General features: G+C 42.6%; 1 protein-coding gene across 1 annotated transcript; it reads right to left on the reverse strand.

The window, feature by feature from the left end:
* Positions 1 to 82,675: 82,675 nt before the first annotated feature.
* MYOM1 (myomesin 1) lies at positions 82,676 to 204,821 on the reverse strand. The gene is made up of 37 exons (XM_005893650.3): positions 204,642 to 204,821; positions 200,124 to 200,448; positions 183,003 to 183,140; positions 179,642 to 179,891; positions 178,688 to 178,845; positions 169,958 to 170,050; positions 167,393 to 167,481; positions 167,216 to 167,278; positions 165,344 to 165,508; positions 163,252 to 163,413; positions 156,012 to 156,153; positions 152,833 to 153,032; positions 150,975 to 151,031; positions 148,734 to 148,858; positions 143,336 to 143,519; positions 142,476 to 142,650; positions 138,489 to 138,610; positions 134,422 to 134,618; positions 133,582 to 133,708; positions 129,734 to 129,918; positions 125,255 to 125,369; positions 113,271 to 113,427; positions 110,996 to 111,102; positions 110,829 to 110,873; positions 102,160 to 102,296; positions 101,534 to 101,678; positions 100,733 to 100,792; positions 100,345 to 100,412; positions 98,506 to 98,619; positions 97,748 to 97,835; positions 96,702 to 96,740; positions 96,303 to 96,408; positions 91,093 to 91,256; positions 89,176 to 89,212; positions 88,914 to 88,936; positions 86,903 to 86,958; positions 82,676 to 84,126 (listed from the first exon to the last, which is right to left on the reverse strand). The coding sequence occupies exons 2-37, from the start codon at positions 200,423 to 200,425 to the stop codon at positions 83,833 to 83,835; spliced, it is 4,689 nt and encodes a 1,562-aa protein (XP_005893712.2). The 5' UTR covers positions 200,426 to 200,448; positions 204,642 to 204,821; the 3' UTR covers positions 82,676 to 83,832.
* Between the last annotated feature and the right edge of the window lie 1,844 nt (positions 204,822 to 206,665).

The following is a 206,665-nucleotide window of genomic DNA, read 5'->3' on the forward strand; positions in this document are numbered from 1 at the left end:
AGCTGGGTTCTGCGTAAAATGCATCCACTAAGGAAGAAGCCATGCAGAACAGTGAGTGAAGATCACCCCCGAGAGGAAGCTCCTGCCGAGAAGTGCGTGAGAGATGGGTTTTCTACAGAATTAAGACTATGGTTCAGACACGCTAGGTTAAACAACCGGTGAGCAAGGCTGGGCTGAACCAATTTATAACAAACCCTTCAGAGCTTCAGCACAGCTCACTAGAACACACGTTCACGTGCCACAAAGTTCAAAGCACAGAAAAAAGGTTTAATCCTGTTCCTTAACGACAATTCACTATTTAAGTCAGGACCACCAGACTGCAGAGTGTCCTCCAGGAAGGGTCAAAAAGGCGAGGGTTCCTGCCTGGGGCGCAGGGCCCCCATCCATTTCATCTGACCACAGGATGGGGGCCTGTGCCCCCGGCTCTTCCGTTAGCCCCTCTTTAGTCCTAAGGTTGTCAAATTTCATTTCCGGTGACCCACACAATCACAGTTCATCCATTAGACACTGGCTCTCCTGGCAGAGTGTCGAAGCACAACCAAGGAAAACACCTTCCTGAGGAGAGGAACACAACTCTGACAAAGAGACCCTCCCCGCCTCAACTTCCTTTGAAGCAGAGATACGACGGGCTCTTCTGCAGAGGATTCACTATCAGCATGGCTGCCTCTCTAAACCCGGATCAAAAGCTTTGATTGTGAGATCAAAGTTACAGGCTCAGAAAAGTTCCCAGAGAGCACATTCTAGCTGTAGGAAAATCCAAATCTGAATTGGAAGGACACACGCCCTGCCCGCACAAGCCCAGGGCCCCCAGCGCCCGTGTCGCAGAGATGCCCACTGCTCTTCACAGGAAAGCCGGTGCCTGGACCCCGCTCAGACACTCCTTCCTGCTCTCGTGAACGGCTATCAAGGTCTAGTTCCACGTCACGGAGCCGAGCCACAATAGTGTCACCTGGAAAACGCCCTGAGTATTTTAAAGCTAGTGCCAACAAGGCCCCAAAATGCACCTACAGAAAGAGCTGGCTATGGAGATGTAACCAGCTGGGGAACTTACCACTGACAACAGAATGCAGTGGCACGCGTCCTTTACGAGGTGAGCTCTGCAACAGGGACAAGTTGCTATGATTTCAGCTCTAGGATAAATGAACTCGACAGTAAGGCCAAATGAAGCACGTATCAAGTGCTGGACAATGATTTCTTGAATGAATAAGGGAATGGACAAACCAACCATCACTAAAAGAGAATAAAAAAGTAAGAAACATGTGGAGTGGATATAGTGTTTTATCAGAATATATCAACGTCACATATTTTTTAAACACTGATCTTTTTAGGTTGTGATAACTGTGGATTCACACACATGCAGTTCTAAGAAATAATATGAAGAGATACCGTGTATTCTTTACCAGCTTCCCCCAGTGGTAACATCTGGCAAATTGGGCGTCAATAGTGACTCAATTAAGACTGAGAACATTCCATTATCACCAAAGTTTGTCCTGTGGGCCTTTTATGGTCACACACACCTGCTTTCCCTCTGTCGGCTCTCCCTCCCGAATCCCTGGCAACCACTGATCCGCTCTTCACTGCTGAGATTTTTGCCATTTTTAAGGAGGGTACAGGATCACACAGTACCTAACATTTGGGGACTGCCTTTTCCCGCTCATATTTCTACGGAGACTCATCCAGATTGGTGCATGCACCAACAGCTTGTTCCTCTCTACTGATGCTGAGTATTTCATGGAGTAGATATATGCAGTTTACTCATTCACTGGTTGAGGAACAGCTGAGCTATTTCAGATTTTTGGTTATCACAAAGAAAACTGCTTTAAACATTCCTCTATGGGTTTCTGTGTGAAAATCAGTTCTCAGCTGACTGGGGAAAATGCCCAGGAAACGTGAGCGCGGGTTTGAATGGGACTCGTCGACTTAGTTTTTACAGACGCAGACACCAGAGCTGGTGTCCACTCCCACCAGCCGTGTCTGAGAGACGCAGCGTCTCTGAGTCCCTGCCGGCACTTGACATTGTCGCTACTTTTCATCACAGCCCTGATGACAGGTGTGTGGGGACACTGGTTTCACTTTGCATTTCCCTAATGGCTAATGATGCAGAAAATTAAATTGTGTGATATAAAAGAGCACTACAACTGATTTAGAGAATAAGTGAATAAATATATTTTTGTTCCTTATTTTTGGGGTCATGGTGCACAATCTTTATATGTTAAGAGTGTCTCCAAAAACAGAAGTGAAATAAAGTTTAGTCTTAAGCAGTTCATCTTTTCACTCTCTTAGTATTTTTCAGCAACCTAGAACAGTGCATCAGAATTATCATATTCTGTAGGTGATACATGTTCACCAACACCCTCTTGGCCTGTCACGGCACATATGTTAAACCAACAGCACCCACATCTTCGTATTATGCCTGACAGTAGCAATTTTAAAATTAGTTGTGTTACAAATCTAAAAAGAATTTCATAACAAATCATACAGCCCTCTTCCTAAAGAAACTGAAAAATGATAACCTGAGCATCTACATTCAGACGTAAACGACCACATTATAAACTAAATGTGTAACAAGCTTACATCAACTAGAGGACAGAGCCCATAATTAAACGCAACTATGTCTATTCAGGATGGTTTTAATTACCATGGATAAAGGATGGGCTGCTATACAAGAAAGTCTATTGTGTAAACGCCAGTCGCTAAATGCAGAAAAATGCAGGCTGTCAACTGGTTGGTTTCCTCTCAGCAGATATAAAACAACCCCATCCATATAATGAAGCTTGGAGAACAGAGTAAAGGGAGGCCTGGTGCCACCGCCGGGGGGCTGAGCCCCCCGCCCCCCCCACTCAGGCTGCGGAAAACACTGGCAAGCCAGCAAGAAGCCCTCATCGGGAACAGAGTTGGCCAGCACCTTGATCTTGGACTTCCCAGCCTTCAAAACCAGGAGAAATAAATCTCTGTTGTTTAAACTACCCAGTCTGAGGCCTTTTGTTACAGCAGCCTTAGCTGCCAACGACTCAAGTATCTTCTGCAGCATCACACGCTAGATGGCTTTCCAATCCTGCATGCTTCCAGGGGACAGAGACTCACAGCCCTTTCCCCAGGAGGCACTCCAGACAGATGGCCCTGGCTGCTGTGTCCACAGAAGCCACACCGCACGTGCCCCACCCTCCTCTAATGGACCCCTCCACACACCAGGGAGTTCACTGCACAACCGCAACCAGGTCTCATCTCTTCTGAGCTAAGCATTCTTAGTCCTTAAAATAAGCGAAATGACTGGCTTTCCTTTCATTTTTATAACAAACTAAAGAATTTACTTTCCTTAAATGGAAGATCCAAAACTAGACACTAGGGCAGGCACAGACAGGCCTGACTGATGTTCAGTCCACGCAGTGTGCAGTGCAATTGGGGCCAGGCAGCAGCACATTGCCCACGGGCTGGCTTACATGGCAGGGGCTCCCGAGACAGGGAAGGAGGCGCTGACAGATCACTAACCACAGACGGTAACCAACTGAGACACTTAACAGAGGCCAAATGGCCCTTCACACATATAACTCAACAGACCAAATCGCATGATGTTATCTCATTATCAGATTCTCCTTATCAAACATTTTAATGTAAACATACACTAGCATCTGGAATAATAGCTGGGAGGTTTCCAGATTCAATCATTTATCAAAAGTTTAAAGATTTGCTTAGCAGCTTTTCCTGAGCATCAGAGAAACTAAAGTCAACCATCATGATATGCAGTAGAGACTTATAAACAGGAATGGATCAGTAGGTGGTTCAAATACAAATCCCCTCTGATAAAAACTGGCCCCAAACTATTTAAAAGTGACATGTTCAATCAAAAATCACATTTATTAAGAAGAGTAACCTCAGAGATACAGGTAACTGTTAAAATATTACGATTTCTAAATTGTTATCAATACAAAAATGGATACACTGTAAACCACTCATATATAATTAAAATCTGTACTGGAAGTTTTAAGTGAAGTGAAAGTCACTCAGTTGTGTCCGACTCTTTGTGACCCCATGAACTCTACAGTCCATCGAATTCTCCAGGCCAGAATACTGGAGTGGGTAGCCGTTCCCTTCTCCAGGAGATCTTCCCCACCCAGAGATCGAACCTGGGTCTCTCACATTGCCGGCAAATTCTTTACCATCTGAGCCACCAGGGAAGCCCAATAATGCTTGCCTTCATAACGCTGGGTACTGTATTAGTTAGCTGGTACTACTAGTTGAAGCCGAAGCTTCAATACTTCGGCCACCTGATGCAAAGAGCCGACTCACCGGAAAAGACCCTGATGCTGCGAAGATGGAGGGCAGAAGAAGGGTGTGACAGAGGATGAGATGGCTGGATGACATCACCTGACTGGATGGGACATAAATCTGAGCAAGCTCTGGGAGATAGTCAAGGACAAGGAAGCCTGAGTGCTGCAGTCCAAGGGGTTGCAAAGAGCTGGATACAACGTATCAACTGAACAACAACTAGTTACTACCTCTAACAAACACAACTGCAGTTGTTACATGTCTATGGCATGTCAGGGGCTGTGTTAACCTGGATGTTATCTCATGTAATCTTCACAACCACCCGGGACTTTGGTATGGCACGAGGCAAGGAGGCCCAGCAATGTCCAAGACTGTTGCACTTCGTCACGAAGCTGATAACCAAACTCAATCTGATTCTGGGGCCTATGTCTTCAACAGCATCTCTAAGTGACAGAACCGTCATCTGTCACTGATGATAAACGCCTTGACAAAACCCCCAGATTTCTTGCGTTCCACAACGGGAGTATTATTTTCATGTAATGCTACTCAACCCCACAAATAAGAAGTGATTACAGAGTCCAGAGCCATACTGGCCCTCCTGTCCGCCCGCAGGGTTGACCATCCGCCGGCTGCTGGACTCCCCTCAGGTTAGGAAGTGTACATCCTGGGAGATCGCGAGGGACAGAGAACAGCTTTTATCAGAGGACTTACCCTCAACATTGCAACCTCTGCTCACAGACATGAGGAACGTGCTAAGAGGGGACAGAACCTTCTAGAAACTTCAGGAAACACCAACATACTGTGACCTTGCCCGGTCCAGCTTCTACCTATGCTCCAGGCAACCAAGCTTGCATTCTGCACTTCACATCCCTCAAGAACATTCTCAAACACACTTCACCCAACCTCCAAGGGGATCTGGGTCTCCCAGAGCAGACTCCTAAGTGAAGGCTGAGCCAGACAGCACTGCCTGCCTACCCCACCCTGCGGCTCCCCCAAGATCTGAGGGCCGCTCTGCAGTCCTGACAACTGTCCAAGGATCCCTGAGTCCTCCAAGGGGTCCATACATGGACGTGGAGGGGACCCCAGCCGGCAGGAACGTCACTTCCCCGAAGGTGGGAGATGAAAGGTGTCTGCTGCAGCATCTTCCAGGCCTGGGAGGGCAGGGGCCCAAGCACCCAGGGGACGTGCTGTCCTTCAGGAGCTAAACTCAATTAGGACACCGCCCGGGGCCAGCAGATGCTTGGGACAGGGTCCCACTCAGATTCAAGGCAGCACCTCACTTGACATCTCTCTGTTTTGCTTCCTCCCCATCAGAGCAGACCGCCAGTGGCTTTTTCTTACTTTGCAGTAGCTGCCTTTAATTCTTACTTTATAAACTCAGAGCAGGAAACAGCAGCATGAGGAAAGGCCTTGCCCTCAATGAGGAGAGCCCCTGAGATCCAGAGCCCCACAGAGCAGACAATCTGTGAGCCCTTCTGGCCTCCTGGAACCCCAAATCCATGAGGAAAGGACACCTAAGCATCCCCCACTACGCACGGCCCCCAGCATCCCGTCCAGAGCACAGGGCCAGGGCCCCGAAGGGCAGGGGGCTCCTCCACACCCCCCACCAGGACCACGAGGCCCCATGTGCAAGTCCACAGACCAAAACCCAGGGTCCCCGGCAGAGTGCCTGCACACACTGAGCGGTCCAGATGACTCCGTTATGACGGAAAAGGGGGGCCACGAGAGCCTCGTGCGGGGAGGTCCCTCACAGGCTAAGAACCATCAACGCAGGATGAGTGACTCCTTCAAGGGCAACACGACAGAGGACTTGTAATTTGCCGGCGAAACGGCCACCATCCCGGGCTGTGTCTGGGAAGATTTTCATACAGCTGGACAAAACCAAGACCGGCTTCATGCCAGGCACCAGAGTGAGACCTTGTGGCAGAAGTCCTGTGCTCTTCCCCCAGAATCCTGGGTCCAGCAAGAGACAGCAGCATAAACACTGTCTTCATTTACAGAAGACCTTGTGATCACGCTGTCCTGGTGACTGAGGAACATTAGATAAGGAAGAAAGAAAACCTGCAGGGGAGAGTAAGGAAAGGCTTCAAGAGGCAGAACGTACTTGTTTTTGGGGTGAAAATGTCATTGGGGTTTACCAGGCCAAGCAAGGGGGGTTCCCGGGGACAGTGACTGGGAGGGTGTGGGGAGCCTGAGGCGAAGGGGAGGTGATGCAAGGCCTCAGACCCGCCTTTGGGCGTGGGCCGGCCAGAATCAATGCGTGGGTGGGGAGGATGACGTAGAGGCAGAGACCCCTCGGAGGCAGAGAGGCAGCGGGACCAGCGACGGACCCCAGGCAGACGTGCAGGCAGGGCAGCTGTCGGGGAGGAGCACGCCACCAACTCCAGGCAGGGCTAGAAACACATCTGGCACCTCGCTGGGATTCAGCCAATACTGTTTAGGTGAGTGAACAAACCAACTTAGAGGGAAGCAGAAAGGACGGACTTGGTGGGGATCTTCCTAGCAAGGTTGAACTTCAAGAATTTTACTTATTACATTGGCTCAAAATTTTGCGTATGTGAAAATCACACTGAGCAGTTTTTGAAAATGCAAAATTTTCCTGAATTTTAAGCAAAATTTCATAACTGATTATGAAAATGAGCCAGGTAAGGCAAGCAGAGCTCCATGCAGGGCAGTCTCTCTGATAAAAAAAAGCCACGCCTACTCTTGCTGCTTCCCAAATCAGCTTCATTGAAAGGACTCCATGGACACTGAGCCCCTCAGGTGCTAGAACACAGGGTTCTGGACTCCTCCTGAGCCTGGTGTCTGGATGTGGAAGGGTCCTTCCGGAGGGACCCAGATTTAGGAAGGGTGTGGTATTCTTTGGGCCCCAGTATTCTTTGGGGGTTCTAGTCAATTTCCTGTAGGTTATGAGCCTATCAGCTGTTTTTCTAAAAAGGAGCAACCCCATCATTTTCACATCTGAAGGCAGCCAGGTCCCAGCTTCATGTCTCCAAGGACCACACTGCAGCTTGGGGCTTCCCAAGGACCAGTCCAAGGAGTGGTCCTTGGACTGTCTGCAACAGACTCAAGTTATGGAGGACAGAATGCAAGACTCCTAAGTCCCAGTGCAGACATAAAACTGGAAGTGGGCCCCTAAGGACCTGTGACTTCTAGGGACTTCCAGTACCCACGGCAGGCACTTTCTCCTCCCAACCCGATGAGGTGTGCTCAGGAAACCAGGCTGCTCTGGGCTACAGTCTGTACTGTCCTCCAGGCACACCTATCACCTCGAGGTTGGATCCAGACTCCACAAACTCTGAACTGCATACACTTCAGTGAACAAACAGCTGACCTGATCATCTTATAGGACTTGGAAGTCTAGGACTAGCAGCTGTGGCTCTATCAAAAGTCATGTATAAAAAACCAGGCCTGGGCAGATTGCTTTCCTAGGGGTTCATTCCCTAATCACAATTCACCACACACTACTCAAATCAGCCTTCAGGATATGTCAGAAGATAGAATTTTCCAATCAGTATTCTCTTTTGGAATTGAACAGATACACGATGCAGTGGTGAGCTCAGAAGGTAATACAACAGGGCTCGGGCATCACAACACTCTCATCTCTCATCGTGTAATGAGGGACCCAGGCCTTGGTTGGCATCAGCTGGCTGACGCGCTGGGGAGACACTTGACTCAAACTGGGCTTAACAGATAGCCAAGCCACCAGCAATGGCAGGGTGAGCCCCCTGAGCACTGACCCCGGGGGCCACCAGATTATGACACAGGGGTCCACAGCCTTGGCTCCTGCCTGCCCTTCAATCATCTCTCTGAATGACCAATGGTCACAGTCTTCTTTGTTTCCTTGACTTGTTCAGAGTCCATTTCCAATGTCCGTCCACAAAAGACTTACATACGGACAGGCTGGCACCGACGCTGACTTGATAAAGCCACCCTGAGCCCTCTATCATCTCCCTCCGCCCCCAGAAAACACCCTGGGAAGAAAATTAGCAAGAAAACATCCCCAGTGTAACCCAGTGAAAGTTTCTACTGAACAACTCAGACTTTTTTTTTTAAATGATAGGACAGGAAACTGCTTAAGCTTAGCCACCAAGGCTGCTTAGTTGATAAATCGGGGTTTTGAACCTGTCACAACACACTTTCTTTAAGGAAGTTTGGAAGCACAGATTTCTGCTCGCTGCGCTCACTTCTCTATGAGTTCACCACACTCACTATCTACAAAGTAGATGAAGATTATCTTGGGCTGAGTAAGGTTCAAATAGGGGAAGACACTCTGCCACCATAGCAATACATGCTCTTTCCTGAGGGGAGGCCTTCGTTATATCAACTGTTTGCTCCAGCTTTTTAAAGGGACAACTAAAGGAAGGATCTAAGTGTCATCTATTTCATATTCAAAACCCATCAATTCCCCACCCTCGACCCTCATCAGCTGCCCAAAAACTTTCTAGGCAACCTTTCAAAATCCAACACCAATTTTCTTCTCAATCCATCAACTACTCTGGCTGTTGATCTAGTATTTTATTTGAGGAGCAAGGATGTTTTAGGCTTCTTGGATGAGAAGGAGATGGGGACAAATAAAGCCTGTCTACAAGAGAATGTGAACACCCAGAGCACAGGGGAAAGAAGAAACAAATGAGCTGGATGAGAATGGTCAGGAAGGAGGCAGGAGGCGGCGTGAGGCCAGGTGGGTCCAGGGCACCTGCCCCTCCCCTCACGGCCGGCAAGCCCTGCCCACGAGCTCACTGTCCAGCCCACCTTCAGACCCTCAGCTCTGACCAAGAGAAGTGTTGTCACTTCACCACTGCCCCAGATCGTGGCACAGTGGCTCACGGCAGGAGGTCCTTAATAAGTATTTTTGGGTCAAGGAACGGATGGAGCGATGGACGGATGATGGTGAGGTCTGGTGACCAGAACAGCAGAGAGGGAGGAGGAGCACACACCACGTGCTGCAACTAACAAGAGAAACCAGAGAGGCAGGGAAGACACTGGGTATTTGTAACTGTGTATTTAACACATGCATATATTCTTTAAAAATGCCAACAGTGGAGGCCAACCCATCGTTCCATGAGCCATGCTCAGATTTAGAAATCAACACTTTTCTCCCGATGCTGCTGAAGCTCTCAGAGAAAAAGCCCGCAGGAATCTAGTCTGTGTGGGTGACAGTTAAGAATGACACCCGCCTCCGACGGGGTGAATCTAAAAATAACCCCATGAGAACAAAGCACATCCGTGCAGGTCTGCAGGTCCCAGCGCAGAGCACCCAGCCCACAGCCTGGGGGGAAGTCAAGCGCTGGGCAAGACGGTCACAGAAAGCAGGTGACAAAGGACACACTTAGCTCGTCATTTTCTAGCAGACAGACCATTTACAGGAAAGCGCCCAACACCACAAGGTGCAGCCGTCACGGTACACGGCTGGTCACAGCAGTTTCACTTTCCTGAGGCTCAGCAATGTACCCGGGGCATTCATTTCCTTCAAGAAAACTGCCAACAGAGCAAGGGGAGCTAAGACCCCCTGGAGAAGGAAGTGGCAACCTACTCCAGTGTTCTTGCCTCGAGAATCCCACGGACAGAGGAGCCTGGCGGGCTAGTCCATGGGGTCGCAGAGTCAAACACCACTGAGCAACTGAGCACACACCAGGGGAACTACAGGCTCAATCTGACACCTATCCTTAGACATCATGTAACAAAATTAGTGGCAAGCAGCACAGGAGGACAAGGAGGCCCCGAGGACTTTCCTCAACCTTCACACCTCCCCTCTGACCAAACGTGCTTCAAACCAGCAGCTCTAGAAACTGAACGCTTCTCATTCCTGCATCTCTCTTTTCCCGCTTTTCCCTTTACTCCTCAAACCGCAAAGCAACGAAGCTTTCTGGCAACTAGTTCTCACTCTTCCTGTCACAGGTAAAATATGGCCAGCTCTCATCTACCTGTACCTGAGGTGAGAGATCAGAATGTCACCAGAGTTGAGAGAGAAGCGTGGAAGTACAATCATTAAGATATGTGCTGAGTTTAAGATTCTGTTTATAATTAATCATGAAAGATATTAGTCAACCCTTGTGTAATGGTTATACCTATCAATACATGAAAAATAGCTAAATGTTTATGCCAACTCTGCTATGAAATATAGCTGTACTTTGAACTATTCAAAATAGATTTAAAAAGTGAGGTGTACTTTGCAAGGAGTAAAATTAACCCTTTCAGAGTATACAATTTTAACCATGCAACCATGAAAAAGTCACTACAATCAAGAAAATCAAGACACGGAACTACACTGCTGCCTCAAATGCCCCCAGGCCCTTTTGCAGCCCATCCTTTTACCCCACCCTAAGCCAACCACTGACCTGTTCTTTGTCCCTATAATCTTGGCTTTTCCAGAATGTTTCAGGGATGGAGCCATTGAGTACATGCCCTTCAGACTACAGCTTCTTCCACTTAGCATCATGTATTGAGACTGACTAATATTCTTGCAGGTATCAGCAGTTCATCCTTTGCTGTTGTTGAGTAGTATCCCACTGTAAGAATGTCTTAAAGTTTGTTTATCCATCCACCAACTGAGAAACTTTGGGTTGTTTCCAGTTTGGGGAGACTACGAACAAATGAAGCTACTAGAACTGTGAACAGGCTTTGGTGTGGACAAAGTTTCGCTTCCCTTGGGTAAATACTTAGAAGTGGTATTGTTTTAAAGATACCTTTGGTGCACCCAGGGGAGTCTGCTAATAAAATCCCTCCATAAATCATTTTACAAAGTGGTAATAATTTAACCGTTTCATGAGTTAGGATTTTCATTCATATGTGTGAGTTACTTAAATTCACTTACACTGGTGAAAATTCAAATTCTTCATTTGTTCGTGCCCTAACATTCTGAACTACACACATCCTTGAGAAACTACACATAACATAAGCTACAATTCAGTGTTCTTCCTCATGTTGGCCGTGGGGAAGTGATCGGGTGAAGGGGAGGCGCACTGACATTTACCCTTCCAAACGCCACTTCACACACCTCCTCTCGCTGAACTCCCATGGGTAGGTCAGGTAGTGTTACATGCGTTCTACTAGCAAGACATGGGGCTCAGAAAAAATAGCCAACATACCTGAAATCAAACCATGACACAGCGACAGCACAGACAACAGGTCAGGCATGTCTGCCTCAGGTGCCCAGGCTCCTGTATCCTGGGGCCACAAGCTCCTAAGCGCAACGCCAAGTGTACCTAATGTTCAGAGCTATGCACGAGAAGGAACTTCACAAGTGCTTTCAGAAGGTCACAGTTCTGCCCATGCTATTGAAAAATGTTAAAGCTTTTTATTAGGAGGCTTTAAAGATTTGATTACATTATGATTGTAAATCTATGTTTAAGTAACATATTCTCACTCTAAAATTTCCTGGCTAAGGAAAAAAACTTTGTGGCTAACCTGTTTTGGTGGTCATCATTGATAACTATAAGCAACTGAAAATGAAGCAGGAAAACTGTCTGGCTCGCTTTCACATATGAAAGACACACAACCTCAGCAAGTTTCTTTATAAACCATATGTGGCATTCTCAGTGATGACCATCCCTTTAGTCCAGATGTTGGCAGGACACAATTTCCTTTCAAACACCTGACTATCTGAAGTTCTTTCCATTTACTCACTGACCTAGAAGTCAGGAAGTAGCATCAGGAATCTTTTGCACATGCAATTACAGCTGTGAGATGGGAACAAATGAACATTTTCTTGGAATTTGAAGGTCTAGAGAAAGGCACGTTAAACTTGTCTCCCTCTCATGGCTTCACAGAAGCCTAGTTAATATCACAGATAAAGCAAGTTCACATTTTCAACCTGTCCCAAAGCATCACTATCCGAGTCAAAAGGCACTCTGCTTGCATCACACGGTACCTGGTTAAGTTCAGGGGGAAACAAGGCAGATGAACAACCCCAGCGAGATTTGAAGGTCACTCACTGCAGCCACTTCACTGATTTCACAGCTACTAACCTGGCAAGCATGTGGAGGCCTGAAGTCCACAACCCAAACATCGTCAACAACCCCGCCCTGAAGGGTTTATCCTCATGAAGTCTGACAGAGTCAATACCTGCTTTAGAAAGCAAGCTGCACTTTAGAAAAAGGATGCAGACTGCCTTACGGAAAAGAAAACCAAGGATTAGGACAAATCTGGCTTTAGTGAAATTTAGGGCAACTGCCATGTGTTTACATGGTCTGTGTGTTTATTAACACACATTTCCCGCAGGTGTGCTCAGGTTCTCCGATAAAGTTCTGTTAAGAACATGAGCTGTGAAACCAGACCTATTTCTACTTCACTTCAAGAACCTGGCATGTCCACTCCTAGGAGGTTGAGATCCCTTAGTTACAAGGGCTAAGAGTGGCATAAAAACTCTTTTCAGAGTAAGAAGAAGGGACGACTAAGCCAGGATGGGAAATGACGATTTACCCAGATGAAGACCGTCTATCACTGGCAAGTACGCGAAGCTGCAAGAGCCTTCGGGTCCGTATGCACCCACAGATTCGTATCCTGGAGTCTGAGTCATCATCACACCTGGGAGGCTTCTAAAAATACAGCTTCCTAGAAAGAAGGCTAACACCAACCCTTGGACAGGCTTCAGAAGTCTCCATGGAGAGGCACAAATATAGACATGTTTATGCCTGGGCCAGAACATGTGTTTAACATCCTCGCTCTCTCTGCGATCCAGAACCCAGGACACGAGAAGCAACAAGCAAACGAGAGCCCAGATCCTGGTTGCTAAATACCACCCTTCAGTACAAGGACCAGGGTCAGGGCAGCTCGTGGTGCCAGAAAGTAGGAATCGTGGGCTCAAAATCACAGCTGTAGGGGTGTGTTAAGGGAACACAGGAGCCAAAGCGAAAAAGCACCCAGAACAACCTGAGCAACAAAATCTGAAGGGTTATATAACCTGCAGAGTATTCTCGCGGTCACACTGATAAAAATTCAAAAGTAGGAAGGAGGGACAGATTTCTCTTAAAGAGAAATTCCAATGAAGAAATAGAAAATGAGGGGAATAAAAGACCACCACGAGCACACCACAGACCCCGTGGAGACAATGGACATTAAACAAGGTGTCTGCATGCTCTCAAACTATCTTCCTCATGATTCACACTCATCACCAAAGGAAACAGTGACTTGACAGCAGAGAAGCCCAGCAGATGCCGCCTTCATGAAGTAGGGACCTCAATGAAGTGGGGAAACTTGACAGGAACAAAACCACCAACACCAGGGACCTCGTATGATGGCTGTGCTCTTTCTGCCAAAACACATGCGCTCCAGCCAATCAGGAGATGCCACCAGACACACTCTGACTGAGGGGAGCTCCACGAAGTCCCTGATCAGTATCCCTGGAGGAACTAAGGTCAGGAAAGGAAAGACCAAGGGCGACAGTGACCGGAAAACGATAGACGTGACAACTAAACCCAACTTTGCGCTGGATCCTCCAACAGAAAAGACCTTCAGCGGGAAAACCTGACTCAAGCCTGCAGTTTTGAACACAAAACAATTCCTGGGCTCCACTGCCCCCTCAATTCCGATTCTGTCTCTCCAGGAAATCTGTATTCCACACTTAGGGCTCAGCAGGGGCTCTGGTGGCCATCAGACTCGGAATCACCAAGGAGCCCTGAAGAATCCCGATGGCCAGACCACCCCGGGTGACGGGGACAAGCGAGCCAAATGGCAGCTTGCCAAGCTGTGTCTGCTGACCGCAAGCAGGGGAGTCAGAGCCCCAGGAGGGGCACGCCCAGGGGTGCATCAGTCCTGCCTCACGTCCCTGGAGGAAGGACTTTCCCAACATAATCTCAGTCTTCGGACTGAGTGTCTGTAGTGGTCATGCCTTCATTCTTTCTTGGAACACGAAAGAAAGATGACAAGGGCTTTTTACGATCTCAGCCACTGCCCCCTTGACCTGCCTGAACTCAGTCTGGCTACTTGCAGATCACAGAGTTCAGACGAGTTCCAGAGAGTGAGCGACACCAGAGATAATACGGCCCCCCACTCCCACGCCCCAGCTCTCCTGGGGGCCGCTTCAGGCACTGGAGAAGGTCTTTTCTACAGAGATGGGGCTGCAGCCAAGATGCTACGCCAAGGGCACATTGAGTTCTAGGGTGATGTCATCGAACACCTGAACTGACATCCAACAATATTTCCACCCAATTCCCAAGGTATTGAAAAATACCTTCCCTAAATGTCCTAAATTTGGGGCTTCCCAGATGGTGAACTGGTAAAGAATCCGCCTGTCAATGCAGGAGACACAGGAGATGCCAATTCAACCCGAAGGTCAGGAAGATCCCCTGGAGGAGGGTATGGTAACCCACTCTAGTATTCTTGCCGGGAGAATCCCATGGACAGAGGAGCCTCGCAGGCTACAGTCCATGGGGCCGCAAAAAGTCAGACACAAGAGGGCAACTGAGACAAATGTCCTAAGTTAAGCAACGTGAGAGCCTCAGACAATGGTTCTAGGTTAGGCAACAGGCTTCAAAGAAGAAACAACAACAAAAAAAAGGAAATATATATGTTTAGAACAAGTGGCAAAACAGCATCAACAACAAAAAATTTCCCTACTTTCAATGATAACGTATGCAAGAATGACTAGAATTGGGGTTTAATATTTTCTTTAGTAGAACAGGGTTGGTTTTCAATGTGTACTACCTAAGACATGAGTATAAAACACAAACTATAGACAAAGATAAGCATGTTGCCAAGAAAGCTAAGGTTTTCATTCAGATCCCTTCAGGGAGCTGTGTCCCATTCCTCTAGACTGGCCCAACACCTGGCTGAGACACATGATGGGATTCCGACCAGACCTGCAGTCCTGTGCTCACCCAGGCCGGTGAGAACAGATCGGCTCACAGGACCGAGCATCAGGCAAACCAAATGAGGTAACCATCTGGAGGAAATCTGTCTAGCTGTGTTACCTGCAAACTCAGAGCAGCAAACAATTCAGACACATTAGTAATGGCCAACAAACTTGTGAACACCTAGAAGATTCAGTGTGGCACAATAAATATTTGCTGAATGAAGAGGATTGTTTTAAGTTAGGGGTTCAGTCGTGCCCTGGACAACAGTACCTGTGAGCCACCCCCAAGCCTCTCCTATTGAAAAACACATGGGGGCATAAATACAAAAATGGATAATAAATAACCTTCACACAGCCTACACATACTTCTGGCCACAGCCTCTGAGAGCTACCTCGCCCCTAAATTCCTGAGCTCATGTGTGTCAGGACTGAGGCAATCAAGTCGTGAAAACAAAAACTCTTGGGGAGTGTGCTCCCCCAAATTGCATAACTAGTAACATCACATTTCTGTGAGGAAAAGAAATTCTACTCAACTAATTAATTAGTGTTGTGACCACCGTCCTTCCCCCTACCCCGAGGGCAGTGTTTGGTTTTGGCCCCATTCAGCACGGTGGTTCCAGGATTCTGGGCAGCCAGGAGTGATGTCAGATGCAAGGTGGGGTGGTGCTGTCTCGTCTTCACCCAACTCGTGCAAAGTACAAGCCCCGCCTACGGGGTGACTTGCTGTCTCCCACCTCTGTTTACGTTGCTGCTTGTTTATGTTACTGCACCTTACTGTAAATAATATAAACATACAAAATTCTACCTGAAAAGCTTTTTGGACTCAACCAGGCCCTTTGATAAAGAGCACTGAGGAGCCAGGAAAGGGCTGCACTGCCCTGAGGTGGGCTTCCTTCTTCTCAGAACCTCTGACGAGCTTTCATTTCTAGTAAGAATGGCCAAATACGTCCATGGCCCCTTCCAGCTCTAACCCACAGGACTCAGTTCTAGAAGCACTTCTTAGGATTACATGTTTGGCTAAGAATTCTTGCAGTACATGCTTGCGTGCTAAGTCACTTCAGTCATGTCTGACTCTTTCAGACCCCACAGACTGTATCCTGCCAAGCTCCTCTGTCCATGGGATTCTCCAGGCAAGAATACTGGAGTGGGTTGCTGTGCCCTCCTCCAGGGGATCTTCCTGACCCAGACGTCTCTCATGGCTCCTCTTTACCACTAGCACCACTTGGGAGTACATTCTGCCCTAATTTAAAAAATGCAAATCAAAGTAATTTAAAATAAGTGGGGGAAAATAAGGCTAGCATATAATTTTGGAACTTCAAGGTTATTTGAATATGAAACAACTTGGCCTTTTCCTTACCAAATAAAGGAAAATATCTTCATCTGTTTAAAAATTACAGAAATATGAGATTTAAAAAAAATTCCCAATTTCTAACAAAGCACAGACGTTTCTTCATGGTTTTTAAAATTATGAAAATTTTACATCTATATTCCAAACATGCAAAGTCACCTCCTTTATGATGGAGACTTTCACCCTCCAAGAGGAGGTGTGCCCGGACGGCACCTGACCAGCGAGGAGCGTCCGGGTCACCGAGGGCCTGGACCCTGACTGAGATTCTCCCGGGCCCTCGCCCCCGACACCCAGGTTCCAAAGTCTCCTGTACAATCCATGCAGCTCAACAAGCAGATAGCAAATCCCGTGTCCCCAACACGAGCCACTCAGAAAACTCAAGAGTCTCTTGGGGCCGGGAGGTGACCCCCGGGACTTCAATGTTCCAGTATTAACATGGAAAGAAACTTGGTCAGCGCAGCCCCGACACCCACCTCCCGCGTTCTGGCAGACGCGGCAGCCGCAAGCACCGGAACTACTTCCTGTGAGAAGAGGTGTGTGCGTGGGCGCGCCTCGTTGAAAGAACTCTTCCTAAACTAAATCACCGTCAGCGTGTTCACCGTCCTCCCTCCGACCTCAGCAGCAGACGTGCAGGAATCCGTATACACTCATGTGTGTGTTAGTCGCTCAGTCGTGTCTAACTCTTTGCGACACCGTGGACAGTAGGCCATCAGGGTCCTCTGTCCATGGAATTCATTAGATTGAAATTTCACAAGTAAATGACCTCTCTCTGAGGCTGGACTTCCATTCCCAGTCAGACCACGCCCCGCCCCATCAGTTGCCGAGACCCCCAGTGAGTACACATCTACCAATAGGTCCACAAGCAAAAAGCACAGAAAAGCACAACATTTTAAAGGTGACAAAAATCTGTACAACTTTAAAATCAGTCTGATTACGAGCCACGGATTTTAGAAACTGTAATTTTTGCTTTATTTTACATGTTTTCATAAAAATGTACACCCTCAATTTTCCAAAAACTACCTTTACCTCATCACACTTACTTCAAATTATTTTTACAGCAAAAGGTTCCATAGGTAAAGTTAAATTATGTTGTCCTTAATTCATCTGTTTCCTTAATGCAGACTTCTAAAACTTATACTTTATGTGACCTGTTTTATTTTACATAAGAAGAGAGGAAACTTTAGATTAAAAAACTCAGACAATTTACGTTTCCCCCACATATTTCAATATTACGAACTTTTTGTTTGCAGTCACAGAAGAAAGGGACTCCTGCTGCTCCTCTGTCACAGATAGAATAAGATGCTAGTTGCAAAACATGTTTTCAAAACAAATTTGACTAGGACCAAAAAACTACAAGACAGACAAACCCATAGAAAAAGATCACTTTTATGGCTAAAGTCTGAAAGAGTGAAAGAAAAAAAAGCGAAAAGCTCCTCAATGATTTTTATTCCTCAACTACTACACAGATGCAAAGATAATGTGAAACCAGATACACTGCATGTGAAACCTAGTTTCAAAAAAATTCCCAGTTTACAGCAGCAGTTTCATTTTTTTCTAGGCATAAAATTATTATTCGTTAAATAATAAATAGAGAAGGGTAGAAAGATGGTGTAGAGTGAGTGAGGGAGAGCAGGCAGGCAAAGATTTCTGTTGACTACAACTCAGTTCAGATTCTTGGTATGAAACTCATTCTGATGCTACATCCTCCAAAGAAAGGCATCACTGCTTTCCCTGGTGGGCGCCCGGCCCCGCCCCTTCTCGCAGCAGGTTCCAGGCTGGTGTTGGGGGGTGGGAGGGGATGGGCGGCGTGCTGGAGGGTGTCACTCACCAGGATGCCAGCAGGGGCCTTTCCATGGTAAACACCTTCAGGAACCTTCTCCTCCTCATCTTCACTGTCTTCATCTAAGTAAAACATCTTAAAACTGAACTAGTTCATCAGCGGCATGGGTTTCAGAGATGAAGGCACGCTTCTAAGTTATCAAAACAGAAAGCAGTTTTGCTGACAAACTGAGGGCAGACTGTTCGCCGACACAGTAATATGGTTAAAACTGAAAGGAAACGGCTCTTAAAAAAAAAGGCACTACAGGCATGACTTTACCAGTAAGATTTGCTGAAAACACCTCAGCCCCATCCCTCTGGAGGAGATAAGCAGAGGCATGGGACGGGCTGTGCCCGGTGTTTACACTGATAGGTACCAAGTCCTGCCCGGGCACAGGGGCCTCACTGCCCTTCCATCACATGGGACACGGATTGAGTTAATGATTCCCCAGATCAATCACATCCTCACTTCCAGAAATAAAAGTAACCACACATACAGAAAAGTCATCTTCAATAAATTAATCATGCAAGGGGAAAGTTCACATGTTTTCTAAGCAACAAAGACAGGAGATATATGCTGTTTAGAACTCAGTCACTGAATGTTTTACTCTGTCATACTGGAATGACCCAGTATATTTTCACAGTTCTGAACGGGAGCTAGCCTACTCAGCACTGTAAATAATGAACAAATTATAACAATGTTACTGTACACTAACGTACATTAGTTATATTAATGCAATAGCATGCACACACATAATAATAATAATAATAATAATAATTTAACTTCAAGAGTAGGACAGTTCAAACATCCTGGCATTTCCTTTTCAGCTCTTAATAAGTCAGTATATAGAAACTTCAAGTGAATTTTTCTAAAAAACCTAAAACACACTTACACACAGACAAAACACATTAGTTTTTAAATTGAAATATACCATATTTGCAAGCCAGTGTATAGGACTGTGATATATGTTACAAATAGGCGTTATTCTCATGGATATGTTTAAAAATGTGGCCAGTGCCAACTGAGATGTGCTGTGAGCATAAAATACACAGAAGAAAGGCAGAATGCGAAGTAAGGTTTATGTAAGGTTACTTGTTGATGTGAAAATGTTCTGTATATACTGAGTTAAATAACATATATTTTAAAATTAATTTTACCTACGTTTCTCTTTTTACCTTTTAATGTTACTAGAAGTTATGAAATGCCACATGTGGTTCCCATTATATTAATATTTCTACTGGAGCACAACTCTGGGATCCTGAGACAACCTTGAGAACAAGGGCAGAAAGGAATCTATAATGAAGAGTTGAAGGTGACAGGAGTTCTCATCACACTAACTGATCGTCAGATATTTAATAACGTTCATGTTATTCAACTTTTTCTCTATCTCTAAACATCAAACACAAAATTTCCAAATGTTTGACCAAGGGTGGGTAATGTTGGTAATGTTGACTATAGCAACAGACCTGCCAAGATACACAAACAAAAATGTTAAATGGCAAAATTTTAAAATTTAACCAGAATTAGAAATAGGAAAACGTATCCTGTATTCAACATGTCGCACTGCCTGCTGCCGAGCCCACCATTCATTCATGTGCAGCCCCAGGTGCTTGTGATCCAAGGCCATACACTTCATGCACACAAACCCCCTCCACTTGAAAAAAGAAGTGATTTTAGGAGTCTATTACACAATGCATAAAAACGTAAGCCTCTTCCTTCCTCCACGTACCGCTGGCAGGCCCAGATCCTCAACATCAGATGGTAAAAAAGAACCCACCCTGGGGTGCTGCCCTTGGGAAAAAACAGAAGGAGAAGTGGGAGGTCAGGAGCAGGGAAGTGAGGAGAGATGAGAAAGGAGGGTCCAGAGAAGCCACTAGGAAGATGAGGAGGGGAAGAGAGGAAAGCAGGGCAAACAAGCTAGAGAAGACAAGAAAACACACTGGTGGGAAAACGTGATCCATTTTACAGGTGAGGAAACTGAGGCCCAGAGAGGTTAGGCAATTCACCCAAGGCCACCCACCCGGTCGGCACTGATTTCTGGTCAGTGCTTTTGTTTGTGATGCCAGGTTGAGGCCCCGGGCAGAAGTGCTGGGGGAAGGGTCACAGAGAGACAGGGAAGGAGGCCTGAGCCAGGCCGGCAGAGGCTGTCCACAGCCTTGATGTCACCGCCTCTTACACAACGAGCCAGCCCCAGGCCAGCCACCCGGGCTTCCGGGGAGCCTGGGTGCTGTCGTCACCGTGAGGTCTGGACCCATGACTCACAGAGGCTCTGACTCAAGGAGCAGGGACCACGGACCCAGACGGAAGGCGAGCTCAACCTCCCAACACCGACTGCCCTCATAGGGCACACGCCTCTGCTGCCCCCTGCCGTGCCTGGACGCCACCTGACCCCAGGCTGGGACCCAACAGTTCCCTGACTCGGTGGTGGCGCTTTTCAGACTTGAGTCAATAAAAAGCTGGAAATCACAACCAACCATTCTTAATCACCTCTATGACTATTTTCAAAGAAAAATACTACTGACTTTTTTCTCTACAGGCTAAGATAAGAATAAATGGTTGAGCATCGAGAAAAACTACTTTTTATTATTGCCTAGCATCTTCAATAATATTTTTTTTTTAAAAGGATAGTTGGAAGTCTTTTTTTTCTAAGACTTAAATCTTTCAAGAAAAAAAAAAAAAAACTTCTTGAAATCTAGCATAGGGACATAAAACTAAAATGCTGGTCAGGAGAGTCAGAATCTTATTCAGATTCCATAGCTGATGACGCATGTAAAATATATACCTTCTTTATTTTTTTCCACTGCTGCTGCTGCTAAGTCGCTTCAGTCGTGTCCGACTCTGTGCGACCCCACAGACAGAAGCCCACCAGGCTCCCCCGTTCCTGGGATTATCCAGGCAAGAACACTGGAGTGGGTTGCCATTTCCTTCTCCGATGCAGGAAAGTAAAGAGTGAAAGGGAAGTCGCTCTACTAATCCCATGTAAGTATGGGATCAGGTATAAAGAACTTAACAAAATCTAAGAATTTAAAATATCCTAACATGAAATTTGCTAAGTGGTTAAACAGAAATATGTTTATGCCACAAGTTATAGTCTGTTTTTAATGCAAAACATGAAAATATTGATACGCAATCTACTCCCCAAGTGGTCATAATGTGGAATAGCAACATATTGAATTACCAATGAAGAGGACTTCCCTGGCCGCTCAGTGGTAAAGAATCTGTCTCCCAATGCAGACGTGGGTTCGATCCCTGGGTGGGGAAGACCCCTGGAGAAGGAAATGGCAACCCACTCCAGTATTCTTGCCTGGAAAATCCCCTGGACAGAGGAGCCTGGTGGGCTACAGTCCATGAGATCACACTTAGCAATTAAACAACAACCAACCAATGAAGAGGTGAGAAAACCTTTTTAAAAGTTTTCATTAGTAAAATGTATGATAAAAATATCTTTTTAAGCCTCAGTTACAAAGAATTTGTGATCTCCACCATAATTACCCTACACTGAAGGAAGTAACTCTGGCACACTGCCGCATTTTCAAGGCCCCTCATGGCAGAGATTGAAGCATGAAAGGACCACAGACTACACTAAAGCCTAAGACATTTTCTTTCCATATTTGGAATTACTTATGATCAACGTTTGCCTATGAAAACAATCCAAAAGGGACTGATAACACTTTCTTCAAAGACAGGAGAAAATCTTGATACTACTCTGAGGTTTTCCAAACTTTCCTAGCTCAGCCATTTGTTGGAGAATGGCCATCCAGTCTACTCAAGTTCCAGGGTCTCATCGTGTCCTCACACACCCAACCACCAAACTCTAAACAGCATTAGCTAGTGGCAGTTTTCACCTGAGCTGTGAATGAACGAACAGTCGAACATAAGCAGGTCTTTTTAGAATAGAGGTGAAAAAAACAGAAGGGTCTCCTGAGGGCAGAACACCCAGCTTAAATCAACTCTCCCAACAATAATCTTGATGACGTACATCTTACATTTAAAATTCAACATTTTTATAGTCTACTTTGAAACGTCAATTTTTTTTTTTTTTTTTTTTAAGGCTAACTGGTCAAAGTTTTCTTCTACCAATTTCGGGAGTTGAGGTACCACAGTTACTGAACAAATGGCCTAGAATGTCCTCAGTGAATATCCCAGTTTAAGGAATTTGAGACTAAACCACTTCTGAGCTCTCATACTGACACTATTGTTTCTAAGTCAAACTTTCACCCAATATTTTGAGACCAGAATGCTACTTGTCTACAGGAGTCAAGTGTGTGACCGTTAAGAGTAAAGCTTAAACAGCCCAACAAAAGGTCAGAAGAACCATGGCTTGACTTGTGTCCGACATCCTGGATGACACTTTCACGAAAATAAAGCCAAACGGGAAACCCCAGGGCAGCTGCCTCACTTGCAGGTATGTGTGTGTGTCCCGTTACTCGCAACTGTTCCCGTTTAAATGTTTGTCTTTCTAGTCTCCCCTTTCACGCTATGAATAGTAGTTTGCAATGGTCCTGCCCCATGGTGACATGCAGGGGCCAACCCCTAAGAATAATAAGCTAGCTTCTGTATGACGGCTATGTCTCCCCATTTCGCTCACACTCTAGAAATCCCTGTCGAATTATCAAATTCAAAAAAGTGTACATCCTTTAAAAAGTGTGGTGCTTTAACCTTTTAGTAACCAATTCTCTGCTATAACCTCACACCTGGCAGGAGCACACAGCCATCGCGGCAGGTGCCGCTGGGGGTGGGGGTGGGGGTGGGGCACAGGCTGGTGTCGCCATGCTGCGCCACGCAGGATGGCTTAGCGCTCGCCCGGGGAACTAACAATGAGCAAGGGCCAAAAGTATCATTAACACAATCCAGAGAAGGACAGCAGAAAATGTCACAAACTGAGATCAGTATCCTGTAGCGGCCGGTGTCAGTCAGGTTCACATTCCTCTGGTTCTGTACAACGTTTCTCACTGAAGATCTTCCGGACCACTTGAGAAAAACTGGTGACAGCTGTTTTAATTATTTTTGTTACTGCGATTTCACCTCCTTCAAAAAATTACTTACAATATTCTTTGCTTTAAAAATACTGGTGATTAGCTGGTACTCTCCTTCCTGAAGTCTTCCATCTAGATAAATGAGCTGCTACCATAGTGATGAGTAAGTACTCAGAAGCTAGGAACTCAGCAGTAATCACCTGGATCTGCAGTTTCTTGGGGGGAAAGTAAAAATGCTATCACACGTAAAATTCATACAAATAATAAGTACACGAGGATTTCAAGAGACAGTGCACACAGGCCAAACCGTCGCCAAGAGCAAGAACCCGGTCACGTCTTACACGGAGAAGCCAGACGTACATGAGCGCCTGTCTGACTTCAGAGTCTCTGCTCTTAACTGTATTGTCGGTGTTTAATTCACAACTTGCTTACTGCTATATTAGCAGGCTTAAAGAAAATACCACCCAAGCCGCTGGGATTATCATTTTAATCAAGAAGCCTCACGAGTGCTGATCAGAGTCACCCCACAGGACAGATGCTCTGCAGGCTCAAATGGGCTTCCAATGGAGTCTGGAAAACCCGCTTGGTTTCTGTGGTCAGCCTGCTCTTTCGCTGTTTCTTTTTCAAACTTCATGTTTCTCAGCCTGACTGCGTTCCCACCAGCCCTGTGTCCCCATGAGAACACACAGGATCTCCTCTTGCATGCAGGTTCATTTGTGTTCTTCGGGAAATGAACAGCAAACAAGGCTTAAAACGCATTGCTATGAGAATAACTTGAGGAATTCACTTTCAGTTGGAACATTCTAATGCTACATTTAAGTCTGTTACCAGATTTTATTTAACCAGTGAAATTTAAAATAAAATAAAAAATCAGAATTCTGAGATTATTGTCTTTCAGAGGTTGGATCTGCCTACTTCAATATAAAGCTCCCCTAAGATGAATTTAAAAAAAAAGTTAAAAATTGCAGTACTGGTACCCAGTTATATCACACACAGAACTCAGTTCCAAGATGGCAGGAGTAGGCGCACCCTTCACTGAAGGTAAAGCCTTATGTCAGCTTTGCTACTGAGACGTTAAATGCTAACATATCTAAAATTAAACCCTGCAATGTCTGGGCACAGGTAGGATCCAAGAAAGCACAGAGGCATCTGAAAGCAGCAACGTTAGAAGAAAAGTACCCCTCCTATAAGTATACAGCAACTACCAAAACAAACGAGCCTGACGTTTTGTTACAATCTGTTTCTCTTACAGACGCAACACACTTCATGAGACTCTCTAAGGAAGAGGATATTTACTTTGTGTAAAAATCACTAGCCTTTGCAACAAAATAATTTTACTAATGCTTTTAATGTATATTTTAATCACAAAACTTCTGGATGTGAAAAGAAATCAGCAAATAAAGGGAATATAAGCTAAACATTCATGACAAACTGTGTAATACATCAGTATTGACTTTGGAACCATACGAGAAAACACAATACTGGCAACCCAGCATTCTTTCTCTAGTATTTTTAACTCTGAGTTACACTCTGGAGCTAGTCCTTTGCAACCATTATCTCTGATCTATACAACTTCTGTGTAGATAGGTTTGCTTTATCCTTGTACTTTACAGATGAAGAAATAGAGGCTCAGAGGGAGCTAATTTTTTTTAAGTGCCAGATCCAGGTTCAAACCCCAATCCACTTACTGAAACCTCAAGATGTCTCCATAGTAACTTCTAGGACATAACACAATTTGGAATTCAAATTTGATGTGCTAGGTATTTTTAAAATCTCAAATAAAATAAATCTAAAAGAATAAGATATCTAGGAATAAATGTAGCCGAGGAGGTGAATATTTACATATTTAAAATCACAAAACATTGCTAAAAGAAATCTAAAGTGACTAAAGTAAATAGAATAAGTAAATAGAATTTAAAGTGACTAAACAGCCTCGCGTTCATGGCTACAAAGACTTAACACTGCTGAGATGTCAATACTACCCAAAGCCACCTATAGATTCAAATCAATCTTATCAAAACCCCAACAGACCTTTTTTTTGCTGAAATACAAAGTCTATCCTCAAATTGACATAGAATTGCAAGGGGCCAAAACAACCTTGAAGAAGAACAACAAAGTTCCCGATTCCAAATCTTGTTATAAAGCCACAGTAATCTTCCAAATCTTGTCATAAAGCCACAGTAATCAACACGATGTGGTACTGGCATAAAGATAAACACACAGACCAACAGAACAGAAGCCAGCATCCAGAAACACACCCAAACATCCAAGGCCAATTGCTTTTGACAAGGGTGCCAATTCTATTCAACGGGGAAAGAACAGTCTCTTCAACACATGGTGTAGAGACAACCCCAGCTCCAGAGCCTGTCTGTGTAACCACACTGTAGGTGTCTACTTCACATATACAGAAGACCTGTTGTGTAAGACACTTCTTACAGAATAACTAGCTCAAAACAGATCAAAGATCTAAATATAGGAGGTAAAAACATGAAACTCAATGATTCTTAGATATAATACCAAAAACATGAATAATGAAAGATAAATTGCATTCCATCAAAATTTAAAACTTTTTTCCCCTGCATCAAAGCACCTTATCAAGAAAGGGAAATGACAAACTACAGAATGGGAGAAAACACCTGCAGATCACATATCTAGTAACAGTTTCATGTCCACAATATGGAAAGAACTTTTGTACAACTCAACAACATAAAGGCAACCCTATCAAAGTATCAGCAAAAGACCTGCACAAGTATCTCTCTGAAGATACACAATGGCCAGTTAAGTACATGAAAGATGCTTACCATGGTTAATCATTAAAGAAATGCAAACAAAACCACAAAGAAATACCACTTCATACTTATTGATGGCCATTTTCAAAAAACCAAACAGAAAAGCGTTGCAGATGCAGGAAAACCTCACCAGTGTGTAGAGGGAGCAGCATCTCTTACCCGCCCTCCCGCCGCCCCCCAACTCACCACATGATGTCAGTGGCCATCTTCCCAGCCAAGACAACCAAACATGTATCCCCCGTATCCAAGGGTCCCCTGGGAGCAAAATCCTTCCAGTTGAGAGCCATGGTTTATCTAGATCGCACGTGGCCCTGTATTTATGCACTGGTTCTGGTTAGGCACACAGCTTGGGCTCTGAATTTAGGCAGTCTTAAATGATGGCTCTACCACTTCACAAGTTCCCTGACACATAACCATCCTGAGCTTCAGTCTGACCGGAGCCCCACACGACCCCTCCCCTCCACAGAGCTGGGGTCACAGCAGTGTTCACCAGGGAGGACTCTGTCCAGAGTTCAAGGAGTTCAGAGTCCTGTGTAACTGAGCAGGACCCTGTAGGGCCTTCCAGGGACAGACCCCCCTCCCCATATCCTCTGCTGCAGCTCCTCTGTGAAGTGCCTAGATAACAGTATCTGATGTTTCAACACAACATTTCCTGACTTGTTTTACAGATGCTAAAACCTCTACCAAATGGAAGAAATGAACCACTTGAGGCCCGTGAGCAGACAGCCCCCAGACCTACTGGAGCCTAAGGACTGACAATGTTAACCATGCTGTCACCACACCATCAGCCAATCAGAGAACGGTGCACCAGCTGGGACACCCTTCCCTCTCCTTGCCTTCAAAGATGCTTTACCGAAAGCCACGGGGAGTTCAGGTGTTTTGAGCACGAGCTGCCCTGGACTCCCTGCCTGGCACCCTGAATAAACACTGCCCTTTCCTTCAGCACAACCTGGTGTCAGGAGATGGACTTTACTGTGAGAGGGTGAGCGGACCTAAGCTTGGTTCAGCAACAGCAGCACATGGAAACTACGAGGTACTCAACAAGTACTAGTCTTCTTCCTTCATTAAGAAACAATATACAGACTGTCCACAACCTATAATGGTTTGGCTTGTGAATTTTTAACTTCACAACTTTTCAGCTTTATAATGGTGCGAGAGCAATATGCATTCAGCAGAAACCTTACTTTGCATTCTGAATTTTGATTTTTTCCCAGGCTAGGGATCTGCCCGCTCTGCGATCCTCTCCCGTGCTGGGCAGAGGCGGCCCGGCTCCCAGCCAGCCGCCCAGTCGCGAGGGCCAATGACGATACACTTACAGCCATCCTGCACCCAGACCACCATTCTGTTCCTCACTTTGAGGACAGCAATCCGTCACATGAGACAGTCAGCACTTCATGACAGGACAGGTTCTGTGAGTTGGTCCTGCCCAACTCTAGGCTAATGGAGGTGTTCTGAGCACGTTTAAGGTAGGCTGGGCTGTGATGCACGGCAGGCGAGGGGTATATTAAATGTATTTTCGATTTAGGATGTTTTCAACTTAGGATGAGTTCATCAGGATGTAACCCTATTCTTAAGTAGAGGAAGATCTGTATTGAAAAGACCTGGGTCACGCAGGAGCCTAACAGGTGATATCAGGATAGGACCCCTGCTGTCAAGGAGCCCCCTGTTCACTGAGGGACACAGCAAAGTAAACAAGTGACCTATGACTTAACTCCCACTTCAGTCAATAGCTCTTCTTAGCTCTCATTTTAGCTTCCCAAACCATTTCCCGCTCCCTGAGGCCCACCCAAGTAAGGTCTACGCTTCAGCCAATTTGTGCAAATAGTATGTGAGTCTTAACTCAGAGATTCCAGCCCCAAAGAGCCAAATTAGGGCTGACCTGGGTCAGAAGAGCCCGAAGTGTAGGCAAAGGTCTTCAGGTAAAAAGGCTAGATCCAGCTACTCCCAGACCTGCACCCCTCACCCCCCGCCTGCACCCCCACCCACCCTAGACTGGCCTCCCCAAGCGACGGGAAGACATCTTCCCCACGTATTCCCTTCTTCCAAGTTTCGGTGTAAAACCGCTTAGTCACCCTGACACGTGACCTAACTACTTAATGTGAATACTCTCCTTTAATCACTACTGAGGGGTACACAGTAAACCAATCCTATTTTTGTACCACTGTCCAGCACGTTATTTTTTCTTCTTTAAATTTAGGTGTTACACAGGATAAAAGCCAGTGTCACTACTATGCAGTCACAACTCTTCAGCAGTACAAAAGCAGCTGTGATTCATTTCTCTCTCTCGCCTCATCCACCAGGTTTGCTCCGAATGCCTTCTGGTTCTTTTCATAAACCTAACCTACCTTGAAGGGTAAAGATCTTCCACCACTGAGCATGAAGAGATGTATTTCAAGACTGAAAGCAACTTTAAAAGGATGACGTGTTCCCAAATGTGTGAGAATGACAGAGTCCCCGACATGCAGATACTGCCCCTGGACTGCACGCGCTCTTCCTCACATTCCTTCACAGACACACTGTTTGCAGGAGTATAAACAGATTCCTTATCAGCCATTTGTAATGGGAGTACAAAACTAAGCACTTGAGGTAATTAAAGCTTATGGGTAAATTTTAGATCTTATTAATAACATACGCATCTGTTACTTAAACGTCAGTGTTTTTCATTTTGAATAATGTCCACCAATGATCACCACCCACCAGTCCCCCCTCAGTGGGCACTGGGGGCTGTTCTCATCCCAGGACAGTATGTACGTACATATCTACGCAGCAAGTTTCTCTCTCACACACACAGTATGTACGTACATATCTACTCAGCAAGTTTCTCTCTCTCACACACACACACACACACACACACACCCCCGCAGAACAACAGAACCACATTCCACCTCCCTACCCCACCATCTGGTTTCACAGAGACCTTGCCCCAGGCACCAAGTTCCATACATTTTCCAGGAATGCCAAAGCTGAGTGTAAACCACTGCATGAGAGGTGACGGTTTCAACACTTCACGAATATGCACAGTTCATTTTTGAAGCTTGTATTTCTCTAACTTAAATTCAATGGAGTATTAGGGAGGTTAAAGCTACAGCCCTGGCCATCAGCAGAATGCCGAGCCCTCGTGTGGGAATGGATCTCACCTGGTTTCAGAGAGCCGCGATGCGTTCCGGTGCCACAACCCTAGTTAGAAGGTGACTTCTGCCACATAAACAATTAGACCAGCCTCTTTCACCGCCTCAATCACCTTTCAGTGACTCCTGCGGTGGAGAGGAGGGTTTTCCTCAGGACTTGCAGCACAACAATTAAACGATCAAGAAAAAAAACAAGCACCAACCCATCAGCTTAGTTAACTGATGTCATGACTGTGGCCAGGAGGCTTCAGCTCCTGTAACACAGATAGCCGCAGGTCCCCTGCATTTCACTCTCAGGAATGCAGCCCCTGGTATCTCAGAGGAAGTCTCTCAGATCAGGAAGCACAAATTCACCACTTCCTCCTCTTCTTTCTGGAACCACCTGGGGACTGTCAGACAGCACGTGGCAATCAGGAGGCTGGGAGGCAGGGCTGTGGACTCCCCGGCAGCCACCCAGCTCCGGCATCCCAGGCTGCAGCTGCAGAAGGCCGGGGGAAACCCGGAAGGGCCTTCCAGCTAGGCCAGTGCAGACAGGACTCGAATTTCACGTCCTGCTTGACCGTGCACTGTGCCTACCAGGGCCCCAGGCGAGTTTTCAGATATGTCAGGAGGGGCCATCCCTCTCGGGGCTCTGGGTGGACAGAGAGAGCAGCTGCAGCCAGCGCCCCCTCCTCCCCCGCCCTGCCCCGGGGAACAGGAGCTCCTTCACAGACAGAATTCCCAAGAGCAACAGTGGGTCAGTGAAGCAGCGTTTGTAATGTTGGAAAACAAAGCTTGTTTCCCACATCAATCTGTTTAAAAGCAGCATCTACTTGGACGTGCTGTTCAATGTTCGATTCTGAGCTGGGATCAAGCAGCGAACTGGGCGGACCAGGCACCTGCCCACACAGCACTTACACTGTAACGCTAAGGAGAGAGAGAGAGGCAAAGACAGAGACAACGCTAGACCAGGATAACGGCTAGGAAGGAGGTCAAAGGGCGCAGGCAGGAAGGAATGGAGCGGGTGGCTTTAGGTGAAAGCCGCACCTGAGGACAAACAGAGCACAGGACTGTGGCTACCTAACATGCGGGACAGACTTCGATCTACTCTCCCAGGGTCTGCAGCTGCTCTTTCTTTAGGCATTCTGCCAACCTTCAAATTACTGTAGAATCAAGGCCAGAGTCGAAATGAGGTGACTCAGATGCTAAGTTATAAAACATTCAGGAAACCAGTGGAAATTTTAGCAGTCACAGACTCTGAACAAAAATCTCCAAGTGCAATCAAAAAATTGCTCCCTGAGAGTGGTTTTCTGATCTTCAGTGAAGACAGATGTGACTAAAAGCATCTTTTAAGAGGTTACAATAACAGGACACGCTATTGACACAGAGGGTGTTACCTGGTCAGCATTCCCTCTTGAAAATCATTCTTCTGGGCTGAACTGTGGCCCAGGGTAAGTCGATGTTCGAACCCTCAACACATCACACCACCACCTTATCTGGAAGCAGGATCTTTACAGAGGTTAACTGAGCTTAAATGCGGTCGTCAGGATGGGCCCTAAATGAATGACTGGCTCCCTTATGCCAAGGGGAGCCCTGGACAAAGAGAGACACACACAGACACGCACACCCGGGGAGTAGGCCACGAGAACCCGAGGAAGAGATCACGCGGCCCGCCCACAAGAAATGCCGAGGCTGGTGCCTAACGAGAGAGGCGGCCCTGGAGGACCCAGGCCTGCTGACACCGCGACCTCGGACCCGCGGCCTCCAGAACTTCGACACAGCACGCTTCTGGGTTTAAGTCATCATTTGTGGCACTCTGTGATGGCAGCCCTAGCAAAGGAATCCACTCACCAGGTCAACAGGAAGAAATACAAGAGGAGTAACTGGCAAGTAAAAAGTGTGCTTAGAGGAAGCGGAAGGTGTCATGCTTTTGAAAGATGAAAGATGGATGCAGGAAAAAAACAAGGAGGATCACACAGTCAGAAAGTGCTCAGAAGCCCTCCTTGGTGGAGAGATGTCAGAAACCACGACAACTCCCAAGAAAACTTCCAAGTCAAAACCATGATTTTCCAAACTGAACGTTCCCACAGGTGCCTGCAGACAGGAGGGGCAGCACCCACCTCCCAGCTCCAGGGGAGGCGGTCACGACGGGAGGGGCCCTTGACCTCCAGCAGCCCTTCCTGCACCTGCCCACCGGGAGGGCAGGCCTGAGGCAGGCAAGGGTCACGGGGACCCAGGAGAGGGGTCCGGAGCTCTGTCGGAAGCTGGGGGCCTGACACGTTCACCAACACAGCAACTAACTCCAGAGAAGACAGAGACTGGAACTGCTGGAGAAACAGGATCCTTGCACAGGCTTGGCTCTGAACCATATTCAGTCATGAAAACATAAACACCGAATATTGAGAAAATAAATTATGATACAGTTATGTTGGGAGGATGGAAGGAAACGTGTGTAAGGAGGGTTATACAGGAGATGAATCTTCACCTCGCACACCAGGAAGTCACTTTCTCTGAGAAAGCCTCCAATCAGAAAAACCAAGCTATCGAGGGGCAAGCAGTGCGCGTGCACACACGCACACACGCACACACGTACCCAAGTCCCACACAAAACAGGCAGAAGAGCTGAAAGGAGTTGCTTTCAGGAAGCAGTGAGCAAGAGTAAGGAAGAGTATTCAAAGTACTATTTGAATTTGCAAACTACATATAAATACATATATACTTTAAAATGTCTTAAGATGGAGAGATTTATTATGTGATGCAGCTTTATAAAAAAGAATCTTGTTTACTGGAATGCAATCTACTAAGAAAAGAGAAATAAACACCAAGTGCATAGGAGCACCATGAGGTTTTGTTTTGTTTGGCTTTTAATTAGGAGAAGCCCTTTTCCAACTCTCAGCATCAGCCCTGGTGGTCCATTTGGGATTTAGGTACTTTTCATTAACAAGACCAAACAAATGAACCAGGAAACTTAAATACAGCAGAGTTCCTACTATGTTATCCAGATGATTTGCGTCGGGTAGGGAAACGTCGTAACACAGAAACAAAAAGGTAAAAGTTGCTCAGTCATGTCTGACCCTTTGTAACCCCATGGGCTGTATGTAGCCCATCAGTCTCCTCTGTCCATGGAATTCTCCAGGCAAGAATACAGGAGTGGGTAGCCATTCCATTCTCGAGGGGATCTTCCCAACCAAGGGAGCGAACCCAGGTCTCTCACATTGCAGGCAGATTCTTTACTATCTGAGCCACCTAGGAAGCCCTACACAGAAGCCCTTTCCCATTTGATGGCAAGGACATCAGCAAAAGATTCAGCCAGCAGTTTACCAGGATAACATTCAGCAGTTGGGAAAAAAAAAAAAAGATCAGCTACCACAGCAATACAGGTATATTAGTATTTTTCAACTAGCAGAGAATAAAACTACACATAGTTTTATAATCTAAGTAAATTTTTTATGAAAATGATTGAAACCTGCAGAAAAATGTCAACTACTTAGAGACGAGTTATAAAGCAGTCAGCAACAGAATTTTCTTTTAATTATGCGTTCATCTGCAGTATATATACCAAGTACAGACGACAGCTCTGCTTTGCAGATACAAAGACACGGCTCTCCCTACAGGCCTGGACAACAAGATTCACACAGCCAGAGCGAAAATCCCAAGGCTTAAATTTGTAAATGTACGTAGTACATAAAGTATATACAAAACTGCTGACTTACAAAAGCATATTTCCTATTTTGACACTATAAAGATTAAAGTTTCTGGGTCAAGGAAGAAATTTTAAGCACAGGAAGCAATCATATTTCTGAGACATAAACATCTTTCAACCAAACATCATATTCTCATGCTAAAAATACAAGCACAGAGGTCTCTCTGATTCTTCCTTGGCTCCCTTTCAACCCCTCCCTATCCAGCTTCACAGAGAAGCAGACTTAACTCCCCGACAAGACTGCAAGCTGCTTCAGGGCAAGGGGGATGTTCTGCTGCCTTCCGGCCCTTTGCCCTGGTCTAGTCAGAGCCCCCAGTCCACCACCCAGCCTCGGTCCTGGGGTGAATTGAGGCTCTGACATTTAACACACATCGTCCTTGAAACCCGAGAACCAGCCCAGTTGTATAGGTATTGTTGTCTCCACATTATAGATGAGACAACTGAGTCAACTTAAGGCCAAAAGTGTACTTCAGAACGTGGAAATTCCTGAAGGTCTATGAATGTATTTGTTTAATGGGAAGTTCCCCTGTACTGAAGAGCTGATAAGTCCCAAATCGTTAATTTATTCACAAGTAAGGAAAACACCATTAAAACTCCATTAGAATCTTTCTGCAGATGGAGTTGGCAAGTTGAGTCAAACGACACAGTGAAGAAAGCACCAATTAAGAAACCTTCAAACTCAACAGCATTAGGGGTCTCAGCAGCTGCCCCCACGGGAGGGGAGAGGCTACGTGTGGAGGAGACAGCTGGAAGCCCCATCCAGCTTGGCCACATTGGACTCGGGGCTGAGACCCTCAGTCCAGTCCCAGGTAACGGGGAGTCACAGAGGACGCGCAAGTGGACAGTCCAGAGTACCTGGGAAGATCCCTGAGGAAGGGAGCTTCGTGGATTCTGACAAACGATGTCTCTAGAAGTCCAGCTGAGCCCAGTTCTCCTTCTCGACACTAAACAGAATCAGCGTCCTCAGGGACTCAGCTGAGGACAATACTCGGCCAGCGTTTAGGGGCCGTGTTTTAAACGCTCCATCCCGACTCAGGCCATCGATGCGCTCGTGCCGGGAGAGGCAGGCAGAGGGACCTGGCATCACACAGTCCCGCTGATTTCATCGCGGTCCCAGGCCCATGGCCTCCGGGGTTCTCTCCCTGGCACTTCTTGCCTTTGCACCGTTGGCTTTCACACATAAATGCCTCAGAGAAACCCAAGACGCCTACACAGCAGGTGCTAGCCTTCTAGCAATTGATAGATGCTGACATTAAGAATTAGTTCTCCAGTGTTACCTAATCAAGTCAAAACAAAGCTCGAAAACTGGCTCCAGCCTGTTGAGCAGACACAGGTGAATTCTTACGGTCCTTGGGCAGAGCGGTGGTGATGGGGTGAGGGCAGCACCGCCCCTGCACAGCTGCCAGCCTTTGGCAAAGCTCTTCCAGCCTCACCATCTTTACCTAGAAAATGGGACTATTATCTCCACCTCCCAGAGTCGTCGTGACTCTTGAGATAATTTGTGTGAACCACAACGCCTTGCCCTAAGAAAGTGTTCAATCATGTAACTGCAATGATGATGACAAGGTCTTACAAACATTAAGCACCTCCTAGAAACATGGAGTGTTCCTAAAAGTAGACATCAGCACCATTTTGCAAACGGAGAGCCTCAGTGGATGGAGCAGCTATCTTTTAAAGACCCCCAAATTCCAAATTCTTACTTTTCAAATAACATTACTTAGGCAAGTTTTTTGAACTGGTTGAGCCAGGTCAACAAAAGATCAGTTCTTTCTCAAAAAGCACTAACGTTTTTAGTTATAAAACGGAAAACTTCTCTCTTAAACGATGCTTCCCTAAATAAGTCCTGCTTCTGTGTAGTTCTTATGTAAAAAGACGTTATGATTATTTTTCTTGTTCAGTCGCTAAGTTGTGTCTGACTCTTTGCAACCCCATGGACTGTAGCATGCCAGGCTTCCGGTCCTCCACTATCTCCCAGAGTCTGCTCAAGTTCATGTCCATTGGGTTGGTTATGGCTATTAATGTGACTCAAAATTCATCCAAAAATGTTGAAATTTTAAAGAAATATGTGGGTAGAGTCTTTGAAAGTCTTACAAAGAAAAACATAATTACACGTAGACTCCTGATGAGGCAAAAGTATATTCACACAGAATCTTGAAACAAAATGTATGTCCCCTAGGGGTCTCCTCTAAGCCCAAGCACTCCCTGACTTACACTGGGTTCAGAAAAGACATCAGTTTACGAGTGTCACAAGTCTATGACCCACCCATCAGAGGAAGTACCACTTCATACCAGGGAGCAGCAATTCAGAGTACTTAGTTCACATGAACTGTCTGATGGTTTGACTGTCTCCCAGTTGATAACTATACAAAATCATACAATAAGATTAACGGATGAGTTTATATTGAAGAGCTTCTACCTTTCAAGGGCCTTTCAGAATGAATGAAACTGCATGTCTCTAGCACAGCAGGACACACCTAGCTTATCAGGAGCAAAAAACATCACATCACCACTAAATGAAGAGATGAGAACCATCCTGACCACCGCACACTGCCTCTGCTTATTCAGAGGCAGGAGAAAGGCTCAGGTAGATTTCAATTCCAGATTAACCAATGAACTTCTTTACAATTATGATCCTTTCTCTATAAAAAGGAACACATCTTAGTAAAGATTGGAAAACATCTTACAAAAGATTGAAAAACAAAATAATATCACCCCTTCCATTATGTTTCAGAAATAGGTAGATGCATACATTCAGCCACTGAAGACATTACTTGGTGCCACATACCCATCTTCTTTCCTGCGAGAAAGTCACTAGTCCCAGCTTCAGAGTTTCTGAAGGAGGTTTCCCCTGCCCTCAGCATCTCCTCTTCATCTACAATTACTTAATCATACTCACCAAAACCAAGTCACTTCTAAACCTAGGTACTGGTTCCTCTTCCCTTTGAAATATTACTGTCTTTAATCGTGTTTCTTAAACTTTTCAAATCCACGTTCCTTTGCACTCCCCGTAATGTTACATAAAATATACAACAACTAAATTAACAAATGACCAAAAAAGGTAAAAATCAAGACAATTGGAGAGAGCACAACAGGCGCCTTTAGGTACTAGGTGGCACCACCAACCTGGGTACCCTGGATCTGATGCCTTCCATACATCAACCCGTGAAGACCTGTCCCTTCCTCTCTCTCCCCTTCACAGAGACTTGTAAACCTACAGATCTTGTCCCCATGACCGGTCCCCAATGGTGCCCCTGTTTAAAAGTTCCTTCCCTCTTCAAATTGTCTTTTCGCTAGAATACAACAAGCCTTTACATCTGGCTTCTTATTCCATCCAACAGTCCACCTCTCCTCCACTCCCTTTGGTTCAATATTTACAGAGCAAAGGGGGCCGACTGGCCACAGGGAGTGTCTGAAAACTAAGGCAACAGTTGTTGTCTCCTCTGACCCTGGTGAGCTGCTAGAGGAAATCCATGGATGACTTGAGAGCAGACACAAAGCAGCCTAGGACAAATGAAAGAGCAACTGTGTCACCACACGCAGAGGGCACGCCTCCCTGCAGCTGATGGCGATCAAGGGAAGTGGGTCTAGAGGATTAAATGTTCAGGCAGGTGGAGATGGTTGGGAGGAAATTGACAGAGGAGAAATTCAGATTTGCTAAAACAGGCGAGAAGGACCATTCTAGATTTCTGAGTAGGAAAGATGGAAAAAATGCTAGAAGCTGAAAACAATTTAGAATTTACAAACCACTCTGAATTTTACTTATACTCTCAAAGCGTTAGTCTCTCAGTCGTGTCCAACTCTCTGCAACCCCATGGACTGTAGGCCCTGAGGCACCTCTGTCCATGAGATTTCCAGGCAAGAATACTGGAGTGGGTTGGCATTCCCTTCTCCAGGCGATCTTCCCGACACAGGGATGGAAGCTGGGTCTCCTGTATTGCAGGCAGATTCTTATACTCTGCCTGGTTGAAACAAAAATCAGTTGACGCAGTTCAGACAAACTTACATATTACAAAACAATCAAGGGAATTGGTACAGAAAATAAATAAGGATATGAAATGAAATAAAGCCAACAGACTCAGTTACTGTTCGTAAGATTAATTACTGTTCATAAGATTATCTAAACTGTTCACACATGCCAAGAAAGTCAGATAAAGGCAATCCATCAGCTACCAGGGCAAAGCGAGCAGTGCTTTTCTGGGAGCCAATGCTTCTCCTCCGAAGAAGCAGGGAAGTCTTATTTGGATAGGTCATGTTGAAAATATGCAGATAACTACAGATACACACAACACTGCATAATAAAGTTCTAAATGCAAACAGGACAAAAACTGGCCACGTATTCCAAATGGCTTTTTAAAAGATCACCTTCTAGTCCCAGCCCCTGAACATGTATGTAGTCTCTCAAATCATATATTTGATATAAATAGTCTAAAAATAATTTTAAAAGCACCCCCCACCCACCAGTTCAGTTGGTAAAGACTCTGTCTGCAATGCAGGAGATCCTGGTTCGATTCCTGGGTTGGGAAGATCTGCTGGAGAAGGGATAGGCTACCCACTCCAGTATTCTTGGGCTTCCCTTGTGGGCTCAGCTGGTAAAGAATCTGCCTGCAATGCAGGACACCCGGGTTTGACCCCTGGGTTGGGAAGATCCCCTGGAGAAGGGAATGGCTACCCACTCCAGTATTCTGGCCTGAAGAATTCCATGGACTATTCAGTCCATGGGGTCGAAAAGAGGTGGACATGACTAAGCGAGTTTCACTTTCCACCTAACAGTCATATAAACCCCTCCTGGGGTTTGGCCACACCCTTCTGGTAGACCTGAGATGAAGGCAGGCAAAGGGGCTGATGCTGTGGCCAAGGAGCCTTGCTTTACCAGGTGAATGCATTCTGGCTCCTTTCTTCATTTCTTTGTAGCAATTTTAACACCAGTCTAACTGACAAACAGCATCATCGCAATTTAGCACTCAAAGTCTTTAGAGGAAAAGAGGTTCATAAACTATAATCAGTGAAGCAAACAAGATTGTACAATATAATTTATCATCATTTAATTCCAAAGGTCACACTACGGGGCTTTATCTTGCATCGCAGCACCGTTTATCTCCTAACAGATTTTCTTTTCCTTCTTCCCTCTAGAGGGAATGGATACTTAGGAGCCGAATCCCCCAGTCCCAGGGTTCCAGAGCAGGCCAGACCACCTGGACCCAGCTTGCCGCTGCCAAGAACTCACAGAGATCCCAAGCAACTCTCTCTCCACTTTCACCCTGGACACATGTGAAGTGTCTAGCTGGAGTGACAGAGTGTAACTAAAAGACTCAAGCCCAAGGCAGGGAAGGTCGATTCCCCAAATCACCGCTATTAGCCAGCAAAGCCACCAAAATGACTTACTTAAAATACTTTATTACTAAGATAAAAGTCATACAGCATCCTGCTCCAGCCTGTAGTAACTATCCTCAAAGTTGCAGTAAGGCAGCATTTATATAGGATTCTGCCTGCCAATGCACGAGACACAAGAGAAGTGGGTTCAATCCCTGCATTGGAAAGTACCCCTGGAGGAGGGCATGGCAACCCATTACAGTATTCTTGCCTGGAGACTCCATATGGACAGAGAAGCCTGGTGGGCTACAGTCCACAGGGTCACAGAGTCGGACACGACCGAGCATGCACCCACCGCCTACAGAAGGTGCTGCTACCAACCTGTGTGTTGTTTCATCACAAAGAAGGCAAATGACAAGTCAGAGGACTCGGGCTCAGCCAGGAGGAAAACAACGTACTTCTAAATGAAGCGAAATACCACAGACCAAAACGGGCTTTCAAAATAAAGGCCCCAAATCACTGCTCAGAGATAGATGGGCAACTCAATGCGGGCACACACGTACACAGACAGCGACAGCCGCTGGGGTCAGATCAAAAGGATTTAAAGGTGGGCAGACTTGTTTGAAGGCGCACTTCCTGACAGGTTGCTAAGCACCCACGGGAGGCAGCTGAATCCACCTCCTAACTAGACAAAGCTTCCAGCTGGGTGTCACCGCTGCCACCTATGAGGAAATGCGTATAGATGAAGCAGCATAGCTGCCAACACAGAGAACCAAGCTATCTCTAAACTCGTTAATATGTAAACACTGCAAGATGTTCACTGTAATGTATATCAGTTCACTGAACACCTCCAGCGGGGTGGGGGCTTCCCTGGTGGCTCGCAGTAAAGAACCCATCTGCGATTCAGGAGACGTAGGTTGGATCCCTTGGTCAGGAAGATCCCCTGGAGGAGGAAATGGCAACCCACTCCAGTATTCTTGCCTGGGAAACCCCAGAGACACAGGATCCTGGGAGGCTACAGTCCATGGGGTTGCAAAGAGTCCGACACGACTGAGTGGCTAAGCCACCACTACCACCTCCAGTGAGTGGCATGGCCTGGACTGTGCATCCAGGGCTCACAATTCAGGAGAGCTGAATTCATTCAGGAAGTGCCACCAGCTCTCGAGTCACTGTTACGGACACACTGTCCACGTCTTCCTACCTTCATTCTACAGACCTCCACAGAGATGCTTCTAGAAGCTAGCCTTACCCTGGGAGCTGGCAGCTACCGGAGTCTGGCCTTCTAGGACACAGTCTAGCTTAGGAGAGAGAGTGTGCAGTCAGTAACCCAAACGTGGCAATCCCCAGTGACCAGCACCTTTCGCAGCCACAAGAACAACGGAGCAACCACACAGAGCCCAGCCGATCCTAATCATCTGCTTCTCACCAGTGTCTTTATTGTAGTGTCAGATGGCCTTCCAATGCTCCCACTTCCAGTTCCTCCAAAACAAAGCTTCTCTAGTTGGTTCTCAACCTCACCATCAATTACAACAGAACCTACCAGTCTCATTTCTAGCATTCTTCGGCCTTCACCATCCACCCCTGGGCCTGGAGGTGCTCCAATCTGACACATCACCCCCAACTGCACTTTATAACTGGAGGGAATCGGCCACCCACACGGTCCAATGCCTTTCCACCCCTGGCCTGGGGGCTTTTCACACTCCTGCCCAGGATGGCCTGAGGCTGCGGCCCCTTCAGCAGAGACGATGCTGCACTAGGGGGCCCTTCCCCTGCTGCTCCCACCTCTGCTGTACCTGCCGCCCTTTCCAATGTTACCGCAGCTGAGAGCAATCAACATCAGACCATCAACATATAAGCCATCAGGGGCCCCTAAACAATTTCTAAATACTTCAAAATCTACCTCAGGACTGGCTACGTGTTGTCAAAGCTTTAGAAACTAGCCAGGGCAAGTTTCAATAACCAGTAACACTCACGAGCATCCGCACAGGGCAAAGAGCTTCAATAAGGCCTGGCCTGACACCAAGGCAAGGGGCACTTTTTCAGTGTGGGGACGGGGGGAGGGGGCAGTTTTTCAATCGTGCATTTTTAAATGAAACTAGCGGTTTGCTAAGTTAATTCTTAACATTTCCGAACTGTCCGACTTCCAGCACTTTCTGAAAGGGAGGCTGATCTTTCTGGTAAAGGTTTTCCTAAAGGTTTTCTTCCAGGCCACATGCCCAGTATTCACTGGGCACAGTCTCCATCTACCCCGGCGAAGGGAGAGGTGGAGACCCGCCGGGGTCAGAAGTCGAGAGAGAAAGCCTCAGCATCCTTTGCACACGGTCGACGCAAACGGGGATGTGCGCGGGGAGGGGGTCTGGGAGGAGGAGGAGAACTACTCACACTCGGGATCCGGTCCAGAGCCCGGAGGCGGAGACGCCTGGAGAACGAACGGCCACAGAGAAATAACAGCAACTTCCCGGCCGAGCCGCGATCACGTGCCGGGCCCCCTCCCCCAGGCCCGGGGGCGGGATGGAGACGCGGCCTCCGGCGGCGCTTCCCTCGCTGGGACCCGCGCGGCCGAGCGTCTCCGGGACCGCAGCTCCGCCTCCGCGCCGCAGGGCCGGGCAAGGGGGCCCGGAGTCACCCTCCACTCGCGCGCCGGGGGCGCCGAATTTCTCCCCGTCTGCCCGCCCGCAGGGGGCGCAGGCAGGGGGCCCGGCCTGCAGCCGAGCTGGAGACGCCCCTCCCCACCACCCCCCTCACCGCGGGGAGGACCCGGCCCCGCGACCCCGCTTACCTGCGGCGACTCCGCTCCCGGCCCGCGCCGGCGCCTGGAGGGCAGGCGGCGGCCGGACGGCTTCGGCGAGGACCCGCCGGGCTGGGCGCGCTCGCGGGCGGCCGAGGGGGCGGGGCCGGCCAGGGGCGCGCGCCGGGCCCGGGATCCCGCCGCCGCCGCCGCTGCCTCGGGAGCCGCCTGGGCCGCAGCCGAGCCGGGCGGCCCTCATGAATGGGACGCGGCGGCGGGGCGGCGGAGCAGCGGCGGCGGGCGGGCAGGCAGGCGGGCGACTCGCAGGCCCCGCCCCGCCACGTGACGACGCCGCTCCACCGCCCCCTCCCGGCCACGCGCCGCCCTCCAGCCCGCGGCCCCTTGCGCAGCGGAGCCTCCCATCTCCCGCGCGCTCGGCGGGCCCCTACCTCTGGCGGGCGTGGGGCCATCCGAACGTTACCTTTCTATAATAGTATTTCCTGGTCCCCATGGCAACCCTGCAGCGCGTCACGAGCATCTTAGAGCCCAATTGCCCCAAAAGAATAAATATGAAAGGGGCTTCCCAGGTGGCTCAGTGGTAAAGAACCCGCCTGCCAGTGCAGGAGGCGCAGTATCGCTGGATCTGCAAGGTCCCCTAGAGAAGGAAGTGGAACCCCACTCCAGTATTCTTGCCTGGAGACTCCCATGGATAGTCCAGAGGGTTGTAAAAGAGTCCCATGCGACTGAACACAGTAAAGGGCAAAAAAGATACAAGGCCTCAGTATTTCATAATCCACTTTCGATTACCAGTAGCACATCTGTTTGATTACTTCCCTGCGCCCCGCCCCCATCCTATTACACATCCCTTTTTGAAAATATACATTTAAGCAAATGGATTGCTCGGGCTGGATATTATTGTTGCACACTGGCTTTTATCTCTTCGCTGCCTATGCCCTTACTGAAAGTTATGAATGGAAGTACATGTGTTCCTTCCAAATTCCATTAACTTCTCAGTATGCATCCTGTGGATGACAACTTACACAGATTTGAGGATATTGAAAAGTAGGGCATTGATATAAAGCTCCTCCCAAGCCCAGCCGCAGCTCAGTCTCCTCCCACCGACAGAGTGTGGGCTGACAGGGCTGTGACCAGGGAACCAGCTCCCTGTCTCAGGGCCCCTAGGTGGCCTCTGCAGAAGGAACCAGACAACCACTTCCTCCTCCAAGTTCCTTCTGCCTTTCTCAAGCATTCAGCCAAGCTTCACCCCATCCTTAACCAGGGCCCCACAGAAACGTAGGTGGTTTCCTTGGCCCAAGGACTCTAGAGTTTCCCTTTTGGGTGCCAGGCTTCACAAGCGGATAAAAATTTTCAAAGACAGAGGCTGGACGTTTCCCTTTGTATTTCAGAGTATTTTACTCTGCTCTGGAGAAATGAAATTAAAGTGAGAAAAATAGTTGGACCCTTACTTTCTATGTTAATAGAATGGGAACAGGAATGCCTTTCTCCTGGGGTTGTCTTGAGAATCACACACCATTACTCTTAAAGCAGGCTTCCCTGGTGGCTCAGTGGTAAAGAACCCAGCTGCCAATGCAGGAGAAGCAGCTTTGATCCCCAATTTGGGAAGATCTCCTGGAGAAGGAAATGGCAACCCACTAAGTATTTTTCCTGGGAAATCCCATGAACTAGAGTTGCCTGGCAGGCTACAGTCCATGAGGTCGCAAAGAGTCAGGACTTAGCAACTGAGCATACAGGCATAGTAAAGTGCCTAATTTAGCTTAGTGTGGGACCTGAGTATTCTGTTACTTGTTTGCTTTTCTCCTCCCCACCGCCCCCCTACCCCTTAGATTTTTCCTGTTTCTTTGAGGCCATTCTCACTGCCTTGGGAAAGAGCTTGGGAAGAAACTATTCTGTTAGGCCTCCTTCCTTTCATCATTCAGGAAGCCCTACACATCCTCCGTCCCTCCAAACTACCTGAGATTGGATCCCTTATCTGAGTGACAGGTTCACGCATTTGCCATTTCCTCATTCTCTGATATTTACCTACATTACGCCACTACCTAAGCAAAACAAAGACTCATGAAATATCTGTTGCGTGATATGCCTTCACTTCCTGCCCATGACTTCTCTGCTGGCTCAGTTGGTGAAGAATCCGCCCACAAGGCAGGAGACCCAGGTTCAGGAAGATCCCTGGGAGAAGGGAATGGCAACCTACTCCAGTATTCTTGCCTGGAGAATTTCATGGAGCCTAGTGAGCTACAGTCCATGGGATCGCAAAGACTCGGACACTATAGAGTTACTAACACTTACTTTCCTGCCCCTAACATCTAAGAAGAGTGCTGGGAGCCTCCATTCCCTCCGAGTCCACTGGAATGCAGGAGGAAAGAAGCACTTCCTGCAGATGTCCTAGCCCCACTCCTTCCCACTTTGTGGGAGGAGCCTCACCCTCCGGTGTCCCCTGCCCCAACTCTGGACCACCCCTCCATGTGAGTGGGCTCAGGAAGCTGGAAGCCACGGGGTGGGAGAGAAGAAGGAGCAGGAGTCGGCTTTCTTGCCCCCGCAGGCCATCAACTTATCTCCCAACTTGGCTCCCCAGCCAAGCTGGAAAGAAGACTCTGCTTTTTCACCTCTTCACAGCCTTGCTCTCGCTCCTCCTCCACCCCTGATGCTACTCATGCCAGAGTTACCAACAAACTTTTGGTTGCCAAATTCTGTGTACCCTTTCATACCGTCCCTCACAGCCTCAAGAGTAAGATACTACTGAGCACGATTTCCTCCTGGAAACTCCCACATCCTCGCCCTAGCCAGAAGCCCAAGGGCCCCATGCCCTTGTTCAGAGAATTTAGACACCTCCAGCAGCCTGGCCCACCGTGACATCAAATGCAGGTCCATTGCATTTGTTTCTTCAAACCTGCTCCTCCTGAATCTCCTATCATGGCTAGTTGCACCATCATCCATGTAGTCATCCTTGCCAGAAACCTAGGAGGAGGTCTTGTGTCCTTCCTCTCCCCTCCATGTCCACCACGTCTTGTCGTTTCTACTCTCCAAAGCTCTCTGTTTTGATGGGCTTCAGTCACCTCCCCAGCTGCACAACAGGAGACCTCACCTTCTAGCCATCAGGCCCTCTCCCACAGCATCTCTGAGTGTTGGGGTCCGGCATGAGGCACTCCGCCCATGGCAAAGGTCATGGAGAAGGAGGCTTGACATACGCAAAGGCGGGATCGAGCCTCAGGAGTCCCCCTGGAAATTCTCGAGCATCTACCCCCATAACCAGAACCTGCCTACTTAACTACTTTGTGCTCTCCCCTACACCTCTGACTTTACAGGGGGCTGTCCCCCACCACCTCTTTCAGAGAAGGAGTTAACTTAGAGCTCCAGTTAATAATAATTCCTGAGCGTGATAGGAGTGTTTCAACCTACAAACTCCTCTGAAGTTTCTCTAGCCTGCCTGACAGGCTCGTCCAGCCACATGTGATTGCTCACAGCCTCCCAACCGTGAGAGGCACGAGATGCTTTAAACCTTCTAAAAACAGGTTCCTTAGAAAAGTTAGAAAACCATTAGTATAAGTATAGTGGGCTGATTAGAAATTGTATTGGTGAAGGGTTTTTCATTTGTTGAGCCAATGTTTGTTGCTAAGACTCCACATTCCCTGCCCTTACACACGTTAATGAATAAATAGAAGAAATAAGTATTAACCTTTGATATAAATCACATTAGACCTTAGGCTAAGTAAATTCTTTCCTTAACTAAAACCCACTACACCCTCACCCTATAGGAATGTAACTTTATTTGGGTGGCGTCTGTTTTAAGAATAATCGCCCTTGGAGAAAAAAGCGTTCTGGTTGACTGACCACTGCCACAGGAGAGGGTCGTAAATTGTCAGCAGGCCCCCCTGGCCAGAAGATGATGTAACACCCCTAAGACCTCTGTATACATTTGTATGAAGCACCTGACTTTGATAAAAGTCAGGAGTGCTGACCCCACGTGACTTTTGTATAACATCTCAGTGTATAAAAACAGACTCTGGAAAATAAAGAATTTGGATCAGTTCCTCAAAATACTGGTCTCCCCATGTCTCTCTGTCTCTCAAACTCTGGCTGAGTCTCCATCTGGAGCGCGGAACCCACCATGCTTACTAATTATGCCTGGGCTTCTAAGATCCGACCGGGGAGGCCTCAGTATCTCCTCTCCTTCGGGAGAATGGAAGGATGCCTAAGGTCTAATGTGATTTATATCAAAGGTTAATACTTATTTCTTCTATTTATTCATTAACGTGTGTAAGGGCAGGGAATGTGGAGTCTTAGCAACAAACATTGGCTCAACAAATGAAAAACCCTTCACCAATACAATTTCTAATCAGCCCACTATACTTATACTAATGTAAGTGGTGCAATCTTCTTGTCTTGAAGTTTTATTGGTCTCCCGCATAAACCAAGCTACTCAGCCTCTTTTCTCCACTGAATTTTCCTACTGAGCTATCCTCATTCTATTACTCTTTATATCTTTGATGAATATTTAAATAGTCGCCGACGCCGTCTCCCCTTCGAATACCCTGGATCAGCCGGGGCTGGACCCCGGCATCTGAGGATTCCCTGGGGGACATATTCCAGCTGGTCTCCCTGCCCTCTGTTCCTCAACTTCTAAGCACCCTTCACCTTGAATCACAGACGAGACCCGGGCACCAGTTATTGGCAGTCCACTGCCTAGAGGAAAAAGCCCAGGTTCTCCTGCATAGCATCCAGGGTGCTCTTCTCCGTTCCTCCTCCTTCTAGCTGGTATGCTTTAGCCATCCCTTCTGCAGCAGGCTAGCTTTTAAAACATGAACATTCATTTTTCTTCATGCATTGCCCCCTTTCTCCCCCACCCCGCACCAACCTCCCGATGAGAATGCACCCAGACATGCTGCTTGTCTCAGGGAACTTCTGGAAAGCAGAAGTTGCCTGCAGACCTTGCCTTCCTGTCCCAGATTTCCACAATCTAAACTCGTCGAGGAAGCGATCTAAGTCAGGAGAGAGAGGGCCGGTGAGAAGGGGGTCTCGTTGAGGGGTTTTGGAAGAGGGAAAGATGGTCACTAGGATGAGGATCCAGTTTCCGCAGCCCAGAGTTGGAAGGCAGGGGGTCCTATGCCCTTCCGCTGGCAGCTCCAGGGGGAGGGGATTCAGTCACAGAGAAATAACCTTGTTGTTTTTAGTTTATGCATCTCTTCTGTGAGAACACAGACTAGTTAGCATTTTCTGAGCCATCACTGCTGAGCTTTCTAGTAATTCTAACTACAAGCCTCTGAGGCAGCTGCTATTGTTAATGCCAGTTTATTGAAGAAGGGAATGAAGGCACAGAGAGGTTGAGTGACTTGCCTTGGGCCCCACAGCCAGTAAGCTGAGACCCTGACCTTCACCCCAGGCCTGCTTGACGCCCCAAACCATAGTTTCAGCCAGCTTCCCACCAGCTTCTGTCTGGTGCCTCCTGTCCTACCCCAGTCTGCATCCTTTTTCTTGTGTCTCTAGTCCACCTTGCACAGATCACAACTACAGTGCTTAGTCCACACACAGTAGGCGTTCAACAAATATTTGATGAAAACGAAAAGAGGATTTCCATTTCTAGTTATATGCTCGGCTGAGTATCTGACTAACTCTTCCACTGAAAACAACAACAACAAGAATACTGGGTAAAATATTAAAAGATATATTCTAGAAGGGATCCAAAAACTGGCAAGGAGTTAAGAAATAGTCCTAGGAGAGCATATAAAGGCCAGAACTCAGAGCAGTAAGCAAAGGCCAAAGTCACCTTTTGCCTGGAAGGTATTTGCTGAATTGAATGAATGTGAATATTGGTTTTTGCAGCTTTGGGAGTCTTGGGGGCAGAATAAAACCAGAAAACCAGAGGGTCTGCTTTAAGTGGCGAGTTTAGTGGCAGACCTAATAAAGGAGGGATCCCAAGTGCAAAATCATAGAATAAGAAAAAAATGTATTTTTAAACCCACCCAGAAACCTCACTAAAATTGGTCATAGATTGAGCCATAGAGCAAGTCTCAAAAATCTGGAAAATTTCCTATCATACAGAGCATATTCTCTGACTACAATGCAATTAAATCAAGAATCAGTTTAAAAAAAAAAAAAAAAAACTAGAAAAATCCATTTGTTTGGGTCAAAGAACAAATCCATATGAAAATGTAAGTGTTTAAATACTGTGTATCAAATATTTGATACTACGTGTGAAAACTTGAGAGAGAAAGCTAAAGAAGTTAAAGTGAAATTTATAGATCTAAAAGCTTATAGTAGAAAATAGCTTTAAATGTAAAGAGCAAAAAAGTTAGAAACGGAACACAAAATATAGTTCAATAAAGCAGTAGAAAGGAAGATAAAAAAGCTGAAAATATACAATAGAAAGGACCAGTTAAGCCAAACACTGGATTTGTGAGAGACTAACACATTTTACCGGAGAAGGCAATGGCACCCCACTCCAGTACTCTTGCCTGGAAAATCCCATGGACGGAGGAGCCTGGTGGGCTGCAGTCCATGGGGTCGCTAAGAGTTGGACGCAACTGAGCGACTTCACTTTCACTTTTTACTTTCATGCATTTGAGAAGGAAATAGCAACCCAACTCCAGTGTTCTTGCCTGGAGAATCCCAGGGATGGGGGAGCCTGGTGGGCTACCGTCTATGGGGTCGCACAGAGTCGGACACAACTGAAGCGACTTAGCAGCAGCAGCAACACATTTTACGGACTTCCCAGATGGCTCAGTGGCAAAGAATCTGACTGCCAAGCAGGAGAAGTGGGTTTGATCCCTGGGTTGGAAAGATCCCCTGTAGGAAGAAGTAGAAACCTATTCCAGTATTCTTGCCTGGAGAATTCCATGGACAGAGAAGCCTGGCAGGCTACAGTCCACAGGGTCTCAGAGTCAGACACAACTTAGCAACTAAACCATCACACAACACATTTTACAAACCTCTGGTTAAAACTGATTGAGGGAAAAAGAAAAGGTACCAACAATGTGAGGAATAAACTATATTCCTATATAGTTTATAACCACACATGACACAGAAAGTGAGGACAAATTTGTGAGCATTTCTATGCCAATTAATTTGAAAACTTAGATGAAGTGGGAAAAATCCAAGAATTATGTTAATAAAACTGAAATAGAAAACCAGAAGGGGCTCATAACCATTCAAATAGTTGAATCTATTGTTAAATTTTCTTCAAAGAAAAACCCAGGCTGAAACAGTTTTCCCAGTGACTTCTACTGAACATTCAAGGAATAAATAATTCCAGCCTCTCACAAGCCATTCTAGAGTATGGAAAAAGAGGGATTATTTCTCAAATCATTTTATAAGGCTGGCATAACTTTACACCAAAATCTGATGAGGAGAGTGTGAGAAACAAAATTTCAAGTCAACCTCATGCATAAATATAGACAGAAGAGTCACAGGCAAAATTTCAGCAATTTGAATCCAGCAAGACAATAATTATAACCAAATTGACTTACCCAAGAATACAAGGTTAATTTCAAATTAGAATAATCAATTAATGTAATTTGCCACATTAAAACATTAAAGGAGAAAAATCATGTAATGATCTCAGTGGATGCAGACAAATTCTTTCATAAAATTCAATATCCAGGACTTCCCTGGCTGTCTAGTGGTTAAGACACTCCAGGCTTCCACTTCATGGGGCACAGGTTTGATCCCTGATCGAGGAACTAAGATCCCACGTGCCTCTTGGTGTGGCCAAATTAAATACATAAATAAATAAGAAAAGTAGAAAGCTTCAATATCAATTCAGATGAAATTCTTTGAAAACTAGGAATATTTTCCTTGATAAAAGCCATTTATGAAAACCTACAGCAAACATTATAGGTAACCATTCCCTTTAAAATGGGCAACATGATAAGTGTGTTGCCATCTCCACTTCTATTCAGTATTGTACTTAAGGTCCTAAATAGTGGAGTAGGAAAGAAAAAGAAAATATATATTAGATTGCAAAGGAAGAAATCACAATGACAGTATATATAGGAAATTCAAAAGAGTATGTACACAGCCTGCTCAGATGAATGAGAGTTTGGTGATGTTTCTGGCTATAAAAGTCAACATGCATAGACCATTAGCACCTGTATATACAGTCAATAAACAGAAATTAAACTTTTTGAAAGATGCCATACAATGTTCGCTATATTTACCTTAGACTCCTTAAGCTTTCATATTTCTACACTACTGACCATTCTTTATCAAAATCAGCATTAAAGTACAGACTGTTTCTTCAGGCCTTTAATACCAAAGCTCCTGAATCTAGTAAAACTTGTACTAAATAAATTTGCACGCTTTTCTCCTGTGAGTCTGTCTTTGTCAGTTTAATTTTCAGACCCAGCCAGGAACCCTAGAAGGTCAAGGAGGACATTCCCCTTCCCCACAGTATCAATAAACAAGATACTTAGGAATGAATCTAACAAAGTATGTGTAAGACTTCTACCAAGAGAATTACAAAATTTCATTGAAAGGCTATGAAGAAGACCCAACTAGAGAAATATATTCTTGGAGAGAAAAGACCCAATCTCATAAAAATATTAATTCTTCACAAATTGATCTATAGCTTCAATGCATTTCAATTTGAAATCCCAACAGAAATCTCTTCTTCAAGAGGCCCTTAAAGAACATAGGACTTCCCTGGTGGTCCAGTGGGGAAGAATCTGCCTGCCAATACAGGGGACAAGGGTTTGATCCCTGGTCTGGAAAGATCCCATATGCCATGGGGCAATGAAACCAGTTTACCATAATTACTGAACCTGTGCTCTAGAGCCCAAGAGCCCACGCTCTGCAACAAGAAGCCCCCACACGCAGAAGCTGATGCACTGCAATTAGAAAAGCCTGGGTACAGCAATGAAGACCCAGTGCAGCCAAAAATAGAGTTCCCACAAATCAATTAAACAACAACAGCAACACAGAGGGAGGAATTACCCACCTATATACCAAACCTATAGTAATCAGTAAGGGTGGAATAGGTTCAGGGAGAGACAAACAGACCAATCAAACAAAAAGGAGAGCTCAGAAACACCCCCTGGCATACACAGACGTGCAGTGTATGATAGAGATGGTAGTTCAGATCACTGGGGGAAAGATAAACTTTTCAATAAGTGATGAGGAGGCAGTTGGTTATCCATATAGCAAAAAGTAAATTTGAACCCCACTCTACACCACATCACCAAATCAGCTTTAGATGAATTAAAGACCTATATAAGAAAAAAAAATGCATTAATGTCATCCTTTCAAGTATACACTTTCTTTTTCACATTTTACTATTTCTGAAATTGTGATTTTTCTTACAATCAGTGGCAAATTAGATTCAATGATATATAATATGAAACTTTCATAAGACAATACAGGAGAATACATTAACAAATTCTGGGTGAGGAGGTATTTCTTAAATAAGAGTTCATGACCTGCATAATCAAACAAATATTCGAATCCAAAAGATACAAAGAATTGATATAAATCAATAAGTAAAAATCTAGCAATCAATAGAAAAATAAGCAAAAGAAATGAAGGGGAATTTCACAAAAGAACAAATTTAAATGGTTCATAACCAGGGAAATGTAAATCAAATCTATGAGATAGCACTACACACTCATCAAAGTGGCTAACGTTTAAAAAGTTGTTCAACGCCAACTGCTGATGCAGAGTGACCAGCCAGAACTCAGACACTGCAGGTCAGATTCAAATGTATAATAGCTTTAGAAAAACAAGTTGGTATTACCTAGACAATTGAATGTGCATGTACACAAAGTCTCAGTAATTCCAGTGTAGGCCTGTACCCTCGAAAAACCCTTGCACAAGTGGGCTCAAAAACACATTCCAGAATCAACAGCAGCATTGCTCACAATTGCAAAGAGGGAGAAACCATCCAAATGTCTACCAGAAGTGGACTGGATTGTTAAATTGTGGCATAATCGTACAGTAAAATACAATAGGAGTACAACACGGATGAATCTCAAAAATACAACGTTGAGGACTTCCCTGGTGGTGCAGATTCTGGTTAAGCATCTGCCTGCCAATGCAGGGGACACAGGTTTGAGCCCTGGTCCAGGAAGATTCTAAGCCTGTGCCCCACAGCTACTGAAGCCTGCATGCTCTAGAACCCGTGCTCCACAACCAGAGAAGCTGCCACTCCGAGAAGCCCTCACACGGCAACTAGAGAGTAGCCCTCACTTGCTGCAACTAGAGAAATCCCGCTTGCAGCAATGGAGATCCAGTACAGCCAAAAATAAATAATTTTTAAAAAGATAGCTCTTAAAAAAATAAAATGTTGAGCAGAGAAGCAACAAAGGATTAAAGTATGGGGACTTCCCTGGTGGTCTAGCAGCTAGGACTCTGTGCTTCCAATGCATGGGGCCCGTGTGCAATCCCTGGTCAGGGAACTAGATGCCACGTGCTGCAACTAAGACCCGGCACAGACAAGTAGATAAATAACTTTGGGCAAAGAGTGATTCTATTTACTCCATTTCATCCACCAGCAACTCTAGGTAATATATTTTTTAAGGATAAAAGCACAGGTAATAAAAGTTATAGAGGAAAACAGTGAAGCGAGTAGTAGAAATATCAGGATAAACTTAAGTTTGACAGAGTAGACAGGTGCAGGTAGAGAGAGGGCCTTCGGTCGGGTGTCGTGGCTTGGGTGGTGGGTCCATAGGTGTTTTTATGTATCTTTTTTTCTCAAGAAAAAAAAATTTTTAATGAAGGACAAATGAAAATGAATAGACGAATACATCTCTATGATTTTCAATGTTATTATTTGCCTACTAGCTTTGCTAAGTTTACCTTCAGCACTTGCAAGACCATCAGTATGTCTTACCACTTTCCTAAGAAGCTGAAAGGAACAGTTTGTTGTTGACAGAGTGTCACAGCCTATTTCCCAATAAATCCTTGTAAATGAGGAGGAAGAAAAGTTATGTAAATAGGCCAGAAGTGCAAAGGAAGCAGGAAAGAAGTTCTAAGAAATCACTCAAATAACCTTAACCTCCAAATCATCCCACTGAGCTTGTTTGCATTCTTTTAATCAGCGGTTATAATTCTCAGTCCTGAGAGCAAAGCCATCTAAAGATGGACTTTCATATTTTCCCTGGCTATGTGCTGCCAGGGTCATAAAACCAGGGACTTAGGAGGCCGGTGTGTCCCATCTTCTGTGAGAGCAGAAATCCCCTTGTGTAAGTGGCCCTGTCTCTACTTGGATCCATCCAGTGGGGGGCAGTTATTCATGCTGGGGGCACTCAGTCCCTGACGAGGCAGTCAGATCTGTTGTCCTCCTGGGTAGGCAGATCTATCTATGGGAGCCCTTCCTGAGGTCACCCAAAGTCATCTAGGAGAGGGAAGTGTGTTAGTCATCATGTCTGACTCTTTGTAACCGGATGTACTATAACCTGCCAGGCTCGTCGATGGGAGTTCCCAGGCAAGAATATTGGAGTGGGTTGCCATTTCCTTCTTCAGGACTCCCCCCAAATCATTCTCTCTTTGGAGTGCCTGCCACCTTCCACAACTGGGCAATCTAGAGAAGATGTGTCCCGTAGATTCTGTGTGAGAAAGATTTGATTCTCGGCAACTTGAGATTTTTCTGCTTCCTTGTAGAACTAAGCTTTCATCAGCATGCATTTTACATTACCACGGTACTGCAATATTAACAATAACACTATCCAACTGAAAGTCTTAATTTATCTACTTAAAAAATAATTACAATGTATAGTGGAACTATATGTAACTTTGTTCTGTATTTTTCAAGTCTCCTGTAAATGTGCTATCATACTTTCATAATTTAAAAAAGAAAAAAAAAAAAACCTGCCATAGACAAAACATTGAAGAAAGAACATGGCAGTGAGCCAGTAAAACTATATTAACTAAAACAGAAAAAACAGTAACACTAAATTTAGAAGCTGTGGGGTTGGGGGGATTTTAACTCTCCTAGGAAGGACTCTGCTCCAAGCCTGCTGGAAAACCACAGCAATTCACGGAGACACCTCATAGCAAAGACTCTGGGACGGGTCTGGAAAACTGTCCATCTGTGAACATTAACTTACTTGCACGTCCAGATTGCTTGTTTCAGCAGCTACTGTCTTTTTTTTTTCTCCCCATTTTAGCCACTAATTTGAATAGAATGTCTGGACAACCTCAAACTGTTCTTAGAAAATATGTTTGCAGAGGATGTCTGCTGTCCTTGAACTTGTCCAAAAGACTTCGGACTCTGTCCTCTGTTCCTCCTGGGTCTGGGGTCTTTGTTTTTCTGACAACTCCTATTGCATCCACTCCTTACCGTCTCTCATCCTTCTCATTTTCTCCTTCATGAAACTCTTCTAACTACACTAATTTTTCTCTTCTTCTTTCCTTCATATTTCTCTAAATGGCTTGCTAATGTTAGACAAATGTCTTCCAATGTTAGGAAAATCAGGGGAAGGCATGTAGCTTTGGAGACTGTTTTCTTGTTAGAGCTTGAGTTTTAGCATTCTCACCAGGAGCAGCTTTTATCATCAAGTAATAAACCCCAGGATATATGAAATAAATGCTCAGCACGTTTAGAGTGCTGTGTCCTTATTAATTAGCTAACCGACACAGCCTTCCCTGCAGTCTGTGAGTTACTAGGTACCCTCCACAGACTTGTATGAGGACTGAAACTACTTCTGAACTCGGGGATGGCCTGGTTATCGGTGGGGAGGGGAGAAGTGCTTGTCTCCAAGGATACAGAAAAATAGACAAGGTGCAGGCGGCACAGACTGGAAACTTGCCAATGTTTCATTGTTGGAAGTCTGCTCTTCCCAAATTGCCCTTGACCTCGGTCAACACAGTCCACCACCCCACTCCATCCCCTTCTCCTAGACACAGCACACACTGCTGGGACTTTCTGTTTTATCTGGAAGGGAAAAGATAAAGGAAAGGTACAAACAGGGGAGTGGCAAGGAGGAAAATGATAAGAAAGAAACTCAGACCTCTGCACCCAATCAGACACCAGTTTAATAATCGCCTGTCCCTAGAACAGAACAGGGCTTCCCTGCTGGCTCAGCAATAAAGAATCTGCCTACCAATACAGGAGACCTGGGTTTGATCCCTGAGTCGGAAAGATCCCCTGGAGAAGGAAACGGCAACCCACTCCAGTATTCTTTCCTGGGAAAGCCCATAGACAGAGGAGCCTGGCGGGCTACAGTCCACGGGGTTGCAAGAGTCGGACACAACCTAGCGGCTAAACAACAAGAACAGAAGCAGGAGCACATTGCGGGTGGGGTGGCCGTGGAGAAAATCTTCCCAGAGCTGATGTTATCACCATCAAATAACCACCTTCTAGGTTTCACAGCTGCTCAGACTTTCTGGAATTTTCTTATGATCCTGTGCCAGAAACCACAGTCCTGTGTGTCTACAGTGTGGATATCAGCACAGCCTGGGATGGGATGGGAGGGTGAGGGATGGGATAGGGGGTGGTGGGGAATGGGATAAGGGGATGGGATGGGGTGGGGAGACTTTGAAAGAATCCTATAAGATACTAAAGGAAATTCAAACTGGGAACGTGGAATTTACAATGGAAACCAGACACATAATCTGTCTTCCTGTTCTCAGATTGGAGTCTAAATTTAGATCACATGTGGAAGAGCAGGACCAGGCCTGGAAAGCTTTTCCTGCCAGGCTCACATCACTTTACCTCTTCTATTTTAGCCTCAGAGAGACAGTTTTGCGTTGTTTCTGCTTTGGAGATAGAAGGGCCATGGAAAGCTAGCCCCCTTGGCCTTAGAGAGTCTTATCAACTCTGAGAAGTGCTCCTCGAAAACTCCTATTACTGTTTGCTGAGACATTTTCCATATCTCTGTTAGCTAAGTGAGACCTGAACGATGTTTGTTTGGGTGTAACCAACTTGACTGTTGGGAGCCAACTATTCCCCAGTGTAAAAGTTTCAGTTTAAGGGAAATCAACCCTGAATATTCATTGTTGCTGAAGCTCCAATCCTTTGGCCACCTGATGCGAAGAGCCAGCTCATTGCAGAAGACCCTGATGCTAGCAAAGATTGAAGGCAGGAGGAGAAGGGGGTGACAGAGGATGAGATGGTTGCAGGGTATCACCGACTCAATGGATATGAGTTTGAGCAAACTCCGTGAAACAGTAAAGGACAGGTAAGCCTGGTGTGCTGCACTCCATGAGGTCGTAAAGAGTAGGACGCAGCTGAGCGACTGAACAACAAGGTTTCAGTAGGTATCAAGGCTCTAGGCCTTTGAATGCAGGGTGAGTTTTAAGAGAAAACTCAGCAACCTGGAGAGAGTCACAGCAGATCTTTGCCTCACCCCAAGATCTTTCCTCCGCCAGACCAGTGAAGACTAAAGGGGTGGTTTTAGTGACACACCACTCCCTCTCCTGTCCCCCACTCCCTTCATCCATCTTCTGGTCCATCTGTTAACTAGACCCACCCCCATCCTCCCACTTAACATCCCCCCAACTTTGCTCAAGTTGCTCCCTCTTTCTGCAATGTTTTCCTGATCCTTCAGTTTTTTCCTTCCGGGTTCTGTACTACCTAAGAATCTTCTCTCATCTTATCAGCCGGATATAATTTTTCATTTCATTTTATTGAGAGACAAAGTAGTGTATTGGTATTTCACATAAGGTCCTGCATTATGATTATTTATAAGTAAGTCCAGTCTCTCCGGATCATCTCATAGTTGACCGCCTAATTCATGACTAGTTTGTTATAATTGCTTCAATAACACCCAGCAGTGTGTCTCACTCATTGTAGAAAGCAGTCTAATATTTGATGTACAAATGATAAATGTGGGCTTATGGATGCATGCTCAGTCATGTCCAACTCTTTGCAACGGCATGGACCGTAGTCCGCCAGGCTCCTCTGTCCATGGGATTTTTCAGGCAAGAATACTGGAGTGGGTAGCCATTCCCTTCTCCAGGGATCTTCCCAATCCAAGGATTGAACCCGCATCTGCACTGCAGGCAGATTCTTCCCCACTGAGCCACCAGGGGAGCCTGAATGTGGCCTCGAATAAGAGCAAAGTTGGATCTATTCAGCAGTGGGTCGTGACATACAACTGATATCCTAGGGGAGACAGCAAGTGGTTTCCTGGCCTTGTCCCCAGCTAGAACACACAGCTCACCACGCTTGCCTCCACCAATCTCCAACTTTGTTCCTCTCCCTGCCAGCCAAGTTCATCTCCTCACCACCACTGGAAAATGTCATGCTCATTTCTGGGTCTGAAGCTTTTATTTTGACATTCTTCCTACCTGAAATGCCCTGCTTCACTGCTTCTGTGTAAGTCTTGCCTTCCTTCCCAGACTCAGTTTAAAGTGCTCCAACTACAGCATTGTGCTTATTCATGAATAAATCCAATCTCTTTCTGGATCATTTTTGAGAGTTGACTGCCTGATCCATGGCTAGCTTGTTGTTATTGCTTCAATAATACCCAACAGTGTGTCTAACTCATTGTAGAAAGAAGCTTTATATTTGATACACAAAGCTGGTGAAGCTTTGCTCCCGCAGCTTAGCCCTTGGTAGTGTAAGCAGATAGGATGAGGGTCCCCAGAGGAAAAGCACCAGATGTAGCTTTTGACATAAGAAGAACCATTTTAGGCCTAAGCCACTTTGTGGTCTAAGCCTGGCCACAGTGCTTGCCCTTGAATAGGTCTCAGTAAGGATGATCAAGGGAACAAAAGAAGAAGACTGTTACCAGGCAAGAGAAGTAACAATCGAAGATAACAAATGGTCGAAAAAACTCAATTCTGTTTCAATGGTAAAGATTGGACAGAAGCACTTTCTGAACTATTTTGCAGAATTTAGATGCCCTTCAAGGGTTCAAGCCACCAAATCAACTGGAACTCAGAGGATGGTGATATTAACCTTTTATGACCCTGTGATTTCAATCAACTAAAGCTTGTACTCTGTCAACTTTTGCCCCAAATCCATGAGGAATTCTCCTCTGCTCAAGCCCCTTTATGAATATGCATATACTCTTAGCTTAAAACTTCCCCAGTTGAGATGTTCGGGGTACTTTGGTGAGGTCCCTGTGTTCTCCTCACTTGCTGAAAGTAGTAATTCCTTCCTTCTCCAGTTTGTTGGCTTGGTTGTGACTTTTGGCTCAACAGCAAGAGGCAAACCCCGTTTTCCAATAACAGTAGCAGCGTGCTCTGAAGGAAGGGCAACCGATGAAAATTCCCCACCCCTGGACTCTCATTTCTGCTCAGCTACCAGCTGGGCAATTTGCTTCATCCCTCTTGACCGCTTACTCATCATCTATAGAATGACTATTCTGATGACACACTCTCCAAAGCCCTTTTGGGTTAATACATTGTGACACTAATCATTCTAGCCTTGAAACTTCTCGCACCTACATTGTTGCTGCTATTGAACTGCAGTAACCTGCACTGTCACTTATCTTCTTATAGTGACGTCTGGTTCATCCAACTCATCTGCAACTTCTTCAAGAACCAAAAATGTGTCCTTCAATTATTTGCAGCCCTGTCACTTGGATAGAAGTTCTGGTAATAAATATTTTTTTGGTAATAATGACAACAACAGATCGTTACTAATGCCTGTACCCTTTTTCCTGACACTGCCTTGAGGATGCCGCTGTTTTTACAGCTGGAATCCACGTTGGGTCACAGTTTATACCAGTAACCAGATTTGGGGTCCTTAACAGCATCATTGGGGCTTCCCAGGTGGCTCAGTGGTAAAGAATCTGTCTGCCAATGCAGGAGCCACAGGAGACACCGGTTTGATGCTGAGTCAGGAAGATTCCCCTAGAGGAGGGCATGGCAACCCACTCCAGTATTCTTGCCTGGAAACCCCATTGGCAGAAGAGTCTGGAGGGCTACAGTCCATGGGGTCACAAAGAATTGGCATGACAGCTCATTGAGCAGCTCTAACCCTGGATTGTGTACCTTAATACTTCTTGTTCTATGTGAAAAAGTCCCACACTTCTACCTATTTAAGCTGTCTTTGAGATCGTCTTCTTACTTGCAGCTGATCACATTGCTGATATAAAAATTCACCAGTTTCTTATTAAGGGTAAATAAGATAATAATGTAAAGCTCTTAGAATCTCTCATAGTAAGCCCTCAACAGATGGATGCTATTATTACTATTTTATTTTATTTTTTTAATTTAAATTTATTTATTTAATTAGAAGCTAATTACCTTACAATATTGTATTGGTTTTGCCATACATCAACATGATATTATTACTATTTTAAAAGTATGCCTCCATTGCGTCCTCTTTTCCCCTAGCCCCCACCCTATGACAGTGGAGGTTCATAATGAAAGAAATACATTTTTTAAATTAACCTATGCGTTTGTTTTTTCCTTTCTTTTTTTTTTTGGCTGCACCACTCAGCTTGTGGAATCTTAGTTCCCTCACTGAGGGATTGAACCCACAACCACAGCAGTGAAAGCGCAGAGTTCCAACAACTGAACCGCCAGGGAATTCCCAGCCTATGAATTTCTGAAAATATACTGCAGTTTCAGTCTTCTCAGGCTGTCATAACAAACTACCATAACCTGGGCCACTTATAAACAACAGAAATTGATTTCTCACGGTTCTGGACGTTTCAGAAGTCCGAGATCAGGATGCTGGCCTCGCCATGGATCCTCCTGTGGTTATAGATGCAGACTTCCAGTAGCCTCACCTGATGGAAAGAGGGAACCGAGGTCTCTTTTATAAGAGCGCTGATTCCATTAAGAGGGCTCCACCCTCATGACCCAATCACCTCCTAAAGGCCCCACCTCCTACAACCATCACTTGGGAAGGGAAGGCTTTAAGACTTCCCTTTAAGGCTTTTGGGGGAACACAAATATTCAGTCCACACAACTACCTTCAAAGACACCATCATAAGCGCCTGAACTGAGACAGTGCTCAGTATTCATAACTCAATAAACAAAATTCTAAAAATTCAATCCATTTTTAGTTCTAGGCTAAATTCTATGCTGATAAAATAGGATAGAATACAGGCTTATTGCTCAGACATCAGAAGGTTGCTTTGTTTTATAAAAAAAGATTCAAGAGAGATTTTAAAAATAATTAAGCTTCACTTAAGAAAAATTCCTTTTATGTTCAAATTCTCAGGAGCAGGGCAACAATATTACATGAAGTGAAGTACTTCTATATCTCTCCCACACATGTAGAGTTTAATTTGCAAAGATTGCTAAAGACTCTGATGTCTTCTAGACTTAGTACACTTCTAATTAAAGGTTTTCCGGTCTCATTTCATTGGGAAAAGCTATTAAATCGCCGGGCAGATCAATGAACAGCAGTGGTATTTCTTTTAAACTTAGCATCATAAATCACCTTGACTTTAGAGAGCCACACATAGGGATGGAGGGGAATTTGATCTCTTTGTATTTAGTGGCTATGATCTATTCTTTGCAAAAATCTCAGAGGTTGATGAAAGAGGGAAAGCATAGTAAAGCAGAGAAGTGTCTGTCTGTGGATGTGTGTGTTCTGATTGTGGTGTTTGTGTGCAGATGTGTGTTAAAAGATAAAGTTGATTTTTCAACCTCGGATCACATATTTTAGGAGCTGGATTGAAACATTTGGAGAGAAAAGAAAGAGTAGTCACTGGAGTCCTGGGAAATTTTAATTCACATTTCTCAAGGGAATAAGCAATGCATCTACTTAAGAAAAAAAAAAGAGGGTTTAATTTATAGAAGCCCCTTCAAGGAGAATAAAGAATATGGAATAATAAAGTAGGAAGTATACGATGTTGTTAAAGCTTTAAATAGTGGTAACTATTAAAGCAATTTCCAATTAAATAAAAGGGAAGATTGAGAAAGAAAGATTTCCTAAATGCTCAGAAACTGGAATTTGGACACATGATAGAAAATTTATTTTACTTTCATACTTGTATGAAGAATAGGGTTTGTAATAATCTATAGGTATAGACATGTCTAAGAGTTCAACTAAACGATTCTAAAAACACTTCTGTGGGATAAATATTTGTAAATTAAAGATTTTTTTTACTTTTTTCTTTTTGGGGTTAAAGATATTTTATCATTTAGTATACAATAGAACTACAATTCTATACAGATATACCCAGTTAATTTTCACGCATTGATTAATCCTTCCATCACTCTGGTTGGACCAGTGGGTAATTTGCATTTCCTATTCCCTGATGCAGAAACTAGAAACTAACTGGGCAAGCTGTGTGACTTGCCCAAGGAGAGTGGGTTAATTTCGGTGGAGCTAGCTGAAAACAGGGCGTAAGTCCCTGACTCACCGTGCAGCCTTTCAGGGCTGTGAAACTGTTCTTCCTGTTTACATTTTCAGTTTAACCAACACACATCGTACACCTGGAAAGGTTCTGAACACGGCACAAGGCAGAGAGAGACGGGAACGCTCTTTTTCTGGCTGTCCCCACCAAGTCAGACATCAGGGTCTTCCCTGAACCTAAGTGAGGGGTTTGTGACAAACACTTACGGAAGAGCCAAAACTCTAAGCAGAACCTACGAAGTGAAGACAAACAACAGGCTGCTTGTTAAAAACTGCAGTTTATTAGAAGTCAGTGCTAAATATGATAGTTCTAGCCACTGACTAAGCCAAATAGAGTTTCTTTCTCAACCACATTGTTTAGCATTTCATGTTTCGAATTTGTGCCAAGTGACTTGCAAAAGAAATTGTTTTTTTAAAAACACACTCATAAAGAGCATTTGTATATATTAAATCACAGTTTTACTTAAATGATTTCTTCTAAGTATTCAAATGGGCATAACCTCTAATTTCTGTGTCTTCTCTGTGTAAGGCTGTAGTTTATTGGATAATAGTGAGATTTAATAATAATGAGTCTTAATAAGTGCTTTACATGTGGATTAACTCCACCCTCACAACAACTCTTAGGGGTAGGCATTATTATTACCTCTGCATTACGGATGGAAAAACTGATACTCCAAATATTAAGCAAATGGATTTGGGTCACCTACATAGCAGGTGGTAATTGGCCCCAGGATGGCAGGTTCCCAAGCCTACCAACAGATACAATGTCAGCAGCTACAATAGATAAGTCCAATGAGCACAGATAAGAAATGGGCCATCATAAGGTCAACTTTATATATTACAACATCTTCAAAAAGTTTAGTTTTTCCGTTACATTGTTTTCTGCCCTGATCCACTAAAATGTTATAAGGCAGGAAAACAATGTCAGCTCAGTCATTAGGAATCCAGAAATAGAAAACTTTTAATATCTGTGTGAATCATTGTAAATAGAAGAAATCATGAAAAAGGCGCACACATGAGAATCTTTTTAAACCTTCTTAAGGCAAAAGAGTACTCTTGCCTGGAAAATCCCATGGACAGAGGAGTCTGGTGGGCTGCAGTCCATGGGGTCGCTAAGAGTCGGACAAGACTGAGCGACTTCACTTTCACTTTTCACTTTCATGCATTGGAGAAGGAAATGGCAACCCACTCCAGTGTTCTTGCCTGGAGAATCCCAGGGACGGGGAAACCTGGTGGGCTGCCGTCTATGGGGTCTCACATAGTCGGACATGACTGAGGCTACTTAGCAGCAGCAGCAGCAGCAAGGCGAAAGAGTCAATACAGTGTTAGTCACTCAGTTGTGTTTGACTCTTCGTGATCCCATTGTAGCCCACCAGGCTCCTCTCTCCATGGAATTCTCCAGGCAAGAATACTGGATGGGTTGCCATTCCTTTCTCTGGGGAATCTTCCTAACCCAGGGATTGAACCTAGATCTCCTGCATTGCAGGTGGATTCTTTACCATTTAAGTCACCAGGGAAGCCCAAGGTGAAAGAGGGGCATGGCTAATGTCTTCCATCTTTCAGCCATAAAGATTATTTTTAATTTTTATTTTTTTCCTTGGTCTTCATTGTTATGCTCGGGCTTTCTCTAGTTGCAGTGATCAGGGGCTCTTCTCTAGTTGCCGTGTGTAGGCTTCTCATTAAAATGCCTTCTTTCATTGCATGCTGCTAAGTCACTTCAGTCATGTCCAACTCTGCGACCCCATAGACGGCAGCCCACCAGGCTCCCCCGTCCCTGGGATTCTCCAGGCAAGAACACTGGAGTGGGTTGCCCTTTCCTTCTTCCATCGCATGGGCCTCAGTAGCTGTGACTAGCTGGCCCAGTTGCTCTGTGGCTTGTGGGATCTCTCCAAACCAGAGGTGGAACCCACTGACAGGTGGATGCTTTATCACTGGACCACCAGAAAAGTCCCATAATTTTTAATTTCTTAGGAGACATAGTCTTGTCTGCTTCTTCTTTTTAAGATTTTTTTTAATGTGGGCCATTTTAAAAGTTTTTATTTAATCTGTTACAGTATTGTTTCTGCTTTATTTATTTTTTTGGCAGCAAGGCATATGGGGTCTTAGCTCCCTGACCAGGGATCAAACCCACACTCCCTGCATTGGAAGGCGAAGTCTTAACCGCTTGACTGCCAGGGAAATCCCAGTCTGTCTGTTTCTAATGTCTCGCAATACTATAAACAAATAAACTGGCATCACAAAATGAAAGAACCCATCAAGTCTGAATTTCAAATAAGACAAAAAAGCATAGGGCTTTTCAAAGGTAAACATTAGCTAGACTGGGCATCTCCCCATCGCGTTATGTAAATCAGAACAGAGAGTCTGGTCAAGTCCAGTTATGCTCATCACACCACAAAGCAACTGTTCGGAAGCATTTTGTTTTAGTTCCTTCTTGCTCCTAATTGCGCCTGACAGTCTTTGTCCGAGGTCTCCTTCCACGCTGTGCCTGTCTGCACATCTCCATGGCGCTTCCTTTTGTTACCTGTCCTCACAGATCTCTTTCTCACTCTTCATCTTGTGCCAAGTTTCCCTGCAGACCTTTGCCACTTAGTTCTGGCTTCACTGAATTTCAGTCACTCAGTTATGCACTGGTTTTGTTTTTGCTTTTTCCTGGGGGTTCTAGTCTGAGTCACAGGGAAAGATTTCTTTCTTGACAACTGGTGAAGCGAGATGATCCGTATGTCAGATTATTTGGGTGGGATCTCACCACCCTTTACCAGCAATCAGTTGGCTCTTCTGGGAAGTGTGGGATCCTGGGAGACCCTGCTCCCCTAAAGCATGTCCCTAGTGGGGACCTCAGATTTAGCACTGGGGCCCTTTGTTAAAATAAAGTGTGTTTTTCACACACATTAACAGAAGAATGGATAAAGAAGATGTGCTTCATGTATACAATGGAATGTCACTCGGCCATAAAAAGTTACGAAACTGTGCCATTTGCAGAGACGTGGATGGACCTAGAGACTATCATACAGGATGAAGTAAGTCAGAAAGAGAAAACCAGATATTGCATATCAATGCATATATGTGGAATCTATAAAAGTGGTACAGATGAGCCTATTTGCAAAGCAGAAATAGAGACCCAGACGCAGAGAACAAACACGTGGACCCCAAGGCGGGAAAGGAGGAGTGGGATGAGCTGGGAGATTGGGACTGACATGTACACAGCACTAGGTATAAAGCAGATAACTAATGAGAACCTACTGTGTAGCACAGGGAAGTGTACTCCATGCTCTGTGGTGACCTAAATGGGAAGGAAACCTTAAAAAGTGGTGATGTGTGTATACGTATCGCAGATTCACTTTGCTGTACAGCAGGAACTAACACACCTTGGTAAAGCGACTATACTCTAATGAAATTTAATGAAAAAATTAAGTGTGTTTTTCAAAAGGAATTAGAGTTTTCTACTAGGAGTCCCATCGTTCTGCTTGGAAGACAGGGAGGAAATGGAGTTCAGGACGGGAATGTCCATACACAGGCTGGTTCTTGGGATGGGAGGCCTTAAGGGAAGACAAGACTGCCCGAGGGGCTAGGGGCCGGCAGCTGGTGAGGGGGCTGTGGGCGGAATTCACAAGAGGTGGCTGTCAAAGAAGAGTAAGGGTGCTCAACTCATCCTGGCTGAGTGGTGAGTGACTTGATCCTAGAAGCTGTTACCATCAGAGAAATGCATCACAAGGTTCTTCCCCCCACCTGCCTCCCCATCACAACCCAGGAAAACAGACTAAAACTCGCTTTGCAGAAAGTTTTCTTGTTTAAAGTGAATGGAGAAATATGCGAGGCATCGCATTGCTCTACTTATTCCAATACTCAGAGTGAAAAATATGATCCTGTATATTTATCTCCCCAAAATGTAACTCCAGTTGTCACAACAAATCGAAATGAGGAAGGAAGGGGACTTGCAAGCATACTCTATAGACAGCCGCCATCTGTCTCCACGAAACCACAAAAACCTTCTCAAGAAGCAGACTCGCGCCCTGATGCTTATCTTCTGCTTCCTCCCCTCCCACTGACCCTCTGTTCTTTATGAGGCAAAGCTTCCACTCCATCTCTAGGGATGGTGCTGAAGAAACAGGGCTAGGCTTTCTGGGAAGATCTGGGCAGCTGAGTTTTCCTAAGGAAGAAAAAAGAGAGGAAATCCAAGGGGTTTGGGCAGCTGACATTTTCACCCATCGACCCACTCAAGGATGTTGTTCTCCTAATACTCGAGAGCAAGTCACAGATTCATCTAACAGAGACAGGCCCCTGAACTTTGGAAGACCAGTACCTCAGTGCAGCCAGGGAGAGAAAGAAAGTGGGCCAGGTGTTGAGAGACCTGCGTTCCCCACTTCCCGGCCATACTTGTCACATGACCTAGAGCGAAGCTCTTCACCTCCCTGTGTCTTAGCTGACTCATCTATGAAATGAGGACAGTAGCCTGACCCTGAACCACCCTACGGGCTGACATTACTTCTCGTACACCCTAACTGCTACTGCTGCTGCTGCTAAGTCGTGTCAGTCATGTCCGACTCTGTGTGACCCCATAGACGGCAGCCCACCAGGCTCCTCTGTCCCTGGGATTCTCCAGGCAAGAATACTGGAGTGGGTTGCCATTTCCTTCTCCAATGCAAGAAAGTGAAAAGTAAAAGCCAAGTCGCTCAGTTGTGTCTGACTCTTAGCGACCCCATGGACCACAGCCTACCAGGCTCCTCCATCCATGGGATTCTCCAGGCAAGAGTACTGGAGTGGGTTGCCATTGCACCCTAACTAGGAAGTACTTAAAAATGTATTTCATACAAAAACAAAATAGTGTCAGTGAAAGGTTTAGGCACTTGGGCAAACTACATGAGGAAATTTTACTTTTTACAAAAATGGATTCCTGATTCCGTATCCCTCAGATAATTTCCGTTCTACAGAGAGCAGAGGTCATTCCTGCTGTTATAATACATTCTTATCTGTCTTTTGGAAAGCTGGTCTTGGGGAAAAACAAGGCAGGAAGTAATGAAGGAACCTGGGAAGGTAAGTCCCTCAAGACTCACCTGCTAGGTACGAGCGCTTTCCTGGGCAGTTTCTAAATGAATCAACTCGTGAAGTCTCCATGTGGGAGACACTGTGATGCCCTGATCCCCACATCCCGGGGGCTGAGATGGGGGGGTCACTTGGTCAGAAAGTGGTGGGTTGAACCCCGTCTTCTAGCTTTGTGTGATGCTGCCGCTGCATCTGCTCAACCCACCTGCTTCCCTACAACACGAGACAACAGAGTCACCAGGGGAGCAAGACCTGTGTGCACACAAGGACTTATTTTTGTGCCAAATGGCCTTTATCAGTCAAACTTTCAGCACCAAAGAACTTCTGATTGTATGTGCTCACGTGCGAGCTCAGTCACTCAGTTGTGTCTGACTCAGTTGTGTGTGACCCCATGGACTAGCCCACCAGGCTCCTCTGAAATGGGATTTCCCAGGCGAGAACACTGGAATGTGTTGGCATGCCCTCCTCCATGATCCTCCTCCAGGGGATCTTCCTGTCCCAGGGACCAAACTCGCATCTCCTACATTGGCAGGCGGGTTCTTTATCACTGAGCCACCTTCTGAGTGTCTGTAGTAAAACTCATCTGAAGAGATTCAGTTTCAAGATGTGATGAGGCCTGGCCTACACTGCAGGAGTTAATAAGCTAAGGTGGAACCTGATGTATGAAACCCCCTAGGTCACCTTCTGTTCCAGTCAGGGGTGATGGGTTGAGATTTTCGGTCCAGTCTGATGACTGCCTCTATAAAGTATGTTCTGTGCTGACTTTCCTCTATTGTAACAGCAGGGATTCCTGCTTAGAAAAGGAAGGAAGTTGTGACACTGTCCTTCAGAGATAAAGATTTACTGAGAGGTTTTGAAATATCTATATAATGTAGCAGGGTTTCTGTTCTGGCTTCCCTGGCCTGGCTGGCCCAGGGCTGGTAGCTTCACTCAGACTGTCTCCTGCCCTAAACTACCTCCTAAAAGGACCTCCATTGTGAAAAAGTAGACCACGGATTCCAGAATAATAGATTTAAAAGGTGAAGGGGATTACCCACAGGTCTGGCTTAGCTTCTGCTGGCTGAGATGCACGAGCCGTGAGGATGGGGACTCCCAGACTTGGTTTAAACAGAGAGAAGTGTTTACTCGAGACCTATCTGAGCAGAGACCAAATCCTGGTGGAAGGCAGCCAAGATCTAGAAAGGCAATCTGAGCATCCAGGAAGGGATCCAGAGTGGGCACAGGCTCCATCATGAGGAGGGAGGGCGGAAATGCCAGGCCGGGCTGAGGTCAGTGCCAAGTGCTCTTGGCGGGAACAGAGGGGCATGGTGCTTATTTCAAGGCTGGCTGAGGGTGGAAGGAATGGAGGCTAAAGCGGCTGTGCTGAGCTGCTCGGGCCGCTATAAAATGAGCAAGAGGATCCCACGATGTGGCCACAGGAAGCACGGTGTCAGGAAGCAGAGCAGCAATTTCTATATTCAGCAGCCCTCGTGTTCCCAACAGATATACAACAACAGCAATGTACCCATTGTGGAGGTTGGTCTGCATTCAGTTCTGTAAACACCCATCAGATGTCTCCTCTGTGCAAGACAGCACTGGGTGCAAAGAGGAGAGTTAACTAATAAATTCACAAAAGGAGAGACAGAAGGGCCAACAACACTGGGGGAGTGGGGGAGTGATAAACCAAGAGAACGTCTGTGCAGGTAGTGCCCTCTCTTCCCTGAATCTGTCACTGACAGATAATCACAATAAGGTATCAAGACATGCCTATTGCCTTATACTCCATTCATTCATGTATAATGAAATTTGTAAAGAAAATTCATTTAGAACTCCTTTGGGCCTGGAGTTGGGAGATGCCACGAGGCGGCAGAGGCAGTTTCTGCTCTCAAGGAACTTGCCAGCCCTGCTGGGCTCCACAGTTTTTGTTTGTTTGTTTGATTTTTGGCTGCCAGGCATATGGGATCTTAGTTCCCGGACCAATTTTAACCACTGGATGGCCAGGGAAATCCTGGGCCCACAGTCTTTGCTGTCAGCTCAGCTCCGATCACGTTCCACCCTCGGAGCCCTCAGTTTCCACTCTGGGGTACAAGCGGTCCTTCTACTTCGGCACATCCAAAAATCAAATGCCTTATTTCTTCCCCAAACTCCAGGCCATCTGTCTGGCACGTCTCAGATCAACACACCACCGTCTTGGTCCAGGTCACTCAATTACTCTTGGATTCGCATCCTGGCAAGCATCCTCACTTCTGGGCCCTCCTCCCCATTCCTTCTCTACTCCTGTGGTTCTGGATCTGGAGGTGCCTGGTGTCAGGGCAAGCACAGAGGCCCGGGAGGCCGGCAGACCTAGCAATAGAGCCCAGATCATCACCCCCAAGATAACGTGTGAACAGTGAGACTCAAAAGATGCTCATTCTCTTCTCTTTACTTGAATTGTTTTGAAATTCAGTTCCACTTACAAACCATTTTGCTATTTTTTTCTCCTTGCAGTCCATCCCTCATACCAGCACTGATTATCTTCTGAAAACTCTGTTTAATACTGTGTCGTTTTCCAGGGTGAGCGCTTCTGGTTTCCCTATTGCCTGAGTCACGTTCCTATCTCACGGTACAATGGTCCAGGCCTTCGGTAATTGCACCTGTTTATTTCTGTTAGACTGCGAGCATCTCTGCAGGACAGTAAGCAACCACAGGACTGAGACGGAGCCTTTTATCCAAATTTCTCCAGTGACTGGAGCACGGCTAAGTATTATTCCCTGTGTAGCCCTGTCATATCTGCTGAATAGCTCACAGTTCACAGACATGCTAAATACATGTTTGGTGTTGAGACTAATAATGAGTGGCTTTAGTTTTGAAATATCAGTACCTTTGGGACTTTCTTTCTGTGTCAGAATCTGAAAAGAAAAAAAACATCTTGCCCTCTCTAACTCCCCCTGCCCAGTGCATTGGGAGGTGGGCTGCTCAGGGCCCTTGGCTGAGAGCTGCTCACTAGATACTTAAGAGAGAGGAGAAGATGAGGTGTTCCTGCCTGGCTTGGAACAGATCATCTTTCCCGTAGGGTTTGCATTTTAATAGGAAGTCCCTTGATATTGGAATAAAGGCTCTCTAATTGCATAATTTTAGACAAGGGGATACCTTCTGGGTAAGGTGAGAACAACAAGCCTTTCTTAATTCTTAATTCTGGAATCATTCCATAGATTGTTAACTATTCTGTGAGGTTAGGGGGGAAAATGGTCTCTGAAAGCCTGAATTTAAGCATTCCATTCTCTGAATGATGTGTTGTCCTCTGGCCTGTTTACTAAAAATGCTTCAATTCCAAATGTTTCTATCTGATTGGAACCAGTTGTCCAGTGAACATCATTTTCCAAATGTTCGTCTCGTCTTCTTGCCCAGGCTTGGGCTCCATAGTCCAACCCTAAACGCTTCCTGCGAACACCCTCCCCTCCGTCTCCATTCTCCCTCCACTGACTCACTGGGCAAAGCTGCTCCATTATAACTAGACTTGTGCAACTGAATATTGCAGAAGTTGCACAGCTGTGCTGACAAGTGTCACCTTAAATACGTGACCCATATTTCAAGTGGGCCCTTGACACCTTCTGGAAACCCTAACACATTTTCTGCTGAGATATTTATATCCTACCGTTTTCTCTCTTCAGTCACAAATCCAATCGTCCATCTTCCTCCTGCATCTTCACTTTCAACCGATGACTTAGCTTCACAGTTCACAAAGAAGATGGAAACAATTAGATGGAAACTTCCTCATCATTTTACCATTAACTACCTACCTCCGTGCTTGGTTTCTGCCTTCTGTCCTACTAAGGTCTAGGGTTTGGGTCCCTCTCCAACCAGAGCCCCATCCCCGCCTGTGTAGATGTTATTCTGTCTTATCTACTCGCGGGCTCCAGCCTGCACCATCACTTTCTCACTTCCTCCTTAATCAGCCTCATCAGCATCTTTTCAATTGCTGATCTATCACTCTAGACAACTCCCCCTTTACTCCATGTCCCCTTCAGCTACCATCTCATTTGTTCACTCCCCATGCAGAACAACTGCTGCTGCTGCTGCTGCTAAGTCGCTTCAGTCGTATCTGACTCTGTGAGACCCCATAGACAGCAGCCCACCAGGCTCCCCCGTCCCTGGGATTCTCCAGGCAAGAACACTGGAGCGGGTTGCCATTTCCTTCTCCAATGCATGAATGTGAAAAGTGAAAGTGAAGTCGCTCAGTCGTGTCTGACTCTTAGCGACCCCACGGACTGCAGCCTTCCAGGCTCCTCAGTCCATGGAATTTTCCAGGCAAGAGTACTGGAGTGGGGTGCCATTGCTTTCTACTTGACATAATTATCTGTACTCTGTGTTTCCACTTTTTCACTTCCCTTCCCTCTCTAGTTGACTCCAAGGCTTCTGTTGCTAAAGCTAAGCTCATGGCAACTTTCTGCACACCTGATACAGATGATCACTCTTTCCTTCTGCCTCTCTGAGGCTCCCTGGTCCCGCTCCTACCTCCCAAGTCGCTCCTTCCTGGTTGCCTTTGCTGGCTCCTCCTCCTCTCCTGGAACTTAAATGCGACTGCGTACGAGGATTCTCTCTTCCTCTCTTCCTTCTTTGCACAGATGGTTCTCTCTTGGAAGCCCACGGCTACTGGTAGCACCTATAGTCCAACGACTCTACACATCCTTCTCTCCTAGGACCTCTCTCCTGAACCACAGACTTTGCCTGTCTTCTTACCTGGCATATCAATCTGTGATTCGCTTGCTAAGTTGTGTCCGACTCTTTGCGACCCCATGGACTGCAGCACGCCAGGCTTCCCTGTCCTTTGCTGTCTATCTCCTGGAGTTTGCTCAGATTCATGAGGGTCTAATAGGAATCTCAAAATTAACATACCCGCTATGGGATGCTTGGTTTCCCTGTTTTCCACATTTTTTCCTACTTCAAGAAGTCATACTACCACCCTTCCAGTGCCCAGGCAACAGTCTTGACCTTATCCTTGATTTTTCTGTTTCCTTCATTCACTACATCCATTGCATCAACAAAACTTTGTGCGTGAATTATGTCTCAGATCTGCCTGCCTCTCTCCATTTCTGCTGCTAACTCTAGTCATCAATTCTCTCTTTGAGTTGGTAGGAGAACAGTTTAACTCCTTTCTCTTCTTTCATTTTTTGTCCCTCCTCAATCCATTCTCCACTAAGTACCCACAGTGATCGTTTTTTTAAAAAATTAATTAGCTCTGTTTTTGCTTCAAATCTTCCAGTGGGTTCACATTGGGTTTAGAATAAAGCCCAATCTCCTTATCCCACTCTACACAGCTCCTTGTGATCTGATCCCTGTTTCCTGGCTGACCTTATACTGCCCTTCTCCTCAGTTACTATGTTCCAGGCACACTGACCTACTTCCTGTTATTCACACATGTTAAGTGCCAACCTGCCCCAGGGCTACTGGGCTTGCTGAACTCTGCATGGATCATGTTAACTCAACTGGTTCAAACCCATTATTCATTGTCCTTGTTGTATGTCTTTATGGCTCAATTTTTTTTTCTTTTCTTTCTTTCATAATTCTTAACTCTAAAATGTCTAACAAAGTATCTTACTCTTAGTAGATAATCAATAACATGTTTTTGAATAAACAAAAGTGATGCTGCTCAGTGAAACTTGTTCAGTGATTGATTCATGCTTTAATTACCTTTGATAAAGACTATGCTTGGGCATCTATCAAAAACTGATAGGATTAAAATTCAATGTGAATTGAATGGCAAATAATATACTAACAGTATTCAGAGTCAATCCTTTCAAATGCTATTTTTGAGAGCTTCTGAGTTTGTAATAAAATGTTAATAGAACTGTCTTCTTCTCAATCTATCCACCTCCCACTGCTGACAGGTGGAGTTCTGATTCCCCTGCCAAAACAGGGTCCTCTTTGCCCGTTGGAATGAAAATTTGTGAAGAGCAGACAAGAAACAGGCATAGACTGGCCACTTTCCTGCTCTCTCCTCTACTGCGGTTTTCTCAACAGCCTGGTATCACTCACGGACGTAGCCCTAATATTTTCCTTTTGTCTTTGATATTCTGCGTTTTATTCTGAGGGATCTACATGTGGATTTATTTTTTACTTATTTTGCTCATGATACAGGGAACTTCATCACATATCTTTAGTTATGGAAAATACTTTCATCCTTTTTTTCAATAATGATATTTTCTGTTCTTTTTACTCTCTTGTCTGGAACTCCAGTTTGACTTATTTGGTATTTCTCATTTAAGTCTCTGGGTCTGTTAAGTGATTTTCAAGGTTTTCTTTATATTTCTAGTCTGAATTATGAAGTATTTCTTCCAATCTATTTTCCACTTCATTAATTCTCTTTTTAGGCAACTGATTAAAGTGTCTATTGAGGCTTTTTTTTTTTTTTTAATTTCAATTAGTAATTATCATCAGAGAAGGCAATGGCACCCCACTCCAGTACTCTTGCCTGGAAAATCCCATGGATGGAGGAGCCTGGAAGGCTGCAGTCCATGGGGTCGCTGAGGGTCAGACACGACTGAGCAACTTCACTTTCACTTTTCACTTTCATGCATTGGAGAAGGCAATGGCAACCCACTCCAGTGTTATTGCCTGGAGAATCCCAGGGACGGGGGAGCCTGGTGGGCTGCTGTCTATGGGGTCGCACAGAGTCGGACACGACTGAAGTGACTTAGCAGCAGCAGCAATTATCATATGTGTGTGCGTGTGTGTTGCTCAGTCATGTTCGACTCTTTGTGACCCCATGGACTGTAGCCCACCAGGCTCCTCTGTCCATGGAATTCCTCAGGCAAGAATACTGGAATGGGTTGCTATTCTCTTCTCCAGGGGATCTTCCCAATGCAGGGGTCAAACCCAGGTCTCCCATATGGGAGCAGATGCTTTACCGTCTGAGCCACTAGGAATCCCAATTACCATGCATGGGATTTCTATATATCCTTTACCAAATTCATTTGTTCTTTTTTCTATCATATCCTGTTCCTGCTTTATAGACTGTATTAATATTTCTTCCTTTACCTCTTTCAATATTTCAAATATAACTAGTTTAAAGATTCTTTCACATTTTTCTATTGCTTCTAGTTCTTAGATGCAAATTACCTCTTTTGTGATTCTTCCCTGGGGTCCTTATTTCCTGAGTGGTTTGTAATTTTCACCCTTGAGCTCCTCTGTGGTGGATATTGTTTTTGGTTTTTAAAATTATTTATTTATTTGGCCGCGCAGTGTCTTAGTTGCAGCACACAGGGTTTTCATCTCCGTTTTGGGATTCAGGACGTTTTTTTAGTTTGTGGTAGGCAGGATCTTTAGCTGTGGCTTGCTAACTCTTAGCTGTGGCATGTGCAGTCTAGCTTCCTGACCAGGGATCAAACCCGGTCCCCTGCACTGGGAGTGTGATCTTAGTGACTGGACTACAGAGGAAGTCACGCGGTGGGTATTGTTTTCTATAAGAGTCCACCTTCCTTGGGTTTTGTGGACAAATTACAGCAAGAACAGGTCAGTCTCCTGTGGCTTCTCCAGACTGGTTGCCCAGCTGGAGTGTTCTAGTCTCTGTTTCGCAGCTGGGATGACTAGTTGGCCTTATACAGGGAGTCCTTCTTACAAAGGTTAGTGGCTTCACCGTTTGATATGAGTGAACATCATGTGTTTGATCTATGAACATCTGATGTACAAACATCAAAACCCTGCCTCCCAACTCTGAAAGCTTGTGTCAAGTTCCAGTACCTCCTTTACCCATTCAGTTTCACTCTTGCACACTACTTTGGCTTTGAGTTTTCTGTTCATTTCCAGCTCCTACAATTTTTTTCACTCAACAGATATTTATCGTGTGTGCCAAGTACCATTCTAAATCCTAGAGAATCGGGAATGAAGAGCATAAAGTCTCTGTCTTCAAGGATTATACATTCCAGAGATTGCTCTGACTCCTTCCATGCTTTAAATGTACTAAACATATTTCTGTGCGTCTGGAGTGTGTGTGTCTGGAGTGTGGTGTGTCTGGAGGGTACTGTGTCTGGGGGGTGGTGTGTCTGGGGGGTGGTGTGTCTGGGGGGTGGTATGTCTGGGGCGTGGTATGAGGGAGGTTGTCTTCCTGCAGCAGGTCAACCTACTGGAATGCCAAGGTGCCAGCCCTCGCCCACCTGTGCCCCAGCAGTGTTGAGGGAAAGGTAAGGCGTCTGGCATACCTTGAAGACAGTGAAAATATCTCCATACACGTTTAACCTAAGAGGCAGCTGAATGTAGTTAACAATTGAAAACACAGATTTTGAAGCCTAAATGCCTACACTCAAACCCAGCTCAATCACTTACTAGTTATGTGGCCTTGGGCAAAAATCTCTCCTGGTGCTTCAGTTTGGTCATCTGGAGAAGTCCAGTAACAGGATTTTCCTTACATGCTTATTGCTGTGGTTCAGTTGCTCAGGTGTGTCCGACTCTTTGTGACCCCATGGACTGTGGCATGCTAGGCTTCCCTGTCCTTCACTGTCTCCCAGAGCTTGCTCAAACTCATGTCCACTGAGTCAATGATGCCATCCAACCATGTCATCCTCTGTCCCTCTCTTCTCCTTCTGCCTTCAATCTTTCCCAGCATCAGGGTCTTTTCCAAGGAGTTGGCTCTTTGTATCAGGTGACCGAATTATTGGAGCTTCAGCTTCACCATCAGTCCTTCCAATGAATATTAGGGTTGCATTCCTTTAGGATTGACTGGTTTGATCTCCTTACTGTCCAAGGGACTCTCAAGATCTTCATTGTGGGATGCGGAATCTTAACTTGCAGCATGTGGGTTCTAGTTCCCTGACCAGGGATCAAGCCGAGACCTCTTACACTGGGAGTCTTAGCCACTGGACCGCCAGGGAAGGCCCCTTCATGTGCTTCAGATGGTCTTCCCTCTGTACCTGTCTGTGTCCTAATCTCTTCTTGGAAGAACACCAGGTATATTGGATGAAGACTCACCCTAATCACCTCATTTTAATTTAATTGCCTCTTTAAAGGCCCTCTCTCCAAATGCACTTACATTCTGAGGTCCTGGGGCTTCAGATTTCAACAAATAGATGTTAGGGGATACAAGTCAGCCTGTAGGAAGGGCAGGATGAATTCTGCTGGACACCTTCTTTCTCTGGGATCGTGTATTCCATCTCACTTCTGTGCAGTCTTGTCTGCATCTGGGATATCTTCACCGTGCTGAGTGACTTCTAATCTGCCTCAAAATGGCTCAAACCCACCCACTCATCAAAACTCAGACAAGACGCTTCTACTTCTACAAAGTCTTTTCTGATTGCTGGTTCTCACCATCTCCCTTACACTCACCTCACTCTTCAGCAAGTATTGTATCACTCCTTGGAACTTGGATAATACCAGAGTGTTACATGTGCTTTTCTCGTGGATTTGTGGCTTGTATGGTGGCTCTTCACATTCCCAGCATTGCATCAGTTAGAAGTGAGCACCCTGAGGGTGAATCTCCATCTGGTTCAGCTTTGTACCCTCACAGTCATTGCTGAATGAATACTTGTTGAAGGAATAGATGAGTAATAACAATGACAGCTTGACTGACTTCTATTTCACACATGAAGTCAAGTATTGAGACGTTCTCCCCAAACCTCTAGTCAATAATTGACTCATCTTAAGACCTTACCTACCTAGCAGAACTTTTGCCACCTATTCAAGGTGAGCATTTTGAAAGCCTGCATGGAAAAGGCATTAAATTCACACGTACCTTTGTACAGGCTGAGGTGTACCTTTTGTAAGCGAGATCAAGCTGCTGTGATGTGGAATTCTCAAGGGCTCATCAAGTGGCCCACAGAAGAAATGAATTGGATTATTATTATTTTTGGGGGGAGTGACTTGCCTAATTTGTGCATAAAATACTTTAAAGTCTGGAGATGTAAACACTTTTTTTTTTTCCATTTCGTTTTAAAAGGAGTTTCCAGAGTTTGACTTTTGTTTTGAATGATGTCTTTGTAACAAACTTCCTGTGTTGACAAGGAATGCATTGCATTTCCGTAGCTGTGACTGCCATAGAAATGAGGGCGGTTCTAAATGTCTTACTATTTTAATATCTTTATGCAATTTTCTGACAGTTCAAGTCTCCTAATTTTTATCCTGGGTATAACTTGATGGTGTTTAAGTATAATACAATAAAAATATACAACTCTATCTCTAAATAATATGTAATATACAAATAATACAATAAGATACAACTATATCAAAGAGTCGGACACGACTGAGCAACTTCACTTTCACTTTTCACTTTCATGCATTGGAGAAGGAAATGGCAACCCACTCCAGTGTTCTTGCCTGGAGAATCCCAGGGACTAGGGAACCTAGCGGGCTGCCGTCTATGGGGTCGCACAGAGTCGGACACGACTGAAGCGACTTAGCAGCAGCAGCAGTATATCACTATAATGTACTGCTGTAATAAGCAGGCTTCCCAGGTGGCTCAGTGGTAAAGAATCCACCTGTCAAAAAAAAAAAAAAGAATCCACCTGCCAAGGCAGGAGACACAGGAGACGTGGGTTCCATCCCTGGGTCGGGAAGATTCCCCAGAGACGGAAATGGCAGTTCACTCCAATATTCTTGCCTGGGAAATCCCATGGACAGAGGAGCCTGGTGGGCTACAGTCCATGAGATCACAGAGTCAGACGTGACTGAGCAACTGACCACGCAATAAGCATTTCAAGTAATGTGTTCATTTGTTTTTTTTTTTAACTTCTCCTAATGTCTTGATTTATTTGGTTTTAAATTATCTGTCAACAGAGCACTGAACACTTACTTTAGCCTTATGGTGATAAACTTTTCCCTTTTTGAGGGGTTTTGACTTAGAGTGGCTCTGCCTCTAGGCTCTGCTGGTGATCAGTCTGCTCCCACTTCGTAAACATTGTTCAAATGTCATTGACTCAGAATCTAGCAGAACTGGGGACATCCAAGTTCTCTATTTTAAAAGATAAAGTGACTTTGCTGCTGCTGCTGCTAAGTCGCTTCAGTCGTGTCCGACTCTGTGCGACCCCATGGACTGCAGCCCACCAGGCTCCTCCATCCATGGGATTTTCCAGGCAAGAGTACTGGAGTAGGATGCCATTGCCTTCTCTGAGAGTGACTTTAGCATGAGGCTATCTTAAAGCACAAATAAAAATTTTCTATTACTCAAACTAGGTGGTTTATCATTATATTTTTACTTACAGCTTTTATCTTTCTTTGATGCCTCATATTTTAAGGCAATGACCTCCTTTAATACAGCATTAGGAGAGCACAGCAATTTTTTTGGGAAATGTTAACAACCATAATGCAGCCTAGATATGAAAAAAAAGTAATGTTAAAAGCCTGAGGAGATGTAAAATTAAGAAAAAGCCCAATGGAAAATGTTTACACAAAACAGTCCAATTCTTTATAGATATGAAGTTATGCATAGAAACTAGCAAGAATTCCCTTCTTCCTGCCCTTTCTCCCCTCCCCTCCCTGCCACCCACACAGCTCCCATCTTGCTTTACCCTCCATCCACTGAGACGGAAAAAAATCAGTTCTTACCCACCCCTCCACACCCCCATTCCCACCCCCACCCCCATCCCGTGACTTCCGGGAGTGCCCATACAGAGGTCAAAGCTGCCTGTGATTTTCCATTTACACTGACATGAATCTGGCAAGAAGGGTGGGGTTTCAGAGTTTGAGAGTCAGTCTGGCTTGCTGGAGAGCAGGACCTGACCCAGACCCCTGCTAAGTCAATACATGTCTGATGAATGAATGAGCAGAAAAGGTGATGTCTTGCATTTTCATTACTATAAGAAGGTGATCGCCTTCTCTTCCAGTTTTGAGACAATTTTTTTTTTCCAATATTCATCATTCTTTATCTTTACACCTGTACAGCTGAAACTTCCTCCTGAGACTGTCCCAGCAATGAGTTGATCTGTCCTTCCTCCGCATAGTTTTCTGATCAATGAAATTAAAAAAAAGTCTTGGCAATGTGGCTCCTGGTTTAGGGTGTGTGACGAAGGGCACTTTTCATTTGATGTCCTGGGGAATGGAGACTGCACAGGGCCTATGCTGACAGCAGCCTGAGAGCAGGGTGGGGTCCTGAGGTCTGGCTGCAGCAGGGGACCAGGAAGCTGTATGAGTGGAGAGGAGGGGAGGGGGCTGTTGGTGTACACGCCGCACCTGGACTGGAGGCCTGCTTGCAGAAGCTTCTGTGGGCAGCTCCTGGGGAGTTGGATTTGGACAACTGAGATCAACCAGGGAACCATCAGAATAGAATCTACAGCAAATTTTCATTGGCTATCAGTTTTCCATAGGGTAGTGTATATGCTTCCGTGCTAAAACCAGGGCTCTGCAGCAACATAGAGGGGAGGGAAGGGGAAGGAGGGAGGCTCAAGAGGGAGGGGACATATGTATAGCTATGGCTGATTCGTGTTGATGGATGGCAGAAACCAATGCAATATTATAAAGCAATTATCCTTCTATTAAAGATAAATAAATTTAAAAAGAAAGAAACAGAATCTACATAAGAAAACACCAGGGCAACAAACTAAAAAAAAAAAAAAAAGAAAGAAAACACTGGGGTTGTGGGATGGGACTCCTGGTCTCTGAAAGGAAGCTCTTTCCTCTGACCTGTCCCAGTGACGTAGTCTCAGTGGGTCCACCTCCTCACCCAGCTCAGAACCAGGTCCAGGCAGGTAGAGAAGGTGGCTTTCCTGTGATGTCATGGGCATCAGTGACCCTATTTAAGGCTGAAGTTCCGATCCTATAGGTTATGCCCTCTGTTCTTTTTAAAATAGGTTCGGAGAGGGAAGGGGAAACCATGGGAACTTGAGACCAGGGGAGGGGAAAGTTACCTTCATGATTTATTCAAAGTGGGTGTATTTTGTTGCCAAAGTGTTTGGTTTGGCTTTTTTTTTCAAGTTGATCTGGTGTTACTAAACCTTAAGAGTTTTAGTGAACTGTGGCAGAGAAGCTCAGAAACTCTTTACTGAGGTTGCTTAGCGCTATAGGATGAAACGCTTAAACCAAGAGGGCCCACCTCACCAAAATGAGCCAGAGAATGAAGGCAGTACAGAGGAAAGCGAAGACAAACAATGGAGAGACTTGAGTTCTTATAGAATGTTTGTGTCCCTGGATCCCACCGTGCCTGAAGTTTGAATATCCCCTGGACCTTTCAGTTATGTGAACCAATGGATATCCTTCTTTCTTGGCTTAAGTTAAAACAAAAACAAAACCAAGTGTTTTAGAGGCAGCTTGGTTACGTGTTGCTCTCTGCCTTTTCCAGAATGAAGAAATGCGCCCTTAAATGGGACAGCCAGGGGTGTGGACAGTCTCTGGGTGCCCCCAGCATGTGTGTGATCTTTGTGATAAGTACTGTGTTATTATCCCTACTTGATACTAGACTACAACAAAATATGTAAAGAAATAATGTGAAAAAGTCACTTAGATCTTCATAGCTATGAGCTGGGTCATTTTGGAAACTTTCGTGTAAGTTTTTTTAGGTTTTAATATACATATATATCAGTGGATACTTTAGAAGCATATTAAATCACCTAAGACTTTCCTTACATAATTTCATCTCAAAAGCCCTCAGCCAGAGGCAGAAAGGCAAACATCGGAAGACATGATGTAACAGTCCTTGTGTTTCAAGCATGTAATCTTCCATAAAATCTGTGGATTTTATCTAAACGTCTTAAAGTGGGTAATAGAGCAGGGCCACAGAGTAGAACATAATAAACACTTTGAGATGGTGCCAGTGGTCCAATTAATCCATAAATCTTTTCTTTTGACTCCATAGTAGTGGATACTTGGAAGTAATGAGAACATACAGTTTGAGCTAAGAACAACGCAATGTTAGTTTGTAACAGAAATGCTACATAGTACCTGGAAGTGTTCCCCTAATGCCAAAACAGTAAAGAAAATTCCTGATTCTATGCCTGAGAGAACTGGAGCTTAACTCTTCTACTGTAGATTTGCTTTCCTAATGTAGATTTACTGATGCACCACAAAGATGGGAAAGCTTTTATTTCTTAACATCAGTACAAGGATTCAGTGTTCCCAGTACTTTAACTCCCACTTCCTCTTCTATGGGTTGTAAGAATTCAACCCCAATAATTGTTTAAACATCATCCTCTGTTGTTTCTGGGTCATCCTTCTCATACCACTTCCTCCTCTTGCAGTCAAGTCTTTCTGCAGCTGATATTTTCTAAAAGCAATACTTTCTTACCCGACCTGAGCTTTTAGTAAACTCACAGGTTTGCCATAATGCAACCCCCCTTCTCCCCACCCCCCAAACACATCACTCCTTCTGTCTTCGGGCTGTTCCCTTTTCAGCATACACACCATCCACCCAGGTGCTCAAGGCTGAAGGTAGGAAGGTGTGTCCTCCTGAGCAATTTCCCCCAAGCTTTGCCCATTTACCTCTGAAAAGTCTTTCTGGGAAGTGCATCCTTGTCGGCCACGGCTCTCATGCAGACCCTACAAGAGCCTCCTGAGTGGTCCCGCCCTGAGTAGGGCTGGACTTCCTGTGACTAGAGGGATGAAGGGATGGCACGTTATCCTGGTGGGCCTGCACCTGTCCCCAAGCAGAGCCTCTGATGAGACTGACGCTGAAGCCTGGCAACCCTAGGGATGCCCAGGTCTGCAGGGATGGAGCACACATGCTGGGTACCAGGCCAGGTGCATTAGGAGCAAGAGGAAATTAAAAATAAGGAGAATATACTTCACATTTGCCCATTTCTGCTACCTTTCATTCTTTGTTGATCTGAATTTCCATCTGATGCCATTTACCTTCTGACTGAAGAACTTCCTTGAACATTTCTTGTAGCGAAAATCTCCTGCCAGTGGGTATCTCAGCTTTAGTTTGGAGGATAAAGTCTTTATTTTGCCTTAAGTTTTGAATAATATTTTCAGTAGGTAGAGAAGACTAGGTTGGGGGTTTTTGCTTTTCACTGGCACACGGAAGGTCCTGCTCCACAGTCCTTTGGCTTCTATGGCTTCTCCTGAGAGTCTTGTGTTGTTCTCATTTTTGTTCCTCTTATGTAACTTGTCTTTTTCCCTCTGGCTGCTTGTAAGAGTTTTCTCTTTACCAATGCTTTTCAGCAAATCCATTATGATATGCCTCGGTATTCTTCCATGTCTCTACTTAACATATTCAATCTTTCCTCTAACTTCTTGAAAATACCGTTATACAGATGTTTTAAGGTCCATGTCTGCTAATTCTATCATCTCTGTCATTTCTGGCTTTGTTTTTGTTAATTTCCTTTTCTCCCTCGTGTATCATGTTATTAGATTGTAGACATCTGCTAACTTAGATTAATGATCATAAACTATAGCAATGCCATTTCAAGTTACATGCCTGTAAGTTACCAACAAATAACACATATATACACATAGCTCATCATATTTCAAAAGCTACTTAAATATCTTTCATTAAAATTATGATTACATTTCCTGTTGGGATTACATTGTGCTTAAAAGGACTAAAAATTATTCTGAATTTTCATTATCTGATCAAATAGTATTAACTTAATAATGAATTATTCTTGATACTTCCATAATATTTGTGTATAAAGTATTTTCCCAGTTTTACTGAGATATAATGGACATATAACACTGTATTAGTTTTAGGTATGCAACATGGTTTGACATATGTATACATTGTAAAATGATAAAACCATCATAAGTTTAGTTAACCTCTATCACCTCACACAGTTACAAATTTCTTTTCTTATGATGAAGTCTTTTACCATCTACTCTCTTAGGAACTTGCAAGCAAGTAATATGGTATTATTAACTACGAGCTTCCCCAGTGGCTGAGTGGTAAAGAACCACCTGCCAAGCAGGAGGTGAGGGTTTGATCTCTGGATCAGGAAGGAAATGGCAACCCACTCCAGTATTCTTGCCTGTAAAATCCCATGGACAGAGGAGCCTTGCAGGCTACAGTCCATTGGGTCACAAAGAGTTGGACATGACTTGGTGTCTAAACAACAATTATTAACTACAGTCACCATGCTGTACCTTACATCTCCAGGACTTATTTATCTTTAATGTACTTTTCTCTTGGTTCTTAGTCATATTTTCTTCTTTGCCCTCTTTGATTGGATTCCAACTGTTATGAATTTCACACTGTTGGTAATTCATTCATTTAGAGTGTGTTGCACTTTGTCCTGACACAGCATTAGGTCACCATAGATATTTGATCCTCTCGAGGCTTACTTTCAAGCTTTGTTAGGGTGGGTTTAGAGCAGCTTTTAGTTTAAAGTTAATTTAGCCCCACTACTAAGGTGAGAAGGGCTTCCCCGGTGGTTCAGCAGTAAAAAAATCTACCTGCCAAGGCAGAAGACGCAGGTTCAATCCCTGGCTCAGGAAGATCCCCTGGAGGAGGAAATGGCAACCCACTCCAGTATTGTTGTCTGGGAAATCCCATGGACAGAGGAGGCTGGCGGGCTACACTCTATAGTGTCACAAACAGTTGGTGATGACTTTGAGCGCGCGTGCACACACACACGCGCACACACACATACACACACAATAAGGTGAGAAACTTCTGAGGCCTCTATCCATGCCCCATGTATTATAAAGTCTTTCCCTTCCGGCTGGTGGGAAGGAGAACTTTTCGCAGTCTGCATAGGCTCCTATGACTGCTGGTCCCCCCACCTCCTGAGCTCTCCCCAGAACCCTCAGAGCAGCACTCAGTCGGAGACCCATCTGCTGCAGTCCATGCTCCTCTCTGTTAGACTCTCTTCCTCCAATGCCCCTTCCCATGAATCCCAGCCACCTCAGCCTCCTTGAACTTCAGTCTCCATCTCCTCAACTCAGTGAGTCTGACATTCTCTTTGGGTCCTCCTGGCTGGACTGCAGCCTGAACACCATCCACTGTCCATACAACAAGTCTGAACCCTCACCAGTCTCTCATTACTGTTTTCCTTCTCTGGGGCATCACACCCCTGCAAGTCCGCTAGCCAACGCCCCAGTTTTTTGTCCCGCATATATTGTGTCAGATTTTCTAGTGGTTTATGGTGGGAGAATGATTTCCATGACAGCAATCCTTTGTGGGCAGACACAGAAGTTCCTTATAGCGTCATTTACATTTGCTTTTCTGGGGCCCAGACATTGGCCATTTTCATGGGAACGCTTGGCTTGGGTTCCTACACCATGTGGTATTGCGGTAAATCTGGACCCCACGAGCACACAGCGCTGGCTTCAGGAACCCATTCACTTTGTTTTTCTCCCCAGAACTACTGCCAGGCAGATGGTAAGTTTTGTAGAGCTTCTCCATGTCAGTTGGTGATATTTTTTACTGTTCCTGTTTGTTTGTTTTTTTACTATCCCTGTTTTTTTGACTAAGCTACCTTTTGTGCATCCCAGAGCTGTGATGAGGTCTTGGTGTCCAGCTCCCCATGGCAAACAGTGTGAGTTCACGCCTTTTGTTCAGGCCCTAGGGGCTACATGTAGGTAAAATTAGTATTTTTGCATTATGAAGTCTGTTCCTATTTGATATTTACATACTGGTAATGTTTCTGATCATTTATCTTAGTAACAACTTATCTTACGATTCTAACTAAACTGTTTAATTGATTGTGATTTTATGTTGAAGTCTTACTAAGTTCATGTACAATTTGAGAACATATGAGAGAAATCAACATTTTCTATATTTATATGCTTAGTTTAATGGGTAAAATTATTTAAGTTCTTGGAAAGTTTTCGTCAGTTAAGTCAGACAATAGTGTTACTTAAAATGAAAAGCAAATATATTAATTAGAATCCGGCAGCAACACAGGAGACATAGGTTCAATCCCTGGGTTGGGAAGATCCCTGGCGGAGGAAATGGCAACACTCTAGTATTCTTGCCTGGGAAATCCCATGGGCAGAGGAGCCTGGTGGGCTATGGTCCATGGGATCACAAAGAGTTGGACATGACTGAGCAACTGAACACACACACAATTTAACAAGTTAAAGGGAACTTATGTTATTAAAACACTCTTAAAATTAATATTTCAGTGGCTAATATTTTAAATTGGAAAAATAAGGTTTTAAAGTCAAACTTCAAGGGTTTAAGGCCTAGATTTTTAAATTTATTACGTCAATATTGTTGAATATTAACTTCCTAAAGCTAAACTTTGAATAGTCTCTTCTACGGATCCTCTAGATACCAATAGCTCACTGTTTTAGCCAAAGGAATTTAAATCAGAAGACATGTTACAAGAAGCGGCAAGAAAGGTGCAGTGGAGACCACCCAGCTAGGCAGCCAAAATGGTGAAACAAGAGAAGCGCTGATGGGGGAGAGAGGGGTGGGAACTATCTATTAGGACCGGGAGGTTCCAGATCACCAGCCGCCCACAAACACACACTGCTGCCGTCACAACGCGCGACACAGACCGGCCGGCCTACCGGCTGGTCTCACTGGGACGAGATGCTGACACATCACTGACAACCGGGAGAGCCCACTGCTCACAGGCCAGCCACGTCTACACAGCTCCACAGCTCTTCCTCTGACCATCGGTCTACATCCCTCTGACTCTATTCTGGTCTCTGCCTTAAAACTGTTTCCTAACATGTATGTTACCAATGTTATTTTCTTAATACAATTTGTGAATAAAGAAAAATGAGTAAAATGTTGCTATTTGGTGCTTTCTTACATGAACAAAGATTTGACAATCCCCCGCCACCCCCCAAAGCCGGCACAAAAATAGGGAATTGGAGGCTTCCTGGTGCTCAGCTCAAACCACCTGCACACACGTGACCCGAGGCAGCTGGCCGAGGCTCTCCCCTCCTCGGCCCCTCGGCCCCCTCGCCCTCCGGTCACTTGGCCTTCTTGTTGCCCTTCTGGGGCTCCTCTGCAACGCTCCTGGCTTCCTCCTCTGGGATGAACACGCTGACGGTGAAGTCGCTGATCTCCGAGCCATACTTGTTCTTCACGACCAGCCCGTACCTGCCCGAGTCGGATGTCCTGACCCCACTGATGGTGAAGTAGGCCGTCTTGCCAGCCTCAAACTTCAGGTTGCAGTGCTCGTCCGAGGCCAGGAGCTTCTCATTCTTCAGCCAGGACACCTCTGGAGTCGGGTCGCCCCACACGATGCACGTGAGGTTAAGCGCCTGCAAAACAGGTGTTAGGAGAGGGGAGGAGATGTATCAGATGTAACACCCACCTTGAGGCATCCTTCTGGGGGTGACCGGATGGAGGACAAGCCTAAACTTGCCGGGCCAGGCTGTGTGCACCTGTGCAAGTTACATTTCAAAATCACACTTGAGGAGGTTTCTCTGGGGCCTTGGTTTTCTGGCTTTGGGAACACTTATGATCAAAGCCCCAAGAAGGCATTTGCTTCCAGTTCCCATAAACACACCAAGGCCTTTTGCTCTAAGGTGGCATTTTGGACCCTGTCTCAGTAGAGACATCTCCTCATTGTCATCATCTCCACCTGCTCGCTTTTCCATTTCGTTTGTGTCAACAAGCCCAGCAGCAGAAGCCCCACAGCTGCTTCAATAATGTGACTCATTTTCATGTCCCGTCTTGCTCACTTTATCTCTCCCCCCAAACCCACTCAAGCTGCTGCAGTTGCAAAGGTGCTCTGCCAAAATGTATTCCTCTTTCCTAATATTTTATTATATTACCATCTGTGCTGAAAGCCTCTTACTTTAAAAGATCAATGTTTAGATCTATCAAATAATAGATTTCCTTTACCAAATTTTCCCCAGTAGTAACATTTTACAAAACTACAGCATAAAAGCACAACCAGGAGACAGATGCTGATATAATGATTTCCCCTGCGTTCTTGTGCTTGTGTGCATTTAGATCTATTCGGTTCTATCACCTGTCCAGGTTTGTGTATCCACCACATCAGTCAGGATATAGAACATTTCCATTCTCACCACGATCCTTCCTGTGGTCCATTTATAACCACACACACCTCCCCACTTCCAAGCCAGTTCCTAACTCCTGGCAACCACTAACCTGTTTTCTGTTTCTCAATTATTATAACTTCCACAGCATTATATAAATAGCATCATACAGGAGGTAACATTTCCAGAGTACCTTTTCCACTGAGCATAATTCCTTGCAGATTCATCCAAATTACTGCAGGTGTGAACAATTTGTCTCTTTCTGTTGCTCAGAAGGGTGCCATGGTATGCATATACCTGCGGGGGTCACCTGGGCTGTTTCCAGTTTGGGGCTATTATGAATAAAGCTGTTATGAACATTTGTGTGCATGTTTTTATGTGAGCATACATTTTAATCTCTCTGAGATAAATACCCAGGAGTACAGTTGCTGGATGGTATGGTAAATATATATTTCATTACTTTAAGAGATTGCCAAACTGTTTTCCTGAGTAGCTGTATAATTTTAGTCTATATACCCAACAGTTGTGTAGGAGTGATTCAGTCTCTCTGCAGCTTCACCAGCATTTTTTGTTGTCACTTTTATATTTTAGTAATTCTGCTGCTGTGTCATATTTCACTATGGTTTTAATTTGTATTTCCCTGATGACCAAAGATGATGAATTTACTTCACATTTTAAGTTCCTTTTTTTTTTAGAATTTTTCATCTGAAGAAATTAATTTTTTTAAATTAATTTATTTTTATTGAAGGATAATTGCTTTACAGAATTTTGCTGTTTTCTGTCAAACCCCAACAGGAATCAGCCATAGGTATACATAATTTTTTAAATTATTCCGGCTGTGCTGGGTCTTCGTTGCTGCGAGTGGGCTTTCTCTAGTTGCAGCACGAAGAGGCTACTCTCTGCCTGTGGCGCATGGGCTTCTCATTGCTGTGGCCTCTCCTGTTGCAGGGCATGGGCTCTAGAGTGTGCGGGCTTCAGTAGCTGTGGTACATGGATTTAGTTGCCCTGCAGCATGTGGGATCTTCCCGGACCAGAGATTGAACCTGTGTCCCCTGTAATGGCAGATGGATTCTTAACCACTGGACCACCAGGGAAGTCCTAAATTCCATTCTTGCATTTTTTTCTTACTGAAGTCCAGAAGTTATAAGAAAAAGAGCAGGGCTCACCATATACATGGAAAAGAATACCCTTCTATCTGGAAGGGCCTTGTTGCCTTTTCCATAAGAGTATCATTTAGAATTGGGTAGATAAAAAGAAATTTATTTTCTTTCCATGATTAATTAGAACTTCTTATTGAATTATTCTGCAAATGCATTTCAGGAAGAAAAATATGAGTCAAACTACTGCCACTAAGAGAAACTATTACCATTGAAAAAGGGAACAGTAACCCACTCCAGTTTTCTTTCCTGGAGAATTCCATGGACAGAGGAGCCTGGCGGGCTACAGTCCATGGGGTCACAAAGAGTCATGACTGAGTGACTAACACTTTCACTTTCACTTTTTTCAGGGATGAAGAAAGTGAACCCAGGTTACACATGACATTCACTGCTCTTCAGAGAGATTATTATGGAGCAAACAAATATCAGTTTAAAATCAAATAGAAATAAGTCAGTTTTCTGCTATGATGGAGCCTATAGAGATTCACAGCACATTTCCCTTCAAAGATGAGGAATCCCATAGGTCAGCCCACTTTCCACTAGCATTAGGGGTTGCTTCTTTCTTCAATTATGTTTGTTGTATAGTTACGATTGAACATTTTCTGCTTCTCCTGATTTTAAAGGGACATCACTTCTGGAAAGAGACTAAGAGGTCTGCACATGCCACATTAAACAAATGAACATCCTGATGCTTGGCCTACAAAACATCTTCAGATGAGTGGAAAACTGCCTACACTTTGAACCTTGTCTGTGGCTATACTGAAGTCAGGCATGAGCAGCCATGGCATATGATGAAGATGGTGGGAACCAAGCCTGGGGCACGGGAACACCTTTCCAGTGTGGAAGAAGTGGGGACAGGAGTGCCTCAAACTTACCTTGCCCTCTTGGATGGTGACCACATCGGGGAGGCCACCCACCACCCGGGCGCGATCTGTAAGCACAGGCATTTCTGGTTAATCACTGAAGCCACACGCACCAGCCATCACACGCACAGAGCCACCCAGCGGAACTCATGGTCCTACTTAGTTTCCTTCTCCTTATAGTCATTGTATACCTGCTTTCACTGTGCAAAATAAGCAAATGACCCTGCAGTTTCTGAACGTTCATCTCCTTCACACACAGGTGCCTCTATCTGGACCTGAGATCACACCACGATAGGCTCTGTAACCCCAGTGGCTGTTCTCAGCCTGGGCCTCCTGCAGCTCAGTGAGCTCGGCTGGTCAGAGGGGGCAGGGCAGAGTGTGGCCTCTTCCATGGGCTCCCCTCTGATTCAGAAAAGCTGCATAAGTGGAGGCTGTGTGCCAGGAGGTCTGGAGGCTGGAGAAGACATGGGCTTTCCTTGAGGCCTTCCCTAAAGACAGTCCCTTTCTCATTTCTGGGGAGTTCTTCAGATGTTCTGCAGGGCCCCTTTCTATGACTGAGGGGACAGGGGTAGGAGGGATGCTGAAATCCAGGGCTGACACCCCCACCCCCCGCTCCGCCAAGCTTTGTGCTGAAGCTATGACAGCCTCGGTCCCATGGAAGGACGCCTTTCAGTAATTCATTCGGCACTAATGCAGTGGCACCACTCTCTCCTTTTCAGCCTGCTTTAGTAAATGTGTGACTCTACATCCTTATTTCTATTATACATTCCCTTCTCCACTAAGTCAGGCTAAAGCTTTGAATGAGTCTCGACTGCCTTTTGCTGTTGATTCCATTGCATGTAACACCACCTGTGGCCCCAACCCACTGCCTGGCCCCCTGTACCACTTCCTGGATGGTACTAGGTGAGTCATGTCAGTATGGGGACCTCAGTCTCCTCATTATGGGGGTGGGGCTTGCATTAAACCCATGGATATGAAGCTTGTCTACTCTGCTCCCTGGTGTACCTGGGATTCATCCTGACTTCCGTGAAGATAGCTTGGCCCTCACCTGTGTTATCGGGTCCACGTGGAAGATTTTGTTTGAATTAAGTGTTCTGTGCAATTATTTAAGAATAGGAATCTAGACAGGCTCTCAGGTCTCTTCCAGCTCTAAGATACTGTGGTCCAGAGACCTCAGGAAGGAGCTCATGGAGCAGAGGGAGGGTCAGGCTTCTTGTCCACAGGAGAATTCAAGAGAGGGGATAGACGGTCAGCAGACAGTCTCACTCCTCCTCCTCCTGGTTCCCGTCCCTGAGTTCAGGATTGACTCTACAACCACAACCTTCAATGGTTTTCAAATTCTGCTCCCACCCTGAGAAAGAGCCTGAATCATCACGATGGTTTATCCGTAGATCCTGTAGATCCTGTAGATCCCAGGATTCTATAGACTCCTCTGTGTGTGAAGCACAGTTGAGAGGGGTCGGGAGAGAGCACACTTGTGCAGACACAGGCTTGACCGCTGGGTCAGGGTCACTCAGCCTTACTTGGTCTTTCAGAAAAATGGGACCACTTGTTGGGGGACCAGCTATAGTGATTTACATATCAATCTACAAGTTTCATTAATATTTTTTCTTTTCCTTAACATATTGGCAGGGCCAAAAAGCTTGTTCAAATTTTTCCATTACATCTTATGGAAAAATCCCAAAGGAATTGTTTTGGCCAACTCAATATATACACTTTTCTGACATAGGCCGCCTGCTGCAAGCGATGAACAACCTACTGTGTGATTTGCAGCCCAGAGATTTTTCATGTTGAGGCTGGGAGCCATTCTTACAGTGTAACCTGAGACCTTCTTTTCCAGACAGTCTTACTCAAGAGACTAAAGGACAACACATGCGGAACACCTAAGGTTTTAAAAATATACATAGAAATGAAAGAAAAGGAAAAAAAAATGCTTTCACTCTCCTCCGTCTGCAGTAATAATAGAAAAATTAAGTTGTATTTTGAAGCCACACTAGGAATAAACTCAAAGGGGTTTACTTACTTTTCTCGGCGATGGCAGCTTGTCTGTGGTTGAGAGAAACGAACAAACATGCAGACAAAGAAGGGTTTTGTTTCAGTGTTGCTGTCAAGTAGCCAACCCGACCGCATTTCTGTTTCCGCCGCTCAGCAAAGCAGCGGGAAGTGCTGCTCCGCTTGCATTTGCCCCAATTCAGGACCCTCTGTCCCGCTGACTCAGCCGGGGAGGAGCACGGGTCAGAGACAAGGGTCCTGTGGGGGCGTCGTTGGGAAAGCGGGGGACTTACTTCAATCTCTGGAATTCCGCAAAGGCTTCATCGTAGGCTTGAAGAGAAAAAAAGAGAAGTTAGAATTTTCTCACCCAGAACTGGCCACACACAGGGGCCTACAAGAGCTCACAATGTGAGCGCAGTGTAATCAGTCCAGACCTGACATGGTGGGCTATGAAGGAGGCTGCACCCGAGCAGTCCCTATGACTCAAAGGCTTAACAAGAGAAGCAAATACTTTCTAAGCAGAAAGCATGAAATAGTGGATTTTAGAAGCTCTCAATTCAGTGAGAAGACTTCAACCCTCCAAACAGAAAAGCAAAGTTTCACTCAGCCAAAGACAGAATGGGATGAAACTGTGCTCAGTGCTGTGTGGCAGCCTGGATGGGAGCGGGGTTTGGCGGGGAATGGATATATGCATACGTATGGCTGAACAGCTTCGCTGTTCACCTGGAACTATCACAACATTGTTTGTTAATCGGCTATGTGCTAGTCACTCAGTTGTGTCCAGCTCTGTGTGACCCGTGGACTGTAGCCTACCAGCCTCCTCTAGAGGTTCATGGAATTCTCCAGGCATACTGGAGTGGGTTACCATTCCCTTCTCCTGGGGATCTTCCTGACCCAGGGATCGAAGCCAGGTCTCCTGCATTGCAGTCAAATTCTTTACCATCTGAGCCACCAGGGAAGCCCCCAGTACAAAATAAAAAGTTTTTTTTTAAAAAAAGAAGGAATGGGAAGAAAGGTCTGTTTCAAATATGGGTTGGTTCTGTTAAAAATCCTGAGTAACAGAAAAGCTTTCCTCTCATTAAATCATTCTGCACGTCACAGACAGTTAAACACTCTGTTCTGTGGTCCAGCCCGTCCGTTTGCAATTGATCACAGCGTGTGCCAGTGCTGGCCTGAAGCACTGCTTCTATGCTATGCAGGAGACAAAATAAAAGACATAGAAACAAAGAAATGAGAGTTCTAAAATAATTTTTTTTCGAGCCTACAGAGTAAGGGACTTTGAAGATGTCAGGCAAAAATACAGCTTCATTTTTGAATCTTTCTCACCTGGTCTTTAAGTTCCCCTGAGGTCTGGGAATTGTAACATTTTACGTCTAGAAAATATGTACATAAAACCAGTCTGCCCCCTTTTATAGATGGGAAAAATCAGCACAAAGCCAGGCTTACAGGCTGTGGAGGTGGACCGCTGGGCTAAACAGGCTACTTAGGGCTGCTCTTCTCGCTCACATCACACACGGAGACAGCCTGGCTGAGCTCGTGCGTTTCCTGCAGGGGACCATGCTGGTCAAACAACCTAAGGCCTCTTGTTTGAGAGGGATTTGAGAGTTGGGTAGTTAAACGAGCTTCAGTGGGCAGAGAGTAAAAGCAAATCTAAATAAGTTTTGAGTGGGATGAACTGGGAGAGTAGCATTGACATACATACACTACCCAGGGTAAAATAGCCAGTGGGGACCTGCTATAAAGTACAGGAAGCCTCCATCCTTTTAAAAAAAAGCCCACATCTTTCACAGTTGATGCTTTTGAATTGTGATGCTGGAGAAGACTCTTGAGAGACCCTTGGACAGCAAGGAGATCAAACCAGTCAATCTTAAAGGAAAGCAACCCTGAATATTCACTGGAAGTTCTGATGCTGAAGCTGAAGCTCCAATGCTTTAGCCACTTGATGCAAAGAGCTGACTCATTAGAAAAGACCCTGATACTGGTAAAGACTGAGGGCAGTAGGAGAAGAGGGTGACAGAGGATGACATGATTGGATGGCATCACCGACTCAATGGACAGGAGTTTGAGCAAACTCTGGGAGGTGGTGAAGGACAGGGAAGCCAGGCATACTGCAGTCCATGGGGTCACAAAGAGTTGGGCACAACTTAGCAACTGAACAACAGCAACAGCAATCTCCACTTTAGGTTCTAACCTGCAGAGCACCCGTTTACCTTGTCCAGAAAGGTCCACCATCTTCTGGTGTCCGGTTTTACCGTCAAAGAGCTCCATCACGTACTTGCCCTTGTCGTTGGGGGTGGGCTCGTTGATCTGCAGCCAAATCTGTTCTCCGGTGACCCCACTCTTAACTCTATCTGAGTACTTAATAGCAGTCCCACTGTTTTGATCAAAAGGAAACCTTGTTATCAGAGGCTTTCATCCAGAGCTTACCTTTACTTTGTCTTGTATTGAAGGTCTTATCATCAAGTTTTACAGACTTTCAAAATAACATGAGATCCTCACATGCTCTTCTGCTTCAGAGACATTATGGGCCCTGAATCACAGAACAAGGATTCCAAGGCCTGGAGTGGTGGGGTGCGGCAGTCTGCACACTGACCTCCCAATAGTGGTCTTGGACTCAGATTGCAGCACCAGTACTTCTCAGGGGTATTAATCATCTTTGTTTCTGCTTGGTTTTATTTGTAGGACTAATCTTTAAACAGAAAAGGCCAAACTCCGCATATTATTACTGCACATCTCACACAGATGGTCTATGGCTATAAATGGGGTTTTTACAGACTAGTTAAAAACAGATCTAAGGAGGTTCATCTGTGGCTGATATCTACTGACACACGTGGTTACAAAGCTATTTAAGACAAATGTAAATATGTGCTCAGTAGTCAGGCCAAGAATAAATGAGAAGCAGAGTTGCTGTCAAAATGAATGAGGCACCTACTCTGACCCTGGATGTGTGTCTCCTCCTATTCTGTAGCTGGTCATATGCAGAACCGCACATCATCTTCTTTACAAGACAATAAAAGCAAATAGAGCCCTTGGATCTGACAGTCTACAAACACTACTGTTAAAGATGAAATATGAGAAGAAAGGTGGAAGTAGTGTACTCTCAGGGGCTTCCCTGGTGGCTCAGATGGTATAGAATCTGCCTGCAACACAGGAGATCCAGGTTCAATCCCTGAGTCAGGAAGATCCCCTGGGGAAGAGAACGGCAGCCCATTCCAGTATTCTTGCCTAGAGAATTCCATGGACAGAGGAGCCTGATGGGCTACAGTCCTTGGAGCTGCAAAAAGTCAGACACAACTGAGCAATTAACACACACACACAATATACTCTCAATGATGTTAAACTCTATGAAAAGTTCATAAACATGTGAGGAAATAGAAAAAAATAAGTCGTAGCTATAGATCTTCCTTGAAGAAGGCAATGGCACCCCACTCCAGTACTCTTGCCTGGAAAATCCATGGACAGAGGAGCCAGGTAGGCTACAGTTCATGGGGTCGCTAAGAGTTGTGAGAGAGTCATTTCCTAGGCAGTTTGATAGGGAGTCTAGGGGTCCCCAAGGAGAGAGGGGTCTGGAATTCTCAAGGAGGAAGAAAGGACAAACTTTTTTTCTTTCTCCACATTCCTTAGGATTATATAACAATAATGTATCCTGCCTAAGGACAGTCTTTGGATTCAACCTTCTGTTATCTTAAAATGTTAATTATGGGAGTAGACCTGGTCTTTACAAGGATGTATCTTGCCTGAGGACAGTGTTATCTTAAAATGTAAATTATGGGAGTAGGTCTGATGAGGTCTTTACAACCTCCAGACATTCTTTGGATTATATAACCTCATTGTTAACACTAGCAAGCGGGTACTCTTTCTGCCTCCTTCTGATGCCTATGTCAGAAGCTTTCTCTATCTCCTTTATACTTTAATAAAACTTTATTACACAAAAGCTCTGAGCAATCAAGCCTCGTCTCTGGCCCCGGATTGAATTCTTCTCCTCCGGGGGCCAAGAATTCCAGTGTATTCGCGTGATTCAACAACAACCTTTCAGTTGGACATGACTGAGCGACTTCACTTGCACTTTTCACTTTCATGCATCGGAGAAGGAAAAGGCAACCCCAGGGATCCAACCTGGGTCTCCCTCCTGCATTGCAGGCAGATTCTTTACCATCTAAGCCACCAGGGAAGACCAAGAAAAAATAAGGTACTATACAAAACTACTTTTTTACAGCAACAATTATGCATGGAGAAAAGACTGGAAGTTTCCTCAAAATGTTCATACTGTGGCTAGGAAAGCCATGGGTGGTATCATATTATAAACTCTTTCTAATTTTAGTATGATGGTAAATATATTTTCTAAAACAAACATGTATTATGTTTGGGGTTGTAATAAATAAAATGAACTTAAAAAAATAAAAAAAACAAAAATCTCCATCAGAAATTTCAGATTTCAAATAAACATTCAGCATTTTTCTTATATACCACATTCTTTAAAAGATATTAAAATTAAAATGTCATAAAATATAGGGTAAAGGAACCCATCTGTACCCATAGACTTTAGCCTGAGCAATATATATATGTATATGTCCTAAAGAGTTAGAAAGGCAGACAGTTCTCTGCTTTGCTGTGATAAGTCTTGAGTTCTTTAATCTCTGGCTAACATGCATAATGGGCTTCCCCATAGCACAATGGTAAAGAATCTGCCTGTCAGTGCAGGAGATGCAAGAGATATGCACTTGATCCCTGGGTCTATAAGATCCCCTGGAGAACAGAATGGCAACCTGCTCCAGTATTCTTGCCTGGAAAGTTCCATGGACAGAACCTGGTGGAATACAGTCCACAAGATCCCATAATAGTACCTTACATCTGTAAAGCATGTCACGGTTTTCAAAGTGTGATTAATTCTCTTATTGAGTCCATCAGTGTTATGAGTTAGAACAGGTATTACTGCTTCTATTTTATATGAGGGAAACCTGAGTTTCAGAAAATTGGATGACTTGCCTAAGATCCAAGGGAAGAGAGGAGCAAAGTCAAGATCCAAACCCATTTTAAGGTGTTTTTTTTTACATCACACCACATACTTACATAAACACAGGGAGAGCAATCGGTCCTTGGTTCCTGAGCCTTTTACAGTCACACGTCTGTGTGCACACAAAACACTCATGTAGCTGACATACCAAACGATGTATGAAGCTTATGCCTTACTAGTCTGACAGCAGTTTCCTTAAAACCCAATGTTCTAATTTTGGGGAACATGTAATTCTATTAGAGATGATGTAAAGCCTTTTGATTCAATTAATCTATCTTCTCTTATTCTTCAGACGGATATATTAGAATGCCCTAGATGTCACAGAGGAATTTCCTAGAATCTGATCTATTTTACCTTACAATCACTTTCCTAAAATGTATTCTGTGAGAAATAGAACAAAGGAATGAAACTCCAGGCATTCAAAGTGGAATTTTACTTGTTTTCATTTTTTTAAAAAGAATTCAGGAAATCAATAGTAATAACAATAAACCTAACAAAATGCTGTTCTGCATAAAAGTAAAGTCATTTTCAAGAAACAAATGAATGCTTCATGGGACCCAGTTCTGGTGAAATGTTCAATCTAGACGTTTAATGAAACTTGAATCCAGAGTAGTGCTGTGATGGAGGAGCTCTGCAGCCAGGCTTCCTGGTTTCAGCCCTTCACTTATCACAGAGTTGATGACCTCAGGCAAGTCACCTCCCAGAGCCTGAGCTTCCTAGTCACTAAAGTGATAAGTACCCATCTCACCGAGTTTGAATATTAAATGATTTCATACCTCTAAAGGGCTTGGAGCAATGCATGTCCACTGAGAAATGGACTATTCTTGCCATATTAGTAAACAAGGAAGTCACGCCTTGAGTGATCACAGCCCCTCAAATGTGAATTTCTGAGCCCAGAGGGCACCCAGGAAGGAGAACAATAACTGGGATCAATACCATGAGGCTGCAACCACTCCCTACAGGTGAGCCCTGAGGGGCTCAGGATGTGAAAAATGCAAGATACTGCCCCCAGATAGCTGAGATACATATGAAAGGAATGATTTCAGTAAGCCCAGACTTGCACCTTCCCATATAGAGAAAAGCAATGAATTCCTTAACTTGAGACATCTGGTTTTCTTAAATTTACAAAAATACTTTTGATGTTCAGACTACTTTCCCTTTGTTGCAGACATCTATGTAACCTGACTTCTCCCCCCACCTCCTCAGAACAGTTCTCTCAGGGCTACTTGAGAAGCTGCCTCCCAGGCTTAAGTCCTAAAAATTTGCACCAAATAAAACATAACTCTCAAAAAAAAAAAAAAAAAACATAACTCTCAACTTTCAGGTTGTGACTGTTTTTTAAGTCAACACCACTGAAGGGAAGCTCTAAGTACACAGTTGTTTGACTCCTCCCAGGGACCCACAGTAACCTCTGCTCGGCAGGCTGCACCAGGACTTTGGGAACGAGTGTCCACTGCACCCCAAGGGTGGGTGAAGGTGGATGTGCCTTACTGGTTTCTGCGGCAGCCTGCTGGCCTCTCAGCTCAGGAAATTTCAGTGAAGCACAGAGGTCAGGGATCCTCTCAATGGTGTCAATGGGAGGCCTGGTTTGACTAAGAAACCTACTTCAGGCCTTGGAATCCCCAAGAAGAACTTGAATGAAATCCCTCCACAATTGCACAAAGGAAGCCTGGGATTAGAATGGATCTTCAGGCTCAATCTAGTTCAAATACACATTCCCAGAGTCATCTTGAGATGTCCAAAGCCTTCTGAGAAAACATGCTAATGCCCCACTATGCCAACTGCTACAATGACAATGATGATAAAATCGGGCACCTCTTTGGATCAGGCTTCTGGGGTCAATGAGCTTTAAGTCACACAACAGGAAACGTGGTGCAGCCTGCTGCAGTTTTGTCCAGAGCACAGCATAGGTTAGGTGTGCTTGGAAAGACCAGATAAGAACCTGGCAAAGCGTGATTGTGTGGAGGTGGAGGTAATGTTACAGAGGCATCTACAAATTGTGATTTGAGAAGGGGGTGACAGAGGATGAGACGGCTGGATGGCATCACCGACTCAATGACAGGAGTTTGAGCAAACTCTGGGAGATAGTGGAGGACAGAGGAATCTGACGTGCTGCACTCCACGGGGTCGCAAAGAGTCAGACACAACTGAGCGACTGAACAACGACAGATCACAGAGACAGATGCTCCAAGCCATGACTGGCCTCACCACGTCCATGCTAAGGGAGAGTGCTAACCTCACACTGAAGGGATGGCCTGGATGTTTCTGTCCTACATTTCTCAACATCAGACTTGAGAAGTAAGCAGACTCCTTACCTGAGTGCAAGAGAGGGCTGTTGTTTGCTCCAGTCCTTCCTCTGAGTGGAGAAAGGACTTCTACACAGCAGTTAGGTTTTTATTCACTTACTTGTGGGACCAGTTAACTTTCAGATCATCCACGTAGTAAGTAACAAAAGAGTACAGCCGGATGCCCTCAGCTGTGCTCTGGATCTTCAGATCTGTTGCAGACAGAGCTGCAAGAAGAAAACACATATTTAACACACCTGTAAGCCCATCCCAGTCTCCCCAGGTGGCTCAGTGGTAAAGAATTTCCCTGCCAATGCAGGAGACACAGGTTCGATCCCTGAGAAGGGAAGATCCCCTGGAGAAGGAAATGGCAACCCACTCCAGTATTCTTGCCTGGAGAAGTCCATGGACAGAGGAGCCTGAGGTGCTACAGTCCATGGGGTCGCAAAGAATCAGACACGACTGAACAAAACCAAGCCCACCCCAGAGAATAAGGAAGTATTGCCTTGTGAGAACTTACCTATTGTTTTACATACTTCAGTCATTAGCTCTTTAAAGGCTGTGGAAAGAGATTCATAAAGCTTTAGCATAAACATGCTCAATGTCAAGTTCAATCTCACATAATTAGTTACATACACTCTCAAAAGCATCCTGTCACAAGATGGACTTATTGACCAATTGACAATACAAGCTCAAAGAACTCAATTGTTATCAAGTTTTAAAAGATCTCTGCTCCTATTTTGATATTTTTGTTCCCTCAAATTCTTTGTAAACTGTCACCATATTTACATTCTAGAGAAAGAGTCACCGTGAGAATCCCAGGAATATTTTTTGCTTTAGAATTCCCTTCTTCCTAAGTCCCAGGAAGGCTTCGTTTACCTTAGAGGAAGTTTTCTTATCTGTGGTATCAATTCATGGTGAATTAACCATCTGAGTTCCCTGATAGTTCTCACCCTAATTAATGCTTTTTGCCAATAAACAAAAAGCACATTTAGTCCTGCCTCCACCAAGAGTGGGAAGGCAAAATTGAAGTCAGACTTCTGCTGTTCGTCAGCAATGTTGTTAAAGATCTTGCTCGGGAACAAAACTGGAAATGTGGGCGTCCCATGTAGGTTTTCTTTATCATGATATAATTGTCATCAGAGGCCTTGGGAAAATGGAAATTGTTTTCTTGCTCTGCTACTAACTTAGAGGATTTGCGTTCCATGTATAACCTTTCCTGCCACCTTTAAAATAGTGGACTATTTTGAGACATGTTTTTCATGGTAGTATTTGATCCTGAAACAGTCTTCATAGGTTTGAAACAAAAATGATGATTGATATTGAAAACAGACCTCTAGTGAATTGTCAACTATACATTCTCTGAGGATCAAAACTACATTTCTGACTTGAAAGGAAGACTAAAAGTGGTTTTTGTTTTTTAATAAAATTCGCTCTGCCGTAATGGCAATTAAAACGAAACCTATGGACAAAAGACGAGCATGACTTGAATCTCCCAGCTCAGTCTCACTTAGAATTCTGGTCACTGGTGTATGGAACACACGGAATGGACCCTGGTGGACTGACCTTCATCCACAAGCTTCAGTCTGCTCTTATCTTTTCCTCTGTCGTCTTTCAGGACAACTTCATAAATACCAGCATCTTTCTTGGAAAACTAAGGGGAGAAGAGATAGACCAGATTGCAGCTTGTTGTAGCCTCAGGATATGGCATTTGCATTTTTCAGGGCCCATGATTTATAGAACTGCCATCAAAACACACTGAACAAGCATTCAGCCATGTGAGCAATGACCAGTTCCCAGAGGGACTATCCATCAAAACTGGCTAGCCAGCAGCCCCGAGTTTTCACCCTCTAAGGTGACAATTGACTTGAGGCTTAAAGTCCTCACCCTTTGCTCTGCCTTCATTTTAAAAACTAATGAGCACATGTATTTGAAAGGCAGCTTCTTTTAGACAAAAAGTAAATAAAAACCTATACAGAAATAAATACTATGTTTGATTGTCTCTGTACCTTTAGGGAACAAGTTGAAGCTGAAGAGCAAACAAAGAACAATTTGCTTAACCGCCCTGCCACTCACCCATCTATGAGAAAAACTAGCTCAGAGAGGCAAGAGTTGTGTGTCCTGCCAACACTGTTTGGATGTCTGACAAACCCTCACTTATCACAAAGTGAGAGAAGCTTTGTGTCTTTACTGCTTGCTTTTTGGGTGACGTCAGGGCAAGGATCTATGCCCAGGGCAAAGGAACACATAATCTAGTCTCTGTATTTTGGAAGAACATGGGGTACAGAAGTAATACGCTGCATTTTATATTTATAGCCACCTACCTCTGTTATAAGGAGGGTACATATGCCATCCTTAAAGTCATGCTTTTCATCCACTGAAATCTCCCTATCATCTTTGTACCATACAATACTAGTCTCTTTCTTAATATTCGCCACCTAGGAGGAAAATAGTAGTTATACTTCTCAAGATAAAGGAATGCTATTCTTATGAAATTAAATAATTCTTAATGCAGCATTGGATATAAGAAAAAGTAAAGATTTCAAGAGAAATCAACTGAAAGCTGTTTTAACTGTTAGAGTTTAGAATAAAATAGATACAAAAGAATAAAAGTAAATCAATAGCATCTTTATTTCCAGCAGAAAAAAACAGACTTTAAAATCATCTCATGGACAAGAAAGCATGAAAGAAAGTGAAAGTGAAGTCGCTCAGTCATGTCCAACTCTTTGTGACCCCATGGACTGTAGCCCACCAGGTTCCTCCATCCATGGGATTCTCCAGGCAAGAATATTGGAGTAGGTTGCCATTTCCTTCTCCAGAAGAAAGCATAGAAGCATACAAACTAACATACAGACTTAAGTAAAATATAAAAATTTAAAATCTGAAGGAAGACAAATCCCATTAGATTAAAATAATAGTCTGTGTCACAAAAACAAATGACTTTATCAAGGTATCAGAATGTAGAAGCCCCTATCTATAACTAACTACTTTTGTAAGATAAATGAAGCTTTTCAAATAAATGCGAAGGGGAAATACGGTTAAGAAATCTTTTAAATTAAATATTTTTCCAATTTTATTGAGATATAATTGATATGATATTGCATATGTCTAGTGTATACAACATAATGATTTGATATATGCATTTTTGCAAAATGATCACTGCAGTAAGTTTAGTTAGCATCCATCAAGTATGGTTTAATAAATTAGTCGCTTAGCAATTTTTAGGAAATTCATTTAAATCCTATATCCATACATCATCTCACAAATTTCAAATGGGCTAAATGACTTCATGTGCTTAAAGGGATCTTAAGCTTTATCCATGATGTTAGAATTTCTTATGAGGGAGAGTATATTCATATTTTCTTGTATAATTTAGACTGTATGAAAAAGTAAAGACTTCATACAAATCAAGAAAACAGTTTCAGGGACTTCCCTGGTGGTCCAGCGATTAAGAACCCATCTTCCAATGCAGGGGATGCAGATTTGATCCCTGGTTGAGGAACTAAGATCCCACGTGCTGCAAAGTGCGGGGCAGCAGGTGTAGGGGGAGAGCTAGTGAGGGATGTGCAGGCAGCGCACAAGGCTTTTTGGGGGCAGTGAAAATATTCCGTATGATACAATAATGATGGATACAGGTTTTTATATGTTTGTGCAAACTCACAGAGTGAATCAGAATGTAAACTATGGACTTTGGATGATGATGTGTCCATGTGGGTTCATCAGTTGTAACACTTGTACCATTTTGGTGGGCATGTTGATAATGAAGGAGGCTATGCACTTATAGGGACAATGCTAAGTGGGAAATCTGTGTACCTTTCCCTTAAATTTTGCCCTGAACCTAAAACTGCTTTTTTTAAAAAAAAGTCTTAATAAAAAAAAAGTCTGTTTTTATTAACTAGGCCATGTGTGATTAATTAAAACAATCATCTTGACTTTCCATATTTTTATATTGTTTTATATTATTTTAAATATTTCTTACCAACCAACGATTACAGTAACATTCAACAGTAAGGGCATATCACTTATCATTTTGGTGCAAATGATGAGAGATAAGAGGAGGTAAGAATGGAGGAGATAAGAAATTGATCTTCCTTTTCTTCTCACATTCTATTTTATCTTTATTCTCTTTGTACCAAATTATTAAAAATTTATTTACTTCTTACCTTGCATTTTAATAGTACATTACATTCACCAGTCACTTCCCAGCTCAAATACTCAGCGAAATGTGGACCTATAAAATTTTAATGACATCAGCAAGCAGCAATGTTAATCATGAATGCAAAAATCCAAACTCATTCTTAAGTTCTAAGTTGATTTATGTTTAAAGTGAAATTTTTGAAATTAAAGATTTAGTTTTAAAATATTTTAAAATGTGTAATAAAATGTGTAATATTTTAATCATTTGTAATGATAAATATTTTCAATTACTTTTATTTATCAGGACATTATTAACAAGGCAATAATACTCATTTTAGTTTGTTATGGAAATAACCTTAGAATATTTTGTTCAAGAAACTGAAGATTTTCTCTTTATTTACTGCCTACTTTTACCTTGTTTCCTGATCCATTCTTGACGCTGGAATTCGGCTTCTTTCTGGAGCTTTTTATAAACTGAAAATCGAAAAACAAAGAAATATGAAATAGAGTTGGGCGGTAAAAGTGTACATGCCAGTCACTGTGCTGTTATTTACATTCATTATTATAACACTCACATCAGACCACCCTATTTGTTTTCATTATTTATAGATGAAGAAAAAGGCTTAGGAAGGCTAAGAAACTTGTTCAAGGTCATGAAGTCAGGAAACGGTCAAATAGCTTTGGCTACTGCAAATGTAGAGACCTGGCCAGCGTTTCCATTGCTTTATTAAATACTACATTTTAAATCTTGGTGATTTCCACACTGGCTTATAACAGCTGCCATACAACCAAGTTGTAATGGATGATTAACTGATTTGACATGCTCTACTCATGCATATTTTTCTTCTTCATTTAAGTAATTTAAAGCAGGTACACATTACAAGAGAGTTTCATAGTTTCTGAGACATAATACAGTCTGGGTTGTATTATAGTATCCTTCCCTGGAGAATTTTAGTAATAACTACTTGTTTATACATGAGATAATTTAAGTGCAGTCTTGCCTGTGGGCCAGTGATAACTTTGGTGTCCTTTTAAATTAACTTTTCATTTCTAGGAAATAAAGTACTATGGAAAGTATTAGCTATAATACTGGAACACTGGAATCCAATCAAGAAATAATTCCTGCTTCTCCCACATGACTACTTTCCTGTGGTGGGGTATTTACATTGAAGGAAGTAGCAAAGGCTTTCAGATAATGTTCCACAGAACTCTCACCATCTCCAATGAGAACAAGGGTAGAATGGCCAGTTGCTCTTCCGTCTTGAACCTGGAAGGTATATGTGCCTTCATCCTCATCCTGTAGTTTTTCCATAAACATTTCAATTATACCAGTGTTTCGGTCAATATGCATCTTATATTTCTTCAGTGTAAAAAGGAAAAGAAAGGAAATATGTGAGATAGATAGGATGATAACAAGCCATGTAAAATAAACACACAAACTCCAAAGTATCATAATCTAATAAAATTCCTCATTAACACTTTAATGAACGGTTTCAAAATCCTGATTCCAGAAAAATCAAAATATGTGGAATCTCTGACCTTGACCAGAATTGATTATTAAAAGTCTGACATTTACTTTTTTAAATATAACTAAAGTTTCATTACCCCAAATCACAAAATGTTATCAAAAAGTTGTTTTTAGATCCCCATTTCACTTGGGTAATATGATATAATCAATCTGTATTTCCTTTCTCATTTCCCACTTGTGAAATGATTTAAACCTCCCACCCCAACGTTCAGTGGTTTTTATTACAACTTATGTGCATTCTAATAGGGCTTTCCCAGCCCTATTAGACATCCTATAACAATATGTTAAAAAATCTAAAACGTATAAAACCCACCGGCCCTTCAAAAATCTCCTTTTCGTTAAATATGTAGTTGACTTTGGCATTGGCAGACAGCTTCTCAGCCTGCATCCAGAACCGGACCTGGCCTTTCTCCAAAATTTCTACTGCCAATTCTGATTTAACTGGGACCGCTGTGAAAAATAAAATAAGAGATGTAATTATATTGATTGATGACCAATTGTATTGTATAGATTTTTTCAACAAGTGGGAAACAATAGAAGTAGTGACATGGCACCTTGTTCTTGTGAAGTGAAGGAGTGAGAGCGCTGTAGGAAAACTTGCTATGGACGGGCAGTAGAACTGGGCTCTCATCCTGACCATCATAGATGTCGTACTAAAAATGACAGAGATGGCCTTACCTCCTAGGATCACTCAGCTAACCTTTGTGACTTTCTACGGTTAGCTTTGGTTAGGATTCAGTTCAGTTTAGTTCAGTCGCTCAGTTGGGTCCAACTCTTTGCGACCCCATGGACTGCAGCATGCCAGGCCTCCGTGTCCATCACCAACTCCCATAGTTTATTCAAACTCATGTCCATTGAGTCGGTGATGCCATCCAACCATCTCAGCCTCTGTTGTCCCCCTCTCCTTCCCCCTTCAATCTTTCCCAGCATCAGGGTCTTTTCCAATGAGTCAGTTCTTCACATCACGTGGCCAAAGTATTGAAGTTTCAGCTTCAGCATCAGTCCTTCCAATGAATACTCAGGACTGATTTCCTTTAGGATGGACTGGTTGGATCTCCTTGCAGTCCAAGGGACTCTCAACAGTCTTCTCCAACACCACAGTTTAAAACCATCAATTCTTCAGTGCTCAGCTTTCTTTGTAGTCCAACTCTCACATCCATACACGACTACTGGAAAAACCATAGCCTTGACTAGACAGACCTTTGTTGGCAAAGTAATGTCTCTGCTTTTTAATATACTATCTAGGCTGGTCATAACTTTTCTTCCAAGGAGCAAGTGTCTTTTAATTTCATGGCTGTAGTCACCATCTGCAGTGATTCTGGAGCCCCCAAAAATAAAGTCTGTCACTGTTTCCATTGTTTTCCCATCTATTTGCCATGAAGTGATGGGACCAGATGTCATGATCTTAGTTTTCTGAATGTTGAGTTTTAAGCCAATTTTTTAAGCCAACTTAAAAGTTTTAAGCCAACTCTCCTCTTTCACTTTCATCAAGAGGCTCTTTAGTTCTTCTTCGATTTCTGCCATAAGGGTGGTGTCTTCTGCATATCTGAGGTTATTGATATTTCTCCTGGCAATATTGATTCCAGCTTGTGCTTCATCCAGCCCAGCATTTCTCATGATGTTCTCTGCATACAAGTTAAATAAGGGCAACAATATACAGCCTTGACGTACTCCTTTCCCGATTTGGAACCAGTCTGTTGTTCCATGTCCAGTTCTAACTGTTGCTTCCCGACCTGCATGTAGGTTTCTCAAGAGGTAGGTCAGGTGGTGTGGTATTCCCATCTCTTAAAGAATTTTCCCCATCTTGTTGTGATCCACAGAGTTAAAGGCTTTGGAGTAGTCAATAAATTAGAAGAAGATGTTTTTCTGGAACTCTCTTTTTTTTGATGATCCAATGGATGTTGGCAATTTGATCTCTGGTTCCTCTGCCTTTTTTAAATCCAGCTTGAACATCTGGAAGTTCACGGTTCATGTATTGCTGAAGCCTGGCTTGGAGAATTTTGAGCATTACTTTACTAGCATGTGAGATGAGTGCAATTGTGTGGTAGTTTGAGCATTTTGAGCATTCTTTGGCATTGCCTTTCTTGGGGATTAAAATGAAAACTGATCTTTTCCAGTCCTGTGGCCACTGCTGAGTTTTCCAAATTTGCTGACATATTGAGTACAGCACTTTCACAGCATCATCTTTTAAGATTTGAAATAGCTCAACTGGAATTCTATCACCTCCACTAGCTTTGTTCATAGTGATGCTTCCTAAGGCCCACTTGACTACAAATTCCAGGATGTCTGGCTCTAGGTGAGTGATCATACCATTGTGATTACCTGGTATGGTTAGGATTATTTAGGGACAATAACAGTGTGATGAAGACTCCAGAACTGTTCCCTGTAGGGCAAGGTCAGCTGCTAATGAATTGTGATGGCAGGCAGTTCATTTTCCATCTCTGGGCCTTACCTGCCTCCTCTGTAAATGGATGGAATTGAACCAAATGTCCTCATTGGCCAGGATATTTTCCTGCTCAAACATGCAATGATTTAATTACAGTATATAATTATATATACTTTCCTCAAAATATTTGGAAAAGAGTTAAGTTTTATTTTTTCAACAATGTAACTCAATTTGGAGGTTCTTTAAGCTGTTTAAGAAATGAATCTTAAGAAAGAATTTATTTTGCTACATATGTAAGATGAATTAGCTTGTCATTTAAAGTCTATCCATCCCAATGGTATACCAGTTTGTTTAAGTTCTTAGATTAAGCAAAATTTTTCAGATGCAAATAAGCAAGTCATGATCAAGAAGCTATATTAAAATAAAGTATGGTTTACTGCACATAGAAAGTAAGGAACTATAAAATATCTCAATAAACTGTGGAAAATTCTGAAAGAGATGGGAATACCAGACCACCTGACCTGCCTCTTGAGAAACCTATATGCAGATTCAGGAAGCAACAGTTAGAACTGGACATGGAACTACAGACTGGTTCCAAATCAGGAAAGGAGTATGTCAAGGCTGTATATTGTCACCCTGCTTATTTAACTTGTATGCAGAGAACATCATGAGAAACGCTGGGCTGGATGAAGTACAAGCTGGAATCAAGATTGCTGGGAGAAATCTCAATAACCTCAGATATGCAGACCCTTATGGCAGAAAGTGAAGAGGAACTAAAAAGCCTCTTGATGAAAGTGAAAGAGGAGAGTGAAAAAGTTGGCTTAAAGCTCAACATTCAGAAAACGAAGATCATGGCATCTGGTCCCATCACTTCATGGGAAATAGATGGGGAAACAGCAGAAACAGGGTCAAACTTTATTTTTTGGGGTTCCAAAATCACTGCAAATGGTGATTGCAGCCATGAAATTAAAAGATACTTACTCCTTGGAAGAAAAGTTATGACCAACCTAGACAGCATATTCAAAAGCAGAGACATTACTCTGCCAACAAAGGTCCGTCTAGTCAAGGCTATGGTTTTTCCAGTGGTCATGTATGAATGTGAGAGTTGGACTGTGAAGAAAGCTGAGCACTGAAGGACTGATGCTTTTGAACTGTGGTATTGGAGAAGACTGTTGAGAGTCCCTTGGACTGCAAGGAGATCCAACCAATCCATTCTAAAGGAGATCAGTCCTGGGGGTTCTTTGGAAGGACTGATGCTAAAGCTGAAACTCCAATACTTTGGCCACCTATGCAAAGAGTTGACTCATTGGAAAAGACTCTGATGCTGGGAGGGATTGGGGGCAGGAGGAGAAGGGGACGACAGAGGATGAGATGGCTGGATGGCATCACTGACTCGATGGACATGAGTTTGAGTGAACTCCGGGAGTTGGTGATGGACAGGGAGGCCTGGCGTGCTGCCATTCATGGGATCGCAAAGAGTCGGTCATGACTGAGCGACTGAACTAAACTGAACTGATAAAATATCTCTGATTTACACCTGTATATCTTAAGCCATTTGAACATGAATGAAATTTTTAAAAAGTTGGCTGACATCTCTCAATATCAGCTTCTGAATTTCTTGTAACTTGAAAATGTTCTCTACAAAGACTTCTCCAGCCAAAAGATCTATATCAGAGGTGATTCCTAGACATGATTTCTGGAAAAGGATGATTGTTTCTCAAAGTTTTGTAGTCCTTCACTTTTATCAGGGAAAACCACCCTTTGCTTTCTCTCAACTATTCTTAAACACATCTCAAAATTTAAAGATATGTTTAAATTCTTGAACATATCTTAAAATTTTAGCATATGCTATGTTTTAAATTATAAGTAATTATAAGCTTGGTATAAGATTTACCAGATGTACATTAATATTTCTTTATAGCAAAACTATCCTTTTCTTTTTTAATTTTATGTTTTAGTTGATTAACAATGCTGTGGTAATTTCAGGTGTACAGTAAAGTGATTCAGTTATACATATACATGAATCTATTCTTTTTCAAATACTTCTCTCATTTAGGTTGCTACCTAACATTGAGAAGAGTTCCCTGTGCTATACAGTAGGACCTGTTGGTTATTCACTTTAAATATAGCAGTGTGTACACATCAATCCCAAGCTAACTATCCCTCCACCCTCTCCCCCAACTATGTTTGTTCTCTAAGTCTGTGAGTCTGTTTGTATTTTGTAAACAAGATTATTGCATCATTTCTCTAAAACTACCCTTTTTAAGCTTCAAGGATGCCTTTCCTTTGCACTATTCCATACTCATGTGAACGTCAGTTGTAGAGTCATTCTATGCAGAGTTGGAAGGAGGCTCAGACATCATCTACTGTGGCCAGAGATGGGCTCTGATGTCACACCTCGATTGAGCACAGTCACCTCCTCCTGAAACCCTGTGTTCTTCACCTGCTGACATGGCTATTACCTGCCTCACAGGCCACCCAGAGTGCTTATGGTACCAGAATGCAGGGAGCCACTGCAAATAACCACTGGTGCTCAAGAAAGGTGAGTTCTCTTTATCCCCTGATTTTACTGATGACAAAACTCAGGAAAGCTTAGTAACATAACCAGGTGGCAGAGCTGAGATCAGGGTTATTCCCTCTACTTAGTGATCTCTTGGTCCCGGCCATCCACTCTGAAGAACACTAGTGGTTTTCCAGCAAGAACAGATCAAGAACAGACCCCAGGGTGGTGAGAGCAGGGGTAAGCCTTCTCCCTGCTCCCAGGAGCAGCATGCTCCTGCTTGCTGCAAGTAAGTCTCAAGGGGAGTAGAGAGTAGAGTCTCTTCCAGAGAAGTGTGATCTCATTCCAGGGACTCTCATACACGAGTGATGCAGTTACGAAGAAGCCCAGTGTGTGGGGGTGGGTGGCAGGGACACGCTCTCCCGGAAGCCTCCAGAGCCCTTAATGCTCACTGCCCTGAGTAATACAGACATCATCTGGGGAGCACGGGCTGCCAGGGTTCACTGGGCAGGTGCACACACAGAAACAGTCCATGTCCTGGTTAGTGTCAGACCACCCAGGTACCTGCTGTGTCCTTTGGGTCTAGTTACTCAACCTCTCTGAGCCTCACTTTCTTCATCTCTAAAATTAGATCACCACAGTACTTAATGACCCTTTTAAGGTCACTGAGGAGTTTAAATAACACATTCCATTTAAGCACCCTATGAACAGCATGTAAATAGGTACTCTGTAAGAGTGACTATTAATATTTTGGTGACTCTTCCTCCATTGTTTAAACAACACCCTATAACCAATTGTAAAATATATTTACACCTAAGAGGACATACCAAATAGATATAATTTGTGTATATGTGCTTGTGCATATCTGCACACGTGGAGCATATATACAAATGTACATATACAAGTGGGACAATAACCAGTGTCTACAAATAAAAAAAATATTATGCAGACTTTGTTTTTTTACATGAAAGTGGATTTTTTTAGAAAGACACACATTCCACAGACAGAATGCAGTTCATCTCAAAAGGCAAGAGGCATGCAGGACATTGCTGATACTGAAATATATCTTCCTCCCCACATACCATGAATATATATATGTGTATATTTTATATATATATATATACATACACAGATATATATTCAATACACTGACTTTCTACACTGCAATTTAGTATCATAACTGGCAAGACAAGCTAGGTTATTTTCTATTTTTAGCTTTATATATATATTTTTTTCTTTCTGCTCAGCCCTAAATTTCCTTAGGCTCTTTTCTCTGGCAGTTAATTTGCTCCAGCAAAATATCTGTTATTTGTAGGCTTAAGGTATATGTTTAGTGGTTTTCAAAATATTTTTGAAAACAGCTTAAAATAGAATTTACTGTGTCCTGGAATAAAGAAATACCACACTCTTTTATTACACTCTGAAAGGAATGAGACCATTTAAGACCTTACAAAATCTCAAGATGACTTAATTATGCATCAACATATACAAAGAAGTGGATATAAATTGAGAAATTGGATATGCTGCTTTGACCCTGTCATCACATCTCTGAAGACATTCACATAGTGACCTGCCTGATCCAACAGCAAATGAAAGGAACTGAAGCTGTGATATTTAAATGCTGCTTCAAGGGGCTCACAGAAGCTCCCTTTGGTTGGGAGAGTTATGCTTTCACATCAGAGTTTTTAATGCATCCTTGGGTTTTCTCTGAGCTGACCCAAAACACCACACTTGGTCTCTAATAGAAGGGTCCCTGAGTGTGCTGCTCCCCTCTCTCTTACAGCCAGCAACCAGTGTTGATGCTCATGTAGAATAAAATATCTCAGCATAAATGACAGGGACAGCAGGCAGTTACTACCTGCAAGTCCATATGATCACTGGACAGCAGGGAGCCTGGGCGCCTCCAATTCTATGGTAACACCCTAACTTCTCTCCTCTCCATCCTTTAAGCTAAATGCAAACATTGTTAGGAGCAGCTGTTGCCTAGACACTTGGTCAATGTTTACTGCCTGACTAACTAGATTAGTGGGTGCTGCTCTTTCTGTTTTGCATGATAGACAGTGGGAGCGTTCACAGGCTCCGGCTGTGCTGGGCACCGTGACTCTGTCTTCCATTCCCTCGCCTCACAGCACAGGGAACAGAAAGGGAGGATATATGTATAGTTGGCAGACAACTCTTCTGCAAGTGGGTTTGTCTCGATCACTGCTCTGTTTCAGTATTTATATTTTACCTGAAGAGTTCAAGGATCAATGCCCTGTTGATTGTCTCTCACAGCACCTCTATATGATGGGGGCTGTTAATGATTATAATAGCCATTCCTGGAAAAGAAACTAAGACCTTGGGGAAGTTGGGGTGAGTTGCTCAGGTTCACAGAGCACAGAACAAAGAGAGTCCAGGTCAACCTCTACTCTTACAATTTAAAAAGAAATAGCTTTTAAGACACCATTCATGGTATTACTTTTCCAGTTTTATGGTTAATAAGCTTACAGAAGAGAAGTGGTTCTCCCCTAGAATTCAGAAGCCTGCGTCCAGCACCCTCACCCCACAGGCACCCCACTGTGCTCTGCCGAATAAAGCTGGTTTTGCAAACATTCTAGCTGAGGCCAGTAGTCACCAGCACCCAGCCACACCATGAAGCACGTCATGTATTCTTTGGGAATGTGAAGAGGTCAGACCACTGGTTTTAGAGCTTTGTTTTTTAATCACAGCTCTGCTGAGAATTTCAGGAAAGCTGGATGTCCTCTCCCTAGAAATGTGCAAACATACAACATACAACGTTTTGCCTACAGTTTGGGGTCAGGTTATGGTTTCCTGGGTCCCTGAAACTCCTGTATTAGTGAAGAAATTTTATCTTAGGGATTAAGGAAGGAAGACAAAATTTCTGAATTAAAAGAATGAGTGATGCTATCACTCTGTTTTTTCAGAGTGTAACTTTTCAGATGCTTCACTGCTTTGGCCAGTGGGTACCAATGTTAAGAGATCCAATCAGGTCAGTGGAACTTTCCAAGTATTGTTTCAGACTTCTTTCTCTTCTCTTGGGTGTCAACTGTGGAAATTAATCTTTTATGTAGGTAGTGCTTCATTGAAGGGTTTGATGATAGTTCAGAGAGATTCTTACTCTGATCAAGGCATCTTTATCTTATTTTCCAGGAATTTAAAATGGAAGGTACTGTCTTTGTTGTCGTTGTTTAGTCGCTAGGTCATATCTGACTCTCTTGCAACCCCATGGGCTGTAGCCCACCAGGCTCCTCTATTCAAAGGATTTCCCAGGCAAGAATACTGGAGTGGGTTGCCATTTCCTTCTCCTGGGGATCTTTGCAACCCAGGGATCAGACCAGGGTTTCCTGCATTGGCAGACAAGCCATCAGAGACACCCATAGGGTACTGTTTTTAGATTGTCTTTATTTAGAGGTATGGTTCTTCTATTAAACACTAACATTAAATTGTTTAGAAAGAGCTGTTTGCCTAAAAGATGTACAAATTACTGTGTCTAGAAGATATATATATGTGTGTATGCTGCTGCTGCTAAGTCGCTTCAGTCGTGTTCGACTCTGTGCGACCCCATAGACAGCAGCAGCCTGCTAGGCTGCCCCGTCCCTGGGATTCTCCAGGCAAGAACACTGGAGCGGGTTACCATGTCCTTCTCCAGTGTATGAAAGTGCAAAGTGAAAGTGAAGTCGCTCAGTCGTTTCCAACTCTTAGCAACCCCATGGACTGCAGCCTACCAGGCTTCTCCATCCATGGGATTTTCCAGGCAAGAGTACTGGAGTGGGGTACCATTGCCTTCTCCAATATGTGTGTGTATACATATATGTAATATTCCAAAATATGTAGCAAAAGATGAAGAATGCAGTTACCCAGCTGTTACACCCCCTAACCTGACAGTGCTCTCCCTAGCAGAGCACGGGATGTGCTCTTGTCACTGTTCTTTGTACTTCTGGAGAACAACGGGAAAGCTAAATCAGCGCCTTTGGAAAGTGCGTCAGCAGCTACCAGTGTATGTTCCATTACATGTTCTCAAGAGAGTGTCCTCTCTTGATCCTGTCAGAGTCGTTTAGTGCCATGGCTGAACTCTGAGTGTATTGTGGACACTTACTTGGGAACTTGTGTTCTTGGCTGAGAGCAAGCAAACGTTTCAATTCTGTAGGGAGAAAATGAGAACAATTACAGCTTGAACTGCTAAAACAGAAGTCACTTAATCCTGGAGAACCACTGAGAAGTCAGAGCAGGAGTTGACTCATGAATGAACTGATTTTGACCTACCTTCCTCATCTATCAAGTAGCTCGACGCTATTCCATCAGTGTCTGTGACATCGCAGGAGTAAATGCCCAAGTCTTCCGTCCCAAGGTCTTTGAAGGTCATTTTCGTCCTTCAGAACAGAATGTTTTATAAGAAGCGAGGCTGTGTAGGGCCTGGGGGCTGTGCCCTGCCCTGTCTCCAGCCATCTGTACATGCTGCTCCCATCATGTGGAGCATGTGCTCCATCTGCCTTGCTGACCTAATGCTCACCCCCTCTTGCTGCTTCTGGGAAGGCTTTCCTGACCTCCTCCCATGGGGTGATGGTGATGGGACAGGGAGATGGTACCGACCTCCCATCCCCAAGCCACGATGCATATCAATGCATATCCCAAGTAAAGAGATTTTCAGCTGATCAACCCTTGCTGGGCAGCCTGAAAATCCTTTCCTTCACAGGGCAGAACCACCCAATGCCCCTGTTATGTCATCCCTGGCACTTCCCATTTTGGAGGTTATTAAATGGCATCGGTATTGCCTACTTCATTGACAATATGCCTGCACTTTGTGTCTTTAGGGACGAGATCTGTTTTGCTCACTGTTGTGACCTCCACCATCCATACCTTATCTGGCACATAATATGTGCTTAATAAATACTTGTGGAATGAATGTATGGGTCAATGGTCTAGTTCAGTTTGTTTTCTAACTTTTGTGAGTCACATAGCTGGTCAGTGTCTAAGGTCATCTGAACATTTACATGTTTGTCAAGTTAGTCATGGAAGAAATAGTTCCAGTTTGATTGTCTTTCCTTTGACCAAAATTATGTTTTACTTAAAGGATCTTACAGCACAGTGACAGCAGAATGTCTTAATTATATAGAGTATTTCCTTGCTGTTCTCCAACAAAATTACTACTTCTTTCTTTTATTTTGGGATATATTGGATTTTTTTGTAATAGAAATAATACTTAGGAATATTGTGTTTTACCAAATGTAATGTAATCTGGTTGGCAATATAAAGATACAAAGCTTGATAAGTAAGACGAAATTTAAAAAACTCAAAATCTTGAGTTTGAAGGAAGTAGCAGATCATAAAATTAATCCCCTTTACTTCTTCTGTTTTACAGAGAAAGAAACTGGAGGTCCATGGAATTAAAAGCTGCCCCAGGTCACACAGTGGCTCCTGGTAAAGCTGGGCTCCTGGTAAAGCTGTGACTTAAGATCACCTCTCCCATGCTTCTCTCTCCTATGGAGTTTGTTCCAGGGCAGTATTGTGTCTCTCACAAGTGGTGGTGAAAAACCAGAACAGATTATACCTAATCCATTTAATTTGCCAGAACTTGAATCAGCAAGTTCTTCCTTACCCATTTCCCCATAAGGATCCTCACCATTACTTTAAGATTTCAAAATCTCGTAGAATAATGAGAATCATCTTTAACGTTCACTTTAATGCCATCAAAGCTTTTCTTGCATCATGAATGATGCCAACTAAAACCTGTTGCTTGCCATCTGCCTCTACAAAGATGAAGCCACTGGCCACTGCAGTTGCTGACCTTCAACACACCCCGAAAGGAGTTCAGGGCAGAGATCAGGAATGAGGCACTCTACGCTCTGGGAAAAACTGGCAGAACAGGACTTCAGATAGTTGGGTGTTTTTTAGAAGATTTTATGAGCTCAACTTCTAAGTGAAAGAAAGGATGAGATGGTTGTATGGCATCACTGACTCTATGGACACGAGTTTGGGCAAACTCCAAGAGATACTGGAGGACAGAGGAGCCTGGTGTGCTGCAGTTCGTGTGGTCGCAAAGAGTCAGACATGACTTAGTGACTGAACAACAATTTCTTGCACCTTCTCATATCTCGAGAAGCACTAAAGTCATTAACATCTGCTCCTTATGACTAGCAGCAAGCTTCTGCCAAAACATGTGCTTGACTGCTCACTTCCCCCTTCAACAAAATCACATCTGTTCTGACCTCTCTACCTACTTTGTTGGAGCAGTTACTAAGAGCTATCTGAAAGGCTGTCTTGTGGGCTATAGTCCTCATTTTTGCCCCGAATAAAATGTCATTCTCACCATTTTTTCAGTCAACAATAAGATAACATATGAGAAAGCATTTTAAATGGAATAATGTGAAAAGTACTTTATAAGGATTGTTATTTCTTAAGGTTTATACTGGTGATCACTTTTTACACTACCAGATAAAAATATGTGTGATTTCATTCTCTTAATTGAAATGGAGAATAGCTTACTTCACTCTCCTTTCATGAAAAGGAAACACACAGTTACAATTGAAACGGTACGTACTTGTTGCCTTTGCTTTCAACCTCTAATCTCGGAGAGTCCTCCGTGGGCACGTAATCTTTGGACCAGGTGAACTCAGAACTTGGAGCCATCTGATCACATTCAAAGTTCAAGGAAATGATTCCATTGTCATCCACACTTACAACAACTTCTTTGGTTCCTAGAAGATGAAAAACAAGGTGCTGATATTTCCTGGTAAAAGTTAATCAAGTAAGAATTCCTCACCTCTTTACTTTAGCCTTAAAGCAGGGCCTTGAGTCTGTGCAAGTGAAAAGTCCCAGCTGCTCACTGTGACTGACAATCCTGCTACAATTCAACTTTGTGTTGCAACACGGAATTAAGCAAATGTACCATGTTTCTTAGGTACTGTTAACACCATGGACAGGTACTGTTTGGTCAGAGTTGCACAACAACAACAGTTAGGGGACTGTGTTGACCATAACAAGAAGGGCAAGGCAGCCCTGGGAAATGCCTAATGCATGACTTTTGCTTCGATAATACCCATATCTAACTAATCATCAAGAAAGGATAGATAAGAGATAAAGAAACCAAAGGGAAACTGAAGGAGAAAAGGTAGAGATAAGAAGAATTGCCTTTACTCACATGTTCAAGATTTGTAAATCACTTAAGAATAAAAAAAAAAAACCATGAAAACAAGTTTTGCTGATTAGATAACCATAAATTAATCTAAAGATGCTATTCTAGGTTAGAACAATAGATACCTAGAAATGATTGCTATTGAACAGTATAGAAGCTTAAATGGAAATGAATTTCAAGAAATTCAGATGTTTCAAGATTAGTTTTTGTATTTTAAAAGAAAACAAGTTAATATTTTAACATTTCTGAGGGTTATAATAAATTACATCTGCATACAATACAGCAATTCAGGGACTTCTTGGGTGGTCCAGAGGTTTTAAGAATCCACCTTCTGGTCAGGGAACTAAGATACCACAAGTTGTGAGGCCACTAAGCCCGTGCACCACAACAGGAGAAAGCCTGAGCACACCAGAAAAAGAGCCTCTGAGCAACAACGGAGGCCCAGTGCAGCCAGTATGTATATGTGTATGTGTAGCGAGTCAAAGAGCTTGTGTAGCATGTAAAACTTCCATATCTATGCCTAACTCCAATTTAAAGTAAAATGCTCTTCTTTTAATTAATGCTCTTCTTCAATTTAATTGCCACTCATTCTATTACCAGTCTAAACTTGGTTTGTTTCCATACATTAGGAAAAATATTTTATAGTTAATTTCAGAAAGGTACAGCTTCAATTTTTGAAAAGCATAAAAAAGACTTCCAATAAATACTTCGCAAATGATGAAAAGTTTTCTCTTCTCCATTGCATTGTTCAGTTAAACTTGTCAGGAGAAAAACAATTCCAGAACTCCTTCCAAGTTAAGGGCAAAACCAGTGCCCAAAGAGTGACTGGTGACATGAAGGCGTTGGTTCCTAAGCCTGGCGGTTAATTTAAATTGTGTCCTTATTGATAACAGCGTATGCTTCAATTACAAGCCTCCAAAAAGTGACTTAAAACATGGAAAGTTTAGAGAAAACTAATTCTAGGAGATTTTTAAAAATTACTTTTTAAAAAACAAAGGGTTATTTTCACATTTAGCTATATAGATAAACAGAAATAAGGATCTTTTAAAAGATCTGATTGCTCCTTAAGTGAAATGTCCCCCATGTATTAATTTTAAGGGCTGTGTCTACTCCATTGGAAGTCGCAGATCATGTTTTATTTCTATTCCCAGTAACACAGGACTAATTCTTACAATTCATTGCTGTATAACAAGAAATGAAAAAGTGCTCTTATCAAAACTTAAGAAAGGACTAAGACCTAAGAATTCTGAGGTTTAAATAATATAGTACACAGCATGACTGAATCACAGAGAGTGTAAATGGAAAATTTTTTTGAATATCTGAATCGTTTTAAAGAGGAAAGGAGACATAATAGAGGCTGATTGGACCTTTTTTTGTGATTTACATGATATCTATTTTGGAGGCATGACAGATTATTCATATTAATCATTCATTGTTTTACTTGTAATCTCTTTTAAAAGGAAGTGAATCGTCCATATGCCTGCTGTTTATTATGTTGGAGATATGACTTAAGTTTACACAGAAAAAAGATATTGCTTAGGTTAAGAATCTTGACTTTTTATTAAAGAGAAAGATGTGACTTTTTGGCAAAGCAGTCATAAAATGGAAGGAATATGAACAATATAATTAGTTTGACTTTTCCCTCAAGTCCATGGATAAGCTTTGCACTATAACTCTTGACTCAATCCAGAATTTTACCCAGGACCAAGAAGTAATGCAGACAAGCTTCTCAGAGCCAGTGCTATTGTGACAAAGTCCACGCATTGGCCTTCCTGGATACTCGCTGGAGAATTCCACAGACCGTCACTTGGAACCTGTACTTCACTTGAGATGATTCTAACAAGCCTAGTTGGTTGGTTTCTCTCAATAGATTAAATCCGAACAAGAGAAGGAAGTAAGAAACTACCATCAGGAGAACAACAGCAGGAGAGGAAGCAGAAAACTAAAAAGCTGGCGCAAAGACATTACTTAGTAGAAGGACAAACAGCTCCTCACCCTGTAAGACATACTGTATTATAACACTGGGCAATAAATAAGGCTGATCCTTGTGGCTCCAAGTTACACAGAAAAAGGTAAATAAGTATATTGTATCCAAGAAGTGTATGAAACGTGTGTACTGAAATGTGGCATCTATTTTATGAGAATTTTAATCTAAGAGTCTTGATACAAAATTTTACATAGTTGATGGTCTAGCAATAAATTCTCAGGTAAATGAAACAACTGGCTATTTAAAACAATACTTTTTTCAGATTTCTGAATGGCCAGATTTGGTCCCAAGTCCATGTAACTTGAAGAATAGAAAAACTCTGCTTGGTTGATGTCTCAATTACCTCAGTTATTGAGTATAGAGATGTCTCATTGAACTATTCCAGAAAATTAATTTTTGTAAAGTACTTGGACATCTTTTGTGACAATATGAGATAAAACAAAGATTTTTTAAGTCCCAGGCAGTATGTGTGTTTCCACTTTAAGAGTTTTATATCATTAGGTTGTAGTTGGGTTTTAATGTAAGAAATTTAGTAATTTATGCTTTTAGAAAACAATGTGGGGTTTTTTTAAGTCTTAGATCAAAATTTATGATTTGAAATTAAGTAATTGACTGGAGGGGCAAAGTAAAAAGTAGGGATTAGATGTAATGTCGATGAGTAGCTAAGAGAGTTTTACTCATTTATGAAGCTTTTTTTGATTAATCATATCAAATCAGGACATGGTAGGGACTTCCTGGTGGTCCAGTAGATATTGGACCATTGCACTGCATCTGCCTTGCAATGCAGGGAACGAGGGTTTGATCTGTGGTCGGGGAACTAAGATCCTTAGGAGCAGGGCAACTAAGCTCGTGTACTGCAACCGCTGAGCCTGAGCACCACAGCTAGAGACTCTGCACCACAGCAAGATCTCCTGAGCCACAGCTAAGACTCGACATGGCCAAAAAAAATCAGGACATGGCGGACAGTATCTGTAGGGGGTAAAAGAGAGGCATGAACATTTCCTCAATTTATGTTCTTATAACTGTGGCTATAATGGGTGCTATTGGTTGATTTATTAAAATAAAGGGGAAAATAAAAAATAAAACTCTCTTCCATACTTCTATTTTAAAAATCAACGCTCATTAAGATGAGTGTTTGGTTAATTTTCACCTTTCAAAAAGTTGCATGTTTATCAAGAGCAGGGTTAAATGGTAATAGGGCAGGGGTTTTGTCTTCCATATTTCCTGTACATCTTTACATGTGCCAGGGGCTGGACTCTTAAGGGATTTAAAAGAGAAATGTCAGCTTAGAATTGCAGTGTTCAATTTTATTGGAACTGGTTTTAATAAAGCTTAAGCATAACACCAATATTTTGATAAACAGACAAGATGAAATAAAAATACCAACAAAGAAAATATTCTACTCACAGTCGGTCTCTTACTTATGCTTAGAATTCAAAGCTTGGTCTCCTCCCTGACAAACAATGATGCTGTCAACTGGCTGAAAGTATTGTTCTGAATGTGATCATAATCTCAAACTTTCAAAAAGTCAGATTAACTGAAAATAATTCAAGTACTAGTTTTCTAGGCATATTTCTTTGCCCCACAACAATTCTCATTAGAAAATGTTTAACTGAAATAACTTACAAAGAAAGAATATGGTTTCAACAGTATCACTGTGTAAATATAAAACAACTTTATCTTAAAATGATTAAAGCAGCAAATTACAGCTTTTTCCCTATTTGTCACATGAATTACAATGTTAATGCTCTCATATTCTTTCAATATAGCTTTTTAAATTCAAAGGCTTCTTTTACTGTTCAGCTTTAATTAATTTGTTAACATAGTTTTTTGAATGCTGCGGCTGCTGCTAAGTCACTTCAGTCGTGTCCGACTCTGCGACCCCACAGATAGCAGCCCAACCAGGATCCCCCATCCCTGGGATTCTCCAGGCAAGAACACTGGAGTGGGTTGCCATTTCCTTCTCCAATGCATGAACGTGAAGAGTGAAAGTGAAGTCACTCAGTCGTGTCCGATGTGTTTTTAAATACTAACTTAGCAGACCAAGTGTTTTACAATAATACCTATAATGGAAAATGAAAGTGAATTTGGCATTTGGAAAAAAAAGTGGCCTCTTCCTGCATTCTGGGTTTAAAAAAAGAGGAAAAAAAAGGATTTTGGAAAACAAAGAAATTACTTGTGACAACAAAGAATAAAGGTGAAGAGTTTAAAAGAAAAAGACATCCTTTGGAAAATTTAAAGAAGACAAAACAAAAATGAGCTCAGAGTTTCTTGTGTCTAAACAGGTAGGACATATCAGATTGTAGATTATCTTTGTGTGGTAAAGAAAGTAATCACATTAATCTGGAAAAACCATTTTTTCCAACACATTAAAATCTTAGAGGAATTAACAATGGCTTGATACATCCTGGACAAAAAATGCTAATGAGATTTTACAAAAGATACATGATACTGAAATGGATGATTCTTTCTATAAATACTCTAGGAAAACCAAGAGCAGGATAATGACAGCGTTTCTGAGAGGCCCCAGGCTGGTCCACAGCTACACCTATGGTGGTAAACCTGGCTCAGTGTCAGAATGAAAGAGATGCAGCTACAACATCCTCAAATTTTCTTTTTAGAATGTCCCACGGCCTGAGTTTTTGCAAGCCCTGAGCTGCTGTCAATCCATGGTTGAACTCATACATGACTAAAGGGCCACATTCACTAAAGTTGACTAAAACATGATCAAAATGGTCCTGATATTTAACGGGCAGGCAGCAAGTTAGATGTTTTGCTGTTAAAGTAAAGGAATTTCTATGGATGTTCTCATCTGAATGAAAGGCCATCTCACTTGCCCACAGAGCTGAGCCAGAAAAGTGGACCAGAATTTGTCAGGACTTAGATTTTTCTCAAAAACAACCTTCAAATCTAATAATAAACATGAAGAATTCAGTTAAGAGCAGAGAAGATTTGGCTACAGAAAATGAAAGAGATGATTCTAGTCTGAAAAGGATTTAAGAAGGGTTGTCTCTAGTCAGCTGCCCCAACCCTAAACACATTCTTAACATGGACACGAGGGGATACTGGGTTGCATGGGATGGCATTTTAGTTTTTGGCCGCATCTCGTAATATGCAGAACTTCCCTGGTCAGGGATCAAACCCTACCCCCATGTAGTAGAAATTCAGAGTCTTAATCACTAGACCAGAGAAGTCACTGGAGTGGCATTTAATGGTCCCTCCAGACTTGCCACTCCCCCCAGTAAGTGAATAGGTTAAGGGAGGTCCAGGACTAAAGTGAACTTTTTGGAAATGAACTTTATCCCACTTTTCTCTCCTCTCCAAATAGTAATCTTTTTTAAAAAAAAAGATAAAATTTAAAAGTGGGAATTCATCTTTCCAAACATTTAATAATTTGATATGAGAATTTTCTCATGTAATTTAGTCTTTAACATCTGCATTATGGGTCACTTTGATAAGCTTTTATTCTTTGTCCTTCTCCACTGGTGTGCATGAGTACATGTGTGTCTGTGTGTGTACGTGTGTGTGTGCCTGTGTGTGTGTGTGCCTGTGTGTGTGCATGGGTGGTGTTTAAAAACCTGGAGAGTGGGACAGAACGGAAGCGTTAAAGTGAATGAATTCAATCAGCTGCATGCATTAATAATACTGAGCTCCCCTATGTGGACCGCTCGCTGACCCACCACCTTAGTGCCACATCAGGATCTCCACTGAACCTCTCCCAGTTCACTCTTCATAACTGCACATTCATTATGAGATACTAGGGTTGGGATTACAAGCTGTGGCTACAAAACAGAGTCACACTCATTTGCCAAAGCATGGTAGCCATCCATTATTTTTTTCATCTATACACCAAGTACTAGGCTCTTGACATACACAGAGAAAACACAATTCCTATTTTGAAGGAGCCCACAGCCTAATGCTTATAAGTCTATTTAACTTATATGCAGAGTACATCATGTGAAATGCTGGGCTGGAGGAAGCACAAGCTGGAATCAAGATTGCTGGGAGAAATATCAATTACCTCAAATACACAGATGACACCACCCTTATGGCAGAAAGCAAAGAAGAACTAAAGAGCCTCTTGATGAAAGTTAAAGAGGAGAGTGAAGAAGTTGGCTTAAAATTCAATATTCAAAAAATGAGATCATGGCATCCAGTCCCATCACTTCATGGCAAACAGATGGGGAAACAACGGAAACAATGACAGACTTTATTTTGGAGGGCTCCAAAATCACTGCAGATGGGACTGCAGCCATGAAATTAAAAGACATTTGCTTCTTGGAAGAAAGGCTATGACCAACCTAGACAGAATATTAAAAAGCAGGGATATTATTCTGCTAACAAAGGTCCGTCCAGTCAAAGCTATGATTTCTCCAGTAGTCATGTACGGATGTGAGAGTTGGACTATAAAGAAAGCTGAGCACCAAAGAACTGATGCTTTTGAACTGTGGTGTTAGAGAAGACTCTTGAGAGTTCCTTGGATATCAAGGAGATCCAACCAGTCTATCTTAAAGTAAATTAGTCCTGAATGTTCATTGGAAGGACTGATGCTGATGCTCCAATACTTTGGCCACCTGATGCGAAGAACTGACTCGTTGGAAAAGACCCTGATGCTGGGAAAGATTGAAGGCAGGAGGAGAAGGGGATGACAGAGGAAGAGATGGTAGGATGGACATGAATTTGAGCAAGTTCTGGGAGTTGGCGATGGACAGGGAAGCCTGGCGTGCTGCAGTCCATGGGTTCACAAAGAGCTGGACATGACTGAGTGACTGAACTGAACTGAACAGTCTAATGCACAATTCACAAGCCTGGTTTCATACTTGAATTACCCAAGGAGCTAAACAAACAAACAAAAACAAACCTATGCCCAGGCTCAGTCCAGCAGACTCTGTTTTAACTGGCCTGGACAATAGTCTAAAATAGAGTCAGTATTTTCAAAAAGTTCCTGGCCTGATTTTAATGTAATGTACTGTCAAGGTTGAAAATTACCTTCCTAATGGATGAAAGAGAACAGACAGTGAGCAAATGTAAGTGAAGTTTTCTTGAGCTAATCTTGAAGAGTCAGCCTGACTTCCTGCTTTAGAATCCTTCAAAACTCCACCTCAAGGCCACTGAGCATCCTCAGCCCTACCAGGTCCTTGACCTCATGGACTGTAGCCTACCAGGCTCCTCAGTCCATGGAATTTTTCAGGCAAGAGTACTGGAGTGGGTTGCCATTTCCTTCTCCAGGGGATCTTTCCAACCCAGGGATTGAACCCAGGTATCCCACATTGTGGGCAGATGCTTTACCGTCTGAGTCACAAGAGAAGCCCTACCAGGTTCTACGACCAGTCAATTTTCAGAAACTGGGATTGGTCAGTAGGTTGTCAAACCAATCCCTGCTCATTATTCCTTCTGGAGCTTCAGTCTTCTAGCCTGCCTTGCTCCTGGTGAGAAGTCCTGACTTCCAGTAACTCAGTTCCTGCTGGGGACTCCGCCTGTGTCTGGGTTCTCCTGCCTCTCACCTCAGTTCCCCTGCCTACTGCAGGATTTCTGATAAGAACACAGGCAGCCGGTTCCACCCTCCGGATCACCTGCCACACTTTGGCAGGTCTCTCTCTTGTCTTCTGTCTGATCTAGCTCACCTTACCTCCACCTACAGCCCAGGCCTGACACAATCCACACAGATACTGTTTGAAAAAAGATCAAGTATCAAGACTAGAAGTGCGTCATATGTACCAACAAATCTACTCTAAATATTTCCAGCTCATTCTTCTTATAGGCTCGTTCAGCTACCAGATTTCTCCGGGAAGGGCGGCACACTTTTGATCCTCATTACCAGCATGACCAGACAGCGGGACAGTGGCTGAGTTACATCTGCTGGCGCTTTCATCAACTTCAAAAGGAGACCAGTGACCCTACCAACCCCAGTGGATTAGGTTAACTTTTACCTGGAATTCAAATTACATTCAAGGTATCTTGTTAGATGCATTTGAGGTTTGCTGTTACATGATAAGTTTTATTTTCTGTCTGAAATATTAATAACGTGTTCCAAAAAGAGTTGTTCTTCTGAAATAGCAATCCAAGTCTCACATTCCAAGCCCTGAAACTGATAAGCGACCCTCATCCCCCATCCCAAGCCCCAAATATTTTAGCATAAAATAAATACCTGGTTAAAAATAAAATTTGGTATTTAATAAAGTTAGTAAACACAGACAACCATAGGCTATATAAAATTTTTTTTTTTTGTCGATCTTGTGTGCTTTTATTTATTCGGGGTTTTGTTGGAGTATAATTGCTTTACAATATTGTGTTAGTGGGAAGCTACTATCTGGCACAGGGAGCTCTTGGTGCTCTGTGATGACCTAGATGGGTAGGGTGGAGTGATATGGGAGGGAGGTCCAAGATCGAGGGGGTATATATGTATACATGTAGCTGATTTACTTCTTTGTATAGCAGAAACTAACACATCACTGTAAAGCAATTATACTCTACTAAAAAATGCATTTAAGTTTTTACAGGGATTTATGAAACCTTAACACCTTGTTTGTAGCCTGTTTAACTATGGGCAATATTTTGTGACCCTCTATCTAAGGTTCCGTCACGTGCTATAAACTGTTTTCCTCTAGATTGCAAGCTCAGTAGGCAGTGACAAGTCATTTTATTCTACTCACGTGGTGCCCACACAGCACCTGGCATGAAGCAGGTATGCAGAAAGCATATGAATGTGCCTGAACATTCATGCAGGAATGAATGTGCCCACTGCCTGTGAAACAAGGACCAGTGTCTCCTGGGTTCTGGGCTCCTGCATGGCGATGCTTCAGACTTCCCTGGTGGCTCAGTTGCTATAGAATCTGCCTGCAATGCAGGAGACCCAGGTTCGATCCCTGGGTTGGGAAGATCCCCTGAAGAAGGAATTGGCAATCCACTCCAGTATTCTTTCCTGGGAAATCCCACGGACAGAGCTGCCTGGTGGGCTATGGTCCGTGGAGTTGCAAGAGTCGGACACGACTTAGCAACTAAACCACCACCGTGGAGATGCTTCAGGTCAGCATCTTGACTTGGTATCTCCCAGGAATCTTTCCTAGGTTGGAGCCGGTGGTTCGTGAGCAAGTTAATCTGGTGCTGTTTAGTCTGCAACTGTTGTTTGTAATTATATTCTGGGAATGAAATGGCCACAAAACAACTTTGGGGGCCTTATTCCACACCAGTGAAACAACACTTTCCCCTAGGAGCCCACCAGCAGACCCCTTTTTGAAGGCAAAGTTTCCATCATGGTGGCTTTGCCAATGTCCTGCCTGGCTACCTGCCATCCTGAGAGTTATTGATGAGAAAACAAGAAATCAATTTAAGCTTTTTTTCAGTCAATCCACTGCTTAACAGGTGCTTTTACTCATCAATGACTAGATTAAGAGCTTATTTGTATAGTAACCTAAATGGTCTTACACGAGTAGCCTTGCAGTTGGGCCCTTCGGCACGTCCACTCAGCACCTTGTATTTCTACACACTTGGTACCTGCCGGGTGTGATTTCTATAGAGATCTGTGTCCTCATGTCTTTGTGTGTTACCTTCTATCTGACACATGCGTTCCCAGCATTTTTCTGCTTTCTCATGACATTTTGCAAAGAGTACTTATATGAGGTATGGCACTCTCTCCCGACACACCTACTACACTTTGGTACAAGAAGGTCACTTCTGTCACACCCAGCTCTAGAGGGAAGTTACAAGAGTAGCTGAAAGTAGTTTATGAAGTAATAGGTTGAAAGGGGCAGGTACTTTCTCAAAGGGTGCATTTGACATTCTCTTTAAGCATCATGAAGTGAGAGCAGAATTTGCTATATTTACATTCTTTTCTTATCATAAAAACAAATATCACATTATATATCTGCTCTTTATTTCAATCTAGAAATAGGAAAGAGTTGAAGTGAGGGTGTTTGACTAGAATGAATATAAACTTAAAATAGGTGATTAATACTTTTTTTAATCCTCTCTCATTTCCAGTGCTTTCTTTCATGCAACTTTAATGAACTGACATATATAACTTTGAAAAGTGATAGAGACTAAATGACAAAATAAGTATTATATAATGATCTGGAGCTATTTGCCCAGTGAACACTGTAAACTTTGTTCTCGTAACAAAGGGAAAGACTGTCTTTCCTAGTCCAATCACGGCATCTGGAAACTGGGCCGTGAGGGCTGCCTCAGCTCTATAGATCATTCAGTCAGGACTGCTGTTAGCTTAACCCAGGGGTCAGCAAACTATGACTCGTGGGCTATATCTGGACCATTGCCTCTTTCTGTATGGCCTGAAAGCTAAGAATGGTTTTTACATTTTTAAATAGTTTTTTAAAAATCCAGAGAAGATTAATAGTTCAAGATGTGAAAATTAGTTACAATTCAAATTTCATAATGCATATAATTTATCATATTATATAATACATCTATCATGCACAATAAAGTTTTACTGATACAAAGCCACACTCATTTATGTATTGTCTGCAGCTGCTTTTGTGCCACAGCAGAGTTGAGGATAGTGACAGGCACCATATAACCATAGAGTTGAAAATATTTACTATCTGGCCCTTCACAGAGAAAATCTGCTAATTCCTGGTTTAACTTAGTAGCTACAATGATATAAACCCTACTTTTGTTTAAGGATCATGTTTGCTCCATGAGCTGTTCCAGCTTCTTCTGTGGTAGAAAAATATTCTTGTGGGAGTTAATGGACACTGTATAATAGAAATAATGTCCCAGGAATGTATACTTTAAACAGTTGGTCCAGAAAGCATAATTTGATCAAGAATTTCCGTGTTTTTAAGTATGAACCAAAGTAGTCCTAAAAGTGAAGTGAAAGTGTTAGTCGCTCAGTCGTGTCCAATTCTTTGCAACCCCATGGACTGTAGCCTGCCAGGGCTCTCTGCCCATGGAATTATCCAGGCAAGAATACTGGAGTGAGTAGCCATTCCCTTCTCCAGGGAATCTTCCAGACCCAGGGATCAAACCTGAGTCTCCCACATTGCAACCACTTCAAACCTGGCTCACCCCTGCCCTGAGGTCCTGTAATGGGGTAGATGATTGTCACGCCCGATGGTCATACTTGGGATTCCCTTGTGGCTCAGCTGGTAAAGGATCCACTGCAATGTGGGAGACCTGGGTTTGATCCCTGGGTTGGGAAGATCCCCTGGAGAAGGGAAAGGCTACCCACTCCAGTGTTCTGGCCCAGAGAATTCCATGGACTGTATAGTCCATGGGGTTGCCAAGCTGGACATGACTGACTTTCACTTTTCACTGTCATACTTATCAGTTGTTTGGATAGCATGCAGTGATGATTTTGAAAATGAGGAAAAACATAGAAGTAAGGCTGAACGTTACTTTGGTATCTTACACAGATGAGATAAACTTTAACGAAAAAGTAAAAGCCTACCTGGACGGGTTTCAGCTACAACAGGGCCAGCAAGGTCAGACGGCTTCCCGACACCCGCCTGGTTTATGGCTCGAACTCGGAACACGTAGCTCTCACCCTCCTTGAGGCCTTGCACCTGGAAGAAGCAGATATAGAAGTGATGGTCACTCTGTGTCATTTGAACAGAAGTGCTCTTCCCCTGTGGAGGTGATTCAGTTATACAGCACAGGATTTGGGTTCTAAACTTCATCCTGTCAGAGACTCAGTGTATGTCTTCAGCTAAGACTTTCTTCTTTCCCGACCATGTGCAAGTAGACATTTCCAAGATCCCTTGAAACTCAGATGTTCTTTCTTTTTTAGATAATTTAACAGCCACCAGCATCAGAAATAGGAGACTGATACCCGTATGTTTTACAGGAGTTTACCACCTTATTCTTTGGTGAAATGACAAAGTGCTCACAAGAGCATATGAGCTGCCCTCTTTTCCTGGTCCTTTTGGAACATTCCAGAGAAATTTCAGATAAAAGTTCTGGCAGGAGAGGGGAATTACAAGCATGGATCTTAGATCATGTATCACTTTCCATTTGTCTAAAAACATGTTAAAGCATTAGAACAAAAACAAATAATATAGCTATTTCTCACTAAACAGACAAGCAACTAACATGGCTGCAAATTTCGGTAATTTGTGAAGAGTCAATGTATTCAAATTTCAGGTCCACACACTGTTATGCATCAGGAAGACGTTTGCTGAGGACCTATATTATAAGTGAACCACTGAGCTAGATTTACAAGAGCGTGAGGAAAGTAAAAAATAAATATTTATAATATGCTTTTATACGACAGTCCCACTTCATAATTTTCTGTGACTTTCTTTGGGTTCAGCACAGTCTCATAAATAAAAAATAGTATAAACATTATCGATATTTTACAAAAATTATCTTTTTTAAAACAGTTGACTTTTAAAACCTATATCGTACTTTAAGAAGGAATTTGTTATACACACAGGACACAGTTTTTCCCATAGTGTTGTGATGGAGATTAACACCCACAATGGGATTTAAATCACACAAAGCTAGAATATATTTACTCAGCTAAGCAAAGGGTTTGTGACCATGCATTTAGGTGAGCTATGTATTAAATTGTTGGGTTTTTAATCTAATGATTTAATTGTGTTGTGTTTGTGATAACAGAATGCTACAGTTATGATAACAGAATGTTACTGTTACGATAGCTTTTACTGGAGCTAACGGATTTTTGAAATGATTTTAATCTGTAAATGAACTTGAATTTAGGCACAAGCTAAATGCATAAAGTTTTATGTATTTAAAGTCCATATTTAGAGATAATGCCAGGCAACTGTGGATCTACAAAAAGGAACAGAAACACTTCCTTGTTGTTTAAAAATAGACCAGTTGCCAGGTGCCTGCCACATCTGCACCTGCCGCTCGGGTAGTATGTGACCGTGAGTTAGATTTCGGCAACACGGCACGGGAAGGGAATCCACACATCCCGTGTCTAGTCACTGGGGTGGCAGGCACACCCCTGCACCCTTCCATGACTGCAGGGCAATGACTGCTGGGCTCAAAGCACTAGAGATGTGCCACATGCGCACACATCACATCTATTTTTTCCTTTTCTTGGATTTGTTTTCCTCCTTAAAATTTCCAAAAGAACCGCATTCCCTTGTCTTCTTCATCCTTGTTCCCTTCTAATTATTCATTCTCTTCTCGCCACACTGTAGCAGCAGATTGTAATTACCAATAAAAAAAGGAAGTGTGAGCTCAGCTGGTTAAATTTTTTGATGTAAAGCAATGCACCTTTAACTCCTTCTAGGAACCCCTAGACATTCCGTGCTCACATGAACAGGGATGCTTCTGGAAGATACCAGCTAACCCACTAGGTTCTGTGCAATGGTGCTAAAATCTCCTATTCCTGGAGTTAACATATCTCCTTTCCTCACTTAAACTTGATAAAGTTTTTTAACGTGTACATTTTTTTCTCCATTTCAGGCTTGAAACTTTTCTGAATATGAACCACCTGGAAGAGGGACTCCACATCATCGTGGGTGGGGGATTACGGGAACCTCAACTTTTCTTATGTCTTTACCATTTGAATTTATCATCATTAGCATCCATCCATTTTATAACCATAAGTGAAGTGAAGCTGCTCAGTCGTGTCCGACTTTTTGCAACCCCATGGACTGTAGCCTACCAGGCTCCTCTGTCCATGGGATTTTCCAGGCAATAGTACTGGAGTGGATTGCCATTTCCTTCTCCAGAATTTTTATAACCATAAAAGTCAATATTCTATTTTCACTTTAAAAATTGAGGCCAAACTCTAGGGTCATTTCCTTACAGAGAGTCCACCTCCTGCTTTGTGAGGGGCACTCAACCTCAGTCTCTCTCTTCCCCCTAAATTTGCCTTTCTTCTGTTTCTTGTCTTTTTTTTTTTTTTTAAATGAGTAACATTAACCAGTTTTTGATCTGCTTAAACTCTCTTATTTCCACTTCCTGTCCATTATTTTCTAGGCTCCTGGCCCCCTTTGCTTGACTTCTCACCCTTGTTTGGATCCTGTCTGTGGGACTCTCAGGACCCCTGTGCTGTGGCTGATGGAGGATTTGGAGGTTACGGGAGCTGTAAGCACACACCACCACCATCTAGGATGTGTCTGACCTGTTTTTCACTGGCTTTTGGGGTACGTTTGCATCCAGAGGCCTCCTGATTCTCTGGAGCCAAACCGCATCCTAGCTCCAGAACTTCCTTGACCTTTTCTCCGCCCCAGGAAACGTGACCTTCCTTATCCCTCATGGTTTTGTAAGGGGCTGGCAAGCTTACTGCATGTGCTAAGCTGAGTTAATGGCACACTGGATGTAACAGTAAAGGGTCATCTCTCCTGGAGAGTATATTTATATTTCTATGAGGACTATCAATGCCTTAACCCCAGAGCACTCTCTGTGACACATGGTGTTGATTCTACTGGCAGGTTGACAAGAGAAGTCTCTTAAAGTAGGTATACTCTGAGAATCCTCCAAGGCCTACCTCTGGGCAGGGGCCTATTCCACCAGCAGATAAGGCTGCACACTGAATGCCCAGGCAGCATTCTATCCAACTGTGATCATACAGCCACACTTCATTCTGAGTAACAGGGATCGGAGTCACATTCCCTACAGTTTCCGAGGCTCTGCTGTGGACTTGGGGTGTCCATATGCCATGACTGACAACAGGGGAAAACATGTTTTTGAGGTTTCCATTTGGTACTAGTGAGAGGGTCAGTGGCTATAGCAGAACCGTCTCTGGTAGATGGGAGTTAGAAACTGGTTTGGTTAGAACACTCTAGAGGAAACTGGAAGGCAGTGACATGGATAAGGGTGAAGTCAAGGTCAAGAGTTGAGTCATTCTTCTGGCCCCTGAGAGCTCACCTGAGCACAGGTGTGAGAGGGCAGGTGAGGTGAGGCCATGCATGACTCAAGGGATTGGAGTTTAAGGCTCACAGGTGTGCTGTGGATGTTGCTAAGTCACTTCAGTCGTGTCCGACTGTGTGCGACCCCATAGGTGGCAGCCCACCAGGCTTCTCTGTCCCTGGGATTCTCCAGGCAAGAACACTGGAGTTGGGTGGCCATTTCCTTCTCCAATGCATGAAAGTGAAAAGTGAAAGTGAAGTCCCTCAGTCGTGTCCGACCCTCAGCGACCCCATGAACTGCAGCCTTCCAGGCTCCTCCATCCATGGGATTTTCCAGGCAAGAGTACTGGAGTGGGGTGCCATTGCCTTCTCTGTCACAGGTGTGAACTCTATGAAAATAACACCCTCAAATCAAAAACACCCTCAAAAGTATGTGAAGTAGGAATGAGAATGTCACCTTTTGGGGATGGTAAGTAATAACATCTTAAGACTGGAAATAATGAAGATATGAGGTGGGTAAGTGGAGATGAAGAGGAAAACAAGAGAGAGGAGAAGTAATTTCTAAAGCCAGGCAAAGAGATTCAGGTCAAATTATAACCAAATTGTTTTAAGCATCAGAAACGTCCCCAAACCCTGCTGCTGCTGCTGCTGCTAAGTCGCTTCAGTCGTGTCTGACTCTGTGCGACCGCATAGACAGTAGCCCACCAGGCTTCCCCATCCCTGGGATTCTCCAGGCAAGAACACTGGAGTGGGGTGCCATTTCCTTCTCCAATGCATGAATGTGAAAAGTGAAAGTGAAGTCGCTCAGTCATGTCTGACTCTAGCGACCCCATGGACTGCAGCCTACCAGGATCCTCTATCCATGGGATTTTCCAGGCAAGAATACTGGAGTGGGGTGCCATTGCCTTCTCCGCCCCAAACCCTACCCACTGCCAAATGGAAGCCTACCAGGAGCCCAACACATGACACCAACCAACACTGAGATGCTCTCTTTTATCTCCTTGACTTTAAAATTACCCTGTTAGAAGACCCCTTTTTCTTAAAAAAAAAAAAAAAAAAAGAGAGAGGGAAACTTTCTCAAACTGTCAGCATCCTCTGACCTTCAGGTATGTGTGTTTCAGAGCCGCCTGATTGAGTCCTCGCCACCGGTCCTCTCTGGCACTGGCCTCCTTTATGTCCACAAAGTAGCCAGTGACTGGAGTCCGTCCTGAGTGGATGGGAGGCTTCCACTGCAGAACCAGGGAGGTTTTCCTGACTTGACTGTACTTGAGACTGTGCGGTGGTCCTGAAGAGTGAAAGACAGAGAGACCCATGTGTAAAAATCATAATGGAGATAAGAAAACTCCAGTGTGTGTGAACCTAGCGCCACACTCACGGTCTTAAACTGAAACTTCTCTTGTAAAACCTACTATTCCTATGGAAACAGGTATCTTGCGGTCATTTTGTACCAAGTTTTCTTAATGGCTCTGCATCAGCCTATTAGGACCCTTTATGGGCAGCAAGTGTGAGGCCAGTTCGAGGTGCCCTCCAGCGGCCGGATGAAGCGTTGCCCTCCAGCTGTCCTCAAGCCTGTGTTCCTCACCTTTTACCGGGACAGTTTAATTTGGTTGCAGATTCAGTTTCTGATTATTTTTGGCTGACAACCTGAAAATGCACCCCAATATCAATTACAATGAAGCAAGCAACTCTATCTGATGGCTTGTGAATATAGAAAAAGAAATACATGGGACATCCCTCGTGGTCCATTGGTTACGAATCAACCTGCTAATGCAGGGGACACAGGTTTGATTCCTGGTCCCGGAAGATCCCACGTGCCTCAGGACAACTAAGCCTGTGCATCACAACTACAGAGTCTGTGCTCGAGGACCTGGGAGCTGCAGCTGCTGAAGCCTGCACACCCCAGCCTGTACTCCACAAGAGAAGCCACCACAGTGAGAAGCCCACACACCACAACTAGAGACAGCCCTTACACACAGCAGTGAAGGCCCAACACAGCCAAAAATAATAAATAAATCGTTTTTTCAAAAAGAAAAACAAATATATTGCACAATAGCTCCCCACTGGAAGGATACCCATAAAGCATATATTTCATATAGGGGTAAAAACAAACTACGCTTGTGGTTACAAAGAACTTTCACCAAAACAAATACATTCAATCCCATGGGTCCTGAATCTGTGTTAAACCTTACTAGGCACTTCACATCCTTTCATCTCATCCATTCCTAAGACAACTAACAGAAAGCTTGGGGAAGCCAAGGAACTTGATCAACCTGTTCTGGAAGGAAATCAAACATCCCCTGTGTGTGTTCTTTGCACTCTTGGGAGAGTCCCAGCTACTCAGTGATTACCTGAGTCTTCGCATGACTGTCAGCTGCTATGCAGGTGATACAGTTATTTGTTTTCCTTTTTTTTTTTTTTTAAATAACAAGTGATTTCTAACCAACCAATCAAAATCACCTGAACTGACTCATGGTGGCTTGAGAGCCAACAACAAGTGCGAACGCCATCGTGCTATCCCTTGGGGTTTTGTTAGGGATTGCTCAATGTTGCCTGGGCCCTTGACCCAGTGGCTTAACAGTCACAATGAGTCATCCTTGTCTCCTGATGATGCCTGGTGTGGAAACAGGTTTGAACAATAACACCAGTACCTTACCCTGGCACGGCACGTTCTGTTATGCAGATAGCTTCCATGACCATTGTCCTGTGTCATCCTCAGGAGCCAGGGAGCCATCCTAACAGTAGCCCAAGCCCTGTTTTCCAGGCGAGGATCACTGCGCTGCTGCTTCCTAACCCCCACGTCTAAGAATTAGCAGACCCAGCTCTCAAACCTAACTGCCACTTGGTGCCTTTGTGACCCCCTGATTATCATTTAACCTGAATCTGTTTCTTCATCTGTAAAACAAAGGGATAACAAAACGTCCTAAATGCTCTCATCTGTCATCAGGCTTTCTTGATTCATGATTTGCCCAACACTTCTCAGTAAGTCAAGGGTGGATCTGGGAATAGACAGGTCTTGGGGATGGAGAACTGCCCCATTCACTTCTCTGATTTGGGAGCACTCATCCTGCAACTTCTTTTGCTAACTACATCGCTTTCTGTCAGATCATTTTCCATAGGTCTGCTCAGAATTTGTTGGTCTCTAGTCATTCACATTTTAACTTTATTCAGGAATTGCAAGAATTTAAAAGCAGACCTACTTTTGTGTAGGAGGCAGAAAGAACTTAAGAAATAGCACCAGCTTCAAGAAAGTGCTAGGAAAGGCAATGTGTTTACCGCTTGTATTTACTGAACCTGAGTGAACACTTGAACTTCTCTTGAGTTTCTCTTGTAATCTTTGTATTCACATTTGATAGAGATGTGATGCAGATGGATACTGGCTAAGTTAAGGCAAAAAGATGGTTCTCCAAGGGTGCTAAGGTTTCACCAGAGGAAGAGGGTGGCCCTGGGAGCAGACTGGGTCCAACCAGTGTGCCCAGGACTGCAGCCTACCAGGCTCCTCTGTCCATGGGATTTTCCAGGCAAGAGTACTGGAGTGGGTTGCCATTGCCTTCTCCAATACATTGCAATAGGCTGTCATATCTCTGTAGTCTCTCTGAAACTGCAAGCTTTCCATTTATCCCGGTTTTCCTGTTGAAATTAACTTGTTTTGGAAATCAGGTCATTTGCCTGCAGAGTTCCCTCAGTCTAGACTTGCTGCTAGCATCTTCATGGTGTAATTTAACACGTTCCTCTGTCTTTTGTATTTCCTGTAAACTGACAGTAAAATCTAGAAGCTTGACCAGAACAGCAGGTATTAAACAAGCTGAATATTGAACCCAAGGGAGAGCTTAGTCATTCTATGGCACTAAAGTATTTGGGTCTTTGAAGTTAGTGATATTGGAAGCAGAATAAAACCATCCACCAAATACATTGTTGCTAGTCTGACTCTGGGCTTTGCTAGTGGCTCAGTCGGTAAAGAATCCGCCTGCGATGCGGGAGATCTGGTTTGGATCCCTGGGCTGGGAAGATCCCCTGGAGGAAGGCATGGCAACCCACTCCAGTATTCTTGCCTGGAGAACCCCCATGGACAGAGGATCCTGATGGGCTGCAGTCCATGGGGTTGCAAAGAGTCAGGCATGACTGAGTGACTAAGCACAGTCTGACTCTTAATGACTTGACAAATTAGTTAGTATCCAGTCTTTAGATTTGTTCACTGTTGTAGCTGTGTAAGAGTTAAAGGCATAGGTGAATGTTTCTGGCTTCTCCCTATTTTTTTCAACCAACCATCCTCTATGACAACCTCCAAAGTAGAGTATTTCCAGGATCTTTGTTGTGATGCAGAGATGGGGAAAAGTTGACATAGGGAGACAGGGCTGGGGAGGTAAGTAAAAGATTTAAGAGGATCAAGGCAGGACTTAAGTCCTAGGCAGGCACATTGGGTCCTCCGTGTGTACAGTGAAGAGTTGGGAGCCAGGGAGGAGGAGAAAACAGGAAGGAGGCCATAGGGGCTGGGTCTGGGGAAGGGGATCGCCAGAGATTGATAAATGAGAGGCTCCAGAGCATTAAGAGAATGTGTGACAACTCAGGAGTGCAGGAAGACGCTTTAGAGAAATGTAGTGGGGATGTGTGAATTGAATGTCTTTCAGTGGTCTTTAAGAAGCAGAAGCAAAGATGGGTATTTCTGTTGAATAATTAAGTAGCATTCAACGTGTGTGCTTCTGTCCATCTTACTCCATACAGAGGCTGAGCTATGGGGACTCTAGGATTTATCTGGAATATAAGAAATTTATACTCAGTTTTATATTGGTTCCTATTAATAGATTTGTAAAAATATTTTACATGAACATGAGGGGCCGAGAGAACTTGTCTCCCTTAGAAGCTATGTAGCACTTAAATTTAGTTCCAAATTGTAGGATCCATTGGAAGAAGCTCTGAGCCTCAGTGCTGAGACACGGTCTCCCCGAGTTACCTGGAACAGCAATGGTCCATTCTTCACATTTGAAGCTGGGGCTTACTGCTGAGGGCGCCCCCAACCCAGCGATGTTTATGGCCGCCACTTGGAACTGATACACCATGTTCTCCTTCAGGTTGCTAATCTGCAACATGGACAGCATCACAGAGAGTGAAGGTTTCAGGTTTGTTTCAACATTGCATTTATTTAGAGTATGCGTTGGACATACTCTAGGATGATCCCCAGTGAGTCACACCCTTCTTGTAATCTCCTCGTGAATGTAGGTGAAACCTGAGACTTGCTTCTGGGCAACAGAACAGGGCAGGGGTATTGGAATATCAGTCCTGTGATTGTGTTGCATCAAATGGCAAAGGAGGAGATACATTTCATATGTAATTAAGATTACTAATCAGTTGGTGTTGAGTTAATCAAAAAGGAGATAGATTATCCTATGATACTGCAATTTATATAAGAAATACATGTTTTTGTCTTTTGTCTCCATTCCTGGCACAGAGCTCCTAAAACACTTGGAATTTCCCAAGTGATGAGAGTGACAAACATCTTTTACTGTGTTAATGAGGTGACTTTAGAAAAGCATCTAAAGATGGGGCCTGACTGCCAGGGCCCATAATCATGTACTTAGAGGGTGGGAACTTTCAGCCTCATCCCAGACCTCTGGACCTCTGTAGAGGGAAGATGGGCTGGAGATTAAGTTCATACACCAATGGCCAATGGTTTAATCAATCGAGTCTATGTAGTGAAGCCTCCATAAAACCTGCGTCTCTTATACGTATCCTGCATTGGCAATTCTTTACCACTAGTACCACTTGGGAAGCCCACAGAAGGCCACACACTTACCTTATATGCCTCATCACTGATGGCTTTGATGTTGGCTTCTCTCCATCTTCCTGGTACCCCGTCGATTACTTCACGATAGTTCACATAATAGCCCGTAATTTCAGCCCCTCCAGTCTTATCTGGCTGCTTCCATCCAAGAACCATTGAGTCACGAAAACTTTCGAGACAAGTGATGTCACAGGGTGGAGATGGTGGTGCTGTTGTAACATGAAGAGCTTGTGAGTGGACAGAACTGCTTCTGTGATTCTACACCCATCAAACCGTCTCACTGATGGCACCACTGATGCCGTGTGGGAGGGCACTAGTTCTTGAATGTAAAACTAAAACGTAATACCAGCGAGCAACTTGGTGTCCATTTGATGCTCAAGGAAGAAAACTGACACACAGTAAAACCTGCACCACAGTTATTATTCCAAAGACAAAAGAACCTGCCCCCTTCATTCCCAAGGAGAAAGAAGCTTTGAAACATTAACAGCAAAATGTTAGTGTTTCTAACAAGATCCTGAAAAAACTAACAATATTCTGAAGAATGATGCATTCCCCATATGAAGAAATATTTCCCAAGATATATATATATATATTTTTAAATAATACTTTATATATTTTTACTGCTTAGTTTTCATCTTGCCTTATGTATCTCAACTCTAAATTTTAGGACAGAGGTACATACTATCTCTTCATTCCTAAAACAATAGCATGAAAATGTAAGATATTTTCTTTTTTTATGTAGCTTTGTTTTTATTTGCTCCCTGAGAAAAATGGTATATGTATATCAATTTCTGCCTTGATTCATTTATTAAGAATTTCCATATATTTCCAAACAGCTAGCATTTTACCTCTGAGACACATACATCTATGTGAGACCTTACAACTATATAAGTTCTGTCTATACACAGGAAAAATCATATTCTGAAGCTCAGCTAAATTCAGCATTAATTTTTTTTCTTAAACCAAGAACATTCTTCCATGTGATTCTTCTCTTAGACTCCATTATTTTAAACCTGATATTGGATTATTATTCAGATGGCATGAAATACTACATAGCTATCACTATGTTTATTAGTGCTTAGTCAGGAAAATATTTGGATACTATTTTAAAAGTTTCCCTTCATTTATGTGGCTTTGCTGATAGAACTTTCTCTCAACTACTGAAAATACGGTTTTTCTGATAAAAAAGAGAGGGTGGTTGGTGAAAAGAAATCCACTCGATATGCAGTAACATTAGAAAGAATTTTCTGAGTATTTATGTGGGTTACCAGAGATAGGAACCATCTCATTCTTATTCAAAAAGATTCTCAGAACAATAAAGATTAAAAAAAAAAAAAAAAACACATTTTCCCTCTCTCCCTCCCATCACCAACCTCCTGCATTCACTGCATTTAAAAACTTTTTCTCTTTCTCTGTTTCAGAGCAGTGTTGAATATGAATTCTCAAATGAGTTCACCCCATCTCATCTTGAGTTAAAGGGGTAAATAAAGGTGTCAAAAAAGCAGAGGTTACAGAAGTTAGAGGTGAGGTAGGTATAGGGGATGGGTGAGAGGCATGCTACAATTTATCAGTATATACTAATTAATTCTTTTTTATTCAATAAGAGAAACATTGTCTCTTAGAATATATAAACCACAAGCACCAAATACCTTGATAAAAAAATCTGATTACTGATAATTAGTCTTTCTATTTTACTTCTGGTTAGGTAATTAATCTTACTGGTAAATAGTCTTAGTTCTGGGAATATGAATAATATATAATTGAATATAGTGGTATGTGATTATAATACCATGTTAAACTTTTCATGATTACTCAAAGACATATCGTTACTTATGTTTATTTGAATTAAATGTGAAGGTAATTTGAAAACCTAAGGATAAATAACAGAAGTTAATAACTATGACCCTAATAAAATGTCAGTTCTTTGTGAAATATTTTTCCTATCCATTTACCAAAATGATATTTCGAAGGACCTCTTACAAGCTACGATTATCGAATTTTCCCTGCTCTCATCTCTAACTCTCAGCAAAATGAGGCCAAAGGTGTGTCTATTTGACAAGCTAGAAGGGACTCAATAACCAAATTCCTTTAAATATTTCTATTGTCATTAAGCACAATGAATTATGCGTCAAAGCCAAGTTCACAGAAAACTACTTCTATGACTCATTAAACAAAGGTATTACAAATGGGTAACTGAAAACACATAAAATTAAGAATGAACACTGATGAAAGTGAACACAGATGGAAGACGGTGATATGGACAATGAGCCGTGAGGACGCTGATGTGAACAGATGAGACGCTCTTACTGTTTCAGCGCTCACCTAGGTCCTTCTTCTTTCTCAGAGGCTCAGACTTACTTTTCCCCTCAAGGGCTGCTTTCTTTGATGGCAGGGAAAGCGCTTCCTGAACTGTTTCACTTACTTTACTCACTTCTGTTTGGCCCAGGTTGTGAGCGCTATTGGGTAGTGAAGGTTGGTTAAGTTTGCTACCAAGCAAAGCATCTTTCTTAAAGGTTGGCCGGGAGGTGTCATGCATGCCTCCCCTGGAGTCTGTTAGTCCACCAGGTGTCTCATTCAGTTCAGGCCACACATCTGGAGACACTCCTCCCCCTACAATTGCCAGATAACAACAGAAACACTTTGAGCCAGGACGCAGTACAGATCGCGCTTAGAATAAAAGAGAAAAACATTAGCACCGCACACAGAACAAAAACAATCTTGGTTTAAGGGAAATCACCTGAATTTGCAAGAAATATGGAAAGCATACATTTCACATAACTAACACCAAGGAAACATTTCAACTTCTCCATATTTTGGGAAAAGAAGAAATGAGAACAAAAAACCAGAGACAGAACAAGAACCATTTGGATTTGCAGGACCCAAGTAAATATAAGAACAAGCACTTCTCAGACATTTCTTGAGATATAAGTTGCATTATTCAACAGAATGGGGGGTGGGGGGAGTGCACAAGAGACAAACAAAGATCTTGATTATGTAACAATTAGAGTTATGTACCTTATTGATATAGTAATGGTCTGTACCTCCCAATCTCAAAGAAACATGTTAACTATGTCCTTATAATACGAACATATTATAGGGAATGTTAAAAAGTAATACAGGGGAATTCCCTGGAGATCCAATGGTTAAAACTCTGTGCTTCCACTGCAGGGGGCACTGGTTCCAACCCTGGTTGGGGAATTAAGATCCCACATGCCTTGTGACAAAAAAAAAAAAAAAGTAATACGAGATGCTAACTGAAGACAACTGGTATTAAATAATCTTTCTATTTACATATTTGCTGCTGCTGCTGCTAAGTCACTTCAGTCGTGTCCGAATCTGTGTGACCCCATAGACGGCAGCCCACCAGGCTCCCCCATCCCTGGGATTCTCCAGGCAAGAACACTGGAGTGGGTACTGTGATATAGTAGCAAAACATATTTGCTACTGTATCACAGATTTCATTTTTATTGCTTGAACTACCTGGGTTCCTTCCCCACCTTAAGATTGGGAGGCACATCATTATACATACATATAATTACTTTATTACTGGTTTTATTCTGTTGGTTACTTTGCCAGCAGAGATGAAACATATGATTAAGCAACCACGCATGCCTTACACGAATTTTAGCAGAGTTTATAGAAGGCAGGTTAATGTGCTGTTACTGAAAACAAGCCAAGCTCTGCTGCAGATGGAATGGCTTTTAGGTATGAGATGATCTGGTTATGGGTGATACACCACCTCATGGGATTGGATGGCCCTCTGTATTCCCAGGAGGAGCACCAAGTTAAAATGGAGTTTCACACAATGGGAATGAATATCTGAGGACACTTGGGCTGATGAAGATGGAAAGACTATACAGAAGCACAGAATCTGGATAAGTGATGGAGATCTGTAAAAGAACAGCTGTGGAAGATTAGAGGTCGCCTGGAGTCAGAGACAATGACCATCTGAGGATGGGATCATTGAGCCATCTTAGAAACTTGACACAGTCTCTGGAGGGGATGGTATCTTTCGTTGTAACTTAGAAAAAAATCATTCCCGCCCCCTGCACCCGTAAAGCTGTGCATGAAGAACTTACCAATAGCAGCTTTTACTTCAATTGCTTCTGAATTCTGTGAATATTCACTAAGTCCAGCTGCGTTAACTGCTCTGACCCGGAAAATATAACTCTGACCGGTCTTCAATCCATGACAAGTAAATCTGAAAGGGAAGAAAAATTTTTTAAAGTTTCCCAGGAGGAAAATTAGGGAACTAAACTAAATTCTGTTAGTTTAACAGAATGATCTGGCTTTATGAAAACCATTCATTTTTTCAAAAGGAAGAAAAGGATGTAGAGAGATCCAGGTAACATACGTACCTTAAACAAGAAGGCATCTCAGGCAATTTTCTAAACTCACTCTGTCAAACAGTGAGGAGTCCTGGTTTTCCCCTGAATAAACACCCTATCCTTTTTGAACCTGTGTGTACTTATCAGTAAAATGGAGATAATAATGCCTTCACACAATTCTTGTGTGAAGATTGACCATAAATTATATATAGTACAGGGGAAGGAATAAATTAGGGATTAATAGACACACTACTATATATAAAATAGATTAATATCAAGGTCCTACTGAATAGCGAAAGGAACTATATTGAATATCTTGTAACAACCTATAATGGAAAAGAATTTGAAAAGAATATCTATATCTATACATAAACTGAATGACTTTGCTATATACCTGAAATATTATAAATCAACTATACTTCAATAAAAAATTAAAAATAAATTTTAAAAAGTATAATAGTACCCATTATAGGCCCTGGATATAAGAAGCACTGACTAAATAATAGGTGGTATTAATAACATTATTAATGATTATTTCAGGGTTATATTTATAGTTCTAAAGCATTGGTTGCCCCTTGTCACAGAGGCCTACTCGCTGCCTCCCTGCATGCCGTGGAAGGTAAAATTACTTGAAAAATTACACTAGAATCTGAAAATTAGGTGAAAAATTGACTTGAGAATTGTCATGTACATTTTAAGGTTCAGTAATGAGGTGTGAATCCATGGGCAGTTTCACACATAAAACAATCTCACTTTCTTAATAGTTATCAGGGCTATAAAAAAACCTGTTTCATGAATCACAGTAACATTCTAATCCATCCTAAGGACTGTAAGTAGAGGAAACTACAGCCTGCTGATGACCCTGCCACTATCAGCAAGTTGAAATATTTAAAACAGGCAGCCATAGTGTAGGCCTGGAGAAGGCAATGGCAACCCACTCCAGTCCTCTTGCCTGGAGAATCCCAGGGACGGAGGAGCCTAGTGGGCTGCCGTCTATGGGGTCGCATAGAGTCCGACACGACTGAAGCGACTTAGCAGCAGCAGCATAGTGTAGGCCAGCTCAGTTCAGTAAACATTTAGCAAGCGCTTCAGTGTTCCAGACACTGAGCTAGGTTGTGAAGATGGGCAACAAACGGTGTCAGCCCTTGAGCAGCTCCCCTCCATTTGTGGAAAGGCAGTCAGTGCCTACTTGCCATGAAAGTTTCTAAACAGTCCCTGGAAAATGCAGGAAACTCAGAGTAAACACAAAATGCACAAAGAGGTTAAATGAATCTCTTGCAAAACATACTGCCTTCTCCCCTTAACTGGTTTGTCTTCATTCTCTCATGTTCTGCAAAGGAATGACTTGACTTATGGGGATCCTTGGAATAGAATTGGCCACGCCAGAAGCTGCCTAACAAACCTGCTTGACAATGGGGTGGGGGGATTCTCCCCTGAGATTGATCCTAAAGCAAAGGAGGCTCGGAATTTGGGTGTAGGCCAGAATTCATCATCAGTTTACAAAGCTGGTTGGCAAAATATTCAAAAGCAAGGAGAAAAAAGAAAAACCCTCCTTACATTAGAACTAGATACAAGATCACTAAGTATTCTGAATGTCTTTATTTTGGTGTGTGTGTATTTCCTCAGCACTGAATTTACCTCTGATGTTCAAAATTCATACAATACCAATACTTTTTTCTGCTCATTTAAAATGCAGGCATAATTAATGACACTGGACAGCTACATGAACAAATATCAAACTGGACTATTTTCTGACATCATACACAAAAATAATCTCAAAATGGATTAGACTTAAATGCAAGACCTGAGACCATGAAAGTCCTATAAGAGAGCATAGGCCATGTACCTTTAGACCATGGTCTTACAACATTTTTTTGGATCTGTCTCCTCAGGCACGGAAAGCAAAAGGAAAAGTAAACAAACGGGACTACAGCAAATGAAAAAGCTTTTGCACAGCAAAGGAAACTATCAACAAAACGAAAAGGCCATTTACTGAATGGAAGGAGATACAAGCAAATGATACATCTGATAAGGGGTTAATATCCAAAATATACAAAGAACTCATAAAACTTAATATCAAACCCTCCCCAATCAACCCAATTAAAAAATGGGCAGAGGATCTGAATAGACATTTTCCCAAAGAAGACATACAGATGGCCAACAGGCACGTGAAAAGATGCTTAACATCAGTAACCATAAGGGAAATGCAAATCAGAACCACAATGAGCTATCACCTCACACCTGTCAGGATGAATATTCTCAAAAAGACAAGAAACAAAAAGTTTTGTCAAGGATGTGGAGGAGAAGGAATGCTCACTGTTGGCGGGACGCAAATTGGTATATGTAAAAGAGTAGGGAGGTTCCTCAAAATATTAAAACCAGAACTACCATCCCATCTAGCAGTTCCACTTCTGGGTGTTTTTCTGAAGAAAACAGAAACACTAATTTGAAAAGATACATGTGTCCCTATGTTCAACTGCAGCATTATTGACAGTAGCCAAGATATAAAAGCAACCTAAGTTTTCACTGATAATGAATAGATAAAGAACATGTGGCATATACATACAATGGAATATTACTCAACCATAGAAAGGAATGGAGGCTTGTCACTTACAGCACGGATGAACCTAAGAGGGATTATGCTAAGTGAAATAAGTCAAATAGAGAAAGACAAATACTGTATGACTTCATTTCACTTCTATGTGGAATCTAAAAAACAAAACATGAACAAACAGAACAAAACAGAAACAGACTCTTAGATACAGAGATACAGAGATACTCTTAGATACAGGTGGTTGCCAGAGGGGAACAGGGTTGCGGGTTGATGAAATAGGTGAAGAGGATTAGGAGGTACAAACTTCCAGTTAAAAAACAAGTCATGGGGATGATATGTATAGCCTGGGGAATACAGTCAATAATACTGCAATAGCTTTGCAGTGGTGGCAGTGGGTACTCAGACTTACTGTGGAGATCATTTGGTAATGGATAGAAATACTGAATCACTGTATTGTGCACCTGGAACTAACACAGTGTTGTAGATTACTTATACTTGAATTAAAAAAAAATAAAACAAAATGTCTGGATAATTTTTGTTTACTAGAGCGTAGATTCCTTGCAATCTAGTATCACATTGGATATTAAAAGTGAACAAAATGTTTCAAAGGATACACAGTCTTAAGTGCGAGAATCAGAAAAGAGCTATGAAATGACTTCTTATCATAGCTGCCATTGTGGGTTTCTAAATGTTTAATGTCACTAGTCGGAGAAGGCAATGGCACCCCACTCCAGTACTCTTGCCTGGAAAATCCCATGGATGGAGGAGCCTGGTAGGCTGCAGTCCATGGGGTTGCTAAGAGTCAGACACAACTGAGCGACTTCACTTTCACTTTTCACTTTCGTGCATTGGAGAAGGAAATGGCAACCCACTCCAGTGTTCTTGCCTGGAGAATCCCAGGGACGGGAGCCTGGTGAGCTGCCGTCTATGGGGTCGCACAGAGTCGGACACGACTGAAGCGACTTAGCAGCAGCAATGTCACTAGTAATCCTTTCTTCAAATGTATGGCCATAGACACATTCAATTTTGAATTCTTTTGGACACTCAGAGCATAATGTTTTCAATAATCTCCCTGCGTTGGATGTTTGTGCTGCTGTTTGGGTCCATGGCTGTGTTTCTTTTCTGCAGCCCCTGCGACTCCAGCGTCAGAACCCCAGTCCCACCTCCTGACATAATGTGGTTACCTCGTGCCCTTCACAGGGTTGTTGTTGCAAGGCTCCCACTTGCCAGAGCCAACAATGCTTGACTCTATGTAGTACCCGACCAGCTCTTTAGCATCTTTGGGTTCCTCCCATGTAACGACCACTGATGTGTCTGTGTTTCTGCTTGGGATGATATTGCTTGGAGGCTTGGGGATGTCTGAAAAAAGAAGAAAATAATGGTCAAGTTCAAGGTGGCTTTAAAACTTCATTCTTATCACATATGCAGAAACATGAACATGCATATATAAATATACTAGTAACCACGTCAGTCACACAGTTCTCTATATTTGTTAGAGCAGAAAATGTTTTAAATATGCTAGTTTGGGAGCATAATGAAAAACTAAACACTGATGAACATACCAATTCCCTCCAGGAAAAAAGTACACTAGCAATACTGTTGAAACTCCTGGAGAAATGTACTTTCATAATCATTCATAATTATAAAGTTTTTTTGGAGGGGGAGGGTGCTTCCCTGGTAGCTCAGATGGTAAAGAATCTGCTTCAATGCAGGAGACCTGGGTTTGATCCCTCGGTCAGGAAGATCCCCTGGAGAAGAAAATGGTAACCCACTCCAGTATTCTTGCCTGGAGAATTCCATGGACAGAGGAAGTCCACGGGATCGCAAAGAGTCGGACATGACTGAGCAACTAACACACCATACATGAAGTTCTTTTTAACATATCAGGCAAGCACAGTCATCAATTAAATTTATAATATGAAAAAAGCTGTCACCATTTTTACTTTTGAACATATATGTATTTCAGTACAATTCTTGCTTTTGAATTTTCTCTCGAATTGAAGTTAAATAAGTTTATAGCAGCTCAAGCAAACTCTACACTTACCAAGCTTGTCGCCAACCACGGTCACTTCCGTTGCCTCTGACGGCTCACCAACTCCTGCCGAATTGGAACAGCGGACTCGGAAACGGTAGGATTTCCCCTCAGCCAAGTCGAACAGAGCGAAGCGGGGAGATTTCACAGGGAGCTCTGTGTTCACCCGCTGCCAGTTTTCTGTTCCCGCTTCACACTGCAGCCAGAACAGTAAGGTCATTGAAGGCACAGAAAGAATAAACTGAAGAACTCTAAGCCAGGCACCTCGAAGTTCATTTATCTGCCAACAAACTACTACCTGTCATGCAAGTTGGTCTGGAAAAGAGATTTGGAGGAAGTGGGGGATGAAACATCTCAAGTCCACAGGATTACCTCAATCAAATACAGCTGTATTGTTGGACAAATATGATGCCTTGATATTTCACTTCTTTTCTTAACTAAATAAGGCCATTGGTCTACTTACAAAAGTCCTTAATTCATTTAGATGATAGTTTGGGGTCAGATGGGCTTTCCAGTTGGTACGGTGGTAAAGAATCTGCCTGCCAATGCAGTAGATGCAGGTTTGATCCCTGGGTTGGGAAGATGCCCTGAAATAGGAAATGGCAACCCACTCCAGTATTGTTGCTGGAAAATTCCATGGACAGAGGAGCCTGGAGGGCTACAGTCCATGGGGTTGCAAAGAGTCAGACACAATTAAGCACAACAGGACACACAAATTGGGGTCAGATGCTTTTTTAGGGTATGTAATTAAGTTTAATATGCTATGTTAGATACTTACATTTCCATTATATTATTATGACCTGAGTTATTTTAATTGTGTTTTATATAATGACTCATAACAACATGCAGGTCTGTGCTCATATATCACCTTCTTGATCATTGCCACCCCATCATTGACCTGCAAAGGTTATTTGCTCCTTCCCCATCTCTCTCTATCCCTTACTTCCCCTGCTTTATTTTTCACCCAGAAACTTATCAACACTTGAAATTAAACTATTTATTTGTCATCTCCATTGTTGGAATGTAAATTCCAATGAAATGAGCTCAGGAAGATATCTTGTTCACTGCTATACCCCAGAGCCTGGAACTGTCATCTGGCACATAGTAGATAATCAATGATTTTTTTCTGAATGAATTAGTTTTTCTGAATTCTGAATGTATGAAGTCAATGAAAGATAAAGAATTTTTTTTCTTTTTTAGAATATGGGCAAAGCAGGAGTGACTTTGCTACAGAATGTCTGAACGGTTTCAAGAGATTTTTCCAGAAATCTAAACCTGTGATAGACTGACCAGCTGTCAAGGATGATAACTTTAGGGGACAATAAGTTTTTTAGTACATCACTCAGCATAACCCTCATTTAGCTGAAATGAGAGGCAATGTAGTATGATGAAAAGGACCCAGAGGCATTGATTCAGGTCCTTGCTTTGGTAACAGCGAACTATGTGGTCCTGGGAAAGTCACGAGTGTCAACATCTGTAAAACAGGCAAATTTGATGAGGTAACCACTGACATCCCTTGCAGTGCCTTTTATGATAACGTGTCTGTTGTATGTGGGAGGGCAGAGAGAATAAATTCCCCTTTAAGTCACTCTGCTACCCACTGAGGAATAGAATCCTCCCAGACTTTTATAGTTTAGTTTATGACTTTGATTTATTTTGGGCATATATTATGTGATTATTGAAGTTTAAGATTTTTTCTTTAATGTGGACCATTTTTAAAGCCCTTATTGAATTTGTTACAACATTGCTTCTGTTTTATGTTTTGGTTTTCTGGCTGTGAGGCATGTGAGATCTTAGCCCCCCAACCAGGGATTGAACCCACACACCCTGCATTGGAAGGTGAAATCTCAATCGCTGGACCACCAGGGAAGTCCTTATTATCCAAGCTTTTGAGAGAAGACTTAGGTGAGGGAAGGTCGAAAGGCAGCAGTATGTAAAACTTGGATATATGGACCTGAGCCAGACTGCTTAGGTTCAAATCCTAGCTCTGTCCCTTACTAGTTGTGTGATCTGGGGAAAATTATATATCCCATCTATGCCTGTTTCCTCATCTACAAAGCAGATGTAATAAAAATAAAAGTATTTCCTTCATAGGGTTCCTGTAACAATGAAGTGAGTTAACATATGTAGAGCTTAAAACAGTGCCTGCATGTGTGCACTCAGCTGCTCAGTTGTGTCTGACTCTTTGCAACCCAATGGACTACAGCCCACCAGGGCTCCTCTGTCCATGGGATTTCCCAGGCAAGAATACTGGAGTGGGCTGCCATTTCCTCCTCTGGGGATCCTCCTGACCCAAGGATTGAACCAGTGTCTCCTGTGTCTCCTGCACTGACAGGCACATTCTTTTACCACTGACACATTTGGAAAACAGTGCCTGGTCCTTGGTAAACATCAGTTGTTTTCATTCCTTTGGTAGAAACAGAGCTACCAAGTCATACAATTCATGTCTCTGACTTGACCAGACTTCTGAAAGGGGAAATGAGAGAAAGCGCTGAAAACATAAGACATCTGAGAAAACTTTGGAGGCTGAAAAGAACATAGTAGGACGGAGGGGTTGAGAGCAACGGAACTTGATTTATCTAATTCCCCTCAATATCAACCATTTCAGGGCTCACAGACATGGCGTAACTGCTCGTAAGCCCATCACCATGACAGGCAAGTTCATGCTTGATGTGCGTGCAAATCCCAGGTAAAAGGTTCCTTGAAGAAGAGCAAGCACAGGGATAACCAGAGAGGCAGCACTGCTGCGGGCTTGAACATCCTGCGGATGGAAACTTGTCATGGGAAGAGAGCATGGGAACATTTCCCTTGTGAAAAGGCAACGGTTTAGAAGTGGTTCATCAGAAATAATTTGAGGACTTCCCTGGTGGTCCTTATTCTTGCCTGAAAAATCCCATGGACAGAGGAGCCTGGTGGGCTACAGTCCAAAGGGTCACAAAGAGTCAGACACAACTGGGAGACTAAGCACGGGTGGTCCGGTGGTTAAAAATCCGCCTGCCAATGCAGGAGACATGGGTTGATCACTGGTCCCGGAAGATCCCACGTGCCACAGGGCAACTAAGCTGGTACGCCACAACTGCTGAAGCCTGTGTGCCCTGGAGTCCGTGCTCCACACAAGAGAAGCCGCTGCAATGAGAAGCCCACACACCACAGCTAGAGAGTAGCCCCTACTCTCTGCAACTAGCAGAAGCCCGGGCCCAGCAAAAAAGACCCAAATAAATAAATTTTTTTAAAAAAAAAATGAGAATTTGAGACTCGGCTCTGGACCACAGTCTGGCACTCATCTGGATGGCTTTTCTGTAAACATGCCCCTGGTCTCTGCAGGTGTGCTGCTCCTCTGGCACATCCCGGACCTTATAAGTTGGCAGGGCCTGTGCAGACCTCTTTATCCATGCTGTACTCACAAATGTCCCTTCTGGCTCACTGGTGGAAGAACACTAAGAATTTTATTTATTTTTTTATTTTTTTAAATTTTTTTAAATTTTATTTTATTTTTAAACTTTACATAATTGTATTAGTTTTGCCAAATATCAAAATGAATCCACCACAGGTATACATGTGTTCCACATCCTGAACCCTCCTAATTTTAATCAGATGCAGGTATTTGGGTCTGGAGAAGCTACAGACTTTCATGGAGAAATTTGAGTTTATGTGACCACAGGAGATGCTCAACAGAAGCCAAAGTTGACTCATCTCAAAGAAAGACCTCAGTAGTAGGCTGTTACTGTGTCATTATTATAAGAAAGATGGTAATTACTGCCACAGAGCTTATTCAGAACTATCTTTGTGTGGAGCATTTCAAAATGATTCACTGGAGGAGTGTGTATTAAATACACCAGGAAGTGAATGTTTATCACTCTTGTCTTGCCCTCTATTAAAAAAAAAAAAGAAAAAAAAAAAATTTAATCAAGAATTATACTCGTTATATTTCATTTGATATATTTCAAATATATATATTTCAAGATATATTTCATAATATCTAGAAAATATAAAAATTGATAAAACATAAAATTTAAGCATTATTTTGGTAAAACCAGACTTTCTTTGAAGATGTCTATATTTGCATGTTGAAGAAACAACCCACTTATTTTTATTCACCTCTAGGGATAGGAAGGAAGTGAGGCATGCTCCCCAAAGCCATAAGCCAAATGTTCTCATGAATAAAATTTATTAATAAAGGGAAACCACAGACCCTGTGTTTTTTGCTGCAATATAATTTTCTCAAGAGCTGCTGGTTAGAAATAATTAAAGGGCCAGAAAGATAGTTGGATATAGATTTTATGTTGTTACCTAACTTATAGGTATTTGCCTATACCTGTAGTCCTTTGATGGACTTTCTGGTGGCTTAGTGGTAAAAAGACTCTGCCTGCTAATGCAGCATATGTGAGTTCGATTCCTGGGTCAAGAAGATCCCCTGGAGAAGGAAATGGCAACCCACTCCAATAATTTTGCCTGAGAAATCTCATGGACAGAGGAGTCTGGAAGGCTACAATCCATGGGGTCTAAAAGAGTCAGACACAAGTGAGCAACTAACCAACAACAGCAGAGCAAGGGAGATGGAAAAAGTGGCGAGAAAGCACTGAAACGCAGTGTTGCAGAGGGGATCTACAGTTACAGGAAGGTTTCTCTTCTTAGAGGAGCTAAGAGTTGGGGTCTGTGGACCTCTTAGGAGTCCATGGGTGACCCTTCAGTTCAGTTCAGTTCAGTTGCTCAGTCATGTCTGACTCTTTGTGACCCCATGAATTGCAGCACGCCAGGCCTCCCTGTCCATCACCAACTCCCGGAGTTCACTCAAACTCACGTCCATCGAGTCAGTGATGCCATCCAGCCATCTCATCCTCTGTCATCCCCTTCTCCTCCTGCCCCCAATCCCTTCTAGCATCAGAGTCTTTTCCAATGAGTCAACTCTTCGCATGAGGTGGCTAAAGTACTGGAGTTTCCGCTTTAGCATCATTCCTTCCAAAGAACACCCAGGGCTGATCTCCTTTAGAATGGACTGGTTGGATCTCCTTGCAGTCCAAGGAACTCTCAAGAGTCTTCTTCAACACCACACTTCAAAAGCATCAATTCTTCAGCACTCAGCTTTCTTCACAGTCCAACTCTCACATCCATACATGACCACTGGAAAAACCATAGCCTTGACTAGACGGACCTTTGTTGGCAAAGTAATGTCTCTGCTTTTCAATATGCTATCTAGGTTGGTCATAACTTTCCTTCCAAGGAACCCTTAGGGATCCATAAACCCCCTGAACTTTCAGGCAAAATTCTGAGAAACACATTTTTCTGTGTAAACAAGTAACAGTTTATAAGGGTTTTTAAAGTTCAAGACACAACAGAAACTTAATCTCTACTTCTTTAAAGAAATGTTGAAGAAGTGCCAGAGGTAATGATGCTGCTCCCAGAGTCTCACCTTTTCTACAAAGTACAGGATGCCTTCATGGCCACGCTGGCGGGGGGGCTTCCAGCTCAGCACCACATAGCTCTGCGTGGCCTCAATGACGGAGAGGTCGGTGGGGGGTCCGGGAACAACACCCTCTGAAAAACAACAGGGAAGCTTGAGGGGCACGCACTCTGGAAAATGGAATTGTATTGTAAGACTTATACTGCATATGAAGTAGTGTAATATTACTTGAAAATAGTGTGTGATCAGATGTAAATTATACTGAAAAAATTCCAAGATATTATTAAATCAAAACAAATAATTACAGCTAATAAGATAATATAGATAAAATGAAATAAAAATATTCAAATCCAAAAAAAAAAGAGGAAAAAGGAACAAATAGATGGAATGGATAAAAAACAAATAGCAAGATGTTAGATTTAAATCCAATCATATCAATAATCACAATGATATGTAAATTGTTCAAATATCCCAATTAAAAGGTGAAGATTACTAGTTTGCCTTAAAGAAGCAGACCCAAGGATATGATGCCTACAAGAAATGTGATTTAAATACAAAGACACAAAGGAAAAGGATAGATATCATATGTCATGCTAACGTATCAAAAGAAAGCTGAAATGGTCATGTTCATATCAGATAAAGCATATTTCCAAGCAAAAATGCGTTACCATGGATAAAAGGAGTGATTTTCTGATAATAAAGTGGTCAGTGCATAAGAGGATATAATAATAAAAATGCTTATGAACCTAGTAGCAGAGTTTCAAAATATATGAAACAAAACCTGATAAAACTACAAGAAGCATATAAATCCATCATTTAGTTGGAGAGAGTAAGTAGATAGAAACAAATGAAAAATAAAAGACTCAATAGAAATCCTAGCAGACTTTTTTTAGAAATTGATAATCCAATTTTAAATTCTACATGGAAATGCAAAGACTTAGAGTAGTCAAAACAACTTTGGGGAAAAAATGATTAGAGGTCTTATACTATGTGATTGCAAAACTATGAAGCTAAAACAAAAGAAAGAAAAACAAGAAGCTTATCAAAGCTACAGTTCAAGACAGTGTGGTACTGGTATAAAGAAAATAAAATTAACAAATAAAGATTCAAAAACAGATCCACAAATATGCAATCAATTGACTTGGACAATAGTGCTAAGGCAATTCAATGGGAAAAGGATAATCTTTTCCACAGATGTTGCTGAAATAATTGGATCACCATATGCAAAATAATAACACTTAGACCCTTAATCCACACAATATAGAAATAATTAATTTGAAATGTATCATAAATTGAAAGATAACAGTGTAAGAGCTGATGCTGTGACATTTCCAGAAAAAAAGAGAATATCTGAGTGAACTTGGATCCGGCAAAGATGTCAAATAGGATGCAAAAATGGCAAATACACACATGAAAAGATGCTCAGCATTACTCTGGAAGTGCAAATTAAGACCACTATGCACCTACTATGAAATGCCACTGTGACATAAAACACCAATATACGCTGACTAGAATGGCTGTAGGTAAAAAGACTGACCATACCAAGTACCAGGACAGTGAGGAGCCACTGGAACTCCCAACTACTGCTGATGGGAATGTAAAACGTACAATCATTTCGGAAAAGCGTTGGCAATTTCTTTAAAAATCAAACAGATATTTGTCAGATGACCTGTGCATTCAGCCTCTAGGTATTTATCCAAGAGAAACGAAAGGGTATATCCACAAAAACACTTACCAGAGAGGTTCATAGAGGCTTTCAAGTGTGAAGGTATAAATAAATTGGAATGAACTGATATATATGTCAACATGGATAAATATAATTAGGCTGAGTGAAGGCAATCAGGCAAAAATTAGTAGGATTCCATTTACGTAAAATTATGAACAACATAAACAACGGTGACAGGAAGCAGATTAGTGACAGCCTGGAGACAAGGAAGGAGCATGAGGAAACTTAAGGGGTGGTGGATATGTTCATTATTTTGATCACATCGGTGATTTCACAGGTATTCACACATGTAAAATTTATCACATTGTACGTTTTACAGACATGCAGTTTGGTCCATGTCATTGTACCTTAATAAATCTTAAAAAAAAAAAGTGATTCTCTAACAATATGTTACTTCATGATCTCCAAATACTTCAGTATGTTTTTTTCAAAACATCTTAAATAATATACACCATACCTTCCACAATAGTTAAACCGCATGGCAGAACATTGGCAGTACTATCAGGGGAAAACGTAGCTTTTACCTGTTGGTTCTTCCTCAGTGACAATGATCTGTCCAGTCCAGGGTGCTGAGGGCCGGCCTAACAGACATAAGTGTGAAAAATCAGAAACATTCACACAGTTCAACTGCACTGAGAAACTGATAAACGGTCCAGATTCATCACAAATGGGTTTGTTACTAGCTTACATATGTACCTTCCTAATGAGTCTTACCAAGTGTGTGCACAGTATTTGGGGGCAAGGGGCACAGCCCTGGGCATCAAACAACTCACAATTTGCAAGAGCCCAGAACTTGCCGGGACAGAGTCCATGTTTCTGGAATTGTACTCACACAAGCAAGGGGAACAGCCTGTGTCCATATACTCTTCAATGTGTATCTCCTGAACCACGTAGGCTCTCTTACCCTGCTTAAGAGATAGCATATACCTGGGAGAAACCTCTCGAGAACAATGCAAGCCTGGCTGTTTTGTATCTGTCATAATGAAGATCAAAGTGATGGCGGGCGTTGTTGATCATGCAGTGAAGCTCAACCAAAGGTATCTCTTTCCATTACTTTTAAAACTGTTACTTACAAAGGGAAGCATTTTTGATCCCAAGTAAAGGAAATGAGTGACTCAGGCAGTATAGAGTCACAGAGGAAATTCATTTCTGTGATTGTAGAAAGACATCAGAGAGAATGGTTCAACTCTTGCTTTCAATGAGGTATTTTCCACCAGAGTGTGTACAAAAACAGGAAGGTGAAATGCAAGATAACTTACTTTCAATTCCGGCAAATCTTATTTTCATTGAAATTTATAAAGGAGGAGTAAATGAAAATATGAGATGGAATTAAGAAAGATGAAGGGAAAGCTGGATGAAAAGTGAAAAAGCAGGTGAAAAGTGACTGGAGAGCAGTTGAGGAGCCTGACCAGAGAGTCTCCAGAGAGAAGGTGGCATCATTTTATTAGATTTTTTATTGATGCCACTGCATGTACTTAAGGTCAAGAAAAGCTATAAATGTGGTAAATGGCACAGACCAGTAGTCCTCAACTAGGGTGATTTTGTGCCCCCAGGGACATTAGGTAACATCTGGAGATAATTTTGATTGACACGATGGGGGTGAGGTGGTGAGGGTGCAGATTCTACAGGCGTCTAGTGGGTAGAGGCCAACGATGCTGCTAAACATCTCACAATGCACAGAACAGCCCCCACAACAAAGAGATAACTGGCCTAAATGTCACTAGAGCCAAGGTTGAGAAATCTGGCATAGACTGAAGTATGAAGGTCCAAAAATTCTTCACTGTCATTTTATGGTCCCTATTGTTAAGGATGCTATATTGGTTCCCATGAAACAAAAGCAGACCATAATTTACATACCACTATTTTGACGTCGAGACTTGGAGGCTAACTATATGAAGAGATTATTTTTGACTGCCTAATATGGCAACTCGAGTACAGATTAGATATAATGTTGTAAATGTGATTTTCCTTTGATAGCAGAAGCTCACAGTGTTGCGATATTAATGCTATAAGGGATAAATTCAGCGTTAAGAAAGTTATCTTACAATTTTAAGAAACTAAACCAGAAAGAAAAGTATATTTGAAGTGTTCTAATAAAATGAATAAAAATGCTCTTCAAGCTCCAGGTTTTCATATTTTCATTTCAAACACAATGCCTGGAACTCAGCTAAATAAGGCAAAGACTCTAAATGAAATAAACCCTTAGTGAATAGATAAATTAAAAAACAAAAAGTTTTTGTTTTCTTCCCCCTAGCATTTTTCTGATCAGTAAAGGATTTCTTATTCTCTTCTCCCTCTGGTGGACGGGGGAAGAATAACCTTGCAATGGCATCTACTGCAATCATTTTTAAAAGGTCATTCTGAAAAATGAGAAACACTTACTCTTCAGTCTAGCTTTCTCAGCCGGATCCAGAGCCGCCACGGGTTCGGAGACTCGAGAGGGCAGGCCTATCCCAACTTTGTTCACAGCTCGAACTCGGAATATGTAAGAACGGCCTTCAATCAACCCAGTGACTGGGAAACGAGCAAATTTCACAGGAATGTCATTGCACTGAGACCAAGTGTCTGTGCCCACCTCACATCTAAGGGAGAGAGAGAGTGATAGACAGGAATATGAGAGGAAGGGTGGCTAAGTAGATGGCTTCAGGGCTGCAAACCACCCCCAGTGCTTCAGGGCTTCGCTCTGTAAAACATCCACCTGGAGCAGCCTGCAGCAGATACATAACTGCAGGCACTCAGCTCCACTCAATTTCAACAAATCTACTCTAACAGAAAAGAAACCTCAGAGCTTTCATTAAGACATGTACATCCTTCCATCTCACTAAAAGCAAGCAGCTGAGGGGTCTCGTGTGCTAAGCAGAGGAGCTTTGGGGAGGGAAAAAAAGAAGCAGGCGGGTATGCACAGTTTTTACATAGCAGAAGGGGGAGGACCCCTCAAACATCCCCCCAGATAAGGTCTTCAGTTCTACCACTAGTGACTTATTTCTTTATCGTTCTTAGGCATTGTCTTTTAAAAATGAAACTACGGTTGAGAAAGTTAACACCCAACAAGACACCTCTCTGTACTATAGTCTGGAAAGAGCTCACTGGTGGTCACTACACGCGGTGTGGGTGGAACAGCGACATGGGCACTGTATTTTTTTTCTTATCAGATGAGACTGATGAGATGCAGGGAAATCCTTGGGCCTGGCAAGGGAAGGCTAAGTCCCTGGAACTTCTGATTTCTTACTGGGGGCCTTTACAGTGGCCAATGGCTGAGGAGAGAGGGGTTACATCCCAGGAGAAAAAGATGACAGTCCATACCATGCTTTCAGCCTGATCAATAGTCTGAGGGGCCCAATGTATGACCTCAGAATGCAGCAGTAAGTAACTCACTATTTTTTATGAGCAGAGCACCGCACTTTGAATTTTTATCACTTCCCCAACTCGGCTCTCTGTCTAAAGGGTATAATTTCCCAAAGGATTCTCAAGGGGGAAGAGGGTGCCAATGGCAGTGCAAAGGCAGTTGGAGTGGGGGCGGGGGTACGTTATTTTCACTTCCTTACCATCACCCTTCCATTCTTTGAGATAAATGGACATTTTCTTCAATCTTATGTGAAATGATATCAAATAAGGCTTCAGTCTATGCCTTCCACTCCCTCCCCCTGAATTTTCCTTTGTAGGAATTCTGGAGCTGCTGTGAACTGGCCAAGGGGGAGAGCTAGAAGGCTTGGACAAGCAACAGACCTCCCCTGCCTCCAGGAATTCTGCCAGGAAGCTCCCTCTTCCCCTGAGCAGATACTGTCTGGGTGACCAGTGGTCCTGGAACTCACTTCCAAACTCTCATGTGGGCAGAAAGGAAGGTGGGGAGCAGCTGCTCTGGAGACTTCCACAGCAAGAACACAAACTTAGCATTTTGCCACTAGGACTCAGCGATGGTTAGCTACTTGCTTCCTGTCTGTAATAACGGCACCTACCTCTCCAAGAGTGGCCATGGGTTAATGGGGCATGCACGTGAAGTGTTCAGAACAGTGCCATGCACACAGCAAATGCTTAATAAATATTCACCACATTATGGTTATTTTCATTATGACTAAAGCAAGAGGAAAACAAGATGTACTGATTGTCCCTGGTCTTTCAATGATCAAAGTCTGAAAATTCTTTGTAAATCTACCAAAGACAATAATGCAAAAACTGTAAGGATGAAAAAGAACCTACCTAAAATTTCACAAGTCATCATTACTCAATGATGAAATAATGTGGAAGCATTTTAGTGTAGGTTAAATAGTGTATAACTTATTATAAACATTTCTCTGGTTGGTTCTGAGCCTGGTAGGCATATACTTACTTATTTCTAGAAATATCAAGTTTAATCCAGCTTGGTACAAACCTGTTATACTACAGTGGCACAGGTTATCTGTTCCTAGTGGTTTTTACAGTCAGATTTTATTACTCAAAAATGGAAGAGAACTGGAGCAACTATTTGAAAAGAAACTAAGTCAGACAATAATGGTTTTAGGTCAATAATCTAAATTTGTTGTCTACATTGGCCAAGTTCACTGTCTAATTCATATGTGGTGGTTTAGTCACTAAGTCGTGTCCGCCTCTTTGTGACCCCATGGACTGTAACCTGCCAAGTTCCTCTGTCTATGAGATTCTCCAGGCAAGAATACTGGAGTGGGTTGCCATTTCCTTCTCCAAATTCATGTGTAAGGCCCATTTACTATAAATATAAAGCCTCTAAATTTTGGAGAATGTAAACAGCAACAATTTGTAGATAAAACAGTTTAGTACTATGGATATTTATTTCTTTGTCCAGCTTGATTCTTCTGATGTAAATAAAATTTTGTTAGTGTCCCTAGAGTATTATTATTTAATATTCTTAAATTACTGACATACTAGGAACATGGACATTATATGTGTTAAACTCCAGCTATTTCATTTCTGAAGTAGCCTCTATCAGGTGTACAGATTCATAATATTCTTGTCAAATAGACGACTTGGGCTGGTAGCAGAATTGAAGAATTATCTTTGAAGTTGAGGTAAGCAGATAGTTAAGTATATATTCATACCAATCTGTTTGGAGACAGAGACAGAGAGAAAAAGAGGGAGACATGACTGGTAAAGAAAACACTTCACCAAGAAACGCTGGGAGAGGGATTTCCAGGTTGTGCAGTGGTAAAGAGTCTGCCTGCCATTGCAGGGGACATGGATTCAATCCCTGATCTGGGAAGATTCCACATGCTATGGAGCAACTAAGCCCATGCGCCCCAACTATTAAGCCTGTGCTCTGGAGCCTGGGAACTGGAACCACTGAAGCCTGCATGCCCTAGAGCCTGTGCTCCACAAGAGAAGCCACAGCAATGAGAAGCCTACACACCTCAGCTAGAGAGTAGCCCCTGCTTGCCACAACTAGAGAAAAGCCCACGAGCAACGAAGACCCGGCGCGATCAAAAAATAAGTAAATAAAATAAAAATTAAAATCAGTATATTAAAAAAAGAGAGCGAAAGAAATGGTGGGAGAAACCAAGCAGGCATCTCTATAACCAATCACTCTAACTGAAGTCATACTAGGTACTAACTTATCAATAAAATATCCCAGAATTGGACTCCCTCCATCCACAGCCGGCTGCTTCCAGGTGATGATGATGTAATCCTTGTTGGCATCCAAGCACACCACGTCCAGGGGAGAGGCTGGGGCTCCTTCAATCTCTGCATCGGCATCTGGGGCAATACAGAAGGACCCCATGAACCCTCTCAGATGCATTGTGTTAGCCCCAGAAACCAAGGTCAGGCCTTTCTTACCACATGGCTGCAGTGGCTACATCGCTGGCCAAGTAGTTGTTTATTATTGTTGTTGCTGTTCAGTTGCTAAGTTGTGTCCAAATCTTTTGCAACCCCACACCCCACAGACTATAGCCCACCAGGATTTTCTGTCCATGGGATTCCCCAGGCAAGAATACTGGAGTAGGTTGCCATTTCCTTCTTCCTGACCCAGGAATGGAACCCACGTCTCCTGCTTGGCAGGCAGATTTTCTACCACTGAGCCACCAGGGAACTCCATTTGGCCCCAGTAGAGCAATCATCAATTTTGTAATTTGCTTACCAAAATAACAATGTGTGTTTTTCACCCTCAGTACAAGGAACATTATGTCAGAAAGGGCTCTGAAAAGGACCCATGACCTTGGCCTCGTGGCCCTTGCCTGCCCAAAATATTCTAAAAGAAAATAACTATGGAGACGTCAGAGACTGCTCTCAGAAAAGTCTAATGTAAATTATGCCAGGATGTCTGTTCTTAATTATTGTGCAGCATTACTCAGAAACTATAAATGGCTCCAAGGGGGAGCAAATAGCCCCTTCTGTCACCTTCTGGATCCACAAGAGAAGAAGAATCAAGAAGTTTTGCCCATCCCTATGCTGGGACTACCATTTTGGAAGAGAAACAAAAACATTCATTTTAATTAAATGTTTGTTCCCAAACTGAAGATACTTGCGAAAGGAACTCTGATGCAATACCCACATCTGAGCTTAGTTTATCTGAGTTTAGCAAAAGTCCAGGACTATACAAGAAACAGAGTTCAGTGACTGCCCATGAAACAGGATCTGCTGACTGTGGGTCCCCTCAGCAGTGTGTGCACAGATAAATTAGTGACTTGGGGGTGTTTTTAGGTGGAAAGGAAGGGGATGAAAATAACCATTTAATAGTCTTTTAAGTGAGAACAATTAAGATAGGAGGCAGAATCCCCTGGGGGAGGAGATCCACAGTTGCCAATTCCTGCTGACATCCGGCCAGCACTTTAATAACTGGAATTAGTAGGGGAGGAGGCTGAGACTTGCAGGAGCCACTCACCCAGGGAAAGCACTCCTGTTTTTTGGGGGTTTTTTTTAGCACTCTTGTTGACCAAAGAAGAAACACTTTCTTTTCCAATGAGCTACACTTATGTAACTCTTGTAAGTCACCAAAATATTTGCTAAGAGGGCTGAGATGTTTGTTTGTATGCTTCTGAATCGAATAGGTGTGTGTTACCTGTGAAGGGCTCAAATCATTTTGGTTTTGAACATTCTATTTCTTGCCCCATGAACTTGTGTGAACTCATGAACCTGCAGGGTAATATGTCCTGTGTAAGTGCTATAGGAGAATCTAACTGAATCATCATGCCTGAAACACAATGCAGAATCCCTGCATGCCACACGATGGCAAACGGGCATTTGGGGAGGGCAGGGGAGAAACGTCTTTCCTTCCAGGCTTTCAGAGTACTGGATGCTCCGGAGAAGGTCAGCTGATGGTGAAGGTAGAGCTGAGTTGTGTGCATGCTCAGTTGCTCAGTCATGTCTCTTTGCGGCCCCATGGACTGTATGGAGCCCTCCAGGCTCCTCTGTTCATGGCATTTTTCAGACAAGAATACTGGAGTGGGTTTTCATTTCCTTCTCCAAGGGATCTTCCCAGGGATCAAAACTGCATCTCTTGAGTCTTCTGCCTTGGCAGGTGGATTCTTTACGACTAAGCCACCTGGAAGTCCCGGAGTGGAGCTAGCAGGAGGTAGAAACTCTGACTTTAACAGGCCTAAGATTTGCTCAGCTGCAATGAAGGCAGCTGGCAACCTCTAGCCATGCCCTTTTTTTTTTTTTTTTTAAAGCAAAAGGCCCGTAGTGTAACAACTGGTAAACTTGGTGCTGATAGGTAAATTCATTGTGTGTAACAGAGCCTGGAAGACAGTAAGCATTTAGGGAGCCATTTCTCAGCATTTCTATAAAATTGCTTGGAATGTGCCATTTGTTGTGTGGACTTGAAAATCTTTCAAAACACATATTCTGTATAGCAGCTGCTGGAAGTCAAATCTGGAACTGTTACGTTGCTTCACACTTGTGCTCTCGCCTTCGTCAGCTGCTGCAGGGCGCCTGGCCCATGGCACCCGTCTGGTCAATGTCAATTCTCTTCTTAGCCTCTGCCCTTTCTTCTCCCAATGCTCCAAATAGTCAAACTTTTTGTAGCTTTGATTGATTAGGCCAAAGATTAGCCTGTTTCTCTTTTATATTTTGATCTCTGACACAGTCTATTTAATAACTTTTTTCAAAATGTAATTCTATTGTTTATCTTTATTATAAAAGTAGTCCATGCTTATAAAATATATGATAATAAAAATATATGTTAAAATCCCTCTTAATTCCATAACTCAGAGATTACTACTCTTAATACATTGGCCTAAACTTTTCGGGATTTTTTTTCTATATTTATAAACTCAAAAGTGCTTGTTTTTCATAATCTAAATCAACTACATTTCAATTTTTTAAGTGATTGTTTTTTAAATAAAAGTGGGATTGGACTATATAGTTTCATGTAAACTGTTTTTTAAAATATATTTTCATATTAATTAGTATAAGTATACACCATTAGGGGCTTCCCAGGTGGCACTAGTGGTAAAGAACTCATCTGCCAATGCAGGAGACATAAGAGCCACGGGTTCAATCCCTGAGTTGGAAAGATCCCCTGGAGAAGGGTACGGCAACCCACTCCAGTCTTCTCTCCTGGAGAATCCCATGAATAGAAGAGCCTGGAGGGCTCCAGTCCGTAGGGTTGCAAAGAGTGGGACATGACTGAATGACTTAGCACGAACATATACACCATTAGCTTTCATTGTTGTGCAGTACTTCCCTTGTTTTTATGGACTATTTATTACACATTATTTTCAACTCTGATTGGCGGATACCTAGATTCCTTCCAGACTTTCCCTGAAACAAACATTCCTTTCTCAATTTTGTCCACTAAAATTCTTAGAACTAGAATTGTTGTCGGAGAAGGCAGTGGCACCCCACTCCAGTACTCTTGCCTGGAAAAATCCCATGGATGGAGGAGCCTGGTGGGCTACAGTCCATGGGTCGCTAAGAGTCGGACATGACTGAACGACTTCACTTTCATTTTTCACTTTCATGCACTGGAGAAGGAAATGGCAACCCACTCCAGTGTTCTTGCCTTGAGAATCCCAGGGACAGGGGAGCCTGGTGGGCTGCCGTCTATGGGGTCGCAGAGAGTCGGACACGACTGAAGCGACTTAGCAGCAGCAGCAGAATTGTTGAAAGTGTACACTATTGATATATAGTGACAAAACACCCTGAGAAAAGCTGAACCAATTTACACTCACCAACAACATGTTTATCCATCCATTCCTTCATTCTAATGGATTCTAAAAACCTTGTAAATCTTTTGAATGTGATAGATCAATTTTATTGCTTTATTAGCAAAAACTTTTTCATCCATTTATCTGTCAATTGTAATTCTTTTTTCATTACATTTATATCCCATCCTTCATCACTTTATCATCTTTCCCTGCTCCCCCCACCATGTATGTGTGGAGGGGTGGGGAGAATATATAGAAGTCTCAAAGAATATGTATTAAAATGATAATTTTGGATATCTCTGGGTGGTAGACTTATGATGGCTTTTCTTTTGTCCTTTTTTGCTTATTTACATTATCTATTTTTTCAAAAAGAACATATAGCATCTATGTAATAAAACCCTGGCCCAAAGTGTACATCTCTGAAATGTGTTTCTGCTGACATATGGTGCTTTCTGCACTGATCATTCTGGTTCAGAAGCTATTTCCTAAGCAACAAAATACCAGAGTCTAAAAAAAAAATGCATGGAAATGGCTTCATGTAGCTCAAAGTTTGAAAAAAAAAAACCAAAACATAAAATGTCACTTAAAACACTCTGGCAGTTTCTCAAAAATTAAACACAAATTTAACATATGACCCAGCAATTCCAGTGGTAGCTATCTAACCAAGAGAAATGAAAGCCCAGGTCAATGCATACAAATAGAAATCTTCACAGCAGCGTTATTCAGAGTAGTCAGAGAGCAGAAACAATCCAATTGTCTATCAACTGGTGAATAGACACACAAAATGAAGCATATCTAGTCAGCAATAAAAAGAAGTAAACTACCATCATAAAGAACCTCAAAACATATGCTCAATGAAAAAAAAGACAAAAGTGAAAGATCACATATTCAGAAATGTTTAGAAAAGAAAGTCTATAGTGACAGGGAGTAGATTAGTGGCTGCTTGGAGGCTAGTCTGGGAACGAGAGTGGGGAAGGGACACAAGAAATATCTCGGGTGGGGCAGGGCGTGATGGGAATGTTCTAAAGCTGGATTGTAGATGGAGGGCTGGTGGTGCACAGCTCTATAAATATTCCAAAAAGCACTGTCCACTTAGCATGGTTGACTCTTATGGTATGTAATTACATCTCAACAAAGATTTTTTAAAAGAATCCAAACCATAGCATTTAAAATAAACTTACGAGGGAAATCGTCTTCTAAAAGTTGAATTCACAACTCGATTTCTGAGGCTCGTCTTTGCAATTTCATCTTTCCATGAATCTTCTCAATTCTCTCAACATCTGATACATTTTAGAATCTTCCCTTATTTTGTGGAATGAAGACCAGCTTAATGATAAACTTCAATCCTTCCACCTGTCTGCATTTAGTAATGTGAAATTTGGCCTCAACCTGCAAAGGACCATGACCCTGGCATGGCCACTGAGAAATGTTATTGAGGAGACCCTAGACTGTGTCTGAGCTCCCAGGGAAAGAGCACAGAGGGACTCCTCAAGGCATAACTCAGTGCTTTCTGAGTCACCAGAGAGACTCTAGTTCAGGTAAGACAGTTTAGAGCAGAGGCAAAGACCCTGTTTGCTTATTCAGTTCTCATCTGGCCAGGGCTATCACGGTGGTTAAATAAATATACTTGCTGATAACTTCCAATGTGTCCGTTTTCACTGCAAATGACCCAGAAGGCTACCCTCTTTTCCCCCTCGCAAGATCTGACTTTTTCCAAAATACCCAGTTTTCAGTTGGTAGAGATATCCATGTATCTTTATCAGTAGCTGATCTGAGGCAGAATCCGATGATCATTTATTATTGCTCAGTACCGCTGTGGTGTAGACTGCTGACCGTCCCTAGTGTCCACTCCTCCTGTTGCCTTTTGGTACTGGAACCCTTGATCTTCCACAGGTAACACGCTGTCCAGCTAAAACTTCATCACCCCAGCTCCCCAGCACACATGGAGGTGTATTCACCAGGAAGAAGTGCTGTGTGCATCTCTGCATTTCCCCTCCCACAGGCTGGCCTGGGAGCACGGGGCAGCACACAGGGCCAGCCGAGCAGCAGCATAGATGGGACCAGAGGCTCTGAACGAGTGCTTTGAGCAGGACCATCTGGACCACCCTTCTACATTGATGGACACAGGACAGAAATAAACCTCTTGTTTTCAAGTTCCATTTCAGCAGCTTAGCCTATTCCCTGACTAAAATCCTGGGTTAGCCACCAGAAGACCTGCATCTTAGTACCACTTCTGTTTCTAAATAACTGTGAAGTTTCTGCATGCATGCTAAATCACTTCAGTCGTGTCTGACTCTTTGCAACCCCATGGACTGTAACCCACCAGGCTCCTCTGTCCATTGGATTCTCCAAACAAGAGTACTGGAGTGGGTTGCCATTCCCTTCTCGACCTGCGATAGAACCTGTGACTGAACCCAGGGATCGAACCTGCATCACTTACTTCTCCTGCATTGGCAGGCAGGTTCTTTACCACTAGTGCCACCCACGAAGCCCGTGAGGCTTTTGGGAAATCAATTTACTTTGCTGAGCTTTAGTTTCTGCATCTTAAAATGAAGCGGAATCCTAACATTTTGTGAGCCTTAGACTTCTTTGGAAAATTGGTAAAGCGGAAAGAATAAATGTCCAGGGCTGACCTCCTTCATCCAGCCATGTACCCCAGGAGGAAATATTCCTCTGACTTAACCATCTCAGCACCAGGCACCAGACAACTAGGCACGACCCCTATGGCTTAGGGTCCACTGAAACTGTTCACACTAGCCGATCCTGAATTGTTTATCCCACCCCGCCTTGCCTTTTCCACAGGAAATCCAGTAAAGACTGTGGTCCGAGCTCTCAGAAGGGTCTGACCCTTCTTCCTCCTGAGCGAGCAATGCTGCTGCCTCCCCCTGTGGCCCGGTGTGGGTCTCCAGGACCTGTGAGTGTAATACACTCTATTTTCCTGAGCCCCTCCTCTGTCTGCTCGTGTGGCCACACCTGACTGACAGTCACATAAAAGAACACAGAGCACTACCCTTGTGCCCAGGACATGTTCATGATCTTCCAAGTGTGCTCAGATCTCATGTAGCAAGAACATTTACGTTCAAGACACTGCTGAGAAAAGAAAGACTCTTAAAATCAACAACCATAACTTGTCTTAAAGATTCGGTTGTAGCATCTTGCTTCCTAGTTTGTTAAAGCTGTAAGAGAAGGCCTGGGATGAAGTAATAAATTAGCTCTCCAAAACAGATGAAGAGTGAATCCCCATTGCTATTTTATTGTTCCTTCTTTAAACCAAGATGACTTCACTCACATCATCAGGATGTAGCCCCTCAAACACCTGCAGAGGACTGCGCTGGTGGCTCACTGAAGAAGAGGCAGCACAGTCTAGAAACTGGTCATCTTCAGGTTGGTGCTTTTCGGGTTGACCTTTTCACATCCATTCTAATTTTACCGGATGCTAACATCCTCGTGCTACATCATCTGGGAGAATTTTTTAATTTTTTTGGCTGCACCATGTAGCTTGCGGGATCATAGCTCTCAGACCAAGGATTGAACCCTGGCACCCCAGCAGTGGAAGCACTGAGTCCTGAACTCTGGACCACCAGGGAGGTCCCGGGAGGAATTTTCAAACAGCTCTTTCATCATTACCCAAAATACGTTTGGATAGATTGATACGGACTCAGTGTTTTAAATATTCTCAGATGTTCTGCTTTTTGCCAGGCCTTACCTCGAACAAAGACGTAAGCACTGTACTGTTCATAATATTCTCCCATTCGCGCACGAACTGTGTAGAGACCTTCGTCTTCCTTGTTGAGATGAGAAAATGTTAGTGTTGCCCGATCTCCACTCCAATGTGTTTGCACCCATTTTGATGGAGAAACAGGTACCCCTGGGGGGAAAAATGTAAACAAATTTACTGACTTCTTTCTCCATTACTATCTTCTTCCTCCCTCCCCGCAACTCGCTCCTCTCCCCATCTCTCTCTCTCTTTATTCCTCTTCTTCTATATTGAAAGCTATCTATTACAGGAAGTCTGCAGGGCTTTGAGTCATTGTGTCATATTTATATTGGTTAAAATGCTAGACCAGAAGTGAGGGAACCACGGCCAGATATACCATCTGGAAGACTCAGTGCAAAATGAAACTGCACGGCTCTTGGCTCAAAAAGCAGAAGAAAAAAATACAGTTAAGAAATAAGATATAAAACTTTTTCCTCTAAAAATAGTTTATTATTTATAAAACATAATAGGGTAATACAAATTGCAAGAAAATAATTATTTTCATGCCATAATTCTTACATACAAAACAATACTTTATTTTGTGATATGTTGATTGATAACACAGAATTTTTGACTTATTTTTTTGCAACCTCAGTTCTTAGGCCATCAGATTTATACTTTAGCAACTTTATTTTAAATTAATAAAATTGAAAGTAACATCATTCAGTCTTGGCAAATGAAAAGTCACAAATAATTTTGATTTATTTTGAGAAAGATCTTTCTGCTGATGCAACTATTAATGCTGCTGTTAAGAGTGCTATATAGTTACAGTATTATACACTTTTATACTATATACAATTATATAGTTATGGTTATAAAATTAACATTAGGTTAATCCTCTGATAAACTATTTTAAAATATAAATTTTTGTACTCTAGAGCTGACAATTCTTGAGGAACAATTTTTTCTAAAAAGATCTATCTCCTTATACAAATAGTTTCATGTAAGTCTGAATTTAATTTTAAATGTATATTTACATAATGGCATCTTAAATGTTTCCTCTTACATGACCTGTAACTTGTGATGACTTCATGATTTGTATATAATTTAAATGCCTAGTTATACATTTTCTTACTGTACCTTCGATTATGAGAAAAATTACTTAGAAAAATCTTTCTTGTTAATAAACTGCTTCATCCAAAGTTTTGTATGGAAATAGTGTTCATTTTCACTGAATGTGGCAATCTTTAAATTTTTATTTCCAAGCCTGTGAATATTTGCTTTGCAATGTTGTAGCAGTTTTCATAAACAGAGAGTCCAAACTCAGAAGAACTCTAACAACTGCCTTATGTGCCTTACTGCAATACCTGTATACATGCTTCTATTTTGTAATGTTTTATAGACAAAGTTTACTGTGTGATTGTTCCTGTCACGGTGCTTAGGCCAGGAAGTCATGTTTGAGCAGATCCCACCAAGACGGGCCCTGGAGATGGACAGGGGATCTGGACTCCCACGGGGCTCCCGGCTGCATCTGGCGGGTCTCTCCTCTCCTCCAGGGCCACGTCCGGCAGCACCGCTGCCGCTACCACTGCAGCTACCGCTGGCTTCACTCCGGGCTCAGGTCCTGGTCTTAGCCTTCGCTTCACGATGGCCCAGCCTGCCCGGTGCCCACATGGACACTGAAGTTTAGGCCAGCTGCGTGGTGAGCACGCTGACTACCACCCACAGTGGTACCACTGGTACCTCCTGGGAACCAACAGGACTTCCCTGGATTTCACTTTATCTTACCGAATAAAATTAACTTACAAAATGAATATATATCCAACTTGTAAAAGGAAAATACATGTTTTGTGATCCTTTCCCTGTATTACACTGTGATAAGAAATTATGATCTCCACAAACATATTATAAAAGTTCTGCTACTCTAAAATATGTGTAAAAACTTTTGTAACACCCAGTATGTTATGTCCTCCACTATCTAGTTTCTGCCAGGTCTGGTAAACAGAACTGCAATCTACAGACATTCATGCTTTAGGACCAAGTCTGGTCTGTGACCTTCTGCGAATATGAGCCTCATTGAGAATTCATCATTAAGGCTCACCATTTCGGTACCACTGGATCTCCGGCTGGAAATGTTTAATTTCAGGGGTGATAACTACACGGCAGCCCAGACTCATCGTCTCGCCTTCTCTCCCGAAAGACACTTCAAACTTGTCATCAAAGTGGATCTCAAACCTGGACGCATAACCGTAAGGGGTCACGGCAACTGGGCACAACAGAAACAAACATCAGTAATTCATTTTTTCTCATCAACGAGACATAAGCGTTTTAATGAGCACAGGCCGAAAGCAATCACAACAAACCTATCAAATGATTTATACATCATAGTTTCAAATTTTCCAGCCATTGTATCTCAGTATAAATCAAATGACAAGAGAAGGATCGGATTTGGGATGTGTTCTTCCTTACTCCCACCCAGCACGCCTTCTTGTGCATGGGATTGATACCCATGATTACAACTAGGCATATTAAAATTAGGAGCCATTCCATGAAGTATGGAGAGACATCAAGCCAATCAGTTAGGTGAAAAACTGACCCAAGAGTCAATATTCCCATAACCATTTTCAAAACGACCACTTTTTTTTTTTCCAACCACTTATTTTTTAATGTTTGGAAAATAAGAATTTAGGGCTTGACTACCATTTCCAGTCTGAACAGTGTCAGCATCTAGTTACTGAAGAACCATAAGGGTTTTACTTTTATTGCTTCCCATGAAAAGAAGTTCTGATGCAGATGACATGATCGAAATTCACAAATTTATAAATTACTATGGATCAGAATACTAATAATTTGTTATTAAACCACACTTAGAGCTCATTTTACATTGCATTTTATAAATTAGTGTATGCATTTATTCATTCATCATCAAATACTACTCTGCATCAGGTTCTAGTGTCCAAAGATAAAAGGTCCAGCCTAGCCTCAAATGGCTCATGGGTCAGTGGGAGCAAACAGTTAACAATTAGTGTCCAGTGAGTAGATGCCCTTACAGAGGTGTCACAGCCTCCACCCGGACACATAGCCTAAGTAGGTGGGGGCTGGGGTACGGTGGGGGGCCGACAGAGACTTCTTAAGGAGATGATGCTACACTGGATATATAAGGATGAATAAGACTGCCCTGATACAGTCCAGACTCTATATATGTGTGTGTGTGGTTAAGCCACACTGCAGGTTTGTATAATGATTTTTCTCAGCTTAAGGAAAGAAAGACTTAAAAGCATTTGTCATTTTTAGCCCATTACATCCAGGCTTTTATAAAACCAGAATAAAGCAATTATAAGCAGAAGGAGAATACAGTAGCCAAAGAATCTAAAAAAATAAAACTAACTACAGGTAGTATTACGTAAATGTGCTAAATCGCTTCAGTCATGTCCGACTCTTTGCAACCCTATGGACTATAGCCTGCCAAGCTCCTCTGTCCATGGGATTCTCTGGACACAAATACTGGAGGGGGTTGCCATGCCCTCCTCCAGGGGATCTTCCCCACCCAGGGACTGAACCCACGTCTCTTATGTCTCCTGCACTGTCAGGCAGGTTCTTTACCACTGGTGCCACTTGGGAAGCCCATTACATACATACTAGCACATATTATAGACTATGCATTTATTCTGGGCTTCCCAGGTGGTGCTAGTGATAAAAAATCCATCTGCCAGTGCAGGAGATGGAAGAGACATGAGTTCCATCCCTGGGTCGGGAAGATCCCTTGAAGGAAGGCATGGCAACCCACTCCGGTATTCTTGCCCAGAGAAGACTGGGCAGGACAGAGGAGCCTGGCAGGCTACAGTCCATGGGTCACAAAGAGTCGGACAGAACTGAAATGACTTAGTATACCTGCATTTTTTTCAGTGTTATGGAATAGCTTATTATACAGTATTGTATAGAGATGACACAGCAAAAATATTTTCAGACTTACAGCTGGGGGGCAAGGTAGATGCCCCCGAATGGAAGCGAGTATCATCAAGCTCTCCCTTGTATCCTAGAAAAGAAAGCAGCAATTTTTGACAACTGCTTCTTGACCTGTTTATATGTTAGCAGTGAGAATAAATTTTTTAAAAATACACTGTGATTGAAACAAGTCCAGCAAACCTACTCTTTACCACAACCGAAGCATACGCTGAAAGTTCTCCTTTGGCATTCATCGCCGAGGCCCGGTACTGAGCCGTGTCTTCAAAATCACACCTGAAAGAACAGATGGGATGAGTGCCCGGTGCAGTGACACTCCTGGTACAGTTGTCCCTCAGTGTCTGCAGGGGACTGGTTCCAGGACCCCCATGGATAACACAATCCAAGGAGGCTCAAGTCCCTTAAGTCAGTGGTCCCCAACCTTTTTGGCACCAGGGACCAGTTTCATGGAAGACAATTTTTCCAGGGATGGGGCACAGGCAAAGGCAGGGGGCTATTGGTTCAGGCAGCAATGGAAGCAATGGGGAGCAGCAGATGAAGCTTAGCTCACTTGCCCACCGCTCACCTCCTGCTGTGCCGCCCGGATCCTAACAACCATGGAACGGCACAGGTACCGGTCCTCAGCTGGGGGATTGGGGACCCCTGTTTTAAGTAAAATGGAGTAGTACACTGAGGCCTCAGTACCCATGGGTTCTGTATCCACAGATAAGGCGGGCTGATGTAACCCTGACTGTTTTGTCAAGGATCTCTTTGCTAACATGACACACAGCACGTCATCAGTTAACACACCGCTCTTTGGGACTCTTGATAAAGCTACACTTCCTAATCAAGTTCCCTGTGGGATTTTACATAGGCCAATAGATCTACCTGCCAACAGCTATAGTCCACTATGACCCTAGCTTGAGTTAATTTAAAATGTCCAAAAATAAAAGCCAACAAAGTGTTGAGTATATAGAGCATGAACAGTGTGATGAAAAATTGGTTTACAGTTGTATCTGGAGCAGAAAATGTCTGGTCATGTACCTTTGTAGCAGGTAGGACCCTGAGGGGCCTCCCTCAGGATGGGTTTCAGTCTGGCTGTTATAGTGTGATGGAGAGACAAAGAAACAACCTCTCCTTATAGACGCCCAAATGGATTCAGGTTTGTCTAGTGTGGTTCTGTGTTTTAGCCTCAGAGTACAAACAAGTTATCTGTCCCTCAATTCTACTAATGTTCAGGCCCACAACACAATACAAGAAGTGCCATTTGGAAGTTCCTCTAAGTTATGATGGATGCAGACATAGGGATGTCTTGGGAGACCTGGGTTCGATCCCTGGGTTGGGAAGATCCCCTGGAGGAGGGAATGGCTACCCACTCCAGTATTCTGGCCTGGAGAATGCCATGGACAGAGAAGCCTGGAGGGCTATAGTCCATGGGTAGCAAAGAGTATACTCCACTGAGTGACTTTCACTTTCACTTTAGAGAGAGAAGGCTCTTATGCAGAGATGAACAGGCTAAGATTTCAAAGCATGCTGTTTTATCATTGCCAGGGTTCATGTTCTTCACTGTTCTTCTTTAGTTTCATTGGTGAAATTTGAATTCTTGCTGAAATTTTACAGACATTCATAGAATCCCAGGCGGGTCAATATAGTTGTTTCTTCCATGGTTGTTTAATTATAAAGCAACCACACAGCTCGCTGCCGACTTGGTTGAATCACTGACGGACAGAATGGGTGGGTCTTTAGGAAGGGGTCCCTGCCTGGCGATCATCCCAGAGTCCCAGGGTTCTGCTTGAAGCCGAGAATGACCTGTGCCAACCTCTCTGATCTGAGAAAGCTATATATCTCCTGAGATTAGAATGACTTAAATTCTACTTTGACTTCACAGCATGTCATGGTTTCATTTGAACTGGAAATGCTGGGAGCTTGTGTAACTTCTTCATCCACATTAGTAGGCTTGGATTTCAAAACCATGTTAGGAGACATGATACCCCTTTGAAGACCTAGAAACTTTGATGTGGATTCTGCTTTAAAATTTTTGCTGTTGATTTGCTTTAAAAAACATCCCAGTGTCAGGCCCTGCATCCATCTGACAGAATGGGCACATAGTTTCCACGCAGTTTCTGGTGAGCTAAAGGAAAAAACAACTTCTCTAGGTCCAGTTTACATTCAGTGTCACCCACCTCAAACTTCACTGGCCTCTACTGAGGAAAGACAAACGTGTATAATGCTGATGCAGATTCGGGACTCTGAGAAGACATTTGAATATAAATGCCTATTCTGTAACTTATTTTTTTTGCTAATACCTGAGAAGAACTCTCAAGTACATAAAAGAATTGTTGTTTAGTTGCTGAGTCGTGTCTGATTCTTTGCGACCCCGTAGACTGTAGCCCGTCAGGCTCTTCTGTCTATGGGATTGTCTCAGCAAGAATACTGGAGAGGATTGACATTTCCTCCCAACATAGGGATCGTACTTGAGTCATCTGCATTGGCAGGTGGATTCTTTAACACTGAGCCCCTGGGAAGCCCATACAAAAGGTTAAATAGATACAAATGAATTTTTCCTCATCATCTTTGACTAAATTCAAAAGATCACTTTGGGCAGTAACTTGGGCTTGGTAAGAATGTCATGATTATCACTCATAGGTGTGCACCAAGAGAAGCAATACTTGGGATTGTCCCCCATCCTGATACCACTGAGTAGGGAGGAAGAGGGGAGAACCCCCCTGCCAAGCAATTGTCGGCAACATACACAGACCGTGATGTTTCTTACGCATTTATCTCCAGAGTGTGCATTCCATATCGGCTTTCGATGATATACTTTCCAGGATGTGCCTGGACATTTATTGGCACCTGGTTTTTATACCTATGAGACAATGGAAATGAGGTGAAGTAAGTTGAGGTGTAAACAGCTTCATGATTAACACACATACAACTGTTCCTCTTGAAAAAACATCTGTAGACATAGCACAGAGGTCAGTAGCAGAGTCTGCTCAATAAATGCAAATAAAATTCATTACAAGTATCATAAACTTTCTTGATGAATGTGCTTCCCTCCTCCATTACAAAAATTACATTCAAGAAGTTGGCCATTCATAACCTTGTGTTTGTATCTTGCGTACATAATTTTGAGTGGAAAGAGCCAGATACAAAAGAGTATAATGATTGTTTTTACGTAAAGTACAAAACAAGAAAAGATCAATTAATGCTGCTAGAAGTCAGGGCAAGGGGCAGGGATGAAGGCGGTCCCTTGGGTGTTGATAATGTTTGGTTTCTTGATTTTGGTGCTTGTTACCTGGGGGTAGGCGGTCTACAAAAATTCATCAAAGTTCTACATTTATCTGCCATACCACCCTATTTTGTGTACATATTATACTTCAATAGATGAACTTAAAAATGAAAAGAAAGACAACCATTGTTGACACAACAGAGAGAAAGGCTTTGAGTGGGTTTTTTGTTGGCTGTCTGTGTAGGATGAAAGCAAAACATCCTTCCCACTGACATTCCTGCACATTGTCCAAAACCTTGTCATTGCATTGAAAGCTCATTATATTTGTTTTATTCTGTCATAAGCAAACATAGCTCTCAGCTTGGAAGAACTTAGAATATCAGTCATGAAAGAAAACTACTGATAAATAGAAGCTAAAAGAGTCCCTTTTTCTGACTGCCGATCCCTGGCAAAGCCTCTCAGCCTGGAGAGGCAGGGGCTCCCTGGAGGGGCCCCTCCTGAGACACTGGCCCCTGAGTCTTCACCTTGATTCATCACCATGTCCTCATGTTCTCAGCGTGTGCTCAGTCGTTCAGTTGTGTCCAGCTCTTTGCAACCCCATTGACTGTAGCCAGCCAGGTTCCTCTGTCCATGGGATTCTCCAGGCAAGAATACTGGAGTAGGTTGCCATTTCCTACTCCAGGGGAGCTTCCCCACCCAGGGATCAGACCCACGTCTCCTGCAGCTCCTGCATTGGCAGGAGGATTCTTTACGGTCTGAGCCACCAGGGAAGTCTCATGTTCTCAGTAGCCAGTAGCTATGGCGCTGGACCTAGCTTAAGCCATTTTCTGCCCCAAAGGGGAGCTAAATTTCATTTGTTTCCTTTTCTAACATTCTACTTCATGTGCATAGTTATCACAAATAATGCTAATAACCATAATAGAAACAGTATTTACTGAGAGTCGGGAAAGGCTCTAAGTACTTTATGTCCAGATTAGTAAATTCAATCCTCACAACAACCACATAAGGTTGCACTACTTTTTAAAGAATGTAATATATTTTGTTTGGCTGCGCTGGCCCTTAGTTGCAGCATACAGTATCTTTAGCTGTGGCACACGAGGTCTAGGTCTAGCTCCCCAACCAGGGATCGAACCTGGGCCCCGTGCATTGGGAGCTCAGAGTCCCAGCCATTGGACCACCAGGAATTCCCAGTGCTACTACTTTTAACATCATTCTCCAGATGAAGAAACCCAGGCACAGAACGGTTAAGTAGCCTGCCCCAGCTTTAACAGCTAAAACAGCAGAGCTGGGATCTGAACCCAGGCGGCCTGGCTCCTGACAACATGGGATGTTTCCATTTTCCAACTGGTCTCTATTGGCTGTTACTGTTTAGTCGCTAAGTCATGTCCAACTCTTTGCCACTGCGGGGACTATAGCCCACCAGATTCCTCTGTCCGTGGGATTTTCCAGGTAAGAATACTGGAGTGTGTTGCCGTTAACTTCTCCAGGGGATCGTCCCAACCCAGGGATCAAACTCACGTCTCCTGCTTAGCAGGTGGATTCTTTACCACTGAGCCAATGGGGAAGCCCCGTTCTCTATTTAGTTGCATTTGATTTCTTCAGATTTTTGGACATGGTTATAAGCATATTTGGGAGCAGGGAAAGTTACAGAAAGGGAAAGAGAAAGGAAATAATCCTCAGCCAGTCCTTTCCTCTCCCCAGCTTGTGTACACACACACACACACACACACATTCACACTCATGCCCTATGTCCCTAAAATGCACCCTTTTCTACACTTTAGAAAATACACCATTCTCCATCTAGCAAAATTCCAACTCATCCTTCAAGACTCTGATCAAATGCCACTTCAATAATCTCCTCCCTAAAATTCCACACAACAGCATTTCCGCCTCTTCACATCAGTGTTACTTGGTTCAAATGGGAAGGTATAATGTTAATCAAATTACGGTTGGGTAAGTGTCACTTCTGCTAAACCGTGAGTGCCTTGAAGATGGGGACTCTGTCTGATCCATATTGATTTCTATTCCCACTCTCAAGGAAGCAGCCATCCCAGGAAAATACTAGGCAGTGTTTATTAAATTGGACTGCACAGTCATTGGGTAACATCATAAATTCAATTGTGCTTCTTGAATTTTGGCAAAGGAACAGAGTTCTGACAAATCCATCCTTCACGATATGGATAATTTAAAATTAGTGCAGATTAAGAAGGTATGCTGAGGCTGTTTGTCTTGGTTTCCTTGGATGTGAAATGGGAGGGTGGACTGGGAATCGCAGCTGTGTAGCAAGTGTAGGGGCACAGCCTTCTGCCCCACCCTTGGGAATCATTCCTAGCTCTTTCTGACAGTCCAGAAACAGCCTCAGGCAGCTGTTCCCCCACAGGGCTCCAGGCAGACAGGACTGTTTGATCAGTGATGGGCTGTAAAAAGCAATCTGCTGGGTGCTCTTAATTTGGAACATTCCTAGTTTGGATGAATGACAGGGTCGAACACATTAATCATGAGCATGTTCTCCTGACTGAATCGGTTTAGGTCATTTCACACCCGACTCAGAAGCTTCTCTTTGCTCAGTTTTCTTTGCGCTGGGGTATTTGCAGTATTTCTTCCCAACATAAGAAGATATAAAAGACACACCAAAGGTGTGTGGCCGGTGCTACTTGACCAAGCAACTGAGTGACACTTGATTTGGCTTCTGACCAAAAATGCTGTGCATATTTCCATAAAGTCTGAGTGAAAATAGCATTTGCAGCTCTTAGGCTTGCGTGAAGCCTTCCTGGATGCATCAATATTCCTTCACCTTCAGTCCAGCAGTCCCCAACCTTTTCAGCACCTTGGACCAGTTTCATGGAAGAAAATTTTTCCACCGAGCAAGGGGCAGGGGATGGTTTCAGGATGATTCACGCGCATTACATTTATTGTTCACTTTATTTCTATTATTATTACATCAGCACCACCTCCGATCATCAGGCGCTAGATCCCAGAGTCTGGGAACCGCTACTCCAGTCCTGTGTGACTTAGTATCTCAATGCCTTTCCCTCAGTTTTCTAATGTGACCGCTTGAAATAGATTTCTCTCGCTTTCTCTCTCTCACACACACACACACATTTTCTCTCCACTGGGACTCTATATGTCAGTATAAAAAGCGCCTGTTTTAAAGCAGCACACGAGGATTAAATGAGGAAGCTATTCAGATCTGTTCTCCAAGGAATTCACCTTGCGAGGCACTCGGATTCAGAGCCACTTCTGATTGTCTTCAGTATCAAATCAGAGCAGAGAAGGAGAATTTGAGGCCTGCTCTGTGTATACTTCACAGCTTGTTATTTCTGGAAAGTGAAATTCCAAACTGGCCACTCATCAGCTAATTTTAGAGAGTAATCTACACCCTGGGACTACTTATCAGGTTTCTGAAATTCTTGTGAGTATTTAGATGTACACCCTTTTCCTCATCATTTTCATGTAAAGTGTATGAACGACTAGTTAATGAACTTGTGTTACACATTATTTCTAGAATAATACTCTTCATTTATGTATGTAAAATACCCACTTAATTTCCCCAAACAAATGTCTGTCTGGATACTAGGCTGAATTTGATAACAAGGGGTTACAGTGAAAGCTCTTTGGCACTGTAAAGTGCGGTCAAACAAAAGGACTTCACTCTCACTTTTCTTTGTCAGCAAACAATGCTGCCAAAATGATCTCTATCATGTTGAATCCCCTTCCCTCAAAAGTGTGGTTAGAATGCAACCTTATTGTTTTGAACAAACAGCCATTACTCACTTTAAAAACCAATTAGCTGAGAGCTAACTCTTCTATTAGCATAAAATTTGGATGTAAATAAGAAAAATCTAAAATAAAACCCCAAACCCTTATACTTCAAAAGTAATTATAAATAATTTTTAATATTTTAAATGCAGGTTGTTTTCCTACAATAATATGGCAGTGATTGCTAAATTTAAATACATTGTGAATAACTCTAATCTTGTAAAAAAATTCAATGCATTAATTCTACTATGGAATTTATGAATTCTCATAATTTGCAAAAATAAAATAAGACTTTTCCAAATCTCCAGACTGTTCCTAAAATACATTTCTCATACTATCTTATCCCTAGGTTTTGAACTATGATCATGTTCAATGACAAGTTTCTTTAAGTGTCTATTTATCTTCACACTATCCCTGAAGTGGCAATGACTTCAGGGATAATTTGAAGAATTTCAAATATGTATTTTAAGTGTCTTGCATGAGGATCTAATCCAGGTGCTAAGTTGCTCCAGTCGCATTCGACTCTTTGCAACCCTATGGATTGTAGCCCAGGATCCACATACAAATCTGAAAACAAGGGCACTGAGTGTGTGAACACATGAGTGTTATGTGATAATAACAATACATTGTTCTAGGAGTTGGTGTGAGGCTCCCTGAAGATTATATAATCCCAATTTCCACTGACAAAAATCAATCTAGACTTTGGGCTCAACATGCAATTAAATCTGGCTCTCTAAAAAAGGAGGGGGTACAACTAATTTAATTCTCTTTATTTTAAAGAGAACTTTTCTCCCCTATTTCATGTAGCTTCTTACAATCTGACCAGGCAATGCGAGCATATGATCCAAGAATCAGAAAATACAGGGGTGCCCAGGGAACATTCTCTTTTCTCACACCTGTCTGCCTTCTGCCCAGCTTCTCCCCACAGCTTCTCTCCTTAGGTTCTTATATGTCCTTCCAGAGCTTCTTTATGCAAGTAATAAAGATACAAACAAATGCTTTTCTTCCCGTTTACAACAATATACTGCCTATTAACAAGTTATTATATAAATATAACCTATTAAATTAAACAACTGGTTTTTCACCACATATATATTTCTCCTTCCCTGTTGGCTAGCCCTCTTCTGCAACTAACTTTTCTGCTGCACCCAGGGCCAACAGGCTTCCTTCTGCTCTGAAGGTGAACTGGGAATAGGGCTGTGTTGCTCAGCATCCCTGCACCTGGCCGTGATGAGTGATGGTGATGAGTGATGGGCCCGCCTGTCAGTAAGTGCTCTCCAGGTACGCTCTAGACTCCATCCAGATTTAGTCAGTATGCAGGGGCTGGCTGAAGAGCAGCTGCAGCATGTTGATATCATTTGTTCAACCTCAGGGATTTCCATGGCCTCAGGGTGCCAGTGGAAACCTGGAACTGAACGTTCCTTGGAAAGGAGTCTTAGGGAGTCAGACCCAGGGCACACATGACTTTGAAAGATGTGGCTTAGGACCTAAAGGCTCAAGTGGAGACAGCACAACTGCCCGCAGCAGCATTGGAAACTTGTTTCTGTACTTGACCTTCTTCTATTCAGGAAGGTCATTCTCAGTGGTTTCTCTCATACTTGTACTCAGAGTCAGGCCCAGGAGGCTGCAGCTCGGTACCAAAGAGACATCAAGGCCAGCAAATTAATTACCGACATCTTGGTTCTCACTTGAGTTGTGGGTTCCCTGTTCATTGAGGGGGAGGATGCTCACTGAAGATTGTGTAATCTGGACCAGCAGCTTGCAAAGTAAATTAGAGCTTCATTCAATGATTATTTTTTAAAAGGCAACACACGCAGGAAGGTATTAATATATTAATCCCACGTGAAATTTACTCCCAGAGGTGGATTTACCTTGAAGCTAGTGAAGTTGAAGTTGCAGGGTCTCTCATCAGCACAGGTCCCCTTATGGACTAATGCATGTGACTAACTTTATAACCTTTTTTATAAAGGATGCTCCTCAAATTGTATAACCCTCCTGCCCCACAAAACCTTGATCTGACCTTAGTTATTGCCAGAGCCAGTTCTTAGCTATCTGCTAGCTGATTGTCCAAATTTTTAGCTTTATCCAGGGGCAAACCTTGCTCGCTAAAGGAAGGTGAACTATTTTCTTAGTGGTCCACTGGTTCTTTTGTTTTCACATTTACTTCCCACTTGACTTGTAAGGCAACAGGGCTTTGTGTGAAGTGCTCTGATTCGTCCCTCCTGGAAGAGTTTCTGAACAGAATGGATTTGTGTTCTCCAAGCACCGAAGGGGTGCAGGAACTAGAGAAGGCTTGTCCCAGTCAACGAAGAGCCTTCCAGTCCTTCCTGAGACAAATCTTGTCTCTGTGCTTTTGTCTTTGATTAAAATGAGCCCTGATGCCATACAATTCACATGTTAAGGAAATAAATATTTCAAAGCCAAACATGAAAGATTTGAGGGGTTAATCATACTCCCAGCCCCATTAGTGAGGATAACTAAAAACTGACAGTATTTCTATTTTTAAATATGACTGGAATTTTAAGAGTTACCAAGTGTAGTCATCTCATATTTTTTCAGTGGAGTTTATATCTTTTTGTTTGTTTTTAAATTACTCCTTTTCCAGCCCAAAAACACCACGCGAGGAGTTCAACCTCCAGTGGAATTTAAGCTCTGCCTTTGTGGAACCTCATCACTCAGGCTTAGTGACACCATCAGTGGTACATGGCATGTTTGTATTCTAGTGACTGTGTATCTCACAGAATAAGTAAATGCTTAAGAAATTCATATTTATCTCCTAGAGATCACTTTGTATTCTTTTGAAAGTCATCTTTAACTCTGATGTTTAAAAATCAGGAAAACAGAGATAAGACACTGTGTAATAAATATATCTACTTAAAGACTCCAAGTATTCATTTACCAGTAGTACATTTTAATTCATGAAACATGAGGAATTTTTTTACTCATCAAGTAATATTTCTTGGAGCTAAAAATTTGTTATTCTTTATGTATTTCTTTTTTTTTTTCCTACACCACACAACTTCTGGGATCTTAGCTCCTCAACCAGGGATCGAACCCCCATCCCCTATATTGGAAGGCAAAGTCTTAATCACTGGACTGCTGGGCAAGTCCCTCTTTATGAATTTCTACAGGAAAGTTTGAATTTTTTCTGAGGTAAAAAGTAATCCGTTTTCAAGAGGAAATGTCCCTTTTATAGGCCAATCTATGCAGCCCAATAGGCAGAGACAAAGGCAGGGGGTAAAGATGAACAGATTCCTAGCTTACTGTCAGTCGTGTCCAACACTTTCCAACCCCATGGACTGTATAGTCCAGAACACTGGAGCAGGTTGCCATTTCCTTCTCCAAGCGATCTTCCCAACGCAGGGATCGAACCCAGGTCTCCCGTATTGCAGGCGGATTCTTTACCAACTGAGCCACCAAGGAAGCCCAGCTTACTGTAGTATATTCATACTTTTAAAGCTTGGAAATTGATTTTTTTAAACTTCATTTTCATTGAAATATGTTCTTACACTTCTCATCTTTGTTTAAGTTATTTGTCTTGGTAATAACAGAACTGGCTTTGTTTTTCATTCTCTCACTTTCAAACTCAAGAACCCTGGGAAACGTTTATGTACAAGAAAAACTGTATGTAAATCCAATTTGGTCACAGGCAGGTTGATATTATAGGTGAATTAAAAAACAACAACAACTCACCACTTGCTCCTTAAGAATAACCTTAGGTAAGGGTTTATCTTGTCAGCCTCCGTTATGTAAGCCAGGTGTCCAAACAACATTAGAAATGACAGAAAAGGGAGAAGGAGCTGGTGCCCTGTGGGCAACAGTGCCATTCTCTGCAGTGTTTATACTGCGACACAGGGCATTCACCACACCCCGAGGGTAAGAAAGCAGCATGCAAAACCCACATTGTAGAATAAGACGGAAAACACCTTTTAAAACTGGCTTACAATCCTCTTCAGATTCCTGCTCTCCATGGCAAACTGATTTCCATGACTGCTCTCCATGACAGTTCTGATTTTAGGGGTTACCAAGTCACTGACAATTGCAATAGGATATATAATGGGTGGAAAAAAGGGGAGCTTCTTCTTTATGGAATGAAAGTTTCTTCAGACCTCATATTAGAAATAGCTCCCCGTCCCATCCCCTTCTTTGTTTGGCTTTAGAAACTAGGACCTCAGCTCACATGAAGACTAGAGATGAAGCCCTCTGAGCTTTATCTCTCTGAAAGGTGGCAGTGCTTTTCATCACAAAATGTTACCAAATAAATATGCTGACTAAATTTTAACACTTTATATAAGATAGAGACCCATTTGTATAAGAGGATGTATAAATTATAATGGATGCAAAATCATTCTTCCTTCCATGCATGTATTCTTTCTTCACTATTTAAAAAAATTTACTCGAACTTACAGATGCTTTCACTGACTCTTGCATGTTCATAAATCCACATGTTTTCACAGGATTTAAAATTAATTTGAGTAATCAATTCTATGAGAAGCTTTCAAAAAGATAGCGTACCATGTGAGACGAGGTTCTGGCCAGCCAGCTACAGAGCAGTGTAATTTTACATTTTCTTTCTCCCAAACAGTATGGGAACGAGGTTTAATGACAAATTCAGGAGCATGGAGAAGATTATCTTCATTCAACTTTTTATGAAATGCCTCAGTTTCTTCTAACTGAAAAAAATTATCAAGACATGAAATCAAAGTAACATGTGCTACAAAAATGAAATGTAGAAATCAAAATGATCATTTTTTCATTTGGAGTCTTAGTCTGGTATTTGGAGCAAATGAACTCCCCTCATCCCTTTAAAAAATAGACATATCACTTAATTTTTAACATTCTAAGCCTGAGCAACATATTGTACTTTCCAAAGGTGGATTTCTTAAGGTCCTCAAGAACTTTAATTTCTGTAGAACCTAAAATTTCACAGAATTTAAAACTATGAAGTCTGTCTTTCTTTGAACTATACATTTTGGTGTCTTTTCCCCTTTTTTCTTAGTTGTTTCTCCACAAGACCACACATTTCTTCATTTGAAACTAATCTATATTACACACAGGCACAGTGTTACATGCATTTCTACTTTTTTAAGATTAATTTTTATTGGAGTATAGTTGATTTACAGTGCTGTATTAGTTGCTGCTGCACCAGCAAAATGAATCAGTTATACACATACATGTAAACACTCTTAGATTCTATTCCCATATAGATCATTACAGAGTATTAAGTAGGGTTCCCTGTGCTTTACAGTAGGTCCTTATTAGCTTCTCCATCCACAGGATTCTCCAGGCAAGAATACTGGTGTGGGTTGCCATGCCCTCCTCCAGGGGATCTTCCCAACCCAGGGATTGAACCCAGGTCTCCTGCATTGCAGACAGATTCTTTACCGTCTGATCCACCAGGGAAGCCCATTTTATATGTAGTGGTGGCACTTATACTTTTTTAAGTTATGTTAAATTGTCTTTTCTTACCGTTTTTTTCAGTGACAGGTGATCTGCCTTTTCTCGAATGGCAACTTTCCTTGACTTCTTCTCAAAGGCCTCTTCCTGGTGAAGCGTGGACATGGACTGCTTAGATACAGAGGACTGCTTAGATACAGAGGACTGCTTGCTGGCTGTTACTCCTTCCTCACTAGCAAGGAGATTCCTCTGGGCTATGTAAGCAGCAGCTTCTTTAATTCTTTGCTCTTCTGTGTCTGTAATTCCACTGACATGCACTTGGCTAAAATAAAGTAACAGCAAAATACGGTTATTGTGGATGTCAGTGATAAGACTGCCCAATTTCACCAAGTTCAAAGCACCAGACCTAAGATGTTGTACACTGTGCCCAAGGAAAACCTGACGTACAAAACACTGGCCCGTAGGAGCTAACTCTTCACACATGGACGTGACCGTCACCTTAACAAATGATAACGACGATAGTAATACCTATTATGGCCTGGGTGCTCTGCCAAGTGCTTTTTGCATAAATTATCTCATTTTCCCCCACAACAACCCTTTGAAATAAATGGTATCCTTTCTACTTTAGACATCTGGTAACATGGCACAGAGAAGTAAGATAATTTGCCCAACATCATTTCTTTGGTTTCCTTGGTGTGTTTAAACACAGTTTAGTCTGTAATAAAATATTAATTTATGACTTCCTTCTAGAAAGGACAGCATTGTAAAATGACAGACAGTTGTGTGACTGGGATCCTGATTTATGACTAGTGTGCTTTATCTGGATTCTGTAACTCAGATGACGGAATGCATTACCCAGAGCTGCTGCACGCATAAATAAGCTATAAATGTATGTGTGATCCTTATGCCTAGCAGTTTCCTTTCCAAAATAATAAAGGTTATGAGGGACTTTCCTGGTGTACAGTGGATAAGAATCAGCCTGCCAATGCAGGGGACATGGGTTTGACCCCTGGTCCAGGAAGATCCCACATGCCACAGGACATGGAGGTTGGGCATGGGGGAGAGGGCGGCAACTGCAATTAGGAAAACTCAAGTACACTTAAAAATATATTTTTGACCCAGAACAGCAGGGACATTTGCCTTTAAGTAAGTGCATATGTGCATGTCAGCAATAACCCTGCTATAATCTAGGTATAAGAGCAAGAATATGATGCTAACATCAAAAACACACTACTGAACATTTTAAATAAATTTAAAACCTTTCCAATCCTCTATCTCAATTTAAAACCTGTCGCTGACATAAAGTTAGCTCTACTTAGACCGTGCATGTGTGCCAAGTCGCTTCAGTCGTCTTTGACTCTCTGCGACCCTATGAACTATAGCCCACCAGGCTCCTCTGTCCAGGCGAGAATACTGGAGTGGGTTGCTGTGCCCTCCTTCAGGGGATCTTCCCAACCAGGGATCAAACCCATGTCTTTTATGTCTCCTGCATTGACAGCCGGGATCTTTACCACTAGTGTCACCTGGGAAGCCCTACCTAGACTGTAAGAAGTGGAATTTTCAAGTGCCATCCAGAAGAAATCGTATTCTCCAAAAATGTACTATATTTGCATTTGCCAGCCCTAGGAGAACTCTCGGCTCAACCGTTACAAGTGCCTTGATTTCCTTGTACAAAAAATTGACATACTAATACCTCTCCAGAGCTGAATGGAGGACTTAGAAGGATGGTTTATATATAAAGCACTTACAATGATTTCCAGCAAACAACACGTACTCAACAAACGTTCATTACTCTCCTGTTCTCTTAGATGTTAATGAACATCATTATGAAGTGTTATCTTCATAGTAATAGAATATAGGAGATGGCTCCATATAAAAAATGAAGAACTGGAAATAAAACCTAGAATATAAATTTTTTATTCAAACTTTCATTTATCACAGCTTATTCTGTAAATAATTTCTTGACACTGGTCTGGAGGGAACAAAATAGTTTGGTGAGAAAAGGGCAGGAAGAAGCTGGAGAGAGTGAGAAGCTTCAAAATGTGCCCACACAGGTGGAGAGTCATGTCATATAGGTTAATGCTAAGCTGACATGACTTTTAAATGATTTTTTTTAAAACACAAAATTAAATATTTTTCTCCTCCAACCTAGTAATCTCCTAAAAGGAATATGAGTGCCATTAAACCAACTGTGAGGAAGCTGAGTCTGGGCAAGCATACTTCACAATATAAGCCTGTTTGTCTATAAAGTTCAGTTTGAAAAATCAAAGATATAAAATAAAAAGATAAAAATAGAATATTGTTTATCCCTTTCCTAAGTAGGTTTGCAGCAATTATGACATCAGCCTCTGAAACAATTGGGAAAGGAACCATCAAACAGCGATGGGAAGAGAAAATGCAGGGAAACAGAAGTAGGTCACCAAAAATTACAACCGAGTTATTGCCTACTGATTTTCCTGATAGCTTTTGCCCGGAGAGGGCGACCTCGTTTTGAACATCACATTAGCTTTGTGAATAATCAAAGGAAAATAAACAGGAAAGGCTCAGAAAGTTTCTGTTAAACTTTAACTTGGTGTCTTACACAAGTCTCCTTTCAAGATTTCTTTGTATATATTATCATTCAAAACTGTTTATATTATAAACAGAAATTTGGCATTACACAGACTTGTGACTTAGTGATTATTTTGTTTGAATTTTATCTCAAAATAAATAGTAATCTATTTTTTATTTAACAAATATAAGCCAGGCATTCAAGCTATGCCTGCAATGCTTTGTTAGTCTATGTTATCTAAGGATTTTTTTCTTCCTAATGAATAATAATTAAAACCACACTGGCAACCAATCTACCTAAATGTATCATTTGATTTTTTTCTTTTAGTTCACCCAATATTTTATAGTTTTAACCTTTCTTTGTGCCCTAACTATAGCAACTGTATATAGTGTCCAATCACTAGCATCCAATACTCTGCTTCTAGTTTCAACTAGTTACCTAATTAGAAATAAGCCTCTAATCATAATCTCTGTTGTCATACAGCCATCCTACGTGATGGCAAACATTTTTACAATGATCACATCTCCCACTATGCACAGTTCCAAGGTTCTCAGACCTTTCTCAACCAGTACAAAGTAAATGCTCAATAAATGATAGCTGATATTACTACCTGAAAACATTTATTCCCCACTTCTTTTTAAAAATAATTAACTAATTACTTAACTTGTCTGCACTAGGTCTTAGCTGCAGTATGCAGGATCCCCGATCTTCACTGTGGCATGTAAACTCTTAGCTGCAGCATGTGAGAGTTAGTCCCTTGACCAGGGATCAAACCCATGCCCTCTGCATTGGGAGCATGGAGTCTTAATTTTAAACAGTTCCACTAGGGGAGTCTCTCTCCACTTTCTAAAAATCAGATCCAGGGAGAGAATTCATACGTACCGTCCTGAAAAAATAGGCACCATGTAGTCACTTGGCAGATTTTCTTTCTCCTCTCCAGAAAGAAGGCTCTTCTTGGCTCTCTTTGTTTGGGGGCTCAACTTGGATGAATAATCTAACATCAGACTGGAATCTGTAAGTCTGACAACAAACACCCTAATGTTAGTCAATAATTTAAAAAATGTTTAGAAGTTTTAAATTTAGGAGTGTTGCGTAGACTCCTAGATGGCTAATGTTATAATTATCTTCTATCTTTAGAACTAAAATAGAGTGAAAATGACCTCACATAATGCACTCTATCCAGCATAAGAAAAATAGGTCTGTGGTAATTTCATGGCTTTTTCTCATTAAAGTTTCAGGGGAAAGCAGCTGTGCTTTGGTAATGTTTCGGATACCCTTTGCTGTTAAGTTTATGTTGGAAATGTAGGCAGCCTACATGAATGGGTTGGATACATTGTGCATCCAAATGCTTTCAGAGGATTGATAAACAAAAATAAAGCAAATTTTCTGTATCGAGAGCCCAGGCAATTCTGAAGCAGGGCCTTGAGGTTGAACTTCAGGTTTTTGTATAATGTAGCAGACTCCATTTGAAAGAACATTGAGCTCATTAAACAACAGAATTAATATGTTTTAGATGAATACACAGCATCAAGTGACTCGGAAAATTACAGATTTGATAAAGAACCTTTTGATAATGCTGTAGTACACACAAAAATCCACCCATGCACACTGGTGCCAGTGGTGCTTGGAGGCAGCTATTGTTCTAATAAACCAAAAAATGCATTACAGTGGGAAACAAGGCAACTGAGATTGCACCTAGAGAAAAGGACTGATGACATTAAAAGTACAGTCTTAATCTATATAGTTCTTGGACGAAATGAAATGCATTTTCATTCAAATGCAGAATTTGGCTTAAATTTCAGGAGACTGTGGACTCTCTGAAGTCAATCCGTGGACTCAGGTGAAAGGTCTCTCGTCTCCATTGTAACGACAGAAAGTCACAACAAGAAATCATACAGAAACTCTCTGTATGACCCTTGCAATTTTTCTATAGACTTGAATTGATTCTGAAATTGAAAATTAATATTAAAAAGATCTCTAATATATGGAATCTAGAAAGATGGTAGGGATGATCCTATGCACACGACAGCAAAGGACACGCACATAAAGGACAGAATTTTGGACACAGTGGGGAAAGGAGAGGATGGGAGGATTTGAGAGAATAGCATTGAAACATATATGTTACCATATGTAAAACAGATAGCCAGGGGAGTTTGCTGTATGATGCAGGGAACCCAAGGCTAGTGCTCTGTGACAACCTAGAGGGTTGGGGTGGGGAAGGAGGTAGGAGGGAGGTTCAAGAGGGAAGGGATATATACCTATGGCTGACTCATGTTGATGTATGACAGAAACCATCACAATATTGTATAGCAATTACCCTCCAGTTAAAAATAAAATAAATTTTTTTTTTTAAAAAAAGGTCCCTAGTGTCAAGAAAATTTGAAAAGAAAATGAAGCATGTGAATGGTGTGGCAAGGAAAAACCAAGCTGCCCAGTTAAAACAGAAAAAACCTTCCAGAGTCCAAACCTTGATTGTTTCTCAATCTTTAAAAAACATTAGGAAAAGCAGGGATTACTTAGATCAAAAGAAGACAGTGCATATACATAGTACAGAATGGATACACAATAATGCAAATAAACTTATCCTCTGCGAAGCAAGCAACGCAGAACTCTGGGGCTTCTAGGAAGCCCTGGGAGTACAGTGGTTCTGGGCCTGGGAGTATAGGGTGAGCTACAGGCTTCAATTCCTGGACTGGAGGGGTAGCATGGAAATGACAGACCTCTTCCTCCCCCACTAACCACCTCTCCCCCAGGGTGAATATGTAGCTCTTGTTCTATGATGAGCATTAACACTAAAGGTTAGAACCTTGAATTCAAGCTTGTGGATTGGTTACCAGTTGGAAGGCTTAATGAAATTTGTTCTTGGGTGGCTGTTCCAAGCAACAGCAAAATGATTGCATTCTAAACCCTTAGTGAGTTACAAAGTACAGGCTGTGCTAATACAGGTCTAAGTTTAAAGTGGTATTTTCCATCACTCCTTTAATTCCATTACTATACAAAATAAAATTAATTATGGAGTTTGAGCTTCTTTTTTTCTATTTATAGAACATTTGGATTTTCTAATTTTTCTCATTTCTCTATTTTTGCTCTTTTTACTATTTATTTTCATTCTACTGTCTACACTCATATCCTCATGAGCATATTTTCAAGGTTTGCTTATATTAAAAGGGGACATATGTATAACTACGGTTGATTCATGCTGATGTTTGACAGAAAACAACAAAATTCTGTAAATCAATTATCCTTCAATTAAAAAATAAAAGTCATGATTTGTCCTTCTTTTTGTTGTATTGTTGTTCCTTTTTTTTTCAGTCATTTTTTTCCTTTAAGATAAATCTTTCAAACGAAGCATTTGTTACATACAATGTGCCAGAATGTGATTATTCTATTCTCACAGGTAAATCACAGCAGACAATTTTTAATAGTTGAACTTTATGGTAAAGATTTATGGAACTATCATTAGTTTTTATGTCATATTTCATTTGGAACAAAAGACCTTATAAAAGGACTGTGGTTTTACATATTATATAGTATTATTTAGAAAATCCAAAGTACTTAGAAGATATCAAACATTTCCTGTGCTCTCTAAAGTTTCTTCAAGCTAACAAGAAGAGTGTATTTAGGATTAAATGTTAAAATACTGTGCTAACAGACTATTTGGCAATGTTAAGTCATTTATCAAAGATGTCTGAGAAGACATCTTCATCTGATTGAGTTTAAAACTCAATGAAGTTTTAAGAAACTGACTATGCAATAATTGTGTAACTAATTATGTGAAGAAAAGCCATCAATTGTCTCTTTTGTTATGACCCAAGAACACGGAAACCTAACATCTTACTCTATCAAATTTTAAAGTCAAATAATGTTTTTAAAGGAGTTCAATAGAAAATGTAAAATTTAAATTTCTTTTTTAAATTTGAATTTCTTTGAAGTTACATCAAAGAGCTAAATAAAGGCTTGCTAACCTCTTGGGCTTTTAGTTGCATCTAAATTTTGAAAATAATCCTGTCTCAAAAGCCAGTTTCTGAGTAGACACTTAAAGTTTGGTATGTATGGATCAATGTGGTCTTTTAACTATTAAAACTATATTTAATGTTCTTTACGTCTTAAATTTTGATTCTTTCTGAATTTCAATTTATGAAGGCAGTGAAAATAAGCTATTGTGTTTAGTTGCTAAGTCGTGTCTGACTCTGCGACCCTATGAACCGTAGCCCTCCAGGCTCCTCTGTTCTTGGGACTTCCCAGGCAAGAATACTCCAGTGGGTTGTCATTTCCTTCTCCAGAGGATCTTCCTGACGCAGGGATCAAATCCATGTCTCCTGCATTGGCAGGTGGATTCTTTACCACTGAGCCACCTGGGAAGTCCCTGAAACTAAGGTAAGTTTTGAAACTATATGTGAGGATTGATTTGTGTGTGCACGTGCACCCACGCATCTGTAACTGTGTCTAGGTACATCTACCTGTACTCTACTACTAATTGTGGTATGTCCTCTGTTAATATGCCTAAAGTTAGTAGAATTTAAGGATATATCATGGTTTGTTTGACATCATCACATCTATGACCAGCAGCACCGCAGAGAAGGGATGTAGCCCAGGAGAAAGCTCTCTCTAGAAATGTTCCAGGGACTCAGAAATAAACTTGCATTTCATCCAGTTCAAATACTGAACATCAACAACATAACCTTCTGCTTGTACAACTTCATAATTATTCTTGACAGGAAAAGAAAGAACAAAACTATTATAGAATCACTGGACTGGAAGAGATCTCAGGGACATTTACACCACCCTCCTTGCATTATAGATGTAGAAGACCTACAGTGTCTTTATAACTTGCCCAGGCTCACCCAGCAAGTTGGTAGGTGAACTAGGACCAGCACCCATGTGGGTTAGTGTTCTTTCCTCTATACCAGTGGCCTTCAACTTCGTGTCTGAGCCTTCTCGATCCAAACATGTTTGATCATGTCACCTATATATGTCTGTCTATTTATAAATTTTATACATATACTGCTGAATAAATATTCTCATTTTATGAAATTTCAACCAATAGAAAAATGTTCAGGGCCAAATTTAATCTTTTTAAAGACAGAAGTGCTAATATATCTTCCTACACTTCTTTGGCTTGCCTTCATGGACTCCCCACTTCGGAAACCACAACAACATACATAATATGCCAATAACGACTCTGATGTTGATTAGCTATTTCTGAATTTATTCACATCTAGCAAAAAGTCGAATGCGACTGAGTGAGTAAGCACAGCACAAAACATAGAGGTTACGAAATCATCACAGTCCAATTAGAAATAAAGCATTAAGAAACTCATTAAACTTTACATGAGGTCAAATGCTAATTCTTCAAAGTCATGTTTATAGTCATCATAATTTCACATAATTGTGAAAAATTGTCCTAGTTCCTCAGGATGAGTAACTATGCCTGGTTATGTTAAGTATGGATCTACTAAATGGCTATATTACTTTCTGAAAAAATTATGACAACTTATCAGCATGTTCTAGAAAAAAATGATGAGCTGGTAGGCTTTGTCTTTTGCTGACACTGCTCCCAAACCCAGCACCACCCACCCACAAATGCTCATGATTACATTACATTATTGATTTCCTTCTCTATCTGTCCCACTCCTGTGACTATTCAAGGAGAGGGATGGCCTAAAAGTTAGATTTATATCCTCAGCACTGTGTCCAGTGCCTGACAGTGTTCAGTAAGTGTTTATTGAATGAGGTGAAATCAAGATTCAACCTCCTGTAACCATACCCTATCTCTATGATTCTCAACTCTGACTTCATATCAGAATCAGCTGAGGAGCTAGTAAGAATGACCAATGCAGAGGTGGGACTTCCAGTATGGTGGAGTGAATAGTTCAGCAGTTCCTCTCTCCAAAAAAGCAGTGATAAACCTGGATACAATTGTCAAAACCAACCCATTCAAGCCTCTGAAAATCAAGTACAGGCACACGCTACACCGACACGTGGCTATTCATGAAAAGATACTGAGCTTCAAGTCTGAATAGTGGGAGTCTGTGTGACATGCTTGTCTAGTTCTTTCCCACCCACCCCCAGCTCAGTCTATAAAGTAGTTCTACTAAGGTGGGAAAAGGTGAGACACTCTTAATATTCACTGTCAGAGGGGCTGATTTGGAGCAGAGCATGATAAACCTCCACAACCAGCAACACTGTGAGTAACGCTAGCCATCTAAGTAGCAAACAAACAGGGGAAGACCAGCAGCTCAGTCAGTCCTAGGATACAGTCATGGCTGGAACAAGCAGCAGATGGGCAGATCACTCAGAGAGATAACAGGAAGATTTGAAAAATAAGACCACCATGGGGGCCTTCGTAAGCTCTCTCCATGTGATTAAGTAGAAAAAACTGGAAAGGACTCAGGTTATCCACATATGACTGGCTGACTGTAAGCCTGTGTGTGTGGAGAAGAGACAAGGAAGTCTCAGTTCAGTTCAGTTCAGTCGCTCAGTCATGTCCAACTCTTTGTGACCCCATGAATCGCAGCATGCCAGGCCTCACGGATTTCACTCGAAAACAAATCCAGGGCATATACATTTTAAAATGACCTGGACTTCAAATATGCTCCCCAACATACACACTCAGACACACAGATCTATTGCCAGAGGATGGAACCTTTACTGTCTTGAGATGTTTGAGCACAGATGTTTGACCATTCACTGACTGGTCATTAATCTATGCAAATATCAAGTGATCCCTATGAATTCAGGCTTAAAAATAAGAACAATAATTTTTTTAAACACTAAACAAAGACATCAGCAGTAACAGTGCTGGGTAAACAGAGTCTATAAATATGTTTAGGCAAGTAATTAAACAAAACACAGCAGCAACACATTTGGGGAAAATTCAGAATCCAGAATTATTACAATATGTTATCTATTATGCCCTATTTTCAACAACAAAATAATTATGAGACATGAGAAGAAATAGGAGAGTGTGATGCATGCTAGAAGAAAAAAAGCAGTAAATAAAAATTGTCTCCAAGTGCACCCTGATATTGGATTTAGCAGACAAAGACTTCAAAACAGTAATTAGAAATATGTTCAAAAATAAGGAACTATATTCAAAGGCTAATCAAGGAAACCATGTTTAAATAATTAAAGGGAAGTATTATAATAATGACTCAAAAAGACAGAATGTCAACAAAAAGATAGGAATTGTAAAATAAGGTCAAATGGATATTCTGGAGTTTAAAAGTACAATAACTTAAATGAAAAAGTTATTAAAGGGACCCAAAAGATTTTATATAAAATAATAAAATAATCAGGTAAGCTGAAGATAGAAACTATCTAACCTAAAGAAAAAAACAAACAGAAAAAGAATGAAGAAAAAATATGTTGTCAGACAACATCAAATATACCACTATATGAGTAAAGGTAGTATCAGAAAGAGGAGGAAGAGAGAAAGGGCAGGAAAAGATATTTAAAGAAATAATGGCTTCAGTTCAGTTCAGTTCAGTCGCTCAGTCGTGTCCGACTCTTTGCAACCCCATGAACTGCAGCATGCCAGGCCTCCCTGTCCATCACCAACTCCCAGAGTTCACTCAAACTCATGTCCATTGAGTCAGTGATGCCATCCAGCCATCTCATCCTCTGTCGTTCCCTTTTCCTCCTGCCCCTAATCCCTCCCAGCGTCAGAGTCTTTTCCAATGAGTCAACCCTTCGCATGAGGTGGCCAAAGTATTGGAGTTTCAGCTTTAGCATCATTCCTTCCAAAGAACACCCAGGGCTGATCTCCTTTAGAATGGACTGGTTGGATCTCCTTGCAGTCCAAGGGACTCTCAAGAGTCTTCTCCAACACCACAACTCAAAAACATCAATTCTTCGGCGCTCAGCCTTCTTCACAGTCCAACTCTCACATCCATACATGACCACTGGAAAAACCATAGCCTTGACTAGACGGACCTTTGTTGGCAAAGTAATATCTCTGCTTTTTAATATGCTGCCTAGGTTAGTCATAACTTTCTTTCCAAGAAGTTAAGCGTCTTTTAATTTCATGGCAGCAATCACCATTTGCAGAGATTTTGGAGCCCTAAAAATAAAGTCTGACACTGTTTCCACTGTTTCCCCATCTATTTCCCATGAAGTGATGGGACCGGATGCCATGATCTTCGTTTTCTGAGTGTTGAGCTTTAAGCCAACTTTTTCACTCTCCTCTTTCACTTTCATTAAGAGGCTTTTTAGTTCCTCTTCACTTTCTGCCATAAGGGTGGTGTCATCTGCATATCTCAGGTTATTGATATTTCTCCTGGCAATCTTGATTCCAGCTTGTGCTTCTTCCAGCCCAGTGTTTCTCATGATGTACTCTGCATATAAGTTAAATAAGCACGGTGACAATATACAGCCTTGATGTACTCCTTTTCCTACTTGGAACCAGTCTGTTGTTCCATGTCCAGTTCTAACTGTTGCTTTCTTAAAATTGCCCAAATTTGTGTAAAAATAGTACTCTGTGAATCCAAGATGCTCAACAAACCCAAGTATGATACTCCCAAAGAGATACACATGTAGACATATCATAGTCAAACTGTTGAAAGCCAAAGCCAGAGAGAAAACTAGAAAGTAGCAAGAGTAAAATGATTCATCACGTACAAGGGAACAAGGTATTAATGACTGATTTCACATCAGAAACTATACATCCCAGAATACATTTGTATGACATATTTAAGTGCTGGGGAAAAACTAAATCAAGAGTTTTATATCCAGCAAAACCACTACTCAAAACTGAAAACAAAGTAAAGACATTGACAAAGAGAGAATTCATTGCTAGCAGACCTGCCTTACAAGAAATGCTAAAGCAAATCTCTCATATATCACAAGAAAACATGATAAATGCATTTATGCCCCAAAATTAGATGACTTAAATGAAATGGAAAAATTCCCATAAAGATTTAAATAACCAACACTAACTCAAGAAGAAATTAAAAATAATAACAGATCAATAACAAATAAGGAAATTGAATTAGTAATTTATCTATGCACAAGGACTTCCCTGCTGGTACACGGGTTAAGAATCTGCCTTGCAATGCTGCTGCTGCTGCTAAGTCACTTCAGTTGTGTCTGACTCTGTGCGACCCCATAGACGGCAGCCTTGCAATGCAGGGAGCCCAGATTCCATCCCTAGTCAGGGAACTAAGATCTCACATGCTGTGGAGCAACTAATCCCACATAGTAGAGAGCCCATGTACCACAACTAAGACCCAACACAGCCAAATAAATAAATATTTTTTTAAATCCATGCACAATGATAGCCCAGGCCTAAATGGTTTCATTGACAAATTACATGAACTATTTAAGGAAGAAACAAACCAATCATTTCCATATTTAAAAAAAAAAAAAAAACAGAAGAGAAGGAAACACTTCCCAACTTTTTCTGTAAGGCCAGTTATTACCTGATATCAAAGCCAAAGATATTATAATTTTTTTAAAAACTACAAACCAATATCCCTCATACACATAGGCACAAAAATCCTTCACAAAATATCAGTAAACTGAATCCAGCAACATATAAAACCAAGCAGAATTTAGCCCAGGGATGCAAGGTTGATTTAATATCTGAAAATCAATTAGTGTAATACACCATATTAATAGAATAAAGAACAAAAACCACATTATCATCTCAAGAGGTGCAAAAAATTTTTGACAAAATTCAGCTTTCTTGCATGTTAAAAAATTCTCAACTAAATAGGAATAGAAGGGAACTTCCTCAATCTGATAAAGGCCATCTGTGAAAAATCTATAACTAATATCATCAGATCAGATCAGATCAGAGTAGTTGCTCAGTCGTGTCCGACTCTTTGCAACCCCATGAATCGCAGCATGCCAGGCCTCCCTGTCCATCACCAACTCCTGGAGTTCACTCAAACTCATGTCCATTGAGTCAGTGATGCCATCCAGCCATCTCATCCTCTGTCATCCCCTTCTCCTCCTGCCCCCAATCCCTCCCAGCATCAGAGTCTTTTCCAATGAGTCAGCTCTTCACATGAGGTGGCCAAAGTACTGGAGTTTCAGCTTTAGCATCATTCCTTCCAAAGAAATCCCAGGGCTGATCTCCTTCAGAATGGACTGGTTGGATCTCCTTGCAGTCCAAGGGACTCTCAAGAGTCTTCTCCAACACCACAGTTCAAAAGCATCAATTCTTCGGCGCTCAGCCTTCTTAACAGTCCAACTCTGGGGAACAAGGCTATGATACTTGCTGTTGCCACTTCTATTCAATATTGTACTGACATTTACAGCACAGTGAAGAATAGTCGAGGCAATTAGTTAAACTGAAAAACTGAAAAGCAAGTCTAACTTTAGTTACAGATGATATAATCGTGTATATAGAAAATGTCGGGAAGATAACCTGGAGAAGGAAATGGCAACCCACTCCAGTACTCTTGCCTGGAAAATCCCATGGACGGAGGATCCTGGTAGGCTATGGTCCATGGGGTCGCAAAGAGTCGGACACGACTGAGCCACTTCACTTTCACTTTCATACACACACACACACACAAATGCTAATAAATGAGTTCAGCAAGGTCACATGATACAGAATCAAAGAACAAAAATCAATTACACTTCTGTTTACTAGCAGTGAAAAATGAAAAAATAAAATTAAGACTCCACTCACAATTCTATCAAAAAGAATAAAATATTTAGGAAAAATTTTAACAGAAGTATAAGACTTTACACTGAAGATTAAAAAACAATATATGATAAGTGAAACAAAGACCTAAATAAATAAATATACATGTTCATGGATTGAAAGAGTCAGCACTGTTAAAATGGCATATTTTTCAAATTGATTTATGCTTTCAACATAATTTTTATCAAATTGCCAGAAGACTTTTGTCTTCGTAGAAATTGACAAGGTGATCTTAAAATTTATATGGGAATATGAAGGAACTACATAAGCAAAAATTTTTTTGTAAAAGAGGAACTCAGTTTGAGAACTTACATCCACCAATTTAAAAACTTTTTATAAAGCAACAGTAGTTAAGAAAGTGTGGTACTGGCCTAAGGACAGGCATACAGATCAATGCAACAGAATTGAGAATCTGTAAATAAACCTTTTCATTTACAGTCAATTGATTTTTTTTTCTTTTCAAAGCTCTTTTTCTTTATTGTTATTTTAAAACTTTTTATTTTGTATCAGGATATAGTCAATTAACAATGTGATAGTTTCAGGTGAACAGTGAGAAGACTCAGCCATACATGGTCAATATATTTTTGATAAAGGAGCTAAATGATTTCAGGGGGAAAGGATAATCTTTTCAACAAATGGTGCCGTGACAACAGTCCATGTATATGTGAAGGGATGAATTTAGAACTTCACATCACATACCAAAAAAATAATTCAAACTGGATATTTTTAAATGTAAAGCTAAAATTATAAAACTCTTAGAAAAAAAGATAAGAGAAACTCTATGAAGCTCCAATACTCTGGCTACCTGATGCGAAGAGCTGACTGATTGGAAAAGACTTTGATGCTGGGAAAGATTGAGGGCAGGAGATGAAGGGGGCGACAGAGAGTGAGATGGTTGGATGGCATCATCGACTCAAAGGACATGAGTTTGAGCAAACTCCAGGAGATCGTGAAGGACAAGGAAGCCTGACGTGCTGTAGTCCAGGGGTCACGAAGAGTCAGATATGACTTAGCGACTCAACAACAACAACAGCGATGTTGATAAGCCAAATTTTGCTTAGATATAACACTAATAGCATGACTAAAAAAGGAAAAAAGTGACAAATCGAACCTCATCAAAACATAAACATTCTGGTATCTGAAGGACAGTGTTAAAAGAATGAAAAGACAAGGCACAGAATGAGAGAAAATATTTCTGAACATACATCTAAGAAAGGAATTATATACAAAATATTTAAATAACTCTGACAACTCAATAATAAGCAGAAAAAAATCCAATTTAAAAATGGGCAAAAGATTTGAACAAGCATTTCATCAAAGACGTACACAAATGGCTACCAAACACATTAAAAAGATGGTCAACATCATTAGCTATTAAGTAAGTGCAAGCTAAAACCACAGTGAGACTCCACCACATACCTAAAAGACAGGCTGTAAAAAATGATAGGGAATAACTAATGTGGATAAGCTGGAATCCCTGTACCTTGGTGTGGGAATGTAAAATGATACAATTGCTTTGGAAAAGAGTTAAGTTGTTTCTTGTAACATTAAGCATAAACTTAGTACACAGACAAGCTGACATTTTAAAAGGTGCAAGAGAAGGTAGATTTCAAACAAAAAGCCTTAACTTTCCATAATAATATCATTTGTTCCAACAGAAAACTTACTTTTTATCCTCTGTGTGCACAATTCTATTCTTGATGCTGGTGTGGGAGGGGGATATGAAGATTACATATTAAATTAAAGACTTGTTTTCTGAGACCTTTACTGTCTAGTAGGGTTGCAAATGCTACCAGCCTGAGGCGTTGTGTTACATCAACCAAAGGAGAAAGGATGGAAGGACAGAAGGCAGGCAGGCAGATAAGCAGAAAGAGCAGAGCAAACAAAGTTGAATTTACAGGCTTGAAGACAATTTCTGTCTGCGGCTATCAGGGAAGCCTTTGTGGAAGAGCTGGACATTGAAAGATGGGTAGGTCATCCCAGCATGACACCGAGGTGTTTGCAAAAGCTTGAAAACAGAAGCTCCATTTTCATTTCTTACTTATCTATACGTTGCCACTAGACTTTACTGAGTGGCCACAATAGAGCTGAACTCACTTTTATTATTCTACCATTTTTCCTGTAAAACTGCCTCTCTCTATATATTTACAACTTGGCACTGCTGTATATGGGCTTCCCTGGTGGCTCAGACGGTAAGAACTCACCTGCAATGAGGGAGATCTGGGTTAAATCCTTGGGTTGGGAAGATTCCCTGGAGGAGGCCAAGGCAACCCAGTATTCTTGCCTGGAAAATCCCATGGACCGAGGAGCCTGGTGGGGTACAGTCCATGGGGTCGCAAAGACTTGGACATGACTGAGGGACTGAGCACTGAGCACTTATCAACTATTAGCTGGATCCTCATTTGAGGTGCTCTTGCTTTCTCCTCTTTCACCCAGAAAGGCTGGTATGGAAAAGGTCAAGTCTGTACCACTGGTTCCCTTGGGCTCTCAGAGCTTGGGGATCTCTGCGGGGAGGCTCAGTTACACCCATTGCTTGGCCAGCAGTGAACAGAGCTACTGTTTCACCTCTGGGCGCTGGGAGGTGACTGCACGGCCCTTCCTCCACCTTTGGCTACTCACTCTATTCCTACTCCTTAAGGGGACATGTCTTCCTTCTCACAGCCTGATTCACCTGCCTACAAAAGATTAATGCCATTTTGGGGTATCTTATATCGTCTAAACTTGTATTTGGCCTGCAAAAGAGACTGATGGGTAGTATTTTCAATGTAAACAAAACAAAGGAGGCAGAGAGTTGAAGCCTGTCTTTCTGGGCCTTGTTATCTGTGGAAGGAAGGGCTTGAATTAGATGAGCTTTTAGTCTCTTCCTGCTTTAGCATTCCACAGTTCTATGGAGCTATGACAAACTGCCAATTGTATGAAAAACTGGTATTGCCAGGAGTGCTACTTCTAGTTCTCTCTTCAAACAAGCCACAGTTTTACAGCAGTGAGAGTTGAAAATTGATGCACAGTGAATGCTACCCTCTTTGGACTCAGGGTTTGTTTGGAGGATTCAGAACACAGACCAGTTGCCTTTTAAAGAAGTAAGACTGACAACAAACTGGCCCATTTCTAGGGGGATAAAAGAATAACTGGCTTTCTGTTTTCCTTGGATTTTCCCCAGACCTTCTCCTACCAAATAGGAAGTAATATGGCTCATCATTTTCTTGGTACTTAAATTCTGGAAGACAAATCCCAGAATGCTACATTTTCTACCCAGGAACTATGGTGCCTTTTCCTTATATATGATAGTTAGATCTTTCTTTAGAGAAGAGGCTATATTTTAATACCTCTTGATTTAGTTGCTAAGTTGTGTCTGACTCTTTGTGATCCCATGGACTGTAGCCTACCAGGTTTCTCTGTCCATGAAATTTCCCAGGCAAGAATACTGAAGTGGGTTACCATTTCCTTCTCCAGGGGATCTTCCCAACCCAGGGATTGAACCCTAGTCTCCTGCATTGCAGGTAGATTATTTTCTGACTGAGCCACCAAGGAAGCACTGTAAGGGCTGGATTTTAATCTGCTTAGAATCAGACAATAGGTGTCTACCATAACCTCAGAGGGTTGAGAGACTCATCATCCAAGAAATATGCTGTGTTGTCCTCTGGAAGTTATTCATTTTACTTATCAAGCATAACAGAATCGTTCTTTTTTCTTCCCATCTTATTCAAAAGAGAGGATTTTGAAAACATTGGTTTCCATATACCACATTCCCTGTAAACATCTGCCTTATTTCATCCTAATTCCCTATAATATTGGCCCTAGGAAGGGATCATCAGCTCACACACTGGGCTGATATTTATATGTAGATTTTCTAGTGCAGTAGTGGTGACCTTTGTTGAGTCACAGAGTTCTCTGACAATATGATGAAAGCTAGGGTCTATCTCAGCAAAAAAAAAAAAATCATCTGGACCCAATTATACATATAATTTCAGATCATCCAAAACTCTGTTGAAACCTATTCACAAACAGAGGCTAAGAACTCTTGCACAATGGTTGCAAAGTGGTCATGAGTACCGTTTCTCCTTTAATCTCTAATAGTATTTGTGAATTATTAACATAAAAGAATAGTCTTGTATCATTTTTGTTTTCCTGAATCACTTTCTTTAATTTAGTTTTTTCCTAACTGTGACTAAGAACAAAGGCATTTAGAATAAGCCTTCCAGAACTTATTTTACAACTCTTGGCTCAGAATGCAGTTGGTAACCGATCTGAGCTAAAACCACAGTGACACTGAACAAGCCATTGTTCTTAAGATTTAACTGAGGTCAGCCAAGCTGTGGGCACATATAAATCCCCATAGTTTCCACTTTACTACCAGGACATCTAACTACAAAGAGAGGCTAAAAATGGATCAGGCCCAGTATTCACATACATTCCACAGAGCTGCATTTCCAACTCCACACCGGTTTTAATTAACAACACTCTTCACAACCCCAAGAGAAAGATTTCATTTAGCAGGGAAAAGTTGCTCCATTTTGAAAAATAAAAAATATAACCTGAAAGAATTATAAAGATTTTGAAATGCTCAAAGAATATTATCTGCACCTGTTAGCTGTAGGTCTAAAAAAAGAAAAACTAAAATACCCCCAGGATTAGGTTAGATTTATTTTCTTTTACATTGCATTACACAAAGGAAAAAATATTGGCATCTTCCCTTCTTTTTAGATCCACATTTCTACTAATAAGTGGAGTTGTTCAAACATACCAAGCCATTAATAAATACCTATCTACCTACATAAATACTTAAATAGCAAGAAGGAACAAGATGCAAGGTTGACCATAGAAATAATTATAGTTCCACTTCCTACAGAAAGTTTATTATCTGAAGTTGTTTATAACTAAAATGGCTAAGTTTTCCAAAGACAAAATAGAGCAAATGTTTTCTGGATAAAATACAAAGATGCTCAAAGGTTCAATTAATAATGTTTGATATGATTTATCAGATTGTAAATAAATATGAATGGTGCATATATGGTTAAAAGAAGAATTTAGGAATAGAATTTAAGAAATAAAACTCTCTTTAACAAATTCATAAAACTCTATAGACTCTACAGCATCGGGGGAATGTAATGAGTATACATGAGTTAGCTTAACAATTGTAATGAAAACACTCATTTTCTACATTTTCTATAGATTCAGCACAGATGGACCAGGAAAATGGATATTTAAAACATAATCCTCTCTATTACAAGACAGCTGCTTTCCTAAGTGAGATCCTTAAACATATGTATGGAACATTCTTCAGAAGAACACATGGTACTATCACATAGCACGGTGCCCATTCCTGTCTCGTTTGGAAAGCAGGTCATTTGAAACAAGGGCCAAAAGAAATGAATTCACCTCCTCCCTGACAATATTTCCATATTTGCGGCCAATTCGAGGTCCTCATGAATATCCCATGGCGCACATAACCCATGAAAAGTGGGATTGAAGAATGATCCTATTCCATTTTAAGTGGAATTTCAGAATGTTGCCGTCACCCTAACTCCAGAGACTTTGGTACTGGACGTGCAGAAGCTCCCAGGAGGTCGGCGCCGCACCCCCAAAGCACAGCTGTACATCAGGTGCTGATTAACCCACAGGGATACAGGAGTTTCTGCCTTCAGAACCAGTCCTTACTTCTGTTCATACAAACCACTGTATTATTTCCTCAATCACTTTTCTAATTCCTAGAAGTAAACACCTCTCCCAGCTACCCTGACAGATATTTTGTGGACATAAATTGTATAAGACTTAAAATAACATCTGTTTATAACAAATAATGCAATATATGCCAGACAGAGGAGATCTGAGGCAGCAGCTGGTAACTGACCACACAGCCCAGGAATTCGTACGTTTGGAAGTTCAACAATCCTTTCTGTGGACTATAGATAGACATTTAATAAAATCACATGAATCTTGCAAGTGTTTTTTAATCTCCATGACACATTTCACTCAGGATACTGAGAAAATAAAAACTGGCTTGGACTGAGAAGGTACGGATCCAGCCAGCATTCATCAGGCTGGAACAAGACACAGAGAAGCCAACCTCGGGGTTCACAGGAAAACACTTCTCCTGGTGACACTCCTCTGCATGACCACAGACTCACCGAGAAACTTTCTTCTCCAATATCAAAGATTATAAGCAGGTTTGTTGTTTGAAATTTTTTTAGGAAGAATGAGAGATTGCCTCTTTGCATGGAGGACCTCAGAAGCAGATTCAGTTCTCAGCCCATGTGCTGGGCTCCTAAGTGATTTCTAGATACAACAGTCCTCATTTATCTCAACTCAACTGTTTCCAAAGCAACAGGACACTGATTCACTTTTTAGACCAGACCTGCATCTAAATCCCACTCATCCTAGAATACTACTGAAACCCTCTTTTTCTTTTCTTTTTTTAAACTTTTAAATTTGTTTTGGGGTATGGCTGATTAACAGTGTTGTGATAGTTTTGTGTGAACAGCAAAGGGACTCAGCCATACATATACATGTATCCACTCTCCCCCAACCTCCCTCCCACCCAGGCTGCCGCATAACACTGAGTCGAGTTCCATGTGCCATACAGTAGGACCTTGTTGGTTATCTGTTTTAAATATAGCAGTGTGTACATGTCCATCCCAAACTCCCTATCTCTTCCCCCTATTCTCCCCCTGGGCAACCATAAGCTTATTTTCAAAGCCTGTGAGTCTGTGAAAGTCTCACTTTTCCTCTAGTGTGGGGTCTCCCTCATGGCAATGGGTTGATAAATATAATTCTGTCAGAATATAGGTTTGTTCCTGGTATTGTTAAGCTGACTGAGATAGGGCCATGTTTTTATAAAAATGCTCCGGCTAAAGAAAATATTTGCTGCTTGAATTTTGATGCTAGCTTTCAGACACAGAAAGAATAGAACACATCTCTGCTGCAGTTTGGGCTCCTGTGGTCTGTGAATTTTAAATCCTTTTCTCATCTAAGTTGAAAGTTGAGAGGGCCTGGAAACCTGCTGTGAGTGTCAGAAATGTGATTTCTCAACTTTGCTGCTGCTGAATGTTGAACACAACCTGTGGCAAAACTTCTCTGCTTCTAGCAATATCGCAGTTGGCAATTAAAGCAAGACACCCCAGGGCGACTGCGAAGCTCTTTGTGAAACTCAGGTAAGCAAGGGAAAGGGGAATCCAAGACATAAATCCCAGGCCTTCCAAACAGATGGTTTGACCTTGCTCCACACCTGGTTTAAAGGTAGGGCTGCCAGACCCACGAAGAAATGAAAATGTAACCTGGGGCCTAAGGTGGGGGTGGGGTATTCAGAGAGCACGGCTTTGCCCCGCGTTTGTAAGGCTGCTTTCACATACCCGTGGGAGTAGCCATAGTCATAGGCTGATGCCGCCTTGTGACTGGCTGCAGACGACAGGGCAAATTCGGAGGCCCGGGAGGCCTGATGCTGGTAGGATGCGGCGGACGCCTGGCTGAAGGCCGCTGACTCCTGACGGTGGGCAGCGGATGAGCGGCTGCTGTAGGCAGTGGAGCCATGGGTGTAGATGGCTGAGCTTTTCTTCTCCTGCTGGTACTGGCTCATGGTGGTGCTGAGGTCCCTGTTGCGGTAGCTGCGGTCATAGTGCTGGTGAAGTTTCTGATAAAACGGCAGAGACATCATGTGCCCCCAGGGATCCAGGCAAGCTGTGAGAAAGTAACAGGTTTGAGGTGAACTGGTGGTTTAGAGGTTAAAGCGTCTGCCTATAATGTGGGAGACCTGGGTTCAATCCCTGGGTCAGGAAGATCCCCTGGAGAAGGAAATGGCAACCCACTCCAGTATTCTTGCCTGGAGAATCCCATGGACAGAGGAGCCTGGTGGGCTACAGTCCACGGGTCGCAAAGAGTGGGGCACGACTGAGCAACTTCACTTCACTTCACTTAAGGAACTAACTCTCCAGAACAAGACATCTAAATCAGTAGGTGAAAATTACTACCCTTTTATTTCTTCCAAAGAGTAAGTGGAAAATAATGTGAAGGTTAGTTTAGCTGTTTACTCAATTAACTCCCTGCTTCACAGCCCTGATGTACCTCCTTCTATCATTGTGCTGCCTTCTTTTTAAATACCTAGAGATCTTTACAAACTTTCCCTGTTGTGCTATTTCAATGGATATATGTGGATACACGTAAATGTGCTGTCGTGTCCAACTCTCTGCAACCCCGTGAACTGTAGTCCACCAAGCTCCTCTGTCCATAAGATTTCTCAGGCAAGAATACTGGAGTGGGTTGTCATTTTCTTCTCCAGGGGATCTTCCTGACCCAGGGATCAAACCCAGGTCTCCTGCTTCTCCTACACTGGCAGGCAGATTCTTTATCACTGTACCACCTGGAAGCCCACTTTAATAATATATATTTCAAATTTTCTGGCATTTCCTTCTGATGGGGACTTTACCTGAGAGATTGTGTAATAATGGAGAGTCTGTGTCCAGCCAATGTGGTTTTTATTCAGCAAATAATTACTGAGCACCTACACTGAGCCTGGTACTATTCCTGACCAGGAGATAGATGAACAAAACAACAAAATTCCCGCTCTATATAGATAACCCTATATAGAATCTTATATTCTATTGCAAGTGATGATGGACAAATAGAGAAAATAAAGTGTAAGGTATATTAGAACCTGCTTAATGCTATAGAGAAAAATAAAACAGGAATGTGGAATGGGATGCTTTTAACAGCATCATCAGGGACAATGGTGATGACTGAGCATGAAGGTGACACCTGAGCATGAGAATATCTGGGACGGGAGAAGCATTCTGGATGGAAGACCACTGCACAGGCACTGGGGGGCTGTGAGCCTGCCTGTTGCATTGTACTCCAGGAAAGGCCAGTTGGCCAGTGAAGCTGTGAGGAGTGAAAAGGTGCAGAAAGAGGTACAGAAGATGATGTCAGGGAGTGGGGAGGGAGGAGGGAAGTGTCCTATAGGTAGTGTAAGGACTTCGACTTTTATTCTGAAAGGAGTAAGGAATCATTGGAAGGTTCTGAGCTGAGAAACACTCTTGCTGAGTCTGAGAATAGACTGTTGAGGGACAAGAGTGAAAGCCAGGAGGCCAATGAGAAGGCTGCCATGGACTGAGTTGTATCTCCCCAAATCCATATTTGAAGTCCTAACCCCGTGACTGGATTTAGAGATAGGATCTTTACAGAAGAAATGAAGTTAAATTGAGGTTCTTAGGATAGGTTCTAATCCAATAGGACATGATTGCCATCGTTATAAGAAGAGGAAATCAGGACACAGATATGTACGTATGCAGAGGGAAGACACGAGAAGATGGACTATCCGCAAGCCAGGGAGAGAGACCTCAGAAAAGACCAACCCAGCTGACTCTTTGATCTCAGATTTCTAACCTCCGGAATTGTGAGAAGATAAGTTTCTGTTGTTTAAACCACCTGGTCTCTGGTGCTTTGTTACGGCAACCCTACTGCGATAGTCCAGGCTAAAGATTATAGTGGTAGCAGTGAAATGTGAGAAGGGATCCAACTCTGCGTATTTTGTAGGTAGAATCAAAAGTACTTGCTGAAAGTTCTGGAATAGGGTATGAAAGAGAGAGAGGAGTAAGTGACAGCTCCAAGGACTTTGCCTAAGTAACTGGAAGATTAAAGCTGCTGTGAACTGAGATGAGCAGGATTGTAAGAAAACAGCAGTCTGGGATGGAAGAGCAGGAACCTGGTTTGAGACATTTTACATTTGAGATATCTGCTAGACACCCAAGTGGCGAGATAAGGTGGGATGTTGGACATGTGACTCAGGAATACAGGGTAAAGGTCCAGGATGGAGACCTACATTTGGGACTCACCAGCATATAGATAGTATACAGTCCCCCAACCCCCCCCCCCAAAAAAAAGAGATGAGAATGAAAGTCCTAGGACGGATCCTGGAGGATGCTTATATTGCCATTTAACAAGCCCTCTCAAATCTCACAAATGGTTCAAAAAGATGGTGTCAAACCAGAAAAATTCCATTAAGAATATAAAGCCTCCTAGTCTTCCTGTATTAAAGAAGAAAGTCAGTTAGCAGTATAGCAGTTTGCATTGTGAATTTGAGCTAACAGTCCTACTGAAAATGAAAGATGGGTTTGCTTAGCATAGAGAGGGGAGACTTCAGATTGCATTATCTTTCTTTAGAAATCTGTCCACTGACTGGAGCCTATCAACCATACTAATAACCCTGGATGAAGTAATAGTTTTATGAAAGCCACCCCCTTCCATCATTAATGCTTTTGTGCATGTCCTAATTTTTTACATGTAAAATCAGTTGTAATCAATTTTTCAAATTGATTCTAAATTCTAAATGATTCTAAATTGATTCTAAAATTCTAAATGAGGACTGAATCTTTCTAAACTTGCTACATTTTTTTGGGTCAAGCTTAAAATCTTTTTATTTGAAGTGAAAAGTAGGCATGTATTCCCTAGAGAAGAAAATCCAGCAAACTTCACTCCAGAAATATTTATGTTAAGGCTCATGGAAGATATCAGTCTACATGGCATTTCCCAGGAGGAAAAAAATAGCTACCAGCAAACAACTTTTGCTTCAACCCTTAAATAGACTGTTATTTTCTATTTTAAAATATACAGAATAATGATCAAGTATAATGAATAATCATTAGATTAATTTTTATAGAAAAAAGTGTAGACTATATTAATATAGAAGTATATGATATTAGGCATTTATAAAGCTATTTGGTAAATTTGCATAATGATACATAGTATACTGCAACACAGAAAATGTTATTTGAATGATGTCCAAATAAACAATGAATGACCTTCTTGTGTATTATAAGCTAAATTCAGAACCCAAATAACTTGAAATGCTGTTCATTTTCACAAAACAAAATCTTTAAATGTCTTGCCTCAATTTTATTTTCCATTCTCTTTATTTCTGTTTTCCCCCAATATATTTACTTTTAATAGTACTGAATATTCCAAGCACAGAGATAATATATTGCAAGTAAACAGGTTTTGACATTACGTCAACAGAGCTGGTTGTCACAGCTCTGACCTCTGGAACGAAGGTACAACTACCTTCTCTTCATTAAGTAAGTAAGGATTATCCCCCAACATATGACAGCTAGGGTGCGTTGGGAGGAAAGATGGTTTGGTTGTCTTCCATTCCTTTAAGACCTGTGTTTTGTTTTTTTTTTCTCCCTGAAAATAATTTGGGAATTTAGGAAGAAACACTAACTCCATAGTTGTATTGTGACACAATACTTTTGTATAGGAGTTAGGGGCTGAAAGCTATAAAAATTCTTCACAGAAAGTTGTGAACTTTAGGGTCATGATGCAGGGATCTGCGTTGCCTCTGAAATACTGCTTAGCCATTTTCCAATTAGAAATACCCCCATTGCACCCTTACATTTATCCACATGGCATTGTCGGGGCAAAAATCACTGAATTAGAAACTTGAGACTTCAGAGTTAACCTACTCCTTTTGATCAAATTTGTAATCAGGCAGTACTGTAGGCTTATGGAGAATGGAAAACACATGATTTCCTGTTTCCTCACCCATTCCAGATTTCAACCAAACCGCCGAACTGTAACTTGGAAAGAGTACTTGACTCATGCTTACAGTTCTATCTGAGACAGCTACAGTTTTTTATAGCTCCAGGAACAGTAGCTTAATTTTAAAAGAATCCACTGATCTGAGAGAAGGGCTGTGCCAGCACAAACTGGCACCCTGCTGCTCACATTCCTTCCCTGGAGCTCCACTTTCCTATTTCTCTGCTATTCTGACATCTCTTAGAGAAAACTGCTGAGCTCAAAAGACAGAAACCACACACACCGCAGTGCTGTTGAGCACATAAAACATCAAGTGTACTCTTCTGCCTCAAGGTCACACTTACCAGTTTGCAAAGGATTGATGGTGGTAGCAATGTTCCGATGTGACAGTGGGTGCTGGATGAGACAGTGAAAAACCCACGTAGATCGAATCCAAGAAAAAGTTAAGAGTCAGGGCTAAAAAGACAGGACCCTGGGGGCCAGTTCAAAAATAATGCATGTGGTCAGGCAGTAGAATGTCAGAGCCACACAGCCAGCCTTTTATGGCTAAGAGAGTAGATAAATATAGCAGCAAATGGGGATTGCAGTCCTGAACGGAAAGGAAGAGGAAGGCCCTGGCAGGTAGCTGCCACAGTAATATATTGACATGCATGCCAGTCGGTGGGTCTGGTCTGATTAAGCTAAATGTAGGGCTTTTATTTAGCTATGTGAGTTATTTTCAACATCATTTTACCACAGCATATTTAAAAGTGTAATAGAAAGAGTAGTTTGTGTTATGAGCTAAAAATAGGTGTAGTAATCTGATTCCCAAAATGAACTTCATGGAATTTTAATACCAAGATATGGTTCTGAATGTGCTGTTCATAATCCATGAGCAATACATTTAGGAGACACAACGTGAAGAAAGAACAGGGGGCTGACTAGAGGCAAGCAGGGAAGACATGGGTTACATGTGGTGGAAACTTTGCCTTGATGATACCAAGTCACTATTTCTCTCATTTCAGGAAAATTTACCAAGTAGGTCATAGTACAACTTCAAGCTTGAATCTTTGATTCCCTATTCATTAACTGAAGCCTTTAAGAAGCAGCATCTTTTACCTTACCTAAAGTCAGAGTATGGTCACTCTATCTAACAAGAGATTCTCTTTCTTTGATTTTACACCATTTCACAAATTCAGAGGTGATGTTACCTGGTGTCAAGAACTTGCACTTTGGAGTCAGACCAAAACTTGGTTCTAGGCCGTCGATGGCACTTAATAGTCATGTAACTTTAAGCAGTTTATTTCTCCTTACGCTTCATTTTCTTTCTCTATAAAATGGGAATGTGTGTGAAGTCGCTCAGTCGTGTCCGACTCTTTGTGACCCATGGACTGTAGCCCACCAGGCTCCTCTGTCCATGGGATTCTCCAGGCAAGAATACTGGAGTGGGTTGCCATTTCCTTCTCCAGGGGATCTTTCTGACCCAGGGATTGAACCCGGGTCTCCCACATTGTAGGCAGACGCTTTACCATTTGAGCCACCAGGGAAGACATAAAATCGGAATTATACCATCTAAATTATGGGACTGCTGTGGAGATCAATAATGCAGAGAAAACGCTTAATCTAGTTATTGCATCAAATGAAGACTTAGTAAATATCAACTACTGTTACTGGTAGTAATAATTTGAAAGCTCATTGTTCAGAATATATGTACTAAGCATATATTCTGTGTGATATTAGATGTGATTCATGTGATATTACATCAACTTAACACAGATAGCTTGTATCTATCAAAATATTAAACAGACCCACTATTGTAGCCTGCTTTATAATTCCTTTCTTGATGATAACTACAATTAACACTGTTGAGAACCTACCAAGTGCCAGACACTCTGATAGGCACTGTACATACATGATCTCATTTAATTCTCATATTATCCTGTGATGTAGGTATCATATCTCCCATAGCTAAAGAAACTGAGACTTCGAGATATACAGTCATTTACCAATGAGAACGCAGTTAGTGCATGACATAAATGCCCTGCATTCAGAGATATTTGGATTCCAAAGGTCATGCACATTTTGTCATGGATTGCCTTAGCCTCTTTCCAATGACATTTTGTCTATAAGAAATTAGGTATTTTCAAATGGTCTTTCAAGTGCAATACAGGTCTCCACTCATAACTGAGGGTCAACTTGTAAGCTACCCAATCAATGTATGTAAAAGAATATATTTCACTTAGTCTTGATCAAATTCAATCCAGCATTTGTTTAACTAAATACACCTCTAGCTATTATGCATAAGAACATTTTTGCTGTCTGGAATCCATAGGAGAATTTTCCAAGCTTTATGTTCTCCAAGTATCCATTTGCTCTCTAAACATCCAAT

Source organism: Bos mutus, chromosome 24, assembly GCF_027580195.1.
Source record: "Bos mutus isolate GX-2022 chromosome 24, NWIPB_WYAK_1.1, whole genome shotgun sequence".
Classification (NCBI taxonomy): domain Eukaryota; kingdom Metazoa; phylum Chordata; class Mammalia; order Artiodactyla; family Bovidae; genus Bos; species Bos mutus.

What these genes read in the sequence shown, in the direction of transcription:
- MYOM1 (XM_005893650.3), bottom strand. Translation starts at nt 200,425, where the DNA reads ATGATGTCTCTGCCGTTTTATCAGAAACTTCACCAGCACTATGACCGC. An exon ending in GACTATGGCTACTCCCACGG is followed by an intron (nt 183,141 to 200,123) that starts GTATGTGAAAGC and finishes GTTTGTTGTCAG; the next exon opens with ACTTACAGATTCCAGTCTGA. An exon ending in CCAAGAACACAAGTTCCCAA is followed by an intron (nt 102,297 to 110,828) that starts GTAAGTGTCCAC and finishes TATTTTTCACAG; the next exon opens with CGGTCCCAGTTAAATCAGAA.